This window comes from Lepisosteus platostomus, chromosome 21, assembly GCF_059453375.1.
Source record: "Lepisosteus platostomus isolate fLepPlt1 chromosome 21, fLepPlt1.hap1, whole genome shotgun sequence".
Lineage (NCBI taxonomy): Eukaryota > Metazoa > Chordata > Actinopteri > Semionotiformes > Lepisosteidae > Lepisosteus > Lepisosteus platostomus.
The window spans coordinates 5,495,445-5,783,802 of NC_142631.1; the positions used below are offsets into that span (position 1 = coordinate 5,495,445).

At 37.7% G+C, this 288,358-nt stretch overlaps 6 protein-coding genes, 1 long non-coding RNA gene and 3 other non-coding genes across 17 annotated transcripts; 3 read left to right on the forward strand and 7 right to left on the reverse strand.

Annotated features, from left to right (window-relative positions):
* Positions 1–25,040: 25,040 nt before the first annotated feature.
* Positions 25,041–46,894, forward strand: egfl7 (EGF-like-domain, multiple 7). 3 transcript variants are annotated; one of them, XM_088615476.1, is made up of 10 exons: positions 25,041–25,247; positions 25,641–25,768; positions 34,678–34,885; positions 36,141–36,269; positions 37,288–37,394; positions 38,967–39,062; positions 39,482–39,664; positions 43,596–43,672; positions 44,248–44,410; positions 46,353–46,894. In XM_088615476.1, the coding sequence occupies exons 3-10, from the start codon at positions 34,806–34,808 to the stop codon at positions 46,373–46,375; spliced, it is 858 nt and encodes a 285-aa protein (XP_088471602.1). In that variant the 5' UTR covers positions 25,041–25,247; positions 25,641–25,768; positions 34,678–34,805; the 3' UTR covers positions 46,376–46,894. The 3 variants fall into 3 exon arrangements, with proteins under 3 accessions (XP_088471602.1, XP_088471600.1, XP_088471601.1); XM_088615474.1 differs by lacking the exon at positions 25,641–25,768; XM_088615475.1 differs by lacking the exons at positions 25,041–25,247; positions 25,641–25,768 and adding an exon at positions 27,196–27,411.
* A 196-nt stretch (positions 46,895–47,090) lies between these two features.
* Positions 47,091–69,203, reverse strand: agpat2 (1-acylglycerol-3-phosphate O-acyltransferase 2 (lysophosphatidic acid acyltransferase, beta)). Of its 2 annotated transcripts, none has more exons than XM_088615479.1 (6): positions 68,745–69,203; positions 63,376–63,509; positions 55,945–56,120; positions 55,151–55,246; positions 51,696–51,768; positions 47,091–50,396 (listed from the first exon to the last, which is right to left on the reverse strand). In XM_088615479.1, exons 1-6 carry the CDS (start codon positions 68,915–68,917, stop codon positions 50,239–50,241), a joined length of 810 nt encoding a protein of 269 aa, XP_088471605.1. In that variant the 5' UTR covers positions 68,918–69,203; the 3' UTR covers positions 47,091–50,238. The 2 variants fall into 2 exon arrangements, with proteins under 2 accessions (XP_088471605.1, XP_088471604.1); XM_088615478.1 differs by lacking the exon at positions 68,745–69,203 and adding an exon at positions 68,530–68,662.
* A 3,943-nt stretch (positions 69,204–73,146) lies between these two features.
* Positions 73,147–110,998, forward strand: dipk1b (divergent protein kinase domain 1B). 3 transcript variants are annotated; one of them, XM_088614592.1, is made up of 6 exons: positions 88,501–88,792; positions 89,040–89,133; positions 98,862–98,996; positions 105,263–105,370; positions 105,831–106,007; positions 108,056–110,998. In XM_088614592.1, exons 1-6 carry the CDS (start codon positions 88,758–88,760, stop codon positions 108,866–108,868), a joined length of 1,362 nt encoding a protein of 453 aa, XP_088470718.1. In that variant the 5' UTR covers positions 88,501–88,757; the 3' UTR covers positions 108,869–110,998. The 3 variants fall into 3 exon arrangements, with proteins under 3 accessions (XP_088470719.1, XP_088470718.1, XP_088470717.1); XM_088614593.1 differs by lacking the exons at positions 88,501–88,792; positions 89,040–89,133 and adding an exon at positions 73,147–73,255; XM_088614591.1 differs by lacking the exons at positions 88,501–88,792; positions 89,040–89,133 and adding an exon at positions 95,598–95,714.
* A 637-nt stretch (positions 110,999–111,635) lies between these two features.
* On the reverse strand, positions 111,636–119,480 carry LOC148643969 (uncharacterized). The gene is made up of 6 exons (XR_015928789.1): positions 119,380–119,480; positions 118,273–118,339; positions 117,146–117,192; positions 116,594–116,648; positions 115,000–115,067; positions 111,636–113,420 (listed from the first exon to the last, which is right to left on the reverse strand). It is a non-coding gene; the product is annotated as an uncharacterized LOC148643969 (long non-coding RNA).
* LOC148643970 (small nucleolar RNA SNORA17) lies at positions 114,786–114,918 on the reverse strand. The gene has a single exon (XR_015928989.1). It is a non-coding gene; the product is annotated as a small nucleolar RNA SNORA17 (small nucleolar RNA).
* On the reverse strand, positions 116,210–116,338 carry LOC148643971 (small nucleolar RNA SNORA17). The gene has a single exon (XR_015928990.1). It is a non-coding gene; the product is annotated as a small nucleolar RNA SNORA17 (small nucleolar RNA).
* Positions 116,912–117,044, reverse strand: LOC148643972 (small nucleolar RNA SNORA17). The gene has a single exon (XR_015928988.1). It is a non-coding gene; the product is annotated as a small nucleolar RNA SNORA17 (small nucleolar RNA).
* A 4,119-nt stretch (positions 119,481–123,599) lies between the features above and the next one.
* Positions 123,600–126,090, reverse strand: mrps2 (mitochondrial ribosomal protein S2). The gene is made up of 4 exons (XM_088614597.1): positions 125,946–126,090; positions 125,387–125,509; positions 124,992–125,121; positions 123,600–124,378 (listed from the first exon to the last, which is right to left on the reverse strand). Exons 1-4 carry the CDS (start codon positions 125,968–125,970, stop codon positions 123,841–123,843), a joined length of 816 nt encoding a protein of 271 aa, XP_088470723.1. The 5' UTR covers positions 125,971–126,090; the 3' UTR covers positions 123,600–123,840.
* An 851-nt stretch (positions 126,091–126,941) lies between these two features.
* On the forward strand, positions 126,942–129,834 carry LOC148643974 (piercer of microtubule wall 1 protein-like). The gene is made up of 3 exons (XM_088614598.1): positions 126,942–127,173; positions 127,305–127,383; positions 128,426–129,834. The coding sequence occupies exons 1-3, from the start codon at positions 127,049–127,051 to the stop codon at positions 128,612–128,614; spliced, it is 393 nt and encodes a 130-aa protein (XP_088470724.1). The 5' UTR covers positions 126,942–127,048; the 3' UTR covers positions 128,615–129,834.
* ppp1r26 (protein phosphatase 1, regulatory subunit 26) lies at positions 128,787–144,474 on the reverse strand. Of its 3 annotated transcripts, XM_088614596.1 has the most exons (7): positions 144,340–144,474; positions 139,011–142,878; positions 133,832–133,952; positions 133,067–133,183; positions 131,923–131,976; positions 130,898–130,948; positions 128,787–129,898 (listed from the first exon to the last, which is right to left on the reverse strand). In XM_088614596.1, the coding sequence occupies exons 2-7, from the start codon at positions 142,817–142,819 to the stop codon at positions 129,866–129,868; spliced, it is 4,185 nt and encodes a 1,394-aa protein (XP_088470722.1). In that variant the 5' UTR covers positions 142,820–142,878; positions 144,340–144,474; the 3' UTR covers positions 128,787–129,865. The 3 variants fall into 3 exon arrangements, 2 of the variants coding, with proteins under 2 accessions (XP_088470722.1, XP_088470720.1); XR_015928790.1 differs by having other exon boundaries at positions 128,787–131,471; positions 131,538–131,976; XM_088614594.1 differs by having other exon boundaries at positions 128,787–130,948.
* Positions 144,475–288,358: the final 143,884 nt, after the last annotated feature.

Sequence of the window (288,358 nt, forward strand, 5' to 3'; positions counted from 1 at the left end):
AGCCACTAAAACCAAATTACAAACCCTGTCCCACTATTTCTCTACGATAAATCCTTGGTAGAGTAGTGTGGGTAGAGAGGTCAGAGCTGTCATTTGAAAGGATGGGATTCTCATTGTCACCTCTTCCATGACTTGAATTCTTTAGACAGGCCTTTCCACAGGCTCAAATACTGGACAGACCTGGATTCCTTAATCTTAAATTAAACAGAGCCCACTACTGGAACAAAGAGGACCTCCCTAATTGTTAGCTTTCATGTTGAAGAACATTCCTGTGAAGTCAAGGGTTTGTAAACGTGGTGACAGACCCATTGAAAACCTTGCAGGAGTAAAATTAGTGTACATTGCAGTAATGCTCAGTGATACCATGGTAAAAATGTATAAACCAGAGACATACAAGCTTAAAACAGTGAGCCGGTTAACACAGTGTTAAGCTTTCGTAAAGAAACAACTCAACATTTTTTACTTGCCAGAAATAAAAAAAACTTCCTTTGATTTGAACACTACAAGTTGCATAAGAATTTGTAATATAATTACTCTAAGTGTGTTTGTTGGCTGAGAAACTGTCAAGACTCAAGAGAAATGTTCCTTTCACATGACTTAATGGGACTTTCCCAACAGAATTCTTTAAGGATTTGATGTTCTCATGCTATAGTGTTCATGGATTGATTTCCCCCTAAGTTTAAAATGCAGGTTTAAGCAAGTATTGCTTTTCACGTGTTTTAAATGAGTTTTGTAAAATCTTCACTCCATCTGAACACTTCAGGTAAGCAGTGTGCTGCTTTAGGTTTTTAAAATTTAACATGGCTTTTAAATCAATATTAAATATGCAACAGCCCTGAAAATATGAACCAGAATGTTTAACGAAAGTCTTTCAATGAATTTGCAATGAGTCTATTGAGCACTTAGTGTCCTGACCTTTTCCCCCTTTTAAATAAACCGCTCATGGCTACCAGGAGACATCAAAGGACATCTGTTGGACATTGTTTCAGATTTGAAAAAATGAATATGAAATTCATTGGGCTTGGACTTGTGGATTGTTTTAATTATTTTGCAGCAACGTAGCAGCTCTGAGGGCTCAAACCAGCTTACCATCATACAAGGGATGACTTCAGTGTTAATGTTAACAGCAGTCCCCAGAAAGCATTTCCCTTTCTTTAAAAAAATTAAAATAAAGCTGCTCAATACATACCACAATGTATACCCTTAAAGAGTTCAGCACATTAGAAGAACCTTTAAATACACTACAATTATGATGAAGGCGTTTAATATTTTCTAATAGTATCCTCAAATAATGGTGCCATCAGGTTGTTTCTTGAATGATGCCAGGTCAACACTTCCTTCCACCAGTATCTTCCATTGTAAAAATTGCCATTATTGTTAATGACATTAACATAAAAATATAACAAAAAGCAGTTTAGTACTAGCACATCATTTAACAAAATGCTTAGCAATAGTGTAGAAAAACAAAATTATTTTTTTTTATTGTTAGCAATGTTTTTTAATTTCCATGCCAATACACATGTTGAGATCAATGAAGGGCCTCCATTCATCCATTCATCTATTTTTTGGAGAGGGCGATGGGCTTTATTTTACTTCTTCCTCATGTTAAATGAAGGTAATAGAGCGCTAATCCCAGTGCTGAATGTAGCTGCTTATTCTTTCAGCAGTCATGACCTAAGAAGCTGCTGATCTCTAAAACTTCAGTTCAGGAGGGGAAACATGCTGAGACCAACTCTGAATAAATTCAGATTGGCAGGACACATGGAAATGAATCCTCTTATTATTCCAATGACTTCTGTCTGGCACTTTGTTTTATAGTACATGTTTCTCTCTCATGATCTGCTTTTTAGAGGTTTATGTTGATTTATGTTGTATCTTCTTTTCTGTGGGGGTGGGTATCTGAAGATGTTAACTTCAGAACAGGAGGCTGGGTGATCCAGTGAATTTAAAGTAAATGTTTGGAAACATGTCAAATAAGCAAATGTTTTTTTGTTAGTTGATATTGTTTGGGCAACACTGTAATTCATCAGTCACATCCATGACTACTCTTTGAATTTGCCTTTTTTATCAAATTAAAGCCCTGACTTAGACAGTCCCTTGACCTTATTCTGCGTCAAGCTTCTGACAAAGTTCAAATTCGACGTTCTGAATGGCACAGCTGGTGATGCATAACTCACTCCTGTTAGCTACTGTTATTCATATAGTAGTGTTTGTTTTTGCTGTAATTAATGTTATTTGCATATTCTTGCACACAGAGAAACATTAATGACACGCCTGTTTATTTTTGAATGCAATACATACAATATACCAGCAGGTGGGGTTAATTTCTTTATCATTTGTTGGAGACAGTTGAAAATGCTTAGTAATACTTTTCATATCCCTTTAATCGTTACAATTACCTTTCAAACTAATTATCAATACAAAAAGTGCAAGATAGACCCAGGAAAATAACTTTTAGCAGCAGATAATACGTTGCCCATAACATGACAAAAATAGAAACACAAAATGATGTAAGGAATATGAGGCAGATGTGGAGTCATTCCCAATTTTGCAACATTTGAATTTAGCTTTGTAGAATGGGGGGATATAGTACTTTTCTTTTGAAGCTGAGGGCAAAAACCACAGGGAACATTGTTTCCAATGAATGAAAAGGGAGCACGAGGACTGGAGATGTTTTCCAGCCTCCAGTAAGTCGCTCAAATCTCTGGACCCCGTCCACACCACTGAGAAATGTGATCCCGGGTCCCTCCTGCTGAGGAAAACAGCACAGCAAGTCTGCATCCTTTGATCCTCACACAAGACACGGGCATCAGCTCTTTCAGCATCTCAGTTTCTTTATCATGTGTCAAGTTGTAGTTTATAGTAAGTAGCCCACAAGCTGTGGATGAATTTATGTCTGAGCTGTGAGCGACTACTTGTGCTGCGCTGGAGGAATCTTAGTCTCTAACGTTTTAAGCATTGGCTAAGAGAAAAAGTTTCAGGAGACACAAACAGAGCCGTATAATTTGTTTTGTGCTTCCTATGTGTTGAGCCATTATCAGAAAGCCACTTACTCATAGTCATGCTTGCGGTAAACCACAGCCTATCCCATAAGCATACTGTAGGCCTCAAGACAGGACTAGACACTGGTTAGGATATGAGTCCATTGCAAGGCATGCACACAGAGAGACAATTAATCTAATCAGCACGTGGTAGATAGGAGGAAACCAGGGCATGTGGAGAAAACCCAAGATCCAGGAGCTCTGAGGCAGCAGTGCTAACTCCCATGCCACCTGCATCCTCTTTGTTCTTCCTGGAAGCACAACTCCTCATGAATGTCTTTGGACAACATGGCAGACTAGGGCCTCCCAAATCCAGACTCATTGTTGTCTCCACATTTTATATCAACACTTTTTTTTTGTAAGGACATGAATGAGATCCTATTGCTCCTCTTGATAGCCATAACTCCCAAATCCCACAAGGATGTAAATTCCAAACACCTCTCTACGCAAAGGGCATTTGGAATTAACCAAGAGGTCATAGCATGTGTTGGCTGTACTGACAAAGTCTAGGGTTTCCACAAAATAAATAACCAGCATCTCCACTTAGTGCTTGACAGTGATTTATGAATCGCTCGGGAAAGGAGAGTCCCACTGTCTGCTGTTTGTTATGTTGGATAGGGGAGTGGGGGTAAGGACACAGGTCAAGTTATCCATAATAAAATACGGCTGTATGCTTTTGAATGACTGGACATTGAGGAACGTTTTCAATAAGATAATAGAAAAAGGGACATCTACTGACTAAGCTGATAGGTGGTGAATGACTATTACATGTGATATTAAAGGGAATTAAGTCTGTAGTTTAGGGAATGTTCGCTATTACTTAAGTATACTGCTATGACTTCAGTTTTAATGCATATTTTGAGTCACATCTAAAAAACCTGTAAAGTTCTGATGTACATTTTATCCTGACTAACAAATTGTACTTCAAAACCTTAATGTGAAGTGAAGCTATGGTGTAGCTAATCTACTGTCTTCACACAATGTTTGTTTGAGCCTTTGCCTGACTTGTTTTGATTACAAAACATAACATACTCAGCATTATAAATACTGTCACAATGCAAGAGTCAAAACGGAGGTCAAAGTGGAGAACAGGAAAGCTCCCCTGTCTACATACAGTGTACCAGTGCTGTTGCAGTCGCTTCCCCATCTTGCTGTTTATCTTTAAAAATAAACTGAAAGAACAGAACAGGAGCCTTGATCCATGCCCCTCTGCCTTTCTTACTTAAACTCTACTATCAGAGTTCCTTTCTCTAATGGTGCAGAGGCTTCCCCCCAGCCCCCACCCCAGTCTGTGAAAAGAGAAGCCAAGATTAATCATCATGAGCTCCATGAAAGGAGCGAGGCCTATGTGCTGACAGTAGCACATTGCGTGCAGCCTTGATCCATTGTTTCAACAGGTCAGGCTTTCTATGAGAAAGATGTCCACACTGGCTGGAAAAAAAGGTGTTACTTCCGTCTATATATCAGATAGTTTGAATTTATTCCTCAGCTGCCATACATTTGCAATAGCTGCAGCTCTACCCTGCTCTATCCACTTTCACTAGGCTCCATTTTGATAAAAACCATCCATTTCGAAAGACCATGTCTACTAGTTTAATACTTAAGCAGGATAGGGAATTAGGCAAGAGAGCCAGGCAGAGTATAAGGCACGTCAGTCAGGGATGATGCATGGAGCTGCTGGGAAGGAAGTCTCTATTAATTCAACACCTGCCTTCACTGCCACATCCTAAAATGATTTACTTATCCCTCTGTAACTTCACATGAAATACTATAAGCACTTGTTCCCTAGGCCCATGTATATTTATATTGGGGTGCACAGTAGGCTCTGTTCAGTTTCCATGAGCTAATTCTCATGAAAAGACAGTTCACCTGCGATGTTAAATGTGCAGGTGGGCCATCTGCTACATACTGACATCCTATTGTTTGTTTTACTGTCAGGGTCTGTTGGGATTCCTGTAAACAAACAAGAAATATTAGGTGGTGGAAACTGAAAAGCACCTCTGATGTATCTCCATCATACATTTTAATTAAAATGTTAAAGCAAGAAAACAAACAGGAAAAAAACAACCATAATAGCTTACCATAGTGATTTTTAGTTATATACTGAGGTATTTCCAGCAAGAGATGCTATTTTGATAGAATACCACAGTAAATTATAATGTACTGTAGATGTTCAGAATTCAGTTTGAACAACAACTTAAATTAGTTTTAGTTCTGTTTTATCTTTACTACCATGTGGTTAGAGTAATTGAAATGTTGGTAAAGAGTTTTTAACAATAGTTGCTTTGACATGCTGTGCATCCTTTAAAACTAATGACAATAATGTACTGTATGCTGTTTTGTATGTACCAGTTTGCTACCGCATTACAACGATGTGTACTCATCAACAATACAACAATAAGTGCACTTACTGTACCTTAGGAACAAGTAATAGGTTTATTCCATGCTGAAAAAAAGAAGAGAACACAACGTTTCGGCCGTGGAGCCTTCTTCAGGTGTGGACTACTGTACCTTATGTAACTGTAATACCAAAACAAAACTGTTTCTGTGAAAACCACTTATAAAATAATATTTGGAATTTTCCCTTGCTATTGGAATATTGGATACAGTCAGGTTATCATGCTGCAGTTAGAACTGAATTGACCTGTTTACTCCTGAGCTCCAAGGTTTGTAAAACCTCAGCTCATAAAATAGTGCAACAATCGCTTCTCAGCATGTTATCTTCGCATGTCTGGACTGTTTCCTTTTACAGATTTGGGACTTTGCTGCCCAGGTGGTGAATTGTATTAAACCAATTTTAGCCAAAAAGAAAACACTTCAATCTAACTGAGGATACTGCAGTCATAATGTAAAAGAGACTGGGATGACACAGGAAGTGCACAGCAGCGAACTCTGATACTAGCCTGTTGCTTTAACAGGAAAGACTGAAGAAAAAGCATGCATGTCAGTGGAGCCTGAAGGGCGAAACAAAGTCCAGTACTGTGATTTAGGCCTTCCATTAGCATTATTGTTGTTCACTAATGAAGAAGAGAGGGTGTGTTCTGTGTAAGTTTATAGGCATTGTTATGAGCATGTGGCAACAGATTTTACACAGCAGAAAAGGAAGTGAGGACTTTTTTTTACAAAAGAAAAGGAAATTCTTGGAGGATGCAAGTACTATACTCTGCAAGGAAATTCTACCAAAATATACCATACCTAAAAGCATTTCTTAAGCTGCACTATTACATCATCTAACACAGACCTGCCTTAACTTTAGAAGCAAAACAACAGCCTTTCCTTTTCTGGCAAGAACAGCATTATCTCATTCTAACAAGTCATTTCCTTCTTTCCCAGCAGAAACTACTGTACTATTTTACCAGACCCCAAATCACTTTACTCTGCTTCATTTATGACCTATTTTAATTACAAAACAGTTTTGTTTTCAATTCAACAATAAGTCCACAAGTACAGGCAAATACTGTATGACCATCTAATATTGATGACTATTCTCTAATTTGAAGCCCATGGCAATGAGCAAAAGTGGTTTTATGTTGTTCATCTGATTTTTAGAGGATCTTTTCTGGGACCACTAGAACTCAATTCATGGCTTTCAATCACTGGATCTGAACCAAATCCCACAGATGAAGAAAATGTTCTATAATAAGAACATTTATATAAGACCACCCAGGGTTTATCGAGTCTCCCTGACTGTGCACTATACTGAAGTGTGAACTACAACTGGCACACTGTTCAATCCTCGATTAACAAACTATAATAGTAACAGAGGTGGAATTGCTCGAGTTTTATTTTTCAAAATAAAATTGTTTGGGAATATTATTTTTAGCTCAAAATAAATATTACAAGCTATCATCCAGGTCCAAAAGGGAAACCACTTCTTGCTTTTGTCTTTGAGTAAGACTTAACACATTTAGAGCTAAAATACAGAACATAAGAAAGCAGCTTCCATGTTTATATTTTGTTAATGATCCCAAGGGTGGACAGAACGCATTGTGGTCAGAGCTCCTGGATCCTGGATGTGATTCTGAACTGGGGCATCTTCTGTGTGGTGTCTGGATATTTATGCTAGCAAGGGCGATCTAAACTGTCCCGGTATGCTTGTTTGTGGGTATCACATACAGTGGGTAATCCTTGTGTTTCTGGGATACACTTCAGGATTGCTGTTCCCAGATGTAAATGAATTTTTAATAATCAATGGACAGTAGAAAGACCCCAGGGTTCCAGCTTCAACAATGAGATGGGTACACAGTTCCCAACAGTCGTATAAAAAATAGTGCTATATGAAACTGCAACAAAGAAGATGGTGGGTAAACATTAGGGTCTGAACATATAACATGTAATAAAAAATATCGATTGTTTTAAGAAAAATGAAGGGGAACCACTTTATTAAAATATATTTACATAAGCACTATAAGGAGAAAGTGCTACCATGCATTGAAATTAGAAAGCAAAATCCTGAGCAGAAATCTTACTTTTTTGTCAACTTTCATTTGGAAAAGCACCAAGCTACTGAGTCACCTGGTTAACAACAGACGGACGAGCAGCAAAGCCAGGTCAATTTGAATTCCATTACTGCCTGGCATTGTTTATAGGATTCTAGTAAAAATGTAAAACTGTTCTTTAATAGATCTGTTTTGTATCTACAGCTCAGAGCGGTTCACCAAGTTGCTTTTTGAACAATTTTGATAGACACTAATGGAAGGTTTTGCAGGAACCAAAGGTACATTAGATTAACATTTTTAGGTGGTACTAATCCTCTTTTTCACCACTCAGTACCAGTGGACTGAAAGTTTCAAGGACTTGAATAATGACATTATACTGTAAATCACCAGTTCTAATTCATGTCAACTCACTGAACAACTGAAGTAAAAAAAAAACATCTATTTAAGGATTCACAATTCTGCCTGACTTTGTGCCAACACAAGTTAATTACAAAATAGCTTATATTTATACATTGTTCCAAGAAGTTCATTTTCAGACACTTGTAAAACATATTTAGATTATTTAATGTTGCCTGAGAAGACATGAGCTTTCTCATTGAGAGCAGACATGGGAGAAATGGCAAACCAATTGAACTCACTACAATCTGTATTATGAAATGTATGATGATTTATCAGATGGATGTATGATATTAAATCATATCTACTAATGGTCATAAGACAAAGTGGGTAGAAGGACATAAAATGAAGCACAGCGACAACAGTGAAAAAAAGATCATTTTCAAACTGGCAGAATACACAGTAAATACTAATAATTTTACAAAGTATAATTTTTCAGAACACCTGGAGACTTTATCATGATGGATACCAGTTTTATGAGTATTAAAATTACACAGATATGCTTTGGGTGATAGTAAATACCACATTAGTGCCAAAAATTTCACTTTACATGACAGATGACTTCAAATACTCAAACACAGAAATCAGAAATCTGATTAGACTGTTCTCCCTGCCAGCATTGTGAAATAGCGAAAACTAATTAGTATTAATTCCAGTGATAAGTATAAAAATAGAAAGAAAATTTATAAAGAAATAAAACAGAATGAAAAAAAAAAAATTAAAAAACATGGCAAAAGTTTTGTGGGCTTCGTGGTAATAGCTTCTGTCTGCCACAGGCCGTCATGTTACATTAGCAATAAGTAAAATACAGAGTGAAAATTAATCATTAATTGGTTATTATCCTACATCATTACAGCATTATATTCTAATTGGAAATACACATTAAATGACAAAGCTAACATTGTTTATAGAATTTTCATTAGAATTCTAGTACAGTAGTACAGAGGAGGCAAGAGAAGAAATTTCAAGGAATAGTTCAGTAAAATGTCGATCTTAGGCCTGTTAATACAGGTCACCCAACAGGAATTACAAATATGAGCTTTTAGCAAAGGGTCTCTCCAAGCTGAAATAATAGCACTGTAGTACAGACATGGAGACCTGGAGGCAGACTGCTTACATAAATGCAAATCAAAATATTTTAAGGATATTACAGCAGCTCTCTCTATCTTCTTTAATGGTAATACCTTCACAAATGTTGATCAAAGGACAGGTTTACTTGGCTTGACATCTCTGCTGCAGGCTTTTCAATTTGAAAATCATATGTATACCTCTAAAATATATACATCCAAAAAAGTACACAAGAACATTCAGACTGTCTGAGTACAAAAAGTGTCCAGATGGTTACAGAAACATGAACTGCCACATGTGTACAGTACTGTCAACTGCACTCTTTCTGTGGAAAAACCAGACAGGCCTCTCTTTTCACCTCCAGAATACTGCTTGTGAAAACTAGTTGGAAACTAGACAAAATCTTGTGGCTAAAAAAGCATTTCAAATTCAATCTTCTGCAGGGACTCACACCACTGAGGAAAAAGTATAACAACTCATTTTCTGTGAATTTTCCACAGACTAGAAAGCAGAATCTTTGCCATTGCTGATGAGCCATTACATCATATAAACATACAAGAACAGAGAAATGGAGAAACAAATGAATGAGACCTTGCCGACTGTTAGGAATGCAACAGGAACCAAAATAACTACCAACTATTTATGGAACTCATTTTATTAAAGTCTGAGAACACTTGATGATCAATATAACTGTCAAACCCTATTAATATGCAAAAATCATATTCTGAACTCTCAATTTCCTGAGAGTCAATGTCATTAATAAGTGTTTAATAAGTTTTAAAACAACCGTGCACCTTTGCTTACATGGGAGATATAGCAGCTTCACTGTGGAGGGAAAGCAGGAGACAGAAAGCAAAGTTTTTGAAACCCATTGTGCATCTTCCTTCTGCTGGCCTGTTGCTAGGAGATGGGATTTAGGATCTACTGATACAGAATGCATTATACTTTGATGTGCACCTGTGAGGGATGAGATTGACAGTAAATGTAAATTCAATACATTTTTTTAAATAACCTATTTTTTCTCCTTCAGACATTTCAACCCCCTCCTTTCTGGAACATAAATAAATATTAGCCAGACAATTAGCAGCTCAACAGAAAGACTCCTTGGGGAGAGAACAGTGTTATCGACACTCAAACATCTGTGAGGTTTTACTCTGTGGAATGCAGCAACAATACATAAGAACAACAGTCCAATAAAAGGATAAAGAGGGTTCAACAGAAAACAACAGACAATAACGGAGTAGAGAAATGTGAAACTGAGTGAGTTGCAGTGGTTCAAAATGTTGAGAATTTAAAAGTGTAGTTAAAATCTTGGTAAAAAATCCCATCTTTGGCTACACCAGATGAAAAAAACAAAGTACTGTAGTTCAGAGGGAGAAATATGTTATACAGTATGCCAACACTCAATTCTTACTTTACTTAACATTCAATAGAAAGAATCTCAAAAAACGCTATGTCAAATAGAATACCCAAACCAAAATAAAATCCCCCAAAAAACACAATTTTTGCAATTGACTTTTAAATGTATGCAGCTGAAGAAGATCTGCTAAATGTGTCAAGTGGATCTTAAATTTTGGTTAGGTTACATTACAGCTCAGCCTTAAATAAAAATTTAAAAGCTTGATCTGTTAAAAAAAAATTGTCAATTCAGACCAAAGGAGCACTGTTCACACTAGCTGTTATCTGAAAAAACCTCCAGACAACATTGATGCTGTAACTGTCTGCTAAAAACCGAAGAAGCAAAAATGATGACATGGATATCCTGACCTGCAATGGGGAATGATAAGGGAGTGTTTGATTTGTAAAACAGCAGTGTTTACAAACCTTGTAACAAGGGATGTTTCTCTTCACAGACATGCACAACCACTATATGAAAGACATCCACAGGACAGTGTAATGTTATTCATGATCCTGGGCATATCTTCTTTCTCTCTTACTTTAGGGCTCCATGACTGTAGTTTAATTTACATTACAAATGTTCCAAAGGGTGATGACTAATTTTTCTTTAAGCTTTATTTTAATTTAGCTCTCTGTGAACTAAACTCTAGTCATGTGTTTGAAACATGTGAGTGTGCATATTGGAAACAGCTGGATGTTACCTAATATTCAGCTGTGCGTTGTGGATGTTTTAGAGAAAATGACAGGTAAAATATTGGGATCAAGAATTTTTTATTTGTGCTTAGGTATACAATTTATGAATGGAACCTAAGCCTCCCAGCTTCCCCAAACAAATTTAAAACTGTTGTTCAGAAACTTACTTGAGATTAAAAGCACAACAAATATAAGGAATAAAAGACAATGCTGATAATAAATATGTAAGTAATTCGTATCCTGTATCATTTTTGATGATAAGTTTAGTGTTTCATATCATATAATTTTTTAGGGAAGTAGCCAATCCAATAATCTTATTATTAAGAGAATGAATTTAAGTGAAAATATCTTCTACCTAATGGACAAGTAGAGATGCATAATGCTGTGAACAAATCATATCGCATATAGGGAATACAATGGTTTCTAGAAATATTTAGAGGAAAGATGAAATTTTGTGTTTTCATGAATAACATTTGTTAAAATAACTCATGCAGCGGAGCCAGATGATTAGAAATAACTTTGATTACTGAACCAGCCTAGACATGCACATTATAAGATTCAGTGATTAGACCAAGCAAGTCATTAACCTTCTCCAGCTGTCATAAAGCCTTTTTGTATTTAATTTTTCATTAATGGAAGACTGCTGCCTCCATTCTTGCCTAATGTTAAGAAGCCTCTAAAAGCAAAAAGTCTGAAAAGTCCATCTTCCATATTGGTAGGTCGAAACTGGGTCTGAAAACAGGACACACAACGACAAAACAGCATATACTTCTTCCTATGCATTTTAACTCTTCCTTTTCAAAAATAACAGTCAGAAGCACAAAAGTAAAATACTGTACTTAGTACAGCAGTAGTACAGCAGGAAATTTAATTGGTGACAAATTTTGCATTCTGAAACTAACTTGATTATTCCTGTTGAAGGAAAATAACTTTCTTTGTTTTCCTAAATCCTATTTAAAATAAATCAACTGAGGATCTTTTTTACAAAGCAGAAAAACCCTTGTTGCATAGTCATAACAAAATGATTTTCGTCTAAGAAGATGCTCACAGCCCTCTTTTTAGACAGTCAGGTATCAGAGTGCCCAGGCAATACACCAAGTCATATGAATAAATGCAAAGTCTTCAAAACATCATATAAACATACAGCTCCACTGATGGCAGCACCACTTATAGGTTTTTATAAAACCCTGGAAAGCCCCATTTTTTCACAGCCGCAAACCTTGTAGACAAGCTTGGTAGTTTTGGCAAACATTTTTTTCCAGCACAATTTCCTATCTGCTAGCCCCTTCCTAGGTTTGGCTTGGATAATTTATTATTCCAGTAAAATACTGAAACAAGAGCACAGGTGTGTCTGCCGGAAAGTCTGCTTTAGGGAGATTTGGTAATACAGCCATCCAACAGTGATGGTACAAAGCCCTAGATCCCCACACTACTTGTGCATCAACACTGTGAAAAATAGAAGGAATAAATGTAAAAGAAACAGTGTTCCGGAACAGCTGGGACAGAAGCACCACTGACCTTGCTGCAAACGTCACATCAATTTATGCAATAAGATACGCTGTATCTGTCAACACAGAAACAGAAAGATACAAAAGGTGCCGTATGAGAAAAAATCAAACTAATAGATGATTTTAACATAGATCATGATTCAGCCATAGCAAACTTTGCCAGTAATTCACATAATAAGCTGGAAAACACACACACATGACATTCCACAGTAAAACCTCCAATGTCGATGTGCCATTAGGCTGGAACTTTAAATCAGTGATTACCATACTGAGACGAAATACTTAGGCAAATTGCACAATTAACTGCACAAGTACTTACATAGTTGATGTACGGACATTGTCCTTTTCTAAAAATAAAAATGAATATAGCCAAATTAGAAAGGAATATTTAAGCTCTTCATACAAGCTCCTAAATCCGCACCTTGACAAGGTATTGTTTCCTTTTTTATTAAAAGATCTAAAGCTGAGTGTGGGTAATGTATCAGAAATAATGTTTTTTTTATAATTCTAATTAACACTACTTATGTTCCAAAAACCAAATAAAGTGATAACAGTCTCAAGAACCCTATTTCAGATATCCCAGATATTATCTAAAAACAAGCAGTGTTTGAGAAGTTAGCTAGAAAAGCAAAGCAGTTTGTGAAGTTCAACAGCTTTAATAATATCAGATATTTCCATGTTCTTCAGATGAAAGGAGTCACGTAGCTGAAAACCTCCAGCTGACAAGTATTTGTCTTTTATCTGTTGATACACTGTAGGACACAAATACAGAGTGATCTTTCATTTATCTTATTATTCAAAAAATGTACATTAAAATGCAATATTTTGTTATATTTGAAGTTAAGAGAACAGCTTTTTTTGTTCACAAAGCTTAAAAAGCAATGGAAAATGACATCTTTAATTGTTTTTATCTCTAAACCCAACACAACAGCTGTTACTCAAAATACCTCCTCAAGTGGAGGACACCACTTGTCCTCAAGTGCAGGACACCTGCTGCAAATGATTAGACAATGTGAAAAACCCTGTCAGATTAAAATGAGCATTCACTCGGGCTAACTGTGCTATTGATCATCTCTAGCTATATTTGTATATATACAGTATATTTAGAGGGGTAGCTGGAAGAAGTCCATACAGTATTTAACCAGTTCACTGTTTGTATCCTGCCTTGATTGTTATACAGCATTCTCATAATCTCAGATTTCTGCACTTCCTCTCTACTGCAATGGTAAAGCATTGTCTGTGAAGCCTCAGTGGACCTCTTTGTGTTCTGAAGAGGGAGACGCGCAATCCATATGAGTGCTTTTATCCATTGAAAGAACCCATGTAAAGCGATACAAAGCCACTCATTAAATGTATTCAGAACACATGATTCAAAAAAACACGTTTTCATTATAGCAAAAGAAGTAACTGAACAATATGATAAAGATTTTAAAAAATCCAGTAAATAATAGTGTTGCCCATCAGTTACCATTTTGTCACAGCTGTATCATCATGGGGAAACTTCTCTGACAACTTTACTGCCACAAGTTACAACATCTGCTGCCTAACTTAAGCCTCCCATTTTTCTCTACAACTGTGCTGTATACCCTACAGTTTTCAACAGAATAAAGCTTTTTATCATCAATCAGTTTGCAGCAGGAAGTTCCAGGACAGAGATGAATGTTTTCCTCCCCTATTGGTGTAAAAAGAGAGCAAGAGAGAAGGGAGAGGAGGTAGGGGGTACAGGGGTGGAATCAGTTAGCCAGCCTGCAACTGCAGGGGTGAGATAAACGCAGGGGACCGCACACATCACTTCCTCCTTTTGTTCTGGACTTTATTTTCAAGGCTTGGAATGTTAATTCCTGTCAGAGAGAAGGAATTCAAAACAAGTACATTAACCCATAAAGAGCAGCAGGGGAAAATGTTTACAAAGCGTATGTGAGTATGCTTCAATTGCTCTACCACACCCTACAGTGAAAACATCCTGGAGCCAACCCTCCTCCAACCAAGCCTCCTCTCTGAATATTAAAGACCCAGTGGTGTCCTTATACTGGTATTCCACAATGCCCTGGTAAAAACCCACCTCTCCAGGAAAAATTAACACATTGTTCTATTTGCAAGTTCCATTTAAAAGAAGATCCAAACAAAGATATAAATAAACCGTTTTGCTTACATTTTCAAGATTTGTTATTGTTAATTCAAAATGAAAAACTTGTGAACTGGTTTGCCGACACACACAGCACAAATGTAACTGATAGTGGCTTTGAAAGGGGCAGTTTTGAAACGGTTTACAAAGAGTCACAAGCTCCAAAAACAGATTTCCTGTTATTCTCTCTGTTTTCCTTTGCCAGGCCCCATTCTCGTAAACAGACGAGAGGAAAATGTGTACGCACAATATCTGAAACCTGTGGGGTGTTAAAGCCCTTCTCCACCAGATACACCAAAGGAATGCCCAAAGGGTATCCAGGAAGACATCTGAAGGTGATACAAATATTTTTGCATTTTTAAGTTTATGTAGGGTAAGTAGCTCATTTTAGAACATTGTACTGAGAAAGTATACAATGCAAGACTAGTACATTGCAACAACTAATGTCCACTGCAGGTCCAACTTCTGGAATTCGTTAGGCTCTGTATTGATATAAATTAAGTTCAGATTTTAAGCAGAGCAAGCATGATGAAGGAACAAGTAATAGGTTTATTCCACGCTGAATAAAAGAAAGAAAACACAACGTTTCGGCCATGGAGCCTTCTTCAGGTGTGGCATGATGCATCAAGCATGATGAAGGCCACATTATACATTCTGACCACAGTCAAGCAGCATTCACTTTGATGTACAGTATGTAATGCATTATTATTGCACTTTCCTTGTTGATTTTTTGTTGTACATTTAAGTTACACCACTTTATCATCATCATCGTCATCTTTGTAAGTTTTCCTGGATAAGAGTGAGCACAAATAATACTCTCATGTTCAATCTGTTTCCTTGCTAATAGATCCAGATTATTAATTCAAGGAACATTTATTCATCATAAGGTTTGTATGGGTGGTGCTAAGATTATTCTTCCAAAGTTCTCCTTCAAACCTGTTTGTGTTAATAGGCACACCACTGCTCCATTTTCTAGGAAACCATAATTTAGGGTAGGGCCAAATACTCATTTATGAATTAGCCAGCTTTAAAGTGGAAATGAAAACCCTACTTTTTTGTAATACCAAGTACAAATCCTTAATCAGCCCTAATGACACTCCATCATCATACCAGGAAAAACAGTATGCAGAATCCCAAAAGTAGCCAACACAAAATTTTGGGACTAAAGATAAATGGGATTGTTTGACTTTGAAAACTTAGTGTAAACTGATATAACTTTTGTTAAAGCTTGTACTGGGTAAAATGGAAGAGTAGAGATAGAGCTGACAAAATCTAGATTTAAAGCTAGTTTAATGAGTAAAATTAGTCTTACAAGGCACAAAGAATAAGACAAGGACTGAGGTTTGAATTAAAGGCATTTTACCAAAGTAGAGGAGGAATGAACACCACCCAGCAGGTAGGAGATTTGTCAGGAACTGTGACAGTCATAGGTTGCCCTCCGTCACATGCAGATACATTTGGTTCAGTTCTTGCTATAAGCCAGTCTGGAAAAAGGCTTAGACTTAGTTTTCATAACTAGCCTACTTTAAAGAAAAAACAAAAAGGAACACAGCAGGGAAGTGATTGGGTCTAAGAACAGTTAAGTTGTTTGAAAAGTTCATTATCTTTCTCACATGTGACTGTTCCAGAAATTCCCTGGCTAAACTGTTCATGATAGTCTGCCTTGGAATGGAATGCCATGGAATCTGATTGGAAAACACTTAATTAGGACACTGGGGTGATGGCCTTTGACAAGTTAAACATACCTGCTCAACACATAAGAAACACAATACTCTTTATTGAAGAAATTGGCACTGGAAGAACTGAAAACAGACTTTGAAGAGGGGCCATTTGTGAATTGTTTAGAACCTGTAGACCTTTTGGACTTACACACCCATTTCCATTTAACTGTCATGTTCTCCATTTGTTGAACCATCTGTGCTGGAGCAGTGGCATGCGGTTTTAGAACTCATAATGAACAGGATGACAGAACAGTGTTGAAGCTTTAAGTAATTTCAAGATCAGTTGTATCTTCTGATTTTGCATCTGTAAGTGCCAGATCACACCACAAAAGTGGAATATTCTTAGCTGTCTTAACACAAAGCACATGAGATTTAGTCATGGCTGAAGCCCTTTCATTGTCTGTGAGCTTTTGTTGGCAAGATTATTAAACCCTTTGAAAATAAACTCATCTGTTTGGTTTGTCCATTCGACCTACAGTACCCATAGTGAATAATTGTCAAAAAGGACAAACAAAAATTGTCAGTTGATATACATGCCTTTGCTATTGGTCAGTACATGTCCATTTATTGGTGCTACAAGGAACCTATCTCTATCAACATTATTTAATCTATAAATGTGTTGTGCTAGAGTGTAAAACTGAGCATGACTTTCACATTTGCAAAGCCAATGTTGTATTTCATGCTTTGTGTTCCGAAAAAACCTCTACAAATTCTGCCGTTCCAGTTCTGTAACTGCCTTCAGTGCAGTAGCTGAAAGTGCCATGAATGAAAAAAAAAATAATTTGTAAGTATTGACAAGGCAGTTCTGCATTCATTAAGACCTAATAGAAGACAGACTTGCCCACACATGGCTTTATGAGTCTTTGCCAGTTCAGAAATGAACCACATCAGATGAGCAAATTCAATGAAATACATTATCCAGATCTGTTGGGTTTAATGGTTGTGAAGTTTTCCATTATCAGGATACCACAGTGCATGAAAGGTAATCTGAAAACCTAGAGACTGCTCAGAGAAACTAAATCTAATCACAAGTGACTCCAAGTCTTCTTCAACAGACAGCTCTGAGAATATGGGAACAATTTTTGAATGGCTAAGTTTCTTGAAACAGATTTTATTACTGACTGGTTAAATCCTCAAAGTTTTCTGGAAATTGAGCATATATTGTGGAACATCTGGGGTGGTTATTAATGTTCTACTTGAAAAGTCGGAAGACCCTCAGAAGATAACTCATCTCGCTCTATTTTATTTCCTTCCTACAAAAGTGTTCCATAAGTTGGAAAACAACTCTTAACTGGACACAAGCAGAGGAAACGTAAAAGTACAAATAAAGGTTAATCTTTTGGTTGCTAGAAAGCATTCTGGATTGCTACAGTACTTGAGGAATTGTTCATAACAGGCTGTTAGAATAATTCTAGGATTGTGTTGATCAGAACTCATTGTGTTTTTTATTTAATGCCAAGTTTATTTTCACCAAAAGAAGAAGGCCTGGTTCATTGTTTTACCTTAAATATCAAAGTGCTCTTGTGACTTTAGAGGGGAAAAAATTGGTTTATTTGAGAGGAACAGCAAACATTTCACACAAAATCAACACCCTGCCTGCACCAAGTCTAAAATGTTTAATGTTGAATAATTTATTTTGATAAAATCTGAGACTTTTGGAAAATAATGCCTTCTGACTGGTTATGGGGACGATTACTGAGAGTTTAACCATCATTTTAGAGCCAGACAGTGTAGTTTTCAGAACAACCCAGTTTGTTTGTTTAATGTAATTGCCCTTCTTTTAAACATACCTTTCAAAATCACATCATGAGTCTGATGGTTGTGTCAGAAATAGTAGAAGGCAGTGTAACTACCATTCCTAAAAGAGAACCCAAACAAACTGAATCTGATTACAACAGTAAATACTCCATAGGAGTAAAGACATTTAAAGACATTTCATTGCCAGCAACTACTGCTGCACGCTGTATTGTTGTGCATTTGATAAATAAACTTTGATTGATAGGCTTTCACATATATTTCTTTCTTTGCTTAGTTAATTAAACATAAAAATGAAATAGAACTATAATCTTGTCATCAGGATCAGTTAAATACACTGTGTAGTAAAATAAGATTTTGTTTACATTTCAATTGTACATGAGTAGTTTTTGCTACAAATAAGGCTGATGGTAGCTAGTAAATTGCAGATTTTATGGTTATATGTTTTTAGATAAATATAAGATAAAACTAAATATATTTCAATAACTTGATGTTGTGGCCAACATCAGGAAAATATGGAAAACATATTTTTTGGCCAAACATGCTTCAACATAAGAGAATTTGTCCTCCCTAATTAAATCAAAATCTGACAGAAAAATTCAGTTATATCCACATGGCATTCTGCATTCCTGGTTTTAAATTTTATATTATGAAATGTAAAGTGAGATACAATTTTGTCAGTCAGCAGAATAATACAGTTAAATACAAGAAATAGACTAAGCTCTAGCTTTTCTAAGAAAATAGCTTATTGAATATAGAGAGAAGCTGTTATCAACAATACGTTTTTTTGTATGGACTTAGAAGGGAGAACGATAGTTTTGGAGGGTTGGAGTTTTTGGGTGCGGTGGCTTCGGGTTGTTAGATCTTCAAATATAATTATGTTTGTCCGCCGAACAGAACTGATAAGGGGTCCCACTTGGACAGGGGGCCCTGCTAGTTCAGGAGGGGAGGCTGTCACAGGCTGCAGTGTTTGTGAAACGTGTCTCCTTGGTGAGTGCGTCTGGTAGTTGCCGGAGAGGAAGGAGGGCTCAGGCCATACGAGTCAGGATGTCCTGTTTGGCTCCCAGTGGTGGAAATCATGTCAGAGCCTTAGATTTAGGCTGATGGCCTGCAAGCTAGGATTTCAAATCGAAAGGGTTCATCTTGCTTTCCTTATCTAACCAAGACAGATGTGGTGGTTGCCAATTTCATGACATTTTATTTTTTTATCAAGAGGGGTAATTAGTCCTTGGGAATTGTGCATGTAACGAGAGCCCGGTGTCACTACAGGGGTAAAAAAAGCTAGAGGTGAGGCTAAGAGGATAAGCATGTGAAACAAACTGCAACATGATTTTAATTTGCAAAAAATGTACCTCTTTAATGACTCACACTGCACAGTTTTAAAGAAAGCATTTAAACCACACACACACACACACACAAACACACACACACACTAACACACACACACACACACACACACACACACACACACACACACACAATTACCAGTATCTGTCTTAATGGTGCTATCCAGCAAAATAAATTGAATTGAATCTTTAAGCATTTAAATTAGTCACATTGTGGAGATAAGGCTCAAATGTTATAAAAGTCTGTCCTACTTTAGTATGACTGCCAGGATACAGGTCATTCTTTTGAAATACAGTATATCTGGTGACCCAACCATCCATCCATTATCAGAAAGTTATGTCTCAGTTGTAAGGGTTGTGACAATCCAGGGTGTATCCCAGAGGCATATTGCAGAAAGTGGGACTACAGGCTAACAAGGATGCCGGTCCATTGCAGAATATTTACACACACAGGGATAAATTAGCTACACCAATTACCAAGAGAATACCCTTGCAAACCATAGGGGGAACATGCAAACACCACACACAAGTTGCCCCAGAATAGACTGCGCCCAGGACCCAAGATCTGTGATACGGTGGCACTATCTGCCTTGCTCCTGTGTTGCCTTTTTATCAGACCTGTAAAGTGCATTATATATTTTTCTTGTATAAAATTGCTTAATTGTATAATGATTCACCTTCTTGCAGCACCAATAATTCCTGAAACCAGAAAGAAAAGAGAATGAGATCCATATAACAACAGAGGACAACTTGCTAAACTATGATCCTTGTTTGTTGGTCGTTTCAGGCAAACACCTCATCTGTGGCGTCATTCGCACATGGTCTGGTCCAGGCCTTCATGACATATGCAGTGCACAGCTTTGAAGACAATTGTACGCTGTACAACTTTCAGTTTATTGTAGCACCACAATGCAATACAGTTATGCAATAATGAGAAGCAGCACTTTCCAACTGATTTAACAAAGTTTGAATTGTTGCTTTTTTAAGTGGTTGCGATTTTGACATAGGAACAATCTAAGTGGATCTATTATGAGGAGCATTTGCCTCAGAGAACAAAGCTAATGTTTCTCTTCTGTGACACATAAATACTGCATTTGAGGTCTCCCTGTAGTCAACATTCCAGTGTACATTATTGCATTGCATCAGAAACAATAACATTTACAATAAGCTCTGTTCTTTCCTCTGACAACCTCATATGCTAGTACTGTTGTTTATGGATATGAAACCTTTCTAGTGTTACTATTGTTCCAAAATACAAAAAGTGTTTTTGCTGAAAAATACTGCCCTTGGTAGAAAGTGCTGTTGTAGAGGCTTTGGTGAATGGTCATTTAGATGTGCCTCAATAGGTCATTGCTGCTGCCCTTTCAAAAATCCGTCAAGTTCCCCTTGACGCAGATCCGTTTCCTCAGCGAGTGAGATTTTAATTGTTCTTTGTAGCCAGGCCCCAGAATCTGTCTCCACCACTTGCTTCCTGCTTCCTCCCTGACAGGAAATGCTAGGGCTTTTTTCTCTCCTTTTTTTTTGTCAATCTGCGAAACTGAGTTCTAAATTAAACTGGATCTGTCCAGATTTGATTTCAAAGAGAAAAGAATCACATTCCTTAAAAAGAAAAGAAAACAAAGGCAAAACCACACCCAAACATCTTACTTGAGATAATTCTCACTTATTCTCACCCAATAACCAAGCTGTTGTACCACTTTATCCCTCTTGACTACTTCTCCACTGTAACAGTAAAGGAATAAACTAAGTGCTGGTGGCGATGTGAAGATTCTACTTCATTTAAGAAACAAGAGCAAATCCTTCTCATTCTTGGTCCTGAACCTTTAAGCACAGGTATATGATACAAAGGTATATGATAAAAAGTTACCATATACAGTACATCTGTAAAAAAATACAACTCCACAAAATAACTGAGCCTGTCAGTTAATCAACAGTTTGCTCCTCCAAATTCAGTACTATTCAGTACAGTTTGTTCCTACAGTACAATTTGTTGCCAAGGTCTTCATAGGACATATGTGTGGTATAGGAATGCATGTGCTCCTTATGCCAGTTGCTGTTTTCATGACCAATCTCACCTAGTAGCACTCAATACTGCCTAATCCTCATGTACAAAACATAACATGGTTGATACACAATGAAGACCAGACTAGTCTACTACACATTTTTCTGAACATGAACAAAATGTAACCTTAAATACTCATAAATCTCAGCATGCAATGACCTTAGTAAATGTTGTATGCTGCAGTTAAAACATGTTCTATGTATAAACTTTTTTTCACAATTATTGTTTTATTTTTATGCATACTGTATATTGTTTGAGAATTTAGAAAATGATTAATTATCTTGCTGGATTTATTACAAGCACTCCTAGAAGCATGCTCATCTATTCTGCATCCTGAGTGAATTCAGATTTTAGTTGTTTAAAACACATCACAGGTCAGAAATATTGAATGCTTTCAAAGTTAGCCTTGGTTTTCAAACAATACAGCACTAGTGTGTGATCTACTAAAGGTAGCCGATGGAGGAAAGAAATTTGTTTTTACAGGTTTACTTAAGACATCTTGACAAATGAAACAAATGGATAACCCTTATTCTGTTTGCCATCTTTAGAAGAGCTTTCCAGCACTTGGCCTCATGGGTGGCTCCATATGGGATTTAATGGATTGCTCTGAGAGCAAATCAGAAGAATTTAGTTGACTAAAAATAGTTTGTCTACAACAGGACTGACAAATACAAATGCCCCATCGCCTCCTTCTGCATTAACATTATCTGCATAAGGGAATAGTGATAATACTATTCTGTAAACCATACCAAGCTCATCTATTTTATCTGCGTGTTACAATACCGTTTTTTCTGCTTTTTCATTATGGTACATATCCAGTGTTTCACACCATATTTTTATGTAAATATTACCCTCACGGCACTGTTACACTATATTAAAAATGGTCAGCAATTATTGTTTGTGTGAATAAGCAAAATGCTTTTTGTGAGAAAAGGTTGATTAAACAGTTACTTTTAATCCAACGATAAAAATGTTTCTATGTAACTCATTAAAATGATGCATCTTTTTTAAAAGTTTATTGTGGTAAAGTGAAGTGAGGTAATAGCAGAGTAAGTAAAGTACAGTTAAATCAGGGCAAAAGCATGATAGTAACAACAGTAATAATAATAGTTATAATGGCCTAATAAAGTAAATGCATTGGATAAGCATGGTAAAGCTGTCAGCTGTCCAGTGTAAGTAAGACACTTATTCTGGTGAAGTTCAGAGCAGGCCACAGCCTATTCAGGAAGCACAGGACTCAAGGCACGTAAGCCCCTTGCAGTGCCAAAAGAGACATTTTAAAAGAACCACTGAAGCCTAACCAGAACATCTATGGGAGAAAATTGGACCACCTGGAATTAAACCCAAGGAGATCAACTCCACACAGAAATCTAAGATTAGAATTTAACCCTGATGCCTGTAAAGCAACAACACTACTAACCAAGAAACTAATAGGTCATGGCTTCATAACTCCAGACACATTTTCCAAACAGTACACAGGAAGTACAAAATATTGAGAGGCTTCATCTGCCATTGGTCCCATCTGACCCCCATTTGAGCAACTCCAACCATTTCAGAATACTGTGCCACAGATCTACGCAAACAGCTGCATGGGAAGCCACACACGGGAAATGTGAATTTAATTTCATGCTAAAAACATCAGACTTGCTCATTTTGAGTCTTCTGAGCTTGTAAATGAATGAAATATACCTTAATTCCTCTCCAACTCAGGTCTTAGGAGGCAGTGCTGGATAGTAAAGCACAACCACAGAGACTTGCCAAAGCAATCCCAGCACAACAGAGGAATACTTACCCTATTAACCTCATTAGCACAGCAATTTGTAAATGCCATCATGGTGACAAAAGACAATGAAACAAAAAGACCGTTTCCCCTTTTTCTCATGCACCAGAAATCGTAGAGAGAAAAGACACAAAATCTGACTGTACAAATGAGCTAAATGCTGAGTGATTAATTTGACCAAGTTATTTAATTGATCAACTGATCAATTTAAACTCTAAAATAACACTAAATTATTTATTTTTTTTCAAAAAGACAGCTGTTGGCAAACTCATAATGACTTTCTTAATTAAAACCAATTTGAATGAAAATAAAGTTAGAGGAAAAAAATCCTTCCTATGAGAAAATATTTTTTAAAAATTGAATGTCTAGAGTTTCAAGAATTAAAGAAATTAGGTTGGTGTACTTAATGGCATTGCAGCTCTTTATCCATTAATTTACGGACCACCTGTTTACAATCTAACATAGTTAACTATTTAGTGCACAGCCACAAAAGAACTAAATGAATGGTTTTATAGTGTTCCACAATAGGCTCATCAAAACACCCTTTAAAACACTTTATATTCCACTGCTTCTCTATTTAACAGCTTCCCAGTAATTGCTGTTTTATTGTACCTTTTGTGCAAGCAATGCAGTCAACCCTCATTTCAAAGTGGAGCTTTCCTTAAAAGAACAAAAAAGATTTAGGGAATCCGATTCTATTTTCCACCAAATAAAAAATAAAACAACAAAGAATTCAAGAACGATCATATGGCCCGTGACAATAGTGACAACTCTGACCGGTAAAAACAGGAATGGTTGCAATGCAGTCTCACAGAAAATTTTAATCGTTTTTATATTCTTGTGTTCTACGTACATGCACAAACTTAGCCTACAAACACCAAGTGCAACAGTACAGTGCAAAACATTATAGCACGTGCTTTTGGGTTTTATAACTTCAATGTGCAAAATCCCAAAGCAAGCTGGGGATTCATTTGACTAGGAAGTTTGTTGAATCACGCAAGGTAAGGCACCAATACCCTAATACTGAATAATTGAATGACAGGCCAAGTCAGTTGCTGTAAAATGTGAGGCGCGTGGCAACGTAAATCTTTTTTATTTCAAATTAGATGTGTACTTTTGTTAAATTAAAACATCAGGCTTTAATTTTACTATTGGAATGCATTTCCTGTAATTCTTTCCTTGTGGTCATTGAACATTGCCAAACAATTATAGACTTTCATGAGATGCTGTATAGGATTTTGATTTGCAATAGTTACACATTTCAATCACCTGTGGGATAAAAAGGATCAATACAATTGTGAGTATTCTAAGAAAACATTATGTAAACAACATGCAGGCAGGTTTAAGTATAATACAGGTATTGAAATATGTGCTTTTAAGTATGTTCCAGGTTTTATATTGCATTTTATTCTAGAAAATACACCTACTGGGCCACAGCCTGTTAAGTCTATTCATGATTTAGCTAACATGTGAAGAATTTCTAAGAAGGCTAAAAATAATAATTCTTAGTGTAAGTGCCTGAAACGTGTGGGATAGGATATGGTGAAAATGTGATTCATTAAGCAGTTTGAGCAGGATGGAGAGTGTTTGTTCTGTAAAAAACGGTTTTATCAGTTAGAAACACACACAGGAATTCCGGTTTGGGATTGTCCATCCAATTCCTGATTTCCACAGGAAGGCAAGCATAAAAAGCAACTCAGAAACCTCCAAAGGCATTTCATTTCGCTTCAGTCAGGTCTCAGGGAGCACTGAAAATGAACCGTGGGTTGTATCCTTGTAAAAACTTTGGGACGAGTTTAAAAGAAATTGAAACTATGGAAAAGTTTGGTATAGCGTCTGTCAAAGGGACAGCGTTGGGGTCTACAGCTCTGACTACCGTGGAAAAGAGGATCTTCTGCATTTGTCAAAGTTCGAGGTATTATATTCTATTTTACTAATATAATGTATTATATAAGATAATGTATCGTTCTATTATATATAGTGATATATATATATACTTCCATGAGTTTTTCAAATGTTTTATAATCATGGTATATGCATTCACAATTTAATGACTTATTCTAAATTCATAATATGGATAAAAATTAGATTTCAATGTGTATCAGTTAGATATAACCTGTCATTTTGATTAATGTGGCTAAACACGGGTTTTATATTTCTGTCTAAAAACATAAATAAAGCAGGAGATATTTTAATTTACAGTATTTATTTTTCTAAATATGCTTCACTTTGGTAAAATGAAATAATACGGAGCATTCTCATCGTCTGTATTCAATCGTTTTCCTTTTCTGCTCCGTTTTAACATTAGAAATTACAAATTAAAGGCAGGTGATAAGACGAGCGCCCGAAAGTGGATCAAGTGCGCGTGACGCTGTAGGGCACAGAGCACAAAGCGAATTAGCAGACGGAGAGCAGGAGCGCTAGGAGATGGAATTGGTAAGATTTATGTGCAGGGCTTGGAATGGAGTTTCCCATTTGTTTGGTTTTAACAAAATGCCCATCACAACAGATCTCGTTTTTTCTTCCCGCTATGTCAACATCTTTGCAAATGTGATAAGAACAAAATATGCAGAAGCACTTTGGAGCACGCACGCCCTTAGCCTTCTAGGGGACTCCGGTGTGTTTTAACAGAAAGACGGAAAAAGGCAGCTGTTCCACAGAAGTAATGGTAACCAGTACACAATTGATAGCATCTACCAGGCAAACGGGTACCAATATTGAAAAAGGCATTAAACTTTTTGGATGTTTTAATATTTTCTTACCCTTTATACAGTTTTAAACTCAAGGTGTAGTTAAGAAATAGGGGTCCTGCTAAATACTTCTGTTAGCCGATTTATATATTATACTGCAATTTCACAGCAGAAAGGCTTTAAAAAGTTCCTGATCAACAGAAGTAATGATATCCAGTATACAGTTAGTAAAACCTATCTGGCAATGGGTACGAATATTGAAAAGGGCGCTAAACATTTTGTATGTTTGAATATTTTCGTGCCGTTTATATTATTTTAAACTCAAGATGTAGTTAAAAAATAGTGGTCCTGCTAAACAATACTTCTGTCAGCGGACTTATATGTTACGCTGCACTAAAGTAGATGGTTTTAAATCTTGGAAGCGCACGGCTGTTCTGATCTTCAGAACCGAGGTTCAGAAGAATGTCCTTATCGCAATGGCGCCCCCTAGGGTTAAATATTTCCTCGAAGGAGTGGAGAGTCGCCCCATCCAAATGTTTGAGCATTCCCCTTGTAAAGTTTGTGGACGTGACGGTGTTTGTAACGATCTTTACAAACGTACTCGATCATTGTTTTTTCATGAAATATTATCTTATTTAACTTAATTTGTAAGTATGCAGATCAGGGAACAACTTCTTCTATAAAATACTGTAATATGGTACAACTGGACACTGCTTGCCAGATTTAATCAGATTAAATTATTTAAATATTTTATGCAATAATGACATTTCGTGTAATGTTATTATAAACTTAATATCAAGAATATACTGGTGTTTAAAGATTGATTATAAAGTATTATTCAAATGGAAAATTAATTTCATAGGGTCCACTCTAAAAAGCTAACGACTTATTTAATGATTTCTGATAAATTAAGACTATCGAATTTTACTGCTAAATCGTACCAAAAAATTAGAAAATATTTTTTTTTAGGTGCAGAAACATTACCAGATTTTTTTCAAAAGGCTTTCGTGTAGCTCCAAATGGTCAGTTCAGGTGCGATTTCGCTCTATGTGGAATCCCATTTTAATTACGTCATGTGAGGGTGTTTCCCAGACCTGTTGCTGTGGTCACGGGGGTTCCAGCTGGCTCGCGGGGAGGCGGGAGCGGGGTGCCCCTGAGAGTTCTGTCAGTTTCTGCAAAAGACGAGAGAGATCAAACCGGTAACTTCCAAACTACTGCACCAAAGCGGGAATACGAAATTAGAAAGACAGAGGGGATGCTAACAGCAGTTGCTCTCGGGATTTAGTAACCAATAGCACTATTCTGCGAGATTTACTTTTTTTATGTTCGCTAGAAGACGTCTAACATACGCTTCTTAAACGATGACTCCGTGTCTGGAACGTACAAAGTGTAAGTACATTTGCTTTGCTTCAAGTGAGAGCGCTCTTCGTATTAAAACATATAATTTAAGATGCACATTGTTGCCTGAAACTTCACACTTGAATTGTGTTGCATCTCTGAAAAGATTAATAACGTGATACACAGGTGCGTTACTTTATTTTCTATTCTCTGTCAATTAACTGTATTGAACAAATGCCCGTGAAGTGCTGCTATGTCCTAATCTTTAATCTTAAATTTTTTTATAAAATTTGATTTATATAAACGCTTTGATGCATAATGAATGCAGCATTTAACGTTTTTAAGAACGGTTGCGGTCCAGTTTATCCTCATTGGAATTATCCGATAGGGTCAGCAAATGTAAAAAAAAAATACAGTTTTGATTAGGGAAAATAATTTCTTTCCAGCCACGAGATTCTTGCAAAGGAGCGCCCTCTGTTGGCCAATAAGGGTTCAATTGCTTAAAAAATACCGTGGGTCACATTCTATAACTTTACATGAAATTGGCCTTTCCTTGTGTTAAAACGTGTTATACTTTGTTTCCTAAAAAATGGGAGGCATTGTATAATTACTCCAGAAAAACAAAATGTAAATGTCACCTTGAGTTGGTTTCAATCGGTGCTAAGGATTTTAATCTAGGTCTTAAGACAGGGATTACAATGTTTAGCACTGACCTCAACAAGCTTTGAGGATTCACAGAGTAACTGATAAAAAATCTACAAACACACAATATAATGACATTTACACAAAATGTAATTAAAAACAACTTTGTAAAAGGTAAATTTGTTTATCCCTTTCCATGATTTGTTTTTTGCCTGATATGAACACAAGATGCTATGGCATGCCAGTCAGAAATAGAAACTGAATCAATGGATTTGAATGCAGATAAAAATATGTTTAGCCAAAACCATAAAGGAATAAGAAGGATTATGTAGGATGATTTGCTTCACAAAACAAGCAGTGTCTGCGTTCTGTCCCTCTGAGGTATCACCTATTTATTTTTGTCTTTTACCTCAAGTGAAATGCAGACAGGATTCAAGTTGAAGATGTGATAAATGAGATGAGGCTCAGTTGGGACATAAACATGAAAGACTGTCATTCAAGAAGATGTCATGAAACTTTAAAAAGGCAGCAATTTCTTATATACATGTTCAAATAAACAGACTGCCATACAGGGTCAAACAGAACCTGTGGGGTTTTTAGGTCACACGGGGCACAAGCAATAGTGGTGAAATATGATAAATGCTCATATTTCTAAGGTTATCTAGAATAATGAGCCTTGTCTGTAGCATAACTAGCATACAGTACCTTACAGTCTTGCTGCACTGGGCAAATAAGAGTGATCTGCAAATCAGACTAACTATTGGATCATTCAAAGAACATGTAACTAATTGATGATTGATTAATTCTTTAAAAGGCTTTATGTTTTACAATACAGAAGCTCAAATCAAATATCTTTGTCACATGATATCATTGTGGAACTACTGTATAAGGGATATATCTCACACCACTGTGCAGTAACTGAACACAGAGTACACACTGGAATTTTGCTATGTTTTCAGAATCTATTTTATTCTTTTTAGACTTTCATACTTGTTGCTTCTCTTCGGTATGCAGGGAAAAAGAATGACAACGACTTTCATTTTGATAGCGTACAGTAATTCTCTGGTTGCAGATTTTAACTAGACAGCTGTCATTTGTCTAGGCGACTGCATTCCTAGGGGAAAATCCACTCTGCAGTCATCATTGTAGACTGTTGTTGAAATGTCTGAAATTAGACCGTTCGTCTTTAAAGTACAGTGGCCTCTAGTGAAAAACACATTTCAAAACAAAAGAACAAATTCAAAAACACAAAAACAAATTTAGAAGCTTTCATTTTTACATAGGAACAAATATAACACAATTCTAGCACTTGAGGGCCACTTAAATAGTGTGGGTTCTCACATTCTAAAAGAAATCAGTGAGATTTTTCAATACATAATTTGAATTAAAAAGGCAAAGTTCTGAAATATGAGCTGGGTGTTTTACGGTGTTAGGTTGTGCCCTGGGATATAGCACAGGCGAATAAGGAGGCAGAAGACAACAGAACTCAGTTAGGTGTATTTTCAAAATATCTTTTCAAAGAAGAAAATTGCTACAGGATTGTTGCCTATCTCTTTCCTATACAGATGTCTTATCAAATCGATCATTTTTTTCTGTACTTTTAGTGCATGAAAGGAAATGTCTCATATGTGCTATCGACTATGGATTACGATCCTGAGCGCTGTCCAGGTTTTCTCCTCTGGAAAAGATTTTGGTGACTTTAGATATACATCCCGATTGTAGACTGTCCCAATTAACATTTATGTTTTTCTGTTCCAGCCACCTATTCAAAACGTGGTTTCACAAAATAGAGGGAAATAGAGAAGAGTGCAGGAGAATGCATTTTCTTTTTTCCCTTTGTCCTAGTCAATAGTGGCCAGTATTGTGTGTAAACAATGTTTTTTGCAGGAAGTCTAGTTCTTGTATAAAAGACTCTCCTTGGTCTTCTTCCCTTTTTAAGTCTCTGGGAAGTACACAACCACTTGCCTCCACTTGTCAAAACTGAAGCAACTTTTGTCCGCCCCCTGTCAGGGAACAAGAGCCTTCATAAGGAGAGGCACTCACCTCCAAAAGTCCACCCAAGTGTGCGAACCAATATAATAGATCCTGATTGAGTGTCACTTGTGATTAGTAACAGAGCTGACACACAATTCAAGGCTTACTCAAGCAAACCATCCATATAACTTTTCACAGACTTTGTTCCCTATGATTGGTTGTCGTTCTGGATATCTCTCTTGTGCCAGGAAAAGCAGACTCTTGAGGAGAATGCAACCGGGCTTTTGTCAGTCTCCACAGAAAAGCCTTTATGTGTTTACTTTATTTTTCCCGTACAATGTTCTTGGACTGAAAGGGAGACCAACAAAACAGACACATACAATGCCTGTAATCCGCTGTCCGTGAAAGTTATGAGTATTGAGTATTAGTCAACCAATCTTAAAATGAGACCACCTGCAGCGACTGTCATTTATATCCATATCGGAACAAAAAGTCAGAAACAATCCTGTATTCATCTTAAATGTGGGTGTTTGGGGTTCTGGAGAATTATACAGTAATCCCATCAAGAAAAGAGGCATTTCATACTCACATGGTATATATTGTTACAGTTTGTACGTGGATTATGAGGGCTGAACACATTTTAGCAAATAATTGGATTGAGTTGTTGTTTTTTTTAAATCAGGGTTTCTTATCTGTAAGCACAACTGTCTGGGCTATGGAACAAATACACATATCAATTTTTCTACTTGATACAATATGACAATTTGCTGACTTGGAATTGTTAACCTGAAAGTTATTGGGTTTTTTTTTTTAGAAAAACGTTGCCTATTTTCAGGTGTCCTTGTTTTCGTTCTGTGTTGAAAAGTATTGCATCCTCCATAAAACGTTAAAGAAGAAATCTCTATTTAAAATCTCAATAGTTAATTTCCATCTCATGAATAGGTGAACTGCACCAATGTGTAATTTTCCCATGCTTTAAGTAACTGTTAAAGAAGGACAGCAAGAGACATTATGCTTTATGAGGAAGAAAGAGATCTGTCTGGTCAATATCCAATTTCTTTTTGAGATCTTGCCTGTGTTTGGTTAAAAATAAACTCCCAGACGATATATTCAAGCTGATTCTATGCTGGCTTTACCCCCAGCCAAACCACAGAATTGATGAAGAATCTATGTGAGATGATTTCTGAATGAACACAGACCAAGTTTTTTGTGTGCTCTGGGCAGCAAGCCAGTTGTGAGTCACATGCACATCCATGTGTGTCGGCCAGGACTTAGTTTCACCTTTACATTATCAGAAACAGGTCTACCGTAATGCTCCGACACCAAGCCTCTGAGAACCTGGCCCTTTTCTATTGAAGGCTGTCACCACAGCAATCCAGAAATCTCAAACCAAGCCAATAAAAGCGTGAGAAAATGTGACTGAAGCAAAGGGATATTCCAGAATAGGACTCATCCTCAGCATGTACTTCTGTTCTCTGAGAAAACAGAAAACTGTGCTCACTGGTTCTGGCACACTATCTCACTGACTGAAACACCCAGCAAAACTGGCTTCAGATCATTTCAAGGGTCAAAGGGCAGTCACTCTCCACAACTAACCATAATTAATTAAGTCAGTATTCAATAAGTTAATCAATAATAATTACTAAGTTAATAGACACCAACTATAACTTTATTTTGGAATGTTGCCGCTCATCTATAAAAAGGTCATTTTACGAAAAACGGGTGAAGAACAAGCATTTACAAAGAATTATATATGTTTTTGTACAGAATGTCTTAGACCAGAGATGTTAAAAAAGGAAACTTATTCTCTGCTGTGAAGTATTTCTCTATTGGACGTTACAGTCCACTGCATTAATGTGTTAGCACTGCTGTTCAGTCAAAAGATTCTTATTTATAAATAGTTTATTATCAAATGATGTACAGTACAGATTGATACAAAAGAAATTTGTAGAAAGCACGAAGTTGTCCCAATTTATGTGGTCTATTTAATCTTTTTTTAATGGGGATGTAGAACATTCACATACTCTTCCAGTGACCATTTGTGTGATTTGTTGCTTGTGACTGGTTACAGTCTATCTCCTACATTTAGTGTTACAAGAGGTCTTGTCATGCTACATAGAAACAGATAAAGACCATATGGCCATTATCTCAAAGACATACAGGAGTACGAGTGCCGGAGAACTAACCTCAATGAATTATCTTTGCTCCTTTGATTAGTTCACCAGAGAGATACTCCATGGCAGATTTCCTAAAAGAAATAAAAAATAGAGCTTAATACAAAAAAGCATTTCAAGCTAGTTTAACAAAACACCAGTTCAGCACAGGAATAGAGTGCAAACATGATCAGAGCACTGTGTTCACCAGACTTCTGAAAAATACTCCTGTCTCATGTGGCATAGCAAAATAGCCTTAAAAAGGGTAGACATTAGGAGAAAATTAAGACTTGTAGGCCCTTGTAAGTATTTCATCATTGCTGCCTGTAAAGACCCACAGGACAGAGGTCAGGTCTAATTGCCAATAAGCTTTAGGGACTTTTTTCTGAACCTTAAATAAACTGCTCATTACCTTTTTGATGGAATCGCTTCCTCTCTACTATTCTGCCCAGAACTGGCTGATAGTTACAGTATAAACAACTTCCTCGTACCAGACCATTAGCGCTGCCCTAGCTGGCTTTATAGCTACGGTGAGGTGATGCCAGTGTACTGTAATTGTCCTTTGGAAAACACAATCTCCACGGGGTGTTAATAAGAGAGTGTGGAAGGCTGGCTTATTTTCGATCCAGGAGAACCAAAAGCTTTTTTTCCCCAGAAAGAATAGTATATTTGAGAAACAGAAGCGCAATTTTTGTTTATTCATTTTTTTTATTTCTACTCAACATGAAACGTAATCAAACTGATTGTTTTAACAACAGTCTGGATTTAGAACAATAATACAAATAAATAAACTCATTGATTATAATGAATATTTTAATGTGATGGGTTAATGACAGCAGTGAATTAGTTTAGTCACATACAATATATCAAAACTTGCATAAAACAATTTAGATAAACATAGGCACTGTAGAACTTAAAAGAGTACCAGATTTAGGATATTTGCTAGTGAGATTAAACTGTTATTAGCTCCAGCATTTCACCATTATTCCCCCATATTTAGGACAGATGAGATGGCATCTTTCCATTCTGTCACTTTGGTAATAAATGAACTTTCTTTTTAATCCACAACAAGATGTTCATAGTTGGATATGATTTAAAGTGTGCTATATGCACAAAACTTCCATTGACTTTCCCAGGAAAACTTTTATAGACCATATCCCCCAAGGTAATCATTTTGACAGGGAAGTATGTGGACATTGCTCCTGTTTAGACTGTGACAGTGGGTATATGCGATTTCCATATCAATGTTCAGTTTTGCAGACCCATTTCTCAGTGTACAGTAAATACAAAAGACTGACTGCATCTTCAAAGCTGACTTGGTATATGAATTGCCAGGATTAACCTTCTAATAGAAGAGCTCAGATTTTCACTTTTGATAACACAATTTTACTTTTAATGTTTCCTATTATATATAGGAGAAAAGAAGTACAATATGCCTGTATAGAATGTGTAAGTTAATATCTGATGATCAGATCTTTTAGATCAATAGAAAATAAACCTGCTGTTCAGCTTTGAGTAATCGCTGCTTGAAAACCAGTGTCTACTGTTGTGTATCATTGTAATGGCACAGAAATGTTTAGTAAAGTAAACTCATGGTAAAAACAAGAATATGTGGTAAAACATTATTCAAAATGTGGGAATGCACAGCAAAGAAAAGTAAATGAATGGTAAAACTACAAAAATACCATGTCCTAATGTGAAGCTGCAAAAGCACTGAGAATTACTACGCTGAGGAACTTTAAAACAGTATAAGTTTGTTCAGCTTGTTAAATATAAGGGGGCACAAAACTGCAATAGGGAATGGCAATTGCACAGTCAATACTGTCAGTTAACATAATTATTACCAGCATCACAATTATCCCTATAATAACAGAGTATGTCATTATCTAAGTGACATATTTAACCAAGTGCAATGTGTATTGGTTCTGGCTAATGTCAGAGTTAGGATTCTGTTTCAGACATATTCTACCTCCCACAAAATGATCAACTAATGGTCTTTTTGGGTGGCACAAATAGAGTGGCTGTGAAAACTCCAGTATGATTGAGCCATGGGTTCGAAACATGTTGTTCTGTGGTTATGGATGTCAGGATCTTTAAACATGCACAAGGACAGAGTCAGAGGAGTGAGTCAGGAGTTACCATTTATAAACAAATTCAAACAGCACAGCAGTTAAATCCATCAAAAACTAACCAATGCAGTGTATATATATATTTACTAATACCTAATCTGAGGTGTTACACTGTTGTTGCTTTGTTCTGCCTGGTTGTAGCTGGAGGTCATTGAAAGCAGCAAAGTGAAGCTGGTAACCGAGTACAGCATATCATACTGCTTTGTTAATGGTGATTTACACAAACATTGTCACACACCACATCACCACCTGGTGAAAATTCTATAAGATTATTCTAAATATGGACCAGTCCATAACATACTTTAGTATTTGAACTGGCTGTTGTTCCTTATTCATTGCAAAGAAACCAATAGCAAACAGTGAAAGTGGCCAGTGAAAGGCCAGTATTAACCCATGGGCTATCTGTGTATCTTTTTCAGGCATTTAGGGTTTCCTGCTCTGCATCCAGAAGAGACGGGGAAAGGTACAAGAGCAAATACTTCTGCACTTTTGCACTGTTTGGACGCGCAGCTGAGAGAGAGAGACAGACGGAGAGTGGCAGGCAGACATGAACCCAGTGCTCCTACTCCTTACCTTTACTCTGCTCATTCTCCCAGTGTCCTGTACCTATCACTTCATTCAGCCAGGGTAAGACTGTGCTTCAAGTCAGATTTCATTTGTCAAGTCTTTTTTGCCATTTTATCTAGTTCTTAGATAAGAACTAGATAATTAATAATTAATTGTTATTAATAATATGGGACTAGTTTAAAGCTACATATTATTGTAAGTCTTATGGTTGAAGTAAGACTGTTTAGTCTTATAATACTAGCATCAGATTATTCTTATCCATAGTATAGAATACAAAAATCATCACATTTAAGGTATCCTATAGTAAAGCTCTAGTTTTGAGTATGGAAATGAATTGACTACAATTAAACTGATGAGGAGTTACCTTGAAAATCAGCAGAGTTTTCTGCATTTCATATTTTTCTCAAGACTATTACACACATGTCCTCTACAACTTATAAAGGATCCTGGGTCATTCAAGAACAAATTCTGGCCAAGAATTAAAATACCTGGCAGACTTACTCACAATTTTAAGGAACTTTTTTTAAACAAAGTTTATTCTGAGATGCTTACAGTTTGAACATTACCTCCAGATTTGGAAGGTTATTGAATGAGTTCACAAATAGGTCTGTTCTGATGCAGACACATCCCAAAAGGATCCGCCACAGAGTGACAATTATTGGACATGTTAAGAGTCCAAGGTCCTCATCTGGTACTTATTTGCAAGGCCTTCTTACTTTCTGTTTTAAGACCACATAGTTGGCTTTGATGGTCAATATGGTTTAAATAGTTACAACAGTTCTGAAAGTCAAAGCAACATACTTGAAATGTAATAGGGATAAATTACTATAATTTTCAAAGTCTCCATAAAGTTTCTTGTAAGTTTAACTTTTAACACTCCATAATAGGTCCATCCCATTTAACAGGTTTCCTGTTATTAATTTTTAATGTTTTACATACTATACATAGCTTTAACTATAATAGTAGTCCAATGGGATACTAATGGGATAGTAGCTCTAAAATTCTATACTTTATTGAATGGATTCCAGAGAAACACCAAGCTCGTGTTTAAGCTTCTGTCCACAGTACTACAGTATGAGCTCAGGGCTGTACTGACTGTCGTGGGATTGCACCAACAAATTGCACTATAAATACAGTACAGATTTCTACATCAAAGAGAGTTACAGTCTGCCCACTATAGCAACATGTCTGTGGAAACCCATTAGAATTCACTGTGTATAGTACAGTATAGTAGAATATGCAGCAGTATGGTCTAATACAAAATAGCATACCACAGTCATTTAACGTGCTGTCGTTCTGCATGTTTTTTTCTCAGGCGCAGAGTGTGTAGCAGAGATGTACGTCAGCACCTCACTCCAGTTTCTCACACAGAATCCTTCGTGCAAGCTGTGCATAAGCCCTACATGACTCTCTGTGATGGGAAAAGGCTCTGCAGTACCTACAAGTAAGGCCAATACAAACTACACTGTGAGACACACCCCAAAAACATTTCTTTATTAATGCTTTCTACGTTTCGCTCTGTACCCAAATCACTAAAAATAACTAATTAAAATATGAATTAGGTTTCTCCACTACACACCTGAAGTATTAATTGTACACAGTCTAAAGTTCAGTCATTTTGTGTTTGATATTGACCAGTACTGTCTGTGTGTAGTGTGGCATTTTAAAAGACAGCAAAGATGTTTTGTGAGCATTAGATCACAGGTAAGAAACCTGCCCATCATTTAAACTTTCCATTAGTAATGGCAATGTCTCATTGATCATTTTTCTTTTGTTCTAAGTATTTATTTTTAGTTGCAATAACAACAAGAGTATAATAAAAAAGACAGGATGGGCCAACCTGACCCTGACATCTAGACAGGGGCACAATAATGAAACATGTTTGACTCATAAGTCTACCATGGTACCTGGTGGATAGGGAACAACTGCTTGTGAAAACCTGTATTAACTATTTAATCTATAAGGTTGTCAGAGCATAGAAATGGGACACAGCGAGACAGTCCCTTTTGGGATACGACTCACACAGAATTAAATTATAATGATGGAGATTTGGGTGGAATATAAATATTGGAAAAAGTGTAACTATGGGAAATGTAGGGTTTCCCACAGAGATCAAGCATCTGTTTATTCTGGCAACTTGGGCCTGTTATTTTTTTCTGTACCTTTCACAATTTTTTTTCCTGCTGCATAGTAATCTCATTTTTTTATCAATATTTTCATCAGCTACACATTATTACTAAATGATGCAGTTTTGTGAAGTTTCTCTCTGGCAATTTTGATGCCTTTTAAAGGCTTTGCCAGAAAAAAAACTCTCTCATTAGAGACGGTGCCTCATTAGCAAAATAAAACGAGTTTCTGTTCCTTTCAAAAATGTTGATCTTTTCCCAATCCTTGTTTTAATAAATCTGTCTAGCATGAAAAAAAAACATTACAACATGTTTCTCTTTGCTGGTTCCTTATAGAACTGTGTACAGAGTCTCATACCGTCAGGTCACTTCACCTGAGCCTCCTTCCTATTCTGAGTGCTGTCCTGGGTGGCGGAGAGTCCATTCACACAACTGTAACCAAGGTAACACTGCTTACATCATCCTCTTTCCACAGACAGATGCCTCAGACTTTCAGTCAGTCAGTGAGTGTTTAACTTGGAAACACAGAAGATAGGAGAGGACAAACACGCAATTTAGGTACATATACGACCATTATTTTCTACAAGTCATTTCTATCCAAAGACACTTCCAAAAAGCTGAAATTATAAGGGTTTTTTTTCCTAGTGAAAAACACTTGCAATACTTTATAGAGCAGGTATTTGTTTAAATATAAGTTCAACTTATTGGACTTGGATATGGGATCTCAAGCATTTTTACATATACCATTAACTGCCAGGGTGATTAAACCCCATCTTTTTTAAACAACAGAATGACACTAAACAAGAGATATTCAGTGCTTGTGACATAATATCTTTTGAGCAAGACAAATGAGTCCAAAGTGAAAACTAGGCAAGAATTTTTATAAAGATACATGCACAGCAAACTGTACACACCTATTCTCGCAATTGAATAACCACATGACTATGGATTTCAAAAGAGAAGCTCAATTGTGCAATGGCAGGAGGGAAGAGAAAGGCTAATGCATACAGTATACTGTATTCCTAACACTCAGTTACTTTGCTGTATTTGAACCACCTCATTTCTTCTTGATTAGATAGCTGTTAATCCCACCTATGAAAAAGTAACTCGGGGGCTCTGCAGAGTGGTGCGAACAGTAACAACACTGAAGTGCAGGTTGAACTCTGTATTTAATACATTGCTAGTTTGAGCCCGGGCCATGTCACTATTCCATTTTGACTGGGATTTCCCAAGCAGCAACATACAAATGGCAGAGATCCACCAGAGTAATATACAATGAGACTAGTCAATTTTAACTTCCTGGCAAAACTGCAGGTCCCCTAACTTGCTGTGCACCGGCAGGTTAGTAGTGATGTCAGAGAGGGATGTTCCTCTCTTCTAGTCTGTTAACTGATTAGAAGATCAGTCTGTGGATCTTCTGTGTGCCAAATAGCTCTGCTAAGCTGTCAGCTCTGTTAAGCAAGTATGTTCACATCTCATTTTCTCTTAAGAGGTAAATTGGTCCTTTTCTCAAACTGCTGCTTTCTAAGTGGCTGAGCACTAGCAATTGTGAACCACTGTATCATTAGTCCACAATGTAATAGAGACCTCTTGTAGTTGGCCAGGCACAAGGAGTGCAGTGTTAGAAGTGATAGTTACTTCTATCTTCCCTTAGCTCAGCCAATGGCACTATGGGACTCGTAGTGTGAAACAAAGCACATTGCCTCAGCCAGTGTACACTGAATATGCATACTGTATGTATTATCCACATCTCATTCTCTCATTAGAGTTTGAGGGTTATAGTGATGAGTTGAATTTGTTTAATAATTGACAATTCAAAATTAAAGAGTAAAACTCACAATTTTAAAATTACACTCCCACACACATCCATAGAAATCTTGATAAACTACACCTTCTACTAGAGGTTAGAATGACCTTTGCAAACTGACTGCCTGAATATTTTGGGGGAATAAGCACCAGACCTCACAGTTGTGGTCTGAGATTGAAACGGACCGGCATGTATTCTGTCTCAACAGCTGTTTGCATGAAGCCATGCATGAATGGAGGAACGTGTGTGAGGCCTAACCAGTGTGCCTGCGCCGCAGGGTGGACTGGAAGATACTGCCAGACAGGTAAATGTTCCATTGATGGAAACAAAAGCTGTTATTGCTTCTGTGCAGTCATTTTCTCCATATACTTTCAGCACCAGTGTGTTAATATTCCCCTCTTTAACTCTGTTCATTATCATTAATTTGCATTTATAGACCTAAGCAGTTTAGATTCTGAAGAAAAGATGGTCTGTAACAAAAATATTTGTCTTTTACAGTAAAACACTTGCTTTGACTAGATTATGTAGGTTTTCTGCAGCCTGCTTTCAGGATTTAAAATTCACATAAATTTCCACCACAGGCAGAAAGATGTCCTTTGGTGGTAGAAGAAAATCCAGGCCTAGTCTTGAGGATTGTTCAAACATTTTTAAGAAATCCTGTGAGACATTTGCAATTATAGTCCTGGAGGTTCTTATGGTCTTTTTTCCATGTTTATTCTTCAGACATTGATGAGTGTAATGGGTCACATTCTTGCGCCCAGCAATGTATCAACATTGTGGGCAGTTACCAGTGTGGATGTCAGGAGGGATACCAGTTGGACAGAGATGGGCATTCCTGTGAGGCTCTGGAGTTGTCTAGTCCTAACAAAGTCAACAATATTCCAAAACTTTCCTCAACTACCGCTGGTAGGCTACTCATTTTTACTGCAGTTTATAATAATGATTTGTGAGATCAGTGATAACAGATTCAATGTTTTAAGAAATGGTACTGTATCCACCTTGATGCAATAATTAAAAGCAGATTTTATGATTTGCATCATCAATGCTATAGTTGTAGAAAAACTTGATATCTCTTTGTGTGCTAAAACACTTTCCTTCAAAAGTTGAGAGCCAAATAATCTTTTGTTTGCACTACATACTACATGTACTAGAATACATTTATATATAGTTTAGTACCAATAAATACATGTACGATTGGTGGATTTTTTCTACAGATTGTTCTTTAAAGGATCTTTGGCAATGCACATAAGAAAAAGGTCCTAAATGATATTCATATTAGTAGATTTCTCAATAATTGCATATTTTGGGTTTCATTACTATTGGTGTCTGAGAAAGTGACCTTGACTCTTTTGACCCACTTTACTACAAATGTAACATTGAACAGAATGCGAGGATTATATCTGCACCAGTATCTTGATTACAAAATCAATTGGGTTGTCACATTAGAAATGAAATCAAAACGGTGCCTGATGCCCTGACAGCTGTGTGGATGACCTGTAAAGGGTAGGGTGGTGACCTATCTTAAGCTACCACACAGGATAGCTACAAATCAACTTTCGTACTGTATTCCAGGAGGACACATGGCAAAAGTACCAATGTGCTGCACTAAAAATAAATTTGAAACCACATGCATCTGTCTAGACTTCAGATGTATTCATGAAGATGCTCTTGTAACCTTCAGGCTCAATCCTTTTTTCTGCTGGTAAGGGACACCACCTGTTAGCACCAGATATGAACATGCTTTTCAGTTTTAACATTAGAAGTTCCAGATCAGATTTAATCAAACTCTTTGAAACCACCAATAGCATGCCAAAATCACCTTGAAGTTTGTCTTCAAGGTAATCAGCAAGTATCAGACTTTTTTCCTGCTTTCCATCTCTTCTGGTTTTCTCTGGATGTTGGGTCCCATTTGTATCAAAGCTTGTGAAGCCAGAAGCTGTGCGTGTGCCTTTCCTGTTTTGCACTGCAGCTCAAAAGGCGAAGACATGAGCAGTGCTGGTTGCACAGTCCATTATTACTTTTGGTACGCGCTATGCCACTCTCAAACTCGTACCGTGAGTAATAATGCACTGTGGCCAGCAAAGCCTGCGAGGGAGACCATGAGACACAGCGACATTCTGTGTGGAGTTCCCACCACTCAAAGCATGTGTGCTATGGAGAGGCAGGAATGGGCCATGCTGTGGAATCCTGGGAATACAGCACTGTGTTGTGTATCCTAGTAACTATTGAAAACAGCAGCACATTTCTCAAAGGTTCGTAATGAAAAAAAACCATGTGAACAGAAAACATTCATATTCTGATGCAGAATTCTGGGTAAAGTCAGATCTGTTTCTGAGACATGCATTTAGATGGTCAAACTCAGAAATGATGTTCCCCTTTTGAACAAATCACCTCTGTCCAGTGTGCATGCTCACCCTGGGCTGTGGTTTCCCTCTCTGGTATCCTCCACAGGTGAGAGGGATTATCTTCCATGATCACCTAATTGGTAGCTCCAGTGATTAACCAATGAGGAATAGACAGAGTCTATTGTAGTCTGGGCATATGTGTCCTACTTGAATGGATTGTCCTGGTCCTGGGTTATTGATCTTTTTTCAAGTAAAACATATGGTCAGTGGTTGTTGATGTGTGAGCTGCACTAAGGAAGAATGACTAAAGCATGATCTGTTTTAAAAATTCTACTGTGATTGATTACATGGTATTATATACAGCACCTTCCAGTAAAAATTACTTTGATATTATCATTATAAAAACGATAAAAGTTATTAACACAATTGGAGTATTGTATTCGTATGTCTGTGGTAAATTGTTGATCTTCATGTCACTGAACTAAATATGCACTAAAATGAATAAACCAATGTGCCTTAAAATCCACAATATAAACGTAGCTCTTGGCTATGTACTTCGGGTGCGAAAGTAGGCCTTTCTTCCAGCTGCACAACTGTAACCTCTTCATGTTAGTAAAGCTTGAATAATAATTAATTGAAACTGTCTAATTGAATGTTTCATTCAACATAACATGCTGGTAAACAATTTCAGTTTATGGCGAATCTTATCAAAACACTGGCAGCCCTTCAAGAATTTATTTGAATTATTGTTGCAAATCCCAGAGAGCGAGTATAGGTTAAATAAAGCTCAAGTGTCCTGACGCATTAAAAAGGCAGTGATGATAGAAAGGTGAGGCAATTATGTCAAAATGCAATGCACTGAAGGAACAGAAATGAGACACTCGTATTTGGAGCATATATGAATGTCTCACTTCTGCACCTTTAGTGGTGATGGTGAGGGCTAGTATTTATACCACATGGGAAAAAGTAATATAGAGGAATTTTGGCAATTTGGGGTAGAAGCTTTTTTGTTAAAAAAGGAAAAGGCTCTCTGATTGAGACTGGAGAACTGTCTTGGCACAATTTGCCAAAAAATGTAGATACTGTGGTTTTACTAATAACACATTTATAGGACTGGGTTTTCCATTTCCAATTTCAGCAGTATTCTTCAAGTATGTATCCTTGACACTCAGTGACCATCACTTTGATTCAGTGGTCTGCTACGTATCAGCCCTACCCAATTATCAGCCTTGATTAGGACCAAAGAGTCTGCCATGTGTCAAATGTGCAGATCTGATATAAAATGTCAGTTGTTAATGAGGGCAGCAAAAAGCTTTAAAAATCTCCAGCTGAAGACCTTTTTTCTTTACTCTAGCACATTAATGAAGTAACTGTACATTCCAATTCATCAGTGCAATGCTTTAATTTACTGCTTCCAGATTTAGTGCTTTGAGTACTTTGAATAATTAGATAAGTTATTTTTTATTCTTCTCCTTTTCTGCTTTTAATATATGGTGTAATTACTAAAGACTGCTAGAGCAACTTATAGACACAATTCTAAAAGCAGGCTATGAAAGGCTATATCAGACACTGTGTTCATATTTAAACAGTTACAGCAATGCACATTGATGGCACAAGTACTGTAACTGCTGAATAGCCATTTAAGTATATTCACTTGCTCCCTAGTCTTAGTGCCACTGGGGTTCGACATCAATGGACAACTACACTGCATAGATACTTCAGATGACTAATGCATATTTTTGTTAAAGACAAAAAAAAAGAGATGCATCACTCCACAAGCCAAGACAAGAGCGGTCTGTTCCTGTCAGGAGTTTAAAAGCTTGGATTATAGACCTGATGATGTGCATACATTTAATGTGTAGAGCCACAAATGAAAAAGAAAAAGCACTTATACCATACCTCTCTTGAGCTCAAGGTTTTAACTTGGCACAGAGCTGATGTTCACATGCCAGCTATGCACTTCTAATGACCCCATTTGCTTGAGGTCACCCACCCTTCTCCAAAATCTCACTAACAGCAAACATCTGGTAGACATCGGTCCATTGGAGGCAGCCAGATTTATGTGACTGGTTTAAGAATGTTTAATGTGACCAAAAATTGCTCTAAAAATGAAATGCTCAGAATTATGCCTGGTGGCATTTGTGGAAAAGCCAGGAACCATATGTTACAATGGGTTTGTGTATGTCGCATGCAGTTTTTAAAAAATAGTCTTGTAGACATTTTAGAACTGGTTTTATTTTGGTAGTGTTTTCTATACATCTTGGCCATCAACAGACAGAACTTCCAGTGTGACCCTTAGCAAATTCCTAAATTCCCCAGCTCCTTTTGTCATTTCTTCAACGTCCACGTTTTGAATTCTGTGCTTCACATACTGTGAGCAAATGGAAAAAGATAATCAGGCTTTGTACAGTAAAGTTTTCAGACCAGAAATACAGCATGAAGAAGAAATTTCTGTCTTAACATTGTGACTGATGTACTGCACTGTTTTTCAGATGAAGAAGCTGGACATTCAAATAAAATGACTGAAGAGGTACAGAATTTGAGGACAAGGGTTGAAATGTTGGAACAGGTAGGATTTTCCTGCAAACAGCATTAGTCACACATATCATTGGCACCATCAGAAATTAAGGTTTTGCATCTATGTTCCTTACTGACTGAACATTGTAATTGTTCAGTCAGTAGGGATTCCTCTTTGCTAAGCTTATTAAAATATGCCAGTCGTGCCAAACATATAGAATAAAACACCCTGCAGACAAATAATTGATAATTGATTAGCCTTGTCAATAACATTTTTAATCATTTATGAGAAGAAAAGTTGTTTGCAGGGTGCATGTGCAGGTATATTTATTAGTTGATAACCTAAAGCATGCATAAGATGCATCTCCACATCTTACACAAAAAAAATATTGAAGTTAATGTGTTGCATCACAGGATTTAGTAGTGTAAACTGATTTGTGTCCAGACACAGTACATGAAGAACGGCCACCAAGCTGTGCTTCTTATTCACTGCTCCTGAGATATGACCCAGGGACCGATGTCACAGTGGAAGTGTTCTAGCTTCTCATTTTGGATTGTGGATCTAGGAGTGAGAAATGTTTCACTGAGTTTGTACCTCTCTCGTCTTGTTTTGGTGGGCAATGGCAGAAACTGCAGCTGGCTCTCGCCCCCTTCAACAGCCTGTTCTCCCTCATGCCAGAGGACGGGGTGGCTGAGAGGGCCAGCTTCCTGTCTCACTCGTTTCAGCAGCTGGACCGAATCGACTCCCTCAGCGAGCAGATCGGCTTCCTGGAGGAGAGGCTGGAGACCTGTGAGTAACCGGCGTGGCGGCAGTGCAGCCCGTCGCGATCCGCTGTGGCTCGTCCCTGTGGCTTTAGAGGAAATTAACTTGCAGACAGGCTTTGGCTGGGAAAATGGCACTTCCCATAACTTTGTGGATGAGGTTTATGTATTGCTTTGCATTGCAAATGTATCTAATTTTATACTAAAGTCAACATTTAGTTTTATGATATTGTAGCATTTTGTCACAATGAAAAAATTATCTTCAGTTGTTTTATAGCTGACATTAGGACTCCTCACTTAAAAAACAGACTAAGATAATAAACAGCTAAGCCATTTATTGTATAATGCACAATGATTACACTGGCTGCCTTTTTAACTGACACCACAGCATGTTTGTTTTCTAAAAAAAATGTATGCCATTCTTAGCAGCATTTTGGACCAAGTTAGCAATTGTTGTGGCAATTCTTTTTCATCCCAAGCTCATTTGACCTACAGTAATTGTTTCACTATTAAATATAGTTTACCCATTAAAATTTCCATTGAGAGGCAACAGCCATGAAATAAAAAAATTAATATGTGTTGAATATGAACCAACACTAGAAGGCTTTAATTCAGGAAATACATTTTCCACTGTAGTATAATTTATGAAGTCACTGTTTGCCAAAGCAGCAGTAAAAAGTCATGAAAAAGGCGACAGGTGGCACCTTCTCCATTTTACCTGTATGGCAATCTTGCTCAAGTTTCCTCTAAGCTTGTTTATAAAGAAGAAAAAAGATTAATTTCTTCTCGTAACATGGAGCCCTCCGCTCTTGCATCCTTCACATCCTTGAAGGGTCATCAGTCTGGTGGTTGGGGAAAACGAGCAAATAACGTGTGTGTGTGAGTGTGAAAGGAGGATGGGATGTGAAATAGACCTGTCCCATTAAAAAGGTGAATTAACACGGCTGGGAAGAAAAGGCCATGGGATCTGGAGGCAGCTGGTGCAGCAGCAGACACAATGGATAAGGAGGGTGACACCACAAATGATGGAAGAATTTTGGGATTATACTGTATAATGTCTGTTGTTCCACATGCTTGCCAGTTTGAACCCAATAAAAGATAATTTATAGTTCTTCCTAACCTCAGTGTCACCTTTAACAATGTAAGGGTGATGTATATTGCATCTTACAATTGCCTTTGGTCTGTATTAAGCTGGCTGCAGTATAATAGTTTAATAATATAAGACTGAATCCTTTTTCAGCCTTCAAGCCAGGAGGTAAAGAAAAATGTAAGATAGGGAAAGGGTGTTTTAGAATCATCCTCATTCAACATAGAAAAGGTTATCTTTAACCATCTTGTCTTCTGTGTGTATTAGCCTTCAAAACTATGATCAATGGCCTGTGGCAAGAGAAGCATATTGGCATCCACACCAAAGGATATACTATCCTTTGAATGTGAACAGCAAAGGTTAAAACAGTTGCATTACTCAGAAACAGGCTTTTATTAAACAAGATTCTTAATCATCTCAGTACACAACAAATGATAGTCTTAGGATGGATAGTTTTAAGAAACACTGAAAATGACATAAAAAAATAACAGCCCTAATTCTGGACAAATGTGCAAATACAAAACAATATCTTTTGTATGGTCTGTGTTACAGTATTTGAGATGATATTATGGACTAGCCTGGATTAAAAGTTTGCTAGCAGCAAGGATACAACAACATACATGGATTACATTTATACAAAATACATGGATTGTGGACAAATACAAATGCGATATAGAGCTTTCCTCTTATTTTTTACTGTAGGTGGATTTTATACCTGGAATAAAAAAAAAACTTGAAAGTGAAAATGGTGGTAAAAAAACAAAGCAAAGGCCCAGAACCCGATGTAATATGATGTACAAAGTGCATTTTAATTATAAATGACATTGAAACACTTCTCAAAGATCTGATTTATTAATAGCTATTCTTTTCTTTTTGATTTTAGGTTCCTGCAGGGACAACAGATAATGGGGAAAATGCAAAAGGCTCAAAAACCAAACATGCAATTTCCTCTTTTGGATTATGTTTGACTGCAGAAGAGAATATCAATAGGCTTTCAGATCAAAGAACATATTTCTCACTTGTTTGATCTTTCCTGATTCACTCTGAGGGAAGATTCAAATAACTAATTATGTTCATATTGAAAAGTGAAAAAAGCACTAGGTGTGTCTAAGGAGAATGCTTCCATCTTTTTAAGACATGATATTAAAACAAATCTTAAAATAATCCTCCAGTGGCACAATACATTTCTTATTCAATTTAATTTCAACATAAATCTGAGTTTTATTTCATTTTCTGCTATTTCAGATTCAATTTACTGATCTGTTGCTTCAAGGTCCTCCACTGTCTATCCTAAGCACTGGCTACAGCTCTCACTTTGAAGTTTTGTATTTATGTTTTTAAGTTATAATTTCATGTGCTTGTGTAGATATGAGATACATGTATTGCTACTGTCTTTTTTATAATAAAATAAGTTTACAGGAAGAAGCCACTGTCCCTTGTTCCCTAAAAAAAATAATTTTTTCACTGCATTAGTATTGAAAATTTGCTTTTTATTTTTTCTCCAATCACTGTGTTGGTATTGGTACTTTATCAAAACTGGTTCACTTTTGACATTAATTTAACACTTAGTAATTAAGACAAGACATTAGAAAACAGAAAAAAAATACTACAGAAAGAGGACTTCCCATAGGAAAAATGAAATTTATTTTTCAAGGCATTTTTAAACAGGTTTAGCCAGATTCTGTGAAAACAACACCATTATGTTGAACATAATGAGATATTACAACAAGAGTTTATGCATGTGTATGTATAAACATATACACGTGTATGTATATACACAGATCTATATATACACGTACACACAAGCACATATTCCACTGTATTTTCAATACAGATACTCTCAGCATTTTCTAAAGCTACCACAAAGCCTACATTTTAAATAGCTTTGGTGAACTTGTAGGATACTTTGCAAACAACATATTTTCAAAATAACATTCTTTTTCTCTTTACCAACCATAGTCAAATACTAGAATAAGTGCCTCCTTTAACATATTCTGCAAACAAAAACCGTTTTGTTGAAAATGGACAACAAAAGCAGTCACCAGCCAGAAAAACCTCATTTTGCAGGTTTTTTTTTATATCGGTGTGCTGAGGGAGGCTGCATTACTAGCAAGCTCCCAGCAGGCGTCATAAGAGCAAAAACTGCTTTCAAAAGCTTTGCTCGATTTCCTCACAAGTCCAAGGGACCATGGACTATTGATACAGTACGGTCAGTTCCAAGCACCTCTAGCTTTGTGCTCTGAAACAGAAAATGTACTTCATGCTAATTAACGTGCCAAAACTTATATTGCAATACAAAGACTATGCCTTTAGTATTGCACAGTTCCCAATTCAAACTGTATCTCACAAATCATTGGCATTGGAACTGATCTTTTCCAAAACTCTGATCCCCATGTCCAGATGAGTTGTCACAGTGTAGGATTATTTGTCATTTAAGTGCAGTCTAAGCTACATTATCTAACTGAAATATGTTAATGCAGTAATGTACATGAAGAAATGTTTCAGGAGGGTTACTGCAAAGCTCTATAAATAAAACAAATACTAAAAAGTTAACTTGCATTAACTTGAAATGTTTTTTTCTTCAATAAAGAAAACCCTGCCATGTATTTTACTTGAAATAATCAGCCTCCCAAGACATCATTCAATTCTGCAAATTAAAGTACAAGCAGTTCATCGAGATCACTATCCCAGATACAGATCCCATCAATTCAAATGTTTTACTATGTTCAACAAAAACACCAGTTTATTTGAAACTTTTCCATACCAAACATTTCCATCCAGCACAAAGAATTTTGATACATAACTGCAAAGCACAGCTGAATCAACATAATTGTTAGAATATTCTCCACAGTAACTACCAATGTGTGTAGTACAGGGTGATTTATTCTTTTTTGTGGAAGGACACTTACAGAATTAGATCATTCTATAGAAAAGCTAACATGGAGATGTTTCCAAGTGACAGGTTTGTTTTTCCCTTTCGAATAGTTTTCCTCTTTTGATTTTTTTTTAACCTTTTGATATAAATACAAATCTTAATATGTGAACTGCTGTAACAATTAAGGTTCTTTTTTTAACAGCATCGGTATTAGAATAAAAAGTATAATTCTCCACACTGTAGTCTGTCCCTCTCCCATCTGGCCTTGATAGCACAAAGCAGCTTCAATAGCTCTACTGTATTCTCTCAAAAAATAAATTTAGTGTTGTTAAGAGAGAGCTCTTCCTTGTAATGTTAGGTGTTATGATATTCACTATATGTACTTACAAATACAAATAAAGAAAGGGAGTTAACTAATTGTCATATTAGCTATCTGGAACAAAGACCTGATAATTTAGTTGCATCCTATCCATCACTCCTTTTCAGGGAGATCTAACAGGGTTTATGCACTTGGACAGGATGTAGAATCATGTTGTTTCTTTGGTTGCCCATTCCTCATCAATAATCAACTAATCAACTACAACTCCAATTTATTTCCAGCAACCAGGGGGGAGTGGAAATGGCACATGACACATTCTGAAACTTGTGCCTATCCACTCAAATCCTGGAAATTAAAAAAAAAAAACTGAATGACGTCCAGAGTCATCCAATAAAAGTTTCAATAACGAACTGATAAAATAGTTAAATTAGTCCCACCAACAATGCTGACATGCCCCAAACCGGGATTTCAACTGAGCAAGATATTTTTGTTGTTGCATCTTAACCTAACATGCATTTTTTTCAACCTTTCAAACCAGTTCAAAACTAAGTACCACCAGGTAATTCCAGTAGTCCTTTTCAAATCACCTGACACTTCTACATCTAGAGATTTCATGTGGCACAAAATGAAAACTGCATTTTGGATAAGTAACATTTGGACATTTCACTGTTTGGATTGACCTTTTGACACTTTTATACAGCTTGACTGAGAGGGTTCTTCAAAGGGAGAGAAAAAAAAAGATAAAAATAAATCTGGAAGTATTCAACTTGGAACACTTGTTTTGGTTACATGTAGTATCTTATTAGGCTTTTGAAATATCAGTAGCATGTAACACGTGCTTTGCACAGTGTCTTACTAAATCTGTCATTTTTTTCTTGATGTTGGAATTTGTTGTTGGACAAAAGCTTGAGAACACATCACAGGGATATGTGTAGGTTAAATTTTAATCTTCCTCTCCTCCTGCACAGGAATAAGAACTGGAATGTATTTCAGAAGTGGATGGGGACAAAGGGAGGACTGGAACAGGAGGGTGAAAGCAAGAAATAATCCACTGATATACCATATTCCATTTGGAAATGACGTGGATCAGAATTGGCTAGGACATGAAACTGGGGGGGAAAGCAGACTGATTAATAAAGAGAAAACAATAACTTAGATCGAGTGACCCACTGCTTGCATGCATGACTGCACGTGGTACAGTCTGATCAGCCAGATTACAGTCCATGTTACCCTGATCGGTATCAAATCCCTCTGGGGTTTTGGATGTGGCAGACGGAAGCATGGATGGGCGCTTCCGATAGTCGATAGTCTTACAGAGCAAGTCAGTGGCTCGAGAGGAATTTGATCAATACTTCAAACTCCTACAGTCAACCCCTAACCTTTTCAACCCCCTCCCCCCTACCCCCTACTTCCCTTTTCTTTTAACGCCAATGAAAGAACCCATAACATGCTTGTATCGCTAGCATGCCACAACAGGTGAAACATGAGCAAGTGTAGTTATTTGTTTTTATCAACAGAGGTCCCACTGCATGGCTCTGTGCCCAGGAAGCGTCAAATGTATGCTGGGGGAAATGTTCAGTGACCCGATGGCCCATTGGCTTGGCCGTCTTGTCCCGATATCTCCATGAAAGCGGAACGCATGATCTCGTAGCATTTGTTCGACAGGGCCGACACGTCGTCTGTCGTCATACCCTTTGTTTCAATTTTCGGGAGGATTTTGAGGGTGATCGTCCCTAGGAGAAACAGAAGCAAACACCCCGCATTGAATATCCCCCACGGTCAATCTTACAGACTCCATACTGGTGTTCACACATTCACAAGCTTAAGATCTCAGGAAGAATGGAGCCAAGTATATAAATCCAATAAGACTGGAGTTTGGAGCAAAGGCTAGGGATCTGGACCCCCATCTGGAGACAGTGCTAAAATCCTGGGTGAATTACTATTGATGGACCCTTGATCAAGATCCTCTATTCAAATTTTTGCAGCAAGCCCATTTGTATAAATAAATACAAAAAGAAAAAAGGCAATATGCTTTGAATAAAAGCACCAGTCAAGTAACCGAGTTAATACAATTTGCCAATGCCAAACGCAGAACAGGAAAGAAGAAGCAAAACTGTGGAGCTGGATGTTCTGTTGGCAGTCTCATCAGCTGCCAATAAAAACACTTGGTATAAGACCTGAGTAAGCCATGATAACCACAGATTGCATTACAGGGCAAAGTTTCTTGAACTGAAAAAAAAAACTATGGGAAATCCCAAACTGTTAATAAAATTATCCCATGCCATGTGAAACAACTGAGAAGTCTCCGATGCCACAGATCCACACCCATGGGAAGTAATTTCAGATTTTCTCTGCATGCTTCTTTGGTAACTTTGAATCCAAAAACACAAACCAAAATGGTTTATGGAATTAAACCAGTTACCTTTTAGATAAAATATTGTTTCAGAGTTAATTTTTATCATGGTAAACACTAAAGAAAACTAGACAGCCAGATGTAAACTGGTTGAGGGTTATAAGTAACCAAACCCTAAGACCGATTCAGAACTTGAGATCTTTAAATGGAAGTGCTTAATTCAAGTCTGGGTGGGATGATGACAAACAAGCCAGTTCCACCCAGCCGTTTTAAATCTTTATCACTACAAATATTCACTATTTATATAAATACACAAATATATCTTTTATGGATTTTGTTTCAGGCATCCCGCCTAGCCTATCTAGCCTAGCCTATCTCCACCACTAACGCTGCCCCTTGGTTAATTCCATTCCTTATAATCTCAAATTGTTACAAAGCATCTGATACTTGAATGTTGTTCTTCCCTATGAAATGAAATTAATGCCTGATACTACTTTATTTTAGCAATTTAATTTTTCTGAATACTTTCCTCTTGTAATAATGCAAATCTCCCCTATGCTTTCAGATGAACAGCTTCTTCTGTTCGATCTCTGTAACTATACAGACCCCAATCCTACCCTATTCAATATTCCAATTTCAGGGGTTAAACATAATTAAAACAAAAGAGAAGTATTCATACCAGATTTAAACTGCTTTTCTTTTCGCAAGTAGAAGTTGCTGTAGGAGGAAAACACAACTGGAATAATTGGAGCCTGCAAAGAAGATAAGATAAAATAAGATGCAGAAATTTTTAAAGGCTAATTTTAACTTCCTTAAATGAATGGGGGTAGTTGTTGCATTTCAATTTTCACACCAGCTGCTTTACAAAACAAAAGCTAGAGATATACTGTACTACAGACTAGACACAAGGTAAACAACCCTACTTCAACATTGAAAAACCTCTTTATAAGGACACATTTTAGATAGCCATTCTAATAATAAAACCTTCCAAAGTTTAACAGAACACATCCCGTCCGGAACAAAAATAGTTGCCATAAGGACAAGGACAGATGCTGAGCAACTGCATGCACATGAATTAAAAAAATCCCTAAAGCATGTTGTTAAATTTAGCCCCATTGTGATGTGTTCCCATTAGTTTTGGCACCATATGAAGACTCCCTTATATAAGCAGCAGGATTCGCAGGGATCTACTGGTGGAACAGCACTGTAACTGTACATTAGTTTCTCAGCCAGTTCCCAAGCCCTGAGGTCACCACATGCTCAGACTAATGAACTTGAGCTTTGCAGAATGCTGCAAGTAGACTGCTCCTCCCCTTCCTTCCATTTTGAGATAATGGAAACACAACAGAGGTTTAATCATTTCAGAAGCACATGAACTGCCTAAAGACATTGGAGCCCCAAATGCAGTGTACAGACCTCAGTCATTAATATACACATCAAAAAGTTCCTGTAACATTTAGCTTTGAGTTAATGGGGGTTCTGTATTTTGATGATCCACGCCTGTGGATATTCAGGTGTTTTTCCAGAGTTTTCCTTGTTTTTTTAAATAAAGACCCAAAATATAAAATTAAGTGTACGCAAAATCCTTCTACTTGATATGATGTACACGGTAATAAAAAAGTTTCTCACATTCATTTTTTTAAATTAAAGCAACCTTACAGAACATTTGTTATTATTGCATAAAAAACAGACCCAAGCACAGGTTAGCAGGCTAATGAAACTTGAAATACAGTTAAATGTGGATTTATTTTGTTTTCTGATAGCCTAAACATTAAAGGAATCTTTCCCTTACACTAAAGAGAAGTCCACGTATTTATTTCTTTACTACTAATCTTTCAAAATCTATTGTACGTCAGTAGTAGATCTCTGTGAAATAAATTAATAAATATATTTCCATTATAAGCAATGATAAATACAAAACAATACAATGCCACTAAAGCTCAAAGTCCCACATCATTCTTTCCCTCTTTCTTATTTACTTTGTGTGTGCAAATGTCTCAGGTATTCAAACAGGGGTGTGCACACCTGTACTCTTTTGTGAAAACCTTGAAAGGTATGAGTTGCAGGTCCTCTCACCCATATACCACCAGATGTGTCCCCTTTTCCACTTCCGCATTTCCCTCCAACTTAGCCATGTTTATTAAAGTCACTTCTGCTCATTCTAAAAAAGCACAGCTTCAAGTTATGCAGATCTCCAACAGAACTGTTTTGTCCCCAGTCTTGTTTTGCACTGTAATATTGTGCTCAGTCTTCCTGAACCCAAACCAGACAGTTACTGCTGCAACCATCTTCAACATAGAATTAAGAAAATGCTCTTTGCAGACTCAACACTGATGCTTTCACCAGAATCTCACTCTTACTTGGAAGGGAAGGCAGGAAAATAGCCCAGCTCTTAATGCTTAAAGCCAACTCAGTTACCAAATCCCATAAAGGACACTATAGCAATTTAAATCAGACAAAGCCTGGCTGCAAACTGGGCGTAGTTCTAAATTAGCATTTTAAAAATGCTGTGAAAGTACTGCAATTAGATGTATGAATGAGCGATGGTAGAAAATGTATCCAAGCAGACCTGGCACTAGAACATGCAGCACATGAAGCAACAGTACTTTTTTTTCCACTCATATGATATTTTTAATACGCTAAATTATTTTAACAAGTAATCAACAGAGCTGCACGCTCTGATAAGAATGCTGATCATGAAAGAATAAAGGTTTCATTCCTCTTCATTTTTTATAGAGAATGACCCCCCATGGGTCTTGCTCCTTGATTGAAAAGACTACCACATCACTGCAGTGGAATGTGCTTCAGATGTTCCAGAACAGACTCTGCCAACACAATTCCTCAGGGCCACAGTGCATTGGGCTTTTAGACAATGTAAAACACAAAGACTTTAGGTGCATTCTAAAACAGTTTTTTGTGCTTTCCACGTCAGAGAAAAATGTTGTTATTCATCTTATAGAAGTATCCTACATTTTTCCCCAACGCAGTTTTTATATAGGACTGAATAAAGCATTAAAAAAACAAGCCTGAATACACCTTTACCTTCTTGAAAGTAAGCTCAGGACATGAAAAAGTACTGCATAAATGTACTTGTTTTCCACATTTAGTTTATGACCTATGTATTGCTGACAGAACATTAGCGCCACCTACAGTCTGAATTCAAATTAGTTTCTCAAGAGCATAAAGAGAGGACAAATTGGTGTAAAGGTCTGCAAGTGATTGGTACAATAACATTGACAAATTCCTCACAACTGTCAGCTATCTGCTGTAATTGCCCATGGGAAATATGCATCTTAGTTGACCACTGTAATTAGTGGAATGCAGAGTGGGAAAGTGGAAATACGTTTTTTAAGAACAATACAGTTGTATCATGAATCCTTTCATAAAGATCACAAGACTAAATGTGATATCAGAGAGCACGTAAAAAAACTAAGCTCTAATGGTGATACCATACGAGAACCAAACTGTAATTTGAAATGTTCCTCCCCCAGAGGCAAAATTATGTTTTTCAGATTGAAGGTTTTAGCTCATCTTTCCCCACAAGAGAATGGCATTCTTTCTCTAAGCACACACCCACATGCACTATCATGAACCATAACAGGAATACTAGCATCGTCTCAATGTGGGGATAAGGGCTTCTGATCTGAGTACTCAATATTCCATAGTCCGACAGGCAATATAAATCTGAAGGATTATTATTTTTCCTATTATTTTACCAATAAAAAGAAGGCAGATACAAAACAGATTCTCACCCAATGACATTCTAATCTGTAATCAGTGAGCAGATTTCATAAGCCTTGCAAACCGTAACCTTTGCTTCTGTCATCGCTCAGCCATGTGATAAAAAATATTTTTGACATGTAACAAAACAACATAATAAGGTACAGGGGGATTGTTTCAAGTCACAGAAGTACTAAATAGGCAGACTGTTATCCATTATGGCACATATCTCCTTCATAGAAGCATAAAAACACAACATATTTGTTTCACACGCATTATATCCCATATTATTTATGCCTGTTTGAATTCTCCTTCAGAGCCTATCTGATATCACAGCTAAACAGAAATAAACAGCTTGTCCTGCCTCTACCAATAGGATCTGTGAAGAAACAGTCCAGGACTGCAAGAACGTACCTGTGCCTGTAATGCCAGGTGGAAAGCTCCCTTCTTGAAGGGCAAAAGGTCTCCCTTCTGGTTCCGTGTGCCCTCGGGGAAAACCCAGAGACGGATCTGTAGGAGAACCCAGACAGCAGTTACAGAACAGAGCTTCCCATGCCTCCCAAAACATGGAATGCTGATCAGAGCAGTGTGGAGCATCAGGGGTCTGGACTCTTCATTGGATGGTGTGTGTTAAAATTCCAGGTGGGACAGTACTGTTTTATCCTTGAGCAAGGTACAGTACGTCTCTTGAACTGTTCCTGTTAAAATAACCTATTGTATAAAGAACACAAATGTAAGTCACTTCAGAAAAAAGCTGTTTCAGGGGTTTGCAGGAGCATACATGTGGAATGTGGAATCTCATAAGATAGCCATTCAAATTCATGTATAATATCAGAAATATCATAGAAAGAGAGGAATAATTACGCATGTGCCAAAAGAAAAAAACATACTAATACAATGATTTATGCAGGCAGCAGTGGGGAAGAAAAGACATTTAAATGATGACTGTATTTGCAAAGTAATTACATGGGAAAAGTAGCGTCATTAACTGCATTCATTATTTGAGATGCACAATCAAATGCTGTGCTCTGTAACCAGGATAGCAGGATAGCTGGATTATATAGCAATTTGATGTAGTTTTCTTCAAGTATTAAAAAACTATTTTAAAGATGCTTGATTCAGAGTGTTTTAAAGAGCAGGATGTGATGTACAGGTTGGCAAAAGACCTGGGGCGTAGGCAGATTAATGGAAAACTGAAGTTACAGTACCTGGTCTTGCAGCATAGTTTTTGCAGCATCTGTCATTACACTCTTGGCATCACTGGTCTTCTTTCGGTTTATGAAGACAATCCCACCAAGCCAGCTCACGAGACCCACAGTGCCTGCATACACCAGCTCCTTCTTGGCTATCATGGTGCAGCGGTCAGGAAGAATCTCCATCATTCCTTAAAACAGTCAGTAACCTTAATTCACTTTATTGTCCCAGATGGGAAATTTGCTTTTCAGGCAGGTAAAAGACAACACATTACACAATACATTTAACACAACATGAATGCATTTAAAAATAAGAGACATACATTTATGAGGAGAAAGAAAAAATATATAAATGAAGTAAAATATACAATCAACTGTCCAAATTAAGCAGTTTAATAGCTATGGGAAGAAAAGATCAATTCGTTCTATTGCTCTTTAATCTAGGCAACCTAAACTGATGCTCAAATTCAGTGTGCAAGGGGTTGTCATGACAGACAATGATTATATTGGGCTTCTGTACTATTAGCTTGGCATACATACTAGTGAAACATCCATTAGTGGAGAGGGGTTACTAAAATACCTATCATTTATCTTAAATGATATAATTTAGCATTTATTTTGCTCTTCATTTTGCAGTGGCCACTATTTCAGTGTGCACAGTCTTTGGAAACTGTCCGTTTCACTTGATACCCTAAACTAAATATTTTTTTTGTTCAGCAAAAACTCTTTAGGAAAAGGCCTGTCACAGGAAAAAAAAAAGTAGGGGTAGGGACACAAATACTGCACTTTATTAACAGAACTTCACAAATGAGGTGCAGGGCACTGTGCAAGTCCAGTCTGCACCTCGCCACACTTCGCACATTTTTTGGGAACTTATTTTAGCTTAAAAGAGGTAGAAGGAGATTAGTAAGGAATTTACAACACACTTAACCGAATTCAATAAATAAAACTATAAACAGATTCATCATTGATAAAAATGTGTATGGCTATACGAACGTGCATTTTCTTTCTTTACCCTGCGGTGCCAAATTCAAATTATACATCAACGGTATGATTTGCTTTTCCATTCCTTCATGTGCATACTAATGTCCGAACATCTGGTAATTCTTTTGCAATCTCAGATCAAAGGTTGTTAAACATTTATTATAAGCATGATAAAAGTGTTTTTCCCCAGTGAATTCATTTTCTCTCTCTTTTTGTAATACCAAAACATTCTTTAAGAAGAAGGCTTCCAGTTTTTAAAAAAATACTTTTGTGCATCCTTTTGTTCTTCATTCACTACTAGTGTATATTGAGTGAGACAGAAATAGCATAAGGTTAATGCAGTGTTCCTGTAAAATATTAATATATTTGAACAACTGTTCCAGATGGCTTTATGTCATAGTCTATATGACTATATGGCATAGTCAAACATTCACCTAACATTATAAAATTTCTAATTTATTTTCATTCTGCGTATTGTTAGATGTTTTTTTAACAAAAGTTCCAAGAGATGGGATGGTGTTAAAAAAAAAAGGCAAATGTTTTTTTTTTCATAAAATATGCACAGAAAAGCTACATGGATTTTCATGGATTCAATCATAGAACCATTATTGGCTCTAAACTACCACTTGTACCTATAGTGATTTTTTTTCTGAAAATGACTGTACCAGGGACATGAAAAGTAAAGGTTTGAGGAAGTTAGCTTCTTTACGATTACAGCTGTATGCTGCTGGTAAAAAAAAAAACACCAATTAAATAAAAACATAAAAAAGCCTTCCACACTGGCTAAAGCATATAAGCACAGACATCAGGTGTGCTCAGTTTATCAGAGCACACTAATGGTTTTTTCTTAGGCATAGAAAAGGAAACAGCATCTACATCTTTAAAAAAAAAAAGGAGATCCTTGTGATCTTTTTTTTTTCCTGTCTGAAATAGAATTATTTTAGAATATAACTTTTCTACAGACCATTCTACAGGAAAATTCTACAGAAATCAGAAAGCACCAGGATCACAAAAGTGACCTCATTTCAAAGTGTTGAAGATTCTCTCTTGTGAAATGCCTGTTCTAATTTTAATTAAACTCAGAGGTGCTATTTGGGATGATAGCTAATGGTGGTTTATGCACTATGATTTAAAAACCTTTTACACTGCTTGGTTTCAGAGTAGTCTCAAATTTTACAATTTAAAATTGTAATACACAATCCTTCTTGAAAAAACGAATCGCTATCTTAGGTAGAGGTCCATTACAGATGGATATCTTTTTCTGATTTTTTGAATATCTACAAATTTGTATTTAAAATATCTATATATCTATTTAGATTTTTGTATCTTCCGGCATTGTGCTTTGTTGAGTCCATCACCATTACTTAACTTGTTTCCAAGTATCTACCAGGCCTGAATTAACAAGACCTGCAGAGATTTAGGAAACATTCATAGGAAAAATCAACCAAAAGAGATGGAATATTCTTCATCTTAAACTGTCATAGCAACAACCATGCTAGTTTAAGTTAATACTCAAGTTTCAAAGAATGATAAGCCCAGTTGGTTTTGTACTGTTATCTGATATCTCGAACTGCGGCACAAAAAAGTTCCGGTCTGACCACATGTATTCAAATAAACTGTTTGGCTTAATAAAATCAAGTTATAAAATGCCTCACACTATATCAAAGCATATGCGGGGTAATTTTTTCTCCGATTCAAATTCGAACATTTTAGTTAAGGAAAACATAGTAGTTACCCTCATTGGAGAATCACAGCTTGATTCACATCAGTTCAAATCTTTCAGACAAACTGTTTTTTAAATCCATCAGTTACTTGAAGCTTGGATGAACAGATTAGAGTGCCTGAATAAATAGAAAAAGCTCTTCAACACACTGCTGTGCTGACTTTCTTAAGGCTGAGTCACAGGAAGCTGTGGCAACAGTGTGCACATTACATGATGTTGCTTGTCTTCCTTAGATAAAGCTTCTGGTTTTCTTCCAGACAATGCAGCTGCGATGTACAGCACCCTGAGGCGGGAGAGTTCACCCTCTGTTAAGCTCTCATTGTTTACTGAGCTTTTCCCATTGGTCTGCACAGACAATCAGCCTTGATTATCTGTATTCTAACGCATCAGGCAGCTCAGTGGGGTACAGACACAGATGTGACAAACAGTTTGTTTCACATAACAGCTGCGTCTTGTTTTTTTTTTTGGTAAAGTTAATTCATGAGAACAAAAAACTGCCATTTATTAAAAAAGGCTTTGTAAAAATTGCAAGAAGTGTTTGCGGATTTTCTTTAAAAAGCAAATCAATATTTGTGAAAGTCAACACTTTTGAAGACTCTGGATGCATGAAGACATCATTAACAATTCAGAGATAATGCAATTCTATTAAACAATTATAACAAATAAATACACAAAATGTAACCAGTACGATTTTGTACGAACTGATCCAGAAAGCTCTCTAATGTAAAATAGTCACCAAAAATCTTTAGCTCACCTATTAATCTTACTTAAATGTAACCCAGCCAAAAATGGTGTAAGATCGAATTTGAAAGATTCAGCTGGAGCTTTAGAGCGCTTCACCCTGTTCAGAGGGGCTTAGCTCTATGATTCAGTTCAGTTACAAGTTCAAGCCTCTGGACAACTGCAACTGGGATTGCCACACAGTAGTGAACAACTGGTAGAGCTAGGGAGAAGGGTTGGTATAGGTCAAACAGGACTGTCTCATCTTTGCACAAGTGGCTCCTGCCATTTGTCAGGCACCTGCAGGCTTACCGTGACATCAGTAAGTGGTGCACCATTCCTCCAGTCACTGCAACCTCTCCTGTCAAGTGCTGGGAAGCTTACATTGTGCGAAATGGCGAGTGGCTCTGCAGCTGGGTGTGTATGATGTGCATGTTTGCGTTGCGTGCCTCATTCTATTTTAGGCAGAGGCATGAGCCTAAGAATGAAGCCTTACTAAAATTGGGCTTGAAACTATGTCGGTATACAATATTCATTTGTGCCAGTATTTCTAATGTAGACAGGAATTAAGTTGAAATCAACAAGCCCTTGTGTGCCTCCTTCAAATTTCAGTTCAAAGAGCTGAGAGGTTCAGCATTTTTCATTTTAAAATCAATGCCATATTTAAAAATCATCCCTTAGCCAAAAGCTGATTGTTAATTGTTTTGTCTTTATTAATCATCTAACAAACGAAGGTTAAGCCATTAAGCCTATATTGCTTATTGATACTATACTATTTCAATGTACAGGTTTTGTGTTTGCATTTTAAATAATTTGAGTTGATGCACTAGAAGCAAAACTGATGAACAGAACAGTTTTTGGTTATTAAACACTCCTTATAAAATCTGTTTTGGTTCTCAAAGGAAAAAAAACATTACCAACATTGCATTAATGGTCCCGACTATAAACGACACTATTTTCAGTTCCGTTGTACATTACTCATTCGCTGCAAACAATTAAGTGTAGATAAACTTACACTTTGAAGAATGCTTTATACATCTTATATCATTAATTCCTTCTGGATAGGTTTGCAAATTCCAAAAATAAATGTATAGCAGAGACACCTCCACATGATTTCTTGTATTGCATGAATTATAAATCCAATATGTTGCATTCAGTTATATGTTGTGCAATATCATGGTGTGTTACTGTTTCAGGTTTCACAAAAGTGAGTTTTAAGGAAGTGTCACATTGTGAAAGCAGGTACATTTTAAGTGAAGGAAGCAGGAGTTATTATTTTAATAATAATTCATAATTTTAATGTAAATGTAATTTCCATGTTAACTGAACCTGTTTCAGTGGGTTGTTTACCCCGAATATGAGCAACTGCCATCTTGTGTTCAAAGCTGTGACATAACTATACTGGTATCATGGCCAAGAATGGGGAGACACAGTGGTGACCAGTACTTTAAAGCTGGCTTGTCTACAATTTGTTGTAGAAATGAAACAGTTATCAGTGGGTCGAAAAAAAACAAACAATACCAATTAAATATTTCTTTTCCTTTTATAGAATCAAGAAGCTGTGTTATTTTGCCATGACATGAAATTCACATATCCCTTGAAGCCAGCTTCACCAGAGCCATTAATAAAGCACAAGGTCGGAGTTTTAATTTTCTGGTTTCACAAGGGAATTTCTCCCCTTCATTGGAACATTGGAAAGCTGAACAAATGAAACTTTAAGGAGTGTCCAACATGCTGTGTGGTCAGCTGAGTCTCCTCCACACAAGGTGCTGCTGTCAGAGAGGCCTTGATAGATAAGGGTAACTCTGGGCAGAATCCCAAAGTGATTATCCGACTACTTATCAGTATTATATGTCTGTCCTTCCACTTCACGTATATACCAATCATAGTAGTTTCTAAATAGTAGAGACCAATGAACTCTGGTTATCAACTCGCAGCTCTACAAATGTCAACCTGTTCATGTTTATGTATCTAGTCATGACCTGGCATTTCCTGATGCATAACGTGTCAATGGCATCTCTTTCCTGAAATGAAACAGTAACTGGATATCAGCAGTTTGCATAAACAAATACGTCAATGAAGAAATCCAGACTTCTACTGTCATGATGGTAAAATGTCAGTTTTAATGCTAGAAAACAAACAGTAATATAAACAAGTTTATATTGTCTCTGCCATCTGACTTTTAACACAGTCGTACATAATGCTATTCAGAGTAATGCAGAGTACTTAAATCAACATGGAGGCAGTAAGTTTCGAAATTCAGACTTGGAACACAAGTACATACAGTATAATAAGTCTAAAAGGGTAATTAATTCTTATTATTTCAAAGGAAGAGAGATAAAGCAGAGAAAATCCATCTGTATATGAATGCAAATAAAGAAAGCTGGAAAAATATTACTGTCCCCAGGCTTTTGTAGTGTAAGAAATGGCAACTGAAAGCATTAAATTAGTTAAGAAAGCATGAAACAATTTTTTTCATCAGATACTACAAATTAAAAATGGGTGTTACCTTTATGCCTCATGAGGTATAAAACCAAAGTGATAATTGAAGTCTTTGCTGTACTGTTTGTAACTTTTAAAAACACGGTGATGTTAAGACTGTCAAAACAGACTTCTGAAAAGTAAAGCTTATATATTTATATATTATAATGATAACTTTTGTATCTTCAAAGAATTTCCATGATACTTCCATCAAAAAGATCAACAGTCCAAATCATTATACATGACATTAGTTTAAGGAGCATATATTTCTACTTTGATTTTTTGATGATAAGGTCTTCTGTTATAAAAGAAAATTGTAAAAATTAAGAAAAGGGATGGGCGTGCCCTCCTCCAGGCCTAGAAGGGCAATGTATCAGCAAGTTTTCATTACACCTCAACTCTTGATGACCTAATTAAACTAATATTTGGTTTACCTGGGGACTACAGGAACTGCTTTTCTGACCCCTTAATCTGCAGCTAATTAACAGAAACCTACAAACCTGCTGGATTGTGGCCCTACAGAATGGGAGTTGGACCCCACTCTTTTACAACAAATTTGTCCATTAATCAAAACAGCTGTTGAAAGTGCATCACATTATTGCCCTTAAAATGACAGATAGTAAATCCATGGCACACAAGCTTTTAGGTTGAATCTATTAAGGCACTGAAAGTTGGTCTATATTAAATATTTAAGTCTATGATCACTGACAATAAATGTGTTTTGCTCTTGAATGACAAGTATCTTCAATCAGTGCACTCAAAGAATATGACACCAATTTTAAACCAAACACATAACAACTTGTTCAGACTTGACAGAGGTGATATTTTTGTGATTCTGAGCATAATATACATAGCTAACGATTTAATGTTTTTTGGACAATAATGCACGGAATCAAAAAGATCATTTTCAGGCATATGACAGATAAATTGTCATTTCCTTGTCATTTACTGTGAACAGTATTTGAAACATGAAAAACAGTGGCAGTTTCCACAGTCTATTAAATATTTAATTCAAATACCCCAATGTCACACCTTTTCTTCTGTGAATAAAAAAAGTATTTATAGCTCTACTTATCACATCAGAAACACTGATCAGCTGCTCATTATGATCGCTAACAGGAAAAGAAAACTGCCAATTAGAGTAACTTCTTTGTCTTGCACTGCAATTAAACATTAAAATCAGAAAATGAGTAAGTTCCAACATACATGTTAATTTCTTTAAATTTAAGGGAAAATGTTTAATGCTGTTCTGCCTCACTGTGAACTTTGGAATTATGGAGAGATAAGTTCAGCCTGCCTGTTTAGGCCTGTTTAGGGACAATGTAAGATCTCAGTTTTATGATTGCAATTCAAGGTGAACGGCTGGGAGCACTTACAGACAGAACCCATCTATGATGATAAATGGATTGCAGAGTTAACCACAAGAATCTGCAGAGGGTTGTAGCAAACATTTACATGCCACTTTAATGTCTCATGCATCATGGCTTCACAACACCTTTAAACATCTAGAATAAAACAAATTAAAAAAAGAGACCTACCCAGGACATCAAGTGAGCTCTGATGATTGGATATTATGACGTAGGGTCCTTCAGTCTGTAAGTGTTTCCAGCCGCTCACCTTGAATCGCAGTCCGAGAAAATACTTCACGTGTCTAACTAGAAATCGGATCACCCTGCAAGTAAAAATGAAAAGAAAAATATCAAATGTGGTTTCGCGTACAAACCCAAAGGTGTTTCTGTTTTCATCTCCCTTTAAACACCATATTTGTTACACTTAACATTTATCTTTTTGGCAGTTTTAAGAGGAAAAACAAATCAAAACTCAATATCTTTTAGCTAACACAGGGATGCTGCTGAACAGTGCCTGTTTCGCAGTAAAACACTCCTGTCCATCACCATCCATGCACACCTATGATTACCAGAGTTAAAGTGAAGACAACTAAAGATGCTAAATTGGAGTAAAAAATATTTTAAATGTATGCCTCTCAAGTGTAAGCTGTTTCAGTGATTCTAAACTAAATGCTGCAAATTTGGAAATGGCATTTGCTTCTTTATGTCAACATAACACTATGTTTTCGCATTACGTCTACAGCAACAACTCTTGCACTGCTTGGGGAGAACAAGAATTTACAGACAGCCTCCTCCAACCCCACACCCATCAAGCCTTCACACACTGTAGGCTTTACAGCACCTGACAGCAGAGCTGGCACCAACTGGAGGGGTGATGTTTCCCTCAGTGACATCACCCACGTCTGTAGGCACTTGGGAAGTTGCATGTATTAGTTGGAAGGCTAAGAGAAGCCCCCAGCTGGCCAACAAATCCCAACCTACTGTATATATCAGATTTAATTATGAATTTAACATATAGGAGCTTTAAAGGATTGCTTGGGTTGAATCCTGGAGCTAGAATCACAGTTGTCGTGTGCGATGCTAGCACTAGGGAGGCTGCAAACAGATGGCAGTCTCAGGACCAGCATGCCCGATCTGATTTCTCTTTGCTGGATTTTATATGGACTGAAGGCAACATATTTATCAGTACACAAGCAAAGTAATAACATCTACTTTCCTGTCATAGAAAAGTTAAGAACAATTACTCATGAACGAATGAATTTTACAATATTGTCATACACTCATACCTTACATTGCAACCATTCATATTTTGACTAACTGAAAAACGTTTAAAACAAAGTTGTGAAGTGTTATCAAACTCTGACTAAAATTTAGTTGGAATTGTGATAAAGACTGTGCAAGTGTACAGTAACATATCTGTCATGAAAAACAAATGAGTTGCATGAGTCTCAAGTAGAATTACGAAAATGCAATTCCATCATCCAAACTGCATTATACATTATTACAACCACAAACTTTTTATTTAATTGTCATATAATTTTCACAACTAGTCAAGGCACAGGCCTGTGATGGGAGATTCTAAATGTTATTTTATTAGTCTACATACTGCAAAAAGAAGTTTGCCTGCAGTGGCCAGTGTGGAGCATTGCATAATCAGCAGGCAAAATGAACACACACAGATAAAATCACTGACCTCATATTCCCAATATCCCACTAACAAATTCAGGATCACAATACTGCTTTGATCTCAATTCCCGATACTGTGGATGCATCTAACCTATTTTAGAAAGAAAATAAACTAATTCAGAAACTTCAGAAACTAATTCAATGCAAAACTTTGACATTTTTCCAAAGGGGGAAAATCTTGTTACCAAGTAAATTAAGGCATTTTAATGACTGATGTTTACACACATTTAATGAGACATTTTAAGTTCCCTTTTTTAACTAATTTTCTACATAGACAATTTGTTAATCAATAAATACAGACTAATTCACAAATTCAACATACAGTATCCCTTATTTTTGTTCACTACCATCAACCCCATAACTATGTCATACACTTAGTCAAAATGTACCTACTATTAGAAATAATGCTAAACTCAACCCCAATATATTAGCATGTAAAGCAGGGATCTAAAATTCAAGAAGGGCCTAAATACCTTCCTTTTTTAAAAACTGAGCTTAACCTATCAATTAACCTAGTGAGAAAATAATTAGACATTGACAGATAGAAATTAATTTGTAATATTTCCCTGACAGGTGATAACTGAAAAAAATGAATTACAGGTGTATCACCTCTAAAGAGCTGTAGGTCTGGAAAATAGCATTAAAATTGTGCCATTCATCAATTGATTAAGCAATTAACTGAAAGCAGAAGCTCAGATGGAAAGAAAGCAGGATGAAATTGTGTCCCTCCAGGAAGAGGGTTTGAGACCTGTTGTGCCAAGTTAAAGAGATTTCATACTTGGGAGTGTCTGTTCCCAGTACAACCAGTACTGGCTATAAATAAACAGAACCTGATGACTCAAATGGCCTTGTCTCATTTGAGCATTTCTGATGTTCTATAGCTGAGAACCCAGAGTTAAGACAAAATCAATGGTGGAATTCTGCTGGCACATTCTTGCAGCTCACGGCAGTCTTTCCACTTGTTTTACATGAACAAAGATGGTAAAGGTCCTGTGTTACAGGAGATCAGCATTTGTTCATTTAGTTAGGAGTTAGGAGTAGGAAGAGCGAAACTGACACCATTCTGTTGTCTGAGATTAGGCAAAGAGATTATTTATCTCCGTCATTGGACTTCACTTTGCATCTTAAAGTAAGCTAAATGTCAAATGTTCACCTTTAAAATGAAAAGGCTAAAACCTAAGGAATTTCTGCATTAATTGTTAGTATTGCGAAAAATTCCTACAGCAAACACAAAAAGCACAACACAAAACAACTAAAATAAATGACACAGTGGTGGAGAATGTATTCCAAAGGGTGCATGGTAGCTAAATTTTACATTTTAGGAGTTTTTTTTTTAAATGCAGCCCAAAGCACTCATCATGTAATCTTGTGATTTAATGTGTTAAATGCTTAAAAACATTAGATAAGAAAAGCCCTGCTATTACTTAGTTCAAACTCCACACTGCTTGCAAGAGCAGAACGAGTATCAGGGCAAAATAAATAGAGGAATATTAAAGAGAGAATAATGGAGTCACTTTTCTACACATTTGGTGGGTGTAATGAAGATGTTACTGCATACTGGCTTTGCTGTAGATTCAGGATTTAAAAGAATACTGCAATTTCTGCTACACAGAACTAGATGAGGTCTGGTGCCTGTAACCACCCAGAGACTGTCTCCGTTTTTGTGCAATAATATACAATATTAATTAGTTTTATATGTTGTACTGCAGGAAAACTGTAATCATTGCAGAGCTGTTCCAAAGTTTATTATTATTTTGTTAGACATAAAAGAAAACAATGTAATAAGATACAGAAAAAGACCAGATCTCTTGAGACTTTTGCTGTTCCTGAAGTGTTCGGTAATGTTAATCTACAAGGACATCTGAGCTGTTGACGGTTTAGTGTAATTACCGTATAAAGTCACTACTCTTTGACTCTTCGTCTCAATTCCAATAGGTATAGTAAGTGAACTGTAACCTCACTAAATTAAAAGATACATCAATTGCCAAATAAAATGGAGGCATGTTAATGATTCTGATTATATTTTTAGAGGACTCAACTATAGCATCTCTGGGATAACCTTCAAAATCAAATAGCATTCTGTAGTGGCACAATTAAGGATTCACAAAACACTTGAAACATTACGTTCTTACACAGAATGTCTCAGCACAGAGCCTACCAGATACTAGATGCTATAGCTCCTGGGGTTTGCTTTTTACCTCCAAATGACAAGGCAACAGGGACAACAATCGTCACGAGAAATAATGCAATAACCCCACATGCTGTACTGTCCTGTCAGACCTGTCAATTTAATATTCTAATAACAATCAATCATATCTAATGGACTAACAACCAACCCTATGCAAGTGTTAAGGTTATTTAAAATAAAAATGAAGTGACTAGATTAATAATTCATAATGTCAATTAAGAGGATTGGACAATTATACGATTGGACTGCTTAAAGAGTCGATCGCTCTGTTTCCACTCCACTGGAAACAATATTTCTCATACAGCATTGGGTTCTGTTCATGTCACAACAAGGCAAATTCCACAGTTCAGTGCACAGTGTTTCCATTATTACACTCTTGGAGGCCTCCCTCTTTCTAATGCTGAACACCAATGCCACTATATTTTTCACTAGCTGAATTGAAATGTGCTAATGTGATACTTGTTGTAAATTAACCCTTGTGATTGCTGTAAAATGGAAAATATTTTTTTTTCCTTTCCTCCATAGGGCAGGATTCCGATTATTTTTAATTCTGTCACCATCTACTACAATTCACCTTATCACGTCAGTAATTTCATTATCCTTCCTGACTCAGGTTGTTAACAGATGATGCCGTATTTCTGCATGTGAACTTTAATCCTTAAGTTGGAAGTTGTTAATAATTAAAGGGGTGAGCACTTTTTAAATATGACATCAGAAACTGATTGTTGTTTGGACCACGCCAAATATGATTAGTGTGCAAACAAATACAAATCAAGATGGCATCTAATCCTTAATTTGTAAATCAAACGTTCATCCTCCAAGGTTCCCAGGAAGGAAGATACTACAAATGTTTGATCTTTACAATTGTGATTAATAAAGTCAGGAGAACTTGTATAGGCAATGCAAACTTCACAATCATCGTCTTGGTCAACCACTTCTGCAATTATCCGAAGCCCAACTTTCTCCTGTTGTAAACAAGCCCTGATTTTCTACCGACAGCTAGAAATTGTAATTGTCATTATTTGTATTATCACTATACCAATAAAAGGGATGAGAAGGGTTTTTGGAATGAACAGTTTTCCCTGGGTTTAAATAGACTAAAAATTAGATAACGTCTTTTGAAACTTTGGTTACTGTGTGTAGCACAGTGCTACTGCATTAGAAAACGTTACCTAACGTAATATAACAAGAAATTTGCGACACATGTACCACTATGTAGTGCGATACCAAAGGTAATTCTTTTTTCTATTAAAACATTTCGTTTCAAAGCAGTGCTGTGAACTGCATTAACTATTGGAAATCAAATTCCTACGAAACGTGTTCACGCAATTTGAAAATGTCCACCCTCTGGGCCCGTTACAGCCATCTCAGATTGGAATAACACACCGTTACACATGTGTCTTATACTGTAAATATGAAACAGCCAGGCTTTGAAGCATTCCAATGTGAACGAAGAAAATAATTCTCACCTGAAATGCTTTCCCATTGGACATATCTGATATAATATTTTCGAAACTGATTTACGTAAGGCTGCGATATTCAGTCGATTTTTTAACTGCAACTCTCCAGATCTCAGTTCTAGGATCCTTCTACAAAACAGCCACCGTGTATCTATGCTACACTTGTGGTCTGCAAATATTTCCATTGTTACACACAGCATTTATCCAAATAAAAGACAGCTTACCTCATGTTTTCAATATCCCTGCCCCCGCTTTTCAAAATACAAATCGGGATTGCAATTATCCCCAGAAACATCATCCAGACAACGTAGAAAACCTTTTTAAAATAAAATACAAATGTGCTGTTCGTCCACAAGAGGACAGGGAACAGCAGCAGTAACAACCAGAAAGCATCCATTCTGTACCAATCTACACAGCGGTCTACTGTACTGTTCCTAGTGTCAGAGGCACCCAAGCCCAGGCTAACATTACAACTTCCTACATTAAACTTGTGTAACTTTTTGTTTTGCACAATTGGTCTCGTCCTCCTCCTTGAAAAGATAACGCAATCCTGAAACGGCGCTATCAAGTCGCCAGTGTCTCAGAAGACTTTCAAGGCCGGTATTTGCAGCGTTTTTCGAGTGGTTATTTCATTTGGCCTGTTTCAAGAGGAAACTGTCATTGAAAAAACACGATGTTTTATTCTGTTTCCGGTTCTTGCGCCAATTATTTCCTCTATGTATTAACAAAAATATTTTTAGTCGGTGGTAAGCCAAGTCTCTTAGTCTATACGACAATTTAAAAAATTGCGATTTTTTCAAATATAATCCTTCACACCATTTTAAAAGTAAAGGTGTTTGACGTGCCTCTCCAACAGTTCCCGTCAAGTCTTGCATTGCAAGTTTATTTTTTGTAAGCACGACTGCTATTTGTGCAGCTGCGGTATACTTTACTTAATATGCACTTATTTCAAAATTTATTTATGCTACTTTGCAGCTATAAAATAGTCGAAAATGCGGTTTTAATTAAATTGTTTAGTATATTTAAATCGGGAACAATAAAGCATTTGGAAAAATTAAAAGATAACAGTAAAGCAAAAGTATTAATAGAACTGCTACTTTCAAATTTGTGTTGTAGAAGTAAAATGTATGTTTAGTATATTTGTGGTACGTGTGTTTTAAAAGCACAGTTGTTTACAAAACAAGACAAGGCCTTGTTTTTTTTTCCGATTCTGTTAGTGTGCTGTTTAGACCTTCAATAGGCTTCCGATAGCATATTATCTGAGAGGAGACTCTATAAGCCCAGAGAGGAATTCAGCCAGGACACCAGAGTTACCATCCTTACTATTAAGATCAGTACGGTGAGATCTTGACCATTTAGTCAGGACTTTGGTTTAACATCATGTTTCGTATCGTCCGAAAGATACCCCCAACACCACTGTGTCCCTGGTGATGCTGGGTCATAGATTTTGAAATTCTGGTCTAGGGATAAGAGTGCCACTTACTAGTTCACCACAACAACTTACAGCATTCCTATCACAAACCCACACTCTTGAAAGTTACTGACAAAAACAACCCAATTGCTGTAAGAAAATAAAGACTGCTGGTGTCTGGAACAATCTGCCCAGTTATTTTGTTGAAGTATATTTCCATGGATTTTTAAACAAAAGGATATTCACAACTAGTACTGGGTAGAATTGCCATTCATTTGCTATTAAAAATAATCATGCAACAGTTATGTGAGTTTCCTGACTGAATACCTTGCACAACCAATCAATACAATAAGATCCTGATACAGTGTTGCAGTCTATTTCCTCAAGCCTTTTAAGGCTTTTAAGTTTAAGTTGCCTTAGCTCCACTACATTTTCTGTAGATCTAATTGTTCTGTTTTATTTTAACTACAGCCCAAAGTGACCGATAGGCCTAGATAATGAATCTACTTATCTACCTTGCATGCAATGCAAATTTAACCAGAGTATATATCTGAGCGAACAGGTTTGAACAACGTCAGGTACTGCCATTGTAGATTGCTGGTGCAATCTACTGGACTGGAAGTATTACTACTGTTACTTCGATGATATGAAGGAATGCAGTTATGTATCTTTCTGGTTTCTGTCCATAGTACAGATTTAGATAGGCAGCAGCCCCTTTAAGAATGACTGTGCACTTGGCAGGAGCGATGTCATTCATATCCCCCATTTGTGTGTACATGTTTTGCTGGTAGTTTCCTGCCTTTTTGGAAACTGTCTTACTGCCTTGGGCTGAGAATATTTGGTTATACTAGATATTTGTCATGCTGGCAGGCTACAGTTTATTGTGCATCTCAGATAACTAGCAAAATAGTTCTCTAGCCAGATGTTAAGATGAATAGGTTTTGATCTGACGTTACATGAGAATGATGCATTGACTCACTCCAAGTGAGAACTGCTCCCTGAAATTTCACAAACCTTCATCAGCCATCAGCCATAATATCAACATGCAATACTAAATGTATGCAGTTAAATTATCAGTGGCTTGGGTGATGATGATGGTTATAGCTAAATAATATACGTATCTGCTTTGTTTTTTTTGGATTTGCAAATTTCTTTAATAAACCTTGTGAAATGTGTCTTTTTGTATATTGTGTCACTTTGAGATTTGCTATTTAAATCAAAGCTACTATTATTTTTGTAATAATTGTATATATTTAAATACTTCTATTATATCTCCCTTGAACTATGTTTTGATATATTGCTTAGAAAAAAATAAATCTTGGATACGATATTAAATGTTGTTACAAATGGGGGGTTACAAAAACGGAGAAAATCGAGAACTGACCAATTGGATTAGTCAATAAATAATTATCATAACCCCTGACTTGTAAGGATTTTGCCAGAATATAAGGAGCTTGTACATGAATTCTTTGTTTTCTGGTACAGCTTTGGCTGAAAAGAGTAATAATTCAGGCACACTTGGTTAAACAATTATTTATTAACAATGACAGTGACACTTACTACACTACTCACAACATAAACATACAACACACAAGTTACTCTGTATATACAGTATGGACAGACAAGGCTTTTCAGAGGCCGACATCTAAATTTCCCAGAAAATCCCAGGCTGTTAAATAATACCTACAGTATAGAGGCCAAAGAAGAGATAAGCTGTCTTCTAAACTAACCTGCAATTAAGTCTCTTTCTTCAAACCCATATGCCACAAAATAAATGGGAGCCTATCTCCCTATTCTAAAAATGCATGTGGAAGAAGGAAAGGCCATCTTTAACAAAGGTATTCTTGACTCAGGAAACCCAGGTTCCTTAAAAACACAGAATAATAAGCTCTTTCTAACAAAGTTCTTATTCCTAACTCTAATCAGGTTTTGTTTGGATGATCATAAAGTAGGGACTCTTGCCTGCACAAGCTTCAAGTTTCCTCTCCTCTTCTCCTCTCTCTCATGGTCTGACCTTGTTATCCTTCATTTCTCTCCTTTCCTTCTGCTCTGATCTTATGTTGTGTGTTTCTGTACTGTTTATAGACACTTATCATTTACCCAGAACTTAATTAACTAAGGTCAACTTTATGATTGTTTTGATTACAGACTCTGAAATGCCTACATCTCAGCAAACATCCCCACTTATTTATAAATATGAAGTTTTATTTATAAAGTGTACGGGAGTCCTACTGTAGATATGAAGCTAGGAAATAGAAACTAAACAGAAAATTTACCAGTGCAAAACAGAAATATGGAGCTTTCATTTTGAAAAAGTCATACATTGTCTTTATATAAAAGAATTAAGTAATCAGCCTTTGATTTTAAGTTCTTAAAATCAAGTGTCTACAAATGTCTCCCTCAGTCTTGAAATACTTTTTACCCTGGGCTGTTATAGCTTGTCTTGAACAGGGTTGTTCAAGACCTTGCTATTAGAAAGCGGAGAGTACTGTATGTCCAACCCTACTCCCTATCAGTTTCACCACACAGACTGACATCTCCGTTACTGCCATACTAAATCCTTAACAGCATGTATACCAGCAGATAATCACTGTTTCTGTAGAGTTTTTATCAGCAATTATAAATCAATGATGCAAGCAGGGGTAAAGGCTCCATAATTCTCTTTAATGCAACTCTTCCACCACACACACAGAGTACAATATATTATTTTGAAAGTTTCTTCTTTTGTAGATACAATGCTAAATAATCTCTCAAACAATCAGTGATGTTAACTTTGTTTAAATGTATCTTTTAAATGAGATTATCTTTATAAGAGATTAAGGTAGCAATCTGTAATGAGATTACTTTGGTTTATGTGTAATCCAATACTCCCCAGCCCCAAACACCCACAGACTAATCTTAAACCTTGAGCAGAGTAAAGAAGTGTGGCAATAGGCATGTATTGCAATATACAGTAGTAGTTATATCTTGGTGCAGTAAAAATGTAGGAGTTAGACTTTTTTGTTTACAGAAGGCTTGCCTACATTTTCTCCCATTTTAAATTGCCTAAGAAAACAGGTGGAGTTTTGATAAGCTTCTGATCATTCAGAGAGCTGGTAATTGTGTTCTCACAGAGAAGCAGTCCTGATCAAAGTGCAGGTTGCTTAGTGTTTCATTGCTGCACGCTGAATCAAAGAACTGTGCAAGACTCCACCCAGTCTAACACTTTTTCTGTGTACATCTGAAGCTCTTAAACATGCAAACAGCAAATAGTTCTGTCTGTGAAAGAGAATATTTCCACATTGATGTAGAGGATCTCTCCAAGCTTGTTTATATGCTTTAAAGGTAAGACACTCTTAAAAAAAAACTGGTTTATGAAATTATAGAAACATTTCATAATATAGAAAGTTATAGAAACATTGATAAAGCATTGAAAAGAAGTCTCTGTTTCAACTTTACACAAAGATTTTGTTTAAGGGACAATAAGAATAATGCATTTCCAAGTCTTCTTTGGTACTTTTTCCTTAGAAATTCATTTTTGCAAGAGAAGGATAACGTCATCTTCAATGGGACCACTAGGGGGGGGCATCATGTTCCATCCAAAGCAGTGTGCTACCAGACATGCCAAAGAAGTGAAGAAACAACCTTATATGAAAAATCATTAATTATACTCAGACACAAAGAGTTCATGTAAATACTACCCAGAAAAATAACCTGTGAGTATTTTGGGTTTCAAACATTGGATCCATCTATCCATGATTAGAAAACATCATGATTCATACATTGTTGACAAGAATTTGCAAAAGCACATCTTTCACTTGACAACTGGGAAAGGATTGCACTCAAGCATGATATGTTGCAGATCCAAAAGCTGAATATGTGCTGAAAATGTGCAGTATTTAAGAAAACATTGTCTAGCATCAATAAATTCATAACATGACAAATTTTATTCCATACGCAGTAATGACCTGATTATCCAGTGATGAGCCCAATCAAGCATGGGCTTCTGACCTCTTCTGATGTCACCGAAACACCATCAGTGCACTTCTGAGACTTTAATATGTTAATTGCAAACTCAGTGATAGGATTAGTTCCGGGTCTTCGTCTTCTTCGCATTTTCCCACTTATGTGGGGTCTACTTGTTTGCACCGATTTTTCCACTTCGTACTGTCTGCGGCATCTCGGCAGGTGACTTTTGCGAGGCGCATGTCATCTTTCAGACGATCCAGCCAGTGCGTAAATGGTCGTCCACGGGGCCAGCAGCCTTCCACATTCAATTCAAGGGCGGTCTTTGCCATTGATGTGTCATTGCTGACACATCAATGGCAAAGAATTGAATGAATGAAACACCATCAGTGCACTTCTGAGACTTTAATATGTTAATTGCAAACTCAGTGATAGGATTAGTTCCGGGTATCCCTGTGTAATTATACTGGCACAAGACTGTTTTAGGAATTATTTATCTGCTGTAAAAATCACAAAATTAAGGTTACAAAAAATAAGGTTACATAATAATAGATAATGTAATAGAAATTGAATAAAATAAACAGAGACAAAACTCAATATAAATAGAGCTGCTATGTGTCCATGGTGTATGCAATATATTATGTCCAAGTAGTGCAATATGCACTACAGTGAAAACAGTATGTCCATGTAGCCATTACAGGTGATTTGCTAAAGGAGCTGCAGGTTGGCTATTTAGCAGTCTTATTGCCTAGAGGTAGCAGCCATTCCGTAATCTGTTGGACTTTGACCGAATGCGTCGGTACTGTTTACTGGATGGTAGGAGAGAAAACAGTTTGTGACTGGGATGACAGGGGTCCTTGAGAATGGACCTGGACTTCTTAAGACATCTAGGTGATAGATATCCCGGATGTTTGATAGCTCACAGCCAGTAATGAGCTGCGCTAACTTCAGAACCCTCTGCAGTACTCTGCAATCCCGGGCGGAGCAATTCCCACACCAGGCAGTAATGCAACCAGTCAGGATACTCTCAATAGTGCACCTGTAGAAGTTGGCCTTGATATGTGATGGCTTGCCAAACATCTTTAGCCTGCGGAGAAAGAAAAGGTGCTGCCGTGGTGTTTTGACCACAATGTTGGTGTCAAGAATGACCTGCTGTGCAAACGGGAGGATGGACCCTGTGTGGTACCTTAGGTGGTCAAGAGGCAAGAAGGTAGCTTCCAAAGTAAACAAGGGCTAGACAAGAGACATGGTCAAAGGCAAGTTCTGTGGTTCATATCAAGAAAAGTCAGGAGAAGGTTCAGAAAACAAAGGCAAGGTAGGAGCTCCAAAGACCGACCAATACCAGACAAAGAACAAAGGGTTCTGGAGGGTTTAAGTATTGTGCGAGGAAGAAGGTGCACTGATTGATCGAGTGTCGTGGTTGGCTGATTGGCAGGAGAGGTGTCGTTTAGCAGAAATGCTCGGGGCTGGAGTGTAATTAGTGCGAGTGTGCTTCCGTGTGAGAATGTGGTGATTGGTGAGGGCATGACAGGTGGTGTGGTGAGACAAGGTTAAGTCTTCTGTGATGTTAACTCCCAGGAACTTAAAACTGCTGACCCTCCCCACTGAAGTCCCATTGATATAGACAGGTGTGTGATCGCCTCCCTGGTGTTTCCTATAATCCACAATCATCTCCTTAGTCTTACTGATGTAAGAGAGAGAGGTTGTTCTCTTGGCACCATGCTGCCAGGGTTTCACACATCTTGTGTATTTTAGAACCATAAATCTCTCTATTTGAGTCACATTGCACCAACTGACAAAGCAGGCCAGAGCCCCATCTATGCAATTGTTATGAAAGGCTAAAGAAACAGGAAAAGCCCCAGCCCATCACCAGGGGAGCAAATATGGATCAGATCCCAGTCTCACATGTTATCAAATTCATTACAGAAGCACACTGCAAACCATGTGTGGAGTTAATGCTTTGTGATGCTGTAAGCAGTGAAGTGCTTCCTTCAAGGACTCCAAGGGTCGACACCATTCTTGGCATAGTGGATATTGTGACAATGACATGGATATGGGCACAATATCCATAACAGGGTGGATTTCCTAGATATCTTTCTGAGGGAATGGAACAAGGTAATCCATTCATGCTCAATGTTCAATGGGTGTGTGTGGTGCATGTAAGACTGGCCTGGTCAATGGTGGAGTTATGAAGACCTAAATGAAGGCTGAGATTCTATAGATTACAGCACCATAATGTTTTATTAATACTTTTCCCTCAGAAAACCTTAGGTTACCTAATTATGTGTGTGCACACTTAACCTACAGACATAACAATTAATTGTTATGTTACAGTTGTGACTTGTGAAGTATGTGATGATATACAATAGCAGACAAAGAACTGGCGCTCTCTATCTTATATGAGTAAATTCTCTAGAACAATCTTAAATACAAAGTATTAAGGTGAATTCTTATTCATTAACTACAAAAGCAGTATTGCAAACGAGAATAGTACAAATAATTGTGTAATATTTCAATTAACCAAAGCTGTAAAATCATTTGTCCTTAAAAAGCATCAGGTATTATAAAAAGTAGCTGTAGGACAGATTGATTGCCAATGCAATGCAGTTGTTTTATTATAAAAAGGCATGTGATTTGGCTCCTTTTCAGACATGTTTATTTGATTTAATTTAAATGTGAATATTGACAACTGAAGCTTTAAGGTCACAGAAATGGGACAGTAACCCTAATGCTCTGAACACAGAGCTACTTGTTGACTCTCAATACAAACAAATTATCTTCATAACCATTGACCTCAGCAAGTGGATTCGATAGGCTTCTAATTATTTGTGTTGTATAATGCAGACTGCTTTTATGGGGCCTATCTGATCTCTTTGGGTTACAAAATGATCAGGATTTGAAACTGCATTTCTAATTAACTTGGCTGCTATCCAGGCTATTTTAATTATCATTGCATAATTAGTTAAGAGACAAAATTTATTAAATAGATTACTTTCTGCTCTTAGTATGAGAGAGATTTGCTTCACCATGGTAACAACAACTCTGAAAGTCTGTAGAGATTATTATTATTTAAACAATTCCCTTACCTACAGCCACTATTTATTTAGAAAAAATAATGCATCCAAACTGACAATGTATAGACACGAATGTTATTAACACTTACAGCAACGGAGATCAAATAAATAGCAAAGAATTTACAATGGCTTCTATTCCAAGTAGCCCTTTTAAGCTTTACCTAATGTTCATAGATTTCTCCTAAGATGTTTTTTTTATCTTTTTGATAACCTAATAAATAAAAAAGCCATCTAAAGATTAATGAAGGAGCTGCTGTTTTATTTCAGCTGGCAGGTAAGTAACTGCTAAGTTAATAAGCACATGATTTTTAACTGTGCATCATACAAGATCACTTTATTAGCCATATACAATTTCTTGCATTAGGAATTTGTCTTTTCGCATACCCCAGCTTGCTCTCCATGAGACACACAGGAACGGGGAAAAGTTTGGGGTCAGAACGCAGGGTCAGCCATTTATACAGCGCACCTGAAGCAGCTGGGGTTAAGGGCCTTGCTCAGGGACCCAACAGAGTAGGATTCCTCTGCCAGCCATGGGATACAAACTGGCAACCTTTCAGTCACAGGTGCAGATCCTTACAGGTGCAGGATAAGGCTTGGCTTTTGAAGCTTCCTAAATCATATCAGACCAGATTAAAAGTCGTGTTCAGTCTTAACAAAAAATATACCCTTAAGAAGCCTCAAAAGCCTTATCCTGGCTATTAAAGGTGGATAAGGGCAAATACTGTATCTGCTCACAAAATGTTTTGTAATTATCCAGGAAATATTGTGAAAAGACTGTTGTGTTGCAAATGGGTATTGTATGTTTATGATAATTTAAAGATACAGAAGTATATGATAAATAGTAGACCAAGTCAAGTTTTGTTTAACATACTGTACCTGTACTGCAGTTGGCTGGATCAATAATCATTTGTTGGCTGACAAAAGCAGTACACTCACATCTTGGAGGGCCAGAGGTTTTCTGTATATTAGGAAATGAAAGATTTAAGTAATTTCTCATAATATTCCAAAGTTTCTTAACTGAATCAAAATAGTCATTTTAAATTGGAAACTCAGACCTTGAAATATTTTTATATAGTTTTTATTTTAGAAATAATGATACTGATTAAGTAAAGGAGAGTGTAACCACAAAATGAAGACCGTGCTATGAATTTTGGTTCCTGATGTTTAGCACAATAATAGTGAGCCCAGGTGACAGTGGTTAGCATTGCTCCCTCGCAACACTAGGTAAGATAAGATCACTTTATTAGCCCTATACAATTTCTTGCATTAGGAATTCATCTTTTCACATACCCCAGCTTGCTCTCCATGAGACACACAGACAGGGAGAGAAGCTTGGGGTCAGAGCACAGGGTCAGCCATTGTACAGTGCCTGTGGAGCAGCTGAGGTTAAGAGCTTTGCTCAAGAGCCCAACAGAGTAGGATTCCTCTGCTGGATGTGGGATTTGAACTGGCAACCTTCCAGCCACAGGTGAAGATCCTTAGCCACAGAGCCACCGCTCCACCCCTAGTTTAGGATCCCCTAGAGCCCTGGGTTCAATTCCAGACCCTGATCCTAAACTGGAAGAAGCTTGTGGATGGAAAAATGACCCCTGGGTCATTCAGTAGGAGTTCACAAAGGGAAGCTTTCTGTTCTGACTATTTTATTTCTCCTGAAGACCAGGGTTTGGCAGTCCTGGTCCTCTAGTGCCAGTGTGCCTAAAGGGTTTGCAGGTCTCTTTAAATCAGGTCTCTTAAATGTGTGCCTTTAAGTCAATAATGAGAATGTAGGTTATTAAGGGCAGAGTTGCAATGAAAACGTGCAGATATTGGCCCTCCAGAATCAGGACTCCCCACATCTTTTGTAGACAGTGATGTTTATTCCTGGTTCTGGAAGGCTACACTCCACCAGGGGTTTATAGGTAATTTATAATTATCCATGTGCTAAGACCTGGTGATAGTAGTAACAGTGACCACTTAAGGGTACAATGATTCAAGCTAAGCCATTTAGTGTCCGAAATGGAATGAAAAAACAGAAGTTGCAGTGTTATCTGAGGAGCAAGAGCACATATTAGTGCTGTATATAAACTGCACAATGGAGCCTGAATTGATCACATATTGCTTCATTTCCAGTCTATCTTTGCTGTTTTAATTCTTAGGACATTATATTATTCAAACTGAAAGAAAAAATAGGATGAGCTAAGATGACTCCTGCTGCCTGCTGTTGAAAATAATGAAAATCAATTTAATATTAGCGCAACACAAGTGTTACTAAGGACAATTAAAAAATAAAGGAAATCCTTTTCATAGCATGAGACAGAACCTGACTGCTAATTGATTTCTTGCTACACAGCATGGGATTGGCACATCACCTCCAACATGTGATAAAAAATATTGTATCTTAATCATTAAGGATGGTCTGAAGAGTCTGAAGAGTGACTATGTTGGTGGTGGTGGAGGGGATCCTCATTACCTGTAAAGTGCTTTGAGTGGAGTGTCCAGAAAAGCGGTATATAAGTGTAAGCAATTATTAATTATTATTATTTTTACATTTTTATATTAAATTGAATTCGGCCTTTTTCATTTGGAAAACCTGAAAAAACTGTAGTAATATCTAGTCTCTCTAAATACAGAAATCACAGTACAATTCTACAGAAAACAGTGCTGCTAATTCAAACTGTATCCTAAGATATCTTGCAGAGAAAGAGGGGGATCATAAAAGGTGCAAAGTATATCTATGGAAAATGAAGTGGAAACTATTTAAGAGGCTTGGAGAATTTTGGTCAACTCAACAGCTGTTTTAGTGTCTTTGCAAAACATGAAATGTTTGGGACTCCATTAGGAATGACATTATTATATGCAGGTGTTTCATTTATACAGTATATCTAAAGCCCAGGCTGTAGCAGCTGGCAAGGGACAGAAGACTCAGCCTAACTCTGATGACAGCACAGCTGGCAATCAAGACCATAACTGTCACTTGGGATCTGACACAAACAACAAGGCTTGCACCAAATCCTTTTTATTTTACAGTCTGCATCTTCCACAATCCTGCTTGCTGATTAATTAATTCCTGTTAATTGTATTGTACAACATATAATGCTTCCCTTTGTTATTCTAAGCCCTAAGATGTGAAATAAAACTAAAAGAATCTCGTCATATGCTATCCAAACATGATAGTGGTATTTCAGAAAAGACAGACTGTACACACATAATGGCACCAATGAAAGAAAAAACATTTTATAAGCTGAGCTCCATACTTGCTATACTCCATACTGTCATTTCATTCTATTGTATTGGTATAAAATTGAACATGAAATTATGGATTTTGCATGTAACTTAATACAAAGATAGAAGCATCGTATCCTTCTCTAATGTTCCTTGACTATACCATGTTTAATACTGTATAACATATTACAGATCAGTAACTATAATGTAATAATGAAAGCATATACTGTATCCATTTATGATTTTAGTATTTGCTATCCTTAGAAGTCAGCACTCTAACTGACATAAAATCAATCAGCCTAGGGTCAAAATTTAACAAAAGCTGACCACATATAACAAAGGTGATATATTGGAATAAAATAAATGAATATGAATAGTACAGTATAATGAAATACAAACCTGTTCATAGCTCAGGATGAATAACTTATCTGCAGCACCTCATTATTTTTCAGCTATTACTATTATTAGTACTGTCATCATTATTTTCAGGTAAGCTTCTGCCTAGACATCTGTTACTGTCCTGAGTAAGGTATTTATAATGTTAGGCATTGATAGATCAATGCAGAATGAAAATCTCCTCATTTCTTTTATGAATAATTGATAGAGTATGCTTTGCATCCAAGAACAGCCCGAGACTGAATAAATGTATTTTATTAAAAGTACTATTGAATTTCCATGCTGTCTGTTGAATTAAAAGTAAAAGAAATGCATTTCAGCTGAGGACGGAGGAGCCAAGCACATTGATTTGGTTTCATGTCTAAAATTACTTGTCACTTTTAAAGAACACTTGACACCTTTGGTCCTCGTAGGTTATGGTAGGAAGAGAGAGAGATGTAAAAAAAGACAGTGTATATCCCATGAAATAAAAGTTTGATGTGATCATTGTTCATGAGTTTTGAATTTTATGAAAATCAAATTAGTGTCAGGACACAGTCACTATTTACTTTTTCAATGCCTTAATGGGCAGTTCAGTTGTACCTCGTTGCCTGCATCTGTTTTAACATTGTTTGGCATATTTTCAAACCAATTTCTGTATAATGAGTTGGGAATAGACTTCGATTTTTCTTGACTTAACAGTGACAGACGTTTTTCTCATTTGAAGGCAACAGTAACAAAAACAAGTGGGCTGACAAAAGAGATGAGAAATCCCACTCTGCTAATTTCCCATACTGTTAGCCATATGACAGAAGTTCTTAGATTCAGCTCCATATTATAACATACAAATGAGTTCCCCACTTTCATATGGAATAGCATGATTATGAAGCCAGAGACAGTGGCTGAGGATTGTGGCGCCCCTCATCATCACAGTGGTAATCCTGCACTGCTGCGGTTTCTCCTGATTGTCAAAATAATGCCAGACTCTGACTTGGCCTCTGATTTCTCCTTCTGAAGTGGTGGAATTATAAAGAAATTCTCTGGGGTTCATTCCATAAACACAGGAACACTGTCCTGGCTGTCAGACAAGTAAAAACTGCCAAATTTCCATTCGCCGTCCAAGCCTGATTAATTTAATTTCAGAACTCCTTTCTGTTTTATTCTGATGTGGAGTAGAGAACAGAACTGTGCTAATGGGCTTGGAACCCTGTCCTCTACCACTAAGTCAATTATAGTAAGAATATAAGAATTAGCAAAATTCTACTTTTTTTGCTCAGCACTTCAGATCTGTCAGCTTGGATGTGGTGGCTGGAAGTCTGACCTTTCTGATGTCTTAAATAAGCATGATTTCCTTTGTTTTTGTTTCTTTTTTTCATGAAGGATTGGTTGCAGCTGTTTCCCTTGCCATTATGTTAATACATCCATCTTACAAAGTTTAAATGGAGTTTAAATACACATCAGAGCAGATTTGAAATATTTACAATTTAATAACCTAATTTAAATTTAAATAATGTACTCATTACAGCAGGAACAAAAACCAAACAATTTAATTCTCAACAGAAGAAACCCAACTTCAGATTCATATCAACAAACAATCCAGGCATTTTTCCTACAATGGAGGGAAATTAGGGTGGGTTGAAAACTACAGTCAGAAATGAATCCATTTAAATAGCTTTCTGTTCTTCCCTGAAGAAACTGATGCAATATATGGTATGCCTTCACAGTCTCTTATCTTTCTCATATACTGTAGTTTACTTATTTTACCTCCTCAATATGTACTATATGCCTGACCATGCAGATCTCTCAGAGAATATAAACACATAGATATTGAGGCCAATATAATTTATCTAACAACCCGGTTATTGATGTCATTAACAACATTAATCCCAAACAGAGCTGTTGGACTCCCTCCTCTGGCCGTTTTCCACCAGTTGATTATTTTATCAACCAATGCACTAATCAAGCTCCCAAGGCACTCTCTATATCCAGTAAACATAGGTCTAACCTCACCCAAGGAGAAAATCAGGCACTCCAGTCTCTCCGCAACAGGGATGATATCGTCATCAAACCAGCGGACAAAGGAGGTGCTGTTGTGGTGTGGCGTAAAGATCTATATATCTTTGAAGCCTCTAGACAACTAACTGACACTTCTGCCTACCTCCCTCTCCAACAGGACCCTACCACTGACTACCAAAAGGAAGTGGTATCCACCATTTCCCTTCTTATCAGCAGCAACGAGCTCCCCCAGGAGGCGAACCGGCTCATCATGGAACACCCAAAGGTATCTCAATTTTACCTCCTCCCCAAAATCCACAAACCGGACACCCCTGGACGCCCCATCGTATCAGCATGTAACTGTCCAACTACTTACATCTCAGCCTTTCTCGACAGCCTCATGAGACCGCTGGTTGAAGATCTTCCCTCATACATCAAAGACACCAACCACGCGCTCCAACTTTTCAATGATTTCCAATTTCAGGGTACTGAATGCCACATTTTTACCATGGACATCACCTCTCTGTACACCGTCATTCCCCATAATGACGGCCTTACAGCCCTCAAGCACACGCTGGACAAACGCACAGTGCTTGATCCACCCACCCACACCCTGGTACGCCTTGCAGAATTGGTCCTCACACTGAACGCATTCTCTTTCAATAATCTTTTTTACCAACAGGTCAGTGGAGTTGCCATGGGCACCAGAATGGGACCCAGCTATGCCAACATTTTTGTCGGCTGGGTAGAAGAACGCTTCTTCGCTTCCTACACTGGCTATGTCCCTGACCTCTACAAACAATATATTGATGACTGCGTCAGTGCCGCCACATGCTCCAACGATCAGCTTGAATTCTTCCTGCACCATTTCACCAACTTCCACCCGTCCCTCAAATATACGGTTAACATATCTTCCACCACTCTTCCGTTTCTAGACATCCACTTGTCTATCAACTACCCCCGACTGTCCACTTCAGTTTATTACAAACCCACGGATTCACACAGCTACCTCCTGTACAGCTCATTTCACCCCAACCACACTAAAAACTCTCTTCCTTTTTCACAGTTCCTTAGGTTACGACGATTATGCAGCGACGACATCGACTTCGAAAACCAAGCCCTCGAAATGTACTCATTTTTCATCAACAGAGGATACCCCAGCAGTGTGATTGACAGGGCCCTTGCCCGAGCCAAAAACACCCCCCGGACCATCAACCCGATCAGGAACTCCTGCCGTAACAACCGCATTCCTTTGGTGCTTCCTTACCACCCTAACACACTTCCTATCCCCAGGACCATTAACCAGAACTTTTCCATCCTACAGGATGATCCCTCCATTGGGGCCCTCTTTTCTGATCGCCCTATCATCTCATATCGCCGACCACCTAATCTGCGTAACCTCCTTGTTCACAGCTCCCTTGACCGCCCTCAGCAACCATCCACACCAGGCACTTTCCCTTGCAAAAGAGCTCGCTGTATCACCTGCAAGTACACAGCCACCACCACACTCATTCAAGGCCCCTCAGGACAATTCCGGATCACCCAGACAGCATCTTGTACCTCCAGCAACCTTATTTACTGTATCTCTTGCAGTAAATGCCTAGCCATCTACATTGGGGAAACAGGAAGGAGACTCGGAGACCGCTTCAGAGAACACGTCAGGGCTGTGAAGATTAAAGATCTCTCCAAGCCCATTGTTCCACATTTCACCTCTGACGGCCACGACCACTCTAATCTCTCCGTCTGTGTTCTCAAAGACGGTTTTCCGAACTCATACATCAGAAAGACCACCGAAACTAAAATTATTCTGCAGCTAGGATCACACATTCTCCCTTCCCTTAACGACAGATTACTGTTCTTTTAAATTTTCTCCATTCATTGGAAGTTTCATTTCACACATCTCTGCACCCATTCTGACTTCACACCTCTTGATTGGCCTCTCTTTCTGTCCCCTGCTCCCGCCTCTCACTCCTCCTCCCTCTCAACCTTTGTTCTCCCGCTACTTTACCTTTGCCTACTGCCCTGTCTCTCTCACACCTGAAGAAGGCTCCACGGCCGAAACGTTGTGTTCTCTTTCTTCTTTTTTTCAGCATGGAATAAACCTATTACTTGTTAATTTATCTAGAGCTGTGTCTGAGGATAGTGTTTTCTTAATATGTACAGTACATGAGACATCTATTTCAAGATAGATATTGCCAGCAAAAAAAAAATGAACCATTTTAAAGGTGGGCAGGAGACATGATCACTAACTTATGGTCCTCTGTCTAAGCTGTTGGACTGAGGGTAGACAGATGTAAAAACAACAGAGAATATCCCAAACCCACAGGACTTGAACATACAGTATATAACCTCATAATAGGACAGCTGTAAGGTATTGTAAAGTATAAAACTACATATACATATTTCAATACATCTTTTAAACTGGTGCCATTTTTTTCCATTTGTGTTAAATGTGTTTAATTTAAAAATGAACCTAAGAGGTCAGTTAATACAGTAGCATATGGTGACAGCAGTGGTTTTAACCTCAGATCAATAGCCCACCTGTATTAATCAACAGAGTACAGGCTTATTTTTACTAACCCACTCACAGACTTCAAGGCAGACATACATATTAATACTGATTTCTACTTTCTACATTGAGAAATAATGCCTCATTTACTGGGGGCAATGCAGAGACATGTAAGGGAGATCAATAACTCACATTTCACACATACGTTTCTTGTGGGAGAGTTGTTTTCCTGGTCTCCGCTTTTTTCCTCTTGATTAAAATCACATACATGAATGCCATAACCTGCAAGTCAATGGAATTTAGACCTGTTGGAGAGGTTTCCCATAGGGAACGTACAGAATAGGTTCAGGGCTTTGGCAGGTGATTTTGTGCCCTGGAGATCTCTTCCCCCAAGGCAGTTCTCAAAGCTGCAAACTGAAATTCACTTTCGCTAACGGCATTCCTGAACAATGCCAAGCAAAAGGACACGAGCGAGCAGATCTGTGAGCAGAGGATTAAGGGGAAAAGACATTGAGAGGCTAAGTGATATATATCTTAACAGCTTAAAAGATAGATCTAGAATACGATTTGAATGAAGTTTGTCTGGGAGTTAATTAACAGAAGGGATGATTGTCTACTTGGTTTAGATGATTTTATTTTCATTACAGTCCATCAATGAATCTTATTTTCTCCTCCTAATGTGCTTTGTTCTTTCCTTTTCGAACAAAGCTCTTTTATCAGGCTTGAAGCTGTTCCACCCACGTGATTATTTCCTATTCCTTTTGCTTCTATCCATACATACTGTATCTATATATAGACAAACATGTTTCTCAACCAGTTTCCTGTGTTTATTTCTGGATGCCATTATTAAGTCACCACAAGGAACAAAGAAGAACTCTCTGTTAGGAGACTGGGGTCATATTAAATTATAGATTGGGAAGGCAGCTGAAACCATAACAAACTGTATATAAATGGATGAAACAGAGAGGGTATTATTTGCTCTTTTTCCAACAATTACCAAAGCCAAGATTCACCTTATCACCTTCTTTGATAGAATCCTCTTTGCATCATATTTGTTTTAAAGCAGTAAACCAAAAGATGTGTTCCTAAAGCCCTAGCCTGCTATTAAATATAACAGTAAATTGCCCCAGGTCTGGCCAATTATATTTCTCGTAAGAGGTGGATGTGGGGATGGCATACAAACTTCCAAATTAGAAAACTATTTGTTTTTCCGAAAGACAAAACTGATTGTTGGATATTGGATCATTTGAGAGCTACTGGAAACAAATCCATGCAGTTGTAAAAACATTCAAAGCTTTGGATGCAGAATTCTTTCAAAGCAGAAATGACTCTCACCTGCCAGATGCTCAGTGAAGCTATCCATATACATGTAGTCCCTTCCACACACCACAACAAGTATTTCCTTGTTGTCCTCTGATGTACTGGGATAGCTAAAGGCAGTACAGTTTAATTTATTCACATTATATTCTAGTAAGCATTGGTGAAGGCCCTGGATGTGCTTACTGTTAAAAACTCTTCACACTTTCAAATCCTAAATAAAATTCGGGAATTGATTCATTCAACACATCCAGTTCTCTAGAATTCACACACACAAAAACTATTTTACCATGCTGTGAGAACATATTCAACTGCCTTACCCCTATCAGAAGGTGTTGGAACATATTCTAATCTTTTTTTCTCAAAGGATCTGTATCTGGGGACTCAAGCACAGCAGCCTTGTCTCCTTAATAACTTATCAAGCTTTCCAGTAATGTACAAGTGCTCTCCCAATTAGAATGACTGGGACAAGGCTTTTCCACTGACCTTGAGGTGAGGAGAAAGACTGGCGATTGATTTAATCCATCTGGAGGCATTAGCGAGCTCAAGAATCAGAGTGAGATGAGAAGATTAGGCTGAGGAGAAACCTTGAATGCTGTACACTATGGGTCTCTGCCTTGGGATCCTCATGCTCAGATCACACCCAGTCTTTCAGTCTTTTCTTCCAACAGCAGAGCTCCCAGTAAAACTCCTAGCTTCTGATTAAAAACAAAGGTAAAATATTCATAAAAACTTCAGAGTATTTTAAAATTGGAAATTACAGTCTAGGTTAACATTATGGATTGGATAAATATCAAATATATATCAACAATACCAGTAAGGAAGTTAGCATGCTTAATTTGCACTCTATTGCACTTTTCCAATCATTTAACTGTGCTTACATCAGTGCTCCTTTTGCTTGGCTTCACATCATTTGTACCCCATATTCACCACTCTGTATATTGTGACAAGTTCACCTTCATTACCTTTTATTTCAGTGTTTTCATACTTTTCTTGGTTTGCTTATTAAGGGGGTCTCCTGAGTTTCTTTTTGCTTGATTCTGAAAAGTTCTGAAAAGAACTGAGAGAAAAGAAAGATGCACTTACTACTCTACATATCTTTTTGGGTATTAACCCATGTCACACCACACAAAGGTGTATATACAGTATAGAATAGCTCTTTTCATCGGTGGTATAAACAGTAGCAATTGTTATCTACCAGTCTGGTAAATAACAATGGTTCCCCAGGAAGTAATGGAGTAATGTGGAGCAGGTTAAGACTGTGCTGCAAGTGACCCCAGTCACTATTGCACCTTACTTTATCACTATGCCCCCCAACATTTTTCAGTGCTATACTGTGCCATTTTTAGTGTTAAATTGCCATAGTAAGGGCTAGGGTATTTCTCTCAATGCAATTAAGCCTCAGCTCTTAATCATTGTTCCCTATCCCAGGCCCCACAAGTATTTAACTTTGTTCCCCTAGCAAAGTTCTAGCTTAAGTGTTTTAACTTTACAAAAGCATTAACGTAAGGACCTTAGTATTTGTAATCAGGATATTTGCATAGAGCAAAGTCAGTGAAGAGAATATATTCTTTGCACAAAACCCATGAAACTGAGGTATGAGGTACAATTTCTGACAGAAGTAAATGAGGTCCCCATTTCTACATCTACAAATTAATACTTCATGTTACCTGCAGCAGGAAAAAGTTTTAATTGGTGGCATCACAGTCTTATTATTATATACTGTCATTAATTATTCCTATTCCTAGCCAAAAAAAAGAAGCAGTTGTTGTTGAAGGTAATTTGATCTAGAAGAAAAACAAAGATAGATCTTAGCTTAATCCATTTATTCAGGAACGTTAATAATTCTAATACTATTATATAGCTAAGACATACCTATTTAGTATATTGTAGTTTGAAGATGCTTTTAATAGCTTATTTGCTTGCTTCATAAATAAAACAATAACATTAATTTGATCCTGCAGCTGTAGAATGTGAATGGTATTGCTTTACAATGCAAGCACCATAATATTACACTCATCTATATTTAAATACCGAGAAGGAACACATTAAGTATCAAAGATACCCACTTCTCTTTTTATGTCGGGGGCAGAAAACAAGATAGCCCTGGTATCACTTCCCCTTTAATTAAAGCCAAAGTCGGTTCTTATTCTTCAGCAACGTAGACCCTGCATGTCGGAGCTGTGGAGCATCAGTGCTTAAAAAATACAGGATATCTATACCATTAAAATAATCTTGTTTGATTTTACCGATGTGGACAAAATGTGTCCCATGTACCGCAACGTTGGGCTTTTGCATCGGAGAGTACATGCGCCACTTAAGATCTTTTTTTACTTTCACAGTGATTTTTAAATGTGTAATTGAACGCAATTTGTTGTAGTTGTTTGAGCAGCGCAGTGACAGTTGCGTTATGCGTTTCGAGCGAAACATCGGATGTAACAAAAGGTGTTGAAACCTTTATATTTTAATAATTTAGCATTTCGTGTTTTTTTTTTTAGTTTGGATATATAGTGAACCAAATGCATGCCTAAGATGAGCTTTACATTCCTAAACGTACACATTTTGAACATCTGAGAAGAATCGAATGATAGGAAGCAATGTCCTGCTGTGGACTCTGCATCGAGATGTTTCACAAGGGGAATACTAAAGGTACACTGATTTGACAATCTCATCCATCATTTCTATACCCAAGACAATTCCATGTGTTCCCAACCCCAAAGATGATGAGGAGTTTACGAAGACTGGTGCATTTGGTTCTGTTTTGCCCCATGTCAAAAGGATTGCAGGTAAGCACCCCTCTTTGCTGTGGTGTATCATCAGGGATGTCCCTGTCTAGTCATTCGAAATTGGCTAGTTTTAATAAGTGTGTCGTTGCTTCTTAAACTATTGAGCTATGTTTATTTAACCTCTTAAACCAGGAGCTTTACTTTACATACAGAAATGATTCTGCATTTCTACTGTATCTGGTGATGCGATCTAAAGCAACTGTTGTCATAGCCTACATAAGAAATCGTGTTTTCTATTTTACATAAGATGTATTCAGGACGCACAAGCAGCAGACCAACAAACGCATTTCAATGTAAGGAATGAATGACTAAATGAAAAAAGTGCTTTACTATGACAGAGAAAATCGGATATTGTATTATACCAATTGTGGCCAAATATCCTGGAATATACTGTAGACGCGGTATTGTAAAAAGTGTGAATCTGAACAAAGCGAACTCGCCTTTCCTCTGTTGACATCATTTTCTTTCTTCCTTGTGCATGTCCTTCTTAAAAATACAACAGCCCTGTTGTTCATTCTCACTAAAACGGAGATATTTTCCAGTGTTCGCATCATCATGATTATCAAAGTGAGGCAGTCAAAAGGCTATTTTTAAGCACCCATTTTAAGGTTGATGCCAGCTTGACAGGAATAAGTTCTCCGTATATACTGTAGTTTTAGTGACGATGTGGTCTGATTTTTTACTGCATTACATACCTTATTGGAGACTATTTTAAGAGTCTTCGTCAACCTGTCCTTACGGTGGAGTATTTCGAAAAAAGCGCTAGAAAGCTTAATGTCTCAAATGTGTACAATATTACACGTTTTATAAAAAAGCTTATTCTATTTTATCTTTAGAAAATATTCCTTCTTGTAATACATTGTTTCTTATGAGATGTTTTTTTACAGGGATGGTAACGTGCTCTCTTAAGTTGCTAATGTTTTGTTACAGGGGAGCATAACGTTATTCAAGATGCAAGGTAGCTAGATCATTTCAGTTATCTTGGGTGATTGGTTTGTTTTTATTATAATAATTTTTCAAATGTCCCAGGCCAAGAAGTTACATATGAAGTTGTGTGCCTGTATGTGTGTTCAAACTTTTAAGTGGGACAAGTTTATCAATAACATATTGTATTTGTGTGTTAATGCATTTGTACAATCTCACACATACAGTACACTTGTGAGCTAGTAGCTTGTGATGTGAGTTCATTATCTAAATTAGATCAATCATATACAGTAGAATAGTCCATGGTTATACATTTGAAACTCCTTTCAAATGTGTAAAACATCACAAAACCACAATCTGATTGAGGCAGGAAAACTGGAAAAATACAAACTGATGTCCTTTCTTGAAATTTTGCATTTGGAATTAGCATTTTATTCTGTAGATGTGCATGTTTTGAAAAAAGACCCAGTATGATTCTCATTTCAAAGGTGTCTGATTTATTGCTGGTGCTGTAGAACAAGATGTAGGGTCTTGTCAAATAGTATTGAATTAAAGAAGTAGTGGAATTAAAGAAGTTAGACTGATGTATAAACATATAGATTTACCTGAAATTCTTATAAGCCTGAGATGGCTCCTGTACATAGCATGTGATAGCAAATTGTTCACTGGAAACACATTGATCAAACACCCGACTGCACATGCAGAAATCTAGCCATTGATATGAGGTAATGCAAGCTGAAGTGATAACAATGCAACTGGAATTGCTGTCAATAACTTTCTTTTCCAATTGTGTGAATGTGCATCAACCGTTCACTAAAGGTCTGTCTCATTCCTTATTAGGGGCCTTCTCTAATTTCTCAGTTTGTGAGAAGGTGAGGTGAGAAGGCTTCATATTCAGTGCGAGCTTGCTTGACATCATGTAGATCTTTGGAACTGGTGGCTAACACAATCAAATGTCCTAATTGGATAAGATGGTGATTGGATCATACAGACATTACTTGCAGTTTTTGCTATTTTTTTTTACTTTCAATAATCTGTGATTGCAAGAATCTGATTGTATTAGAGCATTCAGTATATTTGTAACCACACACCATGCTGGCTAAGAACTATATCTCATTTTCATTATTCAAGATTGAATCACCTAATGTAGGACTGGAGGAAATAGGATTAGGGTTATGAACATGTTCTAGGTACGTGAAAACAATGCAAGAACTATGGCATTTTATTACATTGAGCTGTTCAGTGCCAATACAATAAATCAGCAATATACTCTTTGGGGAGAGCTGTCACTAAAATTCTGGATTTAAGCCAAGCCAAGTTGTTTTGTACCAGCCCTAAATAGCTTTGCAATCTTAGTCTTATTGTCTCAAAGATGCTCAGTGTTTGCTTTTAGATTACCATATTGAAATTTTTCATTCTAGTCTTGGGCATCCTCAAATTTTGCCAGCCTGTGTGCATTATGTTTCTTCTAACACATCTTTCTGTTGGCCAGTTTAAAGTATTAATTTACTGGATCAGGCACATTTAGAGGGCCAGAGAGGTTGAATCTGGTTTGGCCTTTTATTCCTTAACAAAATCAATTTCTGGTACACTAATTTAAGAGGATTGCAGCACTTTATGAATATTTGATATTAAACAAAATTTAGAATAATCTTTAATATCACAATCTTTTTTTTACATATCACCATTGCAAGAATACTCTAATATAAGCAATAAACTATTTAAATTTTCGGAGAAAATAATTCTGTAGCCTGTCTGAAGTGAACACTAGGACGAATGCTGCCTGGATGAGACAGATTCCTGTTGGCGATACTTGGCTATCTCTTGCATTTAGGTACCCCTGAGGGACTGCAAATTATAGATAAAGGCTGTATCAGTGCTTTGCTGGACACAAAGGCCTTGCTGTTTCATTTTAGGTTCAGAGTATTACAAGAAGTTGTTGGCTTGGAAAGGAGTGTGTTTCAAACAATGCAAGTGTGTCGTCATTTTTTTACAGGCCAGCGCTTGGGAATTTGGTGGTGGTTTTGCAGCCAGGTTCTGAATCGGTTTTCAGGTTGAGAGGTAGAAAACTAGAAAAACAAGTCAGGATTCTAAATTTTAGCACTTATATAACTAGTATTCTACTTCTTTTTTAGATGCTTATTTTTATTAGAAATGCTTATGATATTTGAAAGAAGAAATGACCTTGCAGGCGTAATAGCAGAACACACCCTTAATAGCACAGATTTTTCTTAAATGTCGCTTGAAGCACCACCTGTCCTTTTTTATTTTTGCAGGCACTCCATTTAATGTTAAATTACTTTAACTTCATGTAGTGTGACCTTTTAGACTGGGCTCTTTAATAGAAATAAGGGACATTTTGATGAAAGGTTAATAAAGAAAAGAAAAAAATAAAAAAATTTCAGCCCCTTGGCACTACATGGTATTTTGACACTGTTCTTCTTTTAAAGAGCCAAAGACTTCACTAAATATATGATAGCAAAATTGCACATAACAGCTCTGAAATGTAGCTTAACTCTTGCATGCGTACCTCTGACTGTTAAATCTAAGCATTCAATTTAAAGTAAGTTACTCAGAGCTCTAAAAGGAATCTAAAAGGAAGCTCTAAAAGGATCTATAGACACAAACATTGCATTCAAGACAGACAACAGGAGGCATTTCTTACCCAACATATTGTATGTGTCTGGAACAAAATGTCAGAATGTCCTTTTTTTCACATTTCTTATGTTCATTACAACAATGCTCACAGTTTTCATGCACTAATTTTTCTAAATTAGAAAAAAGTTTTCATGAGCAAATATGGCACTGTATACACTTGCACTTTGAAACTCTGTGGTACCAGATTGTGACTGAAATTAGCATAAAGCAAAACACAATTTTATGGTATTATATGGTCAATAAGTATCAAGCTGAAGACAAGTTAACTTTTGAATTTGACCAGGAGATCTTGCTTTCTTTAGTCCGAAAGGTCCAATGGTAGACGTTTAGAGTAAAAGGTGGTAAAACGTGATAAAAGTGTGGAGAAGTGTGTCAAAGCACAGGGAGAGGAAAGGTAAATCACAATGCAGACTATGACAAAGCCACCTAAATGTATGGTATAATCATTGTAAGTAAACCTTTCCAGTTAAAGAGGGTGAGCTTTTCTAATGGATTTCACTGAATGCTTAGAATAAAGAAAAAAGATAAAGCTTCTTGCACTTTTTTCCCAGTGATTGCTAACAGTCTTTGAGGCTACTCTGTGATTTTTGCTTTCCTTTCTTGTTAGTGCTTTCCTTTGTGAATTACCCATCCATTATGGAGCCAAGTGTTGTCACTGATGTGGAAAGGCTGGATTTTAAAATGTGCCCTGGCAATTGGAGAGCTTGTATACTCCATGCCCGTGTAACTCTGGTTTGTTTGCCATGATGTACAGTATGTTGTGCTGTTTAGAAACCGAGTATCTTCTGAGAGATAATAGTACCATATTCCATAGACTGAAGACATTCCAGTGTTGCAATCAGCCTATGCCCAGTAAATAAGTGTTCTTCGTGTTGGAAAAAATAACAGCAGGCAAAACCACACCGATTAAACTTGGGTACATTTTTTAAAGAAATATTTATTACCTAACCACCAGGATTCTCTGAGTGATAAGTTGTCCAAGGCTGTCTTCGTTCCCAAAGAACTTCCTGTGTGGTTCACTGTGTCATCAGCAAGGGACATGTCACTCCCCCAGTCAGCAGTGGATCACCTGGTACGTCACTGCAGAACTTGTTGCTCAGTAGGAAATCGAATGGCTCGAAGGGTGGATAGTTGGGTGGATGGGTGGAGGTTGTGAGGTGTAAAGACGCAATGTCACGAACTGCATTCCTACGAGCACCTATTACTGCCAACACCCGCGCACTAATTAATCAATTGTCATTCCTTAGCTCTTCTCTATTTATTCCCTCTCACTCCACTCAGTTCCCGCTCACTATTGAGGTTAACTCTTGGCTTTCTCTAAACTATTCTGGACCTGATTTTTGGCTACCTGGCCTTGTTTTCCTCCTGCTTCGACTTCGTCTCGCCTCTCGTTTTGGATTTGGATACTCTTGACCTTACTCTTGTGATACCTGACCTAGCTCTTCTACCTCAAATATGACTTTTGCCTTTTGCCTTTGGGTTTTGGAAGCCAATCACTAGCTACCTACAGTCTCAGCGCTGCATAGGGTCCAACCAGGTGCTCCTAGTGCAATCCTTGACACGTAACTGGTATTCCCGACAAAAACAGAATCTGAGGTTCTAAATTAGAAAAGATCTTTTATTGCTCAGCAATAAATTATAAGTTACTCCCATCTTTCGGCACGCAAAATACACATGGATAGTCCTATCTCATTATTTATTCAAATTAAGTTATACGTTTCTCAGTCTTTCATCCTCATTGCACTGTGCAAGTGTATTAACATTGCAGCCTTTTGAAATATCTTAGGTGTATTCATACCCACTGCATGGCTGATGTGTTTAATACTGTGCACTAAGCAAAGCCAGGTTAATGTAGCAGGGTTTGGTGATCAGTGTGAAATGGCTCTCCTTAGAATATACCAAAAAGAATGAAAGTAAAAACATTCAGACTGGTTTTTGGTAAACAATTACCAGTGACTAAATACACTGCTTTTTATGATAAGGAACATCTGCTTGTCATTCTCAGGCTTTGATCAGACAGTAAATTATATTAAAAAGGCCCTTGCCAGTTGTTCCAGGAACAGGCAATTAAACTGAAACAGCTTGTGAAATTGTGTTCCATAGGCTAGACATTGGGTGGTCAACATCTCAGACATACTGTAGCCCCTGATATAGAAAGCAGTTTGAAGATGTTTGTTTGCTTAGTACATTTACTATAGCTTTAGTTATACCAAGCAGAAGTAGCTGTCCAGATTATCTAGTTCCGTTGGTTGATCTTCATTTCTGCTATAATCATGTTTGGAACTCTGGCATGGTGTTTTCTTTAGCAAGCAATCGCTATTGTTGATAAAGAAAATTGAAACAAATGTTTTTTTCTTCATCCTCCTCCCTGCAACAGCTCTCCCTCTTCCTCCTACATTATTTTTTTAAAACTTTGATTTGAAATAGGGTTTAGGCACAATTTTCTAGCTTTTGACGTTGTCTGAGTTCCTGCATGTGATATTGTATGTCTTTGGTTTTATTTAGAAATGAGCTAGATTGAAATGGTGGATTTAGTTTACGTGCCATAGAAATGATCTAAAATCATGGATTCACCATAAAAATAATGCACATTTGCAATAATCCGGGATTATTGATTATCCTACAAAAAGATGAGAATTTTAACATGAATGGAGAAGGTGTGGGAATGAATGAATTTGTTTAGGGTGGAAGGGGCTCAATTACATAGGGTATTGTAAGAGTATGTGGTAGCATTTTCTAAGCAAAGTGCAGGTCAATTGTGATTAATTAGAGGAAGAGATGCACATGGCTCCTTCTGCATGGTTGAGCATGGCATGTGTACAGTGGCATCTGTGCCCTCTGCTTCCACTTCATCTCCCTGGAGTGGACGTTCATTGAAGGAGAAGTTATTCATCAGGATGTCCCTGAGCACACTCCCAGAAGACACATACTGCTCTAACAACAATGCTCTAACAACAGAGGCTTGGACTGTCTGCTTGAATAAAGCACAGCTTTGGAAAGTAAGACACTCATTTTTAAGATCTTCTTGTAAATGGTTTGGAATTTTGTTTGTCATTTAAAATTTAAAGTGCCTTGGGAACTCATCTTTGCTGATGATGTGGCACTGATGGCAGATTCAGAAGTAGAACTACAGGAGAAAGTGTTCAAATGGCAGAGGCGTCTGGAAAAGGGTGGACTGAAAATGAATGCAGAAAAATCTGAAATAATGGTAATGGAGAGAAGAGGAGATACTATGACCAATGTTGAGGAGACAAATGGAGGAAAACTGAAACAGGTTGATGGCTTTAAATACCTTGGATCAAAACTGGTAAAGGGAGGAGTTTCTCATGACTGGAGGCAGTAAAACAAAGAGTGAAAGCTAGATGGAACAAGTGGAGAGAAATAACTGGAATAATCTGTGACAGGAAAAATTCCTAGAAAGCATGGAGCTGAATGCTTGGCAGTTGGAAAGAGGGAAGAGAACTTGATGAAAAGAACTGAAATGAGGATGTTGAGATGGATTCTGCAGATTTCAATGAAGGATAAGATCAGAAATGAAGAAATCCGTAGACGATGTAGGGTGGTGGATGTGGTTGAGAAGATGCGAGAGGCGAGGTTACGGTGGTATGGACATATCGTGAGGAGGGATGTTGAGGAAGTAACAAAGAGGGTAATGGAATTTGAGGTGGAAGGTAACAGGGGAAGAGGCAGGCCTAGAAAGAGATGGATAGATTGTGTGAGAAAAGATATGGAGGTATGTGAAGTGAGTGAGGAAGATGTGCTCAACAGAGACAAGTGGAGAAGAGCAACCAAAGCAGCTGACCCCAGGACAGTCTGGGACTAAGGCTGTGAAAAAGAAGAAGAAGAAGATTTAAAGAAACAGGCTTGGATAATGTTTTAAATGTATGTGATTATAACCAACTTAATTGTCAGCATGGATGTAGCATAGTATTGACTCTGGTCTCACAACTAGTGTGTTGTGATGGAGACACTACAGTTGCACCTTGAGCGAAGTACTTTATCCCAGTTGCTCCAATAAACTCATCTTAATGCCACAGAAACCAATTACAAGCTCTGGCCTGATGAGTTGCTATAGCTGAGATTTGGAAATCAACTCACTATTTTGCAGTGTTTTGAGCTGCAATTATGACTGCAGCAGAACATTGTTTCATTTAATTACTACTGACACTTAAGACCACAATCCATTTTCATTTTTTTATTATGTTCCTGCAGTTTTTAAAAAAGTTTTTTTTAAAGTTTTATCTTTGATTGAGTCTAGCATCCTCTGTTCTATTTTTAAAGAAAACTAAACCCTTGAACAAAACCTGCACTGAAGTGCTGTGAACACCATTAAATTAATTAGCTATTTTGTGCTTTTAGTCAGTTGTCAAACATCTTGTGGATTTTAAATAAAAAAGTCTCCTTGTTTCTTTTCTTATCAGTGATTTTTTTCTCTGTTAGATGATTAGACTTTACAATGATAAGGAAAAGGAACTGTAAATTTTGCCCATTAACCTTTATCTTTCAATGTTTTTCACTCTTTAAACAGATCACTTTTACACACACTTTTAAACACACTTTTACAGAAAAAATGTTGTAGTAATAATGTTTTAGACATTAGCTCAGCCACAATTATGATAGATGTTCTTTGATTTCATGGGGTGTGCAAATGTTTGTCTAGGAATGTTTATTACTGTGAAATATATGTAAGTTAGTATTATTCCAGTTCTCATTTTGTGTAACATAAATGGGCATTCTGTTTTATTTTATATGAGGAAACTGAAATTTGGTCCATTAACAGCACAGATTTGTTTCCTGCTGAATTACCTATTTATAATTCACAAGCGATTGCTCTTGCGATACACTCTGACATTTTATTACAAAAAATTATCCATTGAATTTTAGAACATAGTTCATCACTTTTTCCTAGTCTAATCAATGGGAAGCTGTGCTACAGGAACAGCATGTCAATTCACTTGTGTGAGGGTACATTAGTTGTCATACAGTCTTCTACATGCTATTGATACAGATGTATGATGGTTTTCCAAATGCTTCTACCTTGGTTGCTGAAACAGCTGAATTGACTTTCTCAAAACTTAATTATCCTTCATACCAAGCAGTGCTGATTAGATTTTGTTCGGGATCTCATCAAAGGACGCAGGCTAGAGGGCATCTATCACAAGGTTATTGCTATATGCTGGAAAATGAATTGCTTGTATCGTGGGAACTATTTGTTATATCGACTTGAAGCTTGGCTGATTTAACAACCACCCACTGGGAGTGCACACCAGTTTGTTCTTTATGGTGAAATAACTGCATTAAGATGGGGCAAGTCAAAAATGTCATGCACTTAACTCCATAACTCCAGTCCAGCAGAGGTGGCTTTGATATTATAGATGATTGCTTACATTAGAGTGGGTCATGAAACATTATTGATTGATTGAAAGGGATTTAGAGTTTAGGGAAAGAAAGGTGGTCCTGCCATAAGGCTCAGGGGAGCTTTATGAGCTTTTATGAAGATCCACAACAAAAGGAAAGGCACCCCTGGTTTAAGAGAAAGCTACCCCATTTTCAATGTATCCATTATAGGCATTGTTTTGCCTTGCCCAGAAAGTGAAAGACTGCGAAGAGGAAGCCAACTTCCTCTTGAGAAGCAAAAAGTTTTTCAGGGGGATCCCTCCCAGTTATAAAAAACCTGAGAAGAAAACCCCCTTCTGGCAGGAAAAAAAAACTTGCAACTGTCTTCAAAACCTACTCTGTTTTCGCCTCCTGCCCATCTGTACAAGGCTGGTGATGCCCCAGCAACAAAGGCTACATGCCCCACCTTTTAATGCAATCTAATCCAGAAGATGAAAACTGTGATATACAGTATGACAGAGTTGGAGATCATTCTACATTTAATGAAGAAAAACATGACTAGAAATTGGTATTTGTGAAGCTGAAGTCTTGAACATACAGTGATACAGCTTACAGTGGATTCTATTTGTTTCCTCCCTTCTGGTAGCTGATTTCTATAAAATAGTGATTTTGACATGCTGCTTGTAAAAGTGTGAATGATGGTGTTGCACGAGGACATTAAATAACAATGCCATTAATCTTCCTATCCTGGAACACAGTACAGCAGAGCTCAGTTCCTTATTCCCTGTATATCTGTCTTTCTCTTCCAGAGCCGCCTGCCTGCTATCAAAGTGAAGTACCTCTTCCTGGCCTGGCTGGGGATTTTTGTCGGGAGCTGGGCTGTCTACATGCATTATTCATCGTACTCGGAGCTCTGCCGTGGCCATGTCTGTCAAATGATAATCGTAAGTGGATTTGCCCTTTAAGGCATGGCTGCACCTCACCTGTAATTTCCCTTATTCAGTTCTTACAGATGTGTATTTCCTATTGCATGAGCCCAGTGTGAACCTTCTGTTCATTCTCCCCCATTTTAACCGCTCTACCTCAGTCATTTACTGTACCTCAGACTAGCCTAATGGTGAAAGACTTGGAACACTGAAGGAGCCCACTCTCCATCTTTGCCCACTTTGAGCCCTGAGGGATTTTTGCAGTGGTGTTATGGTATTGCCCTTGATAGAAAGGTCAGTTAGCAGGGCCATGCATTCTGCTCACTTCATCACATGCACTTCAAGTTGAACACCACCTCCCTAGAGACTATAAACCCATTTTACTTTGTCTTTTAGTTTAGTAACAACAGCTGTGCTGGTTTCTGCTTTTTTGGGGGAAAGGAAATGGCTCTTTTGGGTATAAATAAGAGGAGTCTGTTCAGCCCATCTGGCCGAGTTAAACTTTCTTGTTTGTATAACGCCACTCTTAAAATGTCCTTACTCTGCCTTCACATGACACCCTCTCACCTATACGTGAGCAGTGTCGTGGCTGGAAGACACAAGCAGAACTGGCTGTGAATCATATGACAAAGATGAGCTTCTCATTTTATTTGCCTAATTGTTTTTAAACTCATTTCTTGTTTCTTATATGTTCAAAGAGACACTTTTGTAATTAAAGCAACCTTCCTGTTACATTGCAGAACCCAACCTGTTCCTTACTATACTGCTTACTATATTTTGAGAGCATGTAACCTTAGTTCTTGGAAATAGGAGGCTCTTTTATCAGTGAGGTTCACTCATTGTCATCTCCAGATTTGGATGAAGTTCAAGAAGTAAAGGAAAATTACAAAATGAATCAAATTGTGTAGTTTGGTAATGTACTATTCAGGCAAGGCACCACATTACTTTACAGTACGTGGTGGCAAAACACTTGGAATACATTTAATGGCAGGTAGTCCCTGTTGTATTTACAGTTTGTGCTTTAAAAAAGTTAGGCCACAAGCCAAAATAAAGGCTTCTCTTCATTTCTGTGTACCTCCTTAGAAAGTGAAGACAAGGCTATCAAAGCACAGTGGTGCGAAATGTATCTTGACACGCTGCCTTTTAATGTTAGGTTCACCATTTATAGAGAAGGGACAAAACTGACCCATGGCACTTTGTTAGCAGTGCACTTATGAATTATTTGATTAAACTTCAGATTTAAAGAGTATAACATGACCTGTTTAATAAACTTGATTTCTTTCATGTATACATAATAGATGATAGATATAGTATTGTATATATTATATCCATGTGTCTGTTTAATTTTTGACATGGTGAACAGTCAAGTAGATTTTGTACTTTTGGTTGATATTTAGACTATGCTTCATTTAAATGCCATCTTCTAGGTGCTCTTCTAGGTTGTGCAGAGCATGAGAATTCTTAGGCAATGGAGCCCACCTAGTAAGGAATGCACAAAACATAGTGCCAGCAGCATAGAAACAAGTAACATGTTTCAGTTTTGAATGAGGCAGATTCAGATTTTTGGGGGGGAACCTGTTTTTTTTCATGCTGTTTCAGGTTTGTAAGTGAAGGAGATGTGTCCTTTGGCCAGAATTTCTCTGTGACCTCTTGTAAGGACATGTTGTCAGCAAATTGTGATTATTATTGGAATGTTCTTCCTGCTTCCTGGCACAAATGTAACACAATGTCACAAGTTTTGACATGACCACTAAATAAATACATAATTATTATTACCAAGCCTAATACAGTAATTCCTGTCTTAATTGGCAGTGCTTGTGGGTGTATTTACATTGGGCTGAAGCAGCAGATATTGATGTGATTAAGCTGTTCTGTGATTTTTGAAGTAGCCAGTTTAAATTTAAGTGAATAACATTATTCTTCCATTATAAAATAAAATTGCAAAGCAGGTATAACATTATTATTCAGTAACTTGGCTGATAGCTTTACTCAACACAACTTAGGTGAGGGGTTTCTGACCCTGGGTCTGGAGAACCCAAGCCTAGTTATTCATACAGTGACCAAGAATCACCTGCTTTTTTAAACTAGTAAATTTAAATGTACAGATTTTTTAAAAAAATCTCTAAATTGATTAATTAAATTGTGATTAAATGACAACCTACTGTATAAAACCCATGGTATAAGCCAGGGCTTAAATTATGTTTAGGAAATAAGTGGTAATTGTACGAATCATAAATGCATCAGGTATAGCTATCTGACAAAGAAATCCTTATCAGTGCACCCCTAATATTTAAACATATATTATTGGAAGCAAAATGATGAACCAAAAGGACTTGGGTAAATGTTTTCTGAATAGGTCTGCTGTGGGTCACAGAATTTTGATGGTGCATGTTTAAAAGGCCATTAACTCAGCTTGGGATAATGTAATTGCTGGTATTTATCTTTGCAGTGGTCATTATAGTGTATCATGAAAAATTTAATAGCCAGGCTTGTCCGCCTCATTCGTTTCTTATTACAGTTTTATTCCCCTTTACCTCCTGTCCTCATGCTGGGGAGGCAGTCTGGTTTTCAGGATGTGGGCTTAAGTTACAGTGGGTCCGTGGCAGTATCACGCAGGAGAAATGAACAAAAAAGACTCTGAAAAGTATTTGGGGGGTAGGGGATTCTGTTCAGATGTGAGATGTGCACAAACCCAATTGTGTATTAATATGGTATCTTCAGATGTGCCAGTTAGAAATACTCAGTTTTCCTTCCTTCTTTAACTACGTGGTTAGAAATATACAGTAGCTCTTTGTATGATATCCTGTGCATGCACGAACAATTCATAGGATAGCATATTCTTTTCTAAAGCATGTGTGCATGTACAAATCTGGCATAAAGACCTTTTGTCAATGCATCACAATAGATTTTGCTATATTAGGAAGTACCTCAGTTGCTGGATATGCCTCTACAGTTTATTTTACTGTTTATTTGGGATTAATTTAGGGATAGTTGGCATTAATTAAATTTTCCTTATAAATAACCAGGACCCCCATTTAATATTTTGAAATCTATTGGTACAGTATTAGTTTCCATGATAAAGCAAATTGTGCCCTACCAAACAATTTAGGATTATGTGGAATACATCTTCTTCAACGTATCGGGTTTAGAAACTGAACAAAATGAAGGCAGAAATAATATTACTTTGAATCTGTGAATTTTAGAACTCAGTCTGTATACATAGGACATTAAAATCACAAAAAATATTAAAAATTTGATCTCAGTAACTTATTTAATTCACTTTACTATAGTTGGTTTGGTTTTTTTCAAGAAGAAAAATCCCCGATATTTGTTTGAAAGATGTCTCTATTGACAAATGTGTTAGGTATAACAACATAGTGGAGTAGCTCTTTTATAACTGAAGCTTCTTCTAGCTCAGTGCTTTTAGTGCTTAAAATGTCAGCTAATTTAAAACTTTACAATGCCCCCAATTACTCCTGTCACTCTGACTGTGCTGTGGAAAGTCATACTGAATTTTCTTTTTCTGCTCCTAAATGACATTCCCCACATTATCTTCTGCCTGAGAGAGATCTGCAATTGAACAGTAAAAAGTCATACTCCTGGTGTTAGCTGCCATGTTAGGGGAAATGACCTTGAAACCTGACACTAAAAACAAAAAAGAGTCTTGTTCTGGTTTACCAACATAACTGCTCCAGGTAAGGTAGTATTTTTCATTAAACGGAAACAAATGTTTTATCATTTGTTTCTCTTAACAAAAATACACTAGACATCAAAATCACTCCCAGTTTGAAAAATTGCATGCATTTCCAACCAATTGGAGATTGTATATATGTATATATAGCTCACCTACTTATTCACTGATTTCAAAGAAGACCTAAGATATTAATCATATCTAAATACCTCACATTTTTATACTAAAACTTGAATTGAATATTAGATATCAGTATGAGTTCATGTATCTTTACTTAGTAGCTTTTTTTCCCTTCATTTTAATACCTTGTCTCTCTATATTTCTTTAATATTTAATGGATCACAACAAAGGAAAAAGTGTTTTCTTGTCATTTCCCAGTGTTACATGCTTGGGGCTCAGATCTGAACAGTATGTTACTTTTGCATATTGATGCATACAGTATGTTGCAAGGCATTCATCACCTGCCAGAGATTCAGCATGCAGTCCTGTGACCACAGAGGTTAGATTCATTCTGCAATCTGTTTGGATTCCTCATGGAAATAATCAGATTAAACGGTGAATGTGTGCTTCATTTTTATGCTATATAATGCCATAAAGGAATAAAAAATTGAATGCAAATAAACATGCAAAACTTTGCATCATGTTACAATATAAGAATCCCAAAACAATAAACATCACTTTTTTGCTGTGTGTTTATGGTTACCAAGCTGAAGCTCAATGGTGGTTCAAAATCTCCTTACTCATGGTGAACACCCTAGAGACAGCGTTCACCTAGTGAGGCAATGCATCCCTGTACAATGAAAGGAACTGGTTTCAAGCCCTTGAAGCCCAGTTTCACCACTGGGCTCTGAGACTTTATGTGATGCTAATGATGTATTTTCCCTCCATTGTTACCCTAATCTTGTTTTCAGGAGAGTTAAAAAGACTTTTTAAATCAAAAGTGGAATCAACATAGCAGACGTAGTAAAACAATAAAAGAGCTGATGCAATTAAGAGATTCATAGAGACAATATTGTAATACATATAGGGAAATCGTCCATGAGGAAAAGCTCATTTTTTATCTGATGAAGTTTGCATTTTGCCCTAAATTCTTTTCAAAGCAATAACAAATATCAAGAATTGAATTTGGTTTGTGATTTAAACGCAAAAGAGTGGAATGATCCTAATCTGCAAAGGAAGTATTTTTCAATTCCGCTCCCAGTACCTCTGTCCCTCTTGGTTTTCATCCCGTTTTAGCTCTTTCTTTAATTAATCTTATCAAACTCTTAATTAAATTATGTTTTTTAATAGTTTCAGCTAGAAGGAGGGTTTTAAAAATTGCCAGGTGCTAGGTTTTACAACTCCCTACATTTAAGACAATTATTTAAATGACCAGATGGTGTTCTATATATCATCAAAAAATATCTCACCTGTTTCTGAACATTAATTGATAATCATTTCGAGAGCCATAAGAGACCTAAGTGAAGAAAATAGTAAAAATTAAGAGTTTAGCTGGATTCATAATTAAAAGAGACAGGGTCCTTCAGGATGAGGGAACTCTGTGCTAGGGTAAGTGTGGCACTGCAGGGTGAGTGGGATCAGAGCTTTCTGTCACTGCTGCAAACAGCCTTGAGGCAGAGTTAGATAAAACAAACTACTGAGGCTTTGTTCATTGTGCTGGGCAGGGCTAAAGTATACATTTCTATTGGATGACAGCCTCTGGATAGTTAGCTCTAAAGCCTCAAACGCCAGCAGAGCTAGAAAAAGCATGTTGCTGTGGTAACCAGTGAACACAATGCAGGAAGTCAAAGAGTACACTTTGTGTGGCAAACAATGTCTGTCCTCTCACTCAGTAGCAGAAACGATAGAAAAAGATGTCAAAAGGTTCCTGTACGCACCTTTCAAATTGTTTCATAAACATGACATGAATTTAAATAACCACAAAGATTCCTTGGGGAGTAAATATTTGTACATTCAAATTTGTTTCAAACTTGAGGCCATGTGTCAATGTGGCATGTGCTTTTTTTTTAAGTAGGCCTTGTTCAGGATGCTTTTTACTTTCTCTTACTCTAAAGATGTTTGTTTCCTATTATTTACAAATAGTTAAATTTTATGTCAATGTTACTATGGAAGTGACTTTTTCCAGGTTAGATTATTCCTCTGAAATGTCCTCCCTGTATTCTAACTACAGAATCCTTCATGTAGTAGCTATGTTATGTTATGTGACATTGATATTGCAGTTCCGTACAAATGTAGTGAATAAATGATTTCAAGAAAAAAAGACAGTCGAGTCAAAATAATGATTGAAACCCTGAATTAATTTCTGAGCTTTAATATGTGTATAACATGTGAATTGATTTTTACAATTAAAAACAGGTATTCATATAAACATTTATAATCTTATCAAACTCAAAATATTTTATGGATTATGTAATTCATCTTTCAATGTCTGTGAGAGCACATTGAGATTATCATGCCTTTTACATGTTTTACATTATATATGTGTCATGTATTCCACAAAATTATTCCTGAATACTCACGTAAAGGGACTTCTGAGGCCATGTCTGTCATCTTGCAATAGAATTTGAGAAAACGTAATGCATTTCTCTTTCAGTGTGACCACTACAGAAGGGGCATCATCTCTGGGTCCTCCTGCAAAGCTCTCTGTGAGGAAAACACGCTGATATTACAACACTGCCTATCCTCAACACCCACACACCAGGTACAGGCGCATCGCAGTTCGTGAACAAGAGGCTGCAATTCAGTGATGCTCCCTTGCTTACTCACACCCAGTTAATCGAGTCAATTCTTGAAGGGATCAATATAACCCATTTTGCAGCTTAAGTCCAATAAACAGAATAATCATCCTTGAAAGAGTTGAAATTACATTGCCAAACTGTTATTACTGCATGCTACACAAAATAAGACAGTATTATTAATTGAGTGTTTACATTGCTCTTTGAAATTTGGAAGTACAGAGACATCAGGGGAGACGAAAATATTACTTTTTTTTTTCACTGTAATGCCTAGGTTTGTGAATATCTTTGCATGTTAAAATTGATGGCAGTCAGTCTATAAAAAGATCCTACAGTGACTGAAGATATGATTGTTCAAGTGAGAACCCACAACCCTCTCTAGCCCCTACTCTGTGCTGCTGACTGACAGTCCTTTTTGGTTTACAGGTCTACAGCGGAGCCTGGAAGGAGAAGCCGGTTATTATCAAGTGTGGTATTGAAGAGACTCTAAGGGCCGATGGCAGCCCTGATTCTGTACCCAGGAAAGAGATGACACTCTTTGATAAACCAACCAGAGGGACCTCCATGGATGAATTTCGAGAAATGCTCCACAGTTTCCTGAGGGTCTGTTTTCACTTTTATACATGACCCGATAATATGAGACTGCATACCTTAGTAAACAGCCTATCAGTTAATTGATTGCTTGGAGTTTGCAATCTATTTTAGAGAATGTAATAGTTGGCAAATGAACTTGGCTTTGTTTCATAGGACAGATCTGCCATTGTGTGGCTTAAATGGATATACTTAGAGATACAAGTAGTTCTCTGTTTATAGTGGGACACAGTGGCACAGTAGTTAGCATTTCTGCTTCACACAGCTGGGGCCTTGGTTTAGTTCTGGGGATGCTATCTGCATGTAGTTTGCATGTTCTCCCTGTGTCTGCATGGGTTTCCTCCTGGCGCTCTGGTTTCCTCAGACTGTCTAAAGAGATTCTGGAAGATTAATTGGGAAAATTGGGCCTGGTGTGAGTGTCTATGTTTTTCCTGTGATAGACTGGCTCCCCCCAACCCTGAAATGGAAGACGGAGATAGAAAATGGACGGATATGTTGTAAATCAGGGGTTCTTAACACTTTGCCACAAACCACACGTAGTGGTCCTGCATCCTCTCCATCATTTGTCTGTGTAAATCTGTCTGTTCAGAGTTTTCTGTTGTGCGTTTCTCCACATTGTCTTTAGCTCTCACTCTTCCAGTACCACCTAGTAAAAAACGCTCCATTACTAGGCTAATCAAGACTACCTTGCGCGGAAGAAAAAAATGCTACAAATATAAATGCAATCGTGGCCCGCCAAATAGAAATTAATAAAAGACATTACGTGGCATGCAGGTGGTGCCATTGTAATAGACAGAGCTTGTACACACTCATCAAAATTATTTTAGTTTTTTTAAGGACAATTTATTTTCACGTCTTTATAGCACCTCTCTCGCCACCCCCAGGTTAAGAATCCCTGATGTAAATAATGCCTCTTAACTCAAATATGTGTAAATTGAAAACTAATTTCCTGTAAGAATGCAAGTGAATAGATTCCAGATTCAGTGGAAGGATGTGTTCTGAATACATTCTTAACTGGAATATTAACTGGATATTAAATTCCTGAATAAAAAATATAAATATTTATTCATGTAAGATATTTATATAGTTATAGTAAAATGTGAAGAAAGTCTGTTAGTGGTGGGTAGTGAATGCTAAGAAAAATACATGAGTCATGTAACCCATAGACACATCTGAGATACACAGTGCAGCTATTTTAAGTCCTCTTCCTCTGTCTGTTCACAAATGTATTTAAAAGTCTCTTAACTAAGACTAAAAATAATATTTAGTTGATTTTTTATTGACTGAATAGACTGTTTTGCTTAATCACTTTATTGTATATTAAAGTGATCTGTTTTTTTTGTTTACAGATGTTTTCTATTGAATTTCATTAACATGTTTCAAAGTAGTTTAATCAGTTTGATGACTTTATGAAGTTTATGTTAGAATTTATACAATTTAAACATAATTTAACAGACTAAGATAATACAGACATTTTATAGATTGATTTAATCAATGTGGGATGATGGAGGTAAACAGTGGCTGGAAGAACACAAAGACTGCCCAGCTGCCTGTGTGTCACCCAAGTGACTATTTATCCCAGGGCAACTAAATACTTGCAGAGTATGTTGTCTTGAGCAGTGGCCTATTTCAGATTATGGCTGAGCTTGTTAACTGGAGAACTAATTTGTCCTTAATTAGAAAGCAGTATATATTCTTGAGCCTTGTTAAACCAAAAAAACCACAAATTAATAGCATATAAATCAGAAATTACCTGTGTGTTAAATCTGGGAATAGGACATTGCAGCTGAAGAAATACAGTAAGTGCCAAAAATAGCTATAGAGTCAACTAGAATAAATCAAGGCTGGCATCAGCAGACTTGAGTGTAATGCTTAATCAACTCAGAGGAAAGTTAACCCTTGAAAGTTAACTGGTAACCTGTCCTCTGAGATAATGGAAGCCAAATGACAAGACTAAGCACAATTGAGAGGCTTGCCATTGAGAAGGAACTGTTAAGAGATTTTCCAAAGCCTGTCAGTTGGAGTTCATGTGCACACACTTCTTTTTTCTTCCCCTCCAGTCCAATCTTGGTGAGCAGCCATCTCTGGGGAGCCTGGTGGGACGCGTTATTTCTCTGGCAGATGTCAATCAGGATGGGAAGGTGTCTCTGGCTGAGGCCAAGTCAGTGTGGGCGCTACTGCAGGTCAACGAGTTCCTACTCATGGTGGCGCTCCAGGAAAAAGAGCACACCCCCAGGCTGCTGGGTTTTTGTGGTGACCTGTATGTGACTGAGCAAGTGGCTCACAGCTCCCTCTACAGGCTGGAGGTTCCCCGCTATCTGCAGCCACTAGTCCCTTCAGCCCTGCACTCTAGTGTTAACCAGTGGCTGGCTCCAGCCTGGCCTCGGAGGGCCAAGATCACTATTGGGCTGCTGGAATTTGTGGAAGAGGTCTTCCACGGCTCCTATGGGAGCTTCTTCATGTGTGATGCTAGCCCCCGGCACATTGGCTACAACAGTAAATATGACTGCAAGATGGCGGACCTGCGAAGTGTGGCTTCTGACATGTCCGTGCGGGGATTCCTGAAGGGCCGACGCTGCGAGCACAACAGTGATTGCACTTATGGCAAGGACTGCATGGCCACTTGCGACAAGCTGGTCAAACAGTGCAACACAGAAGTGGTGCAGCCCAACCTGGCCAAGGTATGCCATCTCCTGCAGGACTTCCTGCTCTTTGGCGCTCCACCTGACCTCAGGGAAGACCTGCAAAAGCAGCTACGAACTTGTGTCACCCTAAGTGGCCTGGCCAGCCAGATGGAGGTGCATCATTCTTTGGTCCTCAACAATCTCAAAACCCTGCTATGGAAGAAGATCTCCAATACCAAGTATTCCTGAAGGAAGGCCTGTGAGGGACCCGTCATGGAATATTGAAGGATTCCTTCTATTGCAGAGGGGTGGGCAGATATATTCATTAATACTAGTTATGTTCTCTTGAGGTTCTAGAGCTCCAGAAGCCAAGCTGTTTTTCAAAGGCCCAGTTTAATTTTCTAGCTCAGGACTAAATGCTGTTGGGGCCCTTATCTGAACAGTTTTTTCAAAGTAATGTAGTGCTGAAGTTCTGTTGATTTATATGTGGCCAGTCTTATTCAGTACTGTTTAATACTGAAGGAGGTATTGCATCTGGCTGGTAGGGAACTTCTAGGAAGTATGAGACAGACCACAAATGTGTCATCTATTGTCCTTAAATAGATTGCTTTTCAAGTTTTGTTTTGCCTTCAAGCTGGTTCTCTTTTGCTAAATCCTTCACATTCTCAGGGTCTGTTGTATGCTGCTGAAAAGACAAAAGCATGGTATTTTGTAAGATGGTTAAGAGTTATGGAATGGAACTGCCTTTTGTGAAGCATTTACAAATTCAAGACATCCATGCATTTTTAGTCACCTCTTTATCCTTAGAGTGTTATGGTGAGTCAGCCGTTCTGACAGAGTGGGACTACACCCCGATACTAGTATGCTAGTCCATAGCAGGATGCCATCTTAAAGCATTCATTACCATAAGGAGACAAGACGACAAAACATAGACCTGTTCAACTAGGGGCTGATCGCTGTTAAATGTCAAAGCGTTTCACATATAAATCCTGCACTATAGACCAATTCACCCTTCATTTGCCCCCAACAGAAAGCTGTTATTGAACTGTTTAAGTAGTAATGTTCTACTGGATTTCTAGTTCTCATTTGGCTGTCAGAAGATCCAGTAATCTTTCGTGTCTCTCATGGTATTGTGCAGAAGGGGGTTTCCTTTCTACATGCAATTATTACAACCTCTTTTTCCAAGCAGATTCTATAGCAGAAACAACTACCCTTGTATTATAGTGCATTGATGTTCATTAATTTTAACCTAAATTTAACCTAACCTAATTTTAACCTAAATAGAGGTTAGGTTTATTTAGAACTAACCTTTTTAAAGATTACTTTATACAAACAAGCTGGCCACACTGTTCTGCACATCAGCATCAGCTCAGAAGGGCATTCATTATAAAACTGGAGGCTAAAATACATCTGACAATCCACTCTAAAATCTGTTCTGGTGGCACTAATGAATTAACAGAAAACTACAATCTCAAGAAAATGTGAATACTTTTTTGTGGATTTTTAAGTCAATGAATAATAATTGTTAGTAAATATAACCGTGATTCTCATTTCATGAAACTAACTACAAAAAAAGCTGCAGCAGGAATCGGCAAATCCATTTTTCCCCGGATTAGAGTCCTGCAGGTGTTACCTTTCCAAATCAGCACTAACAAATAATTAGGTAAATTAAGTAATTAAGATCTTGAGAGGTATAGAAACCAGAGGATCTTCAAGGCTGAAGACTTGGTGTTGCCCATCCCTGCTATAAATGCTGATGCTGATGACCATTGCTTATGAAATCAAAACATTTAGAGTGTGATTTTGTAGTAAGTGGCCTGTTCCGACAATTATATTGTACAAAACTGCACAGAGAGAACAATACAAAAAAAAGGACAGATTTTTGTATAAAACAGCAGTACACACCAGAGGATGTATGCAGGCTCAGCTGGACACAAATGGTGGGCATATTGAACTGATGTGGTGCCCTCCAACACTATGTTTGAGTACCCCAGTTTCATTCCTCCCCAGAGTTGTCCTCACAACACATTTGAATAGTCCTGTTAACTAAAACAGGAGAACAGTTATTCTCCTGTTTTAATGGGCCACCCAACTTTAAAATCTCCTTTTTTTTGTGAACTGAAGTGATTAAATATGGTCTTTGCCAGCAGGACTACCAAGCACAGCAAGAATGAAGCCAGCGTTTCCACAGCACGATGATTGCTCACCACTACAGTCAGTTTTTAAAATTTGTAGTTCAAATGCAAGACTTGAAATTCTCCTAAATACATTATGCTTTTCTGATGTGTCTTCATTTGTAAAGGTTGCGCACATTCTCAGTTACTCCCTTTGCTGTATTAAATGGACACAAGCAATTTTAGTGCTTTTGTTTGGCTCTTACCCCACTTTCTGGTCTTTTCTTTCCTTGCTTTGCAAAGGAGATGTTCTCTGCAAACACTACACTTGCCAAAGATGTCAGATTATAAATTGGTGAAAAGGGTTTGGCATATGGATACACTTATGTGAAAGCCAGGTCCAGTTTTAGGGGTCCATAAGATTAAAGATTTTTACTTCTATCCGTTAACGGTCTCAAATATGGCCGTCTCAAGGATAAAACTTTAAATATGCAGTAAATGTGACAAATGCATCAATACTGCAGTCTCCAGGAATATCTGAATTATGATTTACACAAAATATCTTGAAATGAGCAAGAAGTCATCTAAAAAAACCACAGGGTTCCCACTCATTTTTACCAACAAAATCCAAAAACTTTCCCAGGATTTCTAACCAAATGTCCATTACTATATTTATGCACTTTCATGAATAAGTTGACCTTACAATTGCTACAATTTGTGGGATTTAGAGCAGTGGTATTTATTTCATTCCTTGGGAGCCCCTTGCCTGCACATTTTTCCCTCTAACCCAACTCTTGCACACCTGATTCAACTAAGGGTTTGGTGATTTAAAAAATACATGGGCCAGTTCAATACCACTGACCATAAATGTGGATTACAATTTACAGAATGACAAATATATCTTAAGTGTAAGGCCACCCTTATTTATTTCATAGGAAATTTGTACAAAAAAACAATCAAAAAATAAAAGCTATAGATTTTTCAGATACAAAACTTTCATTTGAAATATACCGATGGAAAAAAGAAACACAACACCTCCTCCACCCTCTGGCCGTCCCGTCTGTGTGGAAGAGTTTGAAGAGAGACTTATCCGTGAAGAGGAACTGATGCCACATCAAGTCCATTGCAGTCTCTGTTCGGCCCAAGCCAGTCAGGTGTGACATCTAGGAGCTGTGAGCAGAGGGCCTCTGACAGGTCGCCCTGCTCTAAGGGCAGCAGCATGGAGCCTCACTGTCCCGGCACTAATGCAGGCTTTCTGTCTGCTGGCAGTTTCGGCAGCAGTACGGGTAGCAGATCTGAAACGATCTCTCAGATGGGTGACTTGATCTTGGACGGTCATCTTTCCTGCCGGTCTGCTGAAACCTTCACTGCAGTCGGAACACAGTGGAGCAGCTTACACCATAGTGTCTGGCGATGCTGGCACATGACATTCCTGCCTGCAGCATGCCAATGGCCCTCTCCCTTCCTTCTGGTGACATTCGAGGCATTATGGAATGCACAGAAAACTGACTGTGGCCCTTTTCTTGCAGTGACCTAAGCTTTGAATTAAGGCCTTTTTAAAGGTGACCTGGATCTGGCATTGTTCCACCCGGACCTCGCTGGGTTAAAGTGCACCTAATGAGCTTTTGTGCGATTGCCAAGTTGCAATGTCTCACTGTACAAGCTGTATTGCTGATCAGAAGGCTTAAAACAAATTGCCAACTTTTTGTGAAAGTAAAAAAAGCTATCTCATTCCAGAAAATGTTGCATTTCTTTTCCCCACCAGTATACATTCCTGCATAGCATTACTTTTCTTTTACCTGAACAGCATGTTCACTCCAAGCCCACATAGGCTAGGAAAACATATGGCCTTTTTCATCCGTAAACACAAACTCTTTTCTGTCTGAATAACTTCGAGTACCTCAACATCTTAAAAAACCAAACATAGTAAGTGCAACAAATTCTGAAAGTGGTCAAATATGCAGATCTTGCATTGCCACAAGAAAATGTAGCTGCGATTTTGTGGTCACAGAACATTGTTTTAAATGGCTACCTACTTTCAGCACCTATAAAACTTCAGCAGAAAGTACATCATTGTTAGACACTCATGTCCATTTGCTTGGCCATCTCACAGCATGAGGTGATAGCGCTAACCTTTGCCGTCATTAAATTAAGGTAGATTCATCACCAAATTATAAACTAAAGTCTTACAATACAGATCAAAACAAGATCTCCTTTAACAGAGGTTTACATAAATTGATGAGGTCTTTATTTTGAATTTTCAGATGTCTGATGTAATTTATAGTACATCTTTAAAAACAGTGAATGACAGAAATTTGCTGAGAAACATGCTTGACAATCCTGGCTTTAATACAGTGGGGTATTATCAGAACAACCTCTTCACCCACTGCTTTTGGCTTAGCTGTTCTCAACTTTTCTCTAGGGAATGGGTACAGCAATGTAGCCAGATCCCTCAATGATCAAACAAGTCTTGCTACACTGGGCAAATAGGTCAGCACGTTAACTTCTTTACTAGGGAGCCAGTTCAAGCCTTCACCATATGGTTCAAAACATCAGGATTATATCTGCATCTGCTACTTATACAAGCAAGGTTGTGTGTAACATGATGTTCTGCAATTATTGTAGTCAAAGGCTGTCCAGTCAAGATGTGAGGTTTCTCAGGAAACAAGGTTGCAGCCAGTCCAAACCTACAAAAACAGAACAATCTGAATGAAGATGGTGAAAAAGCAGTCACATCACCAATTCCATCAACTGACGTACTCACACACTACCACCACCATGGTTACATGAGTCAATTTTCAAAAATTACAAAGTGACAAAATCAACAGTATTTTAATCCAGTGCAACAAACCGATTTCTTTCTTAATTAGAATACACATCTATTTGCAAAAATACACTGGAATAACAACCCTTTGAAAATTTAGTTAAAAAAAAGCACCTGCATTTTCTTTTTAGCATCTGATTTTCATTATTTGAACCAAGCTTGTCTTGGAAGTACAGGCTTGACAATTAACTGCACAGCTATTGGTTCACAATGTTTTTTCTCTCTGAAGGGTAGTGTTTGTGAAGAGGACCGCCCTGAGCTCAGCTGACAGCTGTTGTAATACAAAGCCCTCATTGGCACAGTTCCTAAAATCACTGGTCATTAAGCCAGGACTGGACAACAACTGGCAGCACTCCTTCAAGAAAAGGATCAATGCTATACATCTGTCTTATCACCAGTGCCTATTCTTTAAAGACAATGTACAAAGTAAAAAAAAAAAGCAATGATTCACTCAGATGAAGTTGAGCTTTACACCCAAAATAGCCCATGTTGAAACTGAATAATTAGAATTCATTTTCCAGCTGCTAATCTACCTCAAGAAATGAGGTGTGCCAATAGCAGTTGAGCTGATTTCCTGCTAGTACTGTAAATTGGACATCTGATCCTTTCTAATAGAGCCTTAACATATAACTTTTGCAGTCTGTGGAGGGAGGAGTGAAAGGCTATGATCTTTAATGGGCATTTTCCTCATTTGTTTTCTATACTCACAAGGAGCATGTTGATATAAAATAAAATCACATTAGATTCACTGCAGTCTGTGTGGCACTGTGTATAGATTTCAGACAGCAGGATGTATGAATGTCTTGTTTTAGGAGTGGAATTCCATAAGATACCCACTGAAGTGGGTCAGAACTTGCTTCAGCATTTACCATCTTTGTATTGGAGCATACATGCAAACAAGGGTTTTATTACACCTGTGCATATGACAAACTGAACTGAGACTACATGACCGTAACTAAAAAAAAATTCAATGCAATTAACCCTAATACAGGCCTATGCATAATTAGTACAATTTGTTTAGTTAGACTACAAATCATTAACTTCAAGCCTGTAAATTTAACATGCTAAAGTAGAATAATCTGCACGTTGTTTCACCTGCATGCTAGATAACCTCTAAAAAAAAAGATCACCTGTAATAAGGAACTTTAGCAGTCATTTACTTTACAGAAAAAGGGAGCACACTCTTGGAAGTGTGTAAAGAAATGTTGTCAATTGTGCAGTACTGCTTTTTGTCAGGCCATCAATCATTCTGAGCACCCACTTGTCTGGGACACCGAGCGCAGATACAGCCCATTTCTCTCCGCCACCTAATGACACACACACGACACATGCAGTCGTGATGCAACGCCTCTAGGGGCTGGAACCCAGAGCAATCAAGAACAGACGCTTGGGATGTTATGGTGAAACCGAGGCCCAGTAAAATCCACAAAGGGTGTACTCACTCTTTCCAAACACCGGAGTAGCATCTAGATCTTCTGCCTGATTTGTATCTTTATGACCACTTATTTACCTGTAAATGTTTGGCAAAGAAATGACAAAAACAGTGAGTCTAGCAATGTCAGGATTTGGGTCACTCCAAGGGAAGGCAAATCAATTACTGGAGACTACAAGGGAAATTTAAGCACCTACATGTTTTTAGAACATTTTAAAACTACCTAATGGAAATCAAACATATTTCTAACACTTTAACTTGGATGTTTTATCCATAACTAAACAGTTCAACAAGAATATAAACCCAGTCACCAAGCTTTAATGGGTTACTTTAACAATGAATAATTCCATGACAACATTCCACCAATATCTCTTAAATTTTAAACCTGGAACTGCAAAGAAAACTGTCTGTAGTCTAGCATTGGTATGAGGTCCTAGACAAAAAGCTGGAATTTGTATTCCAGCAGCACCAACTGCAAACCCTATATCAAGTATAATTAATTTTGAGATTCACTAACAGCATGCATAACTGGTCAGGTTTTTACAGTTTGTACCAAGCAGACTGAAGGACTACTACTGCCTCTTGGGTTTATGGGCTCTATTCTATGTGGAATTTTAATGTTTTTTGGTGTTCACACAGACTGCCACTGAGCAATGCGGTTCCTGCCCAATTCCAAACATGCTGGTATGAAAACTGGCTACATAAAGTCAGTGGGGTATCCAATCTCATTAATCAGGAGCAACTCTTGATACCTCTCTGCCCAATATTCAGATTGTAGTGTGGGATTCTGGGATACAACACTGCTACCATTTTATAGCCCGATAAGATGTCCACAGCTGAGCAAGCCCGGGTCTGGTCTGTACTGAGATGGGAGACCTCTGTTGACCATCTACCAGCAAGTGACACACTTTACCCTCTCAGAATTTCAAAATCAATGCCTTTGTTTGGCAACTGGAGCTGTAAAACTCTTCTGGGAGAGACATTAAATCAAATCAACACCCCAGTATGTAGTCATTAAACATTACTGCACTATTAATAAGAAAGGAATGTTGGTATCCAGACCAACTTATTTTTTGGGTTTCTTCAGTCTGGCTGCCTTGTAAACCCCTCCCAATTCAAACACAGAAAGTAATTTCTCTATCTACAGTGTATAAGTGTGGATAGAACATTATCTCCCTTTGATGACACTAAGAAAAAAAAACAGAGACAATGCTCTGGAATTTATCTGGCCACGTACCGTCCTTGGAGCTCACTCTGCAGAAGCCCAAGGCCATTTATGGCCAGTTCCTGTTTGCCCTCTTATGGCATAAACATGGCACTCAAACCATGATTACGTCTCATGGGGCAAATTTCATTCTATTTTGATCTCAGGCACTGGCTGCATAATTAGCAGCTTACATTTGTACAGCTCCTTTCATCTCAAACCATTCAACCTTAATTTTTTTTTTCTTAACTGAGCTTTTATAAGTTTTCAAATGCTTCAAGCAAGAGCCTTGAAAAAAACACTTAAAGGGAAATTTAACTTGGGGTATTTATGGGGATAGCATGGCAGTGGTCTACAAGTTGGTAAGAGACCACATTGCTTTCTAAAAGGGAGTACTTACCTCATTCTGCAAAAGTCACACCCACAATGCTTTTTCACTGGATCACGTCTTCTTTCTGCGATGTATTATGTACAGACAAGGGTTAATCCAAGTCTGACTATGCAAGAAGGCTGTTGAGTCATTTTACAATCACCAACATTAAACTAAGTCACTAAGTGACTAAATCTTTCCATATTAAGCTTTTGTAAAGATATTACTAAAGAAAATCATTTAGGAGTTGCAGTAATTTTATGTTTAGGAAATCCCCCCACACAAATCTTAAGTCTTTTACTGGTACAGTAGAAGACTGTACCAGTGGAGTTTACATTTTACAGGATTAGTGTCAGGCCAATAATCATTCTGAGTAACCACTTATTTGGAACACCGAGTGCAGACATAGCCCGTTTCTCTCTGCCACCTACTGACACAAGCACGACACTCGCAGTCGCGATGCAACGCCTCTAGGGGCAGTCCACAATGGAAAATAACATTTAAAAACACAGGCAGACTACAGGATGCACAAACTGCATTTACTTGAGTTTCCACTACCAAACTACCTCAAACCTTTCGTACCTGCTCATTTGTTGTACATGTCCCTGTATGGTTCTTCTGCAAGTTCCCTACAGAAGAAGGAATCAGAAAAGTTACACAACGGTCCTCATAACATTAAGCATGGCTGAGCACATTTTTCTATTCTTTAATGCAACACCCTTGGAAGTTGAAAGCGTGCCATTTTAAAATTTCCTTCTTGAAAACTGAATAGCACGCTCCAGTCATACTCGTTTGCTGCCAAAATTTCAGATGCTAGGCCCGATTGCAATTGTGCAATGAGAACTCCCTGCAGGACAGCTGTCCTTCACTCTCTCCTAACCAACTAAAGTCTAGATACAGACTGAAACTTTTTTTTAACCGTTCTTGTAAGCCTCTCAATTAGTACAAAGGAGTGGCTAGTTCCAAATGAGCCTATCAGATCAGTTGCTTTCTCATACCTGGCACCTCCCTCCCTTTGAATGCCAATTATGCAATCATTTATTCCACAGATATTGTTTCCATTAACAGGTAGCAGTGTCACAATACCAACTCTCACTACCTCCCATCTTGACAGAGTTAGATTTGATAGTTTCCTTCGATATGGTTTTTCAAGATTATAATCTATATGAATTAAAGATTCTCACCCAAACTAAAATAAATCTGGTAATGGCTAAAAAACAAAGTGAAGGCGCCAAGTAAATCGTACATGCTCATGGCGGATATACTGTAATTTCTGAACCCAAGATAATGACACAGATGTGTGTCAATATAATAAAGGGTCTGCAATCACATCATATTTACAAAACACTCATTTTGTAGCACAGCTACTGTACATCTAGTACATCTGGAGGTGCTTTTCTGAGTCACAAGAGACTTTCTAAGTGTATGCAGTACTTATGCACAGTGCAAAAATAGTGCTTGATTTAGGATTTTCATAAGTGGATTCCAGACAACACTGATTATGCCAAACATCTTAGACTCAATTTCCTGTACCACTTACAACACTAATTTTGTTTGGGACTCCCCCACCCAAATCTTAAATCTTCTGCTGGGAGATAGCAGAGTTAACAGTTTAGGACATCGGTAATCTGTCCTGAAGGTTGCATGCAAGCTGCAATGTATGCAATTAACCCAACACTCTTGGTCAAAATCAAAAGGTACAAACTTACCCATAAAGGAAGCTGGGTTAATCCTCTTGCCTCAACGGGAACTTTTTTACACAATTTCCTGCACAACCTAAAAGAAACGGATGACAGAATAACCACCAACGCATATTTTTACAAAACGACACATACCAGGGTATTAACCACTCCTACCACCCAGCTGTCTCCAATACTGACCACAGAAAACAGTCTCTTACTCGGCAGATAACGATATCGGCGGTCGCGACGCATAGCCTTCTAAGGGCACTGCTGCACTTCCACCTCGGCGTTTGTTAATCGGAGCACATGGCGACGATCAATTCAGAGTATTAAGAACTGGTCCTGTATTTTCCCCACTGGGTCACGACTGAAGTTCATAACTTGGCTTGTGTGAAATATCAGAAAATTAATTTAATCCACAAATTAGACGTTGTTCTTTGTTACCATTAATAACTAGTAGTTTTTATTTCCACAGCTCATGTTTTACTCTCCATTATTACCTTATTCCAAGACACATCCCAGAGTCTTGACTCCTATGGTCAGCTGCTGTGCTAAAGGTGTTATTTTTTAGCTCAGCGCAACAAAATAAACCTTATATGACTATTTGTTTCATGTGGTTGCAGCGCCTTCTGCTCAGCTTTCTTTGCTACTGGAACAGCTCTATAATGGAGTTTATAAAAGCTTACACGAGTCGATCAGAGAAGAACCGCTTGGAACTGCGTTAGTGGCGTACTCGCAACTACATAATTTAAATATTCCGTTAAAAAAAATCCTTAATATTTTGTATTTCCAGGTTGCGTGTTAACTAAAGGAAATGAGAGGGTAAATGAAACTGGTTAAAACTGTAAGGAAATACAAAAGTCGAATGATTATGATGAATATCTTAATTGCAGAAATTATTCGGAGATTCAGGTGGGAATCGTGCCACGTGGAATTTTCAATTATCATCAGCACTAGTAAATCGATGGACACGGCAGTACTAAACTTCAGTAAAAAAAAAACATGGCTACAACTTGTTGGCTCAAAACATCTAAAAAAAAATCTTCAATGGAAAATAAACATTTATAACTACCCTAAACAAAATGATGTTAAACAACTTCTACAGAAGGGGGGAAAACAAAAATCACCACTTACCCCGACATCTTTCCACTTCTCAGACGATGGAAAGAGAAAGGCAATGCGCTGTTGGGCACTTTTTATATACAGTAGCCGAGTACGGAAGCCGTTGCAGGACTAAATACATTTTGACAGAGAGGACAAATATTCCTCGAAGCACCGCCCAATTTTCAACTAAGGTCAAGGGGGCTAGATATAAAGAATTCTGCACCGCCTTTATTGTATTAAAACGTCTTTCACTCTCTTATAAATAATAACATGGAGTAGTGAACAGGGATCCTGAATCCTGAATCCGGAATTGTGGGGTATGGTATTGCTTTTGTAACCCTGAGCGAGGTACTACCTAAAACTGTTTCAGTAAATATCCTTCTACATATATGAAGGAACAACATATTGCCCCAGTTCGAACAGTCATTTTTAGTAAAGCTATCTAACTGAAACAGAATTATACCATGAGTGAAAACTTTTATGACTGCTTAAAACAATGGATGTTCTGTTCAAGAGAAGGATTAAACAAAATGCAAAATCACTTATCACAACTCAAAACCATTCTACATAAAATCTTGTGACATTTATTTGCTAAGTTTGTCTTTACCATTTGTTTAATAAACATTTTTCATTTAAACATTTCATGGTGCTCTGTGGCTAAGGATCTGCGCCTGGTTGCCGGTTCATATCCTTCGACTGGCAGAGGAATCCTACTCCGTTGGGCCCCTGAGCAAGGCCCTTAACCCCAACTGCTCCAGTGGTGCCATATAAATGGCTGGGTCAGCTGTGATCTGACCCTAAGCTTCTCCCCCTGTCTGTGTGTCTCATGGAGAGCAAGCTGGGGTAAGCGAAAAGACAAATTCCTAATACAACAAATTGTAAATGGCCAATAAAGTGATCTTATCTTATACAATTAAAATTGTTCTTCTGAGTACTCCCTGCACACTCTCGACAAAGAACTAGGCAAAATTAAGTCGTAGTAGTTCAGGTGGGTAGCTGCGTCAGCATGCGTAGGCTGCAAAGGAACAAGTAATAGGTTTATTCCATGCTGTAAAAAGAAGAGAGAAAACACAACGTTTCGGCCGTGGAGCCTTCTTCAGGTGTGAGAGAGACAAGGCAGTAGGCAAACGTAAAGTAGCGGGAGAACAAAGGCTGGGATTGAGGAGGAGTGAGAGGCGGGAGCAGGGGACAGAAAGAGAGGCCAATCAAGAGGTGTGAAGTCAGAATAGGTGTAGAGAGGTGTGAAATGAAACTTCCAATGAATTGAGAAAATTTTAAAGAAGAGTAGTCTGTCGTTATGACAAGGGGGAATGTGTGATCCTAGCTGCAGGATAAGTTTGGTTTCAGTAGTCTTTCTGATGTATGAGTTGGGAAAACCGTCTTTGAGAACACAGATGGAGAGATTAGAGTGGTCGTGGCCGTCAGAGGTGAAATGAGAAACAATAGGCTTGGAGAGATCTTTAATCTTCACAGCCCTGACATGTTCTCTGAAGCGTTCTCCGAGTCTCCTTCCTGTTTCTCCAATGTAGATGGTTGGGCATTTACTGCAAGAGATAAAGTAAATAAGGTTTCTGGAGGTACAAGATGCCCTCTGGGTGATGCAGAATTGTCCTAAGGCCCTTTTATGAGTGTGGTGTTGGATGTTTACTTGCAGGTGAAACAGCGAGCTCTGTTACAAGGGAGAGTGCCTGGTGTGGATGGCTGCTGAGGGCAGTCAAGGGAGCTGTGAACAAGAAGGCTGCACAGATTAGGTGCTCGGGGATATGAGATGATGGGGCAGTCAGAAAAGAGGGCCCCAATGGAGGGATCATCCTGTAGGATGGAAAAGTTGTCGTTAATTGTCCTGGGGATAGGAAGTGTGTTAGGGTGGTAGGGAAGCACCAAAGGAATGCGGTTGTTATGGCGGGAGATCCTGATTGGGTTGATGGTCTGGGGGGTGTTTTTGGCTCGGGCAAGGGCCTTGTCAATAACACTGCTTGGGTATCCTCTGTTGATGAAAAAGGAGAACATTTTGAGGGCTTGGTTCTCGAAGTTGATGTCGTCGCTGCACAATTGTCGCAGCCAAAGGAACTTGGGTTTTTTTAGTGTGTTTGGGGTGAAATGAGCTATACAAGAGATAGCTGTGTGAATCCGTGGGTTTGTATTAAACCGAAGTGGAGAGTCGGGGGTAGTTGATGGAGAACGTGATGTCTAGAAACGGAAGAGCAGTGGAAGATATGTTAACCGTATATTTGAGGGATGGGTGGAAGTTGGTGAAATGGTGCAGGAAGCACTCAAGCTGATCGTTGGAGCATGTGGCGGCACCGACGCAGTCATCAATATATCGCTTGTAGTGTAAGTCATGACATTTTATGATGTCTCTGTAAAATGCCTCCCTGGGGCCAGAGTTTCCGACATTGAGGCAAAACTAGACATTTTCCAGCATTGAAGTCTCCACCTTGGTTGTTCATGCTGGAACTAATGATATAAAGTACCAACAATCCGAGGTATTAAAGAGCAACTTCATTTCTATGTGCACAAGAGCACAAAGAAAATGTCAGAATTTAATTGTGTCTGGTCCCTTACCAATCCTATACAGAGGGGACGTACCCTATAGTAGGCTATACTCCCTAAATCATTGGTTAGAGACTGGGTGTGCATCCAATAGAATAACATTAATTAATAATTGGGATATTTTTTGGGAATGGCCTGACTTTTATAAACAGGATGATCTCCACCTTAACCAGGAGGAATCATTAATTCTATCCCAAAATACAGCAGACAAATTGTCTGCCTGACTACTAAGAGCACCAACCAGGTCTCAGCCATGTGATCTTAAATCACATGCTGTCTCTACTCCCACCTCTAGTTCACCTCCTGTACCTACCCAGGTTCTCTACCACATGACACCCCATCAATCACATTACTATTCAGAACCAGATATGAGTATGAATAGACAGAGTATTGCAAGTATCACTAGACCTAGACTAGAATTCATACGTTCCTTTAGGGGCTCTTGCATTGATAATTTAATCTCTATTCCACTGGTAAACCTAAATCAGTTCAAACATGAAACCACCGTAAAATGCTCACTGTTAAATGTTCGCTCACTAGGCAACAAATCAGTTCTGGTTAATGATATGGTGCTTGACACCAACTCTGACCTGTGCCTACTAACAGAAACCTGGCTTAGACCCACTGACACAATTCCTGTTAGTTAAAGCCTCAGCTAATGGCTATACTTTTTTACAGAAAGCTCATTTCTCAGGGCATGGAGGTGGCCTAGAAGCCATCTTCAGTGAGTCTGAGAATTTAATTAAAAACTATTAATGACTTTCACACATTTGAAGCACATTACATACATTCTTTTAGTGTACAGACCCCCAGGACCATATGCATTGTTTTTTGCCGAATTTGGTGAACTGCTCTCTTAGTTATTAATTTAGACAAGGTTGTTATATTAGGTGCCTTTAACATACATATGGACATACAGCCAGACACCTTCACTAAATATTTCTGGTCTCTTCTTGACTCTGTAGGTTGTAGTCAGCATATAACAGGACCAACACACATATAAAATCATACACTAGACTTAATTATCACTCATAGAGCTGATGTTCATCATGTACTAGTCCATCTCATCAATAACTCTTTAATTACTTTTGAGATTTGACTGCCCTTGATAGCTGCCAAGTAGGAGACTATTACAACACAACATATCAATGGGGGTACTTCATTAAATTTAATTAACACAATGAACAACAATGAATGTTGACGAAATCACACAACTATTCTAATGCAGTGGTCAGACAGGCTCTTGATGAAATTGCCCTGTTAAAGACTAAGGTAGTCAAAGCCACTAGTCACTCTCCATGGTATAATGATCACACACAATCCCTTAAACAGGAGTGCCGCAAACTAGAGCGCAAATGGAGGTCTACTGGTCTACAAGTATTCAAGTCAGAATGGATAACAATATAAGACCTATATAGAGATTGTTTGGTCTTCTACTCTGAACTTATTGAAACCAATAAAATTAACCCTCGCTACCTATTTAAGACAATAGCTAATCTTACAAATAAGACCGATTCTATAGTTTTTGGTTCCTCTCCTCCATTGTCTTCTGGTCTTTTCTGTTCTGTATTCACAACATGTATGGTCACTTGCTTTGTTGAGTGCCTAGTTGCAACCTTGTTCTGAAAGGCACTATATATTAATTGAATTATCAAAAAAGATTTCACAATATTAATGTACAGCCTTTCCATTGAAAATTAGCTTTGTGGACCATTTATTGATTGCAGAACACCACTTATGAAACCATAAACAGAAATACAAAAATGAAGTATTCTGGATTCCTAAAGAAACTTTCTTAAAGGAACATTGCAAACAAAAAAAAGAAAGAATATCACATTATTACAAAACATACTTATATGCAGAAAGGGGGGACAATTTACATAGATGCAAAGGGCAATGCCAATGTCAATTGATGCAATCTAAAAAACAATTGATAGATCATGGACTTTGATTACTCAGACCATGGAGGAGTTCCATTTGCCTCCTCTTGTCCTTGGCTCTGTTGATAGTCATTCTGAAGAGCTTGCAGTACAGCTCTATACTTGCTGGTGTATCATCATTCCCAGGGACAGGGTATGTGAGCAGACTGGGATTGCAGTTAGAGTCCACAATGCCCAATGTAGGGATGTTCATCTTGGCTGCGTCACGGATGGCCACATGTTGCTGAAAGACATTGTTGAGTGTGCCGAGGAAAATAATGACATCAGGCAGCCTCACACCCTTCCCATACTGGACTGGGGCATTAGTAAGGAGCCCCCCCTGCCAGTAACGGGTGTGAGCATACTCGCCACAGTCCCTTGCCATTTTCTCGATCAGGTGGCTGAACTGTCGGTTGCGGCTGATAAACAGAATCACCCCCCCACGATATGCCACATGGGCAGTGAAATTAAGTGCCTGCTGTAGGTGCTCCACTGTTTGGTCGAGATCAATGATGTCCTGCTCCAGACGACAGCCAAATAAATAAGGTTCCATCAGCCTGTGGAAAAAAAACACAGGAAAGTGGTGAAGAACATTCTACACTGCAAAAAGATTTCAGTTTCTGACTTTCTCAAGAATATTATTTTAAAAATAATGCAACTAAAAATGTTTTAAAATGATAAGTCTTATTTTATAATTATTTCACAGAACCCATAACTTACACAAGTATTCCAAAAGTAATGGTACAGATACACAATTTTGAACATTAGTTTGATAATTTTTTGTCATTTTTTAAAGCAGCAAAGTTTGTTGACTGTCAGACTGTAACCCTTTTGCAGCAAAAACAGGATTGGTTTCAGTTTGTAGTTTAGATGGGCCAACTCTTGGATCCAGAAAAACTTGACATTTTAAGTGAAAAATAGAAACTAACAAGGAAAAGAGTAAGTAACATGTTGCCTTGTCCAAGTAAATTAAGGATTGCTGTTAAACAAATACATGAAAGGCTAGAAGATAATCTTGTTTGACTTTCAATAAAGGTACAGTACAACCTCTCAGAAATATAAAACGGAATCACTGAGATATACCTGGAACCCCTGTAAATGTCAAAGTAAAGGTGACTTCAAATATATAAATCCAGCTAAGGCTCCTCCTGAAGGATGCATTTTCATTACCTGTGTCTACAGCCTCTTTTGTGACCCAAGTGAACTCTGGCCTCAAAAAGATCCTTCAGAGAGAACAGCTCTGATACACGGAAGAAGTCAGGATGTTTCAGGGGCTCTGTTAATAATTTCTCATTTCCAGCTACAGAAAACACCAAAAAGGAGAAAAACAGACACCTTCTGTAAGGCCAGTTTCAATAACTCTTTATTATTAATGATACCATTAATCTGGGTGTACAAGATTTCATTATTTTAGCGATTAGATAATGACACCAGTTTTCATTTTTTCAGCATGTAAACATTTTAGTTTTAAATTTATATATTGTTTTTTTTTTTCATAAAAAGGATCATATATTGTAGTCTGTGTCGAGGGAATCGTAACGACAAGCGCTGAGAAATCGGCTTACCTGAACTGTCAGCCTGAGTCTGGTGAATCTGCAGAGCTGCAGTACCATATAGACGACCTAAGATACCCGATGACCGAGGCGCCACCCCACCCGCTAGGCCGGGACTCCCGAGCCTGGGAAAAGCTGAAAGACAAAAAACAGTTTCAATCATCACTTCTTATTCTAATTCATACTTACATCAACTAAGCTTAAATGTTTGTATGAAACACATATTGTGTGTGCCCAGTTACTGTGCTTTGCGTTAAATATATTACAATTTACAATAACGCTTTGTTATTTCATATTCGTACAAAACTTAATTGATCAACAGAATATGGTTTAGTGTTCAAGGTTACAAGATGTAATACACTGCTCAAGGGAAAGGTTCGGATTTACACTTACATGACCTACAATGAAGTCACATTACAACTACGTCGTACTGCGACGCTAAAAAGTCTATTATCATATCCTTTAAACACGTCTAAGTACGCACCTGAAAAAACGTCTATTTTTTTGTGTTTGAAAGAGGATTACAATTTGAACATTTTCGTTGTTATAAATGAACACCAAAAAAACTCACCTTTTCTCAGTAAACCTGCAGCCATGCCTACTTATTCCTCCTTGTAGAGGTCAGAGGGTATTTTCAAAAAACTTTATTAAATCAAGTGATTTTTTTTAAGTCCAGCGTCTCCAGAGTTATACTGTCCTCTACTGGTGTGGCTATGAATAGCCATCTCTATAAACTCAGCAGTTGCAAAAATGTGATTACCGTTTGAGCATCGTATACCATATACATAGGAACAAGTAATAGGTTTATTCCATGCTGAAAAAAAGAAGAAAACACAACGTTTCGGCCGTGGAGCCTTTTTCAGGTTGCTCACACCTGAAGAAGGCTCCACGGCCGAAATGTTGTGTTTTTTCTTCTTTTTTTCAGCATGGAATAAACCTACTTGTTCCTTTGCAGCCTACGCATGCTGACGCAGCTACCCACCTGAACTACCATATATATATATATCCATTAACACGCGCCTTAGTGCCCCTGTCTTCTTAGTAATATGATAAATATGTTTCCTTGTTAATTGTGTATCGTAGATACAAGAATGTTATAACGACACTTCCTACTCATTAAAAATAGGTTGTTAATACGCACATCATCACATAATTGTATTTTATTATATTTGTGTTGTATGACGAAAGAGATCAGTTAATTCTTAACGTCATCCGTTGAACGGTTTTATATACTTACTGACAGCTAACACTAAAGGTGATATATGTCATAATAGTTGCCAGTTTCTCGAGGTTTCACAGAATGCTTTGGATTAAATACCTTTATTAAAGTAATCCTTCTAAGGATTTGGCGTACTTAAAATTTCCAGCGAGGGTCTATATTCATATTTTTGTTTTGCACTATGCTACCTTGCTAAGGAAATTTGATTAATCCTGCTTTGCAATTAACATGGTATTGACGACTCCTCTATCAAGTTTTATCTCTCGGGTTCAAACAGTGTGGACAATCTTGTGGCGATCCTTTGAATGTATCACTTACCAATTATCCTACGTTACCAGGTTACTGTGTCTTAGCAACCGATTGTTTGTCAAGGAGAACTTGATCGGGGAACTGCATATTTCCTGGTGGACGAAGGCTCCCACAACTTTCCATCGTTTGTTATCACTGAGCAAAACATGGAAAATACAACACACACAGTGGAAGAAGCTAACAGAGTCTCCATCAAAACGAGCGATGTGTACAAAGTGCAAAAAAATCTGCCGAAAAGATTTGATAACCCCGACTGGTTCCAAGGGTACAGGTGAGCCCGTGTTCTTGATACTTAAATTTTTAAATAGTGTAATTTAAATGCTTGTACTTAGCTAATAAAGTGAAAAGTAAGAGTTTTAAAGCACTCATTTATAGTTTCCATACTGTAACAATCCATTTCAGAGAGAAGCCACGTAACCCGCTATACAGGACAACGAATCAAATTTACGGGGGCAAGAGACCCACTGTACATGAAATGCCAGTAAGTTGAAAATTACCGTCCTTTATCAATCTGATTGTCAGACATATATTTATTAAAGTACTCAGCATTGCTTTTACTATTCAAATAATGTTTTGTCTGAAGAAGCAACGTTTAATTCAGAGTAACCTTATTTCAGAAGCATGACTAGTATAAAGACATACACAGTACTTCTCTGTTCTGGTAAGCTGTAGATTGGTATCTGGCAAAGGTCTCGACTGATCAATTATCATATTTCACCTGGTATAAGAGATTCAAAAATAGTTTATTATTATGGTCTACTAGGAGATTTAATCAACAGCAAACTTGGCACAGCTTGGTGAGGTTATCTAATAAATGGATATTAAACAGATAATAAACAGAATGAATGCAAAAATGAGATTTCAGTTGATCTTCATATAGGCAGGCCTGCTCCTTAAAATGTAGATTTAAACATTTGAATGTTTGCTATAAACTATTCGTGCCAGAAATAACATTTAGCATAATTTTATATAAAATAGAACCCTGCATTTTATTTTATCTCTAAATGAACCAGGTAAGTAAATTAAGAATAAATTCTGATTGGCAATGACCATCTGAAGACCCATGTAAACAGCTGGGCACTTAGCATTTTTAATGAAAAACCTTGCTCGAGCATACAAATATTTTAAAAAATAAGAACAGCAGGCACAAACTCTTTTACAAAAAGGAATCTGAAACAAGCTAATCAGCCATGTTTCTGGAGTCAGTAGTCTAGCTTTCTTTCAGAAATGGTTGAATGAGATACATGGACCAATAAGATACTAGCAACCAAACAAGCTTGACGAGCTGAATAATATCCTCTTATTTATAGCCATTTTCATGTTCTTATAGCAGCATCCTACCCATGGTTGGAATTTGTGACAATTCCCACTCGAGATTCCTAAACAATACCCTGTATTTCCAGATAACAATAAGCTTTTTCAATACACTTTCAAAATTTAACCCTGAGTTAAATATGGTAATGTGTGTTAAGTTTATATTTGAAATCTACATCTAAGAAACCTCTCTTTCTTTTTCCTAATAGACCACTTTTAATGGGAGTACTCGGCAGTTTACAGAATACCTAAGTAAATGTGGAATGTACAGAGACAATGGCTTCAACACATCAACTGAGAAAAGTTATGTGACTGGACCTAACAACCTCATTACATTTCATGACAGACTGAATTTTCAAACTTCCTATAATATGAATGGACCTTCTCACACTGGGTAATTCATTCAAAACTGCTAGTAACACAAACATTTATTCAGTGATATTACTGACCTTCTCAGATTTCAGTCATATATAATAATGGGTATTCAATGCAATGTTTTAAAATAATTTTTGTTTCCCTTTTAATTTAGTTCCAATGGAAATGCCATGTGCTAATAAAAAGTCTCACATGCTGAAATTAAATATCCTTTATTTTATATTACAAAAAATTGATGGTAAACATTGGAACAGTTCTGTAAAAACACTTGGAAGGCAATTACTGTGAATTGTAGATCTAAGAAACAACATCTGTATCTGTTTACAGAGACATCACAACATTCTACAAATAAGTTCCTCTAAACTTATTTTTGTTAATAGCAAGTTAGAACAGATGGTTTTGAAAAACATCTTGAAATTGTTTGTCACAGCAAATTTTAAATTGCAGTCTTATCAAAAACACAAAAATAAATAAAAATGTTAAATATGAAAAAAGTAAACCAGAACTCACAATTTTAGTTAAAGGTATCACACCAATTAGGGCAGAAGTAATTAACATAACTCCAAAACCCTTTGAAAATATATATGATATCCCTTAATTATGCTATTTTGTCATATGCTGCAGTTTGCAGTTTTTGGTAGGATTTCAGAAAACAGTTATTTCAAGTACAATAGAAACCCAAGCAACTGTTGGGGACTATTCAATTCTCTAATGGAATCTGAGATTACAAATACAAAAAACCTTTGAAGATGAGGAGCAAGTTCAACTTCATATTCAAAATATAAACAATGTTTACATATTTTTTTCTAAGTAAACAGGTGTTTTACAACTTTTTAAATGAAAATGCCTGGGAAGAGAAAACTTGGATATGTAAACTGGAATTCATTGCCTTTTGTTTTTTATGTGCTGACTGATTCAAGATTTTAGTCATATCTGGACAATTACCCTACCAGGGACAGAATACCTTACACAATTGAAGAATTTGTTGTTAATTTTTTGTTCTTTAGATGTGATGCTAGTTGGTTTAGAAGATTCTATAGGTAATGGAACAGACCAGTTAGGAGTTTTGATTGTGATATTACATGAACTGGTATTTCTTTTTCTAACAAACTAATAGTGCTAATATTTTTCCTTTTTATAAGATCCATCTTTTATTTTATCCAGGTATATTAATTGTATCCTCCATGTTCAGCACAACAATTGCTATTATTTATTAAAACCAGTTTCATTAAAACAATCAAAATGATGTGTGGTTGATTTATGCTAAACAAAATCTATAACATTCTTCCTTCCCCAGTGTGCTTCTCCTAAAAAACAATTTAGAAACAATCAACATCGCAGTTAACACAGAGTCTGATGAATGTTCATATAAATGTAAAAATGTAGCATGTAAAAGCAAATTATAAGCCTATGGTGATAGACCTATGTGGTCTAACAGTCTGATTGTAAAACATTAATTGGCATATACTAATTTCTTTATTGACAGCTGCATATTTTTGTAATGTATTATTCAGAATTCTGTTATTATAAAAGTTGTGTCTTCCTAAGGTACAGTAACAATAGTATTTGAATGTTTCTATAACTTTAATATTTACTCTACATGACAAAAGTTTTAGGATTACAAATAGTTGCACTATTGAAACTCATCAGATTTCAACAAAAACCAGCTTGTACCTAACAAGTTCCCATAATAAATGTAATGCCCACATTGGATCAAAATGCAAACTATTACTGTTCGAATACCGTTAAGACATTTAACTCCAAATTTGGCTCATATGATTTTAATCCAGACATGAAATCATCAAAATGGGATTCCTGTGTAAACCCAGATTGATACAGTACATGTCCAGTATTTAATTTCTTTTGGTTTCAATACATCTCCAATGGTTAAGACCATTAACTCCTGTCCAAAAATGTCTGACCCATCATCTCCAAACCTAACTCTCAATACTTGGTATATAGTGTATGGCTTCTGCTTAAACACGGTGCATTCTTAACATTTAAACAAACTGGTTGAAGTATTATTGAATAAGAAAACTAGCAAGTTACCAAATCCCAGGCACTTGCTAATTAACATAATAATATTGCTGTTTCACATCTACACCTCATTTACAAACATCTTCCATTCAATAGAAACCCATGTGCAGCTTTGCCTTACTACATTGTTTGATAACTGATGTTTGTTGGTGCTTCATGTGTTTTTGAACACTGTACTAACCCCCCTTTCCATAACTACCTTATTAGGGTCTTGCAATGTTATACTAATTCCCCTTAGTTATACTTGTTCTATCGAGGCAGTTCTTTACCTTGTGATTCGGGTTAAACTGAAATCTCCTTTTAGTGTTTTTCTTCTTTTTCTGCAAGATATCCCATAAAACAGGTGACAACTGTTGTATATAAAACTGTGACCTTACAGGAATCATTCAGCCTCCTCAGATTAATTACTTTTAATGTAATTTATAATATTTTAGTTATTGTGAAAGGCTGATTTTCAATGAAATTACACAATGAACTTTTGTGATGTGATACTTAAAGTACACAAATATTTTTAAGTCTTTACTGACCTCTATAGGTTATTAAATTGAAACATCGCAGCATTAAAAACAGCTCTTTAAAAAACAACTCTTCTATATACTGTAACAGTTAACATTTTTTAAACAGAAATGTGTCAGTTTACAATATATACTTACAACGTATTTGTCATTAGTTTTAATATCTGTATAAAGTAAAATTACTGCATTAAACACCAGTGTAGTCTAATTTTGTAAGGGTTCAATAAATGTCCTTGGTATGAGCTACAGTAGATGCATATTTCTCACTAAAAGTCTTACTTAATTTCAGTTCTCAGGCGATACTAAATTGACTAGTTTTACACATGAACTGGATGTCAGTGATTGTATTACTGAAGACACAAATAGGTCTTATACTTTATTCTTTACACTTAACACCCATTCTATAGAAACCTGCTGTAACTGTTACATTGCCTCACTTCTGTATTTTTTAAGTAACTGAAAACCTTACTGCAACATTGCTTTACTATTGTATTTCATGGACAATGAAACCTGCTTAAAGCTCTCAAACCTGCTTGCAATTACAGTTGAGCATCTGATATTTTCAGGTACACAGAACTACTATGACACAGTAGCTCTGATTCAGTATGACAGATTTTTGTTTTTCTCTGAGTTATTGTACTAGTAATTTCCTAGGTAAAAACATTTGTTATTTTGCTCACCCTTTTTGTAAATTTACAGAATGTATACTTTAAACAAGGTCCTGTGATGCTATACTATTTCTCCTTAGTTATTCTGGCTCTCCCAGGGCCATTCTTTACCTTGAGAATTGGGTGAAAGTGTAATTTCCTTTTGATATTCTTTTTCTTCTTCTTCTACAAGAAAACCCATAAAACAGGTGATTATTATCTCACTTAAAAACTGTGAACACTCCCGATATAAATCGCTCAGCCTTTTCAGGTTCATTTGTAATGTAATAATAATAATAATAATAATAATAATAATAATAATAATAATTGCTTACACTTATATAGAGCTTTTCTGGACACTTCACTTTACAGGTAATGGGGACTCCCCTCCACCACCACCAATGTGCAGCATCCACCTGGATGGTGCAACGGCAGCCATAGTGTGCCAGAACGCTCACCATACATCAGCTATCAGTGGGGAGGAGAGCAGAGTAATGAAGCCAATTCATAGATGGGGATTATTAGGAGGCCATGATTGGTAAGGACCAATGGGAAATTTGGCCAGAACGCCGGGGTTACACCCCTACTCTTTACAAGAAACACCCTGGGATTTTCAATGACCACAGAGAGTCAGGACCTTGGTTTTACGTCTCATCCGAAGGACAGCGCCTGTTTACAGTATAGTGTCCCCATCACTATACTGGGGCATTAGGATCCACACAGACTGCAGGGTGAACGCCCCCTGCTGGCCCCAGTAACACCTCTTCCAGCAGCAACCTTAGATTTTCCCAGGAGGTCTCCTCATCCAGGTACTGACCAGGCTCACACCTGCTTAGCTTCAGTGGGTTGCCAGTTGTGAGTTGCAGGGTGATATGACTGCTGGCTAATATGTAATTTATAATCTTTAAATTAGTGTGATGGACAGACTTTTGATTAAATGAGACAATGAATTATGTCATGTGACAAATAAGGCAGACATTTCATATTGTTATCTTTCTGTTTAAATCTATGAGTTTATATATTATTTGTATATAATGTGTCTCAGTACATCAGTAGACAGTTGTCTACAAACTGTCCTCTACCCAAATATTTAAGTTTAATAAACAACAGTCTTTCATTTTCTGAGAAGATAATAAACTGACGTGAATAGAAAGATTTTAGGAATCCTATTTATATTTCCTAGGAATGACAGTAAGGGACAGCACTAATATTTCACAATATAGTAACAAAACCATCTCCCATTAATTGTACTACATATAATTATACATAATCTAACCTTTTTGTGCTTTACATTCCAGTGTCTGTTCTTCTTTTTATAGAACATCCCAACATCAATTGAGAGCTTGTTCTGGATGATATTTTGCACATTTCTGGTTTTCTCTATCTTCTCTATCTATGAAAAGAAAAATACAATACATATGACACGAACAAAATTGAGCTTTATGGCAGCTAGCAAAATAGAATACAAAACTTTCCTAATCAAATCTGGAAATGAACTACAGTTCTATTCATTTAAAAAAACAGTATTCCATTTCCTACAATTTTTTATATCTGATTCCTGGTGCCAGTCTATGACCAGGTACAAACAATGGTGTATAGTATTTATTTTATACTATCCTATAATCCTAACAATAATTTTCCATTGTTTTCGCTTCACATTGAACAAATTAAAACCTCACTAATCAATGAGAATTACTACAGTAGTAGAAAATGAGGGATAAGTACATGGTCTAACTATATAAAGACCAACTTTACTGAATGGTATATGAAACAATTTTGCAACTGCTTACAATAATTGTTTTGCTGCCTTTAATATAGCCACAAAATTCAACTCAACGGAAAACAGAAAATACATTCATGTTCAGCATACCAGTACAACTGAGGATATCTGTATTCATTTTCAAAAATATTAATTCACTGGTTGGTATTATTATGCAATTAACTTTATCTTGAAATACTTAAATTTGACCTTGAAATACATGACATGCACATGCCTCCAGCTTGTTGCTTTAGGGTCTTATTGTTAAAACAATGACAGTACCTGACAGGTTTGGCTCAATATCTGCCTCCTAGGAACAGAATATTTCTGAAGTCTTTCAGCTGAATTCAAAACAATGTACGGAGTTATCATCAATCCTGGATCAATGGAAGACGACAGCAACCTGGACAAACAGAGACAGACCAGCCATAAAAGATGTCAGGCTTTTGGGAGCTGAAATATGCAAATGAAAGGACCTTCAAAATGATTTAGATTCTTTTCAGTAAACATTTCTAGTTTTAATTTCTTTAAATATCTTCTATTTATCTTGGACCACTGTAGGAGACTTTTCTGTGCAAAAGGTATAGAAGTGACAGGCAATATTTTTTGAAAACAGTAAATATTTGAGTTCTGTCTGTCAGAATATCAATGAGCGGTACTACAGAAGGTTCTACTTTCACATAGTAGTTGGGAATATTGAGGAGATCATGGCCCAACATAACTAAGCAACCTGTGTAGAGAAAAACTACATTTTAAGGATGGAGGAAGGAACAGCATTTTTAAGGATGCTGAACATAACTTCTTCTACTGCAAGTCTTCAAAAAGAAGATTGCAACAAACAGATCTATATTATTACAATTTCAATAATATATATCAACCACACACTTGGGGAGTATAATTTTCCCATTTAAAATGTTTTTATTTTATAAAGGCTTAAAAAATTAAACACATGCAAAAATAATATGATTAAGTAAGTGAATATTATTTCTGCCTTTGTATACAGAGAGCATAGATTATTTAAATGTATTTTTTGTTAAGGAATCTAAACTGAATTTTGTATATTGCACAGTCTACAATTGTACTGTTTCCCACAGGGAGTCAAAGACTCAATATATAATAAAAAAGATTACATTCTGAAAATATCTTTGCTTCCTCAAATTGGATTTTATGTTCTAGTAGGACTAATTTGATATTTTCCAAGAGTAAAAGTGCTTCTTTACATGTTTTTCTGTCAAATTCACTAACATTAGTCTAATATCCTAACCTGATGTTATTGTTGGAAGAAACTAATACCAGGATGTAAAAATAAACAGCAGGTGTACTTCAGTAAAATCAAGTTTAAAAGAAAAAAAATCACCATAATCTAATATTTCCACTAAGCCTGATGGATTGACTCTCAACTTCCTTATGAGCACAAATCCCAGCGACATTAAGATTTCAGTTTCTGAACCATGTACCATGAAGAAGATTTTTAATTTACCTGAATTAACTTGATATTTTGAATGCCCACTGTTTAACCATCCAAATCCTCCACAGAGCAAATAAACAAAGACTAATCAAGTTTACTCAGGCAGATCTTGACTTGAACTTCATTTTGATATAAGGATTTCTTGTTCATGTAAAACCTTAAGGTGTTTATACTGGAATAATGTCAACGGCTTTTTTAAATCAGGATTTTGGTTCAATGAAATAAAACGTTTTGAAATCAGCAGATACTTTCCTATTATTTTGTGTGAGAGCAGGATGCTACCATACATTTCTGGGGGTTGGGTCTCAGAGATGTTAAATACACACTTTTTTTCCCTTTGAGATAAAAAGTCACAGATGTGTTTTATTTGAAATACACTCTTTATTACACAGTTGCACTTTAAATTTACAGTTAAACATTCTCTCCTTCTCATACAGGAAAAAGGGAGAAGCATCATTTTTTGCAAAATATTTATGAAAACTGGCAATGCACAGCAAAGTCAGTAAAGTCTTTTTATAAACAAAAATAAATAACATTCTTTTCACATTAGAAATTCAAGGAAACTTTGCCAAAGACATCACACAAGCCCCCCCAAAAAAGTTAAAAGGGAAACTGAGGAAAGTGGTGTCAAAAAACCAACAGTGTGCCAAAAGGGATCGACCTAACTGCTTACAGAAGCTGTGTCCCTAGAACGGAAATTTCATTATTTGATCACAGGGCAGGAAAAGACAATATGGAGAAAACAAAAGAGCAACTTTCTGCTACTTATAAATATACTTTTAAAATGTTCATTTCTGACAGGGAGACAAGAGTAAGATTAATGACAAAACACAGTCAAAATAATTACTAGCCAACTAAAGCAAAGTCTGCTTTTTTCTGAAATAGTAGAGCAATGTGCTGTCAAAGGGCTTCCTACCTGAAAGTGGACTGCACCAGCCATTATAGTGAGCACAAACTGCATGGTTTGTTTCTCATGACACAACACATGTGCTGTGCACTAGGGATGCTATAAGTGTGACTTTCACTGCATTCATTGGTACAAAGTCAGACGAAGAAGGACCATACAACTTAAACTTTGCAGACAAAAGAAAATACTTTCTGCTTCAATAACACAGGGCAACAAATAGCCCCCTTACCTGCATAGGTCTATAATATGAGCAGTGCGTTCTTATTAAATTGTATGGAAAAACATATTATTGGTATCTTCCATATTATTCTGACTCCACACTGCCAAATTTCTGCAACGACAATTTACTCTTTTAAAAAATCCAAGTGAAATATCCAGCATCTGGTGTTGACTAAAATAAGATTCTGCAGTTCACAATTCTGAAATTAATAAAGATGCCATACAATGATAGCTTTACTACCTTTCTTAGGCATATAACAGGAAGAGAGAGTTTAAAAAGTAATTTAAGTCCTGAAATACAAGGGCAATGAAGACAAGAGTGTTACATGTTTGTATGTTTTAGAAAGACATTCATAAACATAAATATTAATTTTTCAAACACTTTTTACAATGTACAATCAATGTGTAGCTGTTAAGTTCTCAAATGGAAGCCAAAGTTAATTTTCACAGTTTTAATATTTTGCTCAATACATAGTAAATATTTTAGATGACTTATTCTCATCATTCTAAACCATTTAAATAGCACAGAGTGTAAATTTGTCTTGACCTGGTTTTGAAATCAAGTGGCATCCTGTCTAGGGTCTGGCCCTGCTATGTGCCCACTGCTTCCAGAACAGACACTGGGTTGACCAAGAAGTTAAGGTTTTCTAATGAATGGTTCTGAGATCTTGGAGCAACAAAAAAGGAAATGTATGTTTTTATTTTAATCAATGCAGTAAAGGTTATCAACTAAGAAAGAATATTACAACTGATTTCGGGGCCAAAAGCAAAACAGTATGAGCTCCCATCTTTAATAACATCAAAAGCCAGGTTCACTAAATGTAGACAGGAATCTTCCCCCTTAAATTGATCTATTTAAACAAAGAGTGTTACTCTGTCCATATCCAAAAAGCAAAGGATGCTATCCATAATTTCATTCCCTGTAAACTAGTCCTAAACTTTGATGAAAGGGTTCAATAAAATCAAAATTTTTCAGGTTACAAAACAAAAGCAGGTTGTTTCATGATGACAGGAAAACAGTTTGAGCATCATATTTATGTATTAATAATGAACAATTCAAGCCAAATCTTTAACAGATATTAACAGCTTTATGCCTTTATGCCTAGATGTGCAACGATCAAACATGAGCTCCCACTTATCTTAAGGTGCCTATATTATTAACAAACAGCTCTGTCTACAATGGTGAGTCTTTTTTATTTTCTTTCAGTTTTAAAAACCAAACATGTTATAGGTTTTTGAGCAACATATCATGATTTTTGGAAGTCAGTTTCCGTGTTAAGGCTCTTAAATAAGAATGAGACCGATTCCCTAAAGAAATCTCTTTAATCCCTGATATGCACATAGCATCATTTATGTTGCCTTTTCAGTGAGCACTTTTTTAAAATAAGACATTTAATTATTCTCCTTAAAGAACTTACAACTAAGCAGTGTTTTGTCTTGGTTTTCTTCACATGAATCATTTTCTGTTGATCATGTACATTGGAATTGAGACAGCTAGTTCCATAGGAAAACATTTTTAATTAAACTCTGTTGATACCCCTTGTAAATGGAGGCTTAAATGTAAGAACTAAACAATGCTTATGAAAAATGCACATTGGTTCATGGTCCCTCCATAACTTCAAAAAACATATGATTGGTGATATCAAATAAGGAACTTGATTACCACAAAAAAGACATCTATAAATCACTCAACACAGTTTCATAGAAATATTAAAAAAGATTAATGGACAACAGCCACATCTCCAGACTGAGATGTATTAGTTTCTGTATACATTTACAAATTAAGTATTTCAATAAAAAATCTAAACAACTAGTTTACAGTATCTTAAAATCACCAAATAATGTGTGCCCAGTTTAGGTTCAAATAGGGTGATCACATTTTAATTTATATACCACACCTTCATAAAATTATTGAATTATGTGTTCTTCATAAGAATGGAGAAGTAGATTAATGACAATGATCTTTTGTAAAAGGGATTTAGCAATGTGAAAAGGTTTTAAGCACTGCTGTAGAGTTTATCCCCGAAAGTATGACAAAAATAAAACTGCAACACAACTACACACAAATGCAAACTGTTTGCATTTCACTGTTGATCAAAAGTTGAATTACTTAGTGCAAAAGCAATCTTTCTCTTTCGATGAATAAATGCTAAATCAAATTATCCACGTATTCATTCCATGTATTACTTTACCCCCATTCATCTTCATTTAACCACTCCAGCACTGTGCTAGAGTACTTAGATTTACAGCACCACATTCATATTCAGCCAGATGTAGCCCAGGTCAGAGCAGCACAAGCCAGTCTGGTACTTTAAATTATTCATTTAATGAAAATACTGCAGGGTCTTTAGTTCAGTGAATAAAAACCCGGGATGTCTGAAATCAGATATTACAAATCCCAATATTTTAAATAAAGATAAACATTAACAAGGTGCTAATTATTTAATCTGGTGGAGATGCGTAACTAACAGCAAAAATGGAAGTTCAGGAAGCCTACTGATCAATTACTTCCTCTGCTGAAAAAAAGAAATAAAAACAATACATAACATAGTGAGAAAGACTTTTCTTCAATATACGTTTTATACAAATACGACAAGATGAAAAAAACAACTTTTTTCCTTCAGTCTCAGTTTCTTAATGACATTGCTCTGTGTTTTAAATAGTTTAAAAAAATGTACAACAAGAAAGCAAACTAAAATGTAATCTTCTATAAAACAGACCCACAAACTAAGCTGAGTTTCCTAGCTATCTAGGTATGAAACTAATGGAATTTACATTTCAGAGGAAGGCTTACTCAATGGCTAACCACTGCATAAAGACCTAAAATAATAAAGCATGTTAAGTTAAAACAAATTTTCTATACTCACAAACGAGGCTGATCCTCACTTATATCTGACCTTTTACTGGCACTTCTTTCCTCATCTGAACTAAGGAAAGTCTCTTCTAAGTCGTCATCTTTCTTATCACCTGTGGTCTGTTCTTTGATCTCAAACTTTTTATTTTCTTCTCCCCTTTTTTTCCTGAGTTCAGCTCCTTCCTGATCAAATCCTTTATCTCCAGCCTGAACACTGCAGCCCTGACATATGGACCTCCCAGTGTCTATGCTTCGGTCTTTATTGTTATGACCATTGTCTTGTGAAAAAGAAAATGGCAAACTGGCACAGCTGGGCTCCCTCACATGTTCATATGTACAGGCTTCACCTAGCTGCCTAACCATACCTGGGAATCTCAAATTTCCCCCACTGGAGTGCTCTGCAGAGCTGTTAGAAGAGTTTACAAATTTTACTTCCAGGGCAGTGTGTGCATTTTCTTTGCTTTCATGTCCTGACAAGAAACGCACAGTGTTACAAGCATCTTCTGTAGCGTCATAAGTCTTCGTTTCACTCAGCTGCCTTGCCTGTCTTTGTTGACCAAAACAAGAGGAATTAGAATTGTCTGATGCATTCAGTGGTTGAATCCTCTTGATGATATTAGTAGTGAATGCTTTGATCTGGAATGGTTTTTTACTCTCCGATTTAAGTGCCTCTTGGCCTGCTTGTGAAGTGGAGTTCTTATGTGCATGTTTGGATATTGTTTTTGCACTTAAGATCACTGATGTGGTGTGGAAGTCAGCTCTATTTGCTTCACACTCAGCTGTGCAGGGATGAAACCTGTTTTGCTCACTGCATGATTTCTTTCCTTCATGCATTTGCTTGGTTTCTGCAACATTATCTCCCTGGTGATTCACAAAAAAACTATTAAACACAGTTTTTGGAGATTGTGGTCCCTTATCCACAGTCTGTGTAACACATCCCTGGAAACCTAAAGTGCTGTTCTGGCCATCTTCATTTGTTCTGCACGCCTGTTGGTTTTGTCCACTGCAATGTAAGAGACTCACACGTTTGGGTTCTCTGTTAGCTGAAAACTCAGCCTGCTGAGGCTCCAGCTTTGGTTCCCTAACTGACACAGAAATGCAGGTACTGGTACTGAGCTCCTTGGTTTCATTTTTAACCTCTTCCTCTCTTGATCTCACTACAGAAACTTTGGCCTTTTCAGCCAAAAATCTCCTGATCTCTTGCTCAATGCTGTCATCACTGTCCACTGAACTGCTGTCTTCAACAATCTCAGCTGCTACCTGTCCTTTCCTGTCAGATGTTTTTTCAAAAGCCCTGTGTCCTTTTGCTGCACCGCTCTGCTCTGCTTGACCGGAAGCTTTCTGCTTCTTTGCACTGTTAAGATGCTTCGAAGTATTTCTTTTCAGTTTTGTTTTTACATTTTTATCAGCTGTATGGTGTGCAGGCATTATCCTGCTTCTTTTTGCTATGCCACTTTTAGTCCTGTGGTTGGCACCAGCTGACTCCTGTAACAAGGTGCTTTTCTTCTTCTCTGTTTCTGGAAGGTCCAAAGAGCACAGTTGAACTGCTCCAAAGTGAACAGTTTTCTTCGACTTCAACTTCAAGTCTCTCGTCTTCCTTTTCACCTTCCTCTTTGTTTTAAGCAAATCTTTTGTAGCTGCATCTAGGTCCTCATCACTATCTAAGGAGCTGCTCTTGTCACCAACTTGTAATTTTCCTTCTATCCAGTATGAAGCCTTGGATACTTCATTTTTTGTCTGGCACGAATGCAAGGAGTTTCCTTCATGGTTTTCAGAATCTTTGGCATCCTTCTGGTTAACAGGGTAAGATTTTTGATCTTCATTATTCACACCAACTTCTTCACTTAAAGGCACAGCAGATTTTTCACAAACCTCTCCAGCCCTGCTAATTGCCAGTGGCATAGCACTGTCATTTCTAACACACAACGTCACAGGAACTTGAGGCAGATCTTCTTTCAACCTATGGTCACTATGCACATCTTTACACAAATTTAGCTCTTCGTCCTTTTGTCTTCTTTTATGTGTCAGGGAGAGCCTATGCTTCATGGTCTGGGAAGAGTCAAGTTTTTTCTTCTGCTGTGGTGCCATGCTACTTTCCTTTTGTGTAAGGATGCCAGTATCAGGTTCTTGTCTGTTCATTTGTGCCTTCATTTCCAGGAATTTACGGATCTCCTGTTCAATGCCATCATCACTGTCCACTGAGCTGTTATTACTATTCTCTGAGGAATAAGGCATATTCTCCTGGGGTAGAGAAGTGGGGTTGACACAGGGATCTGTGAATTTAATGACATGGTCAAAGTTTGGTGGCATGACGGCTTTAGAAATATCTAAAATGGCTTCTGCACACATTAGTTCTGCAGTTGTATTCACTGTCAGAGGACCTCTGACATTTGGATCTGGATCATTTCCTGATGTTGAAGCAACATCAGTTCCTTTGATTTCATGACTGCCCAGTTTGTTTAAACTGCTAGGTACAAGCAAAGTAGTTTGTTTCTCTTGTTTCTTCTTTTTCTTACTTAATCCTTTCTGGATTTTAACTATCTGAATATCTGCAACAGAAGAGGGCTCCAAACTGACATGGGGCTGTTTGGTTTCTGAGGGTCTTGAGAATTTCAAGGAGTTCTCACATTTCTCTTTTTGCTTCTCCAGCTGATAGCGCAGAATGGCCTCCTCAATCCCATCATCACTGCTGGAGTCAGTTTCATTTTCCTCCTTCACAGAAGAACGATGATGCTGGGGTCTGGGTTGATTTGGACAGAAGCCAACACGTTCTTTATTAATTTGGAAGAGAGCAGGATTTTTGGACACAAATGGTTTGCTGACAGTTGCTTTTTTAAGATTACCGCCTGGAGATTTCTCCCTTCTTCTGCATTTGTCTGTGGACATTGACTGACTGGATTTTACAATTTGTTGCAAATGATTGCTCGCAGTTAAAACTTTATTGCCATTAGTCTTTTTTTCTGAGTCAAAACTAGGAGCATCTTTTCGAATCTGCTTTGAAACCTGTAACTTGCCTGAAGCTGCTTCTATCTTCCTTTTAGATTTTCGATGGGACAGATCTTTTCGACTTAACTTTGGTTTTTTGGCAATGGGAACAACTGCAGTCTTTTCCTTCTTCTCAGTTAAAAAGCGTCTGATTTCTTCCTGAATGCTTTGGTCAAAGGAATCATCACTACTTGCACTGGAAGAAGAGGAACACCTTGATCGCTTACCGGCATTCACTTTCACATCCTGTGAATAGTGTAATGACTCCAGTTCTTTTGGTGCTGTGTTAAGAGACTGGAGGGAGCTTTCGTTTTTTTTCAGAGCCTGTTCCAGGGTCACCACATCACCTCTGCTAGGTGTTTTGTGACACTGTTCACTATTATTTGTCAATGATCCTCCATGATCACTTCTCTCTTTTAAATATTCTTGAATGGCTTCCTCTATTCCTCTGTCCACCGAGTCATCGCTGTCTGAGTCCCGAAACAAGGACTCCATTTCAGCAGCATCTGACCTTTCATTCACTGCCTTGGCATCCACCATTGTGATTTTCTGTTTCACCTTGTGAGTTTCATTCTTTGTCTTCCCATCACAACACTTTGTTCTGGCTTGATTCATCTGCATACTGTCCCTGTAGTCATTGTTTGTATCGAGAGAGGACTGGGTGCTTCTCAGGCTTTCTATGATCATCTGGACCTTCTCTGGGATTGGGGTGCCAGTGGAAGATATGTCACTGTCAGAGTCATTAAAGCACACTGGCAGGCTAAAGGTCTGAGCTGACCGATAAGACCTCCATTCTGTATGCAGAGCAATGACAGGTGGGACATTCTTCAGGAACATTCTAGCGGGCTGCGTTGAAGTGCAGACATGTGAATGCTAGGTCCATATACATTCACATTCTAAAAAAAAAGACAATAAAACCTTGTTATTATTATAATTGTAGTTCTTCAGTAATGAGAAATTGTGCATATACTCATTATATTTTAAAAAAATACTAATCTTCACAGGACAGAAAATATTTTTTGGGAAAACAGGAAAACGAGTAAGATAGGCCAAATGATCTCCTCTTGTCTGCCACCTTTCTTATGTTCTTAACAAACGAATTCTTAGCGCATCTAAATAAAACAAATCACACAAAAGATTACCTATTACATGTGCATTTGCATTTATACACACATGCATACTAAAACATAATATATGAACTTTCACATTTAGAGTTCGAACATGAGAAAAGCTATACTTATATGGGGAAGTTACAACCCCATGTGTAGTTAAACATTTCATATTCAAAACTTAAGCCGATACAATACACATTCAGGTGCGCTCTGTAGCGGTACGAAAAAGTTTCAAACTTCACAGTTATACCGATATATACGTCTAATATGGCACAAATTTTACATCATACGATCAAGAATAGTTTCACAATGAACTCATCCAAATTTGCCCCTGTGACAATAATACTTTTATTTTTTCTCTTTTAGAAATAGTTAAACAGTACGAATGATAAACTGTTGCCCAGTCGTGACTGTCTAATATTGTACAGCAGGTGTGGAGAGCTGTCACATGCGGCGCTGTACTAGCAGACGCGTTTTTGTTTATGTTGCCGTGAGATTTTTTCGCTTCACAACATGCAGCCCAGAATACCGACTCGATGTGGACAGTGCAGATCTACAAACTTATCTCCTTAAGACTCTGCATCGCCCGTCTTCTCTCCTCCTAAATCAACATCAGCCGGTCTGGAGTCCCCGGTTTTCGTTAACGACAACAATGCAAAACCCCGACACAGAACGCATTTTATTTAATTAGCATAAACATAAAAACACCTGCTTAAAAATAATCTAAAAAGATTTGATAAAGTGGTCGCATGCAATTGAGAAAACAGTTTATTTTATCCTTCTGACTGTTTAGCGAGTCTTTTTGACGTCACCTTCCTACATCCTTTCTTCAGAAAACATTGCCCCCACAGTCGCAACGCCGCACCGGGATGTCCCCGTATCCTTCTAGCGGCTTGGACTGCTCTGATGCCCGGTGAGTATCACTAAGAGACACCGCCGTGAAATCAGCTTCCGTCCTACCCGGCCACTCAGAATTCTGTCACTTCTTTAAAGCCCTAAATCGCTGGACTTCCTGAATTTTAAGTTATACTTAAACATCGTTCTTCAATTTTTGAAAAATATCGCGAAATTAAAACTTCTCTTGCCACCTAAACCCATGTCTAAACACACACTCGCGGGCCTCTTCACTACACTCAACACCGGCAAATTTACAGCAATGAAATCGCTGTTTTCACCCCAGCAACGACATAGGCTTTAGAGTTTGAGTTTATTTTGCAATATAGCGTAGACCCCTCCAAAATATACCTCGTTTACAGTTCTCTTCGTTCCGTTGTTTCAGCAGTTTTGTGTATTTTCTCCGTTTATTAATTGCTTAGAGACTTCAAGTGTCCACACACCGCTCGGGTACGCGCACTGAGTGCACAGCACCCAACACCCCCAGCCAGCCCACTAACCTTAGGAGGCACAGTTAAAGGCACAGTTTACTCGTATTACTAATATTGGACCAAGATTCACGATTTCGAATATGCAACCCCGCAGCATCTTAAATATCGGAGAAAGTGAATATTCAAGTTACAGTTAAACAATCAAGACGTGCATATTTTAATGACTTTTATATAGTCTAGGATTATTGATTTTTGATATTTTAATTTCGATATTATCATTAAAGAATACAAGCAATGAGGTAAAAAAACGTATTTTTAAAAAGTATTTCACTGTCAGCGAAAAATGTAGGCCTGTAAGCTTGCGGAATGTAGTTATTTTTCCTGTTTTAGTGTTTTCTAAAGTGATACGTGTCACGAAATTGAACTGCATACGTTTATCGAGTTTACATATACTGATTTCTAAGTAGCAACACGATGCTTTGGAGTGCCAAAAACTTTGTAAAGCCCAATAAAAAAGCACAAGTGATATTCTGTTTACTCGATGAAAACGATCAAAAACGTGTATAAAGCTTATATAAATCCTTGTTATGTACAGTATAACCAACAAGCATCAGCATTCACAGGCCTCTGTACCTCCCACACATTCACAGAAGGCTTATGGACTGTGCCATTCAGGAAACAGAAGTATTCAAAATATAACCTCATGCTTTATATTGTATTAAACAAAACAATAGAGTATAAACAGTATTAAATAGACTAATTGTATAAAATCTAATATAAAGAAAATCATATATAATTAAGAGCAAAGAATACGTTTAGATGATTTTCCTTAACTGAATAAAAGAGAAGATTACTCTAGACATTTGTCCAATAGTTTAATGGGGTTTATAAAATAGTTTTTTTTATAGTTAATAAAAATACATTGAGAAATCAAGATTTATTATAATAGCCAATGTAAAAATATAGTTAGAAAATAAAGGTTGAAATCTTTGGAAAAAAAGCAAAAACACTAATATATACTGTAGCAATTAAACTTTGAGATACTGTAAGATATCTCACAGGCTAATTTGTAGTCTAATTTGTAATTTCTTTTTTCTATGAAATTGGTATACCCAGTGAAAGAGTGCAAGTCCCAATAAATTAGTACTGTACAGGGTAACCTTTTATAATAATGACACCTGTCTTTAAAAGTAAAGACGTGAAAAGTGTTTACTGAAAAAATAACTAACTCTCAATCACATGAGCAGTTTGAAACCTATATATATATACATTTAAATTTGATTCCTTCATTAATCCTTCTGTTTGTTTGTGCTTGATGTACTGTATGAGATGATTCAGAGAAACATTTCTGGAAAAATACTTTTTAAACATCTGATATTGATATGTGCATGCTTATCAACCCAGGGCAGATATGTAAAGTCTTGACTAAAGCACACCAACATCTGTGATTCCCTGTGATTCCATCACAGCTTTTTTGGTTGTATAATAAGTTAATTTCTAAAACCTAAGAATAAATGTTAGCCACAATAATCTTCAGTTTGCAAAGACATTTTTTAAAGGAGATAGAGGGGAAGTGGAAACATTGTAGCTCAAAGGGAGATTAGAAACCTCCAAGACACTGGATATTCTGTTTTCAAGTACTGACAGGTTTGTTGTTGTTTTTCAGAGTATTTCCATATCTGTCAAAGCCAATAGAACAGGCACTTGGCATAGAGTATCAAGACATTGTAAAGTACTGCCATCTGTGGAGACAAATGTAAAACACATGGGTGGTAGCACTGCTTGGGGTTCATAAAAACATGGATGTTTTTAACATGGAAGAAACTCCACTCTATACTGCTATATACTCTATATAGTGAGTGCTCTATATCTTGAGGAGGGTGTAGAAATGTGTATTTTTGTACTTTGGCAGTTCTGTATACAGTATATCTAAAGAAAAAAGCTGCCTATTTATTTAAACTAACATATGTCCACTTGCCCTATGTAATACATTAATTTAATCATCTTCAGTTTAATGAAACAACAGGGCTGGCTCTTTGTGTAAATTATTTAGGATTTTATTACGTACAGTAAACCATTCCGTGAGGAGTGATGTGGTGTCTCATTCAGAGAAGCTGTGTTTTCACCTGTGCTGAAAATAAAACTTATTGTGATGGCCCTAATCCTCATTATTTCCTTTTCTGAATCCAAGTCGATCATAGAAATCGTTCCATTTGATAGTCCTGTAATATATTTTGGCATGAAGGTCAGTCACTGAGATATGAACAAAGACCAACTAGTTATAGATGTATGCAGAATAACAACTATTAACACATTTCAGCTGTGGTGAAAAAATTAAAATGCCATTTGGTATAGAAAATATTGTAATAATAACAACAATAATGATAATGCAATAACATTTCTAAAACATAGGACAATCTGTAATCTTTTTTATGTGTTGTAACTTTATCCATAAAATTAAATTAATTAATTTAAGTTCTAGCCCATATAAAGATGAATGGTTTAATTTCACTCCCCACCGATCAACAGATGAACAGGTATGGCAATCAAAAAGATGAACAGCTCAAAGTTATTATGTTTAAAAGTCAATGTAGCTAACAGAAGCCTGTTACTTTACTTATTAGAAGTGTTATGTGATAACAGCCTTCAACTGTGAGCAATAATTTTAAGGATATAATCTGACTGGTATTGAAATACATCATTAATAGTTTTTATTCACTTGTTTCAAGTTTTAAATTTCCCAATTTAAACTTTTAACTCTTTCTGTTTAAAATTGAGTACCTTTGATTTGGTGGAATTTTGATATTTATTACTATATGATGCCCTAACAATATAAGAATGGTAGTTTCCATTAGGAGTGACCCATCCTGCCCTAAGTAGTTGGGCTGCTCTAGCACCTAGTATGTTCTGATTTTGTGCCTTTGAGAACACCACAGGTAAGTCCTAATCTTCACAGACAGCTCTGACAATCTAGTGGAAACAATGGGACAACCTGTTGTAGCTGTGATTTGAGGTGGAGTGACTCTCAATTTATTGATAGGATAGTATATATTATTTATTCATTTGTCTGACCGACCGCTTCAGTCAAGTAGATTTACAAGTGTTCCAAATTACAAAAAACAAAAAGCTGTATGTATGCACACAAAAAGAAAATGCTGTCAGCCTCACAAGTTGCAAAGTATTAGAAGAGGTACAATAGTTGAGGGTATCCCTGTTTCAGTGTTTTTGATGCAGTTAATGTCTCAGTAAGTGCCTATTTGTTTTAAAAGCTTCATATATTTTAGTGTATATATATGCTCAAGTGTCCTAGAATGCAGTAAAGAATATGCAGTGTGAGGGTACTGCAAGCAAAACAAATATGCAGTGAAGCTGGAGTGCAGAAATGCAGTCTTTATAGCTTCAGTGGACTGATCATTTTGTGTTTTTTTGGGTTTGTCTTCCTGTGACTTTACAGTTGAAGCTGAAATTAAACACTTAATCACATGCTTTCTAGAAATGCACCAGAAGGCCCTTCTAAGTACACTTACGTCATGCAGGAATTGAGTAGTTAAATGCCTATAGTATATCTCATGGGGGATCCAGAGATGGGGAATAAACATTTTTCTTCATTAAGGTTCTTCATTTTTCATGCTAATGAATTGCAAAAAGAACACAATGCCACTAAAGGGTGGATAAACGCTGCTTAGTTGTATTGTAGGTCCCCATATAGATTGTATTTTGTTCTGTGCTTTAGACACATATAGTAACTGTACTAGTACTGGTATTAGCTTTGAGGGAACTATATGTTGGTATTAACCACTAAGTTAATATGACCTTAATGAAACAGTAATACAATTGCCAACCTGCAAACTTCAGCAGTGGAAGCTTGTTGTTGTTCTAGTAGAACTAATAATAGAACTTGGTGTTTCCTTGGTGAACTTCCTTTTCTTTGAAATATTTCAGATACAATTAATTACAATTTGATGGTGATGATATACATGTTTGGTGTAAATGATTTTACATTTATTAATTACATGCATAAAATAAATAACAAAGAACCCTAACACCATGTTACTGATTGTAGAAAATATTGCATGGTAAATCCCTTTAAATGTCAAGTCTCCAATGTGCAAAATAGGAAGGCTAAAACATACAGATGTGTTGTGTTCTTGAACAGAACTCTTGCTGTGCTGCTCAGAAAATGTTATTATTTATTGTCTAGAGCAGTAACCCACACTAAAGTACTGTAGAGCAGACCTCAGAGGCAAAGAGTGTGATCTATCTTCCCCAAAGCACTGGAGCTGACACTGTAGTGACATGCAGCTTTTATTTCTGAAAATTAGAATGACCTATTTTTCCATTATTGTTAGACAATTTGAAATGTGTATCTGTTATTTCTACTTGTCTTGTGTTAAAAAATAGAATTATTTTGTATTAAAGTAGATGTAAGATTAATTTTTTAGATATTATGCATCTTAAAATGTGCATGCTGCACGAGATCTGTGTCAATTCAGTAAATTATAAACTTAATTCTTTTAGTCACAACATTTATTAGAATTAATCACCTATCAACTATTTTGTCCTCTTTGGTCTTTTGTATGTCCTGCTGTCTGGCTCTATGCCTTATGATACAAATGGCTGATTTGAAAGAACACTCTAAGTTCTCCTTTCCTACCACAAGGTGGTTCTATGTGCACAGCTATACAGTATATGTAAGTGGAAGAAAATGTGCTTTCCATTGTCTGTTGTTCATGATCCATAAAAACATTTATAAAAGAAAAAACAAAATAAAATTGTATGTATGTCCTTTTAGGTTCTTGTATTTTTCCATAGTAATAATGTATGTGACAAATATTTCATGTAGGAATGTACTTATCAACACTATTTGCAGGAGACAACATTCTTTATCCTGCTACTTATGAGAAAGGAAATATTAAGACTAAAGTTATTAAATTCTATAAAATAAGTATTGGGACTGACACAATCAAACATGCCTAGAAATCTACCTTCCAGGTAGTAACAAGACAAATATTCCTCTTTGACAGCAGTTGGCTCATAACACCTTTCCTTGATGACAGCAGTCTGTAAAAATACTGTTGTCTTATTTGGAAGAGCTGTGTGGATTAATGCAAAAGGAGGTTAAAATGCAGTATGAATAAATATTCTTCAGCTCAGGTTTGCTAAAGAGTGTTTTTAGGCCTCACAATATTGCTCTTTAGTCAGTGAGATGACTGACTTGCTATCAGGTCTGGACTTTCTTTTCCTTTAGGTTTAAGTTATACTTCTTTAACTATTTACCTTTAACTATAACATAAGTATCAGCAGAACAGTAGAGTCAATAAAATCAAGCAATAAAAAATAAATAAGAAATTAAATCAAGAAATCAAATTACCTTTTATTATTGATAAATAATAAAGCCAGATGGGTGGTAAATATTATATTTGTACAGTGTGCAACATGATTTTGGAATTTCACAAAGTTGTATGTGAATTTAACAAGTGCTGTCTGAGAGGAAGAAAAACTTGCTTTGAGTATGCAGCATTAACCTCTAGAAGTTACCTCTGCCCCTGGCCATGGAACTGGCTTATTTTATTGGTATTTACTGCCAGTTTATGTTGTTTTTCTAAGGGAGAGATATCTGATTTTGGATGTCTTCCAGGCATTGTTAATCTTGCAGATTCCAAACTGCAACCTTGAGACCTGTACTGAAAAAGCATAAATGCCACTAGGAGACAGCAGATGGCTCCAGATATTCAGTCCTGAGACTGATCAGCATGTGGAGGGATGGTGATGTAGCATTCTTTATCCAGAAATATTGTGCCGTGCCAAAAGTATTTTTACTACACATAAAGGGGCCATGATTGATCTACATTCTTGTATGATGTGCAGTTGTACATGCAGCCTTTCATCAACGGTGAATTAAGGGCATTCCTGGATAACCATGATTGTTTGTGACAGTATTTGAGGTACTATATATGAAGCAATTCATGAACCAAGAAAGACAAGGTTTTGAATAATAGGAAAATGCAAAACGTAACATTATTCCTTTAAGTTTAAATGTCTCTACTAGTTATATTTTTGCTGTCTAGTTTACCAGTGCCTACTAGTGCTTGTTCCAAGCTGGTATTTGATTGGAGGACATCTGCTGAGCTGGGATGCTGATGCCTTACAGCAGGGGAGTAATGGAGAGTACCAATCCAGTTATTCCTATAGGTTACTCTAAATCACCTGATATCAGTCACCTGTTTAGACATCTGTTTAGATCAGGAACAGTAGTTTAAAGAATTGTCCAGACTGTTTCAATGAAGAGAATACCAGTCATTGGGCGCTGAAGGATATTCTGATCTTCATTTCACGTGATCTCTAAATTATTTAATGGATTAAAGTGAATGATTTAATGGCTACCTCAAAGAGTTGCTGCTATTTGGCATAGCAGCCATAGTTTCAAGTGGTTACATTACTTGAGGAAAACAGCCATATCAATAACATTGATGAATTAAAGCATTATACAACTGTTTAAATACAATATAATTTGCTACTATATATTGTAACGCCCGGTGGTGAGGAGGAAGCGCACCTAGGCACTCATAGTACCATGGAGCAGGCTGGGAGTTGTAGCCAGGGGGAGTCTGAGGGTCAGCACGATGACCAGCAGCTGACCCTGCATATGTAAATAGTGTCATAGTAGTTTTAGTGTCCTGTGTAGCCTTATAAGTGTATAGCCTGTTGTTAAGTAATTACCACCCTAAATATGTGTACGTGTTCCCTCAGTCTCCTCATGTATGTGTATATCCTGTGTTTGGTTTGGTGTGGTTTCAAGAAAAGAATAAAGCAGTCGCTTGGTTAATTTATCGCGTCTCCGCCAGTCCTTTGTCCTGAAAGAACCTGAATACTCTACATTGGTGTCAGAAGCGGGCAGGATGGACAAACCGTGGCAGACATTAGCTGATTCTGTCAAGCACCGGCTGACCCTAAAAGAGACCGAACCCACCGGCAGAGCACATACGGAGCCTGAACAACTCCTGGGTGCGACAGGTGGCCACAGCACTTACCAGGGCTACCCAGTAGTGGTCCCGCCGGTAGAAATGGATCCCGCCCAGCGGATGCCCCACAGAGGAGATTCTCTCCCCGCTGGAGTTGGTCAGCTATTCCCACACCCGCCGGCGCACGTGCGACCCGGTCGTTATGATGGGGAAGCGCCTTGGGAAACCTACGAGGCGCAGTTCCAGCTTGCGTCCCGGACGAATGGCTGGAGCAGGGCAGAGATGGGTGGCCACCTGGTGGTGGCGCTGGAAGGAGCGGCCTGCCAGGTGCTCCTGGATGTCCCGGAGGAGGACCAAGGCGAATACGTGGCGCTGGCAGCAGCTCTCTGGCTGTGCTTCGGCGTGGAGGAGGCGCCGGGCCTGATGCGGGAGAGGCTGGCCCTGTGGCGGCGCCGACCAGGAGAGCGACTGGGCCTGGTCGCCGCTGATGTCATGTTCCGCACCTGCCGAGGATACCTAGCTTTCCCCCGGGAGGCGCAGCAGGAGATGGCTCTCCAGGCCTTTCTCAAGGCCCTCTCACCCGAGGAGCTGTGGCGCCACGTACAGCTGGCTGCGCCGGCCTCGCTGGAGCAGGCCTCGGCCCTTGCCACATGGGCTGAGGCCATGTTTGGGGTGGCTGGAAGCGCCAGCAGACACAGTGCGCCCTGCCTGCTGACCGAGGCGGCACAAGGAGTCCAGCGAGGGGGAAGAGGAGCCGGCCTGCGCAGCGACCCCCGCGGAACAGAGCCTCGCACTCCTAGATCGGCGTTGGGAAACGAGAACGGGGCGGCTCAGCGTGGGGATGACCGCCCTTTGAACACCTCAACCCCCCCTCCGGAAAGCGCTGGGAAGACCGGTGCCCTACACGCCACCGTGGGGCAAGTCGGCTGTAGCCGGGGCCTGTACCTCCATTACCGAATCGAGGACGAACCCTGCCTAGCCCTGCTCGACACCGGTTCATCGGTAACCCTACTTCGGCCTGGCGTACTCCCCGACACCGAGGGCACTAACCTGCGGCCTGCGGCTGAGGACCATAAGGGGACAGCTTGCTGCAGTCCGGGGGAAACAGGTGCTTGCCTTTCATCTGGGTACAGCGATGGTGCGCCACCCCAGCTACCTTGCACCCATCCAGGAGGACTGCATCCTGGGACTGGACCTGCTGCAGCGGGCGGGGGCCAGTTTGGACTTGGGCCGGCGGGAGTTGGTGTGGCAGGGTGAGCGACTTCACCTGGTAGAGGGCAGGCCCGGCAAAGGCCGAGGGACGCAGGCTTGCTGGAGCCGGGGGAAAAAGGGGCAGTGGCGGCGGCGGCAGCGGCAGTCGCCGGGGCAGAATGGGCCTGCGAGCCGGGGAGTGAGAATGACGGATCCTGCCCCTGAGTCACCCGGGGGGCAGCAGTGGGGGCCGAGCGTTGCGTGGAAGCGAGACGCGCCGTTGAGGACCTCTACCAGCGATGCTGCGAGGGCCTCAATCGGGACCGGCGGCAGCGGCTCCAGGCGCTACTTGCCCAAAACGAGGACCTCTTTGCGGTGAGAGATGAGGACTGCACCCGCACTGCCCTGGTCCAACACGACATCAACACAGGCGACGCTCGGCCCATCCGCATCCCACCGGGACGCATGGCCATGCCAAGCGGACCGCCGCCGAGGAAAAGATCCGGGAGATGGCCGCAGCGGGGGCGATGGCCGCGGCGAGCTCCGCGAGCCCGTGGTCGGCGACAGCTGTACTGGTCCGAAAAAATGACGGCTCGTGGAGGTTCTGCGTGAACTACTGCAAGCTGAACGAGGTCACCCAGAGAGATTCCTACCCCTTGCCGAGGATAGACGACGCCTTGGTATACATCACTGAGTCGACCTGGTTCAGCTCCCTTGACCTCCTCCGCGGCTATTGGCAGGTACTGCTCACTCCCGATGCTCGCCCGAAGACAGCCTTTTCCATCGGCCAGGGCCTCTGGCAGTTTACTGTCATGCCCTTTGGCCTGTGCAATGCCCAGGCGATTTTCGAGAGGCTGATGGAGAGGGTGCTGGCATCGGTCCCGCAGAACCAGTGTGTGCTGTATCTGGACGATCTGCTGGTTCATGCCCGGGGTTTCGACCAGGCCTTGACGAACCTCAAGGTGCAAGCTCCTGCGGCGGGAGGTGACCTTCCTGGGACATGTTGTTGGACCGCGAGGGGTGGTTACAGACCCAGGTAAAGTAACTGCAGTGAGGGGTCGCGGAGCTGCGCAGCTTTCTGGGGTTGGCTTCGTATTACTGGAAGTTCGTTTGGGACTTTGCCACCATCGCTGCCCCGCTGCACCACCTCACCAACAAGGGCCGGGACTTGTCGACTGGGACTCGGGCTGCAAGACGGCTTTCGGACGGTTACGTGAAGCTCTGGTGGGGGCCCTCGCCTGGTGGTGAGGAGGAAGCTCACCTAGGCGCTCATAGTACCGCGGAGCAGGCTGGGAGTTGTAGCCGGGGGGGAGTCTGAAGGTCAGCACGATGACCAGCAGCTGACCCTGCATATGTAAATAGTGTCATAGTAGTTTTAGTGTCCTGTGTAGCCTTATAAGTGAATAGCCTGTTGTTAAGAATTACCACTCTATATATGTGTACGTGTTCCGTCAGTCTCCTCATGTGTGTGTATATCCTGTGTTTGGTTTGGTGTGGTTTCGACAAAAGAATAAAGCAGTCGCTTGGTTAATTTATCGCGTCTCTACTAGTCCTTTGTCCTGAAAGAACCTGAATACGCTACAATATTTTTACAGGAGGAACTGGAAATTAGACAACACAAAAGAGAAACCCTTACAAACTGAACAACAAGAGAAATAGTTAAGATCTATTCTTTCACATTGTCTGTGAACTAACATTTGTTCAACTTCAGTGGCATTGTTCCCAGAAATCTATGGCAGTTCAGTCTAAATCTACAAATCTAGATTATTTTTAGCTGCATTCTGTCTCATCTTTATTTTTTGCTACAAATGTAAATATTTATTTGTGCGTCAGAGTGCTTATCTTAAAATAGTTTTTTCACAGAAAAGAGCAAGTGAGACAATTCAGCTGTGTTATATTTTTATGTGCACTTATGGAGCACCTAGAAGAAATAAAATATGAGTAAACATATTACCGGTGTGTTCTTCTTTCTCTGTAATTAATGTCTTGCTTTTAAAGAGCTAAAAATAAAACATGTGGAATTAATAGTACTCCTGATAAAATCACATTAAATGTAAAACTTGTGAGTGTTTTTTATGAAACTGTTGTATTTCAGACATTACAAAATGGATTAGTCTTGGCCCATTTGAAGAGATTTAATGAAAAAAAGTATTCTACCTTGTAGGCTTAAATATTAATTTAAGAATTATTCAAAAACTTTATATATCATTATTTTATAGTAAGATTTTGCAAAGATGTGAAGAAAATGAAGTTTTTGTATATGTGCATGAATAATATTCTAAGTTGCAATTCTTGTTGCGACAATAAATAGTTGATTTCAGAAAACTGCAAAACGGACATGCCCCTATCCACATCAACAGGACTGAAGTAGGAAGGGTCAGTAACTTCAAATTCCTTGGCGTCCATATCACCGAGGACCTCACATGGTCTCTCAACACCACCTGTCTGATCAAGAAAGCGCAACAGCACCTGTACTTCCTAAGACGGTTGAAGAAGGCTAAGATATGTCCCCAGATCCACTTTTACAGATGCACTACAGAAAGCACACTGACAGGTTGCATCACTGTGTGGTATGGCAACTGTAGTACTGCTGACTGCAAAGCCCTACAGCGGGTGGTGAAAACTGCCCAGTCCATCACTGGGGTTGCTCTCCCATCCATCCAGGACATTTATGACAGGATGGAAAGCTTGAGGAAAACTCTAAGCATCATCAAAGACCCCACACACCCCAGCTACAGACTGTTTGACCCTCTACAATCTGGAAAATGGTACCTGAGCATTCGGACCGGGACTACCAGACTCAGAGACAGTTTTTACTTCCGCACTATCAAACTATTAAACTCCCAGCCTCTCACCTATGATCTGAACCCTCACAGTGCCTTCTCTCTTTATCAAAACTCAAACACACATTGAAACCTACCTCTACCCCACGTCAAGAAGCTCACTCCCCATAATTTTCTATCCTTTATTTCATTCTGTTTATGTACTGTATGATTTTGCACATCTGATGTTCTTTTGCACATTACCTGTTACCTGTTGTTGTTTTGCATACTGCCTGTTGTCTCTGTCTTTCTTTTCTTATACAATTGTATTGTTGTTTTTTTTTGTACTTCTTGCCGTCTGAGAGCTAGCTAAATAGCATTTCCTTATACCATATACCTGTATATGAGTATAATGACACTACACTTGAACTTGAATACAGTGATACCATTTTATTAGAAATCACAACTAGAATTCAGAAGACAAGTAACAGTGCTTTGTGAATGGTTTGAACTTAATTTTCAGTTACTTAAATAAGTTAATTTAATCATGCCAAAATGTAATGAAAAGTAATGTTTTTCAGGGAAGAAGCATTATGCTGTCTATAATTAGGATTGTGGGCTGTGCAATGTGAATTGTCAGTCATGGAAGATGAGACCTGGTTAATGAAATCGGAAGCGTGAGCTGTCAGAGCATTTAATGAAAGTGTTCGGTTAGATTTTTTGGCGATTTCTTTGCTACATAAATCCTCAATGAAATCACACATCGTTATCTCCCTAGAGAGTTTTAACCTTTCCAAATTTTAAAAGACCACAAAGACCTTCCTGCTGTAGCATTGCATGCCAGTGAGAGAGCGGATTTCTCCACTTTTCTTGTCTTGCTATTCTGAATATGCTGCCTAGAGATTAGAAATATAAAGGGAAACCCGGATAATGGTCTGTGGAAGTACTTGTTTTAGACTTTGTTTGTTCAGTTTGTAATAGTGCAGATCACCATTGGCATATAGTAGGCAGCCCCGTTGTTGGATTTGTCCAGCTCCCCAGTCCATTAAAATCAAAGTGTTTTTAGTTCAACTTTGTAAACATTCTGTTCCAAGTGAATTGAGTTATTTCATATCATATCTCTGTATAATATAATGTTTTTAGTTTGTTTTTTACAAGATCTGTTTTTTTTAAATGGTTAATGTATGATATAATACTATATAAAAGTACACCTCATATAATAAACTTTCCTACAAAATCAAACAGTGCGTTGTATTTTTTTCCTGGAAAAGGGGAACTGCAATGTTATTTTTATATTTCGGTTTTAGAAAGAATCAGCATTGACGAGTGCATTTCAAACCGTAATAATAGTAAAATGTACACTTGTTAACTTGTAAAACCTAAAAACAGATTAAATTTCCTGGTATGCACAGTACCATATTCAGAACGCGGCAACAAAACTTTGTGAAAAGGCCCGATAACATTGTAAACAAGTACAGTAAGCTTGTGAATATATCTCTTTTAATCCTATAGAAGTATTTCTCTTGACTTCCGAGTTTTACAGATAAATGGAACGTACTTGTTAACTTCTGCGATGAAATGTCAGCTGCACAACCTGTACATAATTCAATCATACATCGCATTACATTAGTTATTACAGTGACTAGTGAGCAGGAAGGGCCATATCACATCACAATTTGTAGGAACTCTCGCTCTAGACCAGAAGGAGACCAGGGGTTTGTAACAACATGGGAACTTACAGTTCATGATTTTGTGCTTAATTTGAAATTTGTAAAAATGTTTTATATTGTCAATGAAATGATTTTGTTAGAGATTTAATAACCGGTCTGAGAAATTGGGACTGCAGTTATCCTTTAAGATTAAATCACTTGAAAATTCTCATGATCTTGTGCTTTGTCTACCTATTTAAATAGGAATTAAGCAGTTCTTTGGTTTTCACTTCTGTATGTGATCTCACTTTCTCTGCTTGTAGTGTTCTCTGCATGCTTTACTACATGTTTAATACAATGGCTTCTCTGTCCTAGATTAATATCTCTCAGCAAGAGCCAGCCTCTCTCCACAGGTCCATTCCATCATAATGACAGACCAGGGACTTGTTTTAGTATTAATTATGCAAATAGGCTCCTGTTCCCAGTCTCCAGAGCCCTTTCTTGATTGGTCCATCTCGCTTTGCTTTAAATAATAATAAATGTCAAAAAACAGAATAGAAAATAAATAAATAAAGCACCAAGATGCACCATCTTCACAGGGATTGGCAATTTGGTACTCATGGATTAATTGCATTTGAGATCTGCCATGTAGCAGAACTCATTGACAGGCCCTTTTAATTGCTCCAAGTGCCTGTGTGGAAATCACCATTTCACATTGCCTTAATAAATACTGAGAAAGCAAGGTTGCACTGACTGAAAATAAGCACCATGTCAGCTTATCCAGCATAGACATTGCTCATGTATTGGGTTTGTGTGTTTCTGTGCATTTTTTTTCCTGCTGTTGTTATTCTCTGTGATATACTGTCAGCTCCTGATTTCAGCTACTGTAATAGATTTATGAAGGCCAGAGATGCTCCTTACCTGCATTGAGTGAACAATGAATGAAGCTTATAATGAGGCCACTGGGGCAATATTGAGTCAGGAGTAAATAGAGTAATAGCACACACATGGCATGTACATCTCTGAGACTAATAACACAAACTTATAGTTCAAGTGCCATGAGTGGCCATTGTTTAACAATGGAAATAATTCAATGGAATATTTTACAGCATAGCAAGAAATACAAATTTACTGGTTTGAACTTCCACACAGGAAAGTCTATTGACATGGTTACAAACCTTTATACTGTAATAATATTATTTGTGGGGATGACGAGGAAGATAAGAACGTAATTTGATTAATGAACAGTGCACATCAACAGTAATAATAACATCAATAATAATAATTATTATTGTTATTATTATTATTATTATTATTATTATTATTACAGTGATTAATGATTGATATTGCTTTCTGATTTCCAATAATATATTCTGCAGGCTCGTTTTCCTATCTCTCTTGGGGAAGGTGGATGGAATCAATGTTTATTAGATCAAAAGTAATTTTCCAGCTTCCTTCATTACCAATTGTAGATTATTGCGAGACAAATTTAATTAAAACAGTTTCAAGGCAGAACCTGCTTGTTCTACAAATTTTCAATGGCTCTGCTAGAAAGGAAAATGTTTTCTTGTGTCGCTGAAAACAGATCTGTCATATTCTAGGATATAACGCATCGATTGGAATATTAAAATTATTTTTCAGTGCTACAGTTGACTCAATATAGAAAACTGTCCTTGAAGTTCTTTGTGGTTTTATTTTATTTAAAAAAAATTACAACTGGCACTCATACTATCATTTTCCACTTTATTATTATAGTGCCATTAAAGGTTTAGTTGGTCTTATATACCAAATTTTAGGGATTCTTAGGATTTTAGGGAAGTTTTTGGCTCTGATTAGATTTCTTTCTCTTGTTAAAAAAATAAGTATGAGCACTTTTGGATGAGACTGATAAAAATGGAAAATGAATGTTTTCAATTGTAAATTGCACTGCAGTCCTGTCATAAGACTGTGATTTTAGAAAGGGGGGTTTTAAAAAACAAAGCAAAAACTCTAGAAGTTGTAAAGGAAATTTGAAGGAAAGGAACTTTGACCACAATTTTGACCACATTTCAAAACTCAACAAACACCTGGCAAATGACACTTATTTCTGTTAAGTGCAGGGTGCTGCATGTATGTAGCAGAGATGTAAATTACAAATTGAAATGGGGAAAATGGGAAACATTGACTTTGAATAGGCTTCTTATGAACAAGATCTAGGTGTTTCTGTTAACATATAATTTTTATCGATTTTATGTTAAGATATTGTTACAGCTATTGGAAGGGAGGTGTCTCAAGCATATAGGGACAATAGATAAACATGTGTAGTTCTGAGCAGCATCAAAACAAGACGTGTTTTCTAGTGTCTGAGACACTGATCAAAGGAATCAACTGGTTTACCTTGGTACCTTAGTACTGGTTAAGCAAGAGTCATCAACAGCTGAGGAACAAAGGATAAAAACAAGCCAAAAGACGTACAAAGGAAATAAAGGAGCAGAAAAAGGAAGGACGTGAGAGGAAGGACAGTAAGACACAAGGCAAGAGAAGGGACCTTATTCCAATTATCCTTTTAGACCAGATTCGAGTTAAGTATTTGAAACATTAAGAGAGCTTGCCATTCTGTTGTTTGTTTTTTTTAGGAAACTTGGATTTCCTGTATAGAGAAACCCTAGGTTAAAAAAATACCTGGTTAGTTGGTGCATTTTTAGAACAGGGAGATACTGTAGGTTTCCCATTCTTTTTGTGGAATCCAGATTTATAGAGAGATATAACTCTAGGTAGTATTCCATTTGGTGCAGAATGCAGGTTTATAGGTTGATTTCTGGGCCAGTTAGGCATTATATAGGATTCGAATACTTGATAGCAGTCTGGGGTTTTTATGGTTGGTCAGGATGTTGGTCTTAGAGATGCCTTGTTTGTAAATAGAGTAACTTGTATGTTTATGTTGTGTGTTGTTTAGTTTGTGTTGTGTCATTATTAAGAAATATTTGTTTTAACCCTGTGTGACTCACTTTGACCAAAGAACTCGGGTGCCACTAATTATCTTTAATAATCTTTAATATCTGTGAGTTACAGTTTGGAAGTTATTATTTATGATCCCGCTCACTCTATTTTACATAAATCTTTAGTTTCATAACCTCCTAATTGTAACAATATATAAATACATTTTTAAATGCATAAACTACTAAACAAGGGTTATTCTAAATTTGTATAAATTTGTAAGACTTCATTTAGGATATTGTGCACAATTGTGGTCACCAAGATAAAAAAAATATATTGCTGCTTTAGAATCACTTCAAACAAGAGCCAAATACATTCCTGAGCTCCTAGACTAAAGTCTAAAGGAACTAAATAATTTTAGGCATAAACAGAGGGGGCTACAAGGTGATCTGATTAATAAGTATAATAATACTTAATAAATATTCCAAACAAAAGCATTGGTAAAGTAAAACCAACATAATTCACCAGAATGATGACCTGAGGAAACTGTTTCCACAAGCTGAAATAAATTTAAAACTAAGAACATTTCTTTATACATTGCCATGTCTTTGCACAAAGGGTTGTGGGAGCATAGAACAAGCTTCACAGACATTTTGAGTCTGATATCCTGGTTTCCTACACCAATGGCTGGTAAGGATCAATTAACTACTGGAAATAAAAGAAGCTAGATGGCTCCAAAGGCCTTGTTCATCTGTAACTGTTCTTATGTTCTTACCAACACTACACTTTAAACATGCATATGGCACATTTTAAAGTATTACCTCAGTGAAATTTTCAAATCCACCAAGATACATTTTAATCTAATATATAATTAGATAATGACTGTAAAACACAGGCAGTAACTGACTTTTAAAATAAAAAGGGATAAGGCTAAGAAACTAGAGACAAGGATATTCAATGCTTCAAGCCTTCGTGCATTTGTTGACATTTGTTCCTAAAATTTTCAGGAGATTGACCGGGGACTGAATTTAAGATTTCACTTTGATTTACTAATTGCTTTTGCAGTAGCATCGATCAGTAGTTTGGAAAGCTTATATTGAATAGTAATACATATTCTATATTTATTATACATGATACAAAAATTTTACATAGATTTCATAAATATTAGATACAATAAAGTATGTCTTTACCTGGACCCAGTGTGATTACAGAAAACTGGATTTGCCAGACTGGCTCCAGTGGTGTGTTCTGCCCACTGCTAAACTACAAGACATTTAGTGCAGGCAGATGGTGGAGTTCCATGAGTTGAGCACTGTCATCAGGTCTAACAGTTCAATAATAATTTGAGATGAAGAGTTTGGAGGAAACAATCTTTTATCTAGATATCTTTTAACTAGATGGGCTTCCTTTATTTTGTCCATTCCTGTCATCTTACCAGCACTTCACACATAAGGAGAGTTAAAGATGTGTAGTGAGATTTGAATGATCCCTTCTGTGCTGAAAAAAGAGGAGACAACAAAACTGGACACACATAACGTAAATTTGTATCTCAAAAAGAAATATAGGAATATGTACGGCCCCTGGTAACAGATCCCATAGACTTTAATTCTTCCTGGAAGACAAGTGAAACTTGCAACCAATCATGTTCATGCTTGAATAACACCTTGGAATCAAAGCTTATTATCTGAAGTCTCCTGCCCATTGACAATGTAATTCTCTCCTACCAAATACCATAGATTTGGAAACTTTTATAGACGTTTGTTAATACTGAATAGAGCTGGAACGTACGTGATTGGGATCTCCTGGAATTTATTTGGTTCTGTGAAGAATTTCAGTTGATCAGTTGATTTCAATTTAAAAAAAGGTTATAAAATCAAACAGACAAACACAATTATTCCTATTGTTAAGGTTCTGCATTGATCACAAAAATGGTGACTTTTAGACACATCGGGCTAAGTAAAGTTCTTTCTAAATGTATTTGCATATCTACAGTAGATTTGCATAAGATCTTTGTCAAACCTAGCTCATTGTTGCATTTCCTTCATGAAAAACATCTAAAATGACATGAGATAGACACCCCGCAGAGAAGTAAGGCTTTCAAATAGATAAAAATAAAACACTACTGTCTTCTACTGTACTGTGCTTCTCCTAAATCCTCTCATTTAATGTTCCCCACTCACCCCCCTGACTTTAATTCACATTTAAATTCATTGCAGCCTGCTGCATGGCTGGGTTTGTTTCATCGGCCATGAAAGATCAAAAACAAATCATTCCTTTTGACAGAGCATGGAGACATTTGAAACAAGGGGAGCTTTGCTGCAGCTCCCCTGTGGCAAGTGGGCAGGTGGTTAAAATGGAAGCAGGCAGCACCTGGGGAAGCTGTTAACAGAGAGGTCCTGACACTCAGGGCTGAAAATATAGTGATTATCTCTCAAAATATGCTCCATTTCACTTTGCTCAGATTAACTGCTCTGTATTCAGTCGGCCAACCAATCAAATCAATCAATGAATGTAGCTAACTGTACTTGGCTACCAATTTATCCACCAGATTTATTTGTATGAAATGTTACTTATCTTTCCACTGCAAAGCATTATTTAAGTTCCTTGTTCCTACAATTCATAAAATTACTGTTTATTTATCTATTTGAAAAATTTTTTCAAACAACTGCAAACTGACTTCACTTCATTATGCAAGCCTGGCTTTGCTGATTGCTTTGTGGTGTACAATTCTGTTAATCAGGTTGTGTAATAAATGCCTGCAGAAGACCGCTCCAAAACTGGGTTGAATTTAGTTATAATAATTGAGAAAATGAGTTGTGGTGCTAACTGCAGAGCAGAAATCTAATAAAGTATAATACAGAGCCATTTCTTGTGTGCATATACTGATGCTATTAGCAAGACAAGTACTTGAATAGGTTTGTCAATATGAAATTAAATATTACATTGAGACTCTGGATGCATATTCTGATTTTGTTACTTGTCACACGCATCCTCTCCCCATACCGTCACCAATTTAAGAGATGTTTAAAAATATACATACAGTAGCAGTGGTTTTCCTCAATACACAGAAAGGAGGTAAGTGAGACACTCTAATAAGCTACCTATCTGGAGAACAGCTACATCATTTGCGGAATAAATTATTTTTTAAGAGAGGTCATAATACAGATTGATCAATAAAATAAAAAAATTGGCAAACTCTCCAAATCGGTGTTAAATAAACATACAAGACTTTGCTAATGAACACACATAATATTATCAATTATGACAATCTGAGTTGATTGCCACAATATTACTAACTACGGTGTTCAATAAATTAGACCACAGGTTAGTGCCTTCAGTTCACCTCTGTATATTACATACTGTAGATGTAACAGTCAAGCTTCAGAAGCTACAAAGTATGTTTGGCTTTTAATAATAACATTACACGTTTTGATTGGACTATGGATGTCAGTATTTTTTCAGTTCTGTTTCAGGTGGCCTCATCTAGAGTTTGTATCTCTACTTGAAATTAAGATTTTTTTACCTGGAGTGAAATTATATAACTGTTGTATAATAAAGAAAACTGTTTACCTTCAAAAAGTAATTGTTTTAGATTTCTTTGCCAGTAGTTAGATGGTTTTCACTTCTCAAATTTCCACTTATCTGGACTTGAGAAGTTCTACAATTATGATTAACTAGTAGCACTAACTTTTTGCATAAGCAACATCTGAAATTGTTTTCTTAAAGCTTTTGGGATGACTGTCTCTGGACAGGGCCAATGAAGGTGTGGGGTGGATTAGTGCCCACTGTCCTCCCAGTTAATGCTGGTCCTGTCTTTGAACATCAGTTAGCACTGCATTTCTTCAAATGTTCCCTAATTCCTAAGACCTTTTGATGCATAAAAGAAGGCAGACATATTAGACATATTTTAAAAAAATATGAATCAAGAAACCATACCAGTAGATGGTTCTTTTCTATTTGGACCAAATTTCCCAAAATGGGGCCCCAGTATAGAGACAGAGGACGTTTTGCTTAGGTAGTACAATCCATCTGATCAAATGTTAAACCAGGATTTTGGCTACTTGCTCACTAAAGATCCTATGCACTTTTCAAAAGAGCAGGGGTGTTAACCCTAATGCCCCGGCTAAAGTCCTTGTAGAGTTTGTGCAATGGACTTCCTGGAGTTCCACCTTAATGCTATAATAAGTCACTTCTTTGGGTGGGTGCTACGCTTTTTTGGGGGACTAAGTGAGACCCTCCTTGCATGTAAAATGCTTTGGGATCCTTTGGAGCAAAAAACTCTTCAAAAACAATACAATACAAACACAAGGAATTATTAAAATGCATGTTTTTTTAAATAGTATACCTTAGAAGAAATTGCAGTGTCCTGTGGACATTCTGATTCATAGCTTTTTAATTGTCACAAGACTTGCAGTCACAAGCTATTTGATTCACAATGTTTACCCTAAGCATGTTTCAATTTAATTATTCATTTTTCATTTTGTTGTTTCTAATGGCAAACTTGAATCAATATGAAATATAGTGCTGTCTTCTGTTGATAGATTAAATAAATGCCTGATCTTTTCTAGCAAGAACCTATTTTTTTTTACTTTGTGTGTATTGCTTTGTTTCTGTTGTCACACTTTGCAAAACATTAGTTAATTCGACCTGTGTTTTAAAGGTTACTGAAATTCTGATTGCAGAATTGTTTTTGTAGAGATTTTCCTCTCTAGATCCATTTTTCCCAGACAGAAATAATATACATATGCTATACAGCATATTAAGAAAACTTGAGCTGGGAGCTGTGTCAGTATGTAGGCTACAAAGCAACATGTAGAAGTTAATTCCACACTGCAAAATAGAAAGGAGAACAAAACAATTTTTCTTCCACATTTGTGGAAGGCTTAAGAGCCAAAATTATATGTTTTCTCTTTCTACTCTTCATCATTGAACTAACCTTTTCTTATACCAGTACATGACAAGAATAGAAAAAAATAATCGGTTTTCTGATTTATAATACATAAAGCCCTGGAAATTAATTGAAGTTGTCATTTAGATTTGTTTTTTTTTTTCTTTCATTTGGATCAAGCAGTGCTAGAGGGAAGTAATGCATTTGAGGACAGAACTGAATGCCATTCAATAAACCCCTGGGTTTGTTTTAAATAGATGTCCTTTTAATACAGAATATTTGACACTTTAAAGGTGCAATCTTTAAACTAAGACCCCCCAAACACATCTAAATCCAAAACAATGTAAGACCTTCACTGCGCAATGGATTATAAATGTCAGATTTTTCTCTGTTTTGAAGTCCAATATGGTTTAATGCAATGATTTTTTTAAGGGTCCTGGAACCAGTACTAAAACACAAGACATAGGATACGAGCATATGTTCGGACTTCCCTAAGGGTTTTCTAAACAGGTTATAAGGGAAATCTTGGGAATTTAAAAGAAGTATGGTGCTGCAGGGAAAACAGTCATTGCTTTAGGAATCTGGAATCAGTTGTAATAGCAACAACAACCATTATTTAGATAAGAGCATAAGAATCCAGAGCATTATATAATAAAAACATAACATAAGAACAAAAGAAAAGTTATAAACAAAATGAGGCCTTTTGGCCCATTTATCCCATAAAGAAGAGCGTAGTTAATTGATCCATGGATTTCAACCAGCAGGTTCTTCAAAGAAGCCAGAGTATCAGTGTCAACAACATGACTGGGTAATGTGCTCCATACTCCTCAGCCTTAATGTAAAGCATTGCCTCCTGTTACAGTTTTAAATGGTCTTGAATAGCCATGTGGAAATATTCGAGTGTTTACTCATAAATCCTGGGAAATCTGAAATTTGAACTACTGCATTAAGAAGTCCATGAGCTCTGGCATTTATGGGCCTGATAAGTATTTTCACTCTGCTTCTTCTTGAAACACTAGTGAAGAAAAGAAAATGAAGAGTTGGCCTTATAAACTGGACTTTGGAACACAAGTCTAGAGCCTTTACAATATCACATAAATAGAAAATGTCATATTGGTGTTATAGGTGCACAACAACTAACGTGGCTGATTTGCATTTCCTACAGTTCCCTGATCCACCCCCACACCTGTTGTGTTTTTCCCTTGACTTATAGTATGTGTACAATATCATTCATTCCAAGCCTAGGAAGATGAAAGGGAATTACCCATTAATAATTCCCTTTAATTTAGTTTTAATTAATAAAAATATACAGTTGATCCTGCTTTCAAAGTACATTCATATTGTTTGACACAGGAAAGCCTAAAGAACTGGGTTTCATAATGGCTGTCAATTAACTTGGACAGAATACTTGGAAGTAAAAAAGGAACAAACAAACCATGTTCTGATTCGAAATTGTTAAGCATTGGCTATTGTCAGACACTGACATTGCAAGCTCCCTTCAAAACTTTTTTAACACAACATGATGTGTAGTGTGCTTGAATGATTAAACTCAGATGGGGTAAATATTATTTACTATCTCAACAGAAAAGCTGCATTCCTCAGATTAACATTTGGATAACTGGGCTTATGCTGCATTGGTTTTACAGCAGCCGATATAACATTACTAATACCTCTCTCAAATTGCAGCTCTGGGAAGAGAGGGAAAAATTTGATTTGGACAAGGAAGGTATGGGTTATTCAAGAGAACTGCTGATGAAATGACAGCTGCTGTTGTGCTGTGTGTGCCTGCAAGTCTCCTGGGAAACCATTTTGATTACATCCATAAAGCAACTTCACATTTGTAGCGGAACATGATGGAACATGTGTCTAGTCTAGACCCAGAGAAACAATCAATAATGAGCAGTAGAACACAATGGAGCAGATGACGATAACACCATGTGTTGTGATTTCCTGTGGAGCAGTCCAGGTGGCTGTCATAAGGAAGTCTGGGATGAACTTCGGGCTGTGATACATGATGTTTAAAATAGGATTGAAATGATTCATAAGGTGGAAGAGTGTGAATCTCTGGGTTATTTGAGATGGTTTACATTAATGGTTATTTAACATAAAATGGGTGGTATGGTGTTGCAGTGGTTAAAATGGCCCTGGGATCAGTTCTGGACCTGGGGTGCTGTCTGTGTGGAGTTTGTATGTTCTCCCTGTGTTCGCATGGATTTCCTCTGGTTGCTTTGGTTTCCTCCAAAAGTCCAAAGCAAAAATAGTGCGTGTGTGAAAAAACTGTGTGTGTTTTTGTTTGTTTATCCTGCACAACAGTGTACAACTGGTATCCTGTTGTTTTCTGGGATATACTCTAGCTCCCCCATGACCCTGTATTGGATAAAGCGGTTGGAAAATGGATGGATAAGATCTTAATGCTTACTCATGAAAGGATTTGCATAATTGTAAATCATTGTCAACATAAAAGTTGTGAGTGGAATAGTTCTGAAGACATTTGTTTTACCTTTGTAAATTTATTAGTGCACCAAGAAAACAACAACAACAACCAGTCTTCTAATCTGTGCACCTCTACCAAAGTTTATATGTATGCCATTTGTTATCCATTGCACGTCCTTCTGAAATGTATATTAGTGGTGGTGGAGGGGAGTCCCCATTACCTGTAAAGTGCTTTGAGTAGAGTGTCCAGAAAAAGCGCTATATACAGTAAGTGTAAGCAATTATTACTATTATATCAGTGATCAACAGATTAATAAGTAAAGTAATGCCAAGCAACACATAGCCCTAATGTTAACCCATCGGACATCTTCAGAATTTACAGACCACAAACAAGAGGACACAAGTGGAAAATAAGTTAATAAAAACTGACAATAGAAGGCATGTCTTTGTGTAAAGGGTTGTAGGAGTATGGAACGAGCTATTCAGTCATTTTGTTGAAGCCAGTACCCCACCTTCCTTCAAGACATCCTCAGATCATTTAACTATTAGCAGCTAATTGGGCTATATCAACTAAATGGCACTTTTTGGAACCATTCTTTTTTCTTAACTACTATTTTCTGTTTATTAATATAAAGGACACAATGTTTTATGATAATCTATTTTGTATACAGCACAAGGACTGTTGTTTTAGTACAGCAGTTTGATTTGAGCGAATTCATTTTGAATTCTTCTCTGAAACCTTTAAGACTTTGAAATTGAAGAGCTTTTGCACTTTTTTGTTTTCTGAGAAAAAAGCAGTAATAAAAGGGAATTTGAGAAAACCGTCAAAATAGACAGTTATTTCATGATCTCATTAAAACTATGTTTGAATGTAGAATTTCCTGCTTGAAAAGAGCACTGTCACCTCTTGAAATAAAAGGACAATCAAAATTATGACATGAAAAGATGTTTTTCTTCCTCCCAGTTTTTTTCTGATGAACTACATGCTTTCTGATAAAGGATGCACTTTATTTTTATTTCTAAAATTCAGCCAGGTTACCCTCCCTTTGCCTATAGTTGTATTTCAGTTTTTATTAGATGTTATTTAAGCCAAGTGTTGGACACTTCAAACATTCTCTGAATCTGAATACACATGTTTTTGAGATTTACAAAATTCCAGTAATATTCAATATTGTAACGACCACGAAGTTCAGTACAGAATGGAGCAGGAGTAGGACTCAAGAAAAGGGGTTGAACAACCCATTTATGAACCAGAACCGGAGAAAGGTACACACACAGGGACAGGGGTTACAGCGCTGCACCTACACTTATACAGTCACAGGAGGAAAGAGGCCATCTCACAGCCCCCGCCCCCTTATATACAGTCCGGTTCCCCTAAGTCCCGCCAGTCAGGTGCTGTTCCCAGCCTGCCTTGCGTGCGCATGGCAAAAGGGGACAGAGAACCTGTTAAGTGCCCCACGTGGGCACTCCAATATATTTAATTTAAGCTGCAACATTACAGTTTTGCACACTAGTTCACTCTTTATCAAAACCTGGAATTAATCAATCTCCTGTGCTGTGGGAGCCGTAACTTCTTTCTCAACTCTATGAGGCGAATACTTAGATAGGTGTTGCAACCCCTTTTGCTTCAAAACATGATGTTGAATTTGAGCCAGTGTTTGTTACTGAGCGGGTCGCTAGAAGGTGAAGTCAGAGACAAAATATAATTTGATGTAAACAGAAACTCATCATCTCTTAAACCCAGGGCAATAAATCAAGAACTCTGCCATGCGCCTTTTTCATGCGATGGGTAATCCATAAAATTACATCCAGAAAGCTTAATTTATTTTAACAGGAGAGGCAGGCAGAATTTATAAAAAGAGACAAAGTAGGACCTAACTGAGCACACAATAGTGCACTTGAGAACATGAGTGTCTGTGAGAGGTTAACAGCAGGACGAAGTGTTGCTAGAAATGAACAGGGGAAGCTATTATGTTAAAATCTGAACCAAATTTCAAAATTATATAACATTCTGAAACATGTTATGAAGTTCTAGTTTTAATAAACTATTAGGTATTAGGTCATTGCACTGATACTACTAAAATAGTAGTACTTAATACTACTTAATAATACTACTTGACTGTTCCTATACATCACACATATTAGTGATAAATGTTTTTGTTGAAAATGTAATTTTATAAAAAGTATTATTTTCATGTTACAGACTTTGATATGTGGCATATCAGAAAATGCTTTTGAAGTTCTAGTTCTAAAGTTCATGGTATGAGCTGTTTTGTATTCAATTTAGCAGAAATTCACGACAAATAATGACATCCAAGAATTAGATGTTTTGTGATTGATTCTTTATTGAGTATTTAAGTATAATACGTTTTGGCTCAACCCACTCGGTTAAGCGGTGGCCTGTGAGGAACCTTGACCCTCAATCAGAGAGAAGAGTTAGCCTGGGGCGTAGCTGAAAATGTGGAGATGGGGAGGAGGTGGAAAAATGCAAAAAAATGCAAGAAGAGGTGTGTGCAATAGTTGAATATACAGTACAGTGACTGTCAACATGATTGTGATTAAAAACAGCTGGGTGAGACTGGCTGTCTGTTAGCATGCCTCCCAAACTTCAGTGAAGAATGTCTAGTTATCTTATTTCTTCTGCTTATTGATTGTTACAGATTTTTATTTGTCTTTTCCACACTGTAGCTCCTTGCTGCTGGTTTTCCTTGTTTGATTTTTCATTTCCAATTAATTGCTGGGAAAGAGTCTGCTCTATAGCCGAATGCAAAGTATGGCGACATTTAAGATTAAAAAGCTAAGAAGACACAAGAACAGAAACAATATATAGAGTAAGCAGCAGGAACATAATGCATTTAATGAAAAATGAGGTCGATCTAAATTGGTCCTTTACATTCTAAGTAGAGATTTCTGTTTTAAGGTAACATGTTTCAACGCACTGCAGTATTATAAAGCTATTTGTCCGAACAGTTTGGAGTCTCTCCAAGCTTGAAAATGAGGCCTGCCATACCCATTAATCTAATAATTGTTAAAAGTTCCTGGTTGGGAGATTATTGTTTAACACCCTCATAAAAGACCACATGTTTTAAATAAACCACAAAAATAGATAAATTCGGTAAGACAGCTGAGAGGAAGAAAAAAAAATTCCTGTGACTCTTCATAGGAGCATATTTTTTACTTTCAGTTTTGGTGTTCATACATTCAAACATTTCTCCTTTCTCCTCAATCAGTCACCTTTAATAAAACTGATTTTGTTTATTTTTTTAATTCCATTTATTTCCACTGGGTCTTTTTTTTTCAAATGGGCAAATACAATTATTTATGAAAAGCTGTAAATTTTATTCACATTTTGTTCCAAGTTTCAATTGCAAAGGCAGGAATTTAAAAGGTCAGGCCTTTTCTCTCTAGCATCTATACTCTCCTTGAGCCTCAGGGGTGAATGGCTGCTTCTTCAGAATAAAGATATGATTAATTATGGGGCTCGGTGTTCATTATGTCAGCTCTAAAATTACCGCTATTTAAAACATAATGCATTCCAACAAGCATTTTAGTGTTTGACTACACTGTTGATGGCATTCATTGTTTCCATTGTTAAATGTTATTAGGTCTCCATGAGAACATTGTATAAATATCAGTCATATCACTGAATATTTCAAATACTTGGCCTAAGTCACATTTTCCTGTGGGGTACTTACTGGCCTCTCCTTTGCTAGAATGCACACTCCATTTTGAAAATCCCTATACAATAAATGTTCTTCTACTGATCTTGCTATAGCCTGGTACAGGCAGGTAACTGATGAAAAATAAAGTGGAGCAAATATGAAGTTTGTTACATCATACATATCTTGCAGCTTTTAAAGCTGTTAGTAAGCTTTGTGGCTTTACTATACTGTAGCAGAGAGAGAATCCTTTCCATAAACTAGTTCATCCTTGTTTTTCATATATTGAACTTCCACTCTTTCAAACTGGATGCTTTTTGCATTATTAATTAAAATGGCAGGTGATATATCTTTGTGATTGAACCTCTCTTGATATGTTTTTTAGGGTGTTGTTTATCTTATGAAAAGAATCTAGACTTAAATATTAAGGAAATTTGGTTGTATTTTCCTAAGAGGTAAAGTAACAAGGAAAAAGCAATAGGATGCTTGTATAGCTGTGTGGGTACTGAAGAGCATATCAAACCACACAAGGTTAAAATATCAGGCTCACCCAGTCAAACGAAGAAATTGGGTGAACAACTCTGGCCATAGCGAGCCACAGTCCAGCAGACCTTATAGGTGACCCTTACAATTTCAGTTTAAATCTGTCAGTGGGTCTGTCTGTGTATCTATCTAATGTTTTCTATATTTGTTTTGCCTATTCTTAATGGGCATATTATTTTTGGAACGGTGATATAGATCCATAACTCTCCTGGAAAATTGCCCAGAAATCCCTAGGACATGAAACCTGAATCCCAATGTTCTGTCTTAAGTAAAACTTTAAATAATATTCATGAATAAAACATGGAGGTACACAAAGATGCTCCACCGAGAGATTAAGCAATGTCTTGGTAGAATTTAAATTGTGTATTTCTTAAAGCATCTTTAAATCATTCTGTATAACCTGTTTGTTGACGTTTTAATACATTGGAGTTTTTCTCAACTGGTAAGACCTTTTAGTGTTGTTAAGTAATATTTGGAAGAACACGCAACAACATTATTATTGTTTTTGTTACTGTCATCTCTAGCTTTTTTCTGTGAATATAAAAATGGTTGAACATCAGGATCTAAAATAATGCTATTACTATAATGGCAAGTTCAGCTGCATTAATATTTAAAAGAAATATCTCCCTTTTAGTCAACATTAGGGATTCTGAAATGTTCATATATATTATTTATATAATAGAAAGAAGTAGAGAAGGCTCCATTGCCAAAATTGTTTTTTCTCCTTTTACTTTTCAACATGAATTTAACCTCTACTTGTCTGTTTGCAGCTTGCACAGTGATGCAGCCTGCAGCTTAGGCTTTTTATTTATTTATAGGCCTTTGTATTTATTCTTTTGTTTATAATATATAGTGTATATAGTATGGATATCTAATACATCTTTATGCTTTAATATATTTGGTATTGTCCTCATATTAATGTACCTTTTTTTTCCTTTAAGAGAAAGAATAAGAAAATAAAACAGGTGTTTTTTTTTCTCCAAAAATCGTGGATGTTCCTTAGTCACAACTATAAGATAAGAGATCAAACGCTTCCTGACAAAATGGGTAAAATTGCCTGGAGTGACATACACATACATCACTGAGATAAGGAATCATAGCAGTTTAAAACTCCATGTGCCCAACATCATTACAGTTCTTAAGCAATCACTGACCTGCTGATAAACTAAGGTTCATCTGTCCCAGCATTCCATTACCGCTGGGCTGTCAGGGAATACTAAAGCTAATAAAAGAGAATGCTCTGATCCAGGCTCATCTTATTGTATGACAAGTGGCTCTTTCTCTTTATTGACTTGCAGCAGACTTCTTAATATTTATATTTGCTTTGAAATATAGGAATTTACCAGCTTTTAATACACGGAGACAAAGCAAAGCAATAGGAAAGTAATTGCCCAACATGTCAGAACTCTCCCTCAGAGTTCAGAGTTTCCTTGCATCTTTCCTCCTTTTTACAGTAAATGTTTCTTTTAGTTTTTGTAAATGGCACAAGACACCACTGTAAAAACACCATACTCAGCTGCTTCAGATGGGTAATTTATACTAAATGTATTTTGTAAAAGTTACTGGTTTTATAAGAAAGAAATAAGGAGCTTAGGAAAGTTGTTAAGTTAAATTGATCATTGTGTTGCAGCCACAGAGATCAGAAAACAATCAGTTAGCCAAATCTTGATATGTGTTGTTAGTTGTTGGTGCCATTTATCTGTAAATACTACATTCTAAAACCCCGGTGCTCAGTTGCTCCTTTATGGAAGCACATTCCTGCCACCGAGAAAAAAAATCGCCCCCTTACCTCATAATTACGAGATAACAAATCTCAGAATTACGAGATAGCAATGGTTACTTCAGTGTACAGTATGTACAACCTGTTACATTGTGCACTAAACACATCTAGACGCTACTGTGAACTTGGCTGGCACTTTTGCTTTATCGATCGTGCCAATGTCCAGTGCTGCAGAATTTGTATGGATTTACTTTCGATTGGGGTTTAGTCATAATGAAATCTTGCAATTTTTAGCAAATATGAACAGATTCATTATAAGCATAAAGACCACTTTGGTGGGATTTAGAGATCAAAGCAATGACGGTTCCATTATGAAAAGTTACACATTCAATCAGTTCCACTGCTTACAACTGTAAGTCCGAGTCGGCATGTAGCGATATACAGTAGGTATTATATGACAATTGTGCCATCGCGTGATCACATAAAGTACGTGAGAATTACAGTACTATCTCGTAATTACGAGATAATGGCGAGGATTGTTTTTCCTTGGTGGCAGCAATGCGCTTCTGTACTCCTTGAGCATTTTAATGTTTTTCACTATTCTGAGAATTTCCCTGATTTTAATCCTAGTAATGTTAGATCACAAAATAAGATCCCACGCATGTAATACAATATTCTGGCATAAATCTTGATGGCTGCAGCATGAATCTTGCTACTATTTCACTTTCATTTCCCACAAAATATTTAATTGATAGCATAAAAGTACACTACTGTATATCTTCTCCTGATTATTTACAAGATTATTGAGGTTTTCAGATATTCTAAGGTGCTTTTATTGGATTTAAACTGACACACTTGTCTGCTCATCACACACTTTCATTTCTATTAAACTTAATCTGCCTGGCTGGCAGATACCACGGTATTCCCATTGCCATTAATTTGCTGGTAGAATTAGGGCCTTCAATGCAGATTTATATTAAAAAGTCAGTACACTATTTTCAAATGCACCTATCAAAAAGAAGTTAAATTGGAATGCTACATATACTTGTCACTGATTGCATAATATACATTCTTTAAAGTTAGCTTTAATAACCCACTGTAGAGCATATGGACTATCATTAACCATTCTTTTCATCAAGCAGCTACCCACCACCAAACATTTTAAATTCTCTTTCTCTGTGCCTTAGCCCTCTTATCTTTCTTTGTTATTTGCTTATACCAGGAAAACTCATTCCAATTACATGTTTTAAAGTCTTTGATTTTCCAGAAAGATCCTGGCACAGCAGGGTGTGTTTGCCAGTGTGGCGCTCAATGATGAATAAGAACTGGCCTTCCCCAGCCCTTTAGATAATCTCCCAGTAAACAGTCAGTAAAAGATAATTAAATTGGAATTGGAGGATTGTTTGCTTGCCTTTTCTATCACAGGTTCTAGTGCAGGAATGGCAGTGTCTTCAGCAGTGTGACTACCCAGTTTGTCTTTGAAAATCAAGCTCCTTACCCCCAGATAATTTGATCATTATTTGCTTTCCAGTTGTAAAGACAGCCTCTTGCAGAAGCAGAATTTTTATTTATATACTGAGAAGCATCAAAAGAAACTTACCACTCCATTTAGGTGTGTATGGGATAAGAAGAATAAAGTACTGTATATTGATTTTGGATATTAAGTAACATTTTTGGTGTCATTCTGATCATTCGATCATTCATGACTGATGGTTTTGGCAATCCGATAAGCTAAATCACCACATTAGTGAGAAGGTTATTTAAGCACAGGCAATGTACTGCCCTGCTTGTCTGGGGTATGAAGAGAACAATGTCTTTGTGCCATCGGTATGGTACTAGCAGGACTACAGTAGGCCTTGATCATGACAACTGTTAATCAACAGAATGACTTATCTCTTGTTTGTTTAATAGAATCTCAGTGCAGCCGCTACAAAAAACATATAGCCAATTTCCTGATCACATATTTGTGGATTTGTAGCAATTATAGGTGAAAACATATATTAAATGCTTTCTTTTTTATCTTTTCTGATATGTTGGGATGTGTCCACGAATGTATGAATGCCATGATTTTCATTTACTACATGGTTGGTTTTTGACTGGCCCTCTCAGGCGTAGGAGTCTACTCATTTTCCCCTCATAGTGCTGTAATCTGTTATGTGTTAAGGGTCAAAATGAATATACCTGTACACAAGCATTTCCATTTTCTGGACTTTCTTACACCCTTGTGTTCTTTTATCATCTGGTGTTAATAGTGAACCCAATATGAAAATCTTAAATTAACCAGTCTTGGTTTGTACTCGTGGGTTCAGTAAGAGGAATCTAATTCAGCTCACTCAGGTCTAGGTTTTAACTATGGGTCAGTGCAACTACACAGTTAACATAAGTGGGGAAAACATCAGACAGTTTATTTAATGACATATTGTGTGTTGACTACTCATTATTTTTTCTGATTATTTTTCAGAAATTAGGTAATTGTTATGTATTTATATTCCTTTGTGATTTTTCTGCAGTGTAAATGTAATAAATTCAGAAGATTATAATATGCATCAATGTTACGTTAAAATATACATATTGAATTTATGGTAATTGTGGACTTTTTTTTAAATGAAAGCTGTTTTCAAAATGCTTAATGCATTTCGTGATAAAGTTTAAGAAAAAATCACCAAAAACGAATTTACAGAAAGAGCTATGAAAGCAATGTTAAGTTTGTTTCAACTTTTCAACTAAAAAAGCAACAGCTACACTAAGTGCATATATTATTTATTTAAAATAGTCTTTATATAATACCCCACAAATCTCCAACCAGTGCACATGGATAAATCTTTGAGACAGTGGTCTGGTGCAGTGTAGGTTCTGATCTCAAAGATAATGTTGTTTTGATGAAGGTGACGAGACCCACATGTAACAGTGAACAAGTATGCCCGAGACAAGGCATACATTCATACAACCAAGACAGTGCAAAGCATGGCTGGTAGTTCTTGCACCATACTGGTTTCTTCTCCAGCCTCACAGGAACAGGAAATTACACAAAACAGACCTAACATAACAAGGACTTACTACACATGTAAAGGAAAAACAGTGTAACCAAATTAAACAGAACATACAAATAACACTACTAACAAACTACAGTACCTGCTGTACTATGAAAACGCTTGGAAAAATACTGTTACTCTGTTAATCAGTTACCTATAGACAAAATCTTCCTTCATTCCATTCTGTGGTTTAAGATTATCTCTTATTATCGATGCCAGAGATGTTTATCTCTGAAAGTCTCCTTCCCTTTACAGCAACCAGACAAATGCTTTTTTTCAAAATGGCAAAATTAACATAAACAAACTACCCCCTTTTCCTGTTGGAGATTTATATTTGGGATGAAAGTGTTTGTTTGGTTGATTTGACTTTCAGATGTTCCCTTTGTGAGCTGCAGGACGATGATCGGGAAGAAAGGTTACCTGTAATATATGCACACAGCTTTGAGCTGCAAGGGCAAGTGTCGCGATCTGATTCATCATGTCATTCCTGTAAAAAGCTTACTGTGTGCTTGGTGAAAGTATGACTTCCAAGGTCTGTCACCGTATGTGTCTTGCTGACTGCTTTCCAGAAATCATTTAGCAAATAGTTATCACCTGGCCAGTGTTTTGACAACAATTTCACAAAACCTCTCACTCAAAAAACCAAAAGCTTGGGATGCTGACAACAACAGTAAACCAAAACTTTTTTCTCTTTAACCTCTCTCTCATACAAATAAAAGAAAACACACAAACTTCCACAACATGACAGTTTTCTCTTTTTTTGCGATATAATACCGGTGTGGCTCTGTTACTGATTTTTTTATTTATTTTCATTTTTTAATTTCAAACAATCCTTTTAACATCATAGATCTTTTCTGTTCGCATTATAAACATTAAACTATAATAAATGAGGCTGGAGACCTCGTAATGAAAAATGTGGAATGAAAGTATGATGTTTATACATAAGCTTCTCCCTTATATTAAATGCAGACAAGACAACATATTCCAGTACTCTATATGTTTGTATTGTACTATATATGTTATAATTTATGGCAAATGGGCACGATGCAGAACCAGCTGAATTACATAAACTATGTGCATCGTGATAAATTACCTTTGCATAAAGTAACAAGTAAAGGTATTTTCCATGCTGAAAAGGGACACAACGTTTCGGCTGTGGATCCTTCTTTGGGTGTCTTTGCAGCATGGAATAAACCTTTACTTGTTCCTTTGTAGCTTACGCATGCTGACACAGCTACCTACTTGAACTACTTTGCATAAAGTAATTTTGTAAACAACAAGGTTAACAGCTTATTCTGAAGTTTCACCCATTGCCATTTACTTACGTCTTATTCCAGGCTGCAGTTATACATTCACACACTGCAATTTGCCTGCATATTTTAAAGAGAGGATAAATGTCAGTTAACATTGCTTCTTTATACTGTAGCTTTGGTTCATGTGTTTATTTCCAGGTTGAGGAATATGTGTGCATTTGTGAGTTTTCTTTGGTTGCTTATGTTTTCTCTAGTGACCAAAATAATACCAGCTAGGTTTTATTTGTTATTCTGAATTTTTGCATTCTGTTTTTCTGAAATTAACTGGCCAGGGCATGCCATCCAAGGTGTCAGCAGTTACACATGGTCAGCCCCGCCTTGCAACCTGTGTTTTTTGGACACATTCCAAGTTGTCTCGGTTTTCACCAGGAAAAGCAGCTTTCTTTTAATGTATGGATGGGTGAATGAACTGAAAAACCAAAGAAAACATGCTTCTTGTGCACTGAAAGAGACCATGCAAAGTGTTTTTTAAATGTTGGTGGTCATATCTCTGCAAATTTATACCTTATTCTTGAAGAATAGCCACCCAGAAATATAAACTTCTAGTATCTGTTGTAATGGCCATAATTGAATTCTATGTTGTAATTATTCTGTTCAAGTTTATTGCAATGTCATTATTCCCATGGATTTCTGCTACACTGTCAAATCAATAATTTGATAGATAATACTTTCGTATATCATGCTGTATGTTTATCTAAGACAGAAAGTGTTGACAGCTTTAAAGTGAAAAACATGACTTCATCTCCTACTTGAAGATACCCCAAGGCAGGGAACAACAGGTATGACGCAAATTTTAAAAATGAGAAGAATTATTAGGGTTGCATGCCGTGCCGATGAAGGATTAGCAAACACAAATGACCTACAGTACATTAGTTTTTTCCAAACCCTAACCCTTTTTTTTCTGACCAACAGCATATATTTTATTTCATGAGGCACAAACATGAGACAGGGAAAAATTTTATAGCTGGGACTGCTTAAGTTACCTCTATGACACACTTCTTTATTCTCCCTTTCTGGTAATTATGGAATCCTAGACAAACATGCTTTCTGGGCATTTGAGTGCAGACCTCTCATACTGTAAAAATTACAGATTCCTTATACAGTATGTTCTATTAACTATTTTAAGATGCAGTCAATAATAATAAAAATTTTGTTTTGGTGCTAACAAGAGAAGGTAGACCTGAATATTTTTATAAACCTTGTATGGTCATCAATTTATGAACTTGCACAATAATTCAAAAAACACATAGATCATATATTTGCATGCACATAAAGATATGAGGCATGTAAGTAACTTTATTTTTTCATTTAAAGCTTTAGCTGCTTCACATTTTAAATTGGGCTGTGAAGATGTGTTTGGAAAATCATGGTGTGTGAATTAGGGAACAAATCTGTACAGACTCGGTGCCATGTGCCAAAATGAACAAGGTACAGAGGAGAACATGTGAAAGAGAAAGAAATATTGAACAGGGGTTCTTAGACAATGAATCTAAAAAAAAGAAAAGACAGTTAATAAACGGTTTTGTGAAAGACATAACTTCAAGTAGTAAAAGGCCAATCAAAATATACTTGGCTCTTTCAAAGCCACGTACAAGCTTGAGAGTAGGTTTGGGCCTCTAATAAAAAAAATACAGATGAAATCTCAGCCTGTGAAGAAGGAAGTGCACAGCAAAATCTATTTATAATGGTGGCAAATCACACAATGCTCCTTCTAACTAAATAAAGATCTTGCTTTAAAAACTACCCAAAGTAAATTTAAAGATACAGTATATGTTAATTTTCTCTGTTTGTGGAAATGAATTAATGCCCTGTTGAAAAGTGCAAAATAATTAAACATTTTGCAATTTGCATTTTGAAAAGTTAAACATTTTTATTAGCACGATATGTTTGAGAATGTTTTTGTTCAAAAATACCTGTATAATCTAATAATGAAGAATTACACAATGAACATTTAATTGTCTGAAGACTTATTCTTTGGGGTATTTAATTAAATGTATTTCACATATAACATCTGGTTTAAAAATCCTTGACTGCTGTATTGATTCAAATACGTAAATACTTTTCTACTTCCCAACTTAATTCATTTTACTGTAGCACTCACATTTTTATAATAAGTTGTCTTATTAAATTACATTTTGATAGGCAAAGTTTTACTTGTTAACATTTGGAAGTTCTATATTATGTTAATAATTCACAGGGGTGTTATGAAACTTGAATGAAAATTGGATATATAATATGTATATTTATACTAGCACTTCATTTAGCAGGACTGTACTGTGGCATGAGTTAGAGCTGTTGTCTGACAGCTTTTGGATCTGGAGTTAAATTTCAGACAAGATTGTGCTGTTTGGAGTTTGCGTGTTTTTCCATGTTCCTAAGTGTATTCTCTGGGTGCAGCAATTTTCCCCTTCATGTGTGCTAACATGCTGGTAAAGTTAACAGGCATGTTTTAAATTGTCCCTGTGTTCTTGTGTGCTGTGCAATAAAAAGAGTGTTGTTCAGGGCTAGTCTGTCCTTGTACTCTGTGCTTGTGAGCCATACCATAACACTTACTGAAATAAGCATCTTTCTGATTGCAGATAGGAAGGGGAATCCACTTAGCATTAGTTCTCTTTTAAAGTCTATTGGATTGAATCTGTATATTCCCTGTGATTAGAGGTGATTGTTGCACTGCAGAGCACTGCACAAAGACATTTATCAGTTGTGTTCATATCCCTGCTTATAGCACAATACTGAATAATTATGCACGGAAGGTCTTTGGATATTTTATTTGTAAAAAATAAATCCATGGCTGGTTTACTGAGGTGACTGCTCACTTTTATAAGAGGACCTCATGGGTTTCAAAGGTCAGAGCAAGTAAGGACAGAAGTGTCTCCTAGTGACAGAATAACATGACATATGAAAGCAGGACAGGGTGTCTAGATCCTCTCTCTGTAACTGTGGCTTTCTTTACTGTTACATTTTAATGCCAGGGGTATTTCTTTTTTAAGTCATTACAATAGGGATTGTCAGTGTTTGCTATCTCTTAACTGTTCTCCACCTTCAGAATTACAGCTTGTGCAGACAAGACTGTGCTTTAAAGACTCTGTAGGCCTCCAAGCAAGGAGTGAAAACATTTGAAAGAACCCTTATATCTACTGAGTTGTATGGCAGTCTGCACAGATAACAGTGTCATGATATCAAAGTCGGGAAAACCAAAGGAGAAATAGACATTAGGTTGAACATCACATGCATTCGAGAGAAACTGCATCTTCTGTAGTTCTTTGTCTGTGACAGAAAAAAAAACAATCCTTGTATTGACTGCCCATGACCCTCTATACTGACAGAAAGTTCCAGTTTTCACAGTAGCAACACTTACTTTTAATTGAAAAGATGTTCTTGGGTAAAATAAATACAAGTGCTTTGATGGTACTTTGAAGTTTTTTTTTGTTAACGTACAGTTTGATTCAAATTGAAAGACCCCTGATATGTACAAGTCTCCATGTTTTGAAATTAAAGTTGGAATTTTTCTCTTTTTTGACTTGGAGAGATTGGAATCTGAATTCTAAAGTAACCTACTTACTCATAGCCTTTCACTGCTGTTAATACTATAAACAAAGGTAGCAGGACATAAATTAATTTACAATGGAAAAGTAAAGGTTTATTCCATGCTGAAAAGAAAAGAAACAACATTTTGGCTGTGGAGCCTTCAGAGCTGTGGGCTATGGACACCTTAAGAAGGCTGCATAGCCCAAATGTGTCTCTGTTCTTTTCAGTATGGAACAAACTTTTACTTGTTCCTTTGCAGCCTACGCATGCTGAGACAGCTACCTACTCTAAATTAATTTGACACCTTAAGTTACAGTACATTGCCTTGGATAAAGCTAAATAAAAACATACACCGATCAGGATGATGAAAATAAAAATACAGTAGCAGCAACACCGAGAATGACAGAGGTTTGAGGTCAAATTTGAGATTTTAATAGAAGGCAGAAATTGAATTTACTTTTCATTAATATTTTATACTCACATGTTCAAATCAGATGTCTCATCAAATGAGGGAGGACACCAAATCTGCTGTGGAGAGCAGTGTTGAGGCAGGGGGAACAGCAGGCGTTCTAAGTGAGATGAGGTGCTGCAGTGTCTGCAAGAGATGAAAATAGGTCTACAGTATGCCTCACACACTCTAATAAGCATTACCATTCCAGTGTGAACTGCCATCTTCTTACTTTTAAAGCATCCAACTTCCTTTGTCTTTCTTTTTCAAGAGAGTGGTCACCAAAGAGAGTGTTTCATTAAAGAGTTCAGCTGATTTCTGTACCTTGCATCTTGTTTATTGTGAGATGATGCCTCAAAATGTTTTTGCACATCCAATTTAAATTACAATTTTCTTATTTAATATTTTCAATCTTATTTTGAAGGATGATTGTGAACAAAGAAGTTGAAGTAGGTAGCTACATCAGCATGTATAGGGTGCAAAGGAACAGGCAAAGGTTTATTCCATGCTGAAAGGAAAAGAAAAGAGCCTTCTTCAGGTGTGCAGGAGAGAGGGAAACCAGTAGTTAATGAAGCATGGGAGGACAAATGACAGGGTCCTCCACCTTCACCAGTTAAGAGGAGGCGGGGGCAGGAGAGAAAGAGTATTGCCACTCAGGAAGAATTGGAGGAGAGGTGTGATGTCAAAACCTGCAAATGGATAGAGAGGATTTAAAGGAGACAGTCGTTGAGAGAAGGGGGTAGGTATGATCCTAATTTCAGGATAGTTTTGGTTTCGGATATTTTTCTGCAATATGAGTTCCGAAACTCCTCTGTGAAATGGGGAACTGTGGATTTGAAGAGCCCTTTGATCTGACATGTTCCCTGAAACGGTCTTCCAGTCTCCTTCCTGTCTCACCAATGTAAATAGCTGGGCATATTCAGCAAAAGATGTACTAAATGAGGTTGCTGGAAATACATGATGTCATCCGAGTGATCATGAATTGTCCAGAAGTGCCTTGAATGTGCGTACTCTTTGTGAACAAATATTATTATTTGCTGTTTGGATGGAACTTTTTTCCAGCCATTGAGTAATTTCTTACAGTCCTTTTAAATAACTTAATCTCTGTGACTGCACAGAAAAACGACTACCACTGTTTTAGCTACATCTGAACAGCACAAAAACTCAGTGTCAAAAGTTCTGTGTGTATATGACTACTAAAGGGAAGCTTGTCACTTGAACAGAGCCAGAGAGCCCCTTTAAATGAATGTGTCTGATTTTTATTTATTCAAATAAATGGTGCATTTTCATGTAATAAAATTAAATCAAATAGGATTGTTTTTTCAATTTTTATAATGTAATAAATATGTTAAAGATGCAGACCTCAAAGTCTGTTTTATGGTCAAAAAACAAAATCTACTGTGTCACTTTTGAAGGGGGTTAAAAATGTTTACCTTTAAGTTACTTATCTGAATTAGAAAATGCAGTATAGTTCATAGAATCTTGAAAACACCAAACAACATAAAAGGAAAAGTGGAAGACTTATTTCTGGCCAAACAGAGATGCCTGTGCTTCTCGAGAAACCACGATATGACCTTTTTCTCTTCCCATTTAGATCACAGAAAATATTGGCAGTGTGTTTGTTCCTTGTCACCCCAAAAGGGGAAAGATTTGGTATTGGACTTGATGTGGTATTGGAGTTCAACCAACAAATTAGCAAGTGTTCCTGAGTTTAAAAAGAGAGACCATTTGTGAAAAAAGGACATGTTAATGAGGAAAGCCCAAAATGCTTATGCTCTGGTGGCGAGGTTAAGATTTACACCCTTCTAAATCTCATATTAGGGATTTTAAACCACTATTACAACACTAGTGCATTAGGATTAGCTGTAATCCGGAGCATTAGACAGTTTAGATAGTGGGGCACAGACTGTTTCAACTGGATTAGTAAATTAAAATGGCATTCGTTTGATAAGAGTTCAATCTGCAAGTGCAACACACATTAAAAATGATTTAAGGATTTTTATTTTCTAGTTCAATAGACCAGAAAGCCTCTTGTATTAATTTAGGGCTTCTTTCCACATTGCTATACAGAAATGCTTCCGTTTCCTTAATTTGCAAGAGACAAGAAAAGAGGAGTCTAGTCTTCAAACTAAGGAGTTTTCTTTTAAGGGTAGGTTTGGTGATGTTAAGGAGAACTGGTGAAAATAGGAATCTCTTAATGAGCAGGAGGCAAAGGAGGATTGACAAAAGAGCAGTATAGTCTGATGAATGATACTGCTAACTCACTGTGGCATATAGGTATAACCTCAGTGAAGTACTGGAGGCGAAGCAGTATTGCAAGTAAAATAACACAGCTACTTAACTAGAGCTTGTAAATGGAGACGTCTGTACTGTTTAAACTGTGGCCCTTCCTCCGAAGATCTCAATTAATCTGTCCAATTTTATTTAATTTTTTTAAATGGCTTGAAATCTGTGAGAATGGATTCTCAACTGAAATGGTTGCCAAACCAGGGAAGACAAACACACTGCAAATGACATTGAATGCATTAGGAAACACATTTTTATACTAGACAGTTATCCAATGTGAAATTACTTGCTCATCTGAAATCGCTCATAGCAGCCACTGGGCACATGCATCAGTTTAAATTCAAAGCACTGGGTAAGTCTGAAACCCTTCAGCTGTACTGTTGGTAGTAACAAATGAAAAAGGTGTGTCTTCCAAACAAAGAGCAAACTACTGGGATAAAATGTGTCACATACATTTTGCTTCCACGTTTATCATGGAAAAATAAGCAATTGAAGTTGCTACAATACATCTTTAAAATGTTAAGGGTACATTGTTGAATCTTCATCCATCCATTTTCTAACCACTTCTTACAATTCAAGGTCATAAGGAAGCCAGGCAGGGGAGTGGTGCAAGGCAGGATACACCTTGGAGAGGACAGCAATTGTAGGGCAGACAGACACAAACACATTCACACCAGGGCCTGCTTTCCCAAAAGCCAACTAACCTACCAGTTACTTTAAGAAACCTATGTGGGAGGAAGCCTATACAAACAAGGGGAGAACATACAAACTCAACACAAATAGCACCACAGGTCTGGAATTGAACCCTGGGCCCCTGTGCTGTAAGGCAGCCATGCTAACCACTGTACCACTCTGCAGCTGAGCTTTGCAATGTAAATAATGAATACATTACCGTATGTTTTATTTCATTTCTATATCATGTGCAAAACACACATGGCATAATAATCACATATATTTTACTTGTGTCAAATCTGGAAATGACATTAAAGCTTTGATACTGTACAAAGTCATATGATAGCAGTATTTTTAAAGTAATTGTCATGTCACATTTTGACTACTTATAGTTACAATGATATCGAAATTTGGAAAAATGTAAATGGTAGGGGACCTATAATATTTCAATCAGGAGATTCAGTACTCTGCTTCACTAGTCTTAATAAATTTCAGTGAAACACACTTCCTTGTCTTTGTCTTTCAGAGCCATGGCTGCCGGTGGTTGCTAGGAGACCATGGAATCTTGTGAAAGTATGTCAGATTATTGAGCCAAATCCTATTGAGATGCATTGAGATTTTTCCTCATAAAAAACAAACTATTAGACAGGAATCATGCGATAACAAAGGACTGCATAGCAGGATACAATCTGATCCCTGTATTTTTAAAACCGCAAGCCTAATACCAACATGCAGATTTTGTCAAATTTCACAACAAGCAATATTTATTATGTTAGAAAGGCTTCACTGTTTTGTGTTGCTACTTAGAATGGATGCATGAAAGTCAGGAATACACAAGATATTGAATTTTGAATTATTTCAGTGTAAAATTGGCCTGTTTTCACCAATGTTATACTACATTTACTGTATAATAGAATAGGAAGGGACTCATTTCTTGAAGTTACAAAAATGGTAATAATGGTACTTCATATAAGTGTAATTACTTATTGTTTGTTATATTGCTACAGGTACTCACACAGCAACAAACTTGGTTACTAGGTCTTAGTAGTGTGAACAAAATGTATTAGACATTTGAGCTAAGAACATAGAATAATAACCCTCACATCTTGTCCTGAAGAGCCACAGATGGTTTTCATTCCATCTGAGCTCTTAATGGCTTAATTGACTTAGTTATTGATTCCAGTGGTCTAAATTACCACTGTATCCCAGTCCTTATCTACTGAGGATTTTAATTGAGCACGGAAATCTCTGACTCTCCTGGAACAGGACTCTCACTGACATAGATTAACAGATAAATGACATTTTCTTTGTTGATTAGAGTTATTTCATACTTTGTTTGCCTTTAAATATGATTAAAAATGTAATGTTGAAACCTTTTTTTCTGTAAAATGCATATTATCTTATAATGAATTGTATATGTCAGACAGATTGATCAGTTTGACTTTTTGCAGCATTATGGCAGCTATTTTAAATATGAGAGGACAAGCTGTGGATTTTGTTTCTTTCATCATAGAAAAAGAAAAACAAAGACCAGCAAGTACAGAAACAATGTACTGTACTTGTTTTATTAAGCTAAATCATTACATAATGTGCTATGCATTAATCAGAGGGTTTGGATTGCTAATTATCCTTAAAATGAATAGAAGCAGAATGTGAAGTAGGTGTCCATGTCCAAGACTCATATTTCCAAGCAAAACACCAGAGCAAGTGCTTTCTGCAATGATACACCCGCAGAGAAGATTAAAAATAGGACACATTCTTTTTTTTTTTTCTACCTGTGAAACAACCTGCTAAAACAACAATAAAACCTCATTAATGATAACACTGTCTTACAGGTGCACAGCCTCCAAGAATAGACACTCCTTAAGGAGAGAATGCTTGCAGTTACAGTGTATGCCACTGCAATTTCTTTTTCCATTTCAGTCTAGCCAGTGGAGGACAGTAGTGTTCTGCTAGAAAGCAATTCCTCATATCTATCCTCTTTCCCTGCCTAAAGCTTTCTGAAAAGTTTTCCTGCTGTACATCAAGGCCTGCCAGCCCCTTTGTAGAGCACTGTATGATCCCTTTGGGCATGCTTTTTTTTTTGCTATGAAGGATTTTGATCTTTAATTTGCCATTGCACAACCAGGCAGCCACTTTCTTCCATCCGCTCTCTAACACAAGACTTCAGTTGCTTCCTTCTAATAGCCTTCATAAAATATTCAATGCTTTTACATTTCATTACCCATGTTGTGTCATCACAGTCTCCACTTATGGGCTTACTTCAGTACTTGAGTTAGAAATATTTTTTATCTTAGTGCATCTGTATCTATATATACACATGAGAGGTTATATACTAAAAACACTTTTGAACAAAAACAATGCAATGCTCATACTTCCTGTGCAACTCAATGCAGACAGCAAAGATTGGTTGACTGCAGTTTTCTCCTGTTGATGGCATTTGTTAGATGCTCCCAGCAGTATGTTGTGCTCAGGCATATAGAACATTGTGTGCATAGCAAGGTTTTGTCACAGTTTTCTAAGACTTTTTTTGTAACCCTAACACTGTGTGTGGTCTTGCATTATCCTGTTGGAAAGACTTATGGACTTTCAAATTGGAAAAACTGTAAGCTTGGAGACTTTATCAGTCCAGCCCTGAACAGTAAGGTCACCTCAATCTGAAACAGGGACATTCTTGTGTTGTACCATATCCCTCCAAACATCATCATATATCCACCCCAATCTGATTGGGTACAACAGTGTAACAGAGTAACGCTCACCACAACGTCTCCACATACCTGTACATTGTCATCCGTCAGGACTGTCAAGGGGAAAACAATAATCAGTGATGAATAAAACACTCAATTACTCTCTCTGATTCCACATGTAATGTTCCCTGGTCCAAAGAAGATGATGATTTTATCTTTTGGCTGTCAACATGGTACCTCAATCATTCTGCTGATGTGAGGATTATGTTTTCCTTAAATTTCTCATGCATTAGCTATTGCTGTCTGAAAACCCTTAGACAGATTAGAAAGATAGTATGGACCTGTATTGGTGTAATGATCCTATGCCTTTCAGTACTTGCCTTGTCCCTTTAGTGGTCTTGTCTGCTGATTAGTGAAGCAGAACATTTTATTTTCTAAGCAACATCTCTCACATATATTCCGGCTTCAATAGTATGTGACTGTGTTAATTAAAATCAGTCTTTAAATAGCTATTTATACAGGTTGTTAATCAACTCAAATACTATAATGTAAGCATCTGGTACTTTTGTGAAATAAAATGTATTTTGTTATCCTAAGAAATTATATGACTCAAAACAATTAACAAATCAACCTGCTCACTATGTAAAATACAACTAACATTACTTATGTGTCCAAGGATCTACTGATGCAAAGCTTAGACTGTTGGGTTTTAATTGTGCACCCGTTTATTAAATATGAAAGTTGAGGCTAACCATTAATAAGTACTTATACTACCCTTCCAAAATATTAGGCAATAACTACAGTAGCATGTTGGTCCTCCTCTAGAAGTGAGTACAACTGCAATTTGTTCAGTAGCTGTTCTATGGCCTGAATTGCATTTTCTTTTGGTTCATTTAAATCAGCCAAGCAGTGCCTATAACCCTTGTGTTGCCTAAATGTACTGTACACATCATGCAGATAAGCCTTTTGCCCTTATTGATGCAGTAGAAGTGCATGCTACAATCATGCCTTTTCTGTTTTATTTTTCCGTCAGCTTTATTTTGAATAGAATAGTGTAGCAGGATGTGGGCCATTGAGGCAGTCACAGGCGGGGATTGATTGGGTTATGTTGATTAGTGTTGCAGGATGTGGGCCATTGAGGCAGTAAAAGGCTGGGAGTGATTAAGTTATGTTTATTTCCAGGGTGGTGTCAATGTTGCCTCTCACTCAGAGGGGGGCGACTGCAGTCGAATACCGTCTAGCAGATACAATTAGATATCGAGACTTGGATGTGTGAGGAGTCACTGAGCCAGTTTAGCCAGACAAAAGGAGGAGGAGAGAGAGCCGGAGAGTGAACAATGAACTGATAAGGTCCAATGACACCTAGCTCGGCACCCCCACAGTCCTCACACAACACAAGCTTCCTCCTGGAAAAATACTGGGCAAACCCGATTCTGCCAGGGACTGTGGAAAAGCCCCTGAAAGGGATTGGCTAAGCAGAGGGATAAAAACACCTGAGACAGGACAGAGGGGTGTCGGAACTCCCACTGGACCCTGGAGACAGGCAGCGCCAGGGAAGCTGCAGAGTGCGAGACCATGGAGGCAAGGATTTATTAATCCAGGAATGGACAACTACGGGAGACATTGGCATTGTAACAAAGGTACTGGCTATGAATTGAATTGGCTACATTATTCTGCTCTTCTCCCCACTGATAGCTGATGTGTGGTGAGCGTTCTGGCGTACTATGGCTGCCGTCCAGGTGGATGCTGCACATTGGTGGTGGTGGAGGGGAGTCCCCATTACCTGTAAAGCGCTTTGAGTGGAGTGTCCAGAAAAGCACTATATAAGTGTAAGCAATTATTATTATTATTATTATTATTATTATTATTATTATTATTGTTATTATTGTTATTATTGCTATTATTATTACTGTACAAGAGACTTTTTAATACCTGAAGGCAAAGGACAAAGAACCCAGTCAAATGACAGCTCGTGGGAGGATTTCAAGTGTAACCTGAATGGAGATCAGGAAATTGAACTGGGTAATACCCCTCTCCTTAAAGTGGTTGTTCATCTCCAAGCCATCAATGACTTCCACCGATATTAAGAAGAACTGTGGTAGTGGCCTCCCTTCAGTACTTTACAAAAAAAAAGGACTGCTGTCCCTCTGGATTTCATTGTGCCCCTTTGAACTATTCTCTTGTTGCTGTGGATGTTCCTTTTTTATGCTTCTTAGAATAATAGATTGTGTTTATGTATGTAGAAAATAAAAAGGGAACTTAACTGATACTCATGACTTTTTGCTGGTCTGTGAGTGCATTGGTGAATCTTGGAGATAAACCGAACCTGTGGAGAAATAAGGGGGGCCTAGCACCCCATCCAATTTGCTAGGTGGCGTAGTCGTGCACGAGGCAGGAACAGTCCTCGTCCAGAGGGTTCACCTTACTGTCACAATAGTACAATGAGAGAAGGGCTTGAATCATGGGATATTTGATGAGATATTCTTTCTACATTGGATAAGATGGGTCACTCTTAAGAAATGCACCATTCACTGATATTTTGGTAGCACAGTGTGTGTCACTTTGGCTGAAAAGTAAGTTATCTTTCAATAGAGTTCAAGAGAAAGATTTTACCCTCATTTATACCTAATTACTGTTCTGCTCATTGTACCCATTTGTGGTGATTTTTGTATCCTTATACGCATCATGGTCATCAGTGTCTTGCTTTCAGCCATGCTGGTTAAAGACAAGTCTTTAAACCAAATTGGACACCACTCAAGATAAGCAACAAAAGGACATTAGCAGAAGTATATGCAACAGAATTGATATTCAGTCAGTAACACGTAGAATATTAGATTTATTTTAAGCGTGTAAAAGAGAGAGATCACTTTATTGGCCATATACAATTTCTTGTATTAGGAATTCGTCTTTTTGCATACCCCACTTTCTCTCCAAGAGACACACAGACAGGGAGAGAAACTTGGGGTCAGAGAGCAGGGTCAGCCATTTATACAGCACCCCTGGAGCAGTTGAGGTTAAGGGCCTTGCTCAGGGGCCCAGTGGAGTAGGAGCTGAGGGTTTTTTGGCAAACCTTTCACCCACAGGTGCAAATCCTTAGCCACAGAGCCACTGCACCACCCACAGTGTAAATACTAATATACAGTATGCATACAATTAGATATTGCATTGGTGCTGTTTGCAATGACAAACATATATATCCTTAGCTGGAGGGATAATGGAATATTTTAACATTTCAACACTTGTTACATGGAATTTGTTTTTGAAATGTCAAATTCTAAAGTGTTTTTCATTTCTGTCAATATTTGAGATGACTCCCACATGGATAGATTATTGTAACTAGTTCATTACGTTATTAATAATCTGTGACAGCCCACGGCTTCTTCGGCTTCAGTGTTTTGGCAGGAGTGCTGGCTTCCTTTTTGCTCAGCTTTCCTCCATTTGCTATGCTCCTCTTCAAATGTGTTTTTGTGTTTTTTCAAAAACAAAAGGCATTGTTGTGGAGATCATGACCTTTAGTGTCTAGTCTTTCCCTAACCTACAAAGGTTGCAACCTATTAGAAAATTAAGCCAAAGTTAATGTGTAATTATGCTGATTGTAACTGTACTTATTTTTCTAATGCTAACTGCTAACTGCCTGGGCAATGAGAAAAGACTGTTAATTCTGAGCAAGCTTCTCTACATGAAACATGTTAAAGCTGAAATGAGTCTGTGGGGCCGTTTTAATGACTCAACTAGAGGGGTATCTAATTCAAAATTAATCTTGCCTTTCTACCCCCCTAGACGTGAAAAATAAACTCTTCTCTGTTCCGTTGAATGCAATAAAAAAAGAAACGAAATCAGTGAAAAGAGATTAATATTTCAGAGGCTTTTAATGTTTATACACAGCAGCAATATTGGCTCTTAAACAATCATCCAAAGGAACACCTAATTATTCTTTTGTCTTTTTTGTTTTGGGGTATGATGGTTCATGTCTCACAGCCTGCATTTATTCTTAAGGCTCTATCTGAAATATTGTACATTCACAGATTGTCAAAAATAGTATAATATTAACCTCTTTATTTAATTTAGCAGAGTTTCTTAGTTTTAATATTATGACTACTAGTAAAAAAATTGTCTAAAGTAACTTCCCTTATAGTTACAATAATTGTAACGTATTCTGTGTTTGATATTAGAGCACAAGAATAAACATACCCACATGGGATACACTTGAAAGCCTTGCACTTCAGACAGGCTTTGTAAGTAACAATCACCTTGTTAATTATATCCTGTGACATTTTTACATTATTCTCACTACTAGATTATCGATACAAAACTGTAATGCTGACAACTTATCAGCAAAGGGTAGGACATTCAACATAAGTCCCATTCCATCTTAACAGTATATGAATTCCAGTTCACACGGACACTTATGCAATTAGTTTTTGTCATGACGGCATCCTTCAGCTAGCGGTTGCCCTGGGAAACCATCACATTCTCATGAGGGCTCACGGTTTTCCAGGGCTTGCTGCTCTCACCGGATCCCCTTTTCATGATCCGTGTTAATTAGCAATTTCCTACTTATTATTCAGTTCTCGGTTTTCTATATAAAGCCGAGGCACTGCTTTAATGGCGCTTCGTCATTTTACACTTCAACCTGTGTTTTCTTCACAGCCGCTTCTGCTTTTACTCTCCACATATCTCCACTGAGCAAGACAGCACTTTACTCCGTGCAGAAATTGCAGCCCTGCAAACCCATTTTGTCTCCTTTTTCAGAAGCCTAGCTATTCGGTTTCTCTCATACCTGAGGCTCCCTTTCTTCTCCTTTTTCAAGAGGCTCTGTATTTGGTTTCTCTGTACCCAAGGCTCCCTTTTTTTTCTGTGCGACAGTTTTTTACCTCAAGCCTGCACTCTCCTCTGTGTAGCAGTTTTCAGCCTGAAGCCTGACCTGCAAACCCATTTGGTTCCCTTTCTCAAGATAGCCTTCCAGTTTCTGACCGGCGGACTATGTTTGGCAGCAATTTCGGCTTCAAGACAGCACTTTGCTCTGCGCAGCAGTCTCGGTTGCCTACAGCCAGCCTTTACTCTGCACAACAGTCTCGGCAGCCTGCAGCCTGCCCTTCAAATCTGTTCAGTTCCTTTCTAAGGAGGCTCGCCATTCATTTTTTCCTGTACCTGAGGCTTCCTGTTTCCGACCGGCAGACTGTTTTGGGCAGCAATTTCGGCTTCAATTCAGCATTTCCTGGTGTAGCAGCTTCATCTCCAAGCCGACTCTTAGTGTCGCTTGCCGCACCAACCTTAGCTCCTAGCCTGCACTCCACATTGCCTGACGCAGCATTCTCAGATTCTGGCTTGCACTCCTTTCTGCTCTTATTCTTTTCACTAGTCACCACATCGACCCTCGACCTTGCCGACCTGCACACCTGGCTGCTACTGAGACCTGTTCTTCTAAGCCTGTTCAGTTCCCTTTTCAGGGATCTTGCAATTTCAATTTCACTTTCAGTTTCTTTTCGTATCCAAGACTCCCTTTTTCTGACCAATGGGCTGTGTTAAGCAGACTCTTTTCATCAGGGAAGCAGTTAACCTGGCCTCTCCTGGGATCGTTCCTCCCCATTACTGACAAGCCTTGTCTGATTAAGCCCAGCCAGCCAGTAATCAATTATTTCATTATCATCTTTCACTTGTCACACTCTGGTTTCTTGCGCTTGGGTTCTAACAAATCACCTGTGCAGCTGTACCCAGCCATGACATTACAGTTTTCTGTTTTACAAAATTACATATTTTAAAGTTTGGTGGGATGTCTGATTTTGTTTCAGAGCTTCTTTTTAGTTTTACACAAAATATCTAAATGCTCTTTTGGAAAAATAATAGAATTGATGTTAAAAAACTTTTTGGGAAGAAAAGAAGCTTTTGAAAAACCCATGTCTATGGACAAATGTTATCTGGAATGATCTAGAATTAATTACAGCCTGATGAGTATCTGATATAGACCTGTAATGAATTATGGTGTGATTCAACAAATGCTTTGAATAGCATTGATTTCAGGCATTGTGTACATGAGACTACTTATATATTAATCTAAAAAACTGATGTGGTAATTGAAACTGCACCAGCCTGCCACAGACATGAGAGAGATGTGAGGCAGAGAGAAATTAGAGTTTCAACCTGTCAGATGTTGTTTACATATTCTGTTCCACAAGTGTCACTTATTTTATCTTTTAAAGCCTTTCACATAGTGTTTCAAAAGTTTGGGGAAAAGTGTGAAGGACAGGAAAAATTGATTTTTAGTATTAAAATGCTAAATGTTAAACTATCCACTTGCGGATAGTCTTGACACAAATATGAAGTTTTATTTCTACCTTTCTAGCCCATAAAATGCAAAAAAACACCAGAATTTATCCTTGTGGGATTGGTATTATTTGGAAGACAGGATGATCAATGATATCCATGCTGAAGATATAGATGGGAAAAAAAATCTAAATGTTTTAAGAGATTCGGTATACTGCCAAGATTAATTGGCATTTCGCAATTGTCCCAGTATCTTAATGTATATTGTGTGTGTACTTTGTGTATACATGTACTTATATATAAATGTGTGTGTGTACTTTGTGATGGAATTTTTTTAAATCCAGGGAATAGTCCCACCTTGTACCCTGTGCTCCAGGAGGCTTTGTCTCTTACTAGTAAGGCTGGATTGCATTTCAGAATATTGTAACGCACGGGGGTTCAGGCGGGCGCCCTTGCCGCCTTAGCTCGAATCCGGGATTCCTGCATCACTCAACAGGGACCAGCCCGGTGAGCTAAAGAGAGATCTCCCCACGGCTATGGTCCTGCTATTACAGGGAAGGGTGGCGACGTCACCGTTCTGGTAAGCTGGCTCTTACACACCCTGATGGCCGTATGCGTTACACTCTCCCCAGCTTAACTCACCATCCCCGGTGAAGGACTATCCCACCCCGCTCTAACACCAATGTAACGCAACGGGGGTTCAGGCAGGTACCCTTGCCGCATTAGGTCAGCCCCACACTGTCGGGGGCTCGAACCCGGGACTCCTGCATCACTAAACAGGGACCCATCCCGGTGAGCCAAAGAGAGATCTCTCCACAGCCCAGGGGCTGTGGTCCTGCTATTACAGGGAAGGGCAGCGACGTCACCGCTCTGGTAAGCCGGCTCTTACACACCCTGATGGCCGTATGCGTTACAATATGTAATATTACTGAATACACAAATGAATGTGTGAATATTGAGGTATATCAGTTAAGATTAATTCCTTTTTCTGCTTACATTTCAGCACCTTATTATGTGCTTGTTTTGACTTATGGCTGCATGTGTCTAAACCATCCAACAATTACACAAACATATACTGTACGTAGAATGTGAAGATTAAGTAGATATTAAGGGTAGACATGACACACCTTAACTTTATCAATAAAGGATGAGTTAAAAGAAAATACAAAATGTAAAATGAAGTTGATCTAAAAACATGAAATGACAAGGCTTTTACTCATCTATTTTATGCTCAAGAACCAGAACGGGGAGTTTTGTGAATGAATTTAGGAATTGATACATAACCTGTTTTATAGAAAGATGACAGTGTTAGGAAATAGTAGTGAGGACCCTATGCAGAAAACCAGAGCCATCTCCAGAGGCATAGTCGATATAACAATCCGAGATCCGAAAGCCGAAGGTAAACAACCCGGTGCAAAAGTACAAAACCAGAAGCGGAGCCGTGAGCCGTGAGGAAGCCAAGAGTCAAAACCAGAACGATAACTTAAGTACCAAAACCAAAATCAGGAGACGTAGTCGGAGAACAAACCAGGGTCAGGAAGCCAAAAACCAAGTAGCAGGTTGTAGCGAAAATGGAAGTAGCTCTAGCCAGGAAAAAACATAATACTGAGCACAGGGGAGAGTGTGAAGCAGCGTTAAATAGGCTGGGGTAAATTGGCTAATTGGGAACCGTGCTGGAATGCGAGGTGGAATGACAAGTCCTCTGGTGGCATGGCATAACAACATGGAATCCCAAGGCAGGGACTCTGATGATACAGACAACCATTATTTAAAATATTTCACAAGCCTATACAGTACATGTCACACATGCAAAGGTATAAGGTAAACTATTGGGACTAATAATAAAAAACATGAGTATTTTTTTATACATGCTAAATAAAAATGAATGTTAGATGCTAATATTAAATTGATTTTATTTTAATAAAAAGAGGCTATATTTTCAAAATAGAAGAACTGAAAATCTGAGGCAGTAATTGTTATGTTATTGTTAGGGATGGACCCTATGCAGATCCCAGGAACTCAAAGACAGCCAATGGGATCAAACAGGAAAATCCAAGGTCAAAGACCAAAAGCAGTAGATCAAAACTCAGAAGGTCCTAGAACAAAGGTAACCAAGGGAGAATCCAAAAACCCATGGCCACAAAATAGGGCTAAAGTCCATAGGCCAAAAAGAGGAATGCAGAGACTGTCTCATAGGAAAATAAGAAGTGGCACTCTCAAGTGAAAACCTGATACTGAGCAGTGATGAGCAAGAGAGATGGGTTTAAGTAGGGTGGGGAGAGGAGGTGTGGTAATAAAGAAGTGCTGGGATTGGTAAACGAGGTCTAGGTAGTCTAAGTCTTCCCTGAGTAGCTGAGGTAGGTGCCCGTGAGTTAGGAGCCCCCTGGTGGCGGGATGGTGGTACTGTAACAGTAAAACATTCCAGCAGCTCAGAACTTGAGCTGTGCAGTGTGTGCAGAAAGTCTGCTGTGGTGCATCTGGCTGGAAGAAGTTTCCAACAGTGAATGGAGTACTTACAGTCAGAGCATGTTTTACAGTTGTGATTTAGCTAATTAGCTGTTGCTGTGTATTAGGATAGTGCCCTTCCCTATAAAAACCTACTGTGCTAGTGGCTGTTTTGTCCAAATAAAACAGGACCACACCCACATGTTAATAGGTTCTACAGACCTAGAGTTATGACATGCTTTTAATTTAATTCAGTGCATTTGGAAATTAGAAAATATATATTTCATATATATTTAAGTGTTTGTTATAATTAAGGAGAGAACCTAAATTATTGCTGTTATTATGAAACTGTAAACAGTGAGTGAAAATCACACTAATCTCGTCATACGGTAATCCATCTGGGAACAGAACAGCAATACATGGAAGGCTGGAGAAGATAATATTTGGTTACAATTAGGAAAGAAAACAGATTTCAGGAATGTGCATCCATAACATCAGCCTTCTCTCCTTTCTTTTTTATAGTGATGTGTAATGCTCCATACGCTCTCTGGAGATCCTTATCCTAATTTTGTAAAAACAATAAAAGATTGTCAAAAATTGTCTATGCATAAGATTAGAGAAATCTTAGGATACTAGCATTGAGCAAATAGAATTAGAATTTGACAAGGCTGTCATCATTTTATTTTGTATTGTCTTGCATGTCAAGGACCAAATTGGTATTGCTTACAGAACATTAATTATTTTATCTGCTGTTAGTTGGGTCAGGGTTAAACACTTTAATTGTAGGTAATTCCTAGATTTGAATAATTACAATGCTTCATGTGGGGATGCTTCCAAAATTAAGATTAACAACGGCAAGATTGATACTTGTGCAAGTTTCTCTCACTTACTTTGTTCTTTGTTCAGGAAACATTGATAAACTTTTGATTTGACATCTTTTTCATAACAAATTGACCCATTTATGTGAGTACAGACATTAAGTAATTAAAAGGACTGGAGCTGTTAAAATCAACGAAAAACCTTTCAAACTGTGCTTATCTTGGCAACCAAAGACAGATGACATTATTATTAAAGACATTGTTATTAAAGACATTAAAATCTATTGGAATGTGAAACAAATGAGAAAATATTTGGTTTAAGTGGGAAACATACAGTTCAGAAATCCCTAGAAAATAGTTGGTTAGAATTTCTTCATTAAAAAGGCAGCCAAAGAGAAGCAAAAATTTAATTGGTGAGAAAATAGAATTTGTCTGGCATTTTGTTACTTATAGCATTTATAGCTGTTTCTGTTTTAAATTCAGTCTTTTTCTTTCTATTTAATTTTTAAAACCCTTGTGAAAGTATACCCATGCATAGAAGGATGTATAAAATGAGAGCAGGCAAACATACAGTATCCTTCTGTATTTTGAAACATAGAGTACATGTAATGCTTTTTAATTTGTCACAGTAGAGGTTTAAGAGAAGATTGGCTGTGGACGTGCAATAGCTTGGTGGTACACAAATCCCCAATGCTCCCCGACAAATCCCTGATTACTTCAGTTCAAATCAAAATGTGCAAAATGTGCTCATATCAAAATGGCAGACAAGACAATAAAGACAAGGTCTTTCTGGAAAACTGTTGACAAATCAAAAGGTTTAGTTTGCAGAAATATGTTTTCTTCAATACAGTAGCCATAACATATCTCATTACTGTTATTTTGATAGTGAGGTGTGTGTTGAATACCTACATGCTTTGTGTGCAATAAATTACTTCTCATAAAATGCTGGGAACTCTTTTTATCTATCAGTTTAATTATAAAGTAAGTAATAAAGATATCACAAGAAACATCAATTCAGTACAAACACTGTACTGCTGTATTCTTCCACACAGGTTTGGTATTTCCTGGGTTGAAATAATCAGAAATCCAATGAAGAATATAAGCACCTGGAGGAGTCTTCATTTGCCCTAATTTGCGAGCAAGGGTACTCTTTACCCAGCCCTGTTTCATTGGAGCTAGTAGAAATAAATCCCCTGCACTGTTGTAAATGGATGCCACCATCTGCCATTGTTATGCAAGATTTCTCAAAAACATGTGAAATAGGATCTGCAGATTTTATTTGAATTATTTAATGATTTAGATGTATTTTCAAACACACCCTACTTCCATGGACAAAAAGTGTGAAGAGAAGTGGGGTCTGTGTATTTAATATTGGTTTACTCCTTGTCTCTTGAACACTTTAAGGCCATTCATAAACTTGGAGTAGTTTATAAAGGCCTTAGATTAACAAGGATTTACAGAAGGTCAATATTTGTATGTACTGTACAGAGCAGAATTAAAAAATGTTAATAAAAATTTGAAATTTGCTTCATCACATAAAGATATTACTTCAACAGCAAAGGCAACAGCAAAGGCAAAATAGAAAGACATGTCCTTCAAAGGTAGTGAAATTAGAGTTTTAGCTTCAAGGGCCTTAAAACAGGGGAACCTATGATTTTATAAAACAATGAAGAAAAAATATTCTATACATTGCCATAGCTAAATGGAGTAATTGCAGAGATATTTTTACTGCTTTAACTTACATTTAATTTTTTTACCTTAAGAAAAAGCTTTTGAGTAATGACTTAATTTAATACTGTTGAAGCTGGAGAATAATCTTCTTTTAGAACATCCTACAGGTTGATGATATTGTAACGCTTACGGCCGACAGGCACTGTGTGTAAGAGCCGGCGTACCAGAGCGGACTACAGCTACTGGGCTGTAGAGAGATCTCTCTTTAGCTCACGGGGCTAGGTCGCTGCAGAGAGACGCGGAAGTCCCGGGTTCGAGCCTCCAGTCGGGATGGGGCCGACCAGATGCGGCAAGGGCGCCCGCCTGAGCCCCCGTTGCGTTACATTGGTGTTAGAAGTGGGATGGGATAGCCCTTCGCCGGAGACTGCAATTTAAGCGGGGGAGAGTGTAACGCTTACGGCCGACAGGCACTGTGTGTAAGAGCCGGCGTACCAGAGCGGATGACGTCACCGCCCTTCCCTGTGATAGCAGGACTACAGCTACTGGGCTGTAGAGAGATCTCTCTTTAGCTCACGGGGCTAGGTCGCTGCAGAGAGACGCGGAAGTCCCGGGTTCGAGCCTCCAGTCGGGATGGGGCCGACCAGATGCGGCAAGGGCACCCGCCTGAGCCCCCGTTGCGTTACAATATTTTCATATTGTATATCTGGATGGACACTGTATTCTGCTTTCAAAATGGACAAAATGTGAAAGAATAATTCTGATTGGCTAGTGGTTAATCCAGGCATGATTTCCAGTTAAGACTGTCTTTAGCTTCAAGTAAGCATTAACCCCTGTGACCTTCTAGCCTGAATTGAGAAAGCAGTACCTGTTTCCCTTATAAATGTTATTGTAGGCATTTGGAGACAAAAAATAATTATGAATCAGGCCAGTAGGTTTATTATGAAGGTAAATGGAGACAATTTAATGCTATAATATGCCTGAAAGGCATAATAGACTCCGCCAGTCACTTTTGATAGTGACACAGCTTTTTTTATTGAGCCATTAAAGCATATGAAATGCCATAATGAGAAAAATGTGCGATCTTTAATTAAATAAGTATCTAAAGGTATGGTAATATTTCCCAATTATGCATAAGAAGGTAATGGAAGTGTTTCTTTTTTGGGGGAGTTTTTTGTTCCTCCTCAAATTGGTTTGAAGTTGGTAATGATTGTATTTGAAGTATCAAAGTCCTCAATGGGGGTTTACAGTACATTGTTAACTGAGTTGGCAGCAGTCTCCGGATTGTTAAACTGGGGAACTAGGAGCTAGCTTCCAAATGGCTTTCTAATCAAAACAAATACTGGAAGTGCACAGATACAGTACAGTATGCAGGATTTCAGTATTGCACATGCAGCAACATAGGCGTAGAGGTAGGGACTCCAAAGGTTGAAAATAAAAGTCGGCTTGACTGAAATGTTCAAAAATGCCTGTGCCAGACAGAAAGTAAAGATAGAATAGCTGTGAGATGCAAAGATTCCAGGAAAAATAGAACTTTTAAAGACTGATTAGATAAATGCACAGTAATGCAGATTATCCTTCCATTATCAGAAAGCTGCTTATTCCTGGTGAGGGCAATGGAATCCTGCAGTCTACCATAGAAGCACTACTTTCACGGATGAAGTGCTGGACCCAGAACAGGCCACTTGTCCATCACAGGGCACACACATACAGTACAAGCACAAAAGGGCAATTTACAGACACCAATCAGCCTAGCCAGTACAGTATGTCTCTGTAAGTAGGGAGGAAACAGAAGCTTCTGGTGAAAACCAATGTGAATATCAGGAACACCACACATAAGATGGTCAAGTCTGGAAAAAGAATCATTTTAAGAAACAATGCCAACAGCTGAGAGGTAGCAGTAATAACCTCTATGCTACCAAGTCAGCCAATGATACAGCTTTTTGCTTTGTTAAATAAGAAAGGAGAAGTGGTCTTTATCATCATCCATCCACAAATTCATATTATAAAAATGAAATTAAGACATTTTTATTTGTAAGAAGACGATCTCTATTCACCCATATTTATTTATAAAGTACACACAAGGTTAGCAACATCTATTGTTAATTGAATTTACATAATGTATGTTCTTCTCTTCATTAGGCTGGATTTTGAAAGATAAGGCATCCCTGTTGTCAACAAAGGCCTAAATACTATACAGTATCATCAGACAAACCTCCACCTTGTTTGTGTCACCTTATAAAGGTAGAGGACCTTTCCAGTCAGCATCTATTTATTAGTGCAGTAATTAGCTTTTGGTAGGCTTCAGTGGCCTGTCAGGCTAAATCTGCTCTTTCATTTGTCTCTGTGGACTGTGTCTTGCCCCATACTTTAAGGAGAGCTTCTCAGAAAACCAAATGCTCCACTTTTCAATTTCATTGACTGCACTCAATGTGTAGTAAGATGTCAAGTTTGGTTTTCCCAGACTTGCTTAATAGATTATCAGTGTCCTTAGTCAGCTTCCGCTGAATGTTGAATAGCTGCAATCACACTCAGATCACAGAATCTCTCTCTTTTCTTGACCATTGACCAAGATCATATATTGACCAACATTTCTTTTTGTACATAAAGCTGGACCTATATAAAACATATAAATCACTGTATGTGTAAATTTCCCATGTGCTCATTGTTTTTGAACAAGATTTGATTTCCTGAGGGATTCCTATTAGAAGAACAATTTGTGTCACGTCCTCTACAGCTAGAGGGCGCTCCTACTCTGTCCTGTCCCTTTTTTCCCTGTGCTTTGCTTGTCCTTCCGGTGTGTCTTTGTCTGAGGCTATATAGTTCCGGGTCACACTTTCCTCCTCGCTCAGCATTGAGGGTTTGGATGTCTGGAGACCTGCCTAGCACCAGGTTGGCTCATCCTCGGCCTGAAGGCAAAGGTTTCTACCCGACATTGTCTGACCAGCTGAGCCTGGGCTAACCCCTGTTCGGTCGCTATGCGTAGGGTCTTTTTTCGCTCTCCTGCCATTCCACGCCATGCCTTTCTGACATCCTTGACAATTTGCAGCTGTTACAAACTCACAGCATGGAAATTTAGCATTATGCAAATAAAATATAGAACCAAGGACTCAAAAATTATATGCAGTTGTAGAACCAAAGTAAAATATATTATAAAGCATGTTACTTTCTCATGTCAGGGGTATTTACCCTGAAAAAAAAGATGAAACATGGCATGCACAGCTCAGTTCCTTCATTGTCCAATGAATGCCCTACAGACTACAGACTAGTTTCTTATTGTCTAGTTTCACCACATTTCAGGAAAGGAACCTTCAAGCATTCATCGATTATAAATACTGCAATGAGTAATACGGTATATTACATAAATCACATTCACATCAAAGAAAATAAGAAGACATGCTGTAAAGAAGAATTGTGATTTTTTTCATTTCTAAATAAAAAATGCATGCTATGAAAAGAACATCAAACAACTTTAGCAAATTTGAGACGCTAATAGAATCAATGTGGACATTTTAATAACACATCTTATTTACTAATTTAAATGGTAAACAGCTTGAAAACAAATGCAGGGATATGATGTTAAATTATTAATTCCACTATCACTTTCAGTATTAATATGCATAATTAATTGTAATATTCAAATTAAAATTCTATATACTGAAAATTGGTGCATCTCTTTAAACAGATCACTTACACTCTGCAATGCTTTCAGCTTGGTGTCCTAGTACAGAGTACAAGACTGTGTACCACCGTTACATAACATAGTTGAAATATACTGTAAGTCTACACTACTGCAATAAAGTTCTATGTAATTATGCCTGATTACTATAATTAAGAATTTGGCTAGAGCAGTTACATTGTATATTGTATAGGCAATCACCAGTATATAGCAGATAATATTCAGAAAATTATAACTTACTACCTTTATGTCTATTTGACTGGCAAGTGGCTTTAATGTGCATATTGCTAGGATGAATGTTGCTGTTTTTCTTGTATTGTGTCTTCTCATGACCTCATTAAAAAGGGTACTAATCAACAATAAAGGAGGACTCCAGAAGTTCCATCAAATCAGGGTTTTTTCAGGTCTTTCCTAAATCAGTTATTACTGTTTGGAATGTTTCACTGACCTTCAAAAATACTTGTGCATCACTATAGGAGAGAAAATGACCTCCTCTAATGGCTTAGTAAGCTGTGAAAGTTAGATCTGCAGCTGCTTAGATGATAAGAATGTAGAAGAAAGAAACTTTGAAGTTGTTTTGAATTGTTTTTGTTTTTCTCCAAAGAAGAACAATCTGACAGCAGCACAAGTCAGGACGTTTTCTCCAGGGAAGCTTTAGGAATAGTAAATATTCCAAACCAAAGGCTTTGACATCTGTAAGTGTGAGGGGCTGAGGCCTGTGTTGAAAAAAGTAAGAGATAGAGCTGTTTGTTGAAAATGTATCCAGCCTAACATTTTATAAAGCATTAGTTTTAAAAGGAAGGGAGTGGACTTTCCTTTAGTGTAAAGAGCAATTATATAATACAAATAGATCCAAGGACTAATAATTATTCCTGTTCTTAATTCTTTCAGTATTTTATTTTTGCTTAGGATTGTGGAATCCTTACCTGGACATTCATACAATTCCTATCTATCATTTATTGCTGTTAATTTCCATACAAAGAGGAAATTACTTTGAAATTTACCAAACACTGCACTGCATTTACAAAGGCAAAAGCAGTATTAGGCAAGGCAGACTTGTTTCCCCCTGCAGATTAAAAAATTAAATGAGATCATAACTTTAAGATCTTTAAGAACAAGAAATTTTCCAAACTAGATGAGGCCATTTGCTTATCTGTCTCATTTGATTGCTAGTAGCTAATTAATTAAGGATCTTATCCATCTGAGTGTTCTGGCGCACTATGGCTGCCGTCACATCATCCAGGTGGATGCTGCACATTGGTGGTGGTGGAGGGGAGTCCCCATTACCTGTAAAGCGCTTTGAGTGGAGTGTCCAGAAAAGCGCTATATAAGTGTAAGCAATTATTATTATCTGTTTATTGAAAGGAACCAGGGTATAAAACTCTCACAACCCTTTGCAGAAAAAAGTGCGTCCCGCTTTTCAGTTTTCAGTGTGTCCTTTGGGTCATGTTTCACTGTAATCTAAAGATGTCCTTTGGGTTTGCTTTCTCAATGCCTTTGAGGATTTTGATTATTTGAATAAGGTTCCTACTTACTGTAGTCTTCTGTGTTCAAGACCAAAATTATTTCTGCTACATGGGCTACTGAAAGTAGGGGATATGGTCTCCACACGTTTCTTTGTTATACTGTACAAGGACTTCACATCTTCAAGCACAATGAAAAGTGAAAAATTAAACAAAAAAATAGAGAGAAATTCAACAGTATTTTACTGTGTTCTCTGTGTCATTAGATACTTGTTTGGAAGTTCAAGTTTTGTTTGTCAGGCCAGCCATAGACAGTACATACTTGTATATGGCTGGCCTGACAAACAAAACTTGAACTTCCAAACAAGTATCTAACAAGTATAGTTCTCCAGGTCTACAGTGCGAATACAGACAGACACTGACAAGACAATGCTATAGACAATGTAGACATAGACATTTCTGACAGGGTACAGGGTACATAAAGTGCAATGCGCATAGTGCAATTTACTTTACAGGATTGTGCAAAGAATTGTGCAAAGAATACATCAGACAGTATGTCTGACATTAGGCAAAAAAGAACTAGGTTTCCAGATTTGGAGTAGGTTCAGTAGGTACCAGGGTGTTGAGGCCTGTGGAAAAAAGCTGTTACGGAGTCTGGTGGAGCTGGCCCGTATACTGCGATACCTTTTACAAGATGGTAGGAGGGCAAAGAGGTTGCAGGAGGGTTGGGAGGGATCATCGAATTGAGGTCCCCTTAAATTTAAACTCAGAAGGATCTTATTTTGCATTTTTCAGTGCATTTGAATGTGTGATGTGGTTGTGATTTAATGGCATTGGCTTATATTATTATTATTAGGACTGTAAATTATTTATTGAATTGATTCAAGTGATTGTTGTTATTGATCCCTTTTAGAGCATGGCACTTTTAAGTTTAAGTTTTACTCCACATATTTCTTTGAATAAATGACTATCGATTCATTGGTAGCTGGAAACACACTTTTTCACAGAAGTCTTTAGAAAAGTGATTAGTAGGCTTGCTGTCACTATCGACACTGGAGGAAAAAATCAGGAGGCACTTAGCTGAGTACTAACTGCAGGAATTTCACTGTGGATGGCCTATTCCCACACTATGCTGATCTCCAAACATTCACTATGGTGCATTATAAATATAAACGTTCCATGCATTTTACACCTTGTGTTTCTCTAAGAAGTATTTTGTTTGTTTTTACTAAAGCCTAGGAATCAGCCAGCACCTTTATTTTTCATCAGTTTTTGTAGATGTGAAGGTCTTCAGTGGCCAATGGTGAAGCAGGGACCTTTTACAAATGTTAAAGATGAATACTCATCTGTGCATAGCAAAAAGATAGTCAACAATGCAACAATATGCAACAATATGCAAGAAGGCTTCATGTCCAAAATGTTGTGTTTTCTCATGGAATAAATCTATTACTTGTTCCTTTACAGCCAACGCATGCTAACGCAGCTACCCACCTGAATATATTGTTGCAATGCTAAGGAACAGTGTTTAAGAACTGTAGCATTTGCTCTAAAGCAGCATTAGAGATGCTGTCCATTTCTTGGGCAATTTATTTATATTTTCTGCCAGCCAAAGTGGATGTGAAGTTGGAATAGAACCACACTGCTTGCAAACACATGGCTGAGAGCCCCTTATTCATTGAAGCTAAACTATTTGACAATGATGGAAATAGCACAAAATTAGTGCTGACTTATTATAGCCTCTATGGCTAGTCTGGCATACACAACAGCATGAGACACTTTGAAAAAGTTAAATGAAACCTCAAAGGAGAATTGTGCTGCTGGCACACTGCTCCACAGCGCCGAGGATCCCACTTCTCTTATTAGGAAATGTGCTGCAATTTACATACAGTCCTTGTAATGAATTTGTCTTAATTCTTGTGTGATTCCTGGTGGATTGTGATGCAGCTGTTGTTGAAATCTGCTGCAGAAGCAGAATATCCTTTGTTTTCCATGGGCTGAGCTATCAGGAAAGCACTTAAGAAATTATTTTTGAAACAGGAACTTGCATCTGGAAGCACAGTTATTTTTACACTATAAGGCTCATCTAAATGATAACCACTTATTCCTGGTAAGATTCAGGACAACCCAGAACCTATCCTGGAAATAAAGGTAGGACTATGCTGTGGTGAAGATGCCATTTCTTTGCTAGGCACCCATGCATACCATACACACACAAGCAAACAGAGTTTTACAAATGCCCATGATCCTAGCCTCTGGTGAAATTACATATGAACATGAGGGGAACATGTAAACTTCACACAGAAGGCACCCAAGCCTAGAATTAAACCCAGGACTCAAGAAGCAGCAGTGCTAACTGACGTCAGAGTGGCACTCAACTGTAGAGTGAAATACAGTAAACCAGGTGGATTGGCCTGGATGGGTAGACTCAAGGCTGTAATGCATTAGAATAGCCAGAAAAGAAAACAAGAAAGCTTTTATGTGTAATATTTTCCTGCAGAATTAGCCAGCTGACCAGATTTGTTTATACCTCACTCATGGTTGCTGAGTAAACGTTTCATTTTTTACCAGTGTGTGTACTGTAAATATTAAACAGAACTTAACTCCTTTACCATTCACCAGTTATATGAAACACAATAACATCTTATTTTCAATTCTAAAACAATTAATTTGAAATGCCTTTATATTTCGTGTAACAATTTACAGTTTTAGGACCGAGTATGAATAGGTCAGAGTGTGACTTATTTCTACATTTTCATTGATTTCTACAGAGATACAGAAATGTTTACCTTCAGTCGTGTCTGTACAGTATGCAGAATGTAGCATTTTAACCTGTTTTTCTTTAGGGGCAAAATGCAGGGTGCTAAATGGCTTTTTTCAGGCATTTTTTTGTAGTGGAACAAGTAATAGGTTTATTCCATGCTGAAAAGAGAAGAAAGAAAACACAACGTTTCGGCCGTGGAGGCTTCTTCAGGTGTGAAACGTTGTGTTTTTTTTTCTTCTCTTTTCAGCATGGGATAAATCTATTACTTGTCCTTTTGCAGCCTACGCATGCTGACGCAGCTACCCACCTGATTTTCTTGTAGTGTTGACAATGCACTTAGAGTTAGAGACATATGCTATATTTAAGCACTTAATGCTTGGGAAACTGTTAATAAGTGCTTTTAGCTGCAGATCATCTGACATTATTTGAATAAAAGGGTTCATAAATTCTGCTGAGAAGATTGCAAAGGAGAGGTGATATCATACAGTGTGAGTATTTGTGTTATGGGAATTCTGCCTTTCAGCAATAAATTAAAAGATCAGTTTTAAAATATGATAACACACATAAAATATGTGAGAAGAAATTGGAAATGCCAGACATGACTAAAGGATCCTAAGTGAATACTGAACCTAGTTCTGAAAGAAAGGAAATTCACATTCAAATCAAATGATGCACAGCCCCAGAGTGGGTGCAAATTAAAAATTCAAATTACATCACAGAAACAACAAATTTTTATTATTTTAAATTAATCAAGCGGTGTTTTTTTAACTTCAGCAAATTTTTCCCAAATAAATCATTTTTGAAAAAATACAATAAATCAACAGGGTTTGTTTACTTTTGTTCTATCATCAGTCTGTGAGAAATGCTTTCCCAAAAACGTTTCTTCATAGTCATTTGCTTGCTGTGTATCACTGTGAGAATTATATTTCCCCAGGGACCTCTGTATTGTACATACCTCATATAAATGCTCTGTCTATCATTTATATATACACAGCATATGCTATACTGCACATACTGTATAACCAAAACCAAATACATATCAGACATCAAAAAAGCTAAGAAAATAATAAATTGGTTGAAACATAATATGAGTACATTTTGAAAAAAATCAATTTAAAAGGTTTGTAAATGCAATGTACTATTAAGACTGATAACATTAGTTCCTAGTGGTAAATATATGCATAATTTATATTTACATAATATAAATCTATGCATCATAAGCTTTTAATGCTGAAAAACAAGCTACAAAGCATTTATATATGTCAACCTACAATACCTTTTCCATTTAATGTGTTTAATATGAAGAATAGTTTTGGTTGCTGCTAGATTAATGATACTTAATTGTTTGCTACTACATTGCAGATTGTAAATAATTAATAACTGCAATTTGCAACCACTAATTTTAAGTGTTTCCAGATTAAATACATCACTTTAATAAAAACTAAGTTTTTATTAAAATGTTGAAATCAGCATTAACAGTGCATTTGCTGTGCCCTAGTAAATTCTAAATTACTACACTGTAACTAATGTGTCACTACAATAAGAAATCAGTACACATATTTCACAGGAGGAATGTGAAAGTACTGTAAAATGGAAACAGCAATTCCCTTTTCCAAGTATAAATTATTTTACAGAAATTATTTTACAGTAGAAAGAATGTGAAATGATCTGTTACACGTTTAAGTTCCCTGAATTTCCAGCTGCAATGACAGCCCCTTTGCAGCCTCTAACTGTTTTGTGAGCAGGTTAAGGTTGAAAAACACTTCCCCTCCACAACCATCCTCACCCTGCTGCTTAGGGGGGCCTGAACAGCAGTTCATATGTAACACTTATTGATTTACATGAAGGGACCCTCATGAAACACAAGGGAGGGTAGAAAGACTGATTGCTGTCCCCTGTAAAATGCCAGGGCTGTGATGACAGTATCTGGACAATGCTTTCAGGCACCATTCATTCAGCGCTGCCTTAATGTAGTGCCCCCTGTTTCGTCTTGATGACCTCAGAGGACTTATAGTATGTACTGAAGCAAGAACAAGGTTGTGTTCTGGTATCTCAGTGAACTGCTCTGAGCAAGGATACAAAAATAAGCATTAGCATAGTCTGGGGAGGGGGGTGAATGCAGAGTAAATATATTCCATTTACCATTTCAAAACATATCTTTTTTTAAAGAGCAGCCTTCTAATAGAAATTGATTTGATTAATATTTCATCAGTAGCACACACTGCATTTATTTTTTATTGCCCCACTGAATCATTGGCCTTTTTTCTATATTTTCTTCAGACTTGTGCATGTGTTTTTTTAGATCTCAGAGACTGCAGAGTGGTCATTTACTTACTTCTCATTTTCTTTTTTTCCCCCTCCAGCTCTGAAAAATATTTCACCCTTTTGATCTTTTCTGTGAGGAACTGCAGCTATCCAATTCTGGGAAAAATCAACATCTCTGCCTTTAGATCAGAATCTAGTGTTGTCTTGAGGTTCTTGAGTGTTGATTTTAGTGTTGAGTGCCTTTTGCTTTTTATATTTTACTCCTTTCAGGTATTAATATTAACATTTATTAAACTACTCATGATTACAATGATAACATCTCACTAAAGTAAATAGTAGATTGACAACTTAATTAGTATGTTCTGTATAAATATATTATGTATTATTATGTATTTACTGTAACTTATTTATAATATCTGCTGAGACTGAATTAGAAATGCTGTAGGTAATTTGCACTATGTAATGTCCTTTTAGTATAATACAGATACAAGATCCCAAGATTTGTGTCCACTAAAGTACTGCAATTAAAAACACCATTGTTATTGCACATTAATTCTAAATGAAATCTAGATCACTATCATGTGGGTGTCTAGGTTTTTTACTTGTCCCAGTATTTCACCACCTAAATAACCCTAATACTCTTACAAGTACAACCACTATTCTACAGATACACACTTTAGAAGATAATCACATTCGAATACAGAAAAGAAAAGTATGATTTCATCTTGCACAGGGAAAAACATCAAACTCTTTGCATCTCTAGAGCTGGAGTCAATGACATAAAGGCATAAACTCCATATTATGATTTATTATAATTCGACAGACATTGAACGGCTAAGAAGCTGCTTACATCTAAAATGGTGCTTCTTCAACCTCTTTAGATAGGAATATGAGACTGTTTTTATAAGGTATTTTGCCAGGAAGGGTGAGAAAGTGAGATGAAAATTCCTTCTTATGTAATTAATGTACATCTAGGGAGCAGATTAGTTATTTCAGGACTCTAGTGAATCCTGCAAATTCACAAGCTCTCTAGAATATTTACTTTTAGAAAGGTTAGATAGTCATTGAATTATCCTGTTTTTATTAATTGGATTTGTGAATTTAAGATTTACTTCTAAAATGGCTTTTGATGTTTTTTACTTCCCCATTTGAATATAAATCAGCAGGGATCTCAAACAGAATGAGACACTTAATTTTATGTTCTGTCTTCAGTTGTACAGTTGTACATTTATTCTTCTTACATTTTTTGAGGTAGCTGGTCTCAGTCTAACATTCATCACAGACACAATTCATACTTAAATCACATGCTTCGCTTGCACAACAGTAGAAACCTGAGTTGTAGGTTGTTTACAGCAATAAAGACTTTGAAAGATTGATGAATTAATGTTTGTATACTATTTCTTTATTCAGCATGGAAGCATTCTGTTTAGTTGATACTGATGGACATTTAAAGTGTGTTCTAATAAATTATTTTTATTTTTGGAGGAGACACATTTTTTTGTTTTCTACCAGTTTCGACCACTTCAAAGTTGTGATCCATGTGATCAGTGATCCATGTTATGTAATCACTTGAGATAGCAGGAAACCCATGTAGATATAGTGAATGTGGGGAGTGAGAAAGTGCTTAGAATCCAGTGCTGCAGATCATTCCATTTCACAAACACTTTTCTCAAATCTGCATCTCTTTAACCTCAAACAGACCCTCCTGTCAAAGCTGTCTCCAAAGCAAAGTGCCCAGTTCCCAGCACACGGCATGGAGGGATCAAGAGTTCACATTTTCTCAAGCACTCAGCTGTTGTTTAACCTTTAGACTGTGAAGGACCCATTGCACTTTTTGTTATTTGCCTTTCAAAAAAATCCCATGGCTGAACACGGGAGTTTGAGACACAAAATCTATTGACTGCAGTATGTGTTTGCATGAGATTTTCAGATTTTAAATACACCAATAATATTACATTTGGAGGTAAGGGCAATTGCGTATATTTCCAATTTCCAACGTACATTCACCATGAAGAAATAATACACTAATACACAGTCCGCTAAGAATAACAACACCCAAGAATTAGGTGTACTGGAAGGATTATGGAGTGTTTAGTGAAAATTTGGCTTAACCCACATACAGTATTTGTAGTGTTTAGGAGAGGAAATTATGTCAGGATTGATCGCTAATTACTGACTGCCGAGTCTGATTGATCTTAGCTGTTGTCATCACTCCCGATGTTTTGTTACAAACTTTATTTATTTCAATGAATGGATCTGCTAATCTCATTTCAAGCATTGTTCTTATTGGCTTAATTGTTTACAGATTTATTTAAAGGAAGCAAACCTTTCAGCAGAAAGGTTTCAAGCAGACAAGGATGCTAATATTATACAGATCACATTTCATTTGTCTTGTATCGCAGGACACAAAATGTTTTTTTGTGTGGGTGGACTGCAAAATCATAAATTAAAGACCTGATAAACAAAGGTGCCAACCATAATTTCATGAGTAGTATCACATTTTCAGATTTTTGTTTCAGTATGCTCACTATCTGTAAAAGTGTTGTGATTAATTGTGATTTAACTTGAGGTTTGGCATTGCAAATGCTGGTATGTGGAGGAAAGCACAATGAAATTCTCCAAAGCAATACAGTAAATTGCTCAAAAGAGTACTTGGTGCAGCTATAAGGATTATAGAATGAACATGGAAAAATATTTGATAGATTAAAACAGAAACTCCAATAAGAATACTTCAAGCTGTAGCTCTTGACTATACAAGTTAATTTTAAATGAATTCTCCTTAGGGTAAGAAGTAAAATCTACTTTTTTCATTTCCACTTACATTTTTAAGGTGAAAATAGTGCTGCTTTACGAATATATGCTGATTGTATTGCTGGGTTTATTGTATCACATGCCCGCAGGTGACCTCACAAGCAGCTAAATCAAGGCAACATCTGGATGATAAAGAAGAGAGTCGTGCTTAATTAGTTTATTTTTTTCACTATTGAAAACATAGTTTATTATCAAAACACAATGTGTGATATTATATCATATTCAAAATTGTTCACGTGATGGGTTTTCCATAGGTGGAAAAACAGACAACACAAACATCAGCTGGGCCCTGATCATATGTACTGTAGTTTAAGTCATTCTTGATTTCAACATTTTCTTACCTTGTAAACTATAAATGAATAAACCTGACCAGTGGCCCTTCTTAAGTCTCTTAAATTCAGGCCGAATTGTGAATAGGTTTGATTTGTAGTTGTGTTGTAGTATAGAACGTACTAAGGGGAGTGTTGTAGTGGCGTGTGGATATTTTTCTAAACATCTCAAGCTGAAAATTGTCCTTTGTTGAGCACAAGTCTTCTACACTTGACAGCACTTCAAAGATCCCCATGTGTTTAACAGTTAACGTCAGGCATTTCAAGCCTAACCCATTTAGTGGTTATGCAATGCTTGTAGTGAGCATGCTTTTAGAAAGATGTGAGTGCACATATTTTCCAAAGTAATGCTTGATTGGAGCAGCTTATAGACAGGATAAAATGTAGGTGCTTTGTTTTTTTTTTAGCTAAAAGCTATAAAAACCAATAGCTGTATTAATGTGTCTTAATACACGAAAGACGCTTGGGGGCAAAAATATTGCACCTCCCAATAAGAAAAATGCAGTATCTTATACTATGCATTTGAAAACACATGGAAGTGGACAGAAGTTGAAACTGGAAGTGAATTTAAAACCAAGGAAAGGAGTCACTTCTTTTCCAATGAGCTGTGGGAGTATGGAATAAGGTACACAGTCATGTCATTGAAGCAAATGCCCTGGTTTCTTTTAGGAAACCAAGTATTGACTTTCAACTCATCACAGTTCATCAAGGTTCTGATTAAGTGCTGCTACACACATATGTTTAATAGTTATGACTGGGTTTTCTAAAGAGAGATCATTGTGTGCAAACATACTGCTCTTGCTTAGATCACAGGATAAGCCCAGAGAGTTCCAGGTCACTTCTGGGCTGTGCCATTAGTCAAATTAACAGAATTCTTAAAGTGGTATTACAGAAGAGATGGACTCCCTGCTGGTGTTGAAATCATCTTCCTAATCATGTAGAAAAACATGAAAAAAGATTGCTTTCATCTTTACTAGACTGAAAGGTGAGTGAGATGCAACACACTGCATAGAGCCATGGGTAGAAGGTGTAGATGTAGGGGAGAGTATTAATAATTGTAGGGGAGAGTAAGTTAATGGTAAGTGTCTGAGTCTGGCACTCCATTACTGATAACCTCCTAAAAATAGACTCACAGAATTCTTGTGGATGTTTGATGAATTTCTCTTGCCAGTGTAACGTCAGTCAGGATGCTGAACCTGCAGACTTGCAGGAAATGCACAGTTATGCAGCAATTGGTCCCCATTCTAAACTAGTTACAAGCTGTTTGCATATGTGCCAAGTGTTAAAAGAATATCTCAGTGAACTAAGCAATGCAAGTTCTTAAAAAAACACATCTCATACGAGTTTTGGCTTCTTGAAAAAGCCAAATGTCCCTAACCATGCTGATGGGAGCTCTTTTGAAGGTTCTGGAATAATTTTTTTCTTTTTTGTACTTATGTTTCTGCATTACTCATGCCCACAGTCTGTGGGAGAAAGCAGCAGATGGAGCTGTCAACACGGTTTACACCAAGCCTGGCCCCTCGGGTGCCATGATAGAGGGAGAGAACATCACAGCGGGCACACTGCTAGACAGCTGAGAGAAGACAACTTTGTGGATTATGATGCCTTGTGAATCATACTTGACAATAAAGAAAAATAATGCTTGCCCCATGCTTATTGTGACAGTGATAGTAGTAGTATGTCTAAATTCCCCATGAGTGATTCTTCATACTGTAGGTACCAAGGAATTAGAACTGGGGTTATCTGGGACCTTTTTAAATCTACACAACTTTTATGAACTTAAAAAGACATACAGTACCATAAAAATAGAAACAGTCTATCCTCATCCATGACATTTTGATTAATTAACAATATCTTCAGTATTTTTTAACACATTGAAATTTTTACTTTGGCATCTGTCTTTATTTTCATCTTTTGAATTAAAAAAAATATTTCACACCATTTTCAGTTGATCTAAAAGTGAAGGTATAGAAGCTGTAGCATTGCAACGCTAACGGAACATGAGGACAACCCTCCAAAAAATCAAAATAAAAATGTGATCGTTTGGACTGCCAGCACGGTGGAGGAGAGTTTTTTTATTCTCCCCATGTTTACATGGGTTTTCTCCAGGAGCCCTGGTTTCCTCACACATACTGGTAGATTCACTGGCTTCTGAGAAAATTAGTCCTAGGTGTGAGTGTGTGTCTATGTCTGTGCCTCTGTGGATGGACTGGTGTCCCATCAGGAGTGTTCCCAGCCTTGCACTCAATTTTTTTTACCACAATAAGTTCCACCTCTCCCTTTGAACCTGAGTTACCCTGATAAGTGCATAGAAAATGGATGGATACTTTGATAGTTCGGGCTTCAGGTGACTATGTGATGATATTTGGATTTTTTAGAATTTCAGTTTTCACTTTACTATAAAAGAATCAATTTTTTATAAGTTAGCTTTTAAAGCAAATTTCTTCAGTGCCTCAGAGATGTGTTTCTTCACATTAAAGTTGGTTTAAACGACATGGTAATTGCTATTGACTACCCTAAGGCTGCATTGTTATTATAGAACAAGGCTTCTCCCAGAGGTTTCCAAATAGGCTTTTAACAAACTCTACAACCTAAAGATTTAAGTTTAGAAGATACCAGCTGCTTTCTGCCTTTCTGAGTGTGTGCCTTCTTAGTAAGGAATTAAGATAGGCTAAAAATACATTTAGATTAGCATTAATAATAAAAAAGACTGGCTCCAATGCCTTGGCAAGTACTGACCTATAAAACAGAACTACCCAAACCAGTGTTGCAGAATTGTACAGCTTCAGCTACATGTTTCTTTCTTACATTTACATTTGACTATTCTATCAGCTTTGCATAAGAAATCCTTAGATTTCTTTATCTTAGAATGCCCTGTTATACTTTCGGTGGGTAGCTGCATCAGCATGCTTAGGCTGCAAAGGAACAAGTAATAGGTTTATTCCATGCTGAAAAAATAATAAAGAAAACACAACGTTTCGGCCGTGGAGCCTTCTTCAGGTGTGAGGGTCTTCAGCTCAAAATGAAATACTTGGAGTTTGTAATGTAGGGTGCTCTGAATGAGTTAAACTTTGATGAGGGCTTGCCAGTGCGGTGACGTCACTGCCTTTCATATGAAATCCTGCTTAAATCCTGCTAAACTAAAAGAGGGCTCCACGGCCGAAACTTTGTGTTTTTTTTCTTCTTTTGGATGGAAAAAACCTATTACTTGTTCTTGTTATACTTTCTGTTTACTTAGCTAAACTCTAGATAACCTTGCAATGGACTAGATTCTGTTTTTCGTGTTTATGCTTAACTGGACCAGTACTAGGAGTCTTTAGGATTGAATATAGGCTATGCCTTATCTAAGTTTGGAGCTGCTGCATTTTGCTCCAATCAGTCTGCTACTGAAACACTGCATGGCCCTGGAAGAACTGAAGACCACCTGCCTGGGAATTTTCAGATGTGACCACTTCCTGTTTAGCAGAAAACCTAGAACAAAAGTAGTGCGGTTTTGAAGAAGTTTAGAAAGTGATTCAAATGACTGAATCCTGCTTGTTCAGTTGTTCCTATCTGTTCCCAAAATCTCACCTAGAAATTTATTTAAAAATGCTTTAACAACTTTGTAGAAATTTGTAGGTTAGATTCAACCATTTCTTTTAGATTATTTTTCTTTACAAAACCTTCTTCAATTCTAAATACATCTTCCCTGGGTTTCTGTCTAGTAATCCACACCATTATTTCATTGTAGTTTAAGTAAATAGATTAATGAAACCAGAAACTGATCTGAAACACTACTGTTCAATAAAAATGCTAGTGGAAAATGAAGTCATTCTGTAATTCCTAACTAAATCTAACTAAATGTACATATCAATTTGAAAAATCCATAGTGCAGAAAGTTTTTGCACCTAACCAGTGCTCACCCAATGAAGTGCAGCCCAAAACCTTCATCTGCAATTACCAGACTGAGGGACTCATCCAACACTCCAGTTTGGAAGCTGTTATCTATTGAGACACTCTGTAACTTCTTGGGAAACATAGCAATAACACAGTAAGTGCTAGTAAAATAAACACTTTTTTATGATTATACTGAATAATACAAAAGGCTTTTATCCTTTTGAGTGGTAATAAAAGAAAGTGAGAAAAGAAATGTGTCACGAAATGTCTGAAATCAGTCCATAATTTAAAACCCATTATTAAAATAGACTTCAGTATACAGTGGAAAAGGGAAAAAAATCCCTGTATTATTAATATAGGGAATCTAAAAAGCTACCAAATTATTTGTAAATAAAGAAGATGTTTGAAAAAGAGGTGCAAAAAACACTTCCAAGTCTTTCACTTCAAGAGCTGTGAATATGAATATTGTATACTGTAACTCAGGTAAAAAAACACAAAGAAGGGTGAATATAGTACAGGGTCTACTGTATTATAAGACAACGTTTCTAGATTTTTACATTTTTTTGATTATTTAAAATGAGAAGGTACTCTTGTCTCTAAAGAGACTCTGTGAAAAGATCTTCTGCATGAAGCGAGTGATATTACTGCTCTGATGGACAGGAGTTAATGTATATTTTCATTTTTACAAAGTTAAAAATGTATACAAGCACATAAGTATTACACAAACCATGGTATGCTCATTAGAAAGAGCTGAAGGTGAGAGTTAGGGAGAGCAAGGTGGCTTATGGGAGGAAAATGGAGGACAGGCTGAGGGAGAGCAATGTGAGAGAAGTGTGGAATGGCATGAGGAAGATCTCCGGATACAAGTTGTCCGGTGGCCAACAGAGTGAGGGAGGCCTGGAGAGGGCCAATGAGCTGAATCTTTTCTTTAAAAGATTCGATACAGGGTCCACTGTCCATTCACCTCACAGGCCTTCACCCCAGACACCCTCTTCATGTCCTCAGTCACCCCATCATGTGATCCCTCCTACTCCTACTCCATCTTCCCCTGCCATCCTCGGCTTATCCATCACAGCTGACCAGGTCAGAAGGGCGTTGAGGAGACTCCATGCAGGGAAGGCAGCGGGTCCTGATGGTGTCAGCTCCAGGGTGCTAAAGATCTGTGCAGACCAACTGGGTTCAGTGCTGCAGTATATCTTCAACCTCAGCCTGAGATTAGAAAAGGTTCCGGTGCTCTGGAAGACATCTTGCCTGGTGCCAGTACCCAAAAAGGGAAACCCTAAAGTCTTGAATGACTACAGACCAGTGGCACTTACATCACACCTAATGAAAACTCTGGAAAGGCTTGTACTGGACCACCTCAGAACCCTGGTGAGTACAGCACTGGACACCCTGCAGTTCGCCTACCGGTCACACCTGGGAGTGGAGGATGCAGTCATCTATCTGCTACACAGAGCTAACTCTCACCTGGAGAAGACGGGGAGCATTGTGAGAGTTATGTTCTTTGACTTCTCCAGTGCCTTTAACACCATCCATCCACCTTTACTGAGAGATAAGCTAAGGGCGGCGCAGGTGGACACTCCCCTGCTGTCCTGGATTATAGACTATCTGACCTGCAGGCCACAGTATGTACGGCTACAGAGCTGTGTGTCCGAACACATTGTTAGCAGTACTGGGGCTCCACAGGGGACTGTCCTTGCTCCATTCCTGTTCTCCTTTTACACCTCTGACTTCAGGTACAACTCTGAGACATGTCATCTGCAGAAGTTTTCGGATGACTCTGCAATTGTGGGGTGTAATAGAGAGGGGAGGGAGGAGGAATATAGGAGCTTGATTACCAATTTTGTGGAGTGGTGTCATCTTAACCATATCCAGCTTAACACCAGCAAGACCAAAGAAATGATCTTCGACTTTCGAAGGAATAAGTCTCCGCTGAACCCTGTTTCCATCCAGGGTGAGGACATAGAGGGGGTACATTCCTACAAGTACTTAGGGGTACACCTGGATGATAAGCTGGAGTGGTCTGGTAACACTGACGCCCTGTACAAGAGAGGTCAGAGCCAACTCTATTTTCTTAGGAGACTCAGGTCCTTTGGTGTGTGTCTGCTACACATGTAACTTATGTGGCTGCGGCCATCTTCTACGCTGTTGTGTGCTGGGGCAGCAGCATCATGACAAAAGATGCAAATAGGCTCAATAAACTTATCAAGAAGGCTGGCACTGTGCTGGGGATGAGCCTTGACCCCATGGAGGTGGTGGCTGAGAGGAGAATGCTGACCAAGCTCACAGCCATCATGAACAACACCTCTCATCCGCTTCATGGGACTGTTACTGGGCAGCGGAGCACATTTAGCAATAGACTGCTCCAGCTACGGTGTTCAAGGGAACGTTTCCGCAGGTCTTTCCTCCCGGCGGCTGTCAGGGTGTATAACGCTGCCCTAGGCTAGGACTGTTAGCCCTTCATTTGCTCCTCTATGGACAGCATGTTTACTCCATTGTACTTTTTGGACAATCAGTCTGTATAAACCTATGCACATTTTGCACATATTTTATTGTTTTTACAGTGACTATGATCAGCACATTTTGCACACACCTATAGATTTATTTATTTTTATTTATTTTGTTGTCTTTTGTTTTATAACTATTCTGATGTCTGTTTTGCTTGTCTTGGGCTGGACTGCTGTAACACATCATTTTCCCTATGGGATTAATAAAGTATTATCTATCTAGTAAAGTTATTTAATGTTGTTTAATGTCTTTATTTAAAAAAAATGATTTTTTGGTTTTTGTATTTTTATTACACTTTTTGTTCCAAAGAATACCAAAGTGTTTTAGATGTAGGAGAGGTCACACATCATCCTACATCAATGCTAGCAGTTTAGTGATGGGTACACTATATGGTAAACAGGCACCGTCCACGGTGTTTCTCGAAAAGAGTAAGGGTGTAACCATGGTGTCCTGGCCAAATTTCCCATTGGTCCTTACCAATGATGGCCTCCTAATAATCCCTATCTATGAATTGGCTTCATTACTCTGCTATCCACTGCTGAAGAGCAGACCCCCACCTGGGGTGTGCCAGCTATTGTGCTGCAGACACCTTGCTACATTATGGATCAGGCAGAGAACTTGACATTGAAAATAATTCATTTAATTAAATTGAAGAGTCCAGTCAGGTCAACGCACCTACAATCAGGAATAGTGGTGTGAGATCTAAGGTTGTGTATTTAGGTCGTCAATCATTTGAAAGACTGCAACTCTTAAGGTACAGTGTCTTTGTCACCTGACTGGCTATCGGTTTGAGAAATCTTAGGTGATTTACATTAATAAAGATATTTAAGGTTCTTATATTTAATAATAACTATGTATTATGTATACATTATAAGTCAAACATGATAAAGGTGTCAACTAAACAAATAATTTAACAATAACTGTCTGCCAATACCACTTACAGCAGTACATGGTTTAAACTTAGAGTTATTCCATCCCAGCCAAGATTCTGAAACCTATCATGATCAGGCCAAAGGATGGCAAGGAAACACTGCTTTGAATTCAGTAAGGTCTTTGCAGTGACAACTTTGTCATCTTAGTGCTTTGTGTTATTTTACAATTGTAAATGTGGAATGAAAACAAATACAATAAAACACAAGTACTGGTTATTCCATAATGAATAACAAAAGATATTCATGTAGGGAGTGAGGTGCAAAGCTAAGAGCAGAGGAACCAGATGGTGCTGTGTCTGTCTTCAGCCAGCACTATACAGTACCTCCCAATCGCTTTCCCCATGTTAGCACAGAGCAGAGGCCATGCTGGAGCTAACAGTTATGTTTCTAAAAATAATCTCCATTTCTCATTCTGAGTCTGCCTTCATAGGTCACAAGTGACTCATAAACAAAACAGTTAAGAAGCTGTGAGTGACAACACAGCAATTTCAACAAATGGCATCAGCTAACAAGGACAGTAAATCTGCTTGGGGGTCATTATTACAAATGTCCCTTGAGACCTGTAATCTCAAAGAAATAATTTCAAGAAAAGCTGATTTGCTTGACAGGAGCTGTGCTGGTGTTAAATTATTCAGAAATATTGTTACATATATGTTGCATCACGTCTCCTTAACAATACAACTGATAGTCACAATTAACTTATATGTTGCAAAAAAAGATAAAAAAATGTTTTATTTTCTGTCCCAGTTTGTGAAAGAAGAGTTTTGGAGCCTACACATTTTCTCTGTAGATCATGGAAGTAGACACAAGCGATGCACTTAAACAGAATAACCCTTTTACAACACCAAGGTAATGCAAAATGTGGCAGAGAGCTTTGGCCAGACACATGTAATGAGCATGCGACTAGAAGCCATTAAATAGTCTCACCCATGTGCACCAGTGGTTAAATAATAGTTTGGAATGTGTGCATTTTAACACTGGTCATTTGGTATATATGGATGTTCATTCATAGGTGACTGGTAGACCAAATCTGATAGGTGAGGATGAATGGGGTATTTTGTCTTATAGCACTTTTACTTTAAAAAAGTGATTTTGTCAGGTAGAGCACAGAGGTGGAGGTAGCTGCCATGTGTTAATAAATGTTTTTTGTTGAGTTAGCGTGGCTAGATGTCCCAGATGTCTAACATCTATAGTTTTTTGTTTTGTTTTATTTTGTGTTTCTTTGTCAACTAATGCCAGGAAAAATAATCCAGTGTTAATTTACACTGCAGAATGGGGTGTTTTATGAGCAAAGGTACCCTGATCCACTCTACCACAAGGACTGGTCTTCTGCATTTCTATGCCATTCTTCTGTTAACACACTGTTATCTCTTTCTGAATCTGTTAGTCCTGTGTCATATTGCCTGAAAATAGGAACAGCACTGTGAGAAAGGACCTGTATGTTAATATTACTTTGTTACTGTCTCTGCCAGACAGTCAAGACCTATAAAAAAGTTGTGTGCATGTCCATTTTTTTCTCAACTGTAACATATGGGATAGTTTAAACTACAGGAATCCTACTGGAAAATCCTATTGTACTTGAAGGAACTTTGGAACATTTTTTGATGAATCCCAAGGTAACAGCTTCAACAAAAATTGGTTGAGTAGCTTGTTGCAGTCTAGACTCCCATATACTTTTGGGAAAAGAGGTGCCCTCCTGCTCTCTCTTTACAGTAAGTGCAATCCTTCAGACCTTCCTCTTGTGTCTTCTGTTTCATGGTTCACTGTCTATCTTGAAGAGACCCATTTAGTTGCATAGTTGCTTTTGCAAATAACCTTTGAAGATTTTGAATAGTCCCCTTGTGGCAATTCTCTGTATAAGGCTAAGGAGGTTCAGTTCATTTAAGACAGCAGAGTGTATCCATTTTCTGGATTGCATTGCTATCAAGAGCTAATTGCTAAATACATTTATTCAGTTTTTATAAGAGATCACTTTATAGGCCATATACAATTTCTTTTATTAGGAATTTGTCTTTTCGCATACCCCAGCTCACTCTCCATGAGACACACAGACAGGGAGAGAAGCTTGGGGTCAGAGCGCAGGGTCAGCCATTTATATGGCACCCCTGGAGTTGTTGGGGTTAAGGGCCTTACTCAGGGGCCCAACGGAGTAGGATTCCTCTGCAGGCTTTTCCAGCCACAGGCACAGATTCTTAGCCACAGAGCCACCAATTATTAATGTTTAATATTGTAAGACCTTTGACGTAAGACTACTGTAAATATTTATACAATATTTCAAAACCATAAACTAAATCAATATTTATTCTATTAGTGTTTGGTTTTGGAAAGGCCTAGCTACCTATTTTTCCAGTGCATGTCCAAGGCCTGCATTTGATTACATGAAAAAAAGAAGGGGTCGAGAAGAGTTACAAAAACTAAAGTGTTTGATGTATGTATACTTACTTACTCAGCTATTCGATAACAATTTCAATTTGCTGGCCTTAGAGAAAGCAACTCAAGCTGGTGGAGTAATGTGACTGAATTGAAACATTTCATGCTGAAAAAACTGCTAGTGGAAAAACTGTTTTTTTTTAAATTAAGCATGCTTGATTTTCAGTTATTCAAACCCCAGTGAGAACACAGCATTTATTCAGCTTCTATGTTATTTCTAAAAAAAGCTTCTCCATGGAGGGAGAAAAAATAGTTATAAAAGATACAACAGGAGAATTCTTTGTTTCTTGAGCAGCTTTAAACCTGCATTTGTTTCAAGGTAAAAAAAATCATGACAGCCCATGAATTTGTATTTCTTTTTAACTAAAGGAAAAACACATCCATTCTGTTTCTTAATACAATTGAAGCAAACTATTTTCATGAGCCAATCTGTCAGTAATGCCCAAACCTAGGTTAATAAGCTGGACCCTGTGTGTGGCCGGAGAGGAGGTTGAACGAAAATCCAAAACAAAGCGAAGGCATCTAAATCGTTTGTCAAGAGAGGAGTCCTGGACGTAAAGCAAAGGTAGTTATCAAAAAGGTCAAGAGAGAACTAGAAATCAGGATTGAAGGGTTGAGTAAGCTCTAGCTGAGAAAAAGTCTCAATGGTGAGCAAGGACGGATTGAGGAGAGAGGGTTTAAATAGGAAGGAGTGTGTTATCAGTTAGTGCTTGTGTATGTGCGGTACAGAGTGCGCGTGGGTATGTGGTGATGGAGGCGTGTTTGCGTGCGATTTGTGACACAATCGTTAGATTTAGGTTAATTTTAACATTAATGTAATAATTTAGAAGTATAAGCTATCAAAACTGGTGCTGTTCAGTGGTGCTTTTAGGATGTATGCACAAGCCTATACAAACTTTTCTTTCCAGGCTCAAACACTGGGTGAAGAAATTCAGTAATTTATTTCCTATCACTTGGGAAGAGACAGGTTTGAAAATAATTTCAAAAAAGTAAAAGAGGTTTTCAAAAAAGTTTTTTTTCCCAACCAGTATAGAATGAATCAATTAATTCCATAATAAACTGAATCAAGCCAGGTTGTGGATTGTTTTGCTTAGATGCTGTATAAAACTGAAGTATCCAATCTTAATATTAACATCGGTACCTGTTGGTTAATACAGACCACTGATGAACAGAAATTAGTTGTATAATAAACCTACAAAGCCAAAACTTTGAATTCTATCAGTGGTGTTTTTAGATGTAATGTAAACACAATCATTCTACCTGTTCATCAGGAAAAGTGGAGAAACCACATACTTAAACGCTTAAAAGCTGATTAATTATAAACATTGCTTCATTTTAGAAAAGTCTTGACCTCATCATCCTCACACTATATATGAAACAGACTAAACTGAACTATTTCAGGTGGGTAGCTGCATCAGCATGCGTAGGCTGCAAAGGAACAAGTAATAGGAATATTCCATGCAGAAAAGAGAAAAAAGAAAACACAAAGTTGTGTTTTCTGTCTTCTCTTTTCAGCATGGAATAAACCTATTAGTTGTTCCTAGTTCCTAGTTTTATTGTTTTTACAGTGACTATGAGCATATTTTGCATGCACCTATGTATTTATTTAATATTTATTTTGTATTACTGTACGTATTTAAATTTTTCGGCTATTCTGATGTCTGTTTTTGCTTGTCTTGGGCTGGGCTGCTGTAACACATCAATTCCCTTCGGTTTCAGTAAAGTCTTATCTATCTAAACTGAACTAAGTTTACCACAGATCTCTTTAACAATGTTACATAACAATAAAACGTTCATTGCTATATACTGTAGCACCCTCGCCCGGTGGTGAGGAGGACAAGCAGCTAGGCACTCAGGGTACCGCGAAGCAGGCTGGGAGTTGTAGCCAGGGGGAGTCTGAGGGTCAGCACGATGACCAGCAGCTGACCCGGCTTATGTAAATAGTGTTATATTTGTTAAAGTATCCTGTGTAGCTTTGTACGTGTGTAGTCTTCTGTTAATGAGTTACCACCCTAAAGCTGTGTAAGTGTTCCGTCGGTCCCCTTATGTGTGTGTAAATCCTTAGTTAGTTTTGGTTTTGATGGGAGAATAAAAGCAGTCGCTTGTTTCGCTATCTCGTCTCCACTTGTTCTCTGTCCTGCGTGGACTCAAAAACGCTACGTTGGTGTCAGAAGAGGGCAGGATGGACAACCCATGGCAGACGCTAGCGGAATCTGTCAAGCGCCGGCTGACCCTGAAAGAGACAGAACCCAGGGGCAGCGAACACACAGAGCCTAAGCAACTCCTGGGTGCAACAGGTGGCCACAGCCCTTACAATGGCTACCCAGTATTGGTCCTGCCAGTGGAACTGGGGCGACTGCCTGCTACTCCCGTCCAGCGGATGCCCCAGAGAGGAGATGCCCTCCCTGCCAGAGCTGGCCACCTGTTCCCACACCCGCTGGCGCAGATACGATCCGGTCGCTATGTGGGAAAGTGCCTTGGGAGACATACGAGGCGCAGTTCCAGCTCGCGGCCCGGATGAATGGCTGGAGCCGGGCGGAGATGGCTGGCCACCTGGTGGCGGCGCTGGAAGGAGTGGCCTGCCAGGTGTTCCTGGATGTTCCGGAGGATGACCGAGGCGACTACGCGGACTGACAGCAGCTCTCCGGCTGCGCTTCGGCATGGAGGAGGTGCCGGACCTGATGCGGGAGAGGCTGGCCCTGCGGTGGCGCCGACCAGGAGAGCGACTGGGCCAGGTCACCGGTGATGTCATGTTCCTCGCCCGCTGAGGATACCCAGCTTTCCCCAGGGAGGTGCAACGGGAGATGGTTCTCCAGGCCTTTCTCAAGGCCCTCTCACTTGAGGAGCAGTGGCACCACGTACAGCTGGCTGCGTTGGCCTTGCTGGAGCACGCCTTGGTCCTTGCTAAGCAGGCTGAGGTCGTGTTCGGGGTGGCTGGAAAAGCCAGCAGACGGACCAGACAAGGCGGCGGTGGCAGGGGCCGAGTGTTGCGTGGAAGCAAGGCGTGCTGTTGAGGACTTGTACCAGCGAAGCTGCAAGGGGCTTGATCGGGACCAGCGGCAGCGGCTGCAGGTGCTACTCACCCAGAACGAAGACCTCTTCGCGGCAGGGGATGAGGACTGCACCTGCACTACCCTGGTCCAACACGACATCGACACCGGCGACACTCGGCCAATCCGCATCCCACCGGGGCACATGGCTCATGTCAAGCTGTCTGCCACCGAGGAAAAGATCCGGGAGATGGCTGCAGCGGGGGTGATTGAGCCCTCCATGAGCCCGTGGACGGTGCCAGCTGTACTGGTCCGAAAAAAAAGATGGCTCATGGAGGTTCTGGGTAAACTACTACAAGCTGAATGAGGTCACCCGGAAAGACTCCTATCCCTTGCCAAGGATAGACGACGCCTTGGACTACATCACCGGGTCAACCTGGTTCAGGTCCCTTGACCTCTGCTACTGGCAGGTACCGCTCACTCCCAATGCTTGCCCAAAGACACCTTTTTCTATCAGCCAGGGCCTCTGGCAGTTTACTGTTATGCCCTTTGGCCTGTGCAATGCCCCGGCGACTTTCGAGAGGCTGATGGAAAGGGTGCTGGCATCAGTCCCGCAGATTCAGTGTGTGCTGTACCTGGACAACAGCTGGTCCATGCCTGGGGCTTCGAGCAGGCCTTGACAAACCTCCAGGCGGTGTTGGCCTGCATCCGTCATGCTGGCCTGAGGCTAAACTCCGACCCGCGGTTACCTTATATCCCGGATACTGATGCGAGTGACTTGGGGGTGGGCATGGTGTTGGCACAGGAGGGGCCAAATGGGGAGCGGGTGGTCACCTACTACAGTCGGGCTTTGAATAAGGCTGAATGGAACTACTGCGTGACCTGACGCGAGCTGCTGGCCACTTCAGGCCGTACCTATGTGGGACCCGGTTCCAGTTGTGGACCAACCATGCGTCCCTCACCTGGCTGCTCCACTTTAAGGAGCCGGAGGGGCAGATGGTGCGATAGATAGAGGTCCTGCAGGAGTACGACTTCGTGCACCGTGCGGGATCTTGTCATCTCAATGCCGACGCTCTCTCGCGGCGCCCCTGTGAGGCTGTGGACTACTGCTACTGCACCCAGCGGGAGCAGCATGAGAGGGCTTTCTGCACCGTGGTGGAGACGAGCGCCGCAGCCACGGCCCTGGAGGGTCGCTCCGCGGGGCTGTGCTCCGAGCGGTGCAAGGCTAGCCAGGTGTGGGGCATTTCGGTTGTAAGAAAACCCTGCAGCGTCTCCAAAGCCACTCTGCCACCGGGACGTGGAGTGGTACTGCTGAACGTGTGTGGTGTGTGTGGCACAGAAGGGTCCCCCCGAGCGCTCTTGGGCCTCCATCTAACCACACCAGGTGGGGGCTCCCATGGAGCGGGTGGGGGTGATTGTTTTGGACCCGTTTCCATGCACTGAGGCTACGTCCTGGTGGCAATGGACTATTTCATGAAGTGGCCGGAGGCCTATGCCCTCATGGACCAGAGTGCCCCCACGGTGGCCGATGCCCTACTGGAGGGGATGTTTGCCAGGTTAGGGGTGCCAGAGGAGTTACAGGGTGACCAGGGGTGTAACTTTGAGTCCCAGGTCTTCGCTAGAGCGTGCCAGCGCTTGGGGATCTCTAAGACGCGGACCACCCCACTGCATCCCCAGAGTGACGGGCTGGTGGAGCGGTTTAATTGGACGCTCGACACCCAGCTGGCCACCTGACTGTGACTGCCACCTCCTCTGGGCGTATTGGACCGTGGTCCAGGAATCTACTGCGTGCAACCCGGCGTCGCTCACTCACAAATGCGAACCCCGGTGGACCTGGTCTTTGGCCTGCCGCCCGGAAATGAGTCAGCACTGCCGGCTGGACTGGACTACGAGTGGGACCAGCGGCAGCGGCAGCGGATACGGCGGTTGCACAGGTTTGCCCAGACCCACCTGACTCAGGCGGGAGTCCAGCAGAAGCGGCACTACAACCTGTGCTGCAGGGGGCCTGCCTTCTAGCCCGGGGACTAGGTTTGGGTGTACAGCCTGCAACTCTCCAAAGGCCTCAGCCCTAAGCTGGCGCTGTCGTGGGAGGGGCCTGCTGAGGTCCTCGGGGTGGTGGGCAAGGTCTGCTACCAGGTCTGGTTGCGAACACGGGGGAGAGTGGTGTTCCTGCACCAAGACTGCCTGGCACCCTACCGGGTCCGGGAGGAGGATCCTCGTGGGGTGTCTGTGGGCCACCAGCCGCCACCTTTAGGCAATTATGAATACAGCCTGAGGGGGATGTTCGATGTCTGCGGGACGCCAGATGCTTCAGGTGGGGGCAGTGTAGCGCCCTCGCCCGGTGGTGAGGAGGAAGCACACCTAGGAACTCAAGGTACTCAAGGGGCTGGGAGTTGTGGTCAGGGGGAGTCTGAGGGTCAGCACGATGACCAGCATCTGACCCTGCTTATGTAAATAGTGTTAAATTAGTTTAAGTGTCCTGTGTTGCTTTGTAAGTGTGTAGTCTTCCGTTAACGAGTTACCACCCTAAACCTGTATATGTGTTCTGTCGGTCCCCTTATGTGTCTGTAAATCCTGTGTCGGTTTTGGTTTTGATAATAGAATAAAAGCGGTTGCTTGTTTTGCTATCTCATCTCCACTTGTCCTTTGACCTGCGTGAATTCGAAAATGCTACAATACTCTTTTTAAAGTTTTCTTCTTTTCAGCATGACCTCTATTTATTTATTTGCAGTCATTTCTTTGTTGAAGTCCTTACTAACCTCTTATACGACAATATCATGGCAATTTGGGATCAGAGGAATCACAATAATGGGACAGAATCCCCTCAAACTTTCTGGAACTCTGAAAATTCTATATTTTTAAACATATATAATGAAAAGGAGCTTTGAATATGCAGTTGCAACTCCAGGGTAGAGGAGGATCATTTACATATTTCTTACATTGCCCACACTTCTCATTAACACTTGCTTGTGTGAAGTTAACATCCAGGCAACCTATTTTTAAAGACTTTCACAGCTGAAGCAGATTTGTGACCTAATTTCGGTGCATTTTTTTAATCAGATGTGAATTTGGAAAATCATATCAAATGGGAAAATCTTGTCATGTTTCATCCAATTTTCCTTACCTGTCACTGGAATCATCATTTAGGCAAATACTGTAACTGTGAATATCCGATAGCCATCTTTGGTAGAAGCAAGGTGAAGTTTTGCTTTAAAGCCTCTGCTTACGCCATTTCTAATAATGTTATTATGCATGAATTACTAATAAAATCAATATTAATAAAAACAATTATCATTATTTTATTTTGGGCAACATATATTTTTGGGCCACATATTTAAAAAACATGGATCATGAATAAAATGACCCAAATTCTCTTTGCAATTCTCATGAACAGTGATACTGATAGTGATTTCATTATTTTTTTTCTTTGCAAAATGAGATCAATTTAAAATCCCTTGAAACATTTTAAAATATGTTATTATCTATTTCAGATATTGTCACATCACATATAAGTTTTATATTTAAGTTAAAAATGGATTAACTGGTAGGCTAAATTTCTAGAGGAAGAAAAACTTCCTTTAATATTAAACTTTAGAATGATATAAAATTAAAAATACAAATTTGTTTCAGATTTTCACAGTCAAAGGTTAGCTCTATTTATACACACATAGTCAGCAGATTTGTTGAGGCCTGGGTTCACCTCGCTATACATTTATAGGAGAGTACTCAGATACTCTATCACTTCAATACTCCAATTTGCATCTAATGTCTATGCAATACTTAATAGTTTCTGCATTTAATTAGTTTGTATATGTTTGAAAACTCTCAGTTAAAATAAATACCCAGATGGTTTGCCTCTTATCTGAGTCATTGAACTTGGCATGTTCTCTTTAAAGATTCTGACAAAGAAAAACAAAACTGTTCATGCTATGGTAGCATTCAGCACCTAATTAAATAAATTCCTACTGTATGTGACATGCTCCTTGCCAGCCTTTTTTGCAAATTTTATAAATTTTTCAATCAACATTCCTGCCAAAACTAAGTGAAGAGAGCATTTTTCTTTTGTTTGAATACATTTTGAGATTTGATTATGTAATGAACCTTTTGGGAATACTAAGGCGATTTTCTGAAGTATTATGAACGCTTATGTTACAGTAAGATTTGAGGTACCACTAGGATGAATTTTTTTTAAGAATTAGAGATTAAAATCTAGGTTATGCTGAATTCAGTTTGAAATACTACATGAATACTTTTTGAGAGATGAGAAAAAACAACAGCTGCATAAGTCCTTTATGAAGGATTATTTCCTTACTTTGGCCTTTTCATGAAAAAATAATTATGCTGTGTGTCCCTTAATGCTTTACAAACGAGACTGTTATGTGATGGTACATGTAGTATTGAAACAGTATACAGACCACAATCTTTAGAGATTAGAAAAGCTTGTCCTGTTCTCTATAGGACGTTATGAATGAAGACAGCCCTAGAATTACTGTTTTTCCTTCCACTAATCTAAGTAAATGACACAAACAGTATTAAAAAGCATAGACTGGTGACAGGTTTCTCCATAATAACTATAATGATAATAATAATAATTAGAAGAAGAAAGAAATGATATACTGTATTGCTTGTAGTTATTAGTGTTATTTCTGGAATCAAGCTAGAGTTGTGTTGTATTTAAGGTATAATTTTTAGGGCTAGTTCATAGTATATACTTTTGAATCATTCACATTTATATGAATTCTCCTTTGTAACACCTATTTTTATTCTCTCCTCGGAATCTGCATATACAGTTCACTGGTTTAGGCTTTTTTCAAGTGGAATTAAAACAGACTCTTAATAGCAGCAGCTGAAGAGCTCTCCATAGCATAATTATTCCAGCCTGTTTTATGCAGTTAGTAGTGAAGTCAGTGATTTTGGGTTCAATTAGTGACAGACTGAGTCTTTAAATCTTTTTCTGGGAAGAAAAATCCCACAACGGACTCTTCTATTCTAGTTGAATTTCAGGTCAAAATTTGGAAAACGAAAAAGAAAGTGTGTCATTTTTTTAAAGGAAGACATCCTTCAAGTATGTACCAAAATATATTTTAGGAAGACATGCTATTCTGTAGTATGTAATAACAGAATTACGATAAATACATTTATGTGCAACTTATTTTAAGAGTATGTAGGTGAAATGGAAAAATCAGCTCAAAAACAGTTGGTCCAACATTGCTGGAAATGTCAGGTCTTATTTTCATTATGTTGTTTATTTGTATATACAAGAACACTCTATAGTGATGTGTAACGTTGCCATATTAAATGTAGTGTGCTCTCTGAAGGCACCAGTTCTGTAGGGTTTGGGCATTTACTGGGACAATTATTAATCGTAGCACTAAATCACAAAGTTGATTCTTTTGATGGCTTTAGAATCCAACCATGCGACATAACTCAAACAACGCACACACACAGGTACTAATACACGAGGATACATTTATTAATACATAAAATATGCATGTAAACCTAACAGATCTTATCGAGAGGGTTATCAGAATACAAAAGGTATATATTCAATCAGTTACGAAGAGTTACATATCAAGAGGACATACGTTCAGTATATCATTCATTAAGACCGTTTCATAAATGAATTTGGTTATAACTTCTACATTAGATACTCAAAACAAGTACATAACTCTTAGGTATTAAATTGATATCAACTGGTTTGGATAACAATTGAATTCTCGAGCTGTAATGCATTGAAGTTGAATACTCATCCAATCTCTGGGGATTCAGATCTCCTGCGGGCACAAAGAAACAGTTGCAGGCTGTTGCTGTCCAATCCGCGCTCTCTGGCTCGGTGCCAGGCTGTGCTGTGCGGCTTGCGACGGTGCCCTGCTGATGCTCACTGACCGGCTAGTTAGTGTTGGCTTTAACTAGCACAGTTTGTGCACAGGAGAAAAGATGACTGTGGGTCCCAGCAAGTCAGGAAGAGGACCGGTTCGTTCCTGATGAAGAGCTAGTTCTGAATAGTGATTCAGCTGTCCACAGTTCCGACCTGTTCACGAGGCTTGCTGCTGGTGCTAACCTCGGGTGGATCCTCTGGTTACTCTCTGGCAACCTCCGCTCTAGACTCTTAGAACAAAGGAAAGTTCTGGCACTCGGACATACTGGCCGTTCCGTGGTTGTCTGGGCTGAGTCTCAGGATGGTCAGGAGGCGCGCTGCTCCTGGGCCGTCCTGCCCTGGAATTCTCCTTTGAATTCCCTTTAGAAAAGTCCACAGAATTCTCCTGAATCTCACAGAATCTCTCAGGCTCTCTGTGTTGCCTGTTTTTACCTGGAGGAACTTCAGCTCGTTGATTGGCTGAAAGTTCCATGGGCATCAGATTCCCACGTGGGTTACTCGGCCCTACCAGTCTCTGATTGGTTGATCAAGGTGAGATATGAGTCACTTACTCCTGACACTTAGGAATGCAGTCCAGATGTCCATCTGGCACTCCCTAGACAGATAGGCGCCAATGGATGACAATTGATCATGATAGCCAGGCTTAGCTAAGGGCATCCCCCTTTGGGAGATGTCCTAGGAAACCTTAAATCAGCCTGCATGAATAGTTTCTCTGTGGCTGCACCACAGAGATGAACAGAGAAATGGGGCCTCATTTGGGAAGGCTCAGAACACTTAATTCTTTCTTATTAATAAGCCTCGCCGCTACAGATGCATGATAGAAATAGACTTATGCATTTATTAGGTTTGTTACTGTAATTGTACTTGCTGTGGAAAATGTATTCAATCCATGGTTGGGTGGCTATACGTTTCACAGCTATTGAGAATTAACCGATCTGTACTAATGCTATTCAATTCAACTTCAGATAACTACAACTGATTTTGATTGATTTTGTTATTTTATTTGCCCCATAAACATCTAGAATATGTATCACAAAATGGATTGGAGCCTCGATTTAATAGTCACCCTTATTTGAATATTTGGATTAGAATGTATTGTAGATGTTGATAATTAACTATTTCTACATTACATTTTGCTTTAGTTTTAACTTGAAAGAATCCAGAACATTTACACATTTTATTTGCTCTGTTAAGAGCATGATTTTTTTATTTTTAAATCCAAATTTTTTGATAATGCCTTTGTTTCATGGTTTTATGGATGAAGCTTCAAAGGTCATGAAAAATTATTAAAGAAATAGTGAATTACGCAAGATATTATCTGAATAGTTTTGAGTTGATGCAAGTAATTATTATTATTAATCTATGATAATTCAATAGAAATCAAGATAAATCAATTATTGAAAAAAAAAATATGAGCCTCCACCTCAAGTATATTTCTTTAAATATGCAAAGCATGTTGTACGTAAACATCAAAATATGATATATTTGTTGAACCTGGTTTTTCTACCCAAGTTTATAGAATTTGTCGCCTGTTTTGTATGTGTCTCCTTTTTTCTTTAACACAAGTTGGGAATATCATATGATGACAATTTTTCTTTTAAAAAAAAATCCAATGTAGCCATTATTTCCTCTCTTTCCCTCCAAGTTTTATTGTCCTACTTTAAATTCCCAGTTTGCATTGCAGAACCTGGATCTCAGTTATATAAATCAACTTTATAAAGAGCTGCTAATTTGCTCCTCTGGGACATTTATGTAAGTTTTTGTAATTTTTAAAGCATGGCAATAAGGAGTAGTTTGAGGTTTCTTATTTTTTAACATATTGAAAGATGAGAATGTTAATACAGTGAGGAAAAACGAAAGAATATATAGCAGAAACATGAATAACAATTCCAGGCTGTGTCATGTATCATTAGGTTGTTTTAGGACGAAGGTGTCGTGGTCTATGGACCATTTATAAGCCCCTTCTTATCAAATGGGCCTCTTCTTAGCAGAATTCTTCTGCTTTAACAGAGAGGCCCAAACTGGTTTGTCAAGGCAACAGAAAGATAATAAAAAATCTTTAAAAACACTTCATTCTAAGTGTAATAATATGCCTTGCCGCTACAGGCTGCAATGACGGTCTTGTAAGAGAAATCATTGCACTGCAGGACATAAAAATCACTTATATCATAAATAAATTGGGTAAATCAACATACTGTACCAAAAGTAGTTCAGGTGGGAAGCTGTATCAGCATGCGTAGGCTGCAAAGGAACAAGTAATAGGTTTATTCCATGATGAAAAGAGAAGAAAACTCAACGCTTCGGCCATGGAGCATTCTTCAGGTGCAAAAAAGACGGCAATAAGAGAAGGTAATGTAGCAGGAGAACAAAAACTGGAAGAGAGAAGGGGCTGGAGGAGGGAGCAGGGGACAGACACAGTGGCCAATCAGTTAGTGTGAAGTCAGGATAGGTGAAGAGAGGTGTGAAATGAAACCAACAATGAATAGAGAGAATTTAGATGAAAATGAGTCTGTCGTTGAGAGAGGGGGAAAGGTGTGACCCTAGCTGCAGGATAGTTTTAGTTTCAGTAGTCTTTCTGATATGGGAGTTAGGAAAACCATATTTGAGAACACAGATGGAGAGATTAGTGTGATCATAGCCATCAGAGGTGAAATGAGAAACAATAGGCTTGGAGAAATCTTTAATCTTCACAGCCCTAACATGTTCTCTGAAACGTCTCCATTAACTACCCCCAACTCTCTACTTCGGTCTATTACAAACCCACTGATTCACACAGCTATCTCCTGCATAGCCCATTTCACCCCAAACACACTAAAAACACTTCCTTCTTCACAGTTCCTTCGGCTACGACGACTCTGCAGCGACAACATCAATTTCCAGAACCAAGCCCTATTCTTTTTTCATCAACAGAGGATAACCTAAGAGTTTTATTGACAGGGCTCTTGCCAGAGCCAAAAACACCCCTCAGACCATCAACTCAAGCAGGAACTCCCACCGTAACAACCGCATTCCTTTGGTGCTTCCCTACCACCCCAACACACTTTCTATCCCCAGGACTATTAATAACAACTTTTCCATCCTACAGGATGATCCCTCCATTGGGGCCCTGTTTTCTGACCACCCCATCATCTCATATTGCCGGCCACCTAATCTGCGTTACCTTCTTGTTCACAGCTCCCTTGACTGCCCTCAGCAACCATCCACACCAGGTACTTTCCCGTGCAACAAAAACTTGCTGTATCACCTGCAAATACATATCTAACACCACAGTCATTCAAGGCCCCTCAGGACAATCCCAGATCACTCAGATGACATCTTGTACCTCCAGCAACATTATTTACTGTATCTCTTGCAGTAAATGCCCAGCCATCTACATTGGGGAAACAGGTAGGAGACTCGGAGACCGTCTCAGAGAACATGTTAGGACTGTGAAGATTAAAGATTTCTTCAAGCCTATTGTTTCTCATTTCACCTCTGACGACCATGATCACACTAATCTCTCCGTCAGTGTTCTCAAAGATGGTTTTCCTAACTTCCACATCAGAAAGACTACTTAAAATAAAAATATCCCGCAGCTAGGATCACACCTTTCCCCCTCTCTCCCAGCTTTTGTTCTCCTATGCTACATTACCTTTGCTTATTGCCCTGTCTTTCTCACACCTGAAGAAGGCTCCACGGCCAAAATGTTGTGTTTTCTTTCTTCTCTTTTCAGCATGGAATAAACCTATTACTTGTTCCTTTACTGTACCAAAAGTTAATTAAGCTTTAGAAACCAGGCTGTAATTGGATCACATAAAGGTCGAATAGTATAGTAGTAGATGAGTTTATTGCCATATGTACATGTACTGTACAATGGAATTCTTACTCACACTGACATACTCAGTATGGACATACGCAATACAGCAAATAACACAGTACAACAGACAGTTGTACCACACAATGTAGACAGTTTATGACATAATAAATAATACAATCACAACAATGTAGTAGTGAAAGAAAAAAACATGGTCGACCACACAAAAAGTGTATAGAGCAGACATGCATTGAGTCTGAGGCATTGCAGTTAGCTGTTAAGGGTGCATACTGCATTAGGGTAGAAGCTGTTCTTGAGTCTAGTGGTTCGTGCTTTAATAGAACGGTGCAACTTGCCAGAGCGCAGGTGGGAGAACAGTTTGTTGCAGGGATGGTTGGGATCCTTAATGATGGATTGGGCTTTATTGTGACAGCGGATGGTGTGAATCTCACTGATTGATGGAAAATCACATCATATAATCCTCTGCCATTGCCACAGCCCTTTGTAATGCGTCTTTGTCATGTACAGTATGGTAGTATTGCTGTACCACACAGTGATATCACTTGTGAGGACACTTTCTATGGTGCTGTGGTAAAAGTTCATGAGCAGCCTATTCTCCATGCTGCATTTCTTTAAGTATCAGAGAAAGTGCAGGCACTGTTGTGCCTTTTTCAGACTGGCTACAGTGTTGTGAGATCAAAGCCAAGTTGGAAGAGATCTGCAGGCCAATAAATCTGAAGCAGCTGACAATTTCCACTGCTGTGCCATCAATGCTGATTGGGGCGTGACTCCCTCTGGTTCTCCTGAAGTCCACAATGAGATATTTTGTCTTGGCTGTGTGTTTGTCTTTAGGTGTGAGAAAGACAGGGAAGTCAGTAGAGATTATATAGCATAGGAGAACAAAAGATGGGAATGTAGAGGAGGCGGGAGCAGGGGACAGGCAGATTGGGCACTCAGGTGGTGTGAAGTCAGGAGAGGTGAAGAGAGGTGTGAAGTCAAAACCTGCAAATAAATAGAGAGGATTAGAAGAAAACTAGTCTGTTGTTGAGAGAAGGCAGAAGTTGTGAACCAAATTTCAGGATAATTTTGGTTTTGGATGTCTTTCTGCAATAGGAGTTAAGAAACCCTTTGAGAACGCAGACGGAGAGATCAGTGTGATCATGGCTGTTAGAGGTGAAATGAGAAACTATGGGCTTGGGGAAATCTTTTATCCTTACAGCCCTAACACGTTCTCTGAAGCTGTCTCCAAGTCTCCTTCCTGTTTCCCCAATGTAGATACTGTAGCTGGGCATTTTTTGCAAAAGCAGCCAGCAACCATATCACCAGCCATTTCTTTGGCCAGCAGCCATATCACCCTGCAGCTCACAACTGGCAACCCACTGAAGCTAAGCTGTGAGCCTGGTCAGTACCTGGATGGGAGACCTCCTGGGAAAAACTACGGTTGCCACTGGAAGAGGTGTTAAGTGGGGTCAGTAGGGGGCGCTCACCCTGTGACCATGTGGGTCCTAATGCCCCATTATAGTGACGGGGACCCTATACTGTAAACAGGCACCGTCCTTCGGATGAGATGTAAAACCGAGGTCCCGACTCTCTGTGGTCATTAAAAATCCCAGGGTGTTTCTCGAAAATTTCCCATTGGCCCTTGCCAATCATGGCCTCCTAATAATCCCCCTCTATGAATTGGCTACATTACTTTGCTCTCCTCCCCACTGATAGCTGATGTGTGGTGAGTGTTCTGGCCCACTATGGCTGCCGTCGCATCATCCAGGTGGATGCTGCTCATTAGTGGTGGTGGAGAGGAGTCCCTATTACCTGTAAAGCGCTTTGAGTGGAGTGTCCAGAAAAGCGCTATATAAGTGTAAGCAATTATTAATTATTATTTAAAGATGCAGCAAATAAGGAGGTACAAGATGTCATCTGAGTGATGCAGAATTGTCCTGAGGGGCCTTGGATGAGCATATTGTTAGATATGTATTTGCAGGTGATACAGCAAGCTTTTGTTGCAGGGGAAAGTGCCTGGTGTGGATGATTGCTGAGGGCGGTCAAGGGAGCTGTGAACAAGAAGATTACGCAGATTAGGTGGTTGGCGATATGAGATGATGGGGGTGGTCAGAAAAGAGGGTACCGATGGAATCTTTGAAAATACCCTACACTAATCAGTCATTTCAAAATAGTCTGCGAGTTCCTGCTCAGCAGCGTCTGACCAGTGCTGCACGGTCTTTACTGCAGGTGGCGCAATCTTTAGCTTCTGTTTGTAAACAGGAAGAAGGAGTACAGAAGTGTGGTCCGACTTCTTGAAATATGGACGTGAAATGGAGCGGTATGCTATTTTAATGGTGGTGTAGCAATGATCCAGTGTGTTATTGCCTATACTGTAGGTGGAACAGAGATGTGTTTAAAGTACTTTGATAGTACTTTTTTAAGGCTGCGGAGTTAAAGATCCCCCGCCACAACAGAGACAGCTTCCGGGATGTGTGTTTTCATATTTGCTGATGACGCTGTAAGACTCACTGTGTGCTTCTTCAGTATAAGCATGTGGGTGAATGTACACAAGGGTCATAATTACAACTGTAAATTTTCTATGTAAGTAAAAAGGGCGACATTTAATAGTGAGGTATTCAAGATTAGATGAGCAAAATATGTAATTTCTGTAATTTGACATAATTTCTATGTCAGTGCCTTTTAAATTGTGTTTTAAGGATTATATTACTGAAACCTGGAGATGATTCTGTCAGATTTGAGACCTGAGTTGAAGTTGGCAATGATGGCTCACAATGAGAAAGGGGATAAACAAACTGTTGCACTGCTACTGATTTGTCCCTGTGTAGAGACATAGGAAGGTTTCAACACTTTTGAACTCACTAGCCCAGCTCTGCTGGTTTGTGACTTGAAGAATACTGCTCTGTACACTTCCACCTCCAAAAGTATTGTTAGAGAGACGTCCAAACTTTTATTGTTGCTTTAAGTTAAGTAGTCTATATTTGCGATTTGCTATTAGGATAAATGATAACTACAATATAATCTGTTGTATTTTGGTTAATTCTTGAAGGATTTAACCTCTATCTTAATGGCATTATGATCTGAGATAAGAGACAAGATGAGCATGATGCTTACTTGCAGAAGGTGTTCCAGAAAGCTAAGATAACATTCCATATTGTTCCGAGTTCAGTTGTAGATATAACAATATCTGACAGTGGACAGGGTCCAGCTTGATCCAGAAAAATCACCACTGTTGTGACAATACTGAGCCCAGCATGTAAAATGACATTCGGCAGTGTTTAACTCTTAGCAGTCCCATTCTTAATTGCTCTGAAAAAAAGAACACAGCATTGAGGACAATTTTGTACAAGAGAGTTGAATGGCATTAAATTAATTAGGGAGGAAGAAATTCAAGCACATGAGGATTTAGTTGTTTTGGCACATTCAGCTTCATAATGGAAATGCAGACCTAATGCAGAGGATATCAGGCAGTCCTACTACTGTTGAGGAATGGAAGGGATAAATAACATTCCAATCACTTCAGAGAGGAACTAATACTGTATAAACAAAAGCTAGGAAGGGCTTTACTTATTTAATGTTTTATGTCACTGTTCTTATTGTTAAAAGAGAAAGCTGCACTGAGATGTTACAATGACAAAGTGTTATAAAGAAGATCTCTTCATGGTAAACAGTAAACACATCACTTACAGTACCTCAGAAGTAAATCAATACATATGTCAAGTAAAATAAATGCACCAAACACTTTTTCTGCAACAGTACCACATCACATTTGTCAATGGATTTCTCTGATCTCTGCATGTAGAAAAGAAATTTATGAGTATGAGTAGAGGTAAACAATAATGCCCTTCTGGTACAGTGCAAACGTTTTAAATTAAATAAATTCTGTGCCCTTGTGGAAACTTCTTGCAAGAACTACTGTGCATCCCCTCTGCATTAAGGTCTCCAGAGTGTTTTGTGAAATTGATTTTGTGAATTTATTAGAAAAATGACAGGAGGCTGATGTTTACCAGAATACTTTTATATTGAAGAGTGGACTAACAGCCAGAACATTTATAAATACTTTTTTCTTTGGTAGCTCCCATTATCTTATTCCATTTTGTTTTAAATCACAAATCACCTTCATATCTAATAGTACAAGTATAGGTGTCTTTAATTGGTGATAAGCCATGGTTTTCTATTTGGGAAATAGGATGATCATTTGCTTAAGTGTACAGTACAGCAATGAATATGTACTACTGTACGTATTTCATTACTGTAACAATAATACACTTCCAATACAGTGTAAGAGGGGGTAAGCACGGGTGTTTTCAGTGAGCAGTAGTGGGTTATGATAAAGCTATGCAACTGCAGTAATGAATTACACAAGCAGATTATAGATTGTTTAGGAGGAAATCAGAATTTGGTTTGTAAGGCAAAAAAAAGCTTTGTGGAACAATGAACAATGAAGCCCACTTTAGTGATGACTATTATTTTTGCTGCTTTCAGTGTTTCCATAGATTTTTTGGTATCTGAAACCAAATGATAAAAAGCTGCTTGTTAGAGCAGTGTGGTGTTTATTTTGTATACAGTATAATAGCTGACAGCCTACAGAACAAATGAGGTAAATATGACAAAATCCTTTACATTATCAAGGATCCAATGTTTCATATTGCCAAATCTTCTCTGACAATTAAAGTACTTGACATAATGCTAAGGAATTAAAAAAAAAACCTATATTAGCCTACTACTTTATATTAGCAATGATAGAAGTTAAAGAGAGAATTAGGGCGCTAATGGGCCTATTTCTGGCAGTAACAAGCCAGTGACAATTTATGTTGTCATAGCTTTGTTTTGCGGGATGCAAAGCCATTAAACAGCACCAGAGAGCAATATTCATCCTTCTGCACCATCTTTATATCCATTTTTGTTTAAAAAAGTTACAAAACTATCTGGAACTACATAGGCTCACGTTATGGGAAATTGACTAATGTTTTGCTGATTCAAAAGTTTTACATTGCTGTCATATTTTTGTTTAAATAGTATTTGGTTTCTAGTTCAAATCTGTAATGCAGTCAGAGCCCACAGTGTAACTCAGATCTTGCAGTGTTTTTACAAAGCAATTATTAATTATGCAATTTCTGGAATTAATTGCTTCATTTATAATTGCTTTGGCACCTTGCTAAGGTGTTGGAGTTCTAAATGCCACCACAGTCAAAATTATCATCAGTTCTATAACTACAGTATGTTAATGTGTGCTTACTGTGTCATAGCAAGCATTGTTTAAAACAGATATTAAAGAGCATTTAATTAGAGCTAGTTGGCCACATATTGTAATAACCCAAAAATCATAACAGGTGTTATGATCTCACACATTTAATCATGTTTTTAGAATTTCATAATAGGTGAAGATGTATAAAGCACATGTCCTATAAATATTTCTAGTTTGATAATCTTTGTGTGTAGGTGTTTGAATACAGTATGTGTGAGCATAATGCAGGCTTGCTTTCAAAACAAAAAAAATTCTTACATACCTTCTGAAACACACCTATGAATAGCTCAGATACTTCTGTTTTCTGCCTTTGAATTTTGCTTTAAAATTAATTATATGAAAGCAATTAAATGATTGATCCAAAACTCAGTATAACTGAACAGTCTTTTCTGTTTGTGAAGCTGAAAGCTTATGTTCCACTGAAAGTCTTTGTTGTGATTTCTGAAATTGCTAAAAAATTGCACATCACAGGTGAAATTATGTGTTATAAAATGCAAAAAGTCCCAACAAAATTAAAAGCATCACATAGCTTTGCCTGTTATGCAGCCCAATCTGCTGACTTTAAGACCCCCAGGGGCACTTGTAGAAAAGAAGAGCAAGTGCATCTGAAACAAGCATTAACCTACTACCATTATGCAATGAACAGTGACTCACAGAAAACTTCTACAGTATGTTTCTTGATCAGTTTAACCTGTAAAGACTATCAGAATGCAGATTGAGACCATAGGTTTGATGTCACCAGGCTGAGCTTGGGTTATGTCACTAGTTGATCGTTGCAGGAACTGGGCAAGTATGGGCATTTTGGGTTTGAGTGGGTTAGACTTATGTATCCTTTACTCCCCAGGCATCTCTGATCTAGATTAAGATTAAGATAATTAAGATCACTTTATTGGCCATATACAATTTCTTGTATTAGGAATTTGTCTTTTCGCATACCCCGCATAAGCATAAGCTTGGGGTCAGAGCACAAGGTCAGCCATTTATACAGCTCCCCTGGAGCAGTTGGGGTTCAGGGCCTTCCTTAGGGCCCCAATGGAGTAGGATTCCTCTGCTGGCCACGGGATTCGAACCAGCAACCTTCCAACCACAGAGGCAGATCCACGGAGCCACCAAAATCTGCAGCACATTACATAGGAAGCTGCTTGACAATTTTTGAGCAGAGCTGATCTGCCACTAACAGATCCAAATTGCAAGGTTCTGAAACAAACAGAAATTACAGATGGGAGCTTATTGTTTTAAAAAAGAAAACATCAAGTAGTCCCTTAATGAACTAGCAGATGGAGACTGCTTAAACGTTCCTGTGACGAGAAGGAAAATGAGGACATTAAATGACATGATCATTTTAGCAATTTAAGATATTAATGCAAGAAAAACCTACATAAATAAACTACTGGTATCTCCAGAAATTGGTTTCTGGGTGTATAAAACTAAATTGGTGTCTTCGAGTTAGAAGGTGGTGTGAACCCCATATATTGTTTAGACAGGTCTGTCCATCTGTAATTATCTACATACTATACTTGATGCAAGATGTATTGAAATTCATTCACCTAGATTAATTACAGTAAAGATGATCTTCTGGTCTTCTGTTCTGTATTGACAAAATGTATCGTCAATTGCATTGTTAAGCGCCTTGGGGCAACCTTGTTGTGGAAGGCGCTATATACAAATAAATTGAATTGAATTGAATTGAAATTTCTGTCAGAAATCCTGTGTAAGTTGTGAGCTTGCACTTATACATGCTGGAATGTAGTGTGTGTTTAGATTTATCTAGTTAATCGGGGAGAAAAAATAACCTAAAAAACATTCTTAGTATTGATGCCCTGTTGGTAGAGGGTCTTTCAAATATTCATGACCTCGAAGCTGTCTTATGTAATTTTGTATTTTTGTGGAAAAAAGAATACACATTAAATGGCTTGTGTGTAGTTTGTGTTGTTTAGCATTGTTTGTTCCTTCATGAATTTGTGGTCCCTTAAGGCTGTTTGATTTATGTTTTAATGGTTGTCCTATGGGAGTGTCCTGTCACATGTGATAAGTAACAGGACTCTTTCTTTTTACCCATAATCCACTCTGAAATGCTTCCTTCTTCCACACCAGATGCTGAACACCGAGTGATGCTCTTTGCCATGATAATAGAGGGAACATAAAAACTGGAAATGCTGTCGTCTCCATTGAAACAATATAATGAATAATGAACATTCATACCTGTATCCTTTAAATTTATCAGACTTTTCACATCAAAAGAACAACACTGCAGCAAAGACCAAGAACATTGTATCTGTAATCATACCTTAACATTTTATGACATAACACCTGTTCTAATTGTATTTTCTGTACACACATTAAGTAAAAAGAAAGATTTCAGGTACAGTAAGTAGGGGATGAGAGGGAAAGCACAGCTAAGAACAACTGGGGAAAGGAGGACAAATGGGCACATCTTCTTTAGATCTGGAGAGTGCAGTTTAGCCTCCTTCCAGTAGTGGTTTTGTTAAGCTGATTAGGAAAAAATGGGAGTAGTTGGCTAGTTGTGGAGGCAGAATTTCTGGAAATTTTTAGAACTTGACACATGACTTTCATGTACATGTTGTACCACCTGGTGTCCAGGTTACTCAAAAGATTTTTAAAAGTGACAAATATTTTGTTCTTTTTAAATTGTTAAAATGAGTTTGCAGCACTCATATTTTCTAACATCTATATTTGAAATCTTTTTAAACATCAATAATGTCAACAAACGATTTCAAAGTTTCATGGTATTGTCAAACATTGGGGGTTCAATTGTTCTTAATATAGTCTATTTAGTGATGTATTGTTCTGAATGAGTTTTAATGTGGATGATGGGCCAAATCAGTCTATTCTCATTTGGTTTTTTATCTGTGTTACTATTTTTTAAAATGCTCTAAGTTCTAAATACACCAAGCTAATAAGAAGGAGATAATCTTCCAATTGTTTAAAAATGGAATTAACAACATCAAGAAAAATGAGCAATAAAAGTACTCACCCTCCCAACAGTTCCTAAATCAGAATTGTAATTTATTAGAACATTTACTCACCCACTGAGAGTAGTTAGAGACTTGGGTTTTGACTCATTCTGGGCTAAGATTCAAATTCCATCCATTTCCTGAAAAAATGTCCATTTCTGAATAATCAGATCTTGCAAAATTGACTTTTATCTTATTATACTGCACCATCTTAGTTCGGATAAAAGAATTTCCAATGCAAATGCAGTATTTTAAAGGGATGTGCCTTTACAAGAATAATCAAGATTTTCTGAATTGGCTTGTGTGTGCTTTTATGAAAAGCATCTGGGTTCTATTGCAGCTGGAAGAGTTAAATCATAGAGGTCTTTCTTCATTCCACCCAGTTCTCTTTTTCTATTTGTCACCTCTGCAATTAATATTTTGTACATCTTTACCAGGATAGACTCCTGTAGGCCCCATTGAATAAAATTATAAAAAGATCTTTAGTAGTTGTGAAACTTGTATGTTTTTTTTCTCTTGTGTTCTTGTAAAAAATGGGTATACATGTATTGCTCTTGATTTACAGGAAGGAATACTATGACATAAAAAAGCGAGGAGAAAAACCATTCCATCCCAGTGCAAAAGCATGATCAAGACCAGGATAGTAATAGAATGTGCTCAGTTTAGGCTTACAGTATATGCATTGGCTTACTTCACTTACATTAATTCTTATCAAAGAGCTAAAAACACTGAAGAAATGTAAGTAGTTTTTCAAGGCTTCAAGAGTAAATACTGTACATGTTCTGCTGCACTGCATTATTACAACAGCAAATCACATTTTAATATGTATTCTTGGCATGAAGGAAACTTGTTCTGGAATCATGTTTATTTTATAGGGCCTCTACAATTTGGGCATGAATAAAATATATGCTTCATTATGTGGCAATTTTAAACATCTTTTTTAAGGACTTGTAAGTCCATTTATTATTGCTTCACCTATTTTCAAAACTGGTGAGCCCTGGCTGTTATCAATTATTTGTCCAATGTCCATTTTCTTCCAGTTAAATTTTAGTATCATGGTGTGAATGCCAAGATTTGATTTCTTAATGTTTTCAAAAATGTATAAAGCCTTAAGGACTTTTGGGAGTAACCGATTTAATGTCCTGCATCATTTTCATTTTCTAACAGCCAATGTTTTCCAGACAGAGGCTAGCAGCTACATTTACAACACACTTTGTAAAGCCTTCCAAGAAAGTTCTTAGCACTGTTGTAAAGTTTTACAGTTCTTTAAAATACTTCAAATGTATTTTCAATAAAATGCAATGATATTAAATTAAATATTTTTTTGAAAGATGAAATGCCCATGTTCAGGCAATTTCTTATTTCAGCATTGAGACAATGTAATAATAGTTATGAAAAGATAATGGCTTAAATAGCAGCCAGTCATATTTGTTTAATACCAACAGAATAGAAGTGAGATACCTGTACAATGCCAAATTTGAACCTGTCTTTAAAAAATATTTTTCACATATATCCTAGGGATCGGATCTGCAGTTGCTAAAAGCTTAATCACAATTGTATCAAATCCAGGGCTTGTTTTGGATGTGCTGTAACAAACTCCTACAACTCTTCAACTGTTACGTCCCTTGTAAATCAAAACGCTCTCTTTGTGTTTGATATTGTTCTTACATTGTTTTCTTTCATGTTGACCATTTGGCTCTCAAATAGACAGTGCTGAAAGTTATGAGTAAACAGTCTAACTCTGCAATTTCTAACTTATCAGAAGATATATCATTGCCCTTGTTTGGGTAAGGTTCATTATGGCCAGCACTTTTTTACTGTTTTGGACAGCTTTTTAGGTTTTTTTGCAGTTAGTTTTTTCTGTTTACAATACAAACCTTTGATGGATAAACTATACCTTTCTAGTGTAAGAAAAAGCATAAAAAGGAAAAATGGTGGCACAAGAATACAAGAAATTAGTTGTTAGTCTTTCACTTTTGAAGGGTGGGGTTTTAAAGTGGTTCAGGTCAGAAATGAAAGATTGATTCAACATCTCATTATTGAGGATGTCACTCACACCACAGTTTATTGTTGCTGCTCATTTCTGATTTCTTCACTGAGTATAACCAGTATTCCCAGGTCTAGGTGTAGTCTAGTGAGAGGGTGTAATATGGCTTCAGACCATGGAGTACTTCTCCACTGGAGTAATATCACATCTTTACTTTCACGCACATAGCAAACAAATCACTGTGTGTTAAACGGAAGCCAAACATCCTTGTTTTTTAAAAAAAACTTATACTTAATATTTTGAATATCAATTACAACAGTAATTTCATTTTAAATCAACCTCATGGTTACACTATTTTCAGTTGATCAAATTTAAAGCCATAAATCAACAGAAATAGAATGTTCGTTAAATCTTTCTGCTCTGTGTAGTGAAGAAATACAGTATAAATGTAGCTTTATTTTCATCATTCTTGACTTAAATGGATAATTCTTTAATTCTCATGTTTCAACACTGTCTCTCATATCTTTTATTAAAAAAGGTGCAATTTTCCAAAGTTTTCGTAAATCTACTGTAATGATTTTTTCGTTCTGTTCTGTGATCATTCTGCCACTGAAGTTGTTTTTCATAATAGGCTTCCAAAAAGCTTAATCAATTGTAACTTATAAATAAAACTTTCAATATCTCAACTTGCATGTTTGTTTATGTCAAATACATTCTTAAAATCTACTGTCTAGTTTGTGGTTATTTCCGATTAAGTGAGACATTAGCCTTTAGCATTGTCTTGCATATCAATATTTTTTAAGCCAATGCCAACTGACTTCACCTCCTACAGTATATGTCTTGAGCTTAATGAAATACAATGCATAATAAAAATCTGTGCCTGAGTAATTCATAAACTAGCATGTGAAATTGAAATTGAAGTTTTATTTGCACAAGGAACTGTCTAATGATATTCTACTAGTGTTGAATTGTTTGTAGAATTATTTGTTTTTTACTCCTTAAAATAAAAAAATAGAATAGGATGTTTTGAAGAATGTGCTTTTAAAAAGATAAAAGGGAAAACTCATTTCAAAGCATGCAAGAAGATTGGTTAGCATATTCTGCACCACTTTTTGGACTGCCTGCATCTTGATTTCACTGAAGCAGTGCTGATTTTGTTTCTGTGAACCAAAAAAGGGATAGTTTGTGTGAGGGATCCAGCATTTTTATGCAAATACACCATTGATTGGTGCTTAGTAGGTTATTGACCGAACACTTTCGGAAGTGCAGTCTGGCCGACAGTCCTTTTCTGAGACTCCTAATTGAACTGAACCGCAGGGTCATTTTGTCCAGACTCTGTGAGTGTCGGATTGATTTTGGAATGACATGCGCTGCCAGACAAGTGCACTATGACCACCCAGGGGGACATATCCTCTCACTACCACCATTTTGGCACCAAAGACAAAACTAACGTGACACTTGGATGTGATTTCTCTCTCCATATGGGCAGTCTTCAGTCTGACTGCCATCTGTTTCTGCTCTGCTGTGTAAGCCAGCACAGTTCTCAACTGTCTCTTATACCAGCTGATGTGCAACTCAACATTTCAAAAGGTGTCATTTTCTTAGTTTTGCAGCACCATTGCCTCACCAGAACAGTGTATTTTTTTCTTAATATTAAGAATTGAATATAATTATTAAGAAATTATTTCATTTTTATTTCTCCCTGCATTTAAATTTTCTCAGGTTCACAAGTTTTAAGTTTAATGTTAGAGGATGCAACAAGATGCTAAAATATAGTGAGGGTTTTCCTCTTCAGTACTGGCATCATTCCCTCATTAGAAATGAGTTGAGTACTGAATATAGTAATGATTATTCCCTAGCGCTTTTAACCTGTGTGAGAGTTTGCCCTTCAATAGATCAATACTTCATCATTAAGGTTTAGGTAATACTTAAGTAATGTGCATTTTCTAATGAATGTTATGCAAACATACAAGCTACAGTACTACAGATTAGATCTATTTGTCATGTTATTCTAGCGATGTTTCTGTTGAGATTATTTCACACTTTAATTGTGTACATGAGCAGGATTCTGAAAGACTATTTATGCTACACAATAACCATAACTGTAAAAACGGCAAAGAAGTATGAATAAATGTCTACCCACGTTTATAGCCAACGGAACTAAGCTTTACTGCAGGTTTTTTTTGCAACTTGACATACTGTAGCATTCCACTGTCTGCTTACACCGGTGCCGTAAACCATTATTATAATCAGTGGTCAAGAAGCTTAAACTGAAGCCTGGGCAGCACTTGTTCACTTGCATTTACCTACTAGTTATCTCAATCCCATCCTTAGAATGAGTTTTTGTTTTTTAATTTGCATTAATGTTGGAGTTCCCCATTAATCCTGTAAAGGAGCTCTCATGGAGTGCAAGTTGAGATCTTTGATTGATCCAGACATTGACAGTTCAATTTAGGTCATGTCAGAAGCTGGCTATGACCAGGATTTTCCAAAGAGTGAAGCACAATTGCCAGGGCACCTTTGGAGTAGGACTGGGAATAGTTGATCATTAGTCATTAGATTTTCCAGGTTATCTTATTTACCTTGTTGGACCTGCATTTGATGGCTTGCAGGCTGTGGGGTTTTCAAATATCTCCCATCAGGCATAGTAGTGCCCGCAGCTTGTCAAATGTCACCAAGCTCTGCAGATGAGCATGTCACGGTGTCATGTCTGTGAGTCTCATTCTTTCCTGGACATGCGAAGGAGTCACTGCTGCCGAGTCAAGCTTTAAAACAACTGACAATTCTAAATTGTGTGGATGATAAATTGTGAGGCAAAAATCAAAGCAACACAAAAAAGCATCATATGCCTGTTCACTGGTCTTTGAGCCATAGGTAATACAAATGTTCAATGTAGCTCAAGTCTGAAGAGTAGGGCATCCATTGAATGAAATTTTGTCACTTAATAAACTTGAAGAGTGTGGAATTGTCCTGGTGGAATTTGATCATGTCAGGATGATGAGGATGAAGGTGTAGGAAGGGCAGCAATTGAGGCTCCAGGAGTACTATGCAGTAAGAATGCCATCAATCAATACAACTGGACACTCTCATCCAGACCATGAAACTTACACCTCCCCAGTTTTGATCTTGGAGAGGTGACTCAGGGTCTCCCGTGTCATTGTCTATCATTGACTACTTTAATTGGCTGTAATGTCTAGATAGGCTAGAAATTGGGGTCAGTTGACATTGGGGTCAGATGATGAGTGACAGTTCACAGACTAAACCCCTCCAGCATACCAATGACATGCAGATGTTGTTCTCGTCATACTGTAAATGGATCAAATTATTTCCTTTCTGTTTTTATCCTTTTAATTTAGACCAGCCTTGACATTCAATAGGTCAAATCACCTCATCAACTGTGCTCAATCAAATCAGTAATTAAATGATTTAGTGCTTTTACAACAAAGTCTCTCGAGTATGTTAGAGACAATTATCAATGATTTACTAATTAAAATTATGCCAAAAACATTTGATCAATAACCAAAATCTGTATACAGTGCATTATTTAAAAAAAATCTATACATGCAGGAGGAGTGATATTTTAATTTCAGTGCTCAAGCAAAATAATACATTTTGCACTATTTGTAAGACTAAACTGCTGACATATCTTCCCAACATGGTAACAGCTCTAACTGAAAACATTTTTTATAGAGAAATCATGCATACTGTAAATATAGGGACTTTTAGGCAAATTAATTAACATTTTTTTTCTTAGTAATGAAAGAATATATTGTCTCAGTATAGAGCTTTCCTTAGCAATATTGAAAAGTAGCAGATTTCAAAATGTTTTACAAATGTATACACTAGGTGTTTTGTTATACTAAAAAATACCTACAGTAGATGTTTTTTGTCTGTAAAGCACTTTTGTAGTACAATGCAAATGCTATTTGGAATAGAGATCTAAATCTAAACTGACAGGCTCTAGCCACCAAAGTCAGTTTGATGCTAAATTGATATGAAGCAAGTTCATGTTCTGGCTTCATGACTTTATCAACTTAATATTATTTTATTAATGTTCTCTCTATTATTGATTAGGTTCCAGTCACAGCACATTTAATGATACAAGCAAAGTGAGGATACAAGTTTTGTATTGGTATGGGGGACAAGGGGATTGCTTTCAATGTTTTTCTGTTTCTTTCTAATTTTTTTGTTATTAATCAGCAGAGAATTTTGATTATTTTCAGCACTAGCAGGAAAGGTGTTCAAGATCTTTATAAAAGAGACAGCAGTTTACAGAATACATTGAGTGCTTGAGATTCCATACAAAATTAAATTTAACTCCTTCAATATATTCATAATTGGATCTTAGATTACATGAAAGAAACAAAATAATAAATTGAAAATAATAATAATAACATTACTTTATTAACCCTTTACAATTTCTTGCATTAGGAATTATCTTTTCGCATACCCCAGTTTGCTCTCCATGAGACAAACAGACACACAGATAGGGAGAGAGCCTGGGGTCAGAGCACAGATAAGTTTCTTTACCTTTTTCTATTGTACTTGTGGAGAGTAATACTTGTGTGCTGGGTTTGTGGTGGTGGTGGGGGGATGTAGAAGTCAGAAGGATGGTGTGAAATTTCTGTTTTGTTGTATTGTCTCTGTTTTCAAGTCTGCTCTGTAAATTGGGGTTGTGCAGCTCCATGAACATTCTGGAGGAATCTGGTTCTCTTGGAAACAATCGCTGTAGGTGTCATAAAAAATGTATTTTCCGAAGGGATCTGTCCTCTGTCTCAGTTTCTATTTTGTACTGATGTTAAATATAGTGTCTGTGTGTGCGCATTTGTGAATGTCGAAACTGTAATGCAGGTCGGTTTGTGAGGTAGGTACTGGCTTCAGTATTTTTCCCACCGATCAACCAGGCTGTCATACACCAGATGGGCACAGCATGATACAGGATTAGTGATGACAACATGTTCATTGACATTTCCAAAGGCATGGTGACCGATTACATACTGATAGTATAGAATGCATCTCTAAATCTCCATTTCACTGAGCTCTGACAACAAGCCTTGGTACATAATAAGGTTTTGCACATGGAAACTGAACAATTTGTCCTGGATTCATTCATAGGCCAACACTGCATTCTACTAATATCTGTTTCTGTAAAGGAAATAACTGTTTCTATGCATTTGCCCTTCAATAAAATTTAAACCTTTGAATGCAAGGCAGTGGAACTATATCTTGCAAAGTTAAGACAGTTGTTTTGCAGACATACCTGTCTGTCATGAAAGACTCCTGGCTTCCATGTGACTCCTAGGACCAACAAAACACAACAGCATTACTTGTTTATTGGTTTGCCTTTTTCTTTCTGTATCCCCAGTTGCTTTAAAATGTTTGCAAATGACAGGCAACTACAGTATTCATCTCTTAGGGATAAGATATGGAGGGAGCAGGGCTTCACTCCCTGAAAAATGTCAGTATGACTCCAAGATTTTGTTGCAGGACTTTTTGGGGTTTTTCAAATGTCAGAAATGAGATGGGGGAGTCTGGAGATCCTAATTAAACTGAAGCACAGCAGGGAGAGAGCTCTTGTGGAAATCAAGAGAAAGAAGCTGATGCAGACCAAGAATAGAAGTGCCATTAGAGAGACAATATGAGCTCCATGCCCTGTCTTTTTAGTAGAGCCTTAAAGCAGTGAACATCTGTCATTTCCTGCCCAAGGGGTCGTTGAAATCACACAAATTCCATTCCAAGATTAATTTAATATCATCAGTGGGAATACTGTAAGTTCCATTAAATAGCCAAGTCCTTCTGGATGTGAAAACAGGCCCTTACAGTTATACTTAAATCTCCATTTATGTAAAGAAACTTTCACACAAATATGCTGCCTGCTTTGTTCACTTACAGCATAATTTGTCACAAGTTTAAATGGACAGCTGTTTGCCTTAAAAGTGACAAACCTTAGGTTTGTAAGAAAAGACTATTTTACAATATGAAGTAAAAATAAATGCAAAAACCTTGTATAGTACTTGAATATATGAAAGATACTGCATACCATTCTCTCATAACATAAGCAATATTGCATATCTGTAATTTTCCCACTTAATAGCTTTTCTTAGCTCTTCTGTGGATTTTATTTATTCGACCCTCCCTCCTGAATCAATATAATGTATCCCAAAGCCACTTTTGTTTACATTTTCTATTAATTCTTGGTGCAATCAAGAGATTCATTCCGTCTGTTTCTGATATGAATTTTTCACTCCAATCTTTTTGGGAAGTTGTAGCTTGGTCTCTTGGGAAATAACCAGCTAAGGAGAAGCAACATCAGATACTTTGGAAAGCAGATGTTATTTCTCTTCAATTGTTAAAGAACTTAACCTCCCCCAATATAAAATCCAGTGAACATACATCAAGAATAAAATCAGAGTTATTTGCTGTAGAATACCACTATTTTCTTCTTCCATCCACTTCCATAACATGGCCTGGTGATGCTGGTGGAAGTTTAATGCTGGCCTCAGAGATCAGCACACGCAGCAACTGCAATATTCTCCTAATAACCCTTGGAATCAAAACTCACACTAGGAGTTTCTTAGTTTCTACACAGGGTCAGCAAAGCAGCAAACACTGATAACTATTTACAATGGCTCCTCATAAACTTTCAGTAAAACCAATTTTTGATTATTAAAGGATGACCTGTAGGTTAGTTAAACCTACAGTTAATGCTTGAAAAACAAGATTAAAAATATCCTTTGATTGTTCAATGAAATGTTTCATTTATAAATGTGTTTTTACAATTTACAGGACTTCATAAACCAGATTCAGCATTTATATGAATGCTTTGGAATTCGTGTTAGCTGTTATACAGTACACTAACCAAGGCGAGAATGTACTCTGTACTGCAGCTGTTTTCCCTGCCTCTTTACTTTGCGGCCTGTTGGGTTTGTCTCTCCTCTGCTTAATGAGGGTAGATTCATACACTTGAACAAAGGCTAAAGTAATGTGCAGGTTATAAAGGAAGCAGTATGGACTATGTCTAAACTACTGCACGTTAAAATAGCAAAGTTGCAGTGGAAGCTAATGTTTGCTTGATACAATGTTGTTGCCTTTCTGTCTGAGATGGCCACTGGACACACACGTCTGTGCATATGCTTAGGTTGACTGCTATAATTGCCTGTCTGTTGCAAGCACTGCAATGATTTCTGAGTTAATGCCACATATGGTAGGCAACACATACATTGATCAGCATGCCATCTCATTCCTGACTGGAATACTTATGCCTGTTTTGTCAGCTCTGTAAATTGGCTACAGTCAGGTCTAGGCCAGAGCAGGGCTAAATTTACTCTTCTGTGTGGTTCAGTAACAATACACGTTCTTCTACATAAAAGCATCCTCTTTTGCCAAGTAGGGACTATAACAAGGGAGAAGCTAACACAGATAGTTAAACTGTAAAAACTTAATTAACTTAATTAAAATTGCATAATGAGAATTCACTACTGATTCATTTTTCTATTGTATGTTTTAATGTTAATTTTGCTTTCAATGTATTGTCATTTGAATTTCTCAGTTTTTATTTTCTCACATGCCAAAGAATTACATTTGCCCTGTATTCACTGCAGTTCTCAGCCATGACATTTGCACAACACCAAAAGACGTACAGTCTGTTAACAAGCATCCCTTCTCTTCAGCCTTGTGAAATGAAACGAGATCGATTACAATCTATGTTGTATGTATGGTGCATTTTGTTGTAGAGTTCAATAAACAACCATAATTTTACTGTAACTTTAGTTGTTGTGTTAGATACCAATAAAGATGAAAGTATATTTGGAGAGTATATCTGGTGTAGCTTGCCTGCCTGAGGGGATTTTAGCAGCCACACTGAAGGATGAAGCTGCCCAGATCCCCCCTCTGTATTGTGAGGATTAAGCCAGGAAGTTGCTGTAGGGGTGTAGACAGGGTGGCAGGAGGGGTACGAAAGGAATGTGCTATGGAATGTCCTGGGAGTGAGACTTACATATGCAGGTGAGAGGAAGTGCAAGAAAAGTATCTAACCTTCCTTCCAAATTTTTATTATAAATTTGTTATACTGTAATTCCATTTATTGGCATCCGGAACAGGGTATTTTGTACCAGTAAGAATGAATCCCTGAATCACAAACAATATATTTGATTCAACATAAATTTTCTGATTTTGTTCTTGTAGTTCTTGATTGCATGGATTTTATAGTCCATTCCTAATACATAATATATAATATTTAAGAAATCATGTGGCAAAGCAAATTAAACATTTTCATGACAGTTTGTCTTAAATAAAAAATCATATAGAGAAGCATAGCACAAAAGGGGGCAACTTTAATTTATTGAACTTCATGGGACATTGTAGGTCAAAGCAGTCAGTCAAGGAGCCTCGGGGTAATTTGTTTCACTGCTTTGCCATGTGGTGCTGTTAAACAGGGATTTAATCAAGCTTTTATTATTCTAATAATAAAAATATTCAGGTATTATTTTTTTAAATTTGCAGCACCTACTAAACAGGAATAGATTTTTTTTGGAATTTATTTCTGATCCTTTGCTACAGTATGTGGTCAGAGGCGAATTAAGTTCAGATGTCTCTACCTGCTGTTGTTGCTTGAAACCATTCAAGAATCTGCTCTGAATGTCAGCCAGGGCTCTTGGTGCCCAGGAAATGCTGGGAGCGGAGATCTGAGACATTTTAATGCCAACTAACCCACTGGGAGCTGCCTAGGGTTCTTCCTTATCAGACCATCTCTGTTTGAAATGCATCATGTGCAATTTCCATCATGCAATAGCACTACGGCAGAATGAAGGTTATTTTTTCTGTGCTCCAGGTGCATAACATCCCTCTGTCACAACTGCAGTATCCCTTTTTTGTTGTGGACACTATGGTGCATTTCCATAAGGCCTCAGTGCATTCATATTATGGCTATTTTATTCTTAGAAGCACTTGTGTTTTGCATTTGAAATATACACTATATCAAAATATTTTAAGTATAACATACTGTTTAAAATGCAGATTGAATAAAAATGTAAAATGCAGATTGATAAAATGCAAAATTAACTATTTTTGGTTGCTCCATTAATGCAATAAAATGCAATTTCACATTTTAGACCTTTGGTGAATGAGTTATGTACATTCTGTAGAACTACCTGATTTATAGTTTTGATTTCATGTAAAAATATTTTCTATGAAATGTCTTTTTAAGAGAAAGGCAAGGTTTGACCACAGTACATTTTTTGTGAATAATGAGTTTGTTGCTCATTGATCATAGGTATAATTTCCTGAGGCACAGCTCAGTTTAGTCATAAACAATGATATATGTGAGAAACAGAATGCCCCTATGGATCGGACCATTATCTTGGGACTGAAGACTGCTCAGCCTTGAAACAAAACCAAATAAATTCTTGTCAGAACTGTAAATCATACATTGTCCATGAATATCTAGTATGAAAAATGTCTGGTTGATAGATGGCACATAAGTGACATACAGTATATTATGAATCATGTTGCACAGTATTATGACCACCCTACATTAATTTTGGGTGGTTACAATTGTCACTGTATAGACCCTGCAGTGACGGACATAGGGACAGATTTTGAGCAAATACCTTTCCATACCATATTCTGAAAAGCAAAAACTAGGTGTAACAACTGTGACCTTATATGTATATAGAACAGAAATAAATAAAACAATAAAAGAAACTGATCAATTATAACGGCAACAAATTCACAAACTTTGAGGAAATGATGGTCCTATTTTTTGCAGGTGCACATATATTTTATTGACATTTAAATTTAAATATACAAGTAATAGGTTTATTCCATGTTGAAAAGAGAAGAAAAAAACCCACAACATTTCACTTGTGGAGCCTTCTTCGGGTGTGATAAAATTTGTCAAGTTGATCCACATGGGTATACTGCAAAAGATACAGGCTAGGAGTGTTTGGTCACTGTTGGAAGCAATACTGGGTGTACTAGTGCACACATGCTTTGCACCAGCTTGCGAATACAGTCTGCTGGGATAGTGTTCCATTATTTCTGACAAATGTGTGAATGTGTAAACATTTCATTGTTTTCTGACCCATGAATGTTAAACATTTTCTCATCTTATTCCACAAATGCTCAATGGGGCTTAATAATAATGAACTTGGCATTGAAAGCATAACTGCTCCATTCACATCCCACAAGAAAAAATATTCTCCTGCTAAAATTTTGTCACATGAGGGTGAGTTTGCAGAAAGGAGGAGGTGAGGTCAGAGAATTTTAACAATGTAAATTCTTATAGTTAGGAAGTCATCAACTGACTACCAGACTAACTACATACCAGACCATCACAGGTAGACCACCACATTACAGGTGTGTTTTACACAACTCACAACTTTCTGCCACATTACCTTAAATTAATCAAATTAACATAAAAACTTTGGTTTGGTTAGAAAACTGATCATAACACAATAGGTTGAGGTGTCAATGAACATTGGTAAAAATTGAGCCTCCGTGTTATCTAGCTTGCAATTATTTGCCCACGTTCCTGTGGTAAAGTGCTGATGCAGAGGTTTCATCTGACATTTTGATGCAGTGGAACTGGCACTGAAAATGACCAAAAGGATGGCACACATCTGGATGTTGGTGAGTTCTTTTAGATAGTATCTTATTGATGGACTGTTATAACTGTAACATTGTGGTTAGTCCTGCATGCTTATTGCCTCTAAGACATCAACCTATAAATACCTTCTAAATAGTCATAACTATACCTTTATGGGATAGCTTGCAGCACAGACACTTCACAATAATTGTAATGTTGTTAGTGTATCACCATAGATTTTAGCTTGTTAGTGGTCTGTTTTGGTCTTTTGAACCCTCTACAGGATCCTAGTTTCACAGTGTTGCCCTCTTGGGAAAGACTGCACAGTTCTCTGCCTCCTATGAAGTTCTTCAAATGGTTCAACCTAGTGAGAAGATCAAAGACTTGCCTTTCTCTTCATTAGTCACTAAGCACTGCACATGTTAATCACGCTTATCACATTGTTACCAACTCTTCACTAGGCACTAGAATATTCAATTAAACTCAACCTGTGCCATTTAGACTCTTAGACTCCCCTCTTTCAATTCTGGGAAGAAGGTAAACTGCTAGCAGCTGGCAACCCTGTCCCTTAGCAGCAGACTTCATCCTTATTGAACCTGCCACTCAAGAACTCTTGATGCTCAACATAACAGCCTAACATAACATAATACGTTGTATTCTCTCAAGCATGCCTAGCATTCTGAGTCCCACAAGCCTGTAAGCCTACCAAATACATTTCTAATAAGACCACCCCTCAAGCTCAAACATGCCTTTTCCTCCTAGCTGCTCTTTTAAGTCTCTTTAGCTCAGAGGTGTGGCTAATTGCATGCAGAGCCTATCCTAGCAGCTCTTTTTCCCTCACTTGGGCCACATTTAGCAACTTTTTCTAACAGACATCTTTCTCACAAAACCTCTTACCACATCATGACTTAATTAGTGCTGTACAGTGCATAATAAGGTTTCAAAAGCAGCTTATCAGTACAATCAATCACATGCATTTACCTCAATTGGATTCTTTATGAATTGTTAATATCAACAAAAAACAATAATGTCAAGCTATCTATATGCTAACAACAAAAACAAAGTGGCATTGAATTAATCATACATGACCTTAATCTCCAGTAAATAAAAAATTTGTTAGACGCATTTGTAAACTTCTACAACTTCTCAGTTCTGATTGTCTATAGAAGTGATGTTCTGCATTTTTACAAAAAAGTCACCAGATTGCTGCTTCACCTCCTTAATCCTGTTTGTGGTGACTGATACAGGGATATCTCTGCCCAGGACATGGAAAAACTAATTACATCGATGTCTATAATATCGACCTTCATATACACAAAGAAAGCGTTGATCATATTGCATTATTTACATGGCTTTCTAAAGCGGCACCACTTTGGTGAATTTGTTAGATCTGTAAATAAATTTAATGGAAAGATGACTCCCCAGAGCTACAAGCTTAATTCCTGCTATTTTTAACACTGTTAGACTATCTTCTCCAACTTTGTCTGGGATGTGCTGTTAAAATGTCTAACTTTTTGCAAAACAGGGCTAAGCACATCAAAGGACCTAGATGTGTTCAGCAGGACAGAGATCAGAATATTGGATTTGGAATTCTTCAACTTGATTTAGTCAGGTTCACATGTGAAAGGACAGTTTCTTTTTCACTGAAACATGAATATCCCCAGCAGCCATATCACCCTGCAACTCACAACTGGCAACCCACTGAAACTCAGCAGGTGTGAGCCTGGTCAGTACCTAGATGGGAGACCTCCTGGGAAAAACTAAGGTTGCTGCTGGAAGAGGTGTTAGTGGAGCCAGCAGGGGGTGCTCACCCTGCAGTTTATGTCGGTCCTAATTCCCCTGTCTAGTGAAGGGGACACTATACTGTAAAAAGGTGCCATCCTTTGGATGAGATGTAAAACTGAGGTCTTGACTCTCTGTGGTCATTAAAAATCCAATGGTGTTTCTCAAAAAGAGTAGGGGTGTAACCCCGGCGTCCTGGCCAAATTTCCCATTGGCCCTTACCAATCATGGCCTCCTAATAATCCCCATCTATGCATTGGCTACATTACTTTGCTCTCCTCCCCACTGATAGCTGATGTGTGGTGAATGTTGTGGCGCACCATGGCTGCCGTTGCATCATCCAGGTGAATGCTGCACATTGGTGGTGGTGGAGGGGATCCCCGTTACCTTTAAAGCGCTTTGAATGGAGTGTCCAGAAAAGCGCTATATAAGTGTAAGCAATGAATTAATCTTTTATTTATGGTGCACTGCTATTTTTTAAATTCTTAAACATTACCAAGTTATTCTTCCTGACAGCTTGCCTTTATATAATTTCACTTGACTTGGAAGAAAACTAACCCAAAACCTGAAACGCATTTTTAAAGACAGAGCTTTATTAGCAAAGCAGAAACACCTTGCCAAGTGAGACTTCCAATTACTAGGTATCAGTTTTGCATCTGAAAATTGTTTTCTTTGTGCAAGGACATTCTACTTCTGTTGTAAAACACATTAATATGACAAGAAAGAGATATTGTTGCCTATAAATTACACAGAAAGTATCCTGCTAGTCTTGTTTCAATAAAGCTCCCACATGCTGTCTTTCACACATTGGAAATTAAATGGAAAAAATAGGGCTTTCATTTCTTCGAAGTCAGTGTATGAAATTATAGCCAGAATTGCTTACCTTCTTGCTTTTATTTTCCATCAAATGGATTTTCAGAAACTGAGTAATGAGCTGTATATTGCTTTTTAAAATCATACTTAATGCCATCTTTTCTAGTTTGGAAACTAAATGAGTTTCGTTTCTTTGAGTTTTGGAATACACCATAAAGAATATCAAAGGCTGCTGAAGTTACTCTATGCTATTACCTATAGGGAATGAGCAACTATTAACATGTTAAAAACAAAAGGTTACTTATTTATTACTTTGTTACTTGAAAATGAGGGCTGAATCCATTGTCTTAAGTGGCTGAAGAGTCTGGAAACTAAAGTAGACTTGTTTTTCCAGTGACTTTTGAGATGTCCCACTGTGACATCTGATTAAAAACTTGAACCCACTAGGTTTTAACATGGTAGCTTTTAAATTATATGTTAACATTTAGAAATTAAATCACATGGATGTTAACTTGTTATTACTGCTTCTAATCTTTCTGCATTCTAATATATTTTTTTATTCTTGAAATCACATACCTGACTTTGACACAACCTTCAGGTCATATTGCAGAATGTTTAAACCTTTCTTCTTGCATTTTGAGTAACAATTATTTGTCAGATCTCTAATTAATATGCAGTTTGACACCTCCCATATATCACAGACTGTTTGGGGGATTAATGTGTAGACATTCCACTTTTGCAGTTAAACATTTTCAGGAAGTTAAATGGATAAACTCATGCTGTGGTTCATTTCGATTAGAGGTTTCTGTAGTGCCTAAGCTTTCAATATTGCCACAGAAAGATCCTGCCACGGGAGCCGGTCCTGACTCCCGTGTAATGCGTAGTAAAGACCCTATGCGAGAAGGTATAATCCGGAAGTAACTGGAGAATGACATTAGAGAAAACATGATGAGGAATGGACAGGATGTCGGACAGGAGCGATATAGACAGTGATCCGGTGCTCGGAGGAAACAAATGCAAACTAGCCCAAGAGGAAGTCCAAAAGGGGGGATCAGGCGCAGTCCAGGCTCAAGGTACCGGGAGATCCATCCAAACATGGGGAACAGGAATCTAGGAACATAGAAGGTTAAAACCTTAATGCAGCAAAGTACTCCGGGTCCCGGGTAGAGAGGTCAGGACGCCGTGGCGAAGTCTATGCCCTCGAGCCACTCCTGTGCCCAGCGGACTTCCGGACTTCCAAAGCTGAGCCCTGAGCTGCGGACGCACCGGGTTTAAATAAGAAATAAGAAATAAGACACAGGTGAAACTAAGGAAGTAAGTAGGAACACAACGAAAAAGGTAGGAGCGCCCTCTAGAGGAGGGAAGACGACCGTTACCAGAAATTCACCATGTTGTATTTTTTTCAGATTCAAATATAATGCAAAGTGTATCATTTTCCAGTCATCTATTAAATACACCACAGAATTTCAGATTTCAGTTTTTCAATTATCATTTTTATTTAACATGGTTAAAAATCTTTAAAAATGTGACACTTTCATTAAAGCCTGACAGGCTTTTATTAATATTAGAAAGGTCCTTCATACTGAATTTTTCTGTTTCTTGAACGTACTGATTGTTGTTACTAACACTTAGTAACACTTAAGTGATTTAAACAGAAGTAAAAAAAGAGCAGAGGTAAAACATATTTTGGCCTCAACACTTCACAAGCAAAATACTGGGTTTTACTTATTTTTCAATATGGAAATAACCTCTACTTCTTCGTAACCAAACATATTCAATAATGCACTGGAAAGTTGCAATTTTCGTTTAGAAATGCTATGCTATATGTATAGTAAAGGGACAAGAAATAGAAATTTATTGTGAACTAAAATTGATTATAGTTTGATTCAGTGTACTAACAGAACATCAAAAGGTTAAATTTTTATTTAAGGTTATATTGGTGGAAAGGATATATATTCAATCTTCAAACCCTGTCCTAATTTAGGACAGTTATCCATGCTTCAGTTTTCTCATTGCTGCTTCCAAATGAGGATCACAGGGCAGCCGCAGTCTATCACAGCAAGCAATGGGTGTATGGCAGGGTACACCCTGGATGGAATGCCAGTCCATCACAAGTCAGACACAGACATGCACACATTCACACCTAGAGACACATTTTCCCATAACCAAATGGTATGTTTTTGAAGAAAGAAGGAAACCAGAGCACCCGGAGGAAACTCACGTATAGCACCTCCAGTTCTGGAATTGATCCCAGGGCCCCAGCGCCTTAAAACAGCAATGCTAATCTCTGTGTCACTATGCCACACTCTGCCAGTTATTTCTAACTTAAGTTTATTTCAGTTGTTTGGTCAAATTCTAATAATGACAAAATAAGCTGGTAAATGAAACTTGCCTGCTGAGGAATTGACAGTGATGGTTGGAAAACAGTGCTGTAACATCTTCCCAGAGGAATACCAAAAATACCTATTTTTGCATGGGAAACGCACATGGTACAGTGATGGAACACATGTTAGTGAACACATGGAACCACTAGAAGCTAGCAGCAGTAGCAGGACCAACTACTGTAGCTAGAACTGAAACTCTGAAGTGGGCAGCGGAAGATACTGCAATGAAGAGTTGTTGCATAAGCAGGGAAGAGCTATTGCCAGAGATTCTATTGCTTCTATTGCTGAAGATTTGTAGAAGAAATGGAGGATAATGTGTTTGAGGGGGAAGAGTTGAGGGCCATAAAACACCAGTCGGACACCATAAAGGTGGGGGTGGGTAAAAAAGTGAGGGATATCACCACTGTAGCAGGTACTGTGGTGAGGATACATGAGTGTAGTCACGAGTGCTAAGTCAGCTAGGTAAGCTGAACAAGAAGCCTGGGATCTGGTGCTAACTAATGCCATGTTTTTGCATTCCTACAGGGACAGCTAAAAGAAGCATAGAAGGAGGGGAGAGACGAAAAAACAGATAAAGGCTAGAGTCATAGGTGTGGTGGATTGAAAGCTTAACCAAAAATGAAGGGAAAAGGGGGAAGGGAGGAGAAAGGGGAATGAGAGATTAGATAGAGAGACAGGGAACTTCTTTCTCTTCATTAGTCTTCTTTCTTGTATCACCGACCACCTAATATGCTTAACCTTCATGTTCACAGCTCCCTTGACCACCCTCAGCAATCATCCACATCAGACACTTTCCCCTGCAACAGAACTTGCTGCATCACCTGTAAATATATATCCAATATGATGCACGTTCAGTGATGTACATTGCAGAAAATGCCCAGCTATTTACATTGATGAGACAGGAAGGAGACTGGGAGATGGTTTTAGGGAACATGTCAGGGCTGTAAGGATCAAAGATCTTTCCAAGCCCATAGTTTCCCATTTCACCTCTAGTGGCCATGATCATACGGATCTCTCCAAAAAGGGTTTTGGAACTCCTATTGCAGAGAGACATTCAAAATGAAAATTATCCTGAAATTAGCATCACACCTTCCCCTTTCACTTAATTTCCTTCTAATACCGTCTATCCATTTGTAGGTTTTGACTTCACACCACCTAAGTGCCCACTGTGCTTCTCTCCTGCTCCCGCCTCCTCTCCACTCCCAGTTTTTGTTCTCCTATGCTTTACCAACTGCCGATTTCCCTCTCTCACCCAAAGAAGGCTCCACAGTCAAAACGTTGTGTTTCTTTTCTTTTCCGCATGGAATAAACCTTTACTTGTTCATTTGCAGCCTGTGCATGCTGATGTAGCTACCTATGTGAACTACATCATTTATTAGTTTCAAATATCAATTCACAATTTTTATTCAGCTTTGGATAGTGCAGAGGAAAATGTGCTTCTCCGATAACATAAACAAAATCATTTGTTCCCTCCATTGCAAATAACAAAACAATAATAATTTTCTAAGGTAGCAATTTTCCTAATGACCTATAGGATAAGTACAACTTCCTATAATTAAGGAACATCAAATGTCTTTTATTGGCATGTGGTTGTTGTTATTTAATAGCATTCATTTTGGTTCTTTCTTTTCTGAAGAATAGCCTGCTGAAGATTGTGTCTTGTATTTAATTTATTTAAGAAATTTAATTTATCTATTAGAAATAGAAAAAAACTCTTGTTACCATTGTAACAAGTATATTATGTGTATATTACCATTGTAATGTACACTGTTTTTGTGTCGCTATGGACAGTATAGCTACACACACAGGGTACAGCTGCCCATATATTTGTTGGTCTGTTTGAAGTACTGTTTTGGTTCAAGCATGGATGACTTTAATGGAATTCTAAAAATAATAAAACATCAGCATCTCCGCTGTTTTTGAGATTCTAGTAGTGTTATCTAATTGAGTAATGGATTTGCACTCTTGGTGCTGCTGGCATTTTTTGCAAAGCAGCTGAGTGAGTCCATAAATTGAGGGCTGGCAAAATGTGGGTTTATTAAAGCATACATAGGTAAAACATAAAAAGCTTTTGCAATGTACAATTATATTTTATCTGAATTAAACTTAATCTGGATTAAATATTTTGCTCTTCATAATAATAATAATAATAATAATAATAATAATAATAATAATAATAATAATAATAATAATAATAATTGCTTAATGATATGCGTAGTGCTTTGGAGCATGATGTGGACTCCCCTCCACCACCAATGTGCTGCACCTACCTGGATTATACAACATCCAAAATCCACCCATACATTCCCATACAGTGGGGAGAACAGAGTAATGAAACCAATACATAGATGGGAATTATTAGGAGGCCATAATTCATAAAAGCCAGGGGGAAAATTTGTCCAGACACCAGGATAACACACCTGCTCTTTTCAAGAAATGCCCTGGAATTTTTAATGATCACAGAGAGTCAAGGCCTCGGTTTTATGTCTCAGTCTAAGGACAGCACCTTTTTTATGGTACGGTGTCCTCATCCCTATACTTGGGATTAGGACCCACACTGACCACAGGGTGAGTGCCCCCTACTGGTTCCAATAACACCTCTTCCAGCAGCAGCTTTATTTTTTCCCAGGTACTGGCCAGGATCACACCTGCTTAGCTTCAATGTGCTTCCAGTTCTGCAGGGTGATATAGAGTAGCTGCTATCTAAAACACACATATAGCTAGAGTCACAAATTGGTATTAAAAACCTTTTCACTAACTTAAGGAAGCAAAAGAAATTCTTGCAAGTCTATTATACATATGCTGCACTGCAAAAATTGAAGTGTACAACCTTCCAGTGTTGTGTGAGACAGATAAAATGGTGAAATATGCAAACACATTCATTAAGCATGTCAAAGTATACAAAAGCACTAAACATTGTATTGTATAATTAATTATATATGCATAAACACAGTGATAGATGGCAAGAAAATTATGGTACTGTGAAATATGCCTTTTAGTTCTTAATTTTATGAGTGTGGAGGAGTTTCAAATTACACACTGTATGTGACCAAACAATGTTAATATTGTTAAATTGAAGGGTGTCTAGAATTTCTAATAGTAATTACTGAATTATCAGTACACAGCTTTGTGTTAGTAAAAGCTCCACTTAATACAATATAAATACAAGGAGTTTGCAAAGATGTTTTGTTTATTATTGCAGGTTTTATTGAAAAATCTCTATGAGGACATCATATTGTAATTGCCCAGGCTCCTCTCCTTCATTCCCCTGTGTGGCCTCTTTCCTCTTATGAGAAGGTTGCTGTTCCATGTAAACATGACTTAAGTTACAGATCAATAGCCTACGTTCAGTGAAAAAAATCAATGGAGAATTCCATCAGTGGCTTTTGGATCTTGTTTCCTGCATAGGTTACAAAAAAAAAATCAACACCATTCCCACTGCACACAAATATATTGTCTTCCAATCCTGAAAAGGAGTGTGCTTACTGTGGTGTTAAAATAAAACTGTTCAGTAGTATTAAAAAAAATAGTCTTCTCCGGCATGTTGGAATTTTTTTTTTTTACATTTCACTCATTCTAGGGCTTTTAATATTAATTGTCTCTGTTTTGACCATAGGTTAATCAAGTCTGCCCATGTGCTGATACATCTTGTTAAATTGTTAATAAAGATTTCCAAAGTTTGGTGTCATAACAATTATGTAAACTTTGTGATTATGTGCTGTGCTTTTATGGCTTTTTTCTTCGTATTTCTGCCTTTTGTAGGGTTGTAGGGTTGAGTTCTGATGTGGGATGTCTCATACAGTAGCTCTTTCATCCCAGATCTGTGCAGATTCTTCACAGTCCAGCACAACAACGATTGATCTTACAATTTCTCTAATTGGTTTACTACTATTATTTTTGTTTTATTTTATCTTTGTTTTATACTTTTAAGATCCTAACATCTACGAGTGCTTCAGTCAGTGTCATCGAAAAGTATAAGACAAAATCTGAAAGCAAAAAAGCATATTCTCAGTAACTAGAAACGTTTAAATGCATTTAAAATAGCTGCATAGTAATATAATTCCCATAAACTGGCAATGCTTACTCAGTTTATTCCGTGTAAATTGGCATTGACTAATACATAATGCCTGCTACAGGACAAGAATACCGAATATTAAATACAATTTTAACTGTTACTACTGTACAGATGCAGCCATTCAAAATGGGTGGGGTATTTCGCGGTATACCCTGGTGGGCGTGTAGCAGTATCACGCAGTATCACAAGGTAAATCGCGTCATTTGACGTCATGCCTGAAAGTATTCGGCATCACCTTGTAAAACAGCCAGGAGGACCCAATAAAGCTTAACCTCTCATGTACAGCATTTGAGCTTTTAAATTTAAACTGTGTATTACAGCATGTTAATCATCAGTCATTAAAAAGTTGGTATATTTTATGAAAGCAAGATTGCTCAGTTGGACAAAAGTACACAACCTACCTTTATCAGAAATATTTATGCATCAAAGCCTTTACCGAAGATATTACTAATAGTATTAATAATGCATGACTTTGGACAAGCTGTAAACACAAAAAATATTTTCTTAGCACATTTGTACAAGCACTTGGAATCTGTCCAAGCCCTACTTTGTCAGGCATTTTCTTTTACTGCAACAGACATAAAAACTCCCTTGCTTTTAACAGAGCGTTTCATAATTTCTAACTACGAAAATTATTTAAACTGCGACACTTATCATTCAACCAGAGCTCAAAATATCACAAGGATCCTCAAGAGCACAGCGAAGACTGTATTAAAAGATACTTGTATCAGATACATAAGAATCCAGGCTTTTTTATCAACGCTTTCTTTTCCGTATACCAGATATTATGGAACCACTTCAGAAGGGTGTCAGCCAGTCAGATTCCAGGAATCGGTACTTTAAAGAAAAAATACACACCGGTATTCCATTTCCTAAACATTTTAAGCATCGAAGTCTTTAACTAACGTGAAATAGCGTGTAAAAAAGTGGTAGTTTTAAGCTTTTCTGCTAATATAATATGGAATCGCGTATCTAAAGAAATTAATAACGATATGATTATATTCGTGTACTGCGACATTTCTTTGAAAAAATAGAATAGCAATATTATGGACAATTAATTGACTTTTATATTTCTAAATATCACAACATGATCGAATTTAAGTCATTTTAATAACAATGAATAGTCACCTATGCGTTACAATATAAACATTTATATTGATTTAAATCAAGTTTTGATTTAAATCGCAAATGCGTGTTTAAATATATGTATTTTTTTATTCACAATCAGACAAATGCAACATAAATTGATATGTTTATCTTCTAAGTATCTTAATAAACTTTCAGCATAGCTTTCTCCCCGTTTAGATTTATTTTTCTTGGGATCTTGGGATCAAACGTGGAAAGATTAGATTGTAATCATTTTTATTTTTTAAATACATTTTAGAAAAGTGTAATCTATACTAAAAAGCTGTACACCACCTGCTATAAAGATACATATTGTAATACTTTCGGGCTCGGATAGGACGGACACAAGAACTCAGACTTGCTGAGTTAAATCTCAATATCTTGTACGAATTATTCGTATTACAAACCAAAAATAGCCCGCAAACTCTCTCAAATTCCTCCAATTATAATAATCCCGCCCCTTATGCAAAACCAAACCCTCCTCCCATCCCAGTTTATCCTCTTTATCATAAACAAAATCCAGCTCAATTTTCAACAAAGCATTACACAAAATCAATACCTCAACACTGTATACTCAACAACGATAATTCACAAACAGCTAGAACATGTAACTCCACATTCCCAAATAGACCTCATTTCCATAGCCCTGCCCCTTATGCAAAACCAACATCTCTCCCCTGCTCTCTCTCCGCTGGCGTTTCTAATCATTTTTATTTTTAAATAAATTTTAGCAAAGTCATGTATTTTAAAAATCTTAAGATTTCTATATTTATGTCTTTATTTAGTGGCTTCATTAGTGACAAAGGCTAAACTTTCTTGGAAAAATGTCTTTTATGTAAACCATGTTTGCTATTAATTCATTTAGGGCTAGAATATGTTCGTTGTCTTCCAATGAAAGAAGGGTTCCTTTCGCCGTAGTTGGGTTGATATTAGAAGCTTGCCACGCCTGGACTGTTACACCAACGCATTAGCATGTTAAAGCGATTTCATTGAGGAGCCTAGCTTTCTTAACTAGTAAGTACTGTACTTTTGGAGGGGAGAAGGTGTCTTTCGCTGGAAATCTTGCCCCCTTCTACTTTGAAAATACCTGTGAAACCGGTTTAATTCATCACAGCCAGCACTCCCGCAGAGAGGGGGGTTGTACTCGTTAATGTCTAAGCCGGAACACATCATTATATCTCATTTTGTATTTCTATAAAAAATCGTTTGCCCATCCTAATAATATTGTTGTTATTGTTTTTATCCTGTAAAGCGCTTCGAGGAGCCACCTTTAAAGGTGCCATATACAATAAAGTTCATTATTATTATTATTGTTAATTTGCTGGACAGAGAGGTGAACATTATTACGCAGAAGAGTAGAAGCATCTCCTTTTACTTTTAAGTCCCTTAATTATCATTGAGCACAGCTTTCTCACCACTTAGATTACTTTTTGATACCATCCTTACACAAAGCAGAAACTTCTTGTATTTTCCAATGACATACAAGTGGAAAGATTACAGATTTTAATCGTCTTTAATTTTGTTACGTTATATGTTTTAGGAACGTTTCATCTATACAAACACCACAAAACTATTCTCGATTGTATTTGTGAATGTTATGTTACACCTACAGTAGTTCACTGTTTTAAATACATCTATTTAAGAAAGTTAGGTGTAAGCACTTTACATCTTTTTTTCTGAACCAGGGAAAATCTGATCATGTTTCTCTATAACAATAATAAAAAACTTTATTTTACATATCACCTTTAAAAGTGGCATCTCAAAGCAATACAGTAGATGTAAACCACAGATGACAAAGTAAATACCCAGACAAACGCAAACGCGATTTTAATAAAATGCTTTTATTCATTCAGCAGAGAGAGAGCGTAAAACCTGGGCGTAACAGCTGTTCCTTTTTCTGATCAGTCGCTCTCTGGATACACGTCTCACCTGTCCTGTTCTTTGTTTTCCTAATTTGCTGATTATGCCTGCTGCGATCCACTCCTGCCCTCACACCTAAAGAAGACTATTTTAAATTTCTTTGCGCGGTCCATTGTGCAATTAACCATTGTTTGTGCTGTACTTAAGTTGATATCACATAAAGGTGATATGTAAAATAATGTTTTTTATTATTGTTATAGAGAAACATGATCAGATTTTCCCCAGTTCAGAAAAAAAGATCTAAAGTATACTAGTTTGTCACTAGTATACTTTTAATACAGTCTTTGCTGTGCTCTTGAGGATCCTTGTGATATTTCGAGCTCTGGTTGAATGATAAGTGTCGCAGTTTAAATAATTTTCATAGTTAGAAATTATGAAACGCTCTGTTAAAAGCAAGGGAGTTTTAATGTCCATTACAGTAAAAGAAAATGCCTGACAAAGTAGGGTTTGGACAGATTCGAAGTGCATTTTTGCAATTTATGTTGCATTGTGCATTGTGCTGCTGTAATAAAGTTTAAAATAATTAAAAGTCTAAACAGTATCAGCTTTATTTATGGGTTGCACTTTAAAAAAAGTCAAAAACCGCACTCAAAATGCAATTTAGAGCTTTCTGGCAAGAGGAGACACCCAAATTAATAATGTAACATGCCACTGTTTGTGCATGAACAAGGTTATACTGCTATTTCCTTAGATACACGATTAAAAAAAAATAATTTTTAAGTTTTTAATGAAAATGCTTTTATTCACTCATAATCTGACAATTTCAGGAAGACTAAGGAAGGACTAAGGGAATTGTCATCTGTTGTTGAAGCTCTGTGAGCTCCTTGACTTTGAGACCACTTGTTATCCCAAGTTGTTTGAATCGCCACAATTCAAATAGAGAAAAAAGAGCTGACTGACAAGATTTAAGATGTGGCTGTCAATGTTGGATTAAAAAAAACACGTTGCCCGACTTTAGTTGCATTGCTTGAAAAATAATTTTATTTCGAGAGACTGGATAAGTAATTCAAGTGTTTTTTTAACTTTCTGAAAAACAAATAATAATTTAACTACTGTATATTGTATGTGCAAACGTTTTATGATATGTCGCTGTTGTGAATGTCTAATCAAATTCTAAAAGTATGCTTGTTGACTCCGGTATCACGTTAAAGACTTCAAAGCTTAAAATGTTTAGGGAGAAATGGAATACTGGTGTGTACCAAGACCAGCCATATACTGTATGTTTATGTTCCAAAATTAATATCGTTTATGGCCTTCACACGTGTTACAGTATGCTCCTATTCTTTTTATGCTCAGGTACTAAGATTTCCCTTCAGTGTTAAAATTCCATATGAATATTCAATGCTAAAACGGACACAGTAAAGACATTTACTGTAAATCTTTCTACGACCAACCAACGGACCACGAGTGCCCCTGTCGGTCAACCAATCACGTACCATGGTATTTTGCATCATCGCCGTAGCGAATTACATCCGGTACGTGTCTGTACCGCGCACTTTGAATGGCTGCATCTGTGCTTACTGGGTAGATTAAACAATGAACTAATGTTCCAGTTGGCAAAATTAACCAATTTAAAGAAAATGCCACAAATAAAAACAGTCAATATATTAACCTGTGGTGATTTTTTGCATGGATATAACCTTTTAAGCAGATTTTCACTTTTTAGTAATTAGCATTTTTAGTAATTTTGTAATTTTTACATACAGCACTAGTTATACAAAATGTATATCTGAAGGTACTGTAAAATTAAATACGTCCTTGGAAATTTGAATTAATTGAATCATTATGTCTTTTGTGGTGGAAAGAGTAAAATGATATCCAGAAACTAAAACTGGAAGCTCAGACACAAGCTCGTTGGTATGGTGGGTCAAGGAAAGCTCTTCTGAAACTCCTGCATCAATACTGCAAATGCAGGTTGTTTGTTCATCCCCTCAAATTCTTTCTTTAAAGTGTTTTAATGTCCACACATACTGCTGTCAGTTCCTTTTTTAGAGGCAATCATATGACAGATGAATCCCAACCAGATTAAATGAGGATAGTTCATTTTTTAAATTAGTTTCTTTCCGTTTTGGATGGTTACTTTCCAGTTTTGGAAAGTAACCTGACCTTATATACTAGTCACGAATAACTGTCCCATGTCTCATAATTAAGGATTAAATTATTTTAATCATCAGAACAATTAAATTATTGGAGAAAAAGTGTATCATAAAAAGTCACTATGCAGCCCAGTTTACAGTGGATAGTTCCAGAGGATATTGATCTCAAAGATATTGACGTAACAATAAACAGATGTTTTATAATTAAGATCATTTAATTTTACTTACATTTCTCTTTTATATAATAATTTCAATTAGCACAACTGTCTAACTAAATACAGCTATGTAACATTGTTTGCACACCCTGTACAAAGAGTAATGAAGTTTTAAACTAAAAATCAGGAGGGATGACAAGCAAGCAACTTTCACCCAAGCTGTTCCAAATAATAGCCATTCTCAACTAAACTTCTATAAAACTGTATATACACAGCACATACAGTATATGTAAGCAAATCCATAACTTTAACATTTATTCTCACACATTTCTCCTTCACTCCATCTGTAGCAGTGCAGCTATCCCTTGGTTAAATCTTTTCTCTATGGGGTTCCCAACAGGACTGTCCTATGTCCTACAGTGTAGTCAAATCTCACTATCCTTAAATGCTTAACATTGTCAAAAACATCTTATTTTGGGGTGTTGTTTTTTCCTGTGAGATTCTACTTCTTACTAATTCTGGGGGAATAACTGATGCACATTAATTGTTAATGGAGAAAATTTAATAAAAAATGTGCATAATAATGTGTATTTTAAAGTTTTAATCTATCCTTTGTACACACACATGCATCTACATTATAGTATGTAGCGGCCAGGCTTATTAAAGTACAGGAATTAAGTTTTCTGCTCCCTTGCCAGTCCCTCTCTCCTTCATCTCAGTGGTGCTTGATACAGAGAGGCCATTCCATTTGGTTCACAATTAAGGTGTTTTTCTAGCTGATAGAGTGTCCTGATAAGGAACAACTCCCAAAGCTGAGACACATCAACCACCCTAACAAATTGTCATCTCTGGTGCCTTAAAGTCTTGGATTCCAAGGGAGAGTCTTGTTTTACAACTCTAAGGTCAGAGGGCATGGTTACTCATCATCAGCCAATCAGGAACTGGTAGGGCAGGTTAACCCCACGTGGGTCTTGAATGCCCATGAACCTTTCAACCAATGAACGAAAGGTAGGTCCTCCAGGTAAAACGGGCAGCGCAGAGCCCCTCAGGGTGCCTGCTGGACATTTCTCAGACTCTGCTCCTCCTGAACATCCTTAGACTCAGCCCAGACCACCACGTAACGGCCAGTGTGTCCGAGTGCAGGACTTTACTTTGTTCTAAGAGTCGAGGACGGAGGTAGCCAGCACGTAACCAGAGAATACCTACAAGTATTTTTATAGATTTTGGGAAATTTATGTATTAAAATTATAAATGTTTTTGTATTATGTCTAAACCTTTGTCACATCCATAAATCAAATAGAAAACTGCAATTTAAAATATTGATCATATGTTAATTTTCTTAACATAAAAAAGTCTAAATTGTCTATTAATATAATGCTATATGCTGGAAATGCAGCAGAGTTTATTGTAATCATACTCTGAGGACAAGCATTTATAATTTTTCTAACTCCCTATAGTTCCTATTTCCATATTTTTAATTTTGCGAGTCACCACTGATTTTCAAGATGTGGCTGCAATCTGCCTGATTTGTACAAGAACCTTTTTAATTTGGTAACTACTGCCATGCTACTGAAATTCTAATGCAGTCCTTGTTGAGTGAAGCACCTATAAGAAGATGAGTGCTCTAAATAAAGACCACTTAAAGATCAGAGGTTTCATACTTGCCTGTTATTATTCCTTACTAAGACAATCTTTGAAAATCCAGGGCAAATCTGCTAAAAAAGAAACTCTTTCAATGTTTGATTAATGTTACCTTGTTGAATGCAGTAAAGGAGTGGAAGCTGTAAAAACCTGACACAAGGGATTCAGTTTTTCACATCTCTTTTGTAACTACCGTATATGACTCTACTAATGCAATTTTGTTTAGAATTCTGCATGATACCAAAAGCTGTTACGTCCCCGTGTGTGTCCGTGTTTTTTTACGCTTCCTGTATTCCCCCCATTGGCCCATCATTACTCTATTGCTGCAGTTGTGACGTAATCATCTATCAGCTTCTCGACCAATCAGAACTGAATTCTTCGGTATTTAACTTGGAGGTTTTCAGAATGAAGGGGCCTTTCCCTCGACTTCTGCTCGGCTCAGCTTCGGCTTCGATTTCACTTCACTTCACTTCACTTCACTTCGGTTATCTTTCATTTCGCTTTGGCTTCGTCCCCATCTCTCTTCGTTTTCATTTGTTTCGCATCGTGTGTGCTTCCGTTTCTTCTCCTTGTTCTTTTGTTTGTTTGAATTATCCTTTAATTCGCCATTTCCTTGCCCAAACGTGTTATATAAACCTCTGTGCCCTTTTGCACCCTATTCCTTGTGTCTATTCTTCTTTTCCCTTATTTGTATTCATAGCTCACTTGTGTATTTGTGATCTGCTGCATATCCTGTACTTACTCACTCATACTCCACATTAGTCATTACAGTGACTAGTGAGCAGGAAGGGTCGTGTCATGTCACAATTCGTGGGAACTCTCTCTCGGCTGTGGAGAGACCATCTTTTTGTGACAAAATGGCAACTTACAGTACTTCCACAAAGTTAATTTTGTGCTTAATTTGAGATTCGTAAAATTTATTGTAAAAAATGGAATTGATTAATTATTTTGTTACCAAGATTTAATAACCAGTCAGAGAAATTGGAACTGCAGTTCCCTTTAAGAATATGAACCTCTCTCAGACATGGTTTGTGTCCTCAAGCAAGCTGAGAGCTGAGAATCCACTCCAGAGATTGCCTCTATATAGACCTGCAGTATTTAGGACCATTTTATTTTCTGAACACATAATAGTAGAATGCATGAGATTACTTTTATTCTGGGACTGCATTGAAAGTCTCTCAATGAATTTCATTTCTTTACTGCATACTCCATATCTGAATGGTCCTCCACAGAGAGCCAGAAACCCTCCTATCTGGAAGATGAATACTCAAAGAAAAGATTGGCAGTGTGACTCATGACCTATTCTTCTGTAATAACCAATGATTTCTAGCTCCTGGGAAGTGGGAATCTGCTCTCTGCTTAAGACTTAAAAATTGCTGCATGCTGAGTGTGGAAAAGCAAATGTACATTCCATTTCATTTTGAGAATCTAGCAACCAGTAACTTAATGATAATATAAAAAAAGGTAATGAACATTTCATCCTGTGTATGTTATGTTTTGCAAATTGAGTTGCAAATAATGTTTTGCAATCTGGAATCTGTATTGAAGAGTAATTTTAATATTTAAACAAAAATCATATTCCTGGCATTTCACAGCTCACATCTACTGTTTCATCTTGAGTTGAGCAAACCAGTCAGTTCTCTGTTGTATTCCATAAGAAAAAAGAAGGCTCTGCTGACACTATTGTTCCTATATTGACAGATTTTCATTCTTTCAGTGCCACTTTTAGAACAACTGCAGAGACAACGCCTACAAGCAATGTCCAGCTCAATAATAGTCAGAGTATACACACACACTGTATATTTGCTTGTGCAGTGTATAGCAATGCAGACTTACATTAGTGGTAATCTGCACAATTACATGTACTGTAGCTTTCATTGCTCCAAATAACTAGGTGGTTGGTTTTTCAGATTTGTCTCTTTCTTTTATCCAATTTATGTTTCATTGAATCACCCTGCCTGTTTAATGTTTGTTTTGTCTTCAGGTTATTCTTACTTTTAATGGATTAAAAACTTTGGTTATAATCTAATAAGGAGCAACAGAATTACAGGAAGTCTGAGCTTGCTGTGAATGTTTGATTTTTTGAGTGTCTCATTTTTTCTCTGTCATTGGTTCTTGCAGCAAGGCATTTCAGGGCCATCCTTCTTGTTTCTATGTAAGCTTGACAGAGGTCTACAGACCCCTGCCTTATCACAAAATTGAGAAGTCTTCCAACATAATGACAGATAACAGCCAGTCTGAGTTATTGAATCCCATCCTTGTTTGTCCTGATCTTGTCCCATCTTGATATTTCCTATTTCCCTTGTGTCCTGGCTCCCGTAAAATGACCATATGGAAAAACACACAGGACTCAAGAATGGAAAGTTGTTATAAACTTTGTGTATTAATGCATTTAGACATGTTTACTATGCTGTAAAGATAAATGAATATGACTCCCGTCATGAACTGGCCTAACAGAGTGAAAATTATTATGAATTAATTATTTCTATTAATTATGAATATTTCAATGTTAAGGAAAGCTCTTGTTCAAAATAGCACATTTTATTTTGCATCTTATAATATGAAAATGTAGAAATTTAATGTTTCTGTTTCTAACAGAGCTGCAAAGCATTGTGTTCATTTATCAATGAATTTACTAAACCCTATGAGAACACCTTACTGCATAATTGACAATATTGTTAATGTAGGCATATTGTTCCATTTACAAACACAGTTACATTTTCAGCAGGATTGAAAAAAAATCTTAAATAAACTTGGAGAAGTAAATTTATTCAAAATTTCTTACAAATTGTTGTGAGCCACATATTCTGTCTAAACAGAAAAAATACAAGCAAATCCTCAGGTGTTTATACACGTTTAATTTTGTCATTTTGTTGTACAGTAGTTATTGCAGTACAGTATTATTGGGATTGGTACCAGAACAATTTCTGTTCCAACTGCATTTAAATTAGAGTTTAATTTTGCTCTAACATAGTCAGCTACATGACAGAGGAAATAGCAATGCTTGAGCCAATAAATGCAATTCTGTCTTATTTTTCATTAACTGACACTACATTTGTTGGAAGATATTGCTTGCAAAACTGTATAGATGCCTTTGGTTTTATTGTGATATTGCAGCTTTCCCATCAAATCATAACAGATAGAAATTGTGTTGCATTTGAAAACAAGAAATACACTGTGCAACACAAATCATTATTTTTACATACTGGTTATTACATTATATTTCATGAGGAAAAGAAAGACACCAGGCATTAGGACCATCTCTAATTTTGTCTTCTTTAATTTATGCAACTTCAAAAAGTCTAGCAATATTAAGCTAAATGAAGGATAACCCATATAGCTATTATACAACACAATTATTATATAGTATACAATATACAGAGGTAGATGTGGTTGTGTATTGTGTTAAGAAGACTATCTGGGTTGAAAAGGAGTTCGATTACACTAATATTTTTTTAACATAATCCCGAATATATGCTTTAAATATCTGTAGTACAGACTTTTGCTATCCTTTAATTTTCTGTTTTTAACTATTATACAGTATGGTATACACCATTGTATTGTTGTAGCAACAAGGCTATGATTATTATACTTAGAATTAAATGGTCAGTCAAGTGTACCTTGAATGGACAAGCAACTCAGAACTACTTTACTCCTTTGAGTCAGTGAAGTGGTAAATGTATACAGTATAGGGTAGGGTAGCTGCGTCAGCATAGGCTGCAAAGGAACGAGTTTACAAGTTAAACAAATAGGTTTATTCTATGCTTAAAAGAGAAGAAAGAAAACACAACATTTCGGCCCTGGAGCCTTCTTCAGGTGTGAGCAGATGTATATACAGATGCAGCCATTCAAACTGCACGGTACAAACCTGTACTGCACCCATACCGCATACCGTGGTACATGATTGGCTGGCCAAAATGACCGACAGGGGCACTCGTGGTGCATTGGTCATTAGTGAAAAGATTTAATTATGTAATCCCTTTACTGTGCACATTTTAATCCGCCTAGTATTTAATATTTATATGGAATTTTACAACTAAAGGGAAATTTTAGTAGCTGAACATAAAAAGAAGAGAAACATAACGCATCTGATGGTCATAAACGATATTAATTTTGGAACATAAACATATTATGTAAACTGTATATGGCTGGCATTGGTATTTTAAAGAATCCCATTTCTCCCTAAACATTTTAAACATCAAAGTCTTACATGTGGTTATTTTGGAAAAGTTTTTACGTGCTCCTTCTTACCATATTAAGTTTATATACTTTGTGAAAAGTGATAGTGTTTTAACCTTTTCTGTGAATTCACTCATTATCGGCGTAAACAAAAGCATACTTTTAGAATTTGAGTAACAGGGAATATAATATACCCTCCCATCTATCCAGGACATTTATGACAGACGGTGCTTGAGGAAAGCTCTAAGCACAATCAAAGACCCCACACACCCCAGCTACAGACTTTATGATCTGCTACCATCTGGAAACCCGTACCGGAGCATTCGGGCCCGGACTACCAGACTCAGAGACAGTTTTTACCCCCGCACTATCAAACTGTTAAATTCCCAGCCTCTCTCACTCTCACTCTCACCTCACCTCTCACCTATGATCTGAACCTCACAGTGCCTTCTTCCTTTCTTTCCTTCTTACCGAAAACCCAAACACACATTGAAAATCTACCTCTACCATACATGTCAAAAGCTCACTCCCCATAATTTCTATCCCTTTATTTTATTCTGTTGATGCATATTTTTGCACATAACCTATTACCTTTTTGTTGTTTTGCACATTGTCGGTTGTTGTTTTTTGCACATTGCCTGTTGTTGTTGTTTTTTTGCACATCGTCTGTTGTTGTTTTTTGCACACTGCCTGTTGTCTCTGTCTTTCTTTTGCTACACAATTGTATTGTTGTTGTTGTGTTTTTTTTTCTCTTTGTACTACTTATGTCGGAGAGATAGCATAATAGCATTTCGTTATACCATATACCATGTATATGAGTGTAATGACAATAAATTTGAACTTGAATATGGAATTGCATATCTAAACAAATTAATAACAATATAATTACATTCATATACTGTAGCACAAACAGTAGTATAAGACTTTCTATTGATATGTGTATGGCTGTTTCACTGCTTTCCACGTGACTGCGTCTGTGGTGTGATGGCTTAAGCGTATCTGCCTTGTATGTCTTGAGGTCTTCAGCTCAAGCTCTGCAGTCACCATGAGTTTTCCTTTAACAAATAAACATTTCTTTGAAAAACTAAAATAGCCAATATTATGGACACTATATTGACATTTTTTATATTTCTAAATATCACAACGTTCGAAGCTAAGTCATTTATTAATAACAACGAATAATATCAAACTGCTACTGATATTATTACTGATAATAAATATTTTCGAAACTATATTGAATTTGTTGGTATTTCTAAATATCACAAAAGATTTTTAAGACCTCGACTTGTAAAAATTTTCACAGCCTCTACGTAAAACTATTAGTGAGATAATTCTCTTTTATGTAAACCTCAGGTTTTTCATCGATGCGTAATTATGTACTAACTGAAACACTGGGGGACCGCTGTGTACACACATTCACAACACAAGAAATACTGCTCAATATAGCTTCATGCGATAAGAACCATAGAAGGCAGAACAGTGCAGTCTCCAATTACCCAGACTGTAAGCACGGAATAAAGCTTTGTTTGATTGTAAGCACGGAATAATTTGATTATTTCTTGTTTTCATTCAGCAGGAAAATTCATATTCTTTACTCAACAGCTTTTTAAAAACAGCACCCAATGATGTTCAAATCATTATGTCAGTGATTTTTAAACAGAAGACTGACACAGCTATTTTCGGCTAGTGTGTATTGTCTGTTTAGGGTTCTTTAGCATTCCAGTTTATGTTGTGTTTGTACTTGCAAGAATAGCGATTGCAAACATTAAAAAACATACTTGCTTTATACTGTCCAACTGAGCAATCTTGCTTTAATAAAATATACCGTCTTTTTCATGTTTAATGTGTGAGATGCTGTAATACAGTTTAAAATGATTAAAAGTCTAAACGGTGTCAACTTGAATTCTTATCTCTGTTAACATAACTATCAAGTGGTATTAAATAAATACAAATTTTTAGTATAGATTACACTTTTCTAAAATTTATTTAAAAAATAAAAACGATTACAATCTAATCTTTCCATGTTTGATCCCAAGAGGAAGTATAATACGCTTCTGCTTTGTTTAACGATGGTATGAAAAATAAATCTAAATGGTGAGAAAGCTATGCTTAAAGTTAATTAAGATATTTAGAAGACAAAGATAACGATTTATGTTGCATTTTCAGATTGTGAATCAATAAAGGCATTTAATTAAACATGCGTTTACAATTTAAATCAAAATGGGGGTAATGGGGACTCTCTTATTATTTCTCTATTATTATTAAAACTCGTTCAATTGTGGTTCTTTTGGAAACATTTTGACATGTTCCTTGTAACTGCACTGCTGTCGATATTGTAGCAATAGACAAAATGAAACTCTTGGAGTTTGTAATATAGGGATTTTTATATTTCTGTCATTATCTAATGGTTTCATTAGTGACAAAGGCTAAACCATGATAAGGTGTTTCGCAGACGTAGGCATAGTACATAATTTAGGCTTTATGAACTCTAATAATTAATAACCCTAATTAATCGAATCCCAGGTGTGAGTTCATAAAGCCTGAATTACGTACTACGCCTACATCTGCGAAACACCTGATCATCTACTCTAAAGATCTCAGTGCTTTGTGTATATTCTAATCTCAGTGGGGGCAGGGTGTGTGGAGACAGATTTAGGCTGAAATTGAATTGGGGATCTGTATTCTTCACACCTGAAACATTTTTCTGAAAGCGTTTTCTTCTCTGTTTAGCTAATTTTTTTGCTGCCTATGCATGCTTACACAGCTCCCTAGGTAAATTATGAAAAAAAAGATATAATATATAAGATATAATGATGTGTTCCAGATAGTCTTCTTAACACATGATGTGTTCCTGCTAAACTTAGACATTGCATGACTTTAAAAGCTATAAAAGCAGGTTTCGATAGTTAATAACCACTTTTTGTCTGCGAAAAACGGGTGATTTTTCTTCCTTGTCATCAGATCTTTCTTGGAAAAATGTCTTTTGTGTTGCAAACAACTGACTTGCTTTAACAAAATATATTTACAAATCCTTTCGCATGGCAATCTACCTGAATGCCAAACTATCTGAGAAACCCTTCGTGAAACCAAATCTATTGTATGTTTGCATGTTCTTTTGCAACACACACCTTTCTGTGATTTTTTTGTATATCTAAGCAAGTGTTCCTGCATCCCTCTTCTGCACTATGTCTAGTCATGGCTTTTTCTGTTTGTTTATTTCAAAGTAACACCTGCTTCATTCCTAATATTTTTTGCTCATGTGCATTTTTGTATTTTTTACACCTCTAGCACTAACATCCTTAATTTTCATTTGCCTTAATTTGTAGACTGAATTTTAGTTTTAGCCTTAAAAAGCTTAAGTTTGCACTATCTTTTGTCTCTTGTTCTACAACTGTTATTATTGATCACCGAATTATTGTACTTGACATGACTTCTTTCATTCACCCTTTCCTGAACAGTTAACAGTGTAAACGTGATATTTTGTGCTCTCGTTGAATGATGTGTCACATAGTTTAAATCATTTTCATTCTTAGAAATTATGAAACACTCCATTAAAAGCAAGGTAGAGTTTGTCTGTTATAGTGGACATAAAAACGAGAGTTATTACAGTGTGATGAGATCACCCGCATTCTTGTAAATAGTTCCCTGATTTTGCACCCCTGTTTTACTTGTATCCAATTGCCACCCTATCACTGTGTAGCTACCCGAATAGACCCCAGTGTGTTGCTCTCTCTTGTCTCTCTCTAGCACTTGCTTGTTCTCTCTCACTTTCGGTCTGTCTTTTTCTCTGCTGGTGTGCGTCATTGATAGGGTGGCAATTAGATACAAGTATAACAGGGGTACAAAACCAGGGAATTCTGTCAGCATATACAGTATATGAATATAATTATCGTTAATTATTGTTATTAATTTCTTTAGATACGCGATTCCATATTATATTCCCTATTAATCCAATTCTAAAAATGTCAATATAGTGTCCATAATATTTGCTATTTTAGTTTTTCAAAGAAGCCTTTCAAAGGCTTGAGGCATCTGTTAAATTGCCCTACTGGATAAATTGTTTGGAAATAAACTGGTTTTACAGCTCTTAAGCATACTGTAGTTTTGACCACTGGCGCTTTTCCTCCCCCTCTTCATTTTCAAAGTAGAATAGGCGAACCTTCCAATGAAAGACAGTCCCCCTTCCCCCCACGGACAGACTGACAAATGTTTTATTAGAAAAAGAGATTCACAATGCAAAGCTGTGTCAGTCTTCTGTGTAATAAATCGGTTTGAACATCATGGGTGCTGTTTTTAATAAGCTGCTGAATAAAGAATAGGAATTTTCCTGCTGTCAGCAGTATTGTGTATATACAGTAGTTTACCTTTACCTGAATGAAAACAGGACATAAATAAAGGGTTTCAGAAATAAAACAAAGATTTATTACTGGGGTAAAGCTAGCTTGAAGTTCGAAAATGATTTTGTAGCATTTTCACAAAACCTCCTAGAGTTGTGAGCACTCTTGCTTTGTGTATAAAGTACATTGTGAATGTTTTCACAGCCTTATCTTTGTTGTTTTTATGCCATTTTTTTCCCATGCATGAATATTCTTATGTCCATATCTTCGCAAGAGAAACACAGAAAGCTTTCAAACCAAATGCATTTTAAAGACCACAACTTGTGAAAATGTTCACAACCCCTACATAAACGTATCAGTGAGCTAATTATTTTTTTCTGACACTCGGGGAAACTCAGGGTATTGATTCATGTGCAATTACACAGTATCTGTTGCATTGTCAGATTGTGAATCAATAAAGGCATTTAATTAAACACGCATTTGCGATTTTAATCAAAATGGGGGTAATGGGGTTAGACCATTAGACATGCAATACACTTCCTCGTGATCATCTTAGAACATTTGTATAAGCTTTAAGTTTTTTTTACTTTTTAATTATACATTTTAAACACTTTAATTTTGTAAATGCAACACACATTCTGAACAAATACAGTACAATCACATTCTCCTGTCTTCCCGTGGTGTAAAACGAATTAGCAGGTGATTGAAATAACAATGCATTGCCCATTAAGTGGAATGTTCTTTTTTACAAGTGTAAAAAGAGGTGATACGTGTCTCCTCTATAACTCTTCAGTTTACAGAGAAATTCCACCTGATCCTCACAACATTGTCCAATAATACTCTTCTTGTGCCTAATTTTTAGTTTTGCAGGATTTGCGTGATAAGCACAATGTTTAATGGGGATGACATTACCCAAGTCTATTATCACTGTACTTAACACTTAAGTCGGAGTGTCTGTTAATAGAACAGAGCGCCTTGCAATACATATACTGTAACTACTTTTGGTGGGTAGCCACGTCAGCATGCCTAGTTCGCAAAGAAACAAGTAACAGGTTTATTCCATGCTGAAAAGCGGAAAGAAAAAACGCAACGTTTCGACTGTGAAGCCTTCTTCAGGTGAGAGGGTCTTCAGCTAAAAATGAAACGCTTGGAGTTTCTAATGTAGGGCGCTCTGAACGAGTTTAACTTTGATGAGTGCTTGCCAGCACGGTGACCTCACTTTCATATGAAAAGGTGAGACCTGGCCCATCAGGGTTGAAGGCAGATCTCACTGTAGCTCGACTGGCTGCTTCCCTGTTGAGTGATGCTGGAGGCCCAGGTTTAATTCCCCAGCTGGTAGAGCGTGAGCCTGAAAGCACTACATTATTAATTCTATCTTCCATGTCGCATTAACTAACTTTTCAGTTTATTCTGCCAGACTGTATATGAATATAAATATATAGTTATTAATTTGTTTAGATATGCGATTCCATATTATATTCCCTGTTAATCAAATTCTAAAAGTATGCAAATTCTAATTCTAAGTACGAGCGAATTCACAGAAAAAGTTAAAACACTATTACTTTTCACAAAGTATATAAACTTAATGGTCAGAAAGAGCATGTAAAAACGTTTCTAAAATAACCACATGTAAGACTTTGATGCTTAAAATGTTTAGGGAAAAAGTGGAATAGTGATGTGTATTTTTTCTTTAAAATACCAATGCCAGCCATATAGAGTTTACGTAATATGTTTATGTTCCTAAATTAATATCGTTTATGAGCATGTGAGAGGCATGGTGAATCGGAGATTCTCAAAACTTACTTTGTATGATTGGAAATGAATACGTGATCAGATCAAAGAAAAGCTGTGGTGTTACTTTTTGTCAATGAAAAAATAGTCTTTTCGTTTACAAAGACAGTTACAAAGAAAGTGGACCAGGGTAATACTTTGAGCTTACAGCTTGTCCAAGGTCATTCATTATTAGTACTATTAGTAATATCTTTGGTAAAAACTTTGATGCATAATATATTTCTGCATAATTTAAATATTTATGATAAAGGTGGTAGGTTGTGTACTTTTGTCAAACTGAGCAATCTTGCTTTTATAAAATATACCAACTTTTTAATGTTTAATGATTAACATGCTGTAACACACAGTTTAAAATTAAAAGTCTAAGGAGTATACAACTTAAATTCTTAATTTAATAAAGATTGTCCGCAGTGATCGGGATTCGAAAAAGGGTGTTTTCTGGTGACAGCTCAAATGCTGTACATGAGAGGTTAAGCTTTATTAGCTTCACCTAGCGGTGATTCGGGCTACTATTAACATAATCTAATTTGCATGCGGTATAATGCGGTATGACCTGATGTGACATGCCCACCGTGTTGTACTGCAGCGTACCTCGCTCGTTTTGAATGTCTGCATCTGTATCTCACTTATTGTGAGAGGTGTTACCGGGGTCTGTTAATTTAGCCTTCAACAAAAGTTATGCTAAGATGCCACAAAGCTGACTTGCTTTAGCACCCCCAGTGACTTAATGTTACATATCAAAGAACGTGACAAGCACTCAGATTGTGAAACAAACATCTTTCTGACTGTATATAAGAGCTGGAAAACCCTTGCAGTTTGTCTGTTCCGTGGGGCAGACCCAGCATGTGTTGTTGTCATTATTGAGTTCAATAAAACTGAACTGCACAAGACTGTGTCCTGCTCCTCTGATGAAGAATTTCCCACAACAGTCAGTTTCCTGGGGAGAAGGGAAACTGACAATTAGGATCTGCTAACTCGTTTGCACACTTGGGGATGATCACTACGTCTGGTTAGTTCATGACCAATCACTTAAAAAGGTAGCAACTTAAAAGGTCTGAAAAGCAATCAAGGATGTTTCCAAGCTCTCGCTTTAACTTCTTTGAAACCTTGTCAACTTAACAGCTAGCTACTCATGTGACTGCAACCGCAATTGTCCAAACCACAGCTAGAACAAAGTAAGAATTAGATTAACTGGATCCTGAGAGAGCATATTGTAGATATGTCCACCCAATATCTTTTGACCAAGAGCCAGAGGACAAGGACTGGATATGCTTTGACTATATCCAGCCTTCCGCCTGTCGTGCGACTTTTAAAAACTCTCATCAGAATGGCCTGGCCAAGTGTTTTACTTTGGATGATTCTACAATAAACGTTCACATTAAAAAACTAAGGAATTAAAGAAAAATTAAATTAACAGTTTTAAACACTTTTTTTGGTATAATTTTCACAAGTCTGTCAAGTTTATGAATTTTGAAGCAATTATGACACTGACTTTGCAATCTCTGTGTAGCGGCAATTCTTTTTAATAAGTCAGAAATAAGTGTTGCTGTGCTTTCCTGAATCTGGCCCTATCTCTCTTTCTCATCTCTGTGGCTGCATTCATGCAGTTCTGATTTAAGGTGTTTTTTCTCAGAAAAGGAGCAGTTCCAAAATGGGGATGCGCCCAGCCATGCTTGGCTATCATGTTCAATGGCCATTCCTGGTGCGTATCTGTCTGTGAGATTCTTGGGAACATCTGGATTGCGGTCCTAGATGTCAGAGGTCATTGTTACTCATCTCTCACCTTGACCAACCAATCAGGAACCTGCAGAGCCTGGTAACCCTACATGGGTCTGAAATGCCAGCTAACCTTTGACCAATCATCACCTGTCTTGGTTCTGGTTTAAAAGACACTGCACAGCTCAAAAACTTTGCTTCTTTGGCCATTTTCACACCCTCAAAGACAATCACGTGATGGCCAGTGTTGTCTGTATAGGGACTGGAACCTTGTTGCAGCAAAGTGTCAGCCAGGAAATGCACCTTTTGTAAATCACTAGCTATTGCCAACGTATGCTAGCTTGATTACCTGAGTATATGTCTGGACTCTTGTCAACAACCTACAGTAAACAAGCTTTTATTCAGCAGCAGTACTACACCAGAAGCAAACCAAGTTTCTTCCCCCTAAAGAGTGACTTACTCGAAGCCGCAGTCACCCACTGTGCATAGAAACTTTCTACTAGTCAGCCGGACTACTAGTAGGTCCCTGAGAAAGACACTGTCAGGCACGTCACCACAGCAGAAATCTCTCCTCCTAATTTGTCCGACTCCTAGCGGCACCCCAACTGGTTGGCCGGGAGCCAGAGGACTCCGGGACGATGCCTATTGAACACTGCAGAGATTGGATGCAGCTGCTAGCTGGTCTTTGGTGTCCTTGCCGGGAAATATGAATCCATATCTGGATAAGTAAACCCAATGTTCTAAGTTGCATCTTGAGAATTCAATTGTTACCTCAACACAAGTTGATATCAATTCAATTTATATGAGTAATGTATTTATTTCTGAGTAGCTAATGTAGACTGATTAATGATAATATAGCCGAACGGTATACTGAAGCATATTCTTTGTATCTTTGTGTTTTGCATCTCTTTGTAATTATAAACAGTACCTTGCATTTTGCTTACCCTCACAGTAAGATCTGCCATCTGTATCCAGGCAGTCTATTATTGTCACGCCCTCATCCCACTACATTCTCACACGGAAGCACACTCGCATTAATTACACTCCAGCCCCAAGCACCTTTGCCAAACGACACCGCTCCTGCCAATCTGCCAACCACGACACTCCATCAATCAGCGCACCTTCTTCCTCGCACAATATTTAGACCCTCCAGAACCCTTTGTTCTTCTCCTGGGATTGGTTGTTCTTCAGAGCTCCTATCTCACCTTTGTTTTCTGAACCCTCTCCTGATTTTTCTTGATATGAACCACGGAACTTGCCTTTGACCACGTCGCTTGCCTAGCCCTGTCCTGGATTGGAAGCCTGCACGTTACTCTTTATGATATGAACCACGGAACTTGCCTTTGACCATGTTTCTCATCTAGCCCTTGTTTACTTTGGAAGCTACCTTCTTGCCTCTTGACTGCCTAAGGTACTGCACAAGGTCCATCCTCCTGTTTGCACAGCGGGTCATTCGTGACAGAATACTGGGCGCAGATCATGCACCCCGCGGACCTACCTCCTATATCCTCCCTACTTAACCAGCACACTCAAACTTTGTCCCAGTTCCATCACTCCCTCCAGTTCCTCACGGATATGGTCTCTTGGCTCTCGGCTCCCAACCCAGCATCAAAGCCTGTGCCGGCAGCTGCCCCACTCCCCGTCACCTCAGGAGCAGCCGCCTCACCGCTTGCTGCAGCCCTGCCGCTGATCCCTCCGGACAAGTTCGACGGTAATCCTGCTAAATGCTGGAGTTTCATTGCTCAGTGCTGTTTATGCATCCAGATGCACCCAGAATGCTTTCCTTCAAATCATGAAGCTATTGTCTTTGTTATTTCGCTCCTCACGGCCAGGGCTCTGGAATGGGTCACTGCTTTATTGTCTAGAGGAGCCCCTAAACTTTTGGATTTTTACCTCTTTATCGAGGAAACTCTGGACAACTTTTGACCTTTTTAGCTCGGACCTCTCTAATCTCTGCCTGTCTTCACTCAAACAGGGGCTACGACCCCTTCAAGACTATGTTATTGAATTTTAAGCTCTGGCCACGGCCTCTGCCTGGAACAACGAGGCGCTTATATGCCAGTTTCGTATAGGTCTCTCCAAAGAAATGAAGGACCACTTAGTCCTTATTCCCCTTAGCCCCCACTCTCTGGATCCTGCTATCTCCCAGGTGATGGAATTAGATGCTTGTCTTCAGGCTAGGAAAAAGGAATGATTTCAGGAGGATGCAGTCTCCCCTCCCCTGACACCACAGCAACCTGCAATGTCACATACCCGACTTACCGTAGAGGAAAAAGACAGATGCCATTGGAAAGGACTGTGCCTCTACTGTGGTTCTCCAGGTCATCTCCTGTCCACCTGTCCCACTAAGCCCCCCAGTACCTGACCGGCACGCTCAACCTCCACAACTGTCAGCAACATCTCTTGTTCTTCTGTTCCTTCGGGTCCTTTCCTCTCCGTATTTCTGTCCTGGAATACTTTTAAGATCTCCCTTACGTCTTTTATTGATTCAGGTGCCGCTGAAAACCTCCTAGACGCCTCACTCGCCCGGAAATGGAAAATCCCCATGGTGCCCCTCTCTCCTCCTGTCTCTGTGCACTCCCTGGATGCCTGGATTGATTGAATGGCAAACAGTTCCACTTACCCTCACCATTGGCGCCACCCATGTGGAACAAATCCAATTCCTCATTCTTGAATCTCCATCACACCCGCTCCTTCTAGGCTACCCCTGGCTTGTTAAACATGACCCCAACTTTTCTTTGTCACGAAACAAGATCCTCACCTGGAGTCCCTGCTGCCTGTCGTCATGCCGCCATCATACTATCAGCCCAACCTCCACAGGACAACTCGTCTCTCATTCCGTCTCAATACGCTGACCTGCACTCAGCCTTCAGTAAACAAAAGGCTCTATCACTCCCACCGCACCATCCCTACGACTGCGCGATTGATCTTCTTCCAGGAACCCTACCCCCCAGAGGGCATATCTATCCTCTTTCGAGGGTGGAGTCTGGAGCCTTAGAGGAATACATCCGGGAATCCCTGCAGACTGGTTTTATTCTTCCCTCCACGTCACCAGTGCGCGCTGTTTTCTTTTTTGTTAAGAAGAAGGACTGCTCCTTACGCCCCTGTATTGACTACGAGACCTTAATAAAATCACTGTTAAGAACTGCTACCCCCTGCCCCTTATACCAGCAGCCTTAGAATCTCTACGTGGAGCCTCTATCTTTACCAAACTGGATCTCAGGGAGGCTTACAATCTGATTCGGATTAGAAAGGAGTATGAATGGAAGACTGCTTTTATGACCACCCACGGGCACTACAAGTACCTTGTAATGCCCTTTGGGCTCGTCAATGCCCCTTCTGTGTTCCAGGTATTTATGAATGACATCTTCAGGGATCTCATCCACAAATCTGTTTTGATCTACTTAGATTACATTCTACTTTTTTCCTCTAATATTCAGGATCATATAGCACACATCAGCGAGGTTCTCTTGTCTCATTGAAAATAATCTTTATGCTAAACTGAAAAAATGCTCCTTTCATGTGCCCAACATCCATTTCCTCGGCTATGTCATCTCTTCCGGGGGTGTGGAGATAGATCCAAAGATAGGTCTTTGTTATTCAGGACTGGCCCACTCCTCACAATCTAAAGCAGATTCAATGCTTTCTCGGCTTTGCCAATTTTTACAGGCATTTTATCAAGAACTTCTGTTCCATCGCAGCCCCCATTAATGCCCTTACTTGCAAGGGTTCCAACATTGGCAGATGGACCCCAGAGGCCAACCCGACTTTTCTTAGACTCAAACACCTCTTTACTACAGCTCCCTTGTTGCGCCACCCAGATCCCTCTCTCCTGTTTGTAATAGAAGTTGAAGCATTTGCATACGGAGTAGGAGCCATTCTCTCTCAATGCCATGATGTAAAAAACCTTCCTCATCCCTGTGCTTTCTTTTCTAGGAAACTGTCCCCTGCAGAGGTCAACTACAATGTGGGTAATCGAGTGTGCCTAGCCATGAAATTGGCCCTAGAGGAGTGGAGACACTGGCTTGAGGGAGCTCAACACCCCTTTGTGATTATTACCGACCATAAGAATCTAGCATATATCCAGTCTGCTAAGCGCCTCAATCCTAGACGGGCAAGGTGGTTCCTGTTCTTTTCCAGATTCGATTTCGTCATCACATACACACCTGGCTCAAAGAACCTGAAGGCAGACGCCCTCTCCCACCTGCACGACCCTACAGACCATGTCAAGATTCCAGAACCCATCGTCCCTCCCAACAAGATCCTCGCTGTTGCCCAGAGCTCCATCGATCATCAGGTCAGACTGCCCTCACCAACACAACCGTTCCTCTACAATCTCCGTTGGATAGGCTCTTTGTCCCCAATTCGTTGCATTCCTCCATCCTACAATGGGGGCACGATTCCCGCTCAGCAGGCCACCCTGGTTCCAAACGAACCCTGGACCATATCAGCCGAGAGTTCTGGGAGCCCTCTATGAAGCAGGAGATCCCTGATTATATCCGGGCATGCCCTGTGTGCACGATGTCCAAGACCCCATGATGTAAGAGGACCGGATTCCTCCACCCCCTCCCCATTCCGGATCGCCTGTGGTCCCATTTGTCAGTGGATTTCATTACTGACCTTCCCAAGAGTGGTGGTAATGCCACCATCATGGTTGTGACAGATCGGTTCTCCAAGGCAGCACATTTCATCCCCTTACCTGCTTTACCCTCAGCCAATGTAATGGCGGACCTCTTTGTCCAGCATATCTTCCACCTCCATGGTATACCTAGTGACATTGTTTCCAATAGGGGTCTGCAATTTGTCTCCAGATTCTGAAAGGCCTTTTGCAAGGCCTTAGGCATCTCCGTTTCTCTCTTCTCTGGTGACCACCCGGAGGCCAACGGTCAAGCTGAAAGGACTAACCAAAGCCTCCTCACCTACTTAAGGTCCTACACCTCATCTGCTCAGGATGACTGGTCGGCACTCCTTCCCTGGGCGGAATACGCTCACAACTCGCTGCTCACTTCAGCCACCGGAATGTCTCCTTTTTTCTGCTCCCTGTGATACCAACCCTCCTCATCCCTGAAACCACTCTGGCCACAGACATTCCTTCCATCCACCACTACTTTTTATAGCTACAGCGCATCTGGATATCTGCCAAGACTGCTCTCCCTACATCATGCGGGCACTGCCAACCGTCACTGGCATCCAGCTCCCTTACTTAGGAGCGGTCAGTTTGTATGGCTCTCCACTAGGAATCTACATCTGCACCAGCCTCCGAAGAAACTTCGTCCTTGGTTCATTGGTCCCTTCCACATCCTTTCTCAAATCACTCCTGTCTCCTACCACCTGGCTCTCCCCTGCTCTCTCAAGGTTAACCCCACTTTTCATTTCTCCCTCTTATGGCTTTTCTACCTCGATTCCCCCCTTGTTTGATCGATGATCTTCCGGCCTATGCAGTCCACAGGATTCTAGACTCCCATTGGTACAAGTGTTCACGGCAATACCTGGTTGACTGGGAGGGTTATGGACCAGATAAGAGATCTGGG

Bases quoted from the DNA above. Each gene is read 5' to 3' on its own strand.
- agpat2 (XM_088615479.1), bottom strand. From the start codon at position 68,917: ATGGATGCTTTCTGGTTGTTACTGCTGCTGTTCCCTGTCCTCTTGTGG. The intron at 55,247-55,944 runs GTACTGTAACTT...GTTCTCCTACAG, and splicing joins AAACTATGCTGCAAGACCAG to ATCCGTCTCTGGGTTTTCCC. The intron at 51,769-55,150 runs GTACGTTCTTGC...TCTTCTTTGCAG, and splicing joins ACCTGGCATTACAGGCACAG to GCTCCAATTATTCCAGTTGT.
- ppp1r26 (XM_088614594.1), bottom strand. From the start codon at position 142,819: ATGTTCCTGAAGAATGTCCCACCTGTCATTGCTCTGCATACAGAATGG. The intron at 133,184-133,831 runs GTACTGTCATTG...TTCTTTTCATAG, and splicing joins TATTGAGCCAAACCTGTCAG to ATAGAGAAGATAGAGAAAAC. The intron at 131,977-133,066 runs GTTAGATTATGT...GTTTTCTTGTAG, and splicing joins GGAATGTAAAGCACAAAAAG to AAGAAGAAGAAAAAGAATAT.
- mrps2 (XM_088614597.1), bottom strand. From the start codon at position 125,970: ATGGCTGCAGGTTTACTGAGAAAAG. The intron at 125,510-125,945 runs GTGAGTTTTTTT...TTTGTCTTTCAG, and splicing joins TGCAGGTTTACTGAGAAAAG to CTTTTCCCAGGCTCGGGAGT. The intron at 125,122-125,386 runs GTAAGCCGATTT...TGTTTTCTGTAG, and splicing joins GACTCAGGCTGACAGTTCAG to CTGGAAATGAGAAATTATTA.
- dipk1b (XM_088614592.1), top strand. From the start codon at position 88,758: ATGCGTTTCGAGCGAAACATCGGATGTAACAAAAG. The intron at 98,997-105,262 runs GTAAGTGGATTT...TTTCTCTTTCAG, and splicing joins ATGTCTGTCAAATGATAATC to TGTGACCACTACAGAAGGGG. The intron at 105,371-105,830 runs GTACAGGCGCAT...TTTGGTTTACAG, and splicing joins CCTCAACACCCACACACCAG to GTCTACAGCGGAGCCTGGAA.
- LOC148643974 (XM_088614598.1), top strand. From the start codon at position 127,049: ATGGAAAATACAACACACACAGTGGAAGAAGCTAACAGAGTCTCCATC. The intron at 127,174-127,304 runs GTGAGCCCGTGT...AATCCATTTCAG, and splicing joins GACTGGTTCCAAGGGTACAG to AGAGAAGCCACGTAACCCGC. The intron at 127,384-128,425 runs GTAAGTTGAAAA...TTTTCCTAATAG, and splicing joins CCACTGTACATGAAATGCCA to ACCACTTTTAATGGGAGTAC.
- egfl7 (XM_088615476.1), top strand. From the start codon at position 34,806: ATGAACCCAGTGCTCCTACTCCTTACCTTTACTCTGCTCATTCTCCCA. The intron at 34,886-36,140 runs GTAAGACTGTGC...TTTTTTTCTCAG, and splicing joins TATCACTTCATTCAGCCAGG to GCGCAGAGTGTGTAGCAGAG. The intron at 39,063-39,481 runs GTAAATGTTCCA...TTTATTCTTCAG, and splicing joins TGGAAGATACTGCCAGACAG to ACATTGATGAGTGTAATGGG.